At 42.4% G+C, this 227,691-nt stretch overlaps 26 protein-coding genes across 50 annotated transcripts; 14 read left to right on the top strand and 12 right to left on the bottom strand.

Moving 5' to 3' along the window:
- Positions 1–14,730: 14,730 nt before the first annotated feature.
- Positions 14,731–23,853, bottom strand: LOC114448824 (protein ENL-like). The gene is made up of 4 exons (XM_028426027.1): positions 23,728–23,853; positions 17,492–17,672; positions 17,229–17,311; positions 14,731–15,952 (listed from the first exon to the last, which is right to left on the bottom strand). The coding sequence occupies exons 1-4, from the start codon at positions 23,737–23,739 to the stop codon at positions 15,779–15,781; spliced, it is 450 nt and encodes a 149-aa protein (XP_028281828.1). The 5' UTR covers positions 23,740–23,853; the 3' UTR covers positions 14,731–15,778.
- Positions 23,854–30,647: 6,794 nt separating this feature from the next.
- On the top strand, positions 30,648–39,026 carry LOC114448430 (brain-specific angiogenesis inhibitor 1-associated protein 2). 2 transcript variants are annotated; one of them, XM_028425353.1, is made up of 15 exons: positions 30,648–30,783; positions 32,919–33,058; positions 33,143–33,218; positions 33,294–33,380; positions 33,968–34,029; positions 34,429–34,500; positions 34,789–34,926; positions 35,457–35,609; positions 36,060–36,236; positions 36,689–37,331; positions 37,409–37,622; positions 37,767–37,829; positions 38,160–38,328; positions 38,434–38,474; positions 38,641–39,026. In XM_028425353.1, exons 2-15 carry the CDS (start codon positions 33,011–33,013, stop codon positions 38,711–38,713), a joined length of 2,016 nt encoding a protein of 671 aa, XP_028281154.1. In that variant the 5' UTR covers positions 30,648–30,783; positions 32,919–33,010; the 3' UTR covers positions 38,714–39,026. The 2 variants fall into 2 exon arrangements, with proteins under 2 accessions (XP_028281154.1, XP_028281153.1); XM_028425352.1 differs by lacking the exon at positions 30,648–30,783 and adding an exon at positions 30,984–31,113.
- A 2,005-nt stretch (positions 39,027–41,031) lies between these two features.
- ndufa3 (NADH:ubiquinone oxidoreductase subunit A3) lies at positions 41,032–42,019 on the bottom strand. The gene is made up of 4 exons (XM_028425354.1): positions 41,974–42,019; positions 41,649–41,723; positions 41,316–41,393; positions 41,032–41,212 (listed from the first exon to the last, which is right to left on the bottom strand). Exons 1-4 carry the CDS (start codon positions 42,014–42,016, stop codon positions 41,121–41,123), a joined length of 288 nt encoding a protein of 95 aa, XP_028281155.1. The 5' UTR covers positions 42,017–42,019; the 3' UTR covers positions 41,032–41,120.
- A 43-nt stretch (positions 42,020–42,062) lies between these two features.
- Positions 42,063–44,228, top strand: tfpt (TCF3 (E2A) fusion partner). 2 transcript variants are annotated; one of them, XM_028425991.1, is made up of 7 exons: positions 42,063–42,288; positions 42,488–42,589; positions 42,877–42,999; positions 43,126–43,196; positions 43,275–43,344; positions 43,736–43,894; positions 44,001–44,228. In XM_028425991.1, exons 2-7 carry the CDS (start codon positions 42,488–42,490, stop codon positions 44,073–44,075), a joined length of 600 nt encoding a protein of 199 aa, XP_028281792.1. In that variant the 5' UTR covers positions 42,063–42,288; the 3' UTR covers positions 44,076–44,228. The 2 variants fall into 2 exon arrangements, with proteins under 2 accessions (XP_028281792.1, XP_028281791.1); XM_028425990.1 differs by having other exon boundaries at positions 42,471–42,589.
- Positions 44,229–44,720: 492 nt separating this feature from the next.
- On the top strand, positions 44,721–52,126 carry cnot3a (CCR4-NOT transcription complex, subunit 3a). 2 transcript variants are annotated; one of them, XM_028425415.1, is made up of 18 exons: positions 44,721–44,855; positions 45,464–45,534; positions 45,697–45,764; positions 45,844–45,918; positions 46,028–46,117; positions 46,243–46,371; positions 46,544–46,639; positions 46,737–46,956; positions 47,052–47,185; positions 47,381–47,437; positions 47,676–48,603; positions 48,682–48,787; positions 48,870–49,011; positions 49,706–49,805; positions 49,973–50,171; positions 50,578–50,710; positions 51,044–51,169; positions 51,271–52,126. In XM_028425415.1, the coding sequence occupies exons 2-18, from the start codon at positions 45,510–45,512 to the stop codon at positions 51,367–51,369; spliced, it is 2,727 nt and encodes a 908-aa protein (XP_028281216.1). In that variant the 5' UTR covers positions 44,721–44,855; positions 45,464–45,509; the 3' UTR covers positions 51,370–52,126. The 2 variants fall into 2 exon arrangements, with proteins under 2 accessions (XP_028281216.1, XP_028281217.1); XM_028425416.1 differs by lacking the exon at positions 47,381–47,437.
- Positions 52,127–53,191: 1,065 nt separating this feature from the next.
- Positions 53,192–57,436, bottom strand: prpf31 (PRP31 pre-mRNA processing factor 31 homolog (yeast)). Its single transcript, XM_028425418.1, has 14 exons — positions 57,290–57,436; positions 56,069–56,284; positions 55,915–55,975; positions 55,722–55,805; positions 55,535–55,632; positions 55,240–55,346; positions 54,986–55,155; positions 54,749–54,906; positions 54,569–54,658; positions 54,367–54,494; positions 53,999–54,071; positions 53,725–53,853; positions 53,532–53,630; positions 53,192–53,454 (listed from the first exon to the last, which is right to left on the bottom strand). The coding sequence occupies exons 2-14, from the start codon at positions 56,282–56,284 to the stop codon at positions 53,341–53,343; spliced, it is 1,527 nt and encodes a 508-aa protein (XP_028281219.1). The 5' UTR covers positions 57,290–57,436; the 3' UTR covers positions 53,192–53,340.
- Positions 57,437–75,094: 17,658 nt separating this feature from the next.
- Positions 75,095–77,711, bottom strand: leng1 (leukocyte receptor cluster (LRC) member 1). The gene is made up of 5 exons (XM_028426473.1): positions 77,688–77,711; positions 77,208–77,396; positions 76,622–76,807; positions 76,011–76,300; positions 75,095–75,866 (listed from the first exon to the last, which is right to left on the bottom strand). Exons 2-5 carry the CDS (start codon positions 77,337–77,339, stop codon positions 75,647–75,649), a joined length of 828 nt encoding a protein of 275 aa, XP_028282274.1. The 5' UTR covers positions 77,340–77,396; positions 77,688–77,711; the 3' UTR covers positions 75,095–75,646.
- Positions 77,712–77,778: 67 nt separating this feature from the next.
- tmc4 (transmembrane channel-like 4) lies at positions 77,779–82,478 on the bottom strand. Its single transcript, XM_028426472.1, has 16 exons — positions 82,327–82,478; positions 82,006–82,189; positions 81,664–81,812; positions 81,407–81,556; positions 81,081–81,166; positions 80,779–80,924; positions 80,492–80,639; positions 80,217–80,375; positions 79,981–80,138; positions 79,690–79,816; positions 79,188–79,285; positions 78,915–79,098; positions 78,703–78,833; positions 78,467–78,622; positions 78,265–78,343; positions 77,779–78,185 (listed from the first exon to the last, which is right to left on the bottom strand). The coding sequence occupies exons 1-16, from the start codon at positions 82,355–82,357 to the stop codon at positions 78,114–78,116; spliced, it is 2,058 nt and encodes a 685-aa protein (XP_028282273.1). The 5' UTR covers positions 82,358–82,478; the 3' UTR covers positions 77,779–78,113.
- Positions 82,479–83,511: 1,033 nt separating this feature from the next.
- mboat7 (membrane bound O-acyltransferase domain containing 7) lies at positions 83,512–89,122 on the bottom strand. 2 transcript variants are annotated; one of them, XM_028426425.1, is made up of 9 exons: positions 88,999–89,122; positions 88,296–88,375; positions 87,348–87,477; positions 87,096–87,222; positions 86,861–87,017; positions 86,291–86,486; positions 85,853–86,005; positions 85,560–85,736; positions 83,512–85,356 (listed from the first exon to the last, which is right to left on the bottom strand). In XM_028426425.1, the coding sequence occupies exons 2-9, from the start codon at positions 88,369–88,371 to the stop codon at positions 84,948–84,950; spliced, it is 1,425 nt and encodes a 474-aa protein (XP_028282226.1). In that variant the 5' UTR covers positions 88,372–88,375; positions 88,999–89,122; the 3' UTR covers positions 83,512–84,947. The 2 variants fall into 2 exon arrangements, with proteins under 2 accessions (XP_028282226.1, XP_028282227.1); XM_028426426.1 differs by having other exon boundaries at positions 88,296–88,378; positions 88,999–89,118.
- A 188-nt stretch (positions 89,123–89,310) lies between these two features.
- Positions 89,311–91,420, bottom strand: rps9 (ribosomal protein S9). Of its 2 annotated transcripts, XR_003671906.1 has the most exons (6): positions 91,370–91,420; positions 90,640–90,747; positions 90,437–90,559; positions 90,063–90,249; positions 89,803–89,960; positions 89,425–89,562 (listed from the first exon to the last, which is right to left on the bottom strand). XR_003671906.1 is itself a non-coding variant. In XM_028425408.1 (5 exons), the coding sequence occupies exons 2-5, from the start codon at positions 90,734–90,736 to the stop codon at positions 89,385–89,387; spliced, it is 585 nt and encodes a 194-aa protein (XP_028281209.1). In that variant the 5' UTR covers positions 90,737–90,747; positions 91,370–91,420; the 3' UTR covers positions 89,311–89,384. The 2 variants fall into 2 exon arrangements, 1 of the variants encoding a protein (XP_028281209.1); XM_028425408.1 differs by lacking the exon at positions 89,803–89,960 and having other exon boundaries at positions 89,311–89,562.
- A 383-nt stretch (positions 91,421–91,803) lies between these two features.
- On the top strand, positions 91,804–100,981 carry rbfox1l (RNA binding fox-1 homolog 1, like). Its single transcript, XM_028426096.1, has 12 exons — positions 91,804–92,278; positions 95,905–96,141; positions 98,449–98,628; positions 98,708–98,761; positions 98,839–98,931; positions 99,025–99,094; positions 99,179–99,238; positions 99,331–99,466; positions 99,552–99,591; positions 99,667–99,734; positions 99,880–99,958; positions 100,039–100,981. Exons 1-12 carry the CDS (start codon positions 92,192–92,194, stop codon positions 100,081–100,083), a joined length of 1,149 nt encoding a protein of 382 aa, XP_028281897.1. The 5' UTR covers positions 91,804–92,191; the 3' UTR covers positions 100,084–100,981.
- Positions 100,982–104,181: 3,200 nt separating this feature from the next.
- On the bottom strand, positions 104,182–110,886 carry leng8 (leukocyte receptor cluster (LRC) member 8). The gene is made up of 15 exons (XM_028424957.1): positions 110,489–110,886; positions 109,715–109,847; positions 109,382–109,513; positions 109,188–109,265; positions 108,584–109,010; positions 108,012–108,177; positions 107,761–107,931; positions 107,372–107,617; positions 107,138–107,290; positions 106,756–107,050; positions 106,552–106,653; positions 106,397–106,465; positions 106,172–106,301; positions 105,866–106,073; positions 104,182–105,784 (listed from the first exon to the last, which is right to left on the bottom strand). Exons 1-15 carry the CDS (start codon positions 110,527–110,529, stop codon positions 105,622–105,624), a joined length of 2,514 nt encoding a protein of 837 aa, XP_028280758.1. The 5' UTR covers positions 110,530–110,886; the 3' UTR covers positions 104,182–105,621.
- A 3,010-nt stretch (positions 110,887–113,896) lies between these two features.
- On the top strand, positions 113,897–116,529 carry cdc42ep5 (CDC42 effector protein (Rho GTPase binding) 5). The gene is made up of 2 exons (XM_028426597.1): positions 113,897–114,071; positions 114,821–116,529. Exon 2 carries the CDS (start codon positions 114,823–114,825, stop codon positions 115,747–115,749), a length of 927 nt encoding a protein of 308 aa, XP_028282398.1. The 5' UTR covers positions 113,897–114,071; positions 114,821–114,822; the 3' UTR covers positions 115,750–116,529.
- Positions 116,530–116,780: 251 nt separating this feature from the next.
- On the bottom strand, positions 116,781–120,647 carry grwd1 (glutamate-rich WD repeat containing 1). Its single transcript, XM_028425775.1, has 7 exons — positions 120,375–120,647; positions 120,177–120,294; positions 119,554–119,716; positions 119,256–119,466; positions 118,370–118,515; positions 117,757–117,948; positions 116,781–117,301 (listed from the first exon to the last, which is right to left on the bottom strand). The coding sequence occupies exons 1-7, from the start codon at positions 120,604–120,606 to the stop codon at positions 116,993–116,995; spliced, it is 1,371 nt and encodes a 456-aa protein (XP_028281576.1). The 5' UTR covers positions 120,607–120,647; the 3' UTR covers positions 116,781–116,992.
- A 678-nt stretch (positions 120,648–121,325) lies between these two features.
- Positions 121,326–124,369, bottom strand: LOC114448532 (uncharacterized). The gene is made up of 5 exons (XM_028425531.1): positions 123,816–124,369; positions 123,375–123,481; positions 123,092–123,163; positions 122,756–122,902; positions 121,326–122,652 (listed from the first exon to the last, which is right to left on the bottom strand). Exons 1-5 carry the CDS (start codon positions 123,826–123,828, stop codon positions 122,299–122,301), a joined length of 693 nt encoding a protein of 230 aa, XP_028281332.1. The 5' UTR covers positions 123,829–124,369; the 3' UTR covers positions 121,326–122,298.
- A 1,367-nt stretch (positions 124,370–125,736) lies between these two features.
- flcn (folliculin) lies at positions 125,737–131,950 on the bottom strand. Its single transcript, XM_028425368.1, has 12 exons — positions 131,704–131,950; positions 131,342–131,554; positions 131,088–131,234; positions 130,745–130,966; positions 130,476–130,642; positions 130,306–130,397; positions 129,028–129,191; positions 128,785–128,898; positions 128,122–128,245; positions 127,891–128,016; positions 126,392–126,494; positions 125,737–126,305 (listed from the first exon to the last, which is right to left on the bottom strand). Exons 2-12 carry the CDS (start codon positions 131,552–131,554, stop codon positions 126,098–126,100), a joined length of 1,680 nt encoding a protein of 559 aa, XP_028281169.1. The 5' UTR covers positions 131,704–131,950; the 3' UTR covers positions 125,737–126,097.
- A 199-nt stretch (positions 131,951–132,149) lies between these two features.
- On the top strand, positions 132,150–136,701 carry leng9 (leukocyte receptor cluster (LRC) member 9). 6 transcript variants are annotated; one of them, XM_028425373.1, is made up of 9 exons: positions 132,150–132,244; positions 132,364–132,393; positions 132,485–132,598; positions 133,970–134,054; positions 134,349–134,485; positions 134,594–134,920; positions 134,999–135,209; positions 135,523–135,607; positions 135,683–136,701. In XM_028425373.1, exons 3-9 carry the CDS (start codon positions 132,538–132,540, stop codon positions 136,322–136,324), a joined length of 1,548 nt encoding a protein of 515 aa, XP_028281174.1. In that variant the 5' UTR covers positions 132,150–132,244; positions 132,364–132,393; positions 132,485–132,537; the 3' UTR covers positions 136,325–136,701. The 6 variants fall into 6 exon arrangements, with proteins under 6 accessions (XP_028281174.1, XP_028281171.1, XP_028281170.1 ...); XM_028425371.1 differs by having other exon boundaries at positions 132,165–132,244; positions 132,476–132,598; XM_028425370.1 differs by having other exon boundaries at positions 132,160–132,244; positions 132,364–132,598; positions 135,002–135,209.
- Positions 136,702–138,071: 1,370 nt separating this feature from the next.
- Positions 138,072–154,455, top strand: ttyh1 (tweety family member 1). Of its 5 annotated transcripts, none has more exons than XM_028425644.1 (16): positions 138,072–138,144; positions 138,704–138,849; positions 141,915–142,079; positions 143,377–143,606; positions 145,282–145,393; positions 146,421–146,758; positions 147,854–147,949; positions 148,047–148,119; positions 149,380–149,455; positions 149,607–149,662; positions 149,890–149,982; positions 150,070–150,162; positions 150,242–150,381; positions 150,782–150,949; positions 152,287–152,365; positions 153,492–154,455. In XM_028425644.1, the coding sequence occupies exons 3-16, from the start codon at positions 141,945–141,947 to the stop codon at positions 153,573–153,575; spliced, it is 1,773 nt and encodes a 590-aa protein (XP_028281445.1). In that variant the 5' UTR covers positions 138,072–138,144; positions 138,704–138,849; positions 141,915–141,944; the 3' UTR covers positions 153,576–154,455. The 5 variants fall into 5 exon arrangements, with proteins under 5 accessions (XP_028281445.1, XP_028281444.1, XP_028281443.1 ...); XM_028425643.1 differs by lacking the exon at positions 138,072–138,144 and adding an exon at positions 138,149–138,268; XM_028425642.1 differs by lacking the exon at positions 138,072–138,144 and having other exon boundaries at positions 138,279–138,849; positions 141,900–142,079.
- Positions 154,456–154,610: 155 nt separating this feature from the next.
- josd2 (Josephin domain containing 2) lies at positions 154,611–158,086 on the bottom strand. Of its 2 annotated transcripts, none has more exons than XM_028425413.1 (5): positions 157,812–158,086; positions 157,446–157,574; positions 156,698–156,823; positions 156,332–156,526; positions 154,611–156,070 (listed from the first exon to the last, which is right to left on the bottom strand). In XM_028425413.1, the coding sequence occupies exons 2-5, from the start codon at positions 157,565–157,567 to the stop codon at positions 155,959–155,961; spliced, it is 555 nt and encodes a 184-aa protein (XP_028281214.1). In that variant the 5' UTR covers positions 157,568–157,574; positions 157,812–158,086; the 3' UTR covers positions 154,611–155,958. The 2 variants fall into 2 exon arrangements, with proteins under 2 accessions (XP_028281214.1, XP_028281215.1); XM_028425414.1 differs by having other exon boundaries at positions 157,446–157,568.
- Positions 158,087–159,309: 1,223 nt separating this feature from the next.
- Positions 159,310–163,081, top strand: ube2s (ubiquitin-conjugating enzyme E2S). The gene is made up of 4 exons (XM_028425826.1): positions 159,310–159,489; positions 160,411–160,558; positions 161,671–161,861; positions 161,951–163,081. Exons 1-4 carry the CDS (start codon positions 159,487–159,489, stop codon positions 162,323–162,325), a joined length of 717 nt encoding a protein of 238 aa, XP_028281627.1. The 5' UTR covers positions 159,310–159,486; the 3' UTR covers positions 162,326–163,081.
- A 5,215-nt stretch (positions 163,082–168,296) lies between these two features.
- Positions 168,297–174,754, top strand: shisa7a (shisa family member 7a). Its single transcript, XM_028425979.1, has 6 exons — positions 168,297–169,229; positions 169,814–169,968; positions 170,285–170,350; positions 170,640–170,825; positions 171,021–171,456; positions 171,493–174,754. The coding sequence occupies exons 1-6, from the start codon at positions 168,463–168,465 to the stop codon at positions 171,980–171,982; spliced, it is 2,100 nt and encodes a 699-aa protein (XP_028281780.1). The 5' UTR covers positions 168,297–168,462; the 3' UTR covers positions 171,983–174,754.
- A 2,767-nt stretch (positions 174,755–177,521) lies between these two features.
- LOC114448859 (zinc finger protein 865) lies at positions 177,522–186,424 on the top strand. Of its 5 annotated transcripts, none has more exons than XM_028426070.1 (4): positions 177,524–177,900; positions 178,288–178,403; positions 180,037–182,489; positions 182,778–186,424. In XM_028426070.1, the coding sequence occupies exons 3-4, from the start codon at positions 180,473–180,475 to the stop codon at positions 185,144–185,146; spliced, it is 4,386 nt and encodes a 1,461-aa protein (XP_028281871.1). In that variant the 5' UTR covers positions 177,524–177,900; positions 178,288–178,403; positions 180,037–180,472; the 3' UTR covers positions 185,147–186,424. The 5 variants fall into 5 exon arrangements, with proteins under 5 accessions (XP_028281869.1, XP_028281868.1, XP_028281870.1 ...); XM_028426071.1 differs by having other exon boundaries at positions 177,526–177,900; positions 180,037–180,689; XM_028426068.1 differs by having other exon boundaries at positions 177,522–177,896; positions 180,037–186,424.
- Positions 186,425–186,835: 411 nt separating this feature from the next.
- On the top strand, positions 186,836–195,011 carry dbpb (D site albumin promoter binding protein b). Of its 2 annotated transcripts, none has more exons than XM_028426076.1 (5): positions 186,836–188,532; positions 188,709–188,967; positions 189,548–190,003; positions 192,665–192,924; positions 193,667–195,011. In XM_028426076.1, exons 2-5 carry the CDS (start codon positions 188,775–188,777, stop codon positions 193,880–193,882), a joined length of 1,125 nt encoding a protein of 374 aa, XP_028281877.1. In that variant the 5' UTR covers positions 186,836–188,532; positions 188,709–188,774; the 3' UTR covers positions 193,883–195,011. The 2 variants fall into 2 exon arrangements, with proteins under 2 accessions (XP_028281877.1, XP_028281876.1); XM_028426075.1 differs by having other exon boundaries at positions 186,837–188,532; positions 188,681–188,967.
- Positions 195,012–196,706: 1,695 nt separating this feature from the next.
- On the top strand, positions 196,707–204,201 carry ntd5 (ntl-dependent gene 5). Its single transcript, XM_028426078.1, has 8 exons — positions 196,707–196,807; positions 197,622–197,756; positions 198,153–198,344; positions 201,354–201,477; positions 201,940–202,016; positions 203,086–203,268; positions 203,354–203,551; positions 203,632–204,201. Exons 1-8 carry the CDS (start codon positions 196,741–196,743, stop codon positions 203,712–203,714), a joined length of 1,059 nt encoding a protein of 352 aa, XP_028281879.1. The 5' UTR covers positions 196,707–196,740; the 3' UTR covers positions 203,715–204,201.
- Positions 204,202–204,402: 201 nt separating this feature from the next.
- LOC114448860 (transcription factor Sp8) lies at positions 204,403–209,022 on the top strand. Of its 3 annotated transcripts, none has more exons than XM_028426072.1 (3): positions 204,403–204,456; positions 205,439–207,808; positions 208,167–209,022. In XM_028426072.1, the coding sequence occupies exons 2-3, from the start codon at positions 205,463–205,465 to the stop codon at positions 208,527–208,529; spliced, it is 2,709 nt and encodes a 902-aa protein (XP_028281873.1). In that variant the 5' UTR covers positions 204,403–204,456; positions 205,439–205,462; the 3' UTR covers positions 208,530–209,022. The 3 variants fall into 3 exon arrangements, with proteins under 3 accessions (XP_028281873.1, XP_028281875.1, XP_028281874.1); XM_028426074.1 differs by lacking the exon at positions 204,403–204,456 and adding an exon at positions 204,467–204,705; XM_028426073.1 differs by lacking the exon at positions 204,403–204,456 and adding an exon at positions 204,467–204,709.
- A 3,524-nt stretch (positions 209,023–212,546) lies between these two features.
- LOC114449087 (myocardin) lies at positions 212,547–225,966 on the top strand. 3 transcript variants are annotated; one of them, XM_028426444.1, is made up of 16 exons: positions 212,547–212,854; positions 213,744–213,892; positions 216,166–216,219; positions 218,076–218,131; positions 218,462–218,528; positions 219,299–219,424; positions 219,539–219,732; positions 219,889–220,029; positions 220,586–220,751; positions 220,857–221,034; positions 221,112–221,256; positions 221,338–221,901; positions 222,000–222,098; positions 222,424–222,561; positions 222,648–222,702; positions 222,789–225,966. In XM_028426444.1, exons 2-16 carry the CDS (start codon positions 213,838–213,840, stop codon positions 223,190–223,192), a joined length of 2,442 nt encoding a protein of 813 aa, XP_028282245.1. In that variant the 5' UTR covers positions 212,547–212,854; positions 213,744–213,837; the 3' UTR covers positions 223,193–225,966. The 3 variants fall into 3 exon arrangements, with proteins under 3 accessions (XP_028282245.1, XP_028282246.1, XP_028282244.1); XM_028426445.1 differs by having other exon boundaries at positions 213,741–213,892; positions 222,439–222,561; XM_028426443.1 differs by having other exon boundaries at positions 213,741–213,892.
- Positions 225,967–227,691: the final 1,725 nt, after the last annotated feature.

The raw sequence follows: 227,691 nt of genomic DNA, 5'->3' as shown, positions 1-227,691 counted from the left end.
CAGCAGTCTGCAGCTCAACTTTTCCATCACTGCCACCAACCTTTGGAGTCAAAGATGAGAAGAAGATGCATCACTTATCAAATTGTCACATAAAAAATTAAAGCTGGTCACACATTTCTTTCATGCACTTACTGCATAAACATGGTTGTTGTATGCAATGACTCCTGCTCCACTGCGCCGGCTGCTCATGGGAGAGATCAGGGTCCACTGGTTGGTCTCTGGGTTGTAGCACTCTGCTGTTTGCAGGAACTTCCTTCCGCCAAATCCACCACATATATAGATCTGAATACAAAAAGAGGGGGTGGGGGGACAATAAGAAAATGTCATTTTTGTCGGCTCAAACTGGCAGCAGTATTTTGTAAACATATCTTTCTTTTCTCTGGTATGTTCCATTGTGTTCCACCCACCTTGCCATTGAGTGCTGTGCAGCAGGTGTCGCTCCTCTCCTCATGCATGGGTGCAATTTCAAGCCACTGGTTGGTTTCTGGCTGGTAGAACTCAGCACTGCTGAGACGATCGCTGTCATCCCAGCCTCCTATGGCGTAGATGCACCCGTTCAGCACAGTCACGCTCATATTACAGCGGCGATAGTGCATCGGTGCCACCTCTTGCCATGTCCGTGTGCTCAGGTCAAACCTGCGCACACTATTGGTGGCTATCAACACCCGGGTAAAGCCACCAACACAGTAGACATACCCACCAAGGTAGGCTGCACCATGAAAGCTGCGAGGAGGCTCAGAAAGGTTTGTTATGTTCATCCAGTGATTTGCACGGACGTCAAATGCCTCGATTACATTAGCTGTAAGATTGCTGTTGTTTGTGCCTCCAATGGCCAATAGGATGGCAGAAGGCAGACGAGGCCGACCGAGGATTCTGTCTTTGTATTCGATGACCTCAGAGACCATGGCCTGGCACCTCAAGTTGTCTGTCACCAGCTCATTGGACAGCACATGACTCTGTATGTACTCTGTAGGCATCATGCTCAGCCTGACCTACAACAATACAGAGAATAAAGAGGATACAACTTAACAGTCTGTGTCACAATAAATAAAAATACATAAAAAAATCATGGTTCCTAATAAAGAACATCACAATAAATACAAGTAAAACAATAAAATAATGGTCAGTTATTTGAACTGCTTTTAGCAACTGGAACAAACCAGGTCTTCATACTCTTTGTTCTACATCGTGGCAGTCAGTCAGGATCAGTCACGCTGCCAACTGTGTTTCTATAATGTGCCTCAGTCATGATGCCGGTGCTCTGGCTCAGTTAGCTAACTAGTTAGCTACTGTCTGCTAATCCATTAATGTCTGATTAACATGAATCACAACATCTACAGCAGGAATACTTCCACAGTAAAAATGCTGAATGCCAGTGTTTTATCAGCAGCCTCTCTGTTCAGTTGATGCCCACAGCCTGCCTCATGACACACAGACCTGTCCATAGCTGCTTCTGGACTTAAAATGTAAAATAACTACACATTGTTATTGATTGTCTGAGTTGCATTAACCTGCACACAAAGCTTATGCAAATAGCCAGCATTACATGTATATGTTCCTTATTAGTTTATGTACTTGTACTACTAATAATAAATTATTATAAATGCTTGTGCCAGCGCCCAGCTTTAACAGTAGGTTTAGCAAGTTTTGTTTTGTTTTCTTATATTTTCATTTCTTGCTCATTCATAGGTAGGTTGTCACACCACAAATGCTTGGTAAGGTTTTGGAAAAGATTTGCATAAATTCTCCATTTTCAGAGTCACCCAGAAGACCAGCATGCACATGAGCACAATGTGCCACTCAGGTAGTCTGTGTTGCTTTCTATTTATCACTCATCAGAATAGATGATATTGCACCTTCTGGCCTATAAAAGGGTAAAGGATGGCTGTACTGGCCATCATCATGACATGGAGCACATCTAATAACTGATAACCCTCTATTGGGCTGAGGTTGGCTTCAGTCACTGAAGCCCGCCCACACGGTATAACATCGAGCTGCGTTTTTGATAACTTTTGCTCAGCCATGTCTTCAGAACCATGTGACAAAATCTCAGGTCTGTCAGAGTATTTCCCTAGGAGGAGTTCGATCAAATATGAGGTGTGGAACATGGATAATCAGCCTGAACATAATTCATACCGCCAGTAGGTGGTGCTATGAGAGTTTCTGGTCATTATATCAATCAGCATATCAATCTTTTCAGAATGACAGGCTCAGCATGCCTGATTTTTTTCATCCACATAGGATGAAGTATGTGGGAGACACAGCCACAAACACATCCATTTCCTGTGCGTTTGGCGAAGGGTCAACTTCGTGGTGGCGCCACAGCCAGACCGCATGACGAACTGCTGTGTTTTTGATAACTTTTGGTCACTAAGCCCTTATGGGCGAGTGCACCAATTTTCAGCCGTATCAAGAAATTCCCCTAGGGGCAGTTCGCAAAAGTGCGGGGTGTGCAAATTGGAACAAGGCGTGGCTTTTTTTCTTGTCACGAGGCGATACATCAGTGTACCGAGTTTCAGGTCTGTAGCAGTTGCGGTGAATATTTTCACACTTTAGGGGGTGCTGCAGAGCCATGCAGCCACACCCGCCAAGTGTGACAGTGTCAAGTCGCGATTTTCGTCGGGGGACAATTTTGTGCCAAGTTTGGTGAGTTTTTGAGCACGTTCAGGGAGTCAAAATGGCGATACCGGAGCCGGAACAAGAATAGGGAATAATAATAAGAAACGCATGCATTTCAATAGGGCTCTTGCACCATTCGGTGCTCGGGCCCTAATAAACGTTTGCATTTGCACCATTCGGTGCTCGGGCCCTAAATATAGTACCTCTGACAAGAGAAGATCTGCGTATCCTTCTCGTTCCTTAGGTTCATGTGTGATCCACCGAACAATGGCCTCAAACACAGCAGCCTCCTGTCTCACATTGAGGTCATCACTGCTGATAATGTCACTGACATCCTGGGCCGAGAGCTGCAGGAACTCTTCGCCGAAAACCACTTCCTCAAAGTGACTGAGGACATAGTGGAAAGCCTTGAGGTGCAGTTCAGGGGCGTGGTAGGTTTTTGTGAACTGCCAGATGACGATGCAGTTGTCTGGGCAGAGTGTCTTTTCAAAAAAGTTGCAGCATATTTGCACCAGCTTCACTATATTGAGGTAATCAGCTGCCATGAAAAGCCTCTGTGCATTGGACTCTGTCACATTAACAGAGCCGGTGTATGCAAACTCAATGATGAGCTCCATCATGTCAACATGAACAAAACAGATACTAAAATGAGTCACTAAGTCACTGGTGGATTTATGGGTAACTTTATTCAATGGTCTAGTTAAAGGTCTAAATCTGATTGCTGTAACATTATCTAATTGACTTATGACTTCTAAACTATACCCCAAGTTCAAGTTTAAGATAAAATAAGCTTCAGCCTATAGAGGGAGAAATCACTATTAGATGCTTTAATGTCAACATGTCAAACATGTCATATCATCCGGGTCCCACCTGGGGCCAGCAGATTAACACACACTTGTTCACTTGTCCAGCAGTTGACTAGTCATCACAACAATATCAGCAAACACACTGAAACTGTAAACTATAAAAACTAAATTACAGTGAATAATCTCCAAACACATCATAAACTACAACAGATCCTTGTTTTTGTCTCCCTACGTAAAGGTTACTAACACATTAATTTAAAATTGAGATAATCAGTTCACCTGAAGTAAGGGGTGCAGTTCGCCAAGATGACTTTGTGGATATTAAAGTCAACCTCCTCCACCTTGATGACGGCGTCACAGAAAAGCTCCTGGTCAAGGAGATCCTTGTAAACTAATTCCCTGTCTTTTTGAGTCATGTTGACTTTGCAGACTTTATATTTTCTCTGTGTTTGTTGCCTGTCTCCTCTCAGTATATAACAAAAGTTCAAAGACACACTGTGAATGTCTTGTCATCAAAGCACTTCACATCACCATGGAGACATGTATACATGTTTACATTAAAAAACTACCCATCCTGCATTGCATTTGTGTTTTTAGTTGATTTTTAAATATTTCAATTCAATTCAGTTTTATTTATATTTTTGTACAATCAGAAATTGAATTGAAATCGCTTTACAGAAACCCAGAGCGTGAGACTTAGAGCCTGAACCCTCTTAAGAGCACCGTGGCAAGGAAAAACACCCTATAAGAGGAAGAAACCTTGAGCAGGACCCGTCTCTTAAGGAAGAACCTTCCTGCTGCCAGTCGGCCAGGTAGAGGAGGAGAAGAAGAGGGAGAGAGGACAGAGAAGATGAAGGCGAGAGAGAGGAACAAGCATGCAGCAAACATGATACATTACAGAGCAAACATGACAAGCATGATGAAACAGTGATTATATATATTATAATGGATAACTATATATATCATCAGTCCATAAGTGGTAATAGTAAGCAAAGATGAGCAGCAGAGGCTAATGAAGTCAATGAGCACATGAGAGTTCAGGGGCCGGAATGCAGGACAGCATGCAGGTCTTGAGACCTGCAAAGAAAGAGAGAGAGAGAGAGAGTGAGGCACAAAACTGCGAGGAAGACAGTAAACACAGTTCATGAGATGATATTACCAGTATGGGCCAGACTAATGAGAGTAGAGGAGAGGTCAGAGGGTGAGAGGGAAACTGCTCAGTGGATCATGTTTGTGCCCCCCGACAGAGCCGTTGCTGGACACTATAGGGGCCCTAGGCAAGAAGGTAACACTGGGGCCCTACGGGCAACTAGATTCAATAGAAATGCCACCCCAAACACAAAGACATTTACAGTGATGATTATAAGCAACCTTTTTATTTAAATAATGTGTGAACACACATATAAAAATATTAGCTTAAGGAAACACACTCAAAAACACAATCAAAATACATCATACAAATATGTACTCTCTGAAGCCAGACCGCATGACGAAGTGCTGCGTTCCACAGTGGTGAAAAGTAACTAAGTATTTGTACTTTGTTACTGTACTCAAGTCATTTTTCATGTATTTTTTATGTATCCCCCAAGTTCAAAAAACAATCCTTGAGTGCAGTTGCCTCAATTTAAACTCTTAGAAATTAAAAGTAAGTACTTAAGACTTTGGTTAAGTAGGATTGTTGATGTAGCACATCTACATTTACTTGAGTATATATTTTGCTGGGTAATTACTTTCACTTAACTACCAAACTTCAGTACTTCATCCACCACTGACAGCACAAGATATGACTAGTATTGTTATTATTAAGTTTGTTCACAGTACAGGATCATCAGTGAGAACTGGACAACTTGGAACCTTCCTCTGTTACCAGGTCAGGTGCTGGAGGAGCAGAGGAAGGAGTGGAGGCTCTGAGGTGTTTGACTGCTTCTTCTGGATTTTCCTCACAGGGCTCCACATGACCTGTGTTGTATACATCTATAGTGATTAGCCTGATAATTAACAATGTAAATAATCCAGATTATTCATAATGCACGTACCTTCATCTGTGGAGGCTGTGGCATCTTCATGAGGAGACACAGAGAGGTGTTTAAGCACAGCACCTGATGAAAAACAATTTAAAAAAAGCCATAAAATAACACAGCTACTTGACAATAATTAACTAATTAGCTTGTCATTTACAGAGAAACACCTGAGCATTAATAAACACTAAATAGACTAAATATATACAGCAGGTTTTCCTGCTGTGGTTTAGAGGTCATTAAGTCTAACAGTAAGTAACAAGCTACTTTACAGCTTCATTTACATTTTTATATACATTTACATTATATTGACGTTTGTAACTCAATTAGCAGACATTTGTACGCAGAGCGACTCACAGTTAACATTCAGGCTGCAGTATGAAGGAGAGTATAGTGTGTAGTGATGTGAAGCACGTCTCTAAAAGTGTTTTGTGATACAATGTGAAAAAAGACAAACAGTGTGGTGGAGTAAGATGAGGCTGAGCTGTGTTACAGACTCTTACCACTCTCCCGTTTAGCCTTTTCTTTATTTCTTTCTTTGCCGTCTTTCCTTGCAGCATGCAGTGTGTGTTTCGTGCTTTATTTTGAATGTGCCGCTCCTCTGCTTCCAGCAGCGCTGTCACAGGGCCCTGTGGTGGCGGAGAGAGGGGGGAGTCTGAAGTGTCAATGCGCTGGGCCAAAACAGCTGTAGTTGAATGGTGGGGCAAACTGACCGTCCCCTCTCATGCTCGGGGCCCTAGGCAATTGCCTGGTTTGCCTACCGTGTTGCGACGGCTCTGCCCCCCGACAGCGTAGGCCTATAGCAGCATAGCTGTGCTAAAAGTTAAGATTTTATCGGCCCTATGACACCTGTTATACCTGTGGCTGAGGTGACTAAAACTATACCTACCAGCCCTACACACTATGTTTAAGGCTAACTATACACCTTACCATACAGAACAGTTTTAAGTCTAGTCTTAAAGGTGGAGGCAGTGTCTGCATCTTGGACCCAGATTGGTAACTGGTTCCATAGTAGCAGTGCCTGATAGCTAAAGGCTCATCCTCCCATTCTACTTTCTAGGAACTACAAGTAAACCTGCACTCAGAGATCTGAGTGTCCCAATAGGAACATACGGTACAATCAGGTCCTGCAGATATAATGGAGCAAGTCCATGAAGAGCCTTGTATGTAAGAGAAGGATCTTGAAGTGTAATCTTGAGCCCACTGGGAGCCAGTGAAGAGATGCTAGAACGGGAGAGATATGATCCCTTTGGCTGCTTCCTGTCAGAACTCTAGCTGCTGCGTTCTGGATCAGCTGCAGACTGATGATGGAGTATTGTGGACATCCAGACAATGAGTTGCAGTAGTCCAGTCTTGAAGTGACAAAAGCATGGATGAGCTTTTCAGCATCACTCTGAGAGAGGATGCTCCTGATCTTAGCAATATTACACAGCCTGTTTAATATGAGAGACAAACGACATGTCTTGATTAAAGATAACTCCGAGGTTCCTCACAGTGGCACTGGAGGCCAAAGTAATTCCATCCAGAGAGAAAGTATTATCTGATAGTCTAGTTCTGAGATGTTTAGGTCCAAAAACAATGACCTCAGTCTTGTCCGAGTTTAATAGTAAAGTTGGAGGTCATCCACTCCTTTATGTCCTTAAGACATGCCTGTAGTCAACAGCTCTGTTTAGTCAGGCTTCATGGATAAATACAGCATCATCATCAGAATCGGAATCAAAATTATTTTATTAATCCCCAAGGGAAATTCTTGTTTGTTACAGACACAAAGAAGAAAAGGATAATAAATATAACAAACAGCATAACAATGAAAGTTTATGCCATGCTTCTGGATGATGTTTCCTACAGGGAGCATATAGAGGGTGAACAAGATCGGTCCGAGCACGGAACCCTGTGGAACACTGTGATTAACCCTTGTACACGAGGAGGAAACATCATTAACATAAACAGAGTGAAATAAAGTGAAATATGTCAGATAAATATTATATAAACCAGCGCAGTGCTGTTCCTGTAATCCTAATCTCGTGTTTTAATCTGTGTAGCAGGATATGATGATCTACTGTGTCAAATTAATGTTTAGAATTTTATTAGGTTTTATTCTTATTCTACTCTAACTATTTTACCTTATTTTATATTTCTAACCTGTTTTCTGAGTATACATGGAGCACCTGGAATGCAAGCAATTTCCCCCTTGGATCAATAAAGTATTTCTGAATCTGATTCTGAAAGGCAGCACTACGATCCAGTAGAACGAGTACAGAGACAAGTCCATGGTCTGATGCCACGAGGAGGTCATTAGTGACTTTAAGCAGTGCTGGTTCTTTGCTGTGATGGGCTCTGAATCCAGACTGGAAAGCATCGAGCAGACTGTTCCTATGCAGGTGGTCATTTAGCTGACTTACAACCGGGTCCAGTGAAGGTTTTTTAAGTATCGGAATGATCACAGCAGTTTTAAAAGCCTGCGATACATATCCTGTTTCCAGAGACAGGCTGATCTGTCCTAATATAGAGTCTCCGATCAGAGGAATAGCATCCTTAAGGAGCTGTGATGGGATCGGATACAAATGACAGGTAGTAGGTTTAGACTTACGGATGCTGGTGGTCAGCTCAGGGAGGTCTATGGGCATGAAGCAGCGCAGAGTTAGATCAGGATCTGTTTCCAGAAGTAGCGGCATATCCTCAGGGGTCACAGAAAGATCGTGGTTGATTAGTCCTCTAGTAGTAGTGATTGTGTCGGTGAAGAAGCTCATGAAGTCTTCACTACTAAGAGCTGCAGGAATGCGAGGCTCCACAGAGCTGTGGCTCTTTGTCAGCCTGGCCACAGTGTTAAAGAGAAAGCGCGGGTTGTTCTTGTTTTCTTCTATTAGTGATGAATACTAAGCTGTCCTAGCTTTACGAAGGGCCCTCTTATACGTCAGCACACTGTCTCTCCAGGCCCTCTGGGATTCATCTGATTTAGAGGACTGCCACTTCTCACTTCTACAATTCTACATGCTCAGGTAAAATAGTAAATTAGTAAAACCCAAATGCAGGTGAAGTTTAAGCACTGAAGGCGAGCTTTATTGAGGTTAACTAAGACAAAGACTTGGACTATAGAACAAAAAATAAAACAAACAAACAAACAAACAAATAAACAAACCTAACCATGAATAACCCGAAGGAGAGAAGGGAGGACGACACGACAGGACAGCCACAACGCAGGAACAGCAAACAATGATCCGACGAAGACAAAGGAAAACACAAGGCTTAGATAAGGAGGGTGAGACACAGGTGATCACAATCAGGGAGGAGCTGATAATCAGGGCAGAGGAACAGAAGGAGAGAGGGAAGGACTGAGGAGCAGAGAACAGGAGGGAGGAGGAACAGAAGTATGGCAAGCCATTCATATCACATTTCCGTTTTTTACGTCGTACGCCGCAGAAAACGCCATTTTTTTAACGCTGTATGCCGTACGGCGTTTTCCAAACGGCCACTAATATTCTAATGATCTCCGCCCCATAACTTGCAAAACGTGGTGTGTGTCCTTCAGGATAGTGTGTCAAATAACATGGAAATCAAGCCAATCGGATTAAAAGTCAGTAAACATATGTTCTTTTCTCTGTTATTTAAGTGTGTAAGACAAGAAGAAGAAGTAAGAAGAAAGGTGAACAAATGCTATTGTAAACAAAATTCATTCATTTCTTTCATGAAACATGATGGCTGTGCATTATCCAGGCTTATATATACAGTCTTCTATGATCCAGACCGAAGCGATCCTTTTTGGCACAGGAGATCGGTGATGAATTAGTGTGGTCTAACCTTCTTCTCTGCTGATAGGCTGATAAACTGCAGTGGCTGAGCAAGTTATGGGGCGGAGATCATTAGAATATTAGAAAGCGCCGTACAGCGTTATGAGTGGCCGTTTGGAAAATGCCGTACGGCGTATGACGTGAAAACGCGTTTTCTGTGGAGTACGATGTAAAAAACGCCGTTTAAAGTATGGCGGAAATGTGATATGAATGGCTTGCCATACAGAAGGAGAGAGAGGAGGAGAAGAGAAGAAGGGAGATAACAGGAGGGAGAGAGAGGAAGAGGAAGACAGGGATCAAAACTCAGGCTCATGACAATAGATCCTTTCACACAGCCTGTTTAGTGGATTTGCTGGGTTTTTATTGTGACTCTAAGTTCTCTGTGTAAGGTACAGAAAAGGACTAAACGGGGGGCATTTTGTTGCACCTTTAAGCTGAAGTAGAACTCCCCGAGCTTCCACACCTGCATTTTCACTGTAGATTAACTGTGTAACTGAAGCTTACTGAGAAAGTGACATTACACTGAAGTCCAGCAGTGGTAATTATTAAGAGTTGGATGATTAGCCATTGGAATAATCTACTATCAAAAAATCAATTAACCCTGAGTTAACACTTTTTCTACTCTCCTCCTCAGCATGCTATGTAAACATTAATCTAACTGTTGGACAAACAAAACGTTTGACCTTTTTGACCATAAAAATGACTAAATCTGGTGGAGGAAATACATGTGATGTTGCAGGCTACCCCAAAAGCAACCAGGTACCTCCTGTATCAGACCAAACAGACTGACTGTGTGACAGCAAAACACCTTTTAGGAGGCTGCAGAAACTCCTGCTGGTTCAACTGGGCTAACCAAACAATATGCACACTTTACCAAGGAACACTACTGAACAACACAACCTGCCTCACTGAGCCTAAATGCAAATAAAAGCTACAACAGGAAACGGTTTTATCTTCAAATACAGTATTGAAATCTATCAGAGAGACAAAAATACATTTAATGCCCGTGTGCTTACATAGAGCTCATGGTGTCCTCCCTGCATTTGCGTTGTTGGGTGTGTTCAAGCCATAAATTCTGCAGAATCCACCTCTGCCCCATCTTGCAGCGAGGCACAATTTTTACATGTGCGAATGGCACACAGAGCAGCATATTGTAATATATTAAGCGACTCTGAAGAAATGTTAAAAATTAACTCCTTTGACAGAGACTGGTTAGAATATCACAAAAAGCACAACATGTATATAAGCCTATGCGATCCAGAGCACCATTTGCTGATAATATCTGCACATAAAGCAGTTGAAGGGAAATTAACAGACACCAGTCCTCTGTTTTAACTTTTACTTTTCTCTGGCTGCACATTTCCCTAAAAGATATCATAAAAGTAGTCGTAGGTAATCATTCAGTATCTATAATGTGCAGGATCCAACTGGTAAGTTAGGTATTAATTTTTAATTAATATTATTTTAAACCTGCTTCCACCATGTGATCTAGCCTTTATAGGTCAGAATAGCTGAGTTCATAGATGCATAGAGTTGATCACTGTGGTTTGATTTTTTTACACTGCATTGTACAGCTCTATGGAAACAGCACAATTATAGCTATAAATAGAGAGAACCTAGACATGTCTTTGTGTAGTATAACAGTTATAAAAGCATAACGTATTTGTTTACCTACAGTGAGACTAAGTTTATTGGAAAGTTTATTTGAAAGGGTTTGCCTATAATTTGATGGATGATTTCATATTGAAGCAAGTCTACAGCTGCAGTCTAGCATGTAAGTACATTAAAATGTCACATTATCTGTTATTTCAGCCCAAAACTGGCAGCCCTCATTCAGAAAAAAACTGAATATCTCATACTTTAGTTTGTCTTTATTTAATTTGCAGCTTAGATTACAAGGGCCATCCTGTGTTTACACTCATGATGAGGAGCACTTGATTTGTGCAGCTAATGCTCCCTGTTTGTCTGTGTTAACACAGCATCAACAACAAACTGAGCACACTTAGTGTGTTTCTAATATGTCCCAATACTGAGTCTGCTGCTGGGTGAATAAACCTGCAGCTTTGATTTCACTGTTCTGGATGAGGAAATGCAACACAGACCTAAATCTACATAAAAAACAGCACAGAAATGAGGGTGCAGCAGAAGGCCAAAATAAAGCCTCTCCATATCTGTCAGCAGGACTGGGAGCTGCCATTTTGGATCCTGAGTTTTAGAGTGCAGATTCTTATGTGGTTTGCTAGAAACATTTCTCACAGATAACCAAAAATTCCACAGGCATAGGTGACTTACGCCACTTCTTACTCTGGAAACGTCACATCCTGGACACAAATGAGAGCATTTTACTACTATTTTATTTTATTTAAGCACCTTATCATCACCTTATATTACAGCTTGTGTACAGTCATACTGTTTATGACTCACTGTGTATATTTAGATTTGAATGTTTCTATTTATATTTACACAATCTATTTTAATGTGTAACTTGTGACCACTGGTAAACATTTTCCTCTGGGATTAATAAAGTTTTCTCTAATCTTAAAATAAACTGCTTGTAGTTAAAAATTTTGTATAAGACAAAACATTCTACACTCCTTAGTGCAACTAGGAGGCCCTGACTGACTCACTTGTGACAGAAAGTCATGTGAGAAATATTTGTAATTGTCATTGTTAAATAACGGTGTTTTAGTGCTACTGAGTTCTTCATCACCCCGCTGCTGTCCTGCGACACGATGAAGGTGATGTCACACTCAGGAGCAAGACAGCGCACCTCATCCTAGAGTTTCTTGCTGAAACTAGAGAAAGAAGCGCTGGAGGTGTTTAATGGTCCAATGTGGCAGCAGATACAAATGACATATTTCATAAATCAGAGGACATTAACACATACATATTAACGTGCTGGTACTTTGATCTCCACCAGCCCTGGGAAGCCCCCCCACTGACCCAGTACTGCCATTAATTCATTCGGCAAACACAGCTGACATACACTATAACAATTATTATGCCTGGGCATACATAGATTAATTTATTTACTATACATTTACAACCACTTGTTAGTGTCCGTTACCTTTTAGTCATGATTGTGCTGTTTCTATAGAGGTACAAGACTTTATACAGCAGTGGAAAAATTAGCCCACAGTGACTGAAGATGTCCGTCAGATGTACGACACACCCAGAAACTGCTTTTAAAAAAGCTCAAAACGATCTAAAGGAGGCATAAAAACATCAGAATATTTAACAACAGAAGTGATTTTCAGTCTGTCTCATCCACACTAGTTCCTACAGCAGGCATAAATTTTTTAAGCACACCAAAAAGGAAAATGCACACATGCTGATTTATGTAGAACACACCAGACATGTTGGTCTTGTTTCTACAGCTCTGAGCTGAAAACGCCGCAGCCATGAAAGTGTTGCTGGTTGCTGATATTGAATCCATCATACAGCCTGTGCTGCTCTGTGATCTCCTGCTTCAAGCTACAAGCAAGAAAACAGCCTTGCATGAAACAAAATATTCAGCTGCACTCAGCTTATCTGTTGTGTGAAGTAATCTGCTAATAATTTCATTATTAGGTTTGAAATATAAGCTACGCCTTTTTTTAAAAAATCATCAACATGACACATGTACAAAAACTGTGAATCAAGAGGAACCGTATGAGCTTATTATCCACATAAAATAAAAAGCCCAGTGTATAAGCTCAGGGTGTGTGTTACCCAGCATGCTGTTCTAGCTATTCTGACCTACAGTCCTTATCACATCCCTGAACTGCAGAGAGCTGAAATTTGGTGCAATAGCTGGCAACAGATGTGAGCAAAAAGGTCAAAGTTCAAGGTGAATTATTTTTGTGTTTTATTTGTAGCCTATGTACTTTTTAAGGGCATCAGGAGTGCATACTACACTAAAAAGCTGCAGTTATTACAAGAAATCTTAGCATTTCTGCTTCCCTCACCCTAAGTTTTTATGCACTACATTGGACAACAGAGGTTATTTTGGATATTTTGGAGCAAGGCAGCGCACCTCATCCAGGAGTTTCTTACTGAAACTAGAGAAAGAAGCGCTGGAGGTGTTTAATGGTCCAATGTGGCATTAGATACAAACTAGAAAAGCATTTCCTGAAGAAAATGTTTGAAAAAGTTTGATTGCCGCAGCTGAAGCATTGGTTTGAACGCTGATGTGAAGGATTGCTCTGAATTGCTGGAGAATCTGCAATCTGAACTTAATTTGCTGAAACACAGTTAAGAATTTAGAAAGATGAAGCTCTTATTTGGAAAAGTAGAAAATGTTTTAATATTATGAAGATATGAAAGAGAAACAGCTGAAGACAAGAACAGTATGAAGTCACGACCGTAAAGAATAGCCTGTGAATATACCATATGAGTAGTAGTAGCTCAGGCTGTGTGATTTGAATGTGGAAAAGTAGTATACAGCTGAAGGATGATCAATATGACAGATATAATGCTTAAAGTCTGATAAAGACTACAAATATGGCTGCTTTGTATGTCAGCATGTCACCATGGTAACAGCCCTGCCTGCCTGCCTGCATCCATGGCAAGCGGAATGTTTATCAGCTGCTCCTAACTGCAGCTATTTCTTTCCCTCTCCTAATGCATTTCCAATGTAAAACCATCCTCCGAACAACTTCTCTTTTTGTCCAAACCGAAGCCATCGGCCAAAAAGTAAGGATACCGTCAGAATCCCAAGATGTTGCTCTACAACTGGTACGATTTTTATGTCTGGGATGTGAAAGATGTGGAGATGGTGGCGAGTTAGAAAATAGAGATTTTTTTTAGGCATCTCCTCAGCCTCTCTCCACTCTGAGTGATGACCCACTCTGGCTCCCAACATTCCACGCAATACACACTAATGTTAAACTCAGAAGAGACCTCAAAAACCACTTCATCTTTAATCCCCGGCCATTTGAAGACGGAGCTGAATTTCCAAATTCTGTATACAAGTTTTGAAGACCAAGACGTTGGAAGTATTTTAAGCCTCGAATGGTTTTTCTAACACATATTTGTAGGAGTAGCATTTTGCAGAAGGCATGGTTTGAAGGGCTCTCCCATTGACTCCCATGTTAATTTGAGGGTGGAAAATGTTTAATATTTTTAATATTATAATATTTGTAATTATTATTGAAGGTTTCCGGGAATGTCCTGAATGAGCTGAATCTTTTGATGTTTGAATGGTTTGAATCGGCCCATGCATTCTGAAGATATGCTGAGCCAAAAAACGTACGGAAGAATAATAACTAGAATTCAGGGCCTCCTTGTAAAAAAGAGTGAGATATAAGGAGCTTAAAATGCACAGAACCAGCAGCCCTGCTACAAATATATATCATATATGAGCAATACAAAGGCTGCATTAGACATAAATGTAACTCTAGAAAGACCTCTGTGCTAGATGTCAGTGTAGGTATGTTGTCGTGACCTTCCCTGGTCACCCCGGATTGTCAGACTCCGTCTTCTGTATTCAGAACATTGAGTGAAAGACAATACACTTGGTTTGTAGTTTCGCCTTTGCAAAAGGGAGAACACTCAGTGAACACAGGCCTTTCAGTCTGCTTCACTCCCCTCCATAAGTGTTCTGCCCCTCCCTGGACACAGGCTCGTTTTATTCAAAAGTGGACATACATTTGCATACTAGATAAACAGTTTTTCAAGACCTTCGTTGGTATTACCATATTGGGAAATGTTGCCCTTTTATTCCCACCTACCAATTATTATAATTGGTCTAACATATTTCTGTGAAACACTCTGTATCACTCCTATGTTGGATGATTTATCTTACGTCCGATGCCTCCCAGTGCTTCGGCCTTCACCGCATCAAAAGTGTTCCAGGAATGATAACATCCTCCCGAACTCCCTGTAAGGGTGTGTGTGTGTGTGTGTGTGTGTAGAGAGTGAAGACCTCCCTTTTTCTCTGAGTGTAAGCATACATAACGAGTAAATATGTGCTCTGTATCATGTCAGTGCGTAGGTAACCTTATATAATTCCACAATGTCCACTGTAAAAACCCTCTAAAGGCACCACTTTGAGTTTATAAATCTGACAGTAAAATATTCTGGATGTAGTATTATACTCTGCCACAGCAACAGCAGCAAAGCAGCAGCTCATGGGTCACGGGTCACACATTGACAATACATAAGTAGGCACCCAAGTCAGTAACCCAAGTTAACATTTTTTATGTGTTAAAGCTGTGCAAGATTCAAGATCAATTGTCGCTCCTCTCCTGTAGGTGATGTCAAAAAAGGTTCCTCCATCTTCATTTATCGTCCATAGTCCAAGTGCTTTTCAAGAATGTTTAAAGGCCACACAGCACACAAACCGATGAATAAAAAAGCTATAAAGCCTGTAGACAGACAAAGGGGAGGTTCAAAAAGGGGAGTGGGAGCAGCCAGATTAACCTGCAGATAACCCTGCATTGACACAAGATTAAGATGGGGAAACACTCCTAGTAGACTGGCAGACTTGGAAGCTACTATTGATACTGTGCTGCCATGTCTGTTTTCTGTTTGTCTGCTATTAACTGTAGTTTGTTAGTTGACATGGCTATGAGCCAAGGGTGTCAGGCAGCCTCACCCCTCCAGCTTTGATCAGTTTTCTCCTGAATTCTTTGGTGGGGTTGTTGAAGGTAAGATTCTCACAGCGCAGGTGGTTGACTGGTGGGTTGCCCTCCAAATTAAGAAACAGGTCATAGTTGAAACACACCTTTTTTGGCTGCTCCTAAAAACAAAAACAGAAAGTAAGTGTTTTAAGTTTCCCCTAACAAGAAATTCATGCTTGCCTTTCTGCATTCAGTCAGCTCACAATAGCTACTACACATTTTACACACGAGATAAAACCTGAATGAATAGGCCAATAAAACAGGCCGACATAGCTGAAGCCTGCGTGCTGATAAGACACATTCCTGAGAGAAGCTGTGGAGAGGAGCGACGATTAAAAACAAGGAAAACGCAACGCACTTTAGAGATATTTTATAAACAAAGAAGTATTGTTGATGGATTAATGGTTGCTGATCACAGTTTCTTCACTTCCCTTTAAGTGTTTTAATGTGTCTATTGTATACAAGTTAACTGCACATAAAAGGGAGAATGTAGCACCATCTTGGATCCAGTCCAGCGGTTTAATATTACAAAGAACAGCCAGATGATAGTACAGTCATGTGCACACACCTCTGCATTGTCCTCATCTTGTAACAAGAGTAAAGTGGATCTCTCTTTCTTTACTCCTTTAAACGGTTGATTTAGTGTGTAACCTGCTCAGAGGTGTATATTTAAAGCATTTCCTGATAAGATATAATTTTAAAATATATTTCTGTTCAGCCTTCACTGCATTTATTGGCACTTAAGTAATCTGATTATTCTGTTTTGGGGCTATAACCTGATTTTGGACACATCAAGCAATCCACTTTTCTTCATCAAGTTATCTGATTAAACTGGTAATTTTAAAAGAATTAACCGGATTTCTTCTTCTAAAGAGAGGCTGCACTTCTGATGATTCTCTTAAGACTTTATTTCACCTTCCACCTCTGTGCGTGTTTTCCAAGGACATGTGGGCGCTGCAAAATCAGAGGTGAGCATCTGTGTAGCAGTCGACTGGGTCTACTTCTACTGCAGCTGAGAAGGGCAAAAAAACTATCCGCCATTTCACCTTCATGGCTTTTCGTAAAGCAAGTTAAAGATGCACTCAAAAGGGTGAGAGAATGGACGTACAATCTCTTATCACATAACATATTCTAACAAGATGCTACACAGCTGTTTTCAGGCCATAAGCCCGGAGCTTGTAACTGCCTCACAACGTAAGCACAAATAAATTATAGGACCATCTTATACCAAATAAATAAATTGAAATCAAAATGGCACCTGAACATTCATGGCTATTGCAGGCTCACTGATGATTATAATGCCATTCTGTAGGAATAATCAGGTGCACAGGGTAATATGTTTTTCCACCTGTTATAAACATCCTACAGTTTAGTAGACAAGATGGTCGTTCTCACCTTGTTCTTGAAGTAAACTTCAATCGGCATGAGGAAGCCAGCAGAGCCCGACTCTTCTACTTTATACGGAGGCTCCTTGCATACTGCAAGACAGACAGAGAGAGCAATACATTTCTGTAGTAGAACAAAATGTTAACGGGATAGACAAAAATGAAAAAAGAATCTATTTGAAAATTCCAAGGATCATGTGCCATGACGGTCATGTATCAGGTCAGATTTAGCTTCTCATACTGTTTCCTAATATATACTCAGCTCTGTCTTACCTCTCTTGGGTTTGGGGAAGCTCTCATGCAGGCAGAAGACGACCTTCTCTACAAAGTGCTGGATGTCGCCGGTCTCTGGCCCTTGGACAAACACCATCCAGTCATGAGTAAAGCCTTCTGATGTCACTTTCTCCCTCAGCTGAGCTCTGTGGCCCAACTCCAGTTTCACCTGCACCGTGCACTGAGAAGAAGATGACAGAAATTAGCACTTTAAATACTGTGTTGACTACAGAGGACGGACAAAGGTAGCACTTTTTCAGAAGCTGATGAAGAGCAGTTTAATTAAAACTTCTTTCTTCTATTACCGAGCGTGGGTTTCTAGTTTTCTCACCCAGCTATTTTGATTAAATCGTATTTTTAAATCCAAAACATATAAAACCTGTTTATTAAAGTTTACATCATTCCAAACTGAATATATTTGGGTTGAGAATAATAATTTGACATCATACCAAAGAGAAAACCGCTTACTTTCCCTGTTGTGTCATTTTTTTAGATTAAATGATTAATTACAAATTCGATCAGACTGATCAATAAATAAAGACTGTAAGCCAGAGTCCTGTGCTGCTGACTTGATCCTGGTCCCTGGCAGTGATAAATTGCAAACTGAGGTAGGTGAGATTAATCCACAGAACCATTATTCACTATTTCCTGGTACCACCTTGAACAAAACCCTCTGATTCTCTGAGTGTGAGGACTCGATACTCGAGACGAACAGACCTACACCTACACACACACACACACAAAGCTGGACTGGTGTCGGGACGCTCCCATTGGAATGGGAGTGATTAGCCGCCTGGGCTGACCGATCTCAAAAGGTTTGTCCAGAAGAGGGCCACGTTGTGAGTTACCTCCAGTCTGCCAAGAACAATGACAGCGGCGGGCCACACAAATGACAGAGTGCTGCTGGTGGTGATTGGCCCATAGTGGAGGCTAAGTGAAGAGGCTGTGGAAATTGAGTGCACGAGGGGACATGAGGTGTGGGTGGGGGGAGGTTGTATTGAGGGGAGGTGGGGAGAGGGGACAGAAAGGCACTTTATGTCCAGGGGAGAACTGAAGAATGTGGGGATTTGGCCCCAGCACTGAGTGGCTCGTGAGCTGGGACTGAGTGGGGGGATTAGAGGGGACAGGATTGAGATGAGCTGGTGTGCTACTCTCCAGCTCACCCACACACACACACAGGAACAGACACACACACCTCCCTGCCTGGCACTCTGCCCAGCCATTCTGTGGCAGTAATGCCCTTAAACTCCAGACTCCACCACACCCACAGTGAGCCGCCGTGGAGTCCCTCCAATCATCAGCACCTCCTTCCCCTGAGGAGTCCACAGAATCATGAATGTGATAAGTAAAACATAAAAATCAGAATGACAATGAGCCAAATGGAAGACACTGGTTCTGCACTAGAAATAAAAGCATGAAAATACAAAGATGGAATGAGCCTCAATGAATTAATTTGTTATTAATTCAAAAAACGGCAGCAATAAATGTCATAAGCAATGGCTTAGTTTGTTTTTCCCAAGCCTCAAAAAATGAAGAATTTCCTTTTTTTCTATTTTTGTTGTTAACTTAATCTACACACTTTGGGTTGTTAAAACAAAAGAAGCAATCCAAACTCTACTTTTTAAATTATTAATTTAGGAAATAATGACAGATTTTATTGAAAGTAAAAATAATTAGCTGCATCCCTACATGGAAAATCTGCCAATAATCAGACAATTAAAAACCCAAGAGGTAAAATTAACATTGACAAATTAGTGCTAAGATAATTAGTTGATTAGCTGATTGTCAGAAAATAATGTGCAACCACCGAATGATTGCTGAAGGCATTTTATTTATCAAAAAAAAAAACATACTAGCTGATTTACACTACTCAGGTATGCTAATGTGTTTCTTTTGGTGATGTATGTCATTAAACTGAACATGGTTCCAAATTAAAATATAAAACCGAGAAAAGGTCACACATTTGACACTGGAAATAGTTAATATTTGGGCTTTTTGTGATACAAATTACTACAACTGAAGATAAGAAATTTCCCCTCTGTAGGACTAATAAAGGATTATCTTATCTTATCTTACACATTCTTTCAACATAGACAATTGTTACATATTTCTTTACTTTTATATATAATCTAATATTTATGTAATATTCAGATAGTTACAGATTATTTCACTGCCAGATGCCAATATTGGAACATCAGGTGCCATCCCTATCAATAATCAGTTTAAACTACATCAGGACAACAAAAAGCTGGGAGAATGGACAGAAAATGAAGATAACACTGAGTGAACTTGACATCAGTTGAACTTTAACAAATTGCCAGAAATCAGAGACGTTTCTAATGTTTCTAAAGAGATCATTCAGTTGTTCTAACTTCAGATGTGCAGACAGACATGTGGTGACACATTTATTTGGCTAATTTCGATCAAAAGCACCGCTTGGGATCATGAAACAAATAACACAAAGCAGCTAACATTAAAATGTTGTGTGGATGCCCCTCTCTCTCTCTCTCTCTCTCTCTCTCTCTCACACACACACACACACAGTGCTCCAATTGAGAGGAAATACAAATTTTGGCAGACACACTGGCTCCCATGAAAACAATGAGCTCCCAGCTGCCATGTAAATAAGACCCCTCATGACCACATTATTCTTTTCCAGCTAATAAACGATTAAAATAAAAGTCATAAAGTTTTCCTAGTGGAGGACACACAAGAACAAGCAATCTCAGTTCTCAGTTTCACAGTTTTGGTGAAGCGTTTAATCCTCCCTTACACCCAACATCAACTATCTACAAGATGACACACACGTAGAGGTGAAGCAGTTACTTGTACTGGAAAATGGTCAATCCCTGGGAGCCACAGGGGGGATCACAAATACCCTATCTGCAGCACCCAAAGAAAACAGTGGAGTATTGGAAATAGGGTGTGTAAAAAGCTCCATGACCACTTGTCCTGTCATCCCAACTGCAGCGCTTTTACATACAGATCTGTACAAAATGAGAAGAGCCAGTATCAAGAGCCAGTGTTTCATGCCAGTATCCTGACATGAAACACTGTGTCTATTCAAGCTGGTATCCAGCTGTGCACTAGTGCTAACATGTGGAATATACATAATTCAAATTACCCATTTAATACTTGATTCTCTCCTGGATCTGACTCCCAATATATGTTAATAGCATGTATATTTTATCTATTACAAACATGTTGTACACAGCAATACAGCTCAAGAGGACCAAAACAGCCTTAAATAACGCCACCTCTTAATTTAACATAAGCAATCATTACAGCTGTATGACTGTATAATTTTAGCAACGCATTCCAATAAACTTAATCATGTGTATAGTTGTTTAGATTATGTAAACATGTAAACATGATATCTCCATGTACAGGGAGAGCAGGTTATTAAATACATATGCACGTTATTCTTGAGAGGAGAGATAAGGGACAAGAGGTCATGTTAAAGTTCAGGTTTTTGGTCATTCAGAAGTTGTTTGATAAACTGGTATGCTGGCAGGATTTACATTATATTTTTCATTCTCGGTTTTTTTCCCTTTAGTTCTGGCTAAAACTAAAGCCAGACCCTAAAATTGCAATAAGTGCTGAAAAAAACATGTGGTTATAAAGATATCAAAATGAAATGCAAATCCTCACCCCGGATTGTCAGACTCCGTCTTCTGTATTCAGAACATTGAGTGAAAGACAATACCCTGGGTTTGTAGTTTCGCCTTTGCAAAGGGAGACACAGGCTCGTTTTATTCAAAAGTGGAGGTACATTTGCATACTAGATAAACAGTTTTTCAAAACCTTCGTTGTTATTACCATATTGGGAAATGTTGCCCTTTTATTCCCACCTACCAATTATAATAATTGGTCTAACGTATTTATGACGTCCGATGCCTCCCAGTGCTTCGGCCTTCACCGCATCAAAAGGGTTCCAGGAATGATAACATCCTCCCTAACTCTCTGTAAGGGTGTATGTGTGTGTGTGTGCAGAGAGTGAAAACCTCCCTTTTTCTCTGAGTGTAAGCATATATAATCGAGTACATATGTGCTCTATATCATGTCAGTGCGTAGGTAACCTTATATAATTCCACATATGTTACAAATGTAACATGCACCACAGATGTACAACTTCACTGAGCTTGGAGCAGAGGACTTCCTCTGGATGCACTTTCACAGATGTTATTCTGCTTTCTAATGAACAGTAAATGCCAGGGTTTCAAGCTCAACACTTGCCACAGTCAGCTTTTCCACCATGCTACCTTCATTTTAGTCTACAAGCATGATTGTGGCAACATGAACAAACTGCTGGCTAATAATGCAGCGATATTACAGAGGTACTACACATATTCCTGGTTTATATGTTAAGGTTTTAGGCCGCTGGCAGAGGAGACAACACCCCGCCTCCCCTGCCCAACCTGGAGAGGACAAATCTTTTTCCCCGGCGCCTTGTAGCGGCTCCTTAGCCTTTAGCCAACGGCCGACACTCTCCTGATAGGTACATTAGCTTAGCTTAGCTTCACAAAACGGTGATGGTAAGGACGTGCCTCACACAAGACAGCACACTCAAGGAGAGAACCAACCTAACACCAGACCACATCTGTGACCTGCTGGACCTCTGCCTGACCACCACTTATTTCCAGTACAATGGGAACTTTTACAGACAGAAACACGGCTGCGCGATGGGATCACCTGTGTCTCCTCAACCTCTACATGGAAGAAGTGGAGAGAAGAGCCCTGAGTTCCTATCCTGGAACCACCCCCACCCACTGGTTTAGATATGTGGATGACACCTGGGTCAAAATCAAGACCAACGAAGTGGAACGATTCACAGAACACATCAACGCAGTGGATAACAACATCAAGTTCACTCGCGAGGACACCAAGGACAACAATCTGGCCTTCTTGGACTGCACAGTACATATTGAGGAGGACAGGAGCCTCAATGTGGAAGTGTACAGGAAACCCACACACACGGACCAGTACCTGTTGTTTGATTCACACCACCCACTGGAACACAAACTGGGAGTCATCAGGACCCTGCAGCACAGAGCACAAACTGTACCCACCAGCTCAGAGGGGAAGAAGAAGGAGCAACACCACATCAGGAAGGCCCTGCAAACATGTGGCTACCCGAAGTGGGCACTCACCAAAGCCACAAAAACAAGACCCCCCAACAACAAGAAGAAGGACAACACCAGGCGGAGAAAGAACATCTCCATTCCATATGTGTCAGGAGTATCAGAGAAACTCCGCAGGATCTTCAACAATCATGACATCCCGGTCCATTTCAAACCTATGACAACACTGAGACAGAGACTGGTTCACCCGAAGGATAAGATTCCCAGGGAGAAACATGGCAATGTGATATATGCAGTCCAGTGCAGTGAGGAATGCTCTGATCTGTACATTGGAGAAACTAAACAACCACTCCACAGAAGAATGGCTCAGCACAGGAGAGCCACCTCCTCAGGACAAGACTCAGCTGTTCACCTCCACCTCAAAGACAAAGGACACTCCTTTGAGGACAACAATGTTCACATTTTAGACAGAGAGGAAAGGTGGTTTGAAAGAGGAGTCAAGGAAGCCATCTATGTTAAGCTGGAAAAACCTTCCCTTAACAGAGGTGGTGGCCTCAGACATCATCTTTCTACCACATACAATGCAGTGATTCCATCCATTCCCAGGAAGTTTACACATAATCACAGTAAGAACAAAGGCTGTCAACCAGTCCCCCTCCGGCAGTTTCATAGTCGTTAGCCAGTCGTTAGACACACCTGGCCCAGTCAGCCAGACCATCACAGGTAAGTATGGAAACATTTAGTGCTATTGTTTTTTAAGTTTTTTAAGTTTTACTCAGACCCACCCACTGAGGTCTGTAACCACATATAAACCATGTTTCCCCACCAAACAGTTAGAACTGATGAAGCTGCTTGGATGAGCAGCGAAACGTCTTCTAGAAAACTCTACAAGTCCAGACGCCTTGCTTCAATCTTCTCTACGTATGATGACCTGGATGACTGAGAATCTTCATCAACATGTAAATACCGATGTATGAGTGCCCAGCTAGCATAGCTCCAGAGCCAAACAACTACGAGTTCATTAGCAGCAGGAGCATTTTTTTTCTTCTGGCTAGCAGAACAGAGGATTCATTCCTGCCCTGCCAACACGCAAGCTGCTGCCACTTTTACCGTAAAAAGTTCATATTGCGTAAGGAGACACAAAAACCACTGTACCTGGTTCTCCATGTTTCTCTGGCCTCAGTGATTGTTGTATTTATTTACAGCAGCGTTTGTGGAGCGTCTCCCCAGCCTCTGCTCCTCATTGTGTGTCAACCCAGCCCCAGAAGCGGAAGGCAGACGGCTCCCCTCCCCTTCCAGACGGCTGCTGGCAGGCAACCAAAACAGAAAGCTCTCTCAGCTAATCAGAGGGCGCAAAATTTAAGCACTCTTGAAAACAGCCAATCAGAACGCGCAGAGTGTATATTGGAGTGTAAATATTTGTGATTGCAAAAAGCCTTTTCTGTATAAGAAGTGTAAACTTGGCCAGTTGAATTATTTCCTCCATCACCATAACAAGCTTACAGATATGACTCAGCTAGCCCAGTGTAGTACCAACTCCATTTCATACTTTTCATCAGATAAGGACACTGTTTGTGAGTCTTCTGATTCAAGATGTTTCTTTTATACAGACTTACAGAGAGTGAGGGCCCGTTGCAGTCAAGTCTCTGCAGCGCTCAGACTTTGAGATTACCGGGGCCTCGGCTATGTGACAGAAGGTCACCACTCTCTCACTGGCTTGGTGCCTCAGACTTCTTCTCCTGCCGCTCACAGACTGATCTAGCCCACCTAAGAAAAAAAAAATAACAAGTCCCCACCTGGCTGTCAGACAAGAGGGTGTCTTAGTTGTGTTGACCTTGAAATCCTTCTTTTCAATGTAACAGAAAGACAAAAGTCCTACAGATTTCACACATATTGTAGCTTTTTGAGAGCTTGTTTTAAATCAAGTGGATAGATATTTAAAAAAATTACTGGGACTAATAGTAACACTTTTACATGATAATAAACAGTGAAAAGTTTGACTGATTTTTAGTAGATGTCTGACATGTTTACATTTCAACAAATGAACATTTCATATACAAGTACTCCCTGACGTTTCTTGCCAAAGGCTTTCAAGTAAATAATCATATGAATAGACTCAATGCCCAATGTAATATAAATATATATACATACATTATATGATGACTTGGAAATGACTATGACCTGGATAAATAACTGCATCCACAGATATATTATATGATTACAGTTCATGTATCTCACCTTAGCAAAAAAATAAACAAAACCTGCTCACTGCTCCTAAAGATCACAGTCAGTCATTATCAGTGTAGTAACAGTTGTTAGTGTGACATTAAATGACCTGAATACAAGAATCTGACACACCTTTGTTAATAGTGACCTCTGTGGTCATGAAGTGAACTGCAGGCAGCATGCTGTTGGTCTTCATCTTCTTTGGGGACACTGAGCTGTCTGATCTGGGCCTTGACTCACCTGATACCACTCTACATTATGTCATCTGTGATTTTTATTTTCATTTACTAAGGACAGAGCCATATTTTAAAATATTTATTTATAAAATACAATAACCAAGCATACACGGCTGTGATCCTAAAAATACAATAAAGATTACAAACATGTCTTATCAATCAGAAACTTTTTGTTTTTAAGTTTGCATCATATTTATCTTAGGTTTGCTTAAATGTAGTGTTACCTTTGACTTCACAGGTCGCTACATTTATCTGATGTTTCCGCTGTCTGTTCCAGAGCTCAATTTCAGATGTTCAAAGTAAAGCAGGTTTTTTAAGAACACCTCGTGTGTCCGTTGCAGTCGAGTTTCAGCAGTGTTGAGACTTTGATGTGAGATTACCGGGGCCTCAGCTATGTGACAGAAGGTCACCACTCTCTCACTGGCTTGGTGCCTCAGACTCCTTCTCCTTCCCCTGTCACTCAGTCTGCGTATACTCTAAGGAAAAGGACTCCCATCTGGCTGTTGGACATGAAAGTGTCCAACTCAAAGACAGAAATAAACACAGACTCACAGATTTAACACTCTTTTGGTGCAGAGCCTTATTTAATTGTACATAAAAATACAATCTTGATCAGCAGGGCAAATACATTGATCAATCACGTGTGCAAAATGTGTATGGGTCAATATGTATTTCAGTACAGTGACAAAAGGTGTTACTGGGGTTATTAGAAATTGTTGCCAAGACATGCTGTTTTATTTGATGCATACCTCCGAGTGCATCATCTGGGCATCAGCAGGTAAATTTGCAGTGTTGTATCTCTTCACCACATGAGGTCACTGTTGAACACTGAAGCACAGAGAACATCTGTGTGTTTTTCAGTGTAAGGGATCTATTGTTAACCCCATGGAGGTCTGGATTTAGAACCATACTCAAAGTGGAAAATCACATTACAGGCTGATCCAACTTGAGGGGAAATTCCTCAAGACAAGTCAGAATGAGGCTCAGTAGTGTGTGTGGCCTCCACGTGCCTGTATGACCTCCCTACAATGCCTGGGCATGCTCCTGATGAGGCGGCAGATGCTCTCCTGAGGGATCTCCTCCCAGACCTGGATTCAAGCATCAGTCAACTCCTGGACAGTCTGTGGTGCAATGACACATTTACTCAGTCACATCAGCACAAACAAGCTTCTACATGGCCTTCTTTAAAGTTTGCCTGTGTTTGGGTCCTCCAAACTAAACAGAACTTGACAAATACATCTTTTTCACATGTCTGTGTGTAGGTTTTAATTCAGCTGTCGTTCCATAGTCCTTCTTCGATCGTTTATAGTGGCTTTTCAGGCAGCTTCTTTGCCATCATGTCCAATGTTTTTTTTTGGTCTTTGAGGCAAAATTCTGAATGCAGTTAGTCTCTTATTTATCCTCTTCCTCTTCCTCCTCCTCATCACCATCACTGTCCTCAGCAGGGAGTGATGAGCCAGTTGCTGTGCCACAGCTGTTACCATGGCAGCACTCTTCCCGCTGCCACGAGGAAGGTGATGTCACACAAGGAGCAAGGAGGTGCACCGCTGCCTGGAGCTCCTTACTGAAACTAGAGGAAGGAGGGAGCCTAATAAATAATAATAATAATAATAAATGTTACATATATTAACATTTTCTTTATATGAAAAGAAATGTAGCCAAAAGTGTCACTGGCTAGCATCTATTGTTCCTAGTCCAATGTAGAGGCCAACATATTCATCATGCTAACGAAACAGTGACATACCACAGCAGTGGGAAAGCACTAGATGCTAGTTTCTTATAGCAGGTGCTATCTGACCAGTTCCAACTGGTCCATCTCAGGTCAAAAACACTGCTTGATGCAAAGTTTTGTTTCATTTTTTGAATAGCTGACCTGTGCAGCTGGCCACCGACTCAACCTCCCACATTCAAAGTGCCATTAGTCTGCTGAAAGTTCCTTTTTTCACCAGTGTGTGTGTGTGTGTGTGTGTGTGTGTGTGTGTGGTAATCCAGGGTGAACAGTGAAGCTGAGCAGCATCCAAACAACATATGGTCAAGGTGGATATTTAAGTAGTGAGATTAGTCTGACAAGTGCACTTATAAGTCTAATTCAAAACCCAGCGCTCAGCATTTGTAAACAACGTCCCTTCAGACACTGAAAACTAACATCAATGCAGCATGTTACAGGATCACAGGCAACCCTATTATCCTTATGGGGAGTTTAAGACACTTTGACAAAACAAAGGGCAGTTTAACAGAGAAATAAGAAGTAATTTATGTAACAACGTACACTTTGTTAAGATTAAGCATTAATTATTAGGATAAAAATACTAAATGTCTTTGAATTATGCCACTAAGCAGTGAATGGGTTCATTTTCAGTCTGATCATGGCCTGATCCCTGCAGTCCCTTCCTTAAGCCACATCATTAAAAGTGAACATATTTCCAAAAACTTTTTTTTTAATTCACCACTCCTGAGCTGTAGTTTTCATGCATTTCAAGCATTTTATGCTTCAATATTTTGAATTTCTATTGTATAGTCATTCAAATGTAACACAAACATAATTATATGAAACCATAAAATAAATGCAATATATGTAAAGTTTTCTTTATAGATTTGTTTTTATATTCATATTTTTTGCATCTCTACAGTACATACAGCAGCACACTTCATGAACATAACTGAACACACACTGCTCTTGCACAATAATAAATGGACACATGCACCACTATGTGTACCACTGTGGCAGTGGGGATCCTGCATTAAAGTTAAATGAACAGTGGAGTTCTTACCTTTAGAGCTTGTGCCTCCACGCTGTGCGTCAGTCCAGCTCCTCACACGCTGATCAGATTGAGAGATTTACACCAGGAGCGATCAACTCTTTCTATCCCTCCTTCATTGTCTCTGCCTCCCTTTTCTCTCCTCCTCTTCTTCCACCATGGTTTTTTTCCTCAGAAGGCCACACCTCTTTTCCTGTCACACTTGTTGGCCTCTTCACCTCTTCACTATCTTTACCTTTGTCCTAATTCTCAGAGAACAATGATTCATAAAATCCACTGCTCATCATCATATTATTTTTTTATGTTAATTTGACCTCCTATCAAACAGAAATGTTGGTCTCACCTCATCCTGCACACGTAACACAGGTCACCTAGATTTCAGCACGGGAGTAATTGGCCTGATTAATCCTTGTCTACCTGGCAGCCAGAGAGGCAGCGGCAGGACAGCAGATGGCTGCTTCAAGATCAAAGAAAATACACACACACGCCTGCTACTTATACTTACATCAACATTATGTGGCATATACCAGGCATGGCTGCTAACATCTCAATAAACAGGAATAAAAAGTTAGTGGTGGAAAAAAAACTACTTTCAAACAAACTAGGCAAAGTATCTGAAAACATCATTTTCTCTCCAGAACTTTAGAACTGGTGTCAGTTATAAGGATAAAATGGAAGCCACATATTTAAGAAGCAGTGCTGTCAGTTGAGAATAAAGTTTAAAAAAAGAAAAAAGCAAACCTGTCTTTTGACACCCGCCACAGGATTATCCTGAGGTGAACAAGGTGAGGGGGTAAAGTCGTCTACCTTGTCATGTACATCTCAATTAACAGACCTGAGGTTCTTGGAAGTGTCTTAACAGGATGTGAATATTGTCAGCAAATAGTTGCTCACAGGGTACAGGGACACATCATCATACAGCTGTTGCCATATCTTTTTGAAATATTGCCCTGTCAATAACAATGTACTGTGTGTGTTACTGTGTAAAACATTTTTAACCCCTGTGTGCAAGATTAGTCTCAGACACATATCTGCTTTTCAGAGTGTTAAATAAAGATGTGATCAGATAGCAGAGGTGATAGAAGTGAATACTCATTGTTTAATAGGTCACTGGTGGCACGTGTTTGACTTAGAGGAAGTGAGCGAGCATAAACAGCTTTACAGCTCAAGTCTAAGGATGCAACACCACAGAGGCGCCGACATTCAACCTACTGACCCAAAACCTCGCAGAGCACACGTCTCTGCTTTGACTGACAGCACAGAGGACACAGTGAGGATGGAGTAAGAGATGGCACCTTACTTCTTTAGAAGCTGAGAGACAGCTTCTGACTGATGGCACTTTGATTCAGCTCTGATGAAAGTGATGAAAGTTTCAGTTTTGCTTGTGTTATGAAGGTCTGCAGTGATGAAGTAAGATCAGGTGAGTGAACACACCTCATGAATAGCCGTGGCTTTACCCTTAATAGATAAACTCTATGTATAATGTATACATGTGTTGACATTTCTGGCCTTCCTACCTCTGCTGTAGTCTTTTTATCACTCCCATAGTGCAGTATAACTGTAACAGCTGCACTTGTTGGAGCTCACTGCTATTGATTCTATCTCTTGTCAGGGGAAGTGATGCAGGACGTGATGTCACACCACCGCCACCTACCGGGGGAAACCTGCAACAGAGGACTGCTCCCATCAAACAGCAAACCTACAAACAGGTGATCTTCTTCACATTTCTAAACAAATACTTAGTGTTACATGCATCATACGTTTATTTGGGCAAATGTAATAATTACATTTGCGAAGTAAGGACATACAAATGTGATAAGTTATTTGAAACCAACAGCAAGGTAAACACAGTTAGCAAAATGCTAGTAACGTGAAGCTAACACTGTTTTTTTTAAGAAGATAATGGAGTTCAAATAACGTTTGCTGTTTATCTACCGGGTGTGTAAACACGCTTCTTTTTTATGTTTGCATATTAGCAGTTTGGTTCGGCTCAGTGACAGCGACGCCACAGTCAGTCACTGTGCTTTGAAGCGCTTCTGCCCTCTAGCGGACGAAACCTCGTAATGCAGCTGTAAGTCATACAATCACCAACTATCACATTCCTCCTAAAGGAAGGATTTTATTAATTCATAAAACGTAAAATTTATTTTACGTTTTAAAATTATTGAGTTTTCATTGACTTTTTATTACCTTTCCACTTAATTGTATATTTTACTCAATAATTTATTTTTAATTATTTTCGTCATTTTGCCAACTGTTTTTAATTGTTTCATGTGTTTGAAAGTTCAGAGTACAGTAACATTTAACTGCCATTTGCTTGGGTCAGAGCTAGACAAACAAAACAATACATTAGAAAAAGTTTTATTTAGATTTCCTGTTCCTCTGTTTCCCAGAGAGAGTTGAATTTAAAGATAGTGTAACTAAAACAAATAACAGAATCCTAGCATGGCCTCAATATTTCTAAAATTCAGTCCCTGCAAATGTTCACATGAAGTATAGTTGATTAATGTATAGGTAAGCTAAACCCTTAACTTCTAGGGGACCTTTCCCTCCACTTGAATCTTTTTTCATCTCTCACATTAGCCTTAAATCTCTTGCTTAGTTTATTGCAGTAAATGAAAGGCCTCGCTGTGTCCATGCAGGGCCTCCTCCTCCGTCCTCCCTCTGAGAATGGGGAGCAGGAATGTGTGATGGGCCGGGTGTATGTAGGCCAGTGATAGGCCTGCTTGTGCTCAGCTCTGTCTTTGGCTTAAAAAGTTCAAGTCATTATTCTCCTCCTGCTGCTATTCAGACAAGGTCCCGTTAGCTCATTGTTATTCTGCCCAAGTGAGAGAGGGAGACAGAGAGAGGCTGACACAGAATGGGAGGCTGACTGTGGGTTCCAACGGCAGGGAGCTGCTTGTACTAGTGGAGGTGGAGGTGGTGGTGTATTTCTGTCTGGTTTTGCGGGCGTGAAGGCATGTTGGTAATCGGCTCAGTAATGAGGAAAGGTACAGAACGGCACCGAATATCTGACCCCGATTCCCGGGAGTAAAGGGGGGCAGAGAGGAGAGGACGAATGTGTGTGTGTGTGAGAGAGAGAGAGAGAGAGAGAGAGAGAGAGTGAGGGAGAGAGAGGGACAGCAAAAAAAGAGGGCCATGTGAAAAAGGGGTGGAGGGGAGTTGAGATTTAGTGCTCTGCTGGATGAAACAACCCCCCACTAACTAACAGAGAGGGAAAGTAGCCTAATAGGAAGAAAAGAGGGGGTGTTATACTGTTCATTAAACACTCAAAGACGCACAGGAAGCCTTTATCGTATCCCACAATGAGACCAGGAAAGGTATGTAACTTATTTCTTTTTAAAGTAGCTGAATTATTTGTTACAGTCTCACAGATGCAGTCTTTAGGATCAACAGGTAGCTGCTGAACTGCACTGTGCTGTGCTGTGGATGGTAGGGAGCACTTTCACTGTACATGTATGTGAACCTCTTCTTTAAAGATCAAATTCTCTTTAATTTTAGTTTACATGTGCTGTAGGGATTTACAAGACTCAGGTCTTCCTCATCCCCTCTTGAGGTAGCTGGTTAAAATGAGACGTGTTTATTATTATATTTACAAATGATTGTCAATTGATGTTTACAAAAATGCAAAAAGAGTGCATGTGTGAATGTAAATATGGGAACAAAAACAGGATGAGATACTTCCAGAGCTCTACACAAACTTGTGTGTATCCTGTTAATAAGTCTGTTGTAGGAACTTCTGTAGTAACATTAGTGCAAAATGTCAGAAAATGCCTCTCATAACCAAAAGCATCATTTTTAAATTGCTTTAAATTTGCTTTTAAAACTGACAGAAGCAGTGAGTCCTCATACCTCAGAGGATGAAATCAGTTATTTTAACTTGTAAACAGACTCAAACAAGCCTACTGTGATTGAAGTAAATGTGGTTTATAAATTGTCAGCACACATTTTAGGAAATTTAAACAGGCTAAACCACATGAATGCACCTTCTGTATCAGTTCCCCGACCACCTGCAGACTTTTCCTGCTCACCAGGAAACAAACAACACTTTATTTCTTTGAAACCTGACTTCAGCAGAGTGTGCACATTCTAATAATCCTAAATGAAAAAGTTAAAGCTTCCCTCCTATTTTCTCCTGACAAATTACAGACCGCACCAGGCTGGCCTTAATGAGCAAGAGTCTGGAAATGTTTTCTTTTTGTGTCATATACCATTAGTTGATCTGGGTCAACCCTTCTCTGTAATCTCGCTGTGATAACAAAGGAGGGCTGCCCAGGGAAAACTGAGCAAGTCTTTTGCCATCAAATCCAGACTGGAAATCCCTTGACCCCTTCCGAAGCAGTCTCCCTCTCTTGATCGTCCTCTCTGCCGAGGAAACACAGTTGTCGTGTGTTTGTTCAGCACTCTGACACCTGTGACTCAGACTAGAGGAGCCCATTGTTCTTATTTGAAATTGTATAACCCATCTGGCACACGGATCTTGGGGAAATATTTGGGTTGTGATAATGCAGACACCGACTGGATCCATGGATCCGCACTTGTTGTGATGGTTGGCTTTACCAGATCACAAATCAGGAAAAGATGCTCAGGATGCTCAGGATCATATATATCCATATATATAGCCATCCAGAAGAGTGTGTCATGACTCCATTTATTGCAATACTCTCAAAGAAGTGATCCTTAACCTAACCAAGCAGCAACTACAAAGAGCAGAGTGATGTTGAGGACAGAAAGCAGAGGGCACAAATCCCAGCAGAGACACAACCACACCAACATATGACTGGCAGTTAACCATTTGTGTTAAGGATAAATAAAGGAGGATAAATATCTACATTGTGTACATATGTATGCAGAATAGTGGACAATGCATTGATGACAGAATTATTTTCATCCTCAGCCTCGCTTGTTGTTACTGTCCTTGCTAGAAATGTAACCCTTGATGTGTTCAGGTGTTGCAGTTTGTAAGTTGTTCTCTGTACGCTGACAGCATATCTGATCATCAAAATCACATAATTGGCTGACTGATCGATTAAATACATAAATACAGTTTATGAGGGCTTTCCTCTGAAGGTGTTTTAAAAAAGTTTTAAAAATGATTGACAACTGCGGCATTTTCTTTTTTTAGGGGATTGGTGTCCACTGTAAAGCTTAGAGACGTGAAGAGGGAGAGACCACACAAGCAGACGACCTGACATTAGATAACGTGACAGAAGAAAAATGTCTCGAACCGAAGAGGTCAACAAGATGACAGAAAACGTCTACAAGGTACAACTCAAAGTTCAGTTACAAGGCCGTCAGTGTATTATGAAACATGTATGGGTTTACATTCATGTTTATCGTTGCCAACAGGGGATTCTGGAGCAGTTCAACCCCAGTCTGAAGAACTTCGTGGCCATGGGGAAACACTACGAGAAAGCCCTGACAGGTCAGTCACACACTGGTCAACTCACATTTTAGGTTTCCTCATTGCATGGTTAAATAATTGTACTGTCTTCATCAGGAGTGACTGTGGCTGCCAAGGGTTACTTTGATGCTCTGGTGAAACTGGGAGAACTGGCGAGCGACAGCCAAGGCTCCAAAGAGCTGGGTGAGTGGGCGTCCGGTAGAAAACAGCCAGATCGTGGAGTAAGGAAGCATGAATTGCCTTTAGACCTAATGAAGTTTATAGAGTCAGTGTGACAGCTGGAGAGAGGTGGAAAATAGTCTGTAAGTCTGCATGTGTTGGTGAGTGAGGAGATGAAGACAAGAGGGGATGAGGAAATGTAGAGAGGGGCCGAGAACAGAGGGAAATGGAGAGAGAAGGGCCATTGTTGGGAGATTAACAACACCACATGATCTCATTGTAATGCTGAAAACAGCGGGGGAGGCAGGCAGGAGTGTCGGAGGGCGAGATGCCAGCCACCACATACTACATGGCTGTGTGACCGAGGGAGGGACTCACAGCTGACCACCGCTCTGTGAATCAGAAACTGTGTCAAAGCAGAATCTGCCAGTTTCACTGTGTTGTTATCTGTGTTCAGTGCAAGTTATCAATATTGATATGAAGCCGACATTATCAGGCATGCATTTAACACTTTATGCAAACATCTGCACATGTTAGCATCCGAATAAAACAACAACAAACTGTTTTGAATCTCAATGAAGTGATGCTGATGTCTTCGCTGCTCCCCACAGGAGACACACTGTTCCAGATGGCTGAGGTCCACAGACAGATTCAGGTGCAGCTGGAAGATGTGGTGAGAGTCGGCACATTCATTCACTGGTCTTCATTTCATTTTGATTTTTTGGATGAATACTAAACATGTGAAGCACCATACATGTTATATTCTTACTAAACATTTTGAAATATCAAATATCATATATATTTAGTTGGCCAGCAGTGACATCAGGTCAATTTGAGGGGTCAGCAGAGGATAAGGATTTTTTGCTGAGGTCTTGGATTATTAGATTTAAATGAATCCATATGAAACGTTTGAAGAGAAAAATCAATATTTGATTCTGAAATGTGCGCCTGAATCAACCAAAGGGTCAGTGTATGAGTGGTGGCATTATAACAGCATTAAGCTCATTCTGGTCACCAGACTCAATTTGGCTTTGAATGAATTTTAATTTTTTTTGCATTTATTCCTTAACAGCTAAAGCTGTTTCATTCTGAACTCCTCGCCCAGTTAGAGCAGAAGCTGGAGCTGGACATCAAATACCTCACAGTGAGTGAACAAATGTCACACAAGTTTTTTGCCTTTTACTGATAAAAGTGAAGAAACAGACATAAAAGAATGATGGGGCAGAGAAAAAGACTGCAGAATTTACCATGTTTTGACAAACAATGCATAGAAATGTTACATTTATTTGTAGAATGCACACTTTTCAATAAGGGGAATGATACAAATCAATGATAGTTCTGTACAATGTAACTAATAATGATTGGTAAGACTATATACATCTAGTAGAATGAGTGTGCCTTCCATTTTAAGTTTTATCTGCTCTACTTTCAGGCCACCCTAAAGAAGTATCAAAGTGAGCGAAGGTCTAAATCTGAGTCAATTGAGCGGTGCCAGTCGCAGCTGAAAAAACTGCGCAGGAAGAGCCAGGGCAGCCGCCACCCGAACAAATATGGTGACAGAGAGATGCAGGTAACCCAAGTTTAGTTTTTAACCCTTTGCCAAACCACGTACATGTGATTCAAAAGCTGTAAACAAGTGAGTCAGTGAGACAGTGACCTCTTTCATTTGGGAAATCCTACAAATACATGAATCCAAAACATCTCACTGGGCATTACAGCAGATTAAAGGGCAGAGTTGTGCGAGTGCTTGTGTGACAAATGGGTCAGTGTGAATGAGATTACAGAGAAATCTGCTTCAGCTGATTTTTCTAGAAACAAGTAACTTAGTGCAAAGTCCTTCTGCTGGAGGAAATATGATTGATATGAGAGGATTGGGAAACTAGAAGAATGGTATATCAAAGGGTAGAAATACATCAGAGGCAAAGGTTGCCATTGCGTTGATTTAAGCTTTGTTATCATTGGGCAACAGGCAGGATGTGACGTCACAGGTTCCTCTCTCCTTACATTGTACAGTAAAGGTTATCCGAGAGTAACTGCTAGTGATTGTAAAAGCAGGTCTGTATTTGAGTTTTGCTCTGAAAGTTCTAACTTTTCCTTCAGTTTGTGGAGCTGATGAGTCGGCGCCAAGGCGAGCTGGATGCCCTGGTGGCCACAGGCTACAGGTCTGCGCTGACAGAGGAGAGGAGGCGATACTGCTTCCTGGTGGACAGACAGTGCTGTGTCACTAAACTTCTCATCAACTACCACTCCAAGGTGATCTAAGCGCAGTGTTTCGGTGTCTGAACGTGTGTTTTCTGCCATGTGTGAACACAACCTGACAGAGGTCATTCTTTGTGACACGTTGTGATGATAATGATCTGAATACTGTAATAAACTGCATAGACTCTTCAGATTACAGATTGTGTGATAATCCAAAATTGAAAAGTGTCCACATTAAATGCACTATTTTCTCCCTCTTGATACCTAGTAACAAGAATATTATTTAAAATTAATATCTACAAGTACTTAAGTGGAATTAGTATTAGTATTTCAGTAGTAGTAGTAGTAGTATTTCATTTCTGTTAATTATAGAACAGGGACTATGATTTTAGAGCAGCCAAACTGCATATTAACATGATGGAGGTGAGGGAGCAGCTTCAGTGGTGGAACACGACATGTATCGTTGTTTAACAGTGTGGCCGTGGTTCTATTTTTTGTGTTTAGGTAAGAGAACTTCTGTCGCAGAAACTGTCCTCTTGGCAGCAGTCATGTTCTCAGCCAACGAAGCTCCCGGAGCGCGCTCTGAACTTGCTGCGTCACACTGCACCTCAAAGCTCGGGCGCCGCTGGGATAGCTGAGGTCCTCCGTCATACCAAGCTTGGCTCTGCTCAGCCAGAACAGGTCAGTTTAACTTGTGGTCTATCATTTTTGCATATCATCCAAAATCCTGCCCATCAAGAAGGTTCAAGAAGACGTTTTACATAGTGTTAAATAATCAGTAGTAATTATTTGTTTCATTTATTTTAATGCCAACCACTAACAAACTCAATTCACAAAACTAGTGTGAAGTAACTCAAAATTGCACATCAGTGGGAGCATGGACATTATCAGCCCCCTCATGCAGTCATCTAAAAAGGTCCTATTTATCTGGTCTGGCACCCACAGACTGCCACTACTTCCCCAAGATAAGGAGCAGGATCACTGTAGGTGTTGACTAAACAGAAGGGGTTGTATGAATGGCTGTCTTGAAATGTGAATTTTATTTTTCATTGAAACATGGGCCAAAAACATAAAGATCACACCTTGGTACATACAGAGCGACTCTGGTAGTAATATTGTTTTCATTTTTCCAGAGGCTCTCGGTGCAGGAAGTCCCTCCTCTGTTAAATGGAGACTCCAGTCGCTCCCAGCAGCAGCGCTCGCTCCCCTCCTCCCAGAGTGACACCTGCCCCACTCAGGGCTCCCCTCAGACATTCCGCTCTGCGTCGTCCACAGGAGGAGCTGCCGGAGGTTCATCACGGGGAGCATCTCCTCAGCACACCAGCACACCTCTCAGCGCGTCAGCCAGCCCGCTTCCTGATAGCAGTGCTAGTGGCAGCCCCAGTCCTGCAGCATCCACACCCACTACGTCCAGCAGCTCAACCCAGCAGAGCCCTCTCCCCCTGGCCACCAACACATCCAGCCTCTCCCCGAGCCTCATCCCCTCCACGGTGATGTCACATAGCCAAATCTCCCCTGTTAGCAGCTCCTTGCAGGGCATGACCCTCCCCATCCCCCATGGTGCACCTCGCAGTCCTCCGCTGCCCCACAGTGCTCCTCTGTCCAGAGCCATGACTCCAGTGCAGCTGCTGCACCAGCAGGTAGGACCAGGAGGAAGCAACACTCTGTCTCCATCACACAACCCCTGGCTGCAGAAGTCTGCAGACATGTGTGCTACTGCCACACTTCCACTGCCAAGGAGACCTGTCAGTGAGATGAGGCTGGGTGGCTTTCAGGGTAAGAAATGATGCAGCCATCTTTTGATTGGGTGGATGTCCTTATCCTGATTTTTCCTCTTTTACTCATCAACATAGGCTCCAGTCTGCCCAGGATGCTGCCTTTATCTGGACCAACACGTGTGGAAGCCATGTTTGCTCACACACCTGGCACTACAGACAGAGGCGGTGGAGGTGGAGGTGGAGGGGGCGGGGCTTGCTTACTGCACTTCATGCCTGGAGACGACATTACCCTGCTCATCTCTGAGCCCAGAGACGGGTGGCACTACGGTCAGAATGAGCGGACTGGACGGTATGATCGATCATTCAATGTAGAGTATATTTGAAAATAATGAAATTGGCTGCTGGTCTTTAAGGCTCCTTGTAACAATTGCATCATTATAATGCACAATATTACAGGGCTTCAGATAACATGTAGTGAAATCTTCTTTTACAGGAAAGGCTGGTTTCCTTTCTCTTACACTCAGCCACAACACAGCAAGATCGATCACCTCGAGAGGTTAGTGAACAAAGAATTATTCTTTTAAAACTCTGTTTATCGCCAATCTCTTTAAAAAGCAGAAAGTGATGGTTCACATATTTGTTTTCATTTTGATGTTTAATCTAACATTGCTGCTTTATTTTTCTATCTGTCTTCTGAGTAAGTCCAAACATCTTTCATGCCAAAATCACAGAAACACTGGGCACTGCAGAATCCGACCCTTGAGTGTTTCCACTACTCTTTCCAACAGCAACAGCGTTGTTGATGAATTCACACAAAAACAACATGCTTCTTTTATCTTTTCTTCCCGTTTATTCCTTCCTCTCTCTCTGCGACCTTCCCCTGCAGCTCTCTCTTCTTATCTAAAGCTAACAGTACCAGTACCGGACAGCTTGACAAGCTGGGGTCTCAAGGCCTCCCGGCCCTCACCCCTGATTCAGAGGAGGAGCGCTCTCTTCCTCCCCAGAGGGTCAGCACCTTCCGTCCGCGCCCGTACAGCATGGCCGACAGCAACAAGGTCAGAAACATGAAACCTGTGGGAGGAGGTTAAAGGTCAGAGCGAACATGCACTGTTAGTGAAATAGATACTGTAACGATGCTCCTCCTCACTTCTGCGTTACAGATCACCTCAGAACTGGCCTCTCCTCCGCCTTCACCGACCAGGTAGGTTTCTAGTGACTCTGTTCTGTTCTGTTTAAAGGGACACTCCACCAGTTTTATATGTCAGTTCAGATCTGGAGTTTGACGTTTGATCTTTAGTGTTTTATTTCAGTTTTACTAAAGTTGAATTTATTATGTTTTCAGTTTATTTATTGTTTCCTTCTTTCAGGCCTAATCCATTTGCTCATGTCCGCCTCAGAAAAACTGTCACCAATGACCGCTCAGCTCCCATCATAGAGTGAGGCCTTTATTCCCACTACTGCAGCCATCCTGTCCTCTGTGCTTCGTCAGTCCATCAAACCTCAGGTGGAGCCCTGAAAAGCATTTCTCTTTTAGTATTTAGTATTTTACTTTGAATGTTTTTTTTCAGTCTAATCAAATAAACTTTGTGTTTTTTGTGCGGGAACAGACCTTTTTTTAAAAGATTGGTCTGTCTGATTTTGACTTTAGAGATCAGGAGTGAATTTATATAAAACCTAGGCTAACTTTATAAAACAGAAATAAAACTGTTGGCATTATTAGTTTAGTGTTGAAGATCATCATACCTTTTCTCCATCCAACACTAACCTTTTTAAATTTATCCTATGAAGGATGCCTCTTATTTCTTTTGATGCAGTATAACATGTTTTTTTTGGTGCCATTTTCAGAAACATTTCTTTGTTCAGCTGATTTAGGGACTGGATCCTATTAGCAGGAAGTGCAATTTGACTGTAATGCAGTGATATGGGAAGAGGACAGGCTCCTTCTCTAGTATTATATTTTCAGAAAAGCTGCCACTTTGGTGTTTTTGTCTCAGTGAAGGAGAACTTTAAACTGTATAAAAAGTGTGTTTTTACTTTTATGACATCATTGTTTAAATGAGAATAGGTCACACAGTTATTTTTGCACCAATTGAATTGTAGTTGCTAGACATTGGTAGTGTTGTTTGAATGCACAGGTCTCTAAAAGATATATCTTGTATGTTTATGCTAGTTAACACCATTATTCTGCTGCTGTTATGTTACATGTTGGTATTTGTATTTATAGAGTATTGCATCACTTTACCTGCATTCTACTTTTATTTTTATGATTCAGCTTTGATCAATGACACTTAGCAGAATCAGAGGGTGAAATCAGAGCAACTCCAACTCCAACAAAAACTCCTAGCAGGCTGAGACTGTTAATAGTTAAATATTGGGATAATGGTATTAAAGAATGTGTATGTTAAGCATGTTGTTGAGGGTTTAAAGTCTTATGAATAAGAAATTTGTGTGCTTAGTCTTTGGATTTAATGTCATCTTGATTTCTTTTCAGTCCCAAAATCTAAAGCTATTCTACATCTAGTTGATTGCAGTAGTTGTTTACCAATCAGACTGAGCAGAATCTTTAAGGGGATGTGAAAGCCAAGACTGATGTCAGGGTGAGGTTTTACAAGGGAAATGTATCAATGAAAGTGATGAGAAAAGTATAATGGAAGTTGATCAATGTCTGTGCAGGTGTTAATGGTAAACTAGAGACATCCAAAGTAGGGATCTGTAGCTCTGTACGCTTTCACCACCAAAGTGAAGGTGAAATGTCGTCTTCACACAACAGCCTTGAGTTGCTGTGATTCAAAGAGAACATCTATAAAAGTTGTAAAGCGTTGTTTCTAACAGCACATACTGGTATTCGTCTAGTATTTCATCATTACTAAATGTAGCAGCTAAATGATAGACCTGATATATGTGTGTAAATAGAGCTGAAAATATGTGTAATTGTATGATTTATGTGACTTTTTAAAAAATATTTCACTTCAGTAGAACATTTTGACTGTGGAAATTAAAAAAAACACGAATAGTGTAAAGCTGCTTGCTGTCACGCTCTATATTTAACACTTTACTGCCAACACAGCATCGAGATATACAGTCATCCTGTAGTTAAGGCCCACGAAATTCAAAGTAGAATGGAACTGGTACTGAGTTTGGTCAGGTAATCCCATTAATCCCATTTGAAATGTTTTAAATTATGATTATAAAATTCACAAGGAAAGAAGCCGTGGTTTTAAACATAATTAAATATTATTGTGCAAAATATAGTATTTTGCTATTCTACGCTTTGTGAATTTGACTTGGGTTAGGCTCTAAACTGTTCTACTAAAGTGAAATATGCTTAGAAGGTTTCATTACTTGTCTCATGTTTCTGTGACAAAAAGACAAAATTCTGGTGAGCATAGAATATTAAGTTGATGAACAGCACCCTCTGCATGTAATACTGAATATTAAAACGTTGAGAAATAAAAAACATGATTGATATGAACGCTTTTTGAGACTTTTGGATTCAAACACGTGTACAACATTTCAGTTTATGTTTAGTATGCCAAGTGCCTGTATATTGCTGCTGCAATAGCAACAGCAACATTTCCCAGCTTGGGATGAATAAAGTATTTCTATTCTATTATAGGCTATAGCCGAGGAGGCTAATTAGGCACATCATTACTGTGAGTTTGTTAAGCCAGGCTCTTTAGGCTGTTCTGTATTGTTAGGTTACAACGTGCTGTCTAAATGTGTTGAATACATCCTGACCAAACCATATGGCACAAAAGTAGAATTAAATAGAACTTTAATTGTGAGACATTGACAGCTGTGCAGACAGATATGAGCAATGGGAACAGAACAGGCGTTGACTAGGAAGTTATAGGTTTTTAAGCCATTCCAAGTTGTTTCCCTTAGGTTCACATGGATGTGCAGGAACATCAGGCATGCTTCCATCATCACGCACAGGAACTGCAAAAAAGACAAACTTTATTGCTTGATTGTACAGATGCTGCCGCAGTGCTGTCCACATATGTGAGCATTCATGACAATAACACTCCATTCCTGTGTTTACCTGGGTAGTTGTATGGCACAGCTGCATTCAGCATCGCTGTATACTTTGTGTAGGGGCTGATGAAGGGAATAATGACACCTGAGAAAATACAAAGGTATACTGAATATGAATATACATACACCGGGTTTCAAAAAACCACTTCTGACCATAAACTTCTCAGGTGATTTTTGCTTCTATTGTTGCCATTAGCATCACATCTATAGGAGCACACTTGTTAGTGGGCTGTATGTGTGCTATGAACCTTAAGTCAATATGACAACTTTAACCGCAGTGGACGAATGTCTGCCCCTCTTCTCGCTGGCATTCACATTTCTGAGGTACGTGGTTACTTACCTAGCAGTCCAATCCCACATGACACCGTGATAACAGGCTCCTTATTCCACGCATTCCTCAGAAAGGCTCCGATTCCTGCAGGAAAACAACCACAGTCAGGTGAAAATTCACAAGTGGAAGCTACGTGCGGTTAGCTGACATTAGCAACAGACGCAAGGTCACATTTTTCGTTTTGTTTCGTAAAGCCATCGTGTTGTGTAGGTAATTCTAACAACGAGTTAACGTAACGATGACAATTATAAAGATGTATTCATGCTGCATAGAGGTCTTAGTGAAACGGACTGCCCTGATTAGAGCTCAAAAAGATGACAAAATACACACGTACCCGCCATATTGTCCGGTGTAGTCTCAAATACGCGGGTGCTCATGGGAAATGAAGTAACAACTAACTGACGTAAAACTCCTGCGCCCATCGCACATACAGCATAAACAACAGTATGGAGCAGAGCTTCCGTGTCGGGTTTCGTTTGATTTTGGTCTCTTCTTATCTTAAAAACGACTTTCATTAAACGAACTTAGTAAACATTAGAATTATATTCGGTCTGTGGTGCAGGGCGAAAACTGTTTGCAGAGGAAGCTTTGAAACCTCAGGTCGCAGCTACTGAGCACACAACAGTGTTTTTACACTCATCTCAGAAAAGTAAGTAACGCGGAATTAAAGTGTTATTTAATTTAATGCAACATTAAAATATTGTTCTAACTTAATCAAGTCAATTTAAAAATGAAAACACGTAAAATAGCTACTGTTGTACATGGACAATGACTCATAGCACTGCATCAACTGCGTCATTTAAATGACTTAGTTAATATCTGTTCATACAGAATCCCTTTTCCTCCAGATGATGGAGGACTTCTCCGGCCTGGCTCTACCCCCTCTGTTTGGAGGACACATCCTGGAGGCAGAGCTGGAGCCTGGAGGTGTGGAGCTGGGGCCAGGAGAGGTAACGTTAACCATCTTTATGTTAGCAAAATAATCAGAGAGAATATACAGTATATTGCAGTCTTTGTATTCATATTTCAGTGCCAATACTATTAGCTGGCAAGAGAAGAGTTTTTAACAGGATATGCAAAATACTTTCCAAACCTGCTCGTATCAAATCATGACAAAACCTTATTTTGCAATTGTGACTGTTCAAATCTGTTCAAATGTTCCACACAATATTGGTATTGTTAGGTTTGATTGATGTTGTTTGCACTGTTGACACTTATTTGACATTTTTTTCTCCAGGTGGAGCTGGGACCAGGAGGCAATGAGCTGCTTGACAGCACTGCACAAGAAGATGAAGAGAGGAGAGCCCTGGATAAAAGAAAATATCTGGTTCTGAGCAGGAGATGTAAAGAGATTGAACAGGTGTGTGTGAATTTACACAAACTTCCTGTCTGTATCAAATAATTGCAACTAAAGGTTATATTAGTGTCAGTTGCTGCTTAACTAACTTTACAATGTAACAGTATGTCAAATGTGTGTTTTTTTCAGGTAAACCAAAAGATCCTGGGTCGCCTTCACCAGGTACAAAGAATTACACGACGCTTGAAGAAAGAAAGAAGGTAAATATTTCCATTACAAGCCATGTGTCCTGTGAGAGGTTTCCCACTCCATCGTCATCTGTCTGTACATCCTCACAGGTTTCTCATGAAGACTTTAGATGCTCATGGAGATGATTACAGAAATGCACAGCTCACTATACTGCTCGAGGTAAGAAATGGAAAGATGGGTAGACAAGGGGAAGAGCACACTAAATGTTTGCTTTAAAAGGAAGAACCATGTTTGAACTGCAACATTTAATCTTTAATGAAACTGTATGTATGTTAGCATTTATGACCTGACTACTACAGTGGAGGTGTGCACAATGTTGCACTCCTTTTAACTGGATGATGTATAATATGAAAAAAACAGCAGTTGGAGAACGCACCACAGACTTTTGAGCATCCAAAGGCCAGTGGGTTGCTTTGCCTGATTTGAAAATATCTTCTTCCAAGTGCCTTGAGTGCTTTGAAGCAAAGTTTTGATTTGTTCGATGTGCCAGAATATAAAAGTATAGTCAATCGCCTTACATGCCAGTGAAAGTAAAAATGTTGCTTGGCAGGATGAATCAGGAGCTAATTTAGATCCTGTTGCTGGAGTGGAAGAAGACAGACTGAACGGTGTGTCTGGATCCTCTGTGTCTGCTGCTTTGCATCATCCAGCTGGACAGAAGAGGAAGAGGCACCGCATGCCACGGCAAGAAAAGGATAAAGACCAGCAGGTAGGTAAAGGCTCCTGTAGTCAGTGGCACTGACTGGGATCCTCCACTAAGCATGGTGTGTAAAATAACCGGTTATAGAAACCTGATTTCTGCTTCTCTTCCCCAGAATGAAGCGGACATGTCAGCGCTGTCAGAAACACCGTTTGGAGAAATGCCCAGCCCCACCTCCCTGTCTCACTGATCACTTCACTGCCACAGAAATCATGATGATTACGATGATGATGATGATGCTTAGTCTCTAACTGTTGAACAGATTATGTTGCCTTTCTTCAACTAGACATTGCACTATTTGTAGAGATGGAATTCATGTTTGGTAAAATGATATATTCTGAAACATTTCTTTTGTATAGTATTTTGTGTTTTGGTATTTTGTATTGAATACACAGATATGACCAAACATGTGCAAAATCAGAAACTGTGGTGAAAATTTATTGATAGTGGATTGATATATTGAATGACTTCATAATTTTGTCTTAGTAAGCAGCTACTTTAATTTTTGTATTTTCTTTTTCTCTAAATCCACAATATGAACATTCCTACAACATCTTATGTAAAACTTTTTGCATGTCTTCTGTTCCAAACCTCGCAGAAACAGAAACCGGGTTCTGTTTTAGGCAGAATTGCACTGTGAGAAGAAACAATACAGAGCAGTCATAGGAAGGAAGATGCAGTTTTGGTTTTGTGTCAATCATAAGTCACCATAATTCTAGGCCAATGGATGGCCACTATTCCAACGGATGTTCCTCGGTGACAGGCGTGAATTTTGTCCAATCAGATTTCAAAGATCGGATTTAGGGCGGGTCTTAAATACGGAGGTGGGATTTTTAGCTACCGTCCATCTTCAGCTACATTACAGTGAGCGAGCTTGTCGAAAAGAAAACACAATTTGGAAGTAAAGAAGACTTTCTGGAATTAGTTTTGGCTGTATTTGAAAAAAGACAAACGAAAGCCCATATCCTAGGTAAATGTCGCACACAAGTATAAATCGGTGTAGTCGTGTTGACCCAGTTTCCCTTTTTCCTAAATTTGGCTAGCTAAGCTGCCAGCTAGCATTTTATGCATCTGCTAGCCAGTTAGCTATATTAGTTAGCAGGTTTACGATTAGAACGGTTTCTGTTATATTGTACCATTCACAATGCAAAACCACCATATACAAGCTATGCTGGACCCAGAAAGAACGATGCATGAATATAAAATCCATCCATCAACGTGCTTGCTGGTAGTTGTTTTGAAACGGGCCGGTTAGTAACCGAGCGAGGTGAACGAGCTAAGTATCTGGTAGTATTAACATTAGCTTGCTAACTGGCTAATTTTAGCTGACAACCGTGTCAGTCATATTGGTAAGACTAGCATGGCGATGTTATATTCACGATAATATAACGTTAGACAATCGGTAATGCAAAAGTTTTGGTTGAAAGCATTTTGAAGCTGTGTTGTTTTGTGCTACTAATGTGAACTGGCCAGCTAGATGCAGTTTACGTCAGTTTCAGTCTTTGGAAACCGATGCACTGCTTCCTCTGTTTGGTGGCTTTTACAGACTATTGATAAACATTTGTCCTCTGTACACAGCTAACTTTGTGACAGACGGAATGTGGACATTGTCGTAGTCGGAGCCATGGCTGATAAGAGAAAACTTCAAGGTAAGTTGGTGTTGGTGAAACTGTAGTCAGTCATGTTGCCCATGCTGGCATCGTGCTGAGCACCAGACCGATTTCTTCTAACTTTACTACTGTAATCTTTAAATGGTTGTTATTACACAATTTTGTGATCAGTGATGTTATGGCACATTTTTAACTCTGCAGGTGAAATCGATAGATGTTTGAAAAAAGTAGCTGAAGGTGTAGAACAGTTTGAAGATATCTGGCAGAAGGTAAAAGGTCTTTGCATTCTGTTTTTGTTATAACTTTATATCATAAGTTGTAAAACATAATGTTTGTCTGTTATTTTAGCTCCACAATGCAGCCAATGCAAACCAGAAGGAAAAATATGAGGCTGACCTCAAGAAAGAGATTAAAAAACTCCAGGTAAAACGAGTTAGCGTATACTTTTCTTTTGTCTATGCATTTGGTAAAATATGTGCATATTTAAAATGGGCAGTGTGTTTTAACATCTTTATTATCTATGCTCTTTCAGCGATTGAGAGACCAGATAAAAACATGGGTGGCCTCAAACGAGATCAAAGACAAAAGGCAGCTAGTTGAGAACCGGAAACTTATAGAGACGGTATAATTTTTTTCCCTCTTAATATTTTGTTGTTATGTGCCTTAATGACATCTTCACATCAAATCTCTAAAGTAAACAAGATGTTGAGGAAGTGTTTTAATTAATGTTTGTTTTTTTTTTCTTAGCAAATGGAGCGGTTTAAAGTGGTGGAACGTGAAACGAAAACAAAAGCCTACTCTAAAGAGGGCTTAGGTCTCGCTCAGAAAGTGGATCCTGCTCAGAGGGAAAAGGAGGAAACGGGACAGTGGCTAACAGTAATGCATTCTTTGCTGATTTTTTTCTGTAGAGCCATTTCTACATTTTTTTTTGGCACAATTCTAGAGCGAAAACAAAATTGCTCAAGAAATGGTAAAAACTAGAAAGGTGACGTGATTGCACTTAGACGAAATGCATTTACACCCATTTTTCTGACTTCTTCATCTGCAGAATACGATAGACACTCTAAATATGCAGGTTGATCAATTTGAAAGTGAGGTGGAGTCTCTTTCAGTTCAAACGAGAAAGAAGAAAGGTGATAAAGAGGTAAGCCACCTTGCTGGATGTTTGAGTGTTTACATTATAGGCTGCTAAACTGGTTAACTACTGTAACCCATACCCTTGTTTTCCATCTGATATGTAGAAGCAAGATCGTATCGACGAGCTTAAGCGATTGATCGAGAGACATCGATTTCACATTCGTATGTTGGAGACAATTTTACGAATGCTTGATAATGACTCTGTGCCAGTGGATGCAATCCAAAAGATCAAGGACGATGTTGAATATTACATCGATTCCTCCCAAGACCCAGACTTTGAGGAGAATGAGTTCCTCTATGATGACTTAGATCTGGAAGACATCCGTAAGTGATGCACTGTAATGGTTTAAGAAGCCTTAATTCATTTAGATTGCCAAATAATAAAGTCTCTTAATCTCTGTTCTGTGCTTATCTTCTAGCTGCAGCATTAGTTGCAACTTCTCCGTCAGGTCAGGGTAATGTAGAAGATGAGATGTATCTTCACTCAAGCAGCACTCCCACTTCCACCACCTCCTCATCACCCATCCCTCCATCCCCGGCCACATGCACTGCTGTAAGTTCTTATCATTGTATCATATTTGCACTTTGTTCAGGGGTTTAAAGGGATGCTGGGTACTAACAGCACATTCTGACACAACTTTGCACATATCCCTTGTACAAGCAACATTGTGTTATATAATCCACTGGCTAGTATGTTGAATCAACATATCAAAAGTGGATTGTCATATCAAGGTATCTCCTCCTATAGGAGAACTCAGAGGACGATAAGAAAAGGGGACGGTCGACAGACAGTGAAGTTAGTCAGGTGAGAGGCTCTCATCTGTGCTGTGTTAGTAGATGAAGTGCAGCACTCTTCACCCTTGGTCCTGGAGAGTGGTGGTGGCTGAAAGGTTTTTTGGCCTCTCAGGCACTGAATGTTTTTCTTGTGGGACCATGGTTGGAGACTTCTGATTTAGAAGCTCACAGTAAATCTGGTTGCTCATATGCTTTATACTTATGTAGCTCGTCTCTGAACAGTTTTTATCTGATGTCTTTCATTTCAGTCACCTGTGAAGAACGGTACCCCATCCTTGCTATCTTCCTTCTCTTCCTCCACCACTTCTGGGTCCTCTTCATCCTCCTCCCTCGTGTCCATGGCAAGTGTTGTCGGAGGCATTCCTGTGGTTCCTACAAGCAGCAGTCTTATAGGAAGCTTCAGCAGTGCGGTGCAGCAACATCAGCATCAACCTGCACAACAACAGCAACAACCTCAGCCATCGAACCAGTCACAACAGCAGCAGCCACCTCAGACAAAGTCCTCTGCCCCTTCTAACAACACCCCTAGCCCGCCCAGCAACCCTCTCCTACCTGCCTCCACTGCCCCCTCTCTCCCCACTCCCAGCACATCCAGTTCATCAGCTTCCAACTCTCAGTCTCAGCCCACACCAGGGCCTACCACGGTATCCAGTTTGGGACTTGGGCTAGGGCTTGGATTAAACAAAAGTGGCATGACGGGGACCAGTAGTGCCAACCAAATGCCAGGTTTAGGGCTGGGTGGGCACCCCTCTCCTTTAAACACAATGGCAGGGCTCATATCGGGATCCACACCTGCCCCTTATGCTCAGGCAGCAGCATCAGGAGGCTTGGGTTTAAGCAGCACTACTCAGTCAAGCATTTCAGTGGAGAGCAGCACTTCCATCCCCACCTCTGGCTCCAGTGGAGTCACCACCAATGGAGCGGGGACAGGACTTGGTTTGCTAGGTTCCAGCCCAGCCCACAGCTCTCTAAGTTCGAGTATTCTTGGTCTGGTTCCTGGGCCAAGTGTTGCACCTGGTAGCTCGCAGGTGCCCCCAAGTTCTGTCAGCTCTACACCTGGAGTAGTTGGCATGATGGGAGGCAATGGCGGAAATGTCGGTGTGGTTGGAGGAGTAGGAGTAAATGCTGCTCCTGCAAGACCACCAAGCGGACTGAAGCAAAATGGAAGCACAAGTAGTAGGTTGACTTCTTTTTGTCTTGTGGGGTTTGTGTATAGACTTTTCTTCTTCTAACGTCTCCCTCACTTGCCCTCAGGCTACAGTGCTGTAGTGGCAGAAAACTCCACAGAATCAGCTCTAAGCACACCGAGCCAGTCACAAAGCAGCCAGCCCTCGTCTCTCAGTTCCTCAGCCAGTCAGCCGTAAGTACTTTACGACATTAAAAGGTTCTTCTTGTTCTTCTAATACCAGTTCTTAACTTTGATCCCATTCTGTCTGGCACAGGATGGACAATGGTCCCAGTCTAATCAGCTCCATCACCCTGCCTCCCAGCTCTCCGTCCCCCTCATTCTCAGACAGCACACCAGGTGGAGGTAGTCTTCTCAACGGGCCCCACTCCTATACACAAGCCTCTGAGGGCCTCAAGGTGAGCCAGGCCAGCAAGGTTTCTCTTCCCATTTTCTGTTCAGGTCTGCCAATCGCTGCAGTCCAGTGTGGATATAAAGCTGTTCTAGTATCACCGTAGACTGTCTTTGCTTTAAATGGTTTCCAGCTGAGGCTAAGCTGTATCAATTAACCAGGCAACGGAGGTGTTTTTGAAGTTGTATCTTTAATGGCAATTGGAAGTTTTTAAGGCAGTCTACCAGAGTGTTTATGTGCCCTGCTGTAGATAGAATTATTAAAAATACCTGGGTGCCCACAAACGTCTTCTCTGGGCCAAAGAGAGAAGCTTACACTTACATAACAGCGCATTAAGATAGAAAGCATGATATGCCAAGGTATTTTTGGATTTAATAAAAAAAAGGTCTCACACTCGTTACTGCAAGAGTAGAAGACATGTGTTGATTACATACATATAAATCCATATTTATATAAAATCCATGAGCAGTTTGCTAAGAAATATTATTCTGGCCGAGATCAGGGTTTCACTTTGGAGCACATGGTGATGAGAAGGAAACAGTACAACAGTGTAGATATATGTCAGTTTTAACAGTAGTTGATTTTTATTAAATTGCTGTTATTATTTCCTGCTGCAACTTTGCTGTGCCCATTTTCCTCTTGATTTACTGTCCAATTTCACTTTATTGACACTGTGCATTCACTCCTCCTGCCATCATCAGGCTCCTGAGCCTCTCAGTTCTCTGAAGGCGATGGCTGAGAGAGCAGCGCTGGTTTCAGGCCTGGATGGAGAGATTCAAAACCTGCATCTGACAGACAGAGGTCAGGACAGTACCCTAAATACCTGCTATGTCAGCATTACAGCTGCTTTCATTACTCAATTTCATATCAATTAAGTGTTTTTGTGAGTAGTTTAACTAAATAAGTGATCAAGTGAGTTGATGTTAGTGTGTCATGTAACTGACATGGTCCTTTATTTTGTCCTGTAGATATCTTTTCCAGTTCCTCTGCAGCACCCGGCACACCGGCAGCCCCTCAGCCCTCTGTGTCAGAGGTCAGCATCCCGCCTTCACTTGGGGTCTGTCCTCTGGGCCCAACTCCCCTCCCCAAAGACCAACTCTACCAGCAGGCAATGCAAGAGTCTGCATGGACACACATGCCACACCCATCTGACTCTGAGAGGATCAGGTTAGTGGCTCACAGTTTGTGTCACACTTGTTTTATGACACTTATTTTCATAAACTCTGATTACATTGTAGGACCTGGTAAGAATACCTTTAAATATTGTGGTGTACTACATAATGCACGCATTGTTCTGTGTTAAGTCTCACAGCAAGTAGGAGGAGCTGTAGGAGGATTTGTATCTGCTTCTAACTGTGAATTTCGTCTTGAAAATGTGTATGAATTAACAAGACAACATTGGTTTATGGCTTTAAAAAAAGCCATGGAGTGGCCAGTGGGCAAGTTAGGTAATCACTGTATGCCCTAACACCTAATGCAAGTCACACTGGTTCAACAACTTTAATGTGAACACAGTTCAAATGAGCTCCTCTAAACTGTTATGGATTTATAATTGTTTGTTTCTGTTTTAAAGGCAATACCTTATGAGGAATCCGTGTCCCACCTTGCCCTTCCACCACCAGATACCACCACACCACTCTGACTCCATAGAGTTCTACCAGAGACTGTCCACAGAAACTCTGTTCTTCATCTTCTACTACCTAGAGGTAATCATGCGTTCCAGTGTTTCCCCTACCATTATATTACATGCTACCTTTCCTATAGAACACGCCTATACCTTGTTTTTTCTTAAACAAACTAAACAGCCTTATGTTATTTATCATTTACACAGCGGCATGTTGTTTCTATCTACATGGTTGCACAGACACATGTGCACACAGAGTGGATAAAGAGCTTGTGTTATTTTGCTCACCGTTTTGCCCCCCCCCCCCCCAGAGCTGTAAACCTAGGAGAAACATTGCATTCTCTCAACTTAACAGCACATTCTGGTTGCTTATCTGTCCTCTGTGAGATACATTGTGTCTCTGACTCTCTTTCAGGGCACCAAGGCTCAGTATTTGTCTGCCAAGGCTCTGAAGAAACAGTCCTGGAGGTTTCACACCAAATACATGATGTGGTTCCAGAGGCACGAGGAGCCCAAGACTATCACCGATGAGTTTGAACAGGTGCATCTCCAACACACCTCATTTGCAGACACACTGAAACCTCTATTCGATGTGTGGTTCCAGGGTTATTAATTGTTCTTTCCACTCTGCTGTTTGTCCAGGGCACTTACATTTACTTTGACTATGAGAAATGGGGCCAGAGGAAGAAGGAGGGGTTCACCTTTGAATACAGGTACCTCGAAGACCGAGACTTGCAGTGACGGGCAGAGGGACACAAAAAGACAGAGAAAGACAAAACGTGCTGCTGTTGACATTCCGAGACTGAACTCCAAACTGTGGATAGAGATTGTGATGTGTAGTAGAAACCCTCTCCTGAAGTGGAGACTGGTGTCTGTATAGGCTAAATCTCAATGTGAAGCCCTTGCTCCTCTTGTAGTGCTTTGCCTTTGACAAAAATACCCCATGGGTCTGATCAGATGCATTGCGCTGCTCGAGCTGGGAGGGTTCTCGTTGGAGATCTGCATTTGTGCCTGTCTGTGTGCACACTCAGTATGTGGCATTAGGAAAGCCTACCCCATGCATGTTTCTCATGTTTTGTTTTCTTTTTCCGTTTCGACATGATTCTCTGTATCACCTACCCAACATGAGCCTGGAAGCCTTTGACTTGACACAAAACAAACCTTGGATTTGATTGTTAAGTAAACTGCCCATCTTGTATTTACTATAATTTGGTGGTATAGAATGGGGACGTACAGTGGACATTTAGTCATGGTGTGTAGGAGTGGCTTCTTTTAAGATCCTACAATGCCTGTTGAAGATGGTCACTATTGAAGATAGTGAACAGTTATCAATAGTTTTATTGATATTGTCTTGGTCGATTAAAACGCTGATTGAGAGTGACCACAGGGCCTCTCCCTGTGACAGGGAAAGAGTCCTTATTGGACATGGATTAAATTGCTATGCAATTGAACTGGTCTCTGACTCCCTCTCTTTACAAATAAAATGTTTTTAAGTTAACCTGTCAAAGAAATTGCATTATTGTGGCGCCTTCATGTTTGTGACAAATTAATAAACTTGTAAAATAAATCTTAAGACATAGGGTTTGAGACATTTATCTACTTGATGTTTGAAACTGTTGAGGAATTGTCATCATACTCTCTGGAAAAAGGCCACGCTGAACGTAGTGAATGTACCAAGTCACTTCGCAGTTAACTTATGGATACAAAGATAATGTTTGGTTTGATCTCCCTCCTTTAGGTACAGTTTAATTCTTGATGTTACTTACTCCTGCACTCCACTGTGTTCAATGTACCACCTGGTATTTAAGTGAAAATCCTATACAGTGAACTGTTTACATGTAGAGTTTAAACACAGAAAACCTGGTGGTAGGTTGAACTTGTGGGTCGAGTAGGAAATGTCCTGTCTGCCGTGGTTGTTCATATGTTACCCTGAAGAACAAGAAAATTTACTCTGAATCTGCCGTGGGACAGATCCCTCCTTTTTTTGGCCATTTAATTGGAAGTATAAAACTGATATTTTTTCTGTTTAAGCAACCATTAACCTTTCAGATCTGTACTGCAGTTGTGGTGTGTGATTAGTTTTCAGGCTTTTTTGTGGGAAGGGGAAAAAAAACAGGGTGAGGATATGGAAGAAAATGCAAAATGCAGCGAAGTTCAGCGAGATTTTGCCCTTTATAGATTCTATTTTTTGGGCTTTTAAGGTTTTCAGAAAGGGAAGGTCAGTTAAGTAAAATGTGAATTTCAAGACGTATTTACAGTTTCTCATCACAGTTCTGCATGGGAGATGTCATAAAGTGGGGTTATAACAGGATTGTAAAATTTCAATAAATACTTTTAAGAAACTACACGCAAGTTTGTGTCTGTCCTGGAACTTACTTATTTTATTTAAACTTTTATTCGGTATTTTGATTGAGTTCATCATTGATATATTTTTTTAAAAGATACAGATGGTTGATCGACAATAAAATGGCCAGCTTCAAGATATATCCAGTTACAATCTGATGTGTTACATCAAAATTAAGGTAACAAATGCCAAAACTTTTTTCCAAAAACGACTAGACACTGAACCTTCGCGTATTTTATTAAAACTGAGATTCATACTTTAAAAAAAGAAAAGACAAAAATGATAATAAAACAAGGGACAAATTTGAAACAATACTTTGCACTGTTGAGGGCGACTGTCCACATCCAGGATAACCAGTGTGTGTGTGTTCACATCTTAGCTTCCTTCTTGACTTTGAGGAACTCCGCCATGTTGGAGAAATATTTCTGGTTGGCTTCAGCCACCTTCTTCTCTGCAGCCTGTGGGTTCACAATCTCCAGTCCCTGCAGATAAGAACAGAATAATGGTAAGACCCATGAGGTGTTTTAGGATTCAATGTGAACACTTGCTCTTTTTTGACCTGGAGTGGGGTAAATGCCACACTGGAGCTGGTCCCTGAGGAGCGATCTCTGACTGTGGATTTTCCTCCATATGTCATGCTCTGTTTCTGCAGCGTCCTCTGTTGTGGGCAACAACACAACATGGAATCAAGGAAAAAAAATGTATTACCAGCCAATGGCTAAGCAAACAAAGAGTGATGATTAGAGGTCTACCTGGAGGGATTTGGAGATCCTGGCTTTAGTGGCCTCATTCACTTGAGCCTGCCTGACTCTGCCACTGCCACTCTTCCCCAGCTGACCAAGACTGAAGCCCAGATCCTCCTGATAGGCATCATCTTCTATCTGCAACATAATGAAGAACAGTTTTAAAAAAAATGGCTCAGGGACTTTTGAGTCACACTGATGTAAGAAAGAGAGAAAACAATCCATAAATCCAATGTATTGCTCCATGTAAACAACACAGGAAAAGCAGGGAAAACATGCTGACCTCAGCAAAGGTCATCCTGTTGGCATGTTTCCTGATCTCAGTCAGTCCAAGGCGCTCCTTCATCTTTCGATACCTTCAGGGCAAAACAGAAAAGCTTGGTTATGCTATTCATGTATTTATAGGGGATGGGACTATGCTAAACTTAGCCATGCAGGTTATGTAAGTGACTGATATTTCTCTTTGTGTTACTGCCTTCTGCTGTTGCTTTTTATTTCATTTTGTTGTAGAAATAAACTCCTTCTACAAAGTTATTTTGATTTTCCTTCAAATAAATGGATTCATTAATAATGAATAATGGATCTTCATATTGTACACCACTTTCTTTTCAGCAGGCTTGTTTTTCTGTAAGTTTGTGACAGGTTGTGTACCTCCTTCCTCCTCTCTTCTTCCTCTGTCCATCCAGTGGGGCAGGCAGAGGTTTAACCTGCTTCACTGGTGGTGGCTCCTGCCACTTGTCAAACTTTCTCTCAATCTCCTCTTTCAGATCATAGCCAACCTGAAAAAAAAACAATTATTATTTAAGCCTGAAGAGACAATTAGAGACAAATTAGATTTAAAGAGTCAAGCCACCTTGCCATCTGAGCTTTCATGGAAACCGTCAACCCGGGAAGCCAGAGTGCATTTTGCAGCCACCAAACGAGCTGCCTTCCTCCGGAGGTCCTAACAAAAGAGGCGAAAGCTGTTAGATACGTTTCAGCACATAGTTACATACATTCATGCTCTTTAATATGTGCATATATAACTACTGACAGGTGGCAGCGACTGGACAACATCACAGTAGTAGATAAAGCCAGTGTGGGGAAGCAGGGACGTGCTGCTGAAACCAGACAGGGTTCTCCTCTGAGCTCCGAGCAGCATCAGGTTACAGGCCGGCATCTTTGACAGGTTTGTAAGGCCGCCAGCAATTCCTGAGAAAGTCAAAGTCATCAACGAAGATTCATTTATGTGTACGTGTGTGTACATGTGTAATCCTGGTATTTCTCCCACCCATGATTTTTGCAGCCGTTGATGCTCCAACAATGATGGACAGATTTGGGGCGATGAAGGACATTCTGGATTCTACATATTCATAAATCCTGTGTTTAGACTGGTTCAGTTCCAGGGCCATGTCACAAGCCTCCTCAAGTTGCTTCAGCTCCTCCTCACTCAGCAGTGACCTACAATTAAAGGACACCACAGTAAAAACCACAATACAAACTGTGATGTCAAAGAAGACGTAATGTGGAGTAAGAAGGCCTCACCCTTGAGTGGTTGAAGCTGTGACACTGACAACCATAATAGTGGCGTTGGTGAGGATTTGCTGCAGAGTTTCATTGTTTTTGCATTTCTCCAGATTGTTTCCCAGTTCCTTAGAAATCAAGAGAAAACATCATGTTCAAACATGTTCAGAGAAGTGGCCAGAAACGACTTTTCCTCAGAGTGTTACAGCTTAACAGCTACAAGTATTGTAGAAAAACTGGGTTGTTTTTCCACAGTCAGTATTTATAACTACTTTGAACTGATTCTGATCTAAACTGAATAAAATTTTAAACTCACCTTGACTGTGCGGATGTAATCTAAAGAATCTGGCACCAGAGACTCAAGCTCTGGAAACCTCTTGGAGTATTTGTCTCTAGTAAACTTGTGAATGATGTCTGAAAACAAGACAGAAACACAGACAACTCAGGCTCAAAGCTCAAAAGATCACTTATTGTATATTACTGCAGAGGAACAGTAAACTCACTGAGCTCATTGTCGATCTCTACAGTGAGGTTATTGGCTGCTACAATCAATCTGTATTCTGGGTCTGCCTCAACAGGACCTGAGACTGAAAGGAAACAGGTGAAAGACGCATTATTAATATTTTGTTAACTTGAATAAGACAAACGAAGGACTGTGGAAACTCCTAATGAAATGAACCCGTGGGTTCAACTCACCCTCTGAGTTCTTGCGCTGCTTTCCAATATATTCAGAAATTTTGTCTATGATTTCTGAAAACTGTAAACACAACAAAATTTTACAGGGGTGGCCAGAACAGAGTAATCCATATTATTACAAATATCAAATGTGTGTGAAATGTGCGTTACCCACCTGTTTGCTATTGCGGAGCTTAGCAATGGATGCAACACTCTCAGCTTTACTGTAGTCCACCTCCATCTCTTCTGGGATGTCTTCCAGGCCTCCTTCTGTCCTTCCCTGGGTAGCCTCACCATCACTGTCCCCCTCTTCTCCTTCTGGATACAATCCATCCTCTCCCTCATCTCCAGCCTCCTCCAGGTCAGCCAGGAGCTCATCTGCCAGAGACATCTGCACAGAAAATAGTGTTGTAAATTTAACAGGAAACAACCTCTCTAAAATAAATACAAATGACCACGAGAGATTTGAGGATGTCGTAGAACTGCAGCAATACCAGTAATGTGGAGTAAGAAGACGTCCCCTAACTTTAACGGTTTTAAAAATATATCAGATAAATATTTTTTGAATTTTTTTTGCATAGACCTTTTAATTAACTTCAGTTCGGATCAACACAAATTGCCCACAGTGTACTGTTGACCTATGAAAAATTTTAAAATCATATCAAATCAAAATGTATGTAAAATTGAGCTTGTTGAGCAAAAATTATTCAATTTGCTCACATATTGACAAAGTTATGGCCAAAATAAACAGAAAAATTACTCTCAGAGGACAAAAATATCCCGAACAGTGCATGAGGGTTAACTGAATACCACTGCCTTCCGCCATTATTGTTATTGTGGGCTATATTATATATATAATATTAATCGGTGACAGTTTTTCTGACGATTAATTGCACACGATACGATTTTGCACAAGCCTAGTGTATACATACATTGTATCTGACAGCAGATTGTATACACAATATATATACATATTGTGTATACAATCTGCTGTCAGAAAATGATCAACATATACCAACTTCACAAACTCTCATCAAAGCACAACATATTAACATTTAAAACATAAAAGCAAATCTTTACACTAGAACATTATTTGGGCAATGGCTACCTATACAATTCGTGGCGTAATAATTGAGAAATCATCATAAATCAATGTGGTCTGCTCATAAATCTGAAGCATCACAGGATGACATAGATATACAAAACTACACAGTTTCATGATATAGTGTTCATCCTCTGAAACAACATAAATTAATGTGCCCATAAAAGGATAAACGATAAACTCAGACTTTATCTTTCGGGAAACTAAAACGTTTATTTCTGACTAGCTTCTTAGCTAGTATTAGCAAACGTCGGTCTGACGTTATTAAACGCAGTATTAGTAGCGATAGCTTACCTCTGAGGTTTAAATTCCAGCTGACCAAAAAAAAACACAAAACCTCGTCTTATTAATGCTTCAAGCTTTTCTTTGTCGGCGCTAACCTGCTTCTTTTACGCCGTTCGTGTTGTCTGTTTGGATTTGTGTGCGCCAGTGCCGTATCGTTTGTCGCCGGTTAAATACGTGACGCTTCGCAAGGCTTTCTGGGACATGGAGTCAAAACACGCCAGAAACTCAGCGGTCGAACAGGGAGTGGTAAAAGGTGTCTTACAATGTGATTTATATTCGTGAAACACTTCAGATAAGAGGTTCACATTTTGTAGTTTTTATTTCCCCTTGATTATACATTATCCCCTGAAAACCATTCTTTAAACAATACAAGTTTAAACCAACATTTAAACAGACTAAACAAATGGACTAGTTGAACTTCGACTGCATGATGGACTGTTATTGGTAGAAAATGGGATAAATTAACAGATACACAAACAAATGGAGTTATTTACTCTTTATCATGCTAAGCTACATTAACTGTCATTAAACAAGATAAAAGAATGACAAGACAGCTAAAAATTCATAGACATTGGAAAATGATGAAACATTACAGGACATAGTTCCATACAGATATATTAACAAGTAAAATTATACAAAATACTTTTTTTTCTTCTTTTTTTTTAGCAATTAGGACGTTTGGGAAAATATTTCGATTTATTTGTTATGAAGATCTTAGAACCTAGATGTGTCCTAAACAAATTAGTGTTCATATATGTTAATTGCACTAAAGCAAATAAATACATTAATTAATTTATAGATAAATAAATAAATCGATAATAAATAAATTAAATACTGCATGGAAAATTAGTGTAAATAAATCAATAAAATATAATAAATGAATAAAAATAAAGAAGTAAAACCTTTTAGAGCCAAAAGTATAAAGAAACTAGCTTGTTTCATTTTTCGTGCAGTCTAAGAATACATCTAAAAGTAAAGAGCTCTAAAATGATATTGTATTCACTTGCATTATGATCTTTGTACAAATGCTAAGGAGTATTCTCAAATACAGGAGTCAAGCAATTTCTGTTTCAAACTGCTGCCTACAAGAACAACTGGCTGACTGCGATGAAAAACTGTAATGTTTTTAATAAAGAGAGGGACCGGAATCCAAGCATTTACATAGACAGATGAATGAATAAAGAAAGTGCATTCCCTGCACATCCAGGAAATAATCCAACAGAATGAAGCAGAAAAAGAGAAGGTAAGCTGGTACACAGCAAGACTCCCACTGCATAGCTGTCGAATCTCTTTCAGATTTTACAAAGCTCCAGGCTCCTCTTCTCATAGCATATTCTGCCTTTTCCAAAGACTTTTGTAACCAACGGCTGTGAATAAACTCTGTAAACAGTGGCAGGCAGGAGAACCCCTGTCATACAAAATCCTGTCGCTGGTAAAACCTGGAATGTGTCCAGCTTTTAGAACCAGAGTCTCATTCTTTCAGTTGCCTTTTCAATAAAAAAATATCCTCTGGCTGAATGGCTGGTTGTTGGGCTATTTGACTGGCCAGTCCAAGAGGGTTCAGCTCTAAAGGTTCCCATGACAGCGTTTAAAATCACACCAAGTGGGGGTCGTTGGCAGGGCTGACAGTGAAGCGTGATGAGGTCACTGGATTGGCTCCTACAGGTGACCTTGGCTTGATTGAAAAATCATCTTTCCTTTTGGATTCTTTGTTTTTGTTGTTTGGCCCTGAGATAAAAAAAAAAAAAAAAAAACACGATCAGAACTGACGTAATATTAAATACACCAACAACGTAATTAGTACATTACAGGTACAGTTAAAGCTACAGTGGGGACTTTTTCAAATACTGCTGCGTGTAGGAATCAGGTTGGGAAAATCTGTCAGTATTTGCATTACAATGCAGTTTTTAATCTTGTGGTGACATTCTGGCAGCAAAACCATCAACCATAGCCCTGAGGCCAGTGTACAGCAGCCGGGAGTACAGTGGACCTACTGGTGGGGGAAGAAAATAGGAAACATCTCTAAAAAATTAATGAAATGAAAAGAATCTGCTCAGATCTCTTTGGCTCCTCATCATCCTCTGGAAACCACTAAACAAGGTCAAATCTCCATCCAAGCTGTCTATGGTTGCATTGTGGGTAATGTAGGAGTGTTTAGGGGGCTTTAAAATGTTCTTTCATGTGGCGCATGGACCAAATTCAGGGCAGAGCATAAACTGATAATCTATATCTATTAATATAACCACTCTGAAGCCAAAGAGGTCTAGCTAAAAATACCTCAAAGGGAATACAGTCTCTCCTTTCAGAGCTTTGAAGCCTCAACTGAAAAGGATACAAAAGATTATGAAGTATCTAATTTTGGTATTTCTGCATGTGCACGGCCCAAAAGGAAATTCTCAAAGCCCTGACTTTCATGACTCTGTGGAATGAGGTGATGAGTGTACAAGATGGAGGGTAGGAGCCATGAGAGCCACTGAAAATGTGTTGGGATAAACAGCTTAAGCTTGCATTGTCGAGTGCAGGATTACTGTCCCCACTCAGTTCCACATGTCACAGTGTTGAGGGGGTAATTATAGAAGATTAATTCTTCCATTTCAGTGGGTGGAGTTGTGTTAGTTGCTGTCAGGTGTTATTACGTCATTCTGTAGCTCAAGGTGGGGACCATGCATGAAAAGAAACACTGAACCTGCACCCTGATGCAGATTATCTTTACAGTGCTAGCAGCAGCACTTTGAGCTGAATGCTAATGTGGGGATGCAAGCGCTCATGTAAGCTAGTTTTTTCATGCTAACATAAGCATCAAACCAATGTACAATAAAGGTAATGTGAGGTCACTATCTGGTTATACTTAGAGGATCTTACTTAATGGATCATCTAGCTCCACATTACATCATCTACGTCACACTTCTGTTCAGACACAAGTGAAGATGACCGTTGACTATTTTAATATAAAACATCCTCACTTCACCTCCTATTCTCTCTGCAATTTGTTATAATTAGTGAAATGATGTTTCTGGCAAAAACTACCTTCTACAACCTTGTTGTATGTTTTTGAACTCACCATGCAAGTCCAACTTGCTGCTTTTTACAGACACAGGCGCTGGACTTGTGGGAACTGAAGAGCTCAACTCATTGGTTGGAGTTTCCTGTTGTAATAAAAAGAGACAGTCAGGCCTCTTTTTTAAATTTCAACACAGCCTTTTAACAATCTGTTATGAAATGAACAGTAAATACCTGATCAAAAAGATAGATTGTGACATCATCAAAAAAGGACACATTTCTTCCTCTGTCCCTCTCTCTGTCCATTGGCTCCTTGGGTGATTTCAGCAGGCTCCTCAGCCCGACGCGTTTGTCCACATCTGTTTCCGTGACAACAATCACCCTCCGGGAGCTTTCATCCTCCTGTTCGTCCTCCTCCTCCTCGTCAGGGTCGCTTCCTGGTGACAGGCCTCTCCGTCTTCCGATCCGATTTCCGATGGGCCCATTCCCAAATCCTGCTTTACCGGTTGGTGTGAGGGGAAGAGTCAGAGCAAGAGGAGGAAGAGGGAGAGACAGGCGGGCAAGCTTTGCTGTAAAAGTGAGAAAAAAGAGATGTTTAATATTTAGTCCTTTCTGGCTTAGCAAAGCAAGTTACCTATCATAAATAACTATTAAAATAGCACAAACTAACTGAACTAAATGTTAGACTTTGGTTATAGTAAGAAAAGCAGGAGTAACTTGCAGAGGCTTGACGTGGAGGTACCTTTCATTGCCTGGTTTGCTGTAAGCTGAGGTGTCGTGATCTCGGGTTGTTCAATCACAGTGAGTGGCTCTGCTTTAGTTTCATCAGACTCTGTGAGGGGCTGAACGCTGAGGACAGCTTCTTGCTCCTCTTGCCTAAAACAAAAGACACGTATGATGAAAATGAAAACTATCAGTAAATCACCTTTTCTGAGATTTTGTGGCTCCATCTTCATACCTCTCATCCTCATCGATGGCGACTGGCTCACTGCTGCGTCCTGACACTTCCTCCCCCCACGGCCGGAGTGTAACAGTGTCTTTAACAGTTGTACCCCAAAGCACATTAGTTTTCACATTTTCACTGAGGGAGAACTGCAGCCTTTCCTCACACACCTGAAGAGAGACAATGAAGAAGGTGCATAAACTCAAACAGGTAACATAAGAAGCGCATCTGTTAGAAAATCATAAATACCTTACCTGCATCATGAGGCCATTTTTTGTTGTCATCTTAGAAAGAGATCCATGGTCTTTCCCAACAGAGGTTTGGCCTGCTGATCTCTGGCTGTCATTCATCTCCTCTTGAGGTGGCAGATAATCTTGGGAATCCAGGGCCATTGGTTGTACAGATTCCAGTGATTTATCAGAATTAAAAGAGAGTCTGTCCTCCATCAAATCCATCCTGGTACCCTCAGGGGTAGAAGAATCACATATCTTTTCACCCGCATCACTGCTAACTTTTTGATCAGGTGTTTTCTTCAAAGACTCCAGAAGCTCAAGGTTGCCCAAGAAAAGATCCTCTGACTCATCTCCAGATATACAACAGAGCTGTTCCAGTTTTTCAAAATCCTCCAGAGGCTCTTCATCCAAATCTTTCCACTCAGAAATCAACAGCTCTGGGAGGCTGTTGAGGGGAAGCTGGGGTTCAGAGGGTGTTGCCAGTGATGTTTCATGGGACAGGTCATTGTGATCATCCCAACCCTCTGTGTTGGATGTAAGGTCACTTTCATCATTCAGTGTTATATGCATAGTGTTGAGATGCAGGTTGGCTGAAATCCCTTTACTCTGAGTGGTAGCAGACGGTGGTTCTTGCAGAGGTGGCTCTGGGACATTTGTGTTGTTAGCTGGGGAAATATATGGCTCTGCTTCAGCACTAGCAATAAAGTCGTCCAGATTAATGTGGCTAATAAACTCCTCTGCATCTATAACAGATGGTGGTGGACTAGGAAAAGAGTCGTCTAAACTCTCCAGTTTATCATCTTGCACATCGAGGTCTATGCTTGGTGGAGGACTTGGAAAATCTACTGAGCTGAAATTGTCTACCTGTTGAAAAGACTCATTTATTTCCTCGTCACTGAGATTAGATGGAAGAGGAATGTCTCTGAAATCATCCTCTACTTTCATAACTCTTATATCTTCTTTTTCTATGCACTGTCTTGAAGGCCATGGTCTCATTTCAGCCTCTGAATCAAATTCAGATTCAACATTTTCCACATCTGCTAAGTTCACAGGAGGAGCCTCAGTGATGCAGATAGATATGTTTGAGCTTGTATTCTCTACAGCAGGACTAAAGTGGTTCTCCAAATTAAAGCCTGCCTCTTTGTCAGTGTCTGCTGCAGATGTCTCCCTCTGGATCTCACAGGGTTGATTCTGAGGCCATCTGTTAAAATTTTGATTTTCCACCGCCTCAGTGAATTCTGTATAACCTTCTATGTCCTTGAATGCCTCTTTGCATGATGAAATCTGCCTCTTGCCTTGCCCCAAAGTCTCTTCCTCTGGTGTCTCTATATTCTCTACTTCCAAATCACAGCGTTCTCTTGCGTCTTTCTTGAGACTGTCAACTTCCTCGAGGTATTCGATATTTTCCTCTTGTTGTATGTCTGCTGCTGTCTGTTGGTTATGTTTATAGTCCCACATTTCTTTTACAGGAGCATGGCCTCTTTGTCCATGTGTTTCACTGTTCCAGGTGTCTTCACAGCCCTCGAGGACAGCAGGGTGAGGCTCACTTCCTGCAAGTTCATCGTTTTCTTCAGCCTCCCAATACTCCTGACCCACAACCAGCCTCTCCCCCACCTCCCAGGCCTGGTTACTGAACCCAGAGAAAAATTCAGATCTTAGTTCAATTCCTTGACCCCTCTTCTCTGGAGAGGCCCACTGGTCATTTTCATTAGGCCACAACTGCATCTCTCTTGACTGTGAGAAACGGTGGCAGTCAAACTCGCCCCTAACCACACCAGATCCTGGTCCATCTTCATCCTCTTCCACAGCATTCCATAACTCTTTAGTTGTCGCACTGAGTCCCTCGGAATAGTTGTTACAAGAGTCCATCCAACTTGCTGCTCCCTTCAGAGGAGACTTCTCCTTCATGGCGTTGCTCAGCTCTGTAGCAGCATGCTGTTGCTCCATTTCTGTCAGGGCTCTGTCCTCTTGGCCATCTGAGAAGTGAAGATTTCTCAGGCCCAGCTCATTGGGGTCTAGATCAGGTCTCTCTTCACATGTCTGAGATTCTTCAACACCATGGCCGGCCCAAGGACCCGTCGGACTGCTCACTGTATCATCAGTAGGTTCACTGTCTTCATTTGGCATGGTTTCATCTCTGATTATGGTGTCATTGTTTTTAATGCTACACAGTTTAGATAATGTGGACTCAACTAGGGATGGTGCCACAAATTCCACTTTTTCATTTTCAGATTGCAGTGAATTCAGTGCAGTGAGCTCATTGCCTGTGTAATTGTTGCTTGATCTAAGCAAGAACAACTTTGGCTGGCCAGAATTGATCAAACTATCTGTCTCAGCGGGGGTCCTGGAATCTAGATGTAAGTCGCTCTCTGCAGAGTCTGTTATGTGAGAAACGATGCCATCTCTGTAATGGCCATCTATCACATACCCACTACTGTGTGAGAGCCCTTTCAGTGGCTCGTCGTCTAATTTTGCAAACAATTTATCAATTAAGTCCACACAGTCCTTGACCTGGGGATCATCACACAGCAGTGCTGAAGTTTTAGTGTCATTGTGGAAAATGCCAGAATCATCCCTCTGTGCAGACTCCAGACATTTGTTAATAATGTCTTTGTCATTAACTGAGTGAGAGATGTCATTTTCAGAACTCTTCTCCTCATAAATTTCAAGAGTAATTCCTTCTCCATTTTCTGTTTTGTTTTGTACATTATTTTTTAATGGGCTTTTTTCTCCGGTTTCTCCCTCCTCTACTATCTCTGTCAATATTCCCCTATCACCGCCCCGGCCACTGGTAGGCCTAGAGGCAATAAATCCATCACTGCTCCTCCTGTTTATTCCGTCACCCTCCCAGTCACTGTCTGAGAAATACGCAGAGTCTCGATGTGGCGTTTCATTTCCCAGAGCCCGCCATCCACTGCCTGCCACTCCTCCACCTGTCCATGAGTCGCTTGGTGTGAGGCAGTCTGCTGAGCTGGAAGTAAAAGGTGACAGAACTGAGTCAGTGGGAGTGACGAGTGAGACATCAGAGGCCAGGTCAAAGTCTGGAGTGCCTGGAGTTGCAGCAGGAGTGAGCACCTTTTGGGCACTGTGATGTTGTTTTTCTTGACCACTGTCATTGTGCTGACACACATTTTCTCTTTGTGTCTCATCTTTAATCTCAGAGTCATCAGACTTTTTATTAAACAGCACCTGTGTTTGATGACTTCTCTCAGGGTCATCTGTCGTTATCTCACCATTCTCTATAACAGTGGCCTTTGTAGTTTCATTTGTAATGAGTGATTTGTTCTCATGTAGTGTCACAGTGTCAGACTCTTTTGGAGGGGAGTGCTCCGCCAGATCTGTCTGCTCTCCTCTGGCAGGTAACGCAGGGCCGTCTGAACACTCCTCCACCTCCTCCTCCTTTGGACATGTGAGTGTTTGGTTGTGTAGTAAACCGTTTTTGGGCATGATTTCTGAAAACACAAAATCACCAGACTGGCAGTGATCAGCATTGTTTTCTTGGCTGTCCGGTTTTAGAGGCTGTGATCCTATGTGAAGAATTGGGATTTCGGGTCTCATGGAAACCTTTATCTCACTCTTCTTTGCTCGCTTGGTTACTTGGGCATAGATGGCTTCAGTTTGTGTATCATCTTTGCCTTTGTTAGATGCTCGTATGGAGCTCTCTGACTGGAATCTGATAGTCTGAGCGGAGTTTGGGTCAATGCATATGGACTCATATTCAGGGGAAAGTGGAGTAGGGGAGTAAGATGAATCTGCTTCCTTCTTCTTTGAAACTGCATTTTGTCTTGATATGATTTCAGTCAGAAAGGTCTCTGCTGACTGGATCTCTTTCAGGAACTCCTCCCTAGTCATTTCAGTTCTCCGTGGCTCCTTTTCCGTTGAGTGTATTTCAGACTCTTGCTTCTCAATAGTGATCTCAGATAGAAGAGAGCGGGATCTTCGTATACCCTTTGAGTAGGCTTCCTCTGCATCAGCGTATGAGGGACGGCCTGGTGCGCACCCGTATGGCTGCAGTCTGGACCCTGCAGGATAAAGGTATTTCACTGGATCATTATCTGTTCCTCCCTCCATGTCTGAGTCAAGAGTTCCTGTGTCAATCTCTGTGAGAAAAAGATCCCTCTGGAATGATTCTTTAGTAACTGTGTTGTCCTCCTCAGCTTCAGCCCTCTTGGTATACCTCTGTGGTCCCAGCGAATGTCTTGCTGAGCCCAGCTCTGTGATTAGTGACTGGGAGCGGCGCATCCCTCGGTTGGGCAGGACAAAGTTCCCCCATCTATCACCTTCTCTTTTCTCCCCCTTCTCCCCTTCCCATGAATCCTCTAACTTGAACTCATTTGACTCTGTCACACTGGATATCTCGGTCAGAAACAGATGCATGGGAGATTTCTTGGCTGCTACAATACGTTCTGCCTGAAGTTCAGCATCTTCCTTCCAAATGGCAGGCAGGATGGTGTGGAGGCGGGACTGAGTCCTTTTCATTCCTCTGGAAAGAAGCTGAGTGGTGGCTGGGTCTGCGTCTTCAGATAGGCTGGAGTGAGTGATAGTCGTCCCACCGTTAGGTCTCTCCGGGGACATGAAAGGAGAGTCATCCTCATCTGAGTAGGTGGGACTCGATGAAGACTGCCTGTCAATCTGGGAGTCTGTGTGTTGAGGGCGGGGTAGGTTTCGATAAATGGGTCGCAGAGGATTTTCTCTGCGGATAGGGGAGTCAAAGTCTTTTGCACGTGAATAAGAAGTTTCCTTAGAGGTGTGCAATGATGCAGCATGCCTGCTGTCATTCTCTCTATCAGACAAGTCACATGATAGCGTGTCTCTATTGGTTCTCTGCATCTTACTATATCTGAAGTGAGTATCAACTGTACTATAGCTGGGTCTTTGTGGTTTGGAGTGGGGAGGGAGAGGGGGAGGATGCATTGAAGGAGGCTGAGGGTAAATTGGATGACTTGACGGGGGGAGGGAGGGGGAAAGAGAAGGAGAAGGGGGCAGAGTCTGTCGGGATCGATGGAGCCCGAGGTGATCGAAGGTAGAGGGTGGGCAAGTGCTTATGTGATGGGGATCTGTCTCAATTTTTCCACTCATAGTGTAGTGAGGCAGTCCTCTGTATCCGAGAGGAGGGGCGGGGAGGGGGCGTGAGTGGAGGTGGTTGGCTGATGACATGGACATAGAGCGAGGCTTAGGAGGGAGGACTGGAGCTTGGGAACTTGTGGATGATTTTTTATCTGCCTCACTGCTCTTTACTTCGTCATCATCACCTAAATCAACTACTGAGAAGTCAGTCACTCTGCTTGAAGTGTCTCTAAATTCAGCCACGCCCGTGTTGGGCACCTGGAGTTGAATCTCGCTTGATCGGATGGTCTGCAAGCCTTTCCCACATTTGTCAGATAAACAATAAGGGACTTGCTCTCTTCCTAACATTCCACTGCGGATTTCCACCAGCTCCACGTCTCCGGTGCAAATTGAATCAGAACGGAAAGAGGACTGTGCCTTTCCTTTAAGAGCTGGTGACTTGTCTTGTGGAGTGTGCTCCTCCAGTCTAATATAGTACTCACTGGCGAGAGAGGGGCTGCGGGCGCTTATCACTGGGACTACCGTGGGAGTGTCCAAAGACTGCCTGTGGTTATTGTTGACAGTCGGGATTGGCTGAGGAGGAGGAAGAGGTTTGTATCCTCGTCTGGCATGAGCCTTTTCCCAGAAATATTCAAAGTTCAAGCCTTTGCTAGTTTCAGTGACTGTCAAGATGTCATCTAGTTCAGATGAGGAAGGTGTGATACAGTTCCCCACAGGGTCCAGTAGGGGGTAGGAGTTGTCTCTGTCTTCCCTACAGTACTCTCGTTCCCTTTGCCGCTCATTTGCTGCAGTCTGAAAAGCAGGTGGACGAAGTAAATCCCAGCGTCGTTCGAATGACTCCTCACTCTCTCCTCTCCTCCCCCTGCCCTCATACTCCTCATCTTCTTCATCTTCTTCCCCAACACTCCCCCTGGCCAGTCCTCGCTCAGCTGCCAATAGGGAGGAGAGGAGGAGAAATATCTCAGCTACAGAAGGACGCTGTGATGGAGGTAGCCAGCAGGACTGCATAATCTCATACCTGCGAACAAAAGAGGAAAATAAAGAAAGTTTAGAGAGATTTCACATTAGCATTAGCATCATTTCTTCACAATACAATAAGCAGATAAGCACTGACCAGTAGTCTGCATGAGAGAGTTTGAGTCTGGGTTGGGCCAGTGTGATCTGTCTCTCCCTGATGACAAAGGTCAGCACCTCTTCGTCACTCAGGTGTCTATGGGGCTGAGAGCCAAACTCAAACAGTTCCCATATCACCACCCCCAAAGACCTGGGAGAAAAAAGTCGAGAAAAAGACACATGTTGGTTGCATAATCCTTAAGACCGAAATTTGACTTCCAAACAGACAGCTGCCTTTATGCTTTACGCTCAAAATTGTAGACATTTTAGCCTAAATTCTAAGATTATACAGAGTTTTTTTCTGATTTTAGCCACATACTGTTGATACTTCTAATGCATAGAGTATTGAAATTCACCCTCAACATTGCACTGGGTGTTTGTGTTTCATATAAACCTCCTCTTGTAATCAACATGATGTACGATGATCTGCTGGATGATTCGTAGACTGTTCTTCTTGTCTGATTTAAATACCCTTTGAGTATGTAAGCACAAACATTGTGTGCATCATTGCAAAGCACCAGAGAGCCAGATCTTGCACACGTACCACACATTGCTGGTCTTGGTCTGGTCTGTAACAATAAGAGATCCTCTGTACTCCTCCAGCAGCTCAGGAGCAATCCAGCGCAGTGGGATCCATAGCTTGTCTGGAGTTAGGTAATAGTCCTCCTTCACCGACACACAGCAAGAATAGTTACACACTGCTGACCAACATGCATAGATCAGAAGACCAAGCAGAGATCCATGTACCTTGTAATGGTTGTGTGAGAGGCCGTAGTCTCCTATCCTAACAGTGAGGTCTGAGGTCAGAAGGCAGTTTCTTAAAGCCAGGTCACTGCAACATAAAAACTCTTTCAAACCTTTCTCACACTGATCAGACACATTAACTTTACCTGAAAGAACAATGAGAGTCTTGATAGAAGAAAGAAATGAAAGCGATAACTAACCTGTGGATGTAGTTGTTTTCGTGAAGGTGCAGCAAACCCGAGGTGATCTCAAAAGCCATTCTCTGAAGAGTCAGGAGGTCCCGGGTTGGCAGGTCTGGAGTCATCCCATCGGACTTGCGCTGGGCTCGCAGATACCTCTTTAGGTCACCCTGAGTTATACATAACAACAATAATGCAGTAAGTTTCATGTGGACCTAAGAGGAGGATGAGTTAGAGCCAGACATTTTTCCCTCCTGAAGTACAGATAGAAACATGCAGCTGCACAGCCAAAAAAGGGGGATATGTGTGACTTCTGCAGTGAAAACATCCGTGTTTCTATTACATCAACAGCTTTTGTGTTCAGTTCAGCTTACATCAGAGCTTCTACTTACCAGCTGACAAAACTCCATTACCAGGAGGAAGGGGATGCTCTCACTGCACTGCCCTAAACACTGAAGGATGTTTGGATGTTTAAGGCTTCTGAAGGGAGAAACAGAAACCACGGATAAGACAGGACAGACTGAAAGATGTGAAAGAATATTTCATATAGAGCTTTATGTGCTTCCAGGACACAAGAAGTGAGAAGACTATCTGAATACGACAAGGTAAAGGTTTGTTCCTTAGTAAGAACAGGTGGTGTAAACATAGATGTCTGTGTGTGTCTGTGTGTGTCTGTGTAGGGATGGTAATGGCTGCGCTATGATTCACTCAGACAGGAAAGGCTGTCCTTGGATGTCTTCTGTGTGTGTATGTGTGCGTAAGAAAGAGAAGGGCAGCCAAAATACTATTTAGATGCAGAGTCAAATCTACTGAATAGGTGGTTGAGGTCTCACTGTCCAGAACATGTTTTATTACCATAAATCTGCAGTAGTAATACCAATCTGAACGACGCTCTCAGATCAAAATCACATCTTTTCTCCAGCCACAAAAAAAGGATATTAGATTCCTTCCCAAAATCCTGCTTGGCTAATGCTTAAGAAATATCTTTTTATTTCTGGCAACTGTATTCAAGCTTTAAAAAAAAGAACAAGGTGATGTTTAACTGTGAAAATTGATGAACAAAACTAACGTATCATAAATTGTTGTTTGTCACAGAGCTTACAGGGACAGGAGGAGGAACCAGAGAGAGGCTTTCGTTCAGTACAGTCTTCCCTCCGTGCTACTACATTGGCTACAGTGATTATAGCTTGGTGACGTTCTACCTTTAACAGGGCTCTCACATGGCTACTCAAGCTTCAGTGGCTTCTCCTACCTGTACGGTTCAGACTCGGCCAAAAACTTTCTCTGCTCCAGAGGGCTGGTGCTGACACGCAGCTCTTTCACAACAGCCTGAGAGGAGCTGCAGTCACCCAGCACTTCAGCCAGGATCACCTAGAAGAGATCGATGGACATAGACATGAAAGACTGTCCAGACAAAGGAGACTGGCACCAAATTATCTATTTTGAGTTAAGATTTAGAGCAAAGCATGCTATGAGACTGTAAAGTCATATTTTACACAATATCTGAGTGTGAGAGATCATTATCTTACCTTTCCAAACCAGCCATTTCCTATCTCTTGAAGGTAGTTCAGGGTGTGTCTTTTGAAGCAGTGAGATTTGGAGTCTGGAGAAAAGAGAAATAAAAAAGATCAGGGTCACACAGACATCAAAATTTGATACTCTTCAAGATATCTCTACACATTAACAAAAAATAGCTTTGAAGACCGAAGCAGCAAGAAAGAAAACATCTGTATTTACAAGGCTGCAACAAGGAAGAACAGGATGTCTCCTACCTTACCAAGGAAGCGTATTAATACCTAAATCCCAGTGTTTTGGTCTTCTTTTACCAGCCAGACAAAAATGCCAGAAATTCTAGGTTTTATTATTGTTAATCAGAAGTGGGTACAGACCTAATGCAAGGAGGCTTCACATGTCCACAAGGAACCTGGCTCTAATAAATTGACATCCCCCTCTCTAACGTGTGCTAATACATCCCTGTCTGTGTCTCGCTCATACAGAGTCCTGATGCAGAATTTTCTCAGATCACAGTTTCCACTTGGCTGAGGTTCAGTAGGGACCTTGGTGCTCCTAGCTGTGCACTCTGTTTAGGACCTTAGTGGATCCACATCAGTGATTCAGGCAACAGACCCTGAGGGATCTTACTGCCAGACTGTATTTCATCTGGAGTGGTTTGAAGCTATGCTCTTATAAAAATTGGTGAACACAAATGTTGATTCGGGTTGTTACCTGCTCCATCCTGCAGGGCGGGGCAGTTGGGCCGGTCTCTGACTGGCAAGGTGTAGACCTCAGGGAGGGAGGGACATGATGACAGGCTGTCCTCCTGGATGGGGCTGGAGCCGCCAGAGCACTCCTCCCCATCTGCATTGTCAAACTCCTGATGGAACCACAAGAGGACAGAAAACATCACAATACTGGAACAACTGAATATAAATTCAACAGTATTAATTTACTTAATAATACAGATGGGTTTAGCAGCTACTATCAAGAGCAGACACTGAGGAGGTGGCCATTCAGAACAAAGAAACAGTAGTGACAAAAGATGGAGGCTAAGTCATGATTAGACTGAAAGATGACAATTTGTGCTTAAGAGAAATTACTGTCTCCTGCTTACAGTTCACACTAAGTCATACACATTTAAAAATCGTACAGATACGAGCAAAATGTGTGACAAAACAAAGAAAGCAGAGAGAGGTGAATAGTGCTCTTACATGTTGAAGACTTACATTGAACCCCACTCCTCCTCTCTTACAGCACAGGCAGGTGAGGAGCAGGAGAACAAAAGACACAAGCCCCGAGCATGAGATGAGGATGACGACGTAGGGTGGAGGAGACAGGGATGCAGCCCTGGACTGAGAAACTGGGAAGACAGGAAGAAAATACAAGACAGCAGAGGATTTAATGCACACATTTAGAGCGCCTGTGCTTCTGCAAGGGGGAGGGGGGGCACTGTTAGGTTTGAGTCAGTGAGAAGAAGACAGACTTCACTGAATCAGAAAAAACTTGTTACATAGGTGTTTTGTTTAGAGGGAAACCACTGGAGCGTTGTCTCAGCGGAAGGGTAGGGACACAGTGGAGAACCCCAATGGACAGTTTGCATCAGGGATTTGGGAAGATAAAAGCAGGAAAACAAAGTCAGTTCAAGATGAAAACATCTTCTGAATCGGTAAAAAACAAGAAAATAGAGATTTGGAATAAAAGCTTGAGACTGGGAGACTATACCATTCCATAAAGGACAAAAAGCATGGGGTGGGAAGAGGGGAGAAATATCAGAAACAGCATTCCACTCAGGAAACACAGTTAAGAAGCAGGAGGGAGGGGTGGCTGGAGTTATCATTGAGGTAAAAAGGAGCGCTAACTGGGGAGGGATTGTAAAATGGAAAAGAATTACTCAAATCAGGGAGGTTTACTACTCAGGTGAGAGAGGGAGGAATCGGGACATTTTGATATTTGTACCTCAACGTAGTCGATTGTGGGAAGTGAACCATCTGTAGGAAAGAAAAGGGGCAGGGCAGCGTGGTTAAATACCCGTCAAGTGTTGTTGATAGGTTTCAGTTATATTCCAAAATGAATGAGGCACAACGTCATACAGTGTCCAACTCATGGTGGACAAACGAGGGATAACAGACAGTTCACCACAAATCAAATTTTCATATTTTTTATGTGGTTGGCTGTTTATCAGATTATTATGGTGTGAGTTGCCAGGTTTTAGAGAAGTTGGTGAACCAAAATACATCTGGAAAAACTAAAAAAATAAAATAAATCAGGATGGTCAGATCACATGCCCTGTCATTTAAAGAGGAACTATTTTCTGCTTAAGTTACAACCAGTAGTACTTATGGATGGATTTTCTTCTTTTAAAGCCATCCTGCTCCCTTATCCTAAAAATATCTATAGAATTTTGGCAATTCACACCACAACAATTGATACAATGATAAACAGCACTGCAGGTCACAAGAAAAACATTTCTGTATATATACCGTACAAAACTACATTTTAGGCAAATATTTAGCACGTGACATAGTTGTGATTTTCCACTTTGAACACACATCTGAAACCTCTCCAATGTCTTGTGTGGGTTACATAAACATTATGAAACTATACCTGTAAAAAGAAAAATCTGTGCAGTCTCAAAATATCCCGGTTTCATTTTGTGTCAACAACAAATATCTAAAAATACATTCCCTTACAAGACATGATACTGTAAACATTGCATACATTAATGTTAAAGTATGCTTCATAATTTAACAGCTTAATAAATATTGCAGAGCCTCCACAAAATCAAATCTAAGAATTGAAAGGATATAAGATTAAATACATAACTCTTTTTGTGTTCCCAAAAAGTTGCAGCCCAAACAGAAGAGGGTTGAAACGCAGAGGCAGTCTGAGAAAGGTGACTGAAAATGTGCTCAGAATATAAAAGCACCTCTGTATCTAAGTGTGTAGGTCGGTGAATGGCCCAGTCAGCTGCTCATAAAAGACAATTGGCAACCATGGATTCCAGGAAATTATCAGCCCAAATGAGATGAAACGAGCTAACTGGTGATCATAAATGTTAATCATCACACCTTCTAAATAACCCTTTCTCTCCCTCTGTGTGTGTGTGTGGTGTCCCTAAACATGACTGGTGGCTCCAAACCTGACGCACAATTCCAGAGCAGGACTATTCTTTCATCTTTCCCTAGACAAATGTCCAGACAGACACTGCATATAAATAGCAACCTAACACAGGGGCCTTTACCGTCAAGCCTCTGTGCCAGCAGCTCTTATCAAAACAATACACAACAATACAATGACTGCAAACAAACACAGCACTCTGCCAGCTCCTGGGAGAGTGCATACACAGATTAGAGGGGAAATAAAGATGCCAGCAGTGGTTAATAATCTGTAGAGTCAAGCGGAGACTATTTATAGACTTAAATATCTCGCACTGGCCTCCAGTTTTAGCCTGGTATTCGTGTTGTTTTCATAAGGCATCGATATGAGGCCCGCGATCCTACCCCCCCCCCCCCCTTGTATTTTCATCCCAGCATGCAAATATGGTGCGCTACCCATCACCAGGCAGCCACCTATTGCAATAATAATTCGCATTATGTCTCAGACCGCCTGATAATATCACTGTTCACCTAATGTGGAGAGGCCTTTTCACGTACTGACTACATCCACGCCTCTCCTCCTTTCTCCAGCATCACTGACAGCTTTCTAAACCCCCCTGTTCTTCCTCCTCCTCCTCCTCCTCATCTCCTCCGACTCCGCTCACCTTCTCTTTGCGGAGCTCCGAGGGCTCTCTCCGGGCTGAAGTACGACATGATCCCCGCCAGTGCTACCATCACCCAGCAGTGGGGCCGCATCGTCGCCGCGTCCGGAGCAACAACAGCATCCGAGCGACGCTGCCGACTGTCGGTGTCGGTGTCTTCCTCTCTCCCGTCCCCCCGCCACGGTCTGTGCCGTCTCCGGATTCACGTTGTCTCGGTCTCTCCCCCCTCCTCCCCCTCCTCTCCGCTGTTCTCCTAATAATAAAGAGCGTCTCCTTGTGCTGTGTCCTCCTCCTCCTCCTCCTCCTCTAATCCGCAATTAAACACGGTGTGTGAGATGCTCTATTGTGCATCCCCGGTCGGCCGCTCGCTGTACATACATCTCTGCTCTGCCTCTGATGAAAACAACCACCCGCTATTCCTCTCCTTATATTTAAATATCTCCTTCCCCCCTCAGCATCTGACGGTGTGTTGGAGGTTGTCTGTGTTTTTCTCCGCCGCCAGCCTACGTCAGACACACAGGCGCGCATTGTCATGGTCCAGCTTCATCATCAGACCAGCGATAATATTCCCACAGGGAAATAATGGTGCGAATGAGTGGGTTCATTATTGATCTCAAATTGGATTTTAAAATCCTATCACTTTAGTATTCATGAGGATGGTGTCAGGCTGTGATGTAATTTGTGACATCCTCATCATTTCAAAATAATTTAATGTTTATTTATTTTAGTACTACAACAATTTTGTAGTAGGTTTTATTAGCCTATATTCCTCATAGAAGTAGTGCACCCACATTTAATGTTTATAAAAATAAATATAAAGTAGATGTCAGTCCTTTGTGCTGCTCATTGAGTATTCTGATGTAAAAGCACATTTAGTTCTGATCTAGTATCTGAGTACAAGCATGAGCGTGTGACGGTGAGTCAGCAGGACCCAGAATGAACAGTCATTAGTAGATTTATCATACCTCTGATTTCTTTACTGTGACACTATAAAAATGTGTGTCAATGAAAAAACAGTTACCCTTAAGTTAAAAATCAGACAAACAACATGCCTCATATTTAGACTAGAAGCTGAACATATATTGATGGTAACTTATACTACCATAAAAAACAACTATTGGCCCAAAATAAAATCTAATCAGGCTCTAGTTGTGACAAATTGACCTAAAAAATAATAGGATCATTCACTCAAGTTTGTTTCTGACAACTTTACAAATGTTTTATCATATAACCCTTTGTTGGGATTTTGTTTAGTTTGAAAAAAAAACAGCCAAAGACAAGTTACGATCTCGGGACTTTTTTTACTTTCATAAATAAGAACATTTGCCATTAACATTTACTCTCATTGGATTCTACAGCTCTGGAAAATTGAAAATATCCATCCCCAGATATCAGTCCTGTCACATCAGCCGTTGACTTTCAATCAACAAACAAATCAAGACCAAAAATAATTCTGTGATAAAAAAAAGAAGTTAAGAATTTTTGGCAGTTCACCTGATAAGTGATTTTAGGATCTATATCTTTACACCAACACTATTTACAGCAATAGAAGCCGTATTAACAGTTGTTCATAGAGTGTTTCCTTTGTTGACAGCCTGAGCCTGAGGCCCCCTATGAAGGCAACCATCTGCCCTGCTGGTGTGTTCAAGAGCTGCAGGGGGAAGAAAGCTGCATCTGACCATGGCCCCTGTCCTCGCTGCACCAAGTTTTCCTTACAGCATAAAACACATGATAATGAATGATCAGTTTCCCTAAGCTGCTTCATCACCATCATTCTGATAATAACATGAACACTATGTTTATAATGTGAGCTTCATTCACAGGTCAGAGTGATCAAGATTTCAAAATCTCATCCCTCCAGCTCTCCCGATCCCGCCTCTGCCTCTTTCTGGCGAGTTCAGGGAAGTAGGCGCTGTTGTAAGGTCTCTCCCTCTCACTCATCTCCCTCCTAGGCTCCTTGCCTTTGCCACTCCTCTGGTCAAGAAGAGCCTGGGCTCTCCTCTTTTCTTCAGCCTCCCTCTGTAAACGCTCAGCACGCAAACTTTCAATGGAGCTGGAAAAGACAGGTCAGTAATGGTATTACTATACACAGACATTCAACACCTCATCACTTTCAATTAGCTAGTGTGCCATTCATTAATCAGGGAAGGGAGTACAAGAGAGGAAGGGCCATGAAAACCATTCTTGACACACTTACCTCTCTCCACTGCTCCTTTTTTCCCCTTTGTCTCGCTTTTCCTTCTTTTTGCTCTTGGACCCCTTTTTGTCTTTTACAGCAAGAGCTTTCTTCATATCTTTCAAAGGATCCAAGCTATCCTTCAACCTACGATCCTTCTTCTGTCTCTCCTCTTCACTCAGTCCCTTCTTTTTTTCCTTTTCTTTGCTCTCTTCCTTTTCTTTGCTGCCTTTCAGGTACCATGGAGTCACCTCAGTCCCTGGTTGGGGCCCTAAAGACACCAGTAGGCCAATAGCTCGTTCCTGCTTCTCCTGAAAATTAAGGAACGTTATTATGAAAAAAAAGTGTGGAAGCATCAAGTTAATGTATAAAAAAGAACTTAATTCTAAATAGATCCCCCTTTTCCTTCTCTCTAGGCTGTCTCTAAATTAAAACGTTAAAAAAGTTGGACAGTGATGGACCAACTCCTGTGTCCTGTAAGGAAGATTTATGGTTGTTGTCTGGTGGCTTTAAAGATGGAAATATATATATATAGCATAATATATACATATTTATTTTGATGCCGTTTGTCTGGCAAAGAGTGTCCATAGGAGAATTTGCAGAATTTGTATGAGAACACAGAGACGTGTCACCTTTTCCTCTTTCTTCTCTTTCAGATACTCTTCATTCCCCTTCTTTTCAGAGGACTCGTCCAGTGGAAAAAGGTTGAGATGCTCCAGAGCTCCACTTCCTGCACTCTGTGCATCATCATCATCTCTCCTTCCTTCTGCTGATTGGAGAGCAGCTCGGGATTTTCTCCTCAGATACTCAGTACGTGCCTGTGAAGAACAGCTGTTATTACAAACGGTTTCTATGCTCCTCTAGATCTCAAAAACACTACACTGATGCAGAGTGGACCAGCTGCAGAAAACAAATGCTTTAATGTGCATTATTATAATTGTGAACTATTTTCTCACAATTATAAGAGGAAACAGTCATGTTGATATTTATTTATATCACCCTGTGCTATGCTTGATACCCAGGGAGTCTGTCTGTAAACACTTCTTGATTTAGTCTTATTTAACTTGTAAACATGCATCATAAATTTTGTATAAGAGATTCTTGGGTGCACAGGTGTTGACTGTGTGAATGTGTTACTCAGACCAGGGCTGCATAACGAACACATGCTATTCTTCATCATCAGCATCATCATCATCACTCAGGAAAAGCCGGGGTCACCTCTTGCTCCGCACGCTCCACGCGGCGCTGGGCCTCGCGCTCCTGCTCCGCTGCTTCGGCCTCGTCCTTCCGCACGCGTGCGATGTTGTCCTTGTTGCGGACATGCCAGCTCTTTTTCGGAAGGATGTTCATCGTTGCCTTGGCGACTGTCGATACTGTGCGTTAGCTTGTTAAAGCTAAAACAGAAAGCTTCCGGAAATAGAGGTATAAAAAATCCCCAAATTGCTCGTAACACCAGACCAAATGCAACAAATATTAGTTAGTGGAGAATGACTTAAGATCAAGACAAAAGTGACACAAATGCCAGATAGTTAGCTTTACATTTAAGCTAACGTTAGCCAAAGTTTGCTACTTTCCACCGTTAACTTTTCACTAACGACGCAGCGTCAGACAGTAACATTTAAATAGCACTCTCATAACACATTAATATCGCACACGTTCCAACATTTTAAGGTTAAAACAACGCAAATTCTCTCACACAGTTGCTGGAGAGGCTGCAGTAGTCCACGGGAACAACAAGCTCCAAACCGGAAGTAAACATTAGCCACACATGGACGCAGCCACACTATTGTGACACCAGAGGGGGCTATAATCCCTGTCATTTTATTATGTAAAAAAGAAAAAACCTGTTTTCATAGACAAAGAGAGCTACGCGTACATGACACATTATAATTTACGCAGTTTTACAAGTTTCAATTTTACTAATGTTTATAAAAAAGTCCTCTTCTCTGTTGCTTTGATGAAAAATCATCTTTAATTTATTAATGATTGATGCAGAATTGTCGAGTAAAACCCAGTCTACATTAAACTACGCATGTTATTCACAGTTCTTTTAAAAAAATGTTTCATGTTTATGATAAAGAAAAAAGCAGCCACTGTAATCCATGTTCAATCTTGTAGTCCTTCCTATTGTTTTGGCATCTCAAGTTGCTTCAGCTTCTCAATCTGCTTGACTAAGAACTGCTTGTCCCGACCCTCCTGTAAACCAAACACCCACCTTTGTATTAGTAAAAGTGAAAACCTGTGAATATTTAAAGACCGCACACCAACAACTTACCAATTTTATCTGAGATCTTAGCAATGCAACACTATTGCCATAGACAGAGGCTAAAGCTATGAAGTAGCACATCACCACACTGTTGGGGAGAAAGGAGACACATTTTGACAGTTATTAACCATGTAGTAGGATAAACTACAGCCTGCATGTTGTTGTTGACAGAACTGCACAGCATATGTACTACTACATACTGTTCACCCACCATGAAAGTGTAAACAGAGGGATGGAGAATGCCTGGGAGCCAATGAAGAAGAGAAACTCTTGTGTAACCTGTGAGAGCCTGTAGAAGGAGGTCGGGACAATCGACCACATGCTGGGGAAGAAACGGAAAGGACCACAACCCATAGAAGGACGTATCCTGTTTGGAAACAGGGAGGCATATTTCTATTGAACACAGTTCGCCCACTCATCTCCAACTGTGCTGCAACTGGCACTCACTCAGCAAGACTGTAAATCATGACAACCAAGGCCAAGCCCCAGCCAAACAGGAGAACCACCAGGAAGAAGAATGTAGAGGTGGTGGAGCGAAACGTCTTCAAAGCTGGTCGACAGTTATAGAAAAGTGTGATCTGCAGAAGAAGAGTGGCACATTTGGACAGGATTAACAACAAATACAACAAGATTCATGAATATTATTGCTAATGGTTTACCTTCTTGCAGTAGAAGAGGATGACAAACTTTATGGTGTTGATAAATGGCAGCAAGGGGCAAAAAAGAGCCCCTGTCCAGACCACAGTCTGACCATAAACCAGTCCAAGGATGTTGGAGGGAACCACAAACTCCTGCCGACCCACCCACTGAGTCAGCATATTAGATGAGTTGTCTACCACCATCCTGACATATACAAATACCAACAACATTAAATGTACTGTGTAGATTTGCACACTATCCCTTGACTCATGTTTCTACAAAATGATTTGTACCTGCGTGGAAATTCGACCAGGATGAGCACAGCGATTGTAATGAGAAGGTCAAACAGTGTGAGCCTATACATTTCCTGTCCCACACGTGTTTCCCAGCACTACGCCATGACACACAAAGACAGACTTAATATGCGTACATGCTGAATATATTTAAAACAGAAATGTTATGGTTGGCCACTAAAGGACCATGCAGGCCGTTATAAATTTAGACAGTGGGGTACTATGTCATTACCATTGCAGTTAATTACAACAGATTGTAAAGTAAAATAATTTAGGTATTCTGGTAAACCACAGACAAGCTGACATCTTTTCAGGGATCTCACTAACCTATAGTCCACAGTACTGTGTTAACCCAAAACAAACTGAGAACAGAAATCTTTGCTGTATAAATACGGGTACATACAACAGCAGTACCTCTCCTCCATGTTGTTTCTGTGCTGTACACTATGTGCAGAACTGATGAATTCAAATACACCCAATGACAGTGCTGCTGTTTAATTACCGGATAGAGTTTGTTGTTGTATTGGCATTGTTTACAATCTTGACTGTTTGTGTCACCCTCACAGGTGATCTGACGCCACAGGGTGAAGAGGAGGACGCCCAAACTCACCAGACGAAGGAACACCGCCCTGAAGGTGGAGAAGAGGTTTATTACAATTCCTCCAGATGTGAGTTTGATACAACTTAATACGAGAACACAGTTAGGAAAAGAGATATTTCCTCAGCTTTCACAACACAATGACTTAAATCAACTATCTTACTTAATTGTTTTCAGAGAAACACTGGTGCCAACCTTAGCAATGCCAGTATGACAGTGGTGCTGGGTGAATATCGCTCTACTAAGGCGATCTGGTCACAAAGCATTGGCACCACAAAGTTTCCAGCTGTGATGACGATAGACGGTAGATATTCAAATATCAAACCGAGGATTCCCTCCTCCCCAGTCCTACTCTGTTATTTTAAGAAGAGAAAAAAGGTCAGTGTTGGCTTTAACAAAGCCTCATTATCACAGTCATCATCATCCTTTACCTGGCTGAAATTGGTGGCCTCAAAGATGCCGTAGAAGGCTGCAAAAATGAGGCCTAATGCAACAAAAAACATGAACACTCGCAAGGAGTATAAAAGTATTTTTGCACCCAATGTCAGAGCAGCCGCCTGCTTTCTTAGCCTCTCTTCCTCCAGATCCACCTGTTATGAGACAGATGAGGGGTTACATAAATGCATATCACTGAGGAGGACTGATTATATAAAAATGCATTCTCCTTTCTTTGTCCTTCATCCTCTTAGGATAGATCCCCTCTGACCTGTAGCCTATAGTGGAGGTTTTTTTGCTTCAGCTTGGTAGCCTGGTCTCCCAGGCAACCATAGTCCCATCCGATGAACACGATCTTGCTGTAGTTGCCCACAGCACTACCTCCTGTTGCCACAGCAACTCGAGCTGCAGTCCCCATGCTGTGTGTGAGCAGCCAGTCAATGGGAAGGATACAGATGTAAGTCAAGGTGTCTGAACTCTGGATTGTTTTAAATGTCATTCTCTCTTTGGAAAAAAACTGCCAGTGAAAGAACACATGCACACACACATTGGACTGACCGTGCTATAATGCAAATGAGGCAAAAGGCGAAGTAGAAGACAGCAGTGAAGAGGTAGGCCAGAGGGATGTTGTAGGAGAAGCTCCTGTCCTCCACTATTGTGTTGTTGTAGAAGCCATAAAACAGGTATGAATACTCCATGAAGCCCTGATCACAGAGGCAAAGAAAGGGTCAAATACGCTGTATTATTATGCTATAGCTATATGCAAAGCAATCCATTCCCTTACTTGACTTTACTTGACCATGACTTATTATAGTCTATATAAAAAACATGTGGTATTCAGCATCATGGTAGTTTCTCACCGTTCCTGAAAGAAAGTCAAGGAAGTAATGGTAGAACACCACCAGGCCCTCAGGATTAGGATTATAATTCATACATTCCTCTGGACCTGGAAAACAGTGTAAACAACAAGATTTTGCTCTCTGAGCATGGTATCAGTGGTTACAGTTTATAATCGCCTGCTCCTCTCTGAACACACAGTTCATGCTGCTGCCTCCATGGCTGTTAGCAGGAATATATGCATCAATCTGGGCATCCTGTGTTTATTAGAAAGAGTTGTGAACAGAGGAAATAAAGTTGATATCAGGAAAATGTATCCCTGCCATATTGTGAGCTAACTTGTGGTTACCTGTGCTGTTTTGAAGGCTGGTACCCACAGACCTGAAGACAATGCTGGGGATGAGGACAAACCCAGCTAGCAGCAAGAAGGACAGAAAATTGAGAACAACCAAGAATCGCAAGAACAGAAAGTAAGACTGGACACCACCTCCGAAGTTCCCTATGGGAGCAGAAGGATACGTTCAGATTGAGATATTATACATGTAGTTTGTGAATGATGAATTAATGTGTCAGCTTTTTCCCTAATGTCTGTCTGTAATAACTAACCTCCAATCTTTTGTAAGGTCTTGCCCCATAGTGTTATAAAGTAAAGAAACCCTCTGGTGCGGTCTTTGAGTTTATGCAGAGATTTAGTCTTTTTCCATTTCCAGGACTCCACCTTGGAAACCACAGGCACCTGCATCTGCTGCACCTGCCTGTAATAGACAATACTTTTCAAACATGATAGGTTTAATTTTCAAGACACATTAAGAAGGAAGATTAGAGAAGAAGTCCAAAAACTGAAAACATATTTTGTATCAAAACTTATTTTCTTCCTTCTTTCAACTCAGCCAATCATCTAATGATCCCACAAATTCTCCAGTGAACTGTCAGACGTCCAGCTCGTACCACACAGCTCTCTTCAGTGACATGGGCAGGGGAATACTCCTGAGGTCCCGAGGCGGTCCACTGTTGTCCACTTCATCCTCTGCAGGGCTGGAGCTCCAGTTGAACTGAGGGTAGTTCTGATTGGACACTGGAGATGAATCCTGTCGTAACCTGAGTGACTGCTGGTCACTGGGGTAACTATTACCTTGAATGCAGCACAAAAAAAATAATTAAAAACAAAGTGACCAAGGAATATGTGTCAAGATGACAAAAATGATTCCATGTTAGCAGTAACATTTAGATATTCTGTGTTAATCTGAAAATTCTTCTCAGTACACTTACCTGTGTGTTGACTGTGTAGCTCACTGGCCATGTCTCTGATGTGGTCTAATTCCTCTGTCCCCACATCTGTTAGTTTATAGGCAACAAATCCAGAATAAAAACACAAAAGTGAACCCGCTCTTGAAGAGTATATCCAGGAGTCACCTGCCTGTTTCCTCCTCTCATGGACTTTACTCCCTTTCGTCAATGACCACACAGGTACTTCCTTGTTTGCCTTAACCCATTATTTCCAAGGTAGTAGTAACCAGCCATTGTCAATTGGACAGTGTAATGAGCCACCAGAGAGCTGAGGCATTGCTTTGAATGCTGATGTGAAGGATTGCTCTGAATTGCTGGAGAATCAGAGCAATTCAGAGCTTTGTATGTGTGTCAACCTGTCACCATGGTAACAGCAGAGGAGACCTCAAAACCCACTCCAACTTTGAGAGCCTGGCGTGGGGAAACGATTCGGAATTAGAAAATTCTGAATACAAGTTTGATAGAGCAGCATCGAATGAGGGTTTTAAGACTAAAATGAATAATTTGTGGGAGGAGATACATTTGGCAGATGACGCCGAAATTGCCTAATATTTGAAAAACTAATTTTTAAGTTGACCCGGAATGTCCTCTGTGAGATGAACATTTTGATAGTTGAATGGCTGAAATCGGTCAATGTATGCTGAAGATACGCTGCACCACAAAACGTACGGAAGAATAAAAAAGAAGAAGAAAGAGGGTGAAGAACAATAGTTTGATTGCCGCTAAAATCAAGTATTGTAAATAATTAGTAATATTGTGGGGTTTACTGATATGTGGGATTGTATCAAAGAGTTGAGTATGATAATTAATTTGATACATTTTAACTAATGATGATAAATAAAAATACAAACTTTATGTTAAAAGAGCCCATGAGCAGCACATTAAATACACTGGCTCTTAGCTGGAAGAAAGTTCTGTTGTGAGGTGTGTTTGTATGCACTGTTGCTGAAGAGTTAATCATTTCCCTCTCTGACAACTGAAAGACACAATTGACAGAAGAGTTCTTCTACCAGCCCGATCCTCATGCTTTGCAAAAGGCAATTATGATTAGCCTGAGCTCCAGTGTTACATCTATAACTCTGTGGCAAAGGGTCCAACAGCACTAATCAAACATGCTGTTGTATCTGTTTTTAAATGATAATTAATTAAAGAAAACACAAGTAACACTGATGAGAAAGCGGTGATATATATTCCACAAGTAACACTGTTGCACTTGTTGCAATATGTGAAAACAAAAACAGACAAAAGGCAGAGAACTCTGCAGATGAACTGTCAACAGAGGGACTAATATTCACAATCATTACTGTCCAAGCATAAAAACAAAAGGAACAGTTCATACAGGGGTAGAGGCTGGCACAGTGAGGGTGAAACAGCTGAACATAAATCTTTTTCATTTAAATTATCTCAGCTTTAACAAAGATTTTAGGAAGAGAAACACATCAAAGGACCTTTCTATACTGCACGTTTTCCAACTGTAAAGAAGTAACTGAGGTTAAGACCGGGCGATAAGTCAGTTTTATCATTTATTAACCTCTGGTAGAATTCTACTAATTTAAATCATCTTTCAGAAAATAAAACTAAGTCATTTAAGTTTTGTATCACAGAAATGGCATGTTTGGCCTCATGCAATATGGATATAAGAACAGTTTATTGCTGAACATCAGGTTGATGTATAATAGGAACACCTTTGTAAGCATAATCTCTTTCATTATCGCCCAGTCCCCGCTGTGCTGATTTTCACAACTATGTTGGCAGCTCACAGGTATGATGTAAAACTTTGCATCAGGTATTTGGTCCTGACCCTGAATAATATGTGATGGCAGTGCGGATATTTTGGCAGTGAAAAGACGGTTGCTATTGATCAGGTGGCACATTCTTTGACACAACACTGCTGCAGAAATGACGTCTGTTTTGATGTGATCTGGGCTGATATCACTTACAGGCAGAACAACAGTAGGGTAAAAATCCGGCCTCACAGAATGAAGGGAGCAAGTGAAAGCACAGAAATACGTATTTTCTAAACACTTATGAAGGTCCTTATGTTATTAAGAAAAAAACAAAAATGTTATCTGGACCATAATTACCTCCTTCAAACTTAAACCAGTTTGAATATCAGTGCTCTCGTCATACTGGCCAGCTGATGATCCCATCACAACACCATTCACTCTGCACAATAACTAACTGTAATACTTTGTTATAAAAATTAAACCAATGTTGATTTGATCACTCCACACACAAACAGCATCTTCTCATGTCAATCACCTGATCACTGACCCAAAATACAGTTTAAAATGGAATTTTGTATCTTGAATACCATTAAAAAACACACAGATGGAGGAGGGAATTAAGTGGCTACAAACCAGCTGCCGCTCACACTATAAAACTTACGTTCATTGAGCTCAAACTTTCCTCTCCCAGTGTTCACAGTCCTGTTACAAAATGTGTTTTACTGAGTCAAATTTTTACTCACAAGAAATAGTCTTGGACCTGTGTTATGCTTGTTTGTAGAAATGTGAATGATGGTGTGAACAGTGATTTAATTCTTGTCTTTTAACCCCTCCTGTACCAAGAAACATCCAGACCGTTCTTTTTCGGACCTCCATTCAGTCCGTTTTTTCACCTCTCTGCTCACTGTCTTCCATCTTCTCTCCCTCTCCTTTCTGCTGCTTGTCTCCTCTCTTCCCTTCTCTTTTCCCTCCCTTTAGAACCCTGCCTACTACTATACAGCCAACAGCAATGACGTGCATAGTGAAGTAGATGGATGCCCAGTAGTTGATGGTGTCAGAGGCTTTCAGCAGCACGAAGCCCATGCACATGTAGTCGTAGGCCCTCATCTTCAGGAACCAGTGGATCCAGTCAAAGATCTTTTGTCCACGAGGACTCAGTTTAGCTCGGACAGAGGCCTCCATGGCTGACTCTGCTGCGATGCACAGGGGGATGGTGAGGAAAGAGAGGTAGTACCCAGCATGTAGTCCATGCCAGTAGGCGCTAATCAACATGGTCCAGCCTGCCCTGGGAGACAGAATAGAGGAGTCTTACAGGGATGTTAGGGTGGAGATTTCAACAGAAACAAGAACATGATTAGATAACATGGTTTAAAGCTTAGGATGCTTGCTGGCATGTCAGAGACCTTACTGCACAGGTATTACATAAAGGCATGGTGATGCTCTACAGTGATCTGTTACTGTTAAATAGGCAGAACCTTCAGCACAAACCTGAGTGCGTAGGCCTTGAAGGGAGCATTGGGGTAGATGTAGTGATGCAGCCACCACTGCACTGTCATGTTCCAGTAGCGCATGCCATGTCGAACCTTCACACAGAAGTCTGTGTTGTAACAGTCAATGTTCTGGATGGTTCTGAAGTCATATTTCTCTTCACTGGTGGGATCAGGACTGAAAAAGAAAACAGGTATGAGCACAGTCTGTTAACAACATATAAATACATTTACACAGATTAAACACAGATACATCCCCTCCTTTTCATACTAGTTATTGTTCTGTTAACGTACCTGTAGTTAGCTGTGGGTCCTCCTCCTGGTTTGGAAAGGGCTTTTTCTGGATAGCAGCCCAGGCCTGCACTGATACAACCAGCCTCAGCTCCACACCATGCAGAGTAAAAACGCATCCGAAACACGAAGAATACTGCTACCATATAGAAAAACCTGTAAGGGAGAGAAAGGGTTAAAAAGTGCCTTATTCAGCATTTAGATGTTCAGCCTTCAGTTACACCCTCCACAGCTGTGAAGAAAGTGTTTATTCTGCTAAACCACAGTAATTTTAATTCATCAGTGTAAATGTGATCTATGCACAGTACATTTGTGTCATGCTACCAAACTGCTGGTAAGAGACATCCTAGAATCACTCATATCTGTTCTAATATATATGACACACAGACATAATAACAGTAATAACAAATCAAAAACAATTGTGATGCATAATAACAATACCTGAAGAAAAAGTGTTGATCCAGGAACTCTTCTGTACGGACGTAGGACAGAGGAAAGACAGAGTTGACAGCCAGGAACAGCGCACCATAGACAGGGACCATCTTCAAGCGCTCCAGACATGGCACCCAGCCGGGCAGGGACAGCGGGTTTGGCTGCTTCAGCCAGTCCACAAATGTTTGGAACCGAAAGAAGGGGCCTTTAGGGGGATGGAGGGTTAAGACAAGGAATAAATGCAGTGACAGTAAAGGCAGAGAGAGAAAAAAATGGGACAATGCAAGATTTATAATGGACAATGGAGGGCAATGTGGTTCACAATAAGACGGGGTGTTGTTAATGAGTAAAGGGGGTGGGAAAACAAAAAGAGAGAAGATCTATATGAAAACTGGACATAATGAACACCAATAGTATGGACTCACAATATTGGACAGATAGCAAGAAATGAGACAAAGAGAGACATCAGTTAATTCATGCAAAAGCAAATGAACAACAAAAACACACACAGAAAAATGTGCTTTGCACTTAATATGAGAACCAAAGAAATAATACTCAAAAATGTCTGCACACACTCACCAGTCATTACACCAACATAACAGTAACTATAGGACAGAATGTCGTAGAGGGAGGGCTCCTGAGAGAGTCCACCAATAACAGGGGACTTAGCAAAAGAGCTCACTTCCTTCTTCTTCTCCACATGGAAGCTGTGCACCTCGTTGGCTAGACTCACCATCTGACATTTAAAACATTTGCATCAGAGAACATTGTGTGCTTCAGGTTTCAGAAAGTTGCGTGTCTGTAGTTAATGTACCTTAAGTGTAAGAAGAAGCTGGATGGCATTGGCAAAAGGTGTCGGTGACGGCAAACCGAACCATGTGACCAACCGGAAGAAGAGGAGGTAGAGAAACGTCCAGGTAAGACTGAGGGTTGGGGCATGCCTAGGGAACAGATACATGTTATGAGTGAGCAATAGTTTAATGGAGGGTGCTGTTCTGAGCTTTGCACTAACAGTATGTGAGTTGTATAAATTAGTTTGTAAAAAAAAAGGATGCTAATCCATCACCTCCAGCTGCTCTGTATGATAATCCATGTTCCAATCACCGTCAGCAGGGAGTGGAGTGCGTGAATTTGACAGGTGGCAATGGTGATGGAGAGCCCCAGAAGAAGAGCTGCCCCCTGCTTCACAGGCGGGCCTGAAGTGACAGAAAAATTACACAGTTAAGCCACCGACAGCCGACTACAGGAGAGCTACAGGTGGTGAAAAAAGCACCTGATACAGGATGAAAAAAGTCAATCTACAGAATCTGTTACTTTTCACATGTTGCTTTCTCGTCCTGATGCAGTGAAAATAGACAAAGGTGACAGGTGTCTTAATGAATGCTGCACAGACATGTGTGCTATTTATTTGCAACAAGCGCTTTACTTTACTAAAAATTCACCAGCTATGAAGTAAAATGTTTTGTTTACTCATAAACAGAATTGGTTAGACTACAAATATGGGTTGTACAGTCACTCTTTTCTCAAAGGTACATTCAAAGTAATAGATGCAAAATGGTTATTCAAAACAGCTTTAGACAAATACCAGACAGGAAAACTGATATGAATAATATAAACTGTTAACCCTCAAGGCAAGACTGGTGTCAGCTTTGTGGTTAGAAAACACTAAGGAGGACGCACTCATCTCAAACACTAGATAAACGATTTTCACTCTCCTCATCCCTTCTAAGAACAGAAGTTTGTCTCATAGGAATAATCCACTTGACACATCTCAGGATGTCTGTTTTCATGACAATTAGTTTTGAACATGCAGATGAGGAGCCGCCCTCCACCTTACCAACAACACAGTGCAATTTAGTTTTTTCCCACAACTGACAGAAAACAAAAAATAATCTTTCAATTTTTTTTAAACTAATTCTTGGTAAAATAAATTCCTGAAGTTGCAGCAATAACAGGAAAAAGGTTTTAGATAATAATGTCTGAAAAATGATAGCTGAGTTTGGACAATACTCACTGAGGTAACGGAACAGGAATCCAACAGGGACAGAGGCAGCGATAACTCCCAAGTACACCAGCTCATCAGAAGACATTGCTCTGCTGACACAGAAAGATCCAAACTCACACGTGGAAAATTACACACACATGAAAACACTACCAGTTAAGTGCCATTTTAATTTAAGACAAGATATGTACAAGTTATTGTCTGGGTGTTACATGTACTTAATCTGAACATTTCTCTCACCACAGTGAAGCAGTAACATGTACTATCAGAGCTACTGTGCATTGCACAATATCTTATCGTGTAAAGAAATATTGCCAAAAAAGGCAGCTTCCTGTATACATGCAAGAACGCAATGTGGCACAACACGTTGTGTCTTCCTGCAACACAGGTATTTAGTTGGTTTAGATGGTCCTGACTTCAGAGTAGCTGCTATCAGTATCTGGCCCGGCACAGTCTATCAACAAGCTTTATAGCATTAGCGTTAGCCAACAGCCACACAACCTCACAACACGATAATAATGACTTTGTACGTTCATAATATGTGGTAAACGAGAATAAGTCAATACTCGATGTGTGCAAGGGGGGCTGAATCAATGGCTGCATTTACCGGTACTTCAAAACAAGCTGTGTGAAAGTTTGCATCGGGAATTCAAATAGCACCTCTGTAAAGTTACTACGACGACTAACCGTTAAACTGACATGAATCATTACTTACATTTTGATGGTGTTAAATACAGATTAGCAGACTGGTTTTTGCTGAACCTCCACACCTACCACCTCAGCGCTGAACGCCATTCACTTACTTCCTTGTCGAATGATGACGCCATTACGTAACGCTAGACAGTACTATCTTAGCTGCGGCGACGGGGGTGCGGACTATACCATTCTAACCCATGGGATACTGCATTTTGCCGAGTCTATAGTTGTGTATTCTGGGACTACAACTTCCAGATGTAACCAAGACTTCTTCTGTATCACAGTTCATTTATAAATTTGAACAGCTTCGACTCGAGTAAGAAAACAAAGATTCCTGGTCAGACCACATTTTTTTATTGAGAATTTTGACACAAATATCAAAACACTCCCTGGAGCACACCCTTATTAATCTTCCTCCTCATCATCAGCTCCTCCAGCTCCACCCTGGCCCTTCTTGGCATTCTTTCTCTTGACACGGCCTGGGCGTCCACCACCGTATGGAGACCTCAGGGAGAAGTCAATGTGCTTCTGGCTGTCCAGGCGAACGACAAAGGATGGGATGTTCACCACCTGCTTACGCACACTGTCAAAAAAGAAAACGCATGAAAAGGTTAAAATATTTCCTGTGTAGTCAAAAAAAAAAAATATTTTTCTTTCTTTCTTTAAGAAAAGTTACCAAAACCACTTTAATACTAATCACGCTTAAATGGCAAGGAATTTTTGACACCACAGAAAAACCAGCCATCTTAAAATCAGCCTCAGCATTTGGTAGGTGTAATGAACAAGACCAAATTGCCCGAGGTGCAATCCCCCCATACATTACCTGACAGCCACAACACCACAGTGGCACAGTCTTAGCCCTCGGTGGCAGGATTGGCTCTGGGCAATATCTACTGACAAGGTATACGGTTTTGATACCGAATTGACCTTGATGAAAGATTTAACAAATCTCAACGGGGAGTGTTACAGGTTGGTGGTCCACTGATGAAAAAGGAAGCATTAAGAGTTTCTTAGAAGTCTTTCAAAAGACTTGTGGTCCACCTTTTTGTGTCATGTTTGCTTCCCAGATGTGTTAAAACTTACCGGATGTGCCTCTGGCGGATAAGGACACGGGCATGGTGGATGCTCTTGGCAAGTCCAAGCTTGAAGACCTGAGTCTGCAGCCTCCTCTCCAAGAAATCTTCTACCTTCAGACCCAGGATGTAATCGAGCTTCATCTTACCCTCATCCAGCACACCAATCCTCACCAGACGCCTAAGCAAAGCATTACCTGGAAAGCAATAAAGGGGAAATACACCACTCTTAACACAGGATCCCTTTCAGCGCTTATGGAAATTTGAATAAAGTGATTGACATTGGCCTCATTGACGAGGAATTCTTGACACCACAGTAAAGTCTGATGGTTTATAATTTAAATCATCGGCCAATATCAGCTATACTTATTTTATTGAACACACCTTCAAACAGACGTTTGGGGTCCTTTTCGTCCAGAGTCAGCAGCTCTCTGGCAGCTTTACGGATCTTGGCCAGAGTGAACTTGACCCTCCACACCTCACGTTTGTTCCTCAGTCCATACTCGCCTTGAAAGACAGAACAGAGTTAATCTCCAGTGCAGAGTAGACCAAAACAGAGCCATAATCAACACACAACGGTAACGTACCAATGAGTTTCAACTCCTGGTCAAGACGGGACTTTTCAAAGGGACGGCGGGGGGTGACGTATGTCTTGCGACAAACCCAACTCCTGGCAACGGGCATGGTGGCTTAGCCTGCAGCAGGAAGATATTCAGATCATCAAAGACTATAAAAAAACAGATTATAAAAAATAAAATGGCATCTGGCTTTTTATTATTCATTTCAACATTAATTTCCCATCACAATTTCATTTACAACTTACAAATGAATTTTTACAAAAATAGTTTATTATTAAGTATAAATTATTGTCTCAAACAACTACATCTTAATGCTTTCTGAGCTTTTATTTTAGCTACGGTGTGATCACACACACAACACTTCTGCACAACGCTTAACATTTTCAGTGCCATTGTAAGGAATAATGCGTGATCAGTTTTATTGCTTCGTATCCACACTAGAAGAAATTAAATTCGATTGTAAATACGAGGAACGACAACGTAGAAATGCGTTAAAACATTTTTATCATCCTTACGCCTAGGCCGCGGTTGCACCGCACCACGTTGCTCTATGTGACAAGCTAGCATTAGCTTAGCCGAATAAAACCTATACAAGAAAAATCCATGCTAACGATTTTAGATGTAGCTTTTAAAAGATGTGGGTTTGTTTTTCAATGCTTTATCTATCGACCCATGTAAATTAAACGGTACAAACGCAGTGAGTTTGTATTCAATTATAGCACGAGGCGGCAGATCGTACCTGTCTTGCTCAGGCTCGCGAAGTAAAGAGGAAGTCAAAGGAAGTTCCATTTTATTTATAGGGCCCGCGCTCGAACTACATATCCCGTCATGCCTCTCTTCGCCCGAACGGAAGTTAACTTTCCGGTTTTGTCGCACTCTGTTGGCGAAGCAGAAAACAACACAACACGTATGACTTAAAAGTCTTGCGTGCTCTTTGTTAATGATCGAATTAGAAATTTCACTCAAAGCTTTTGACGGCAAAACGTGTAACTTTATTGAAGAGTACACAAACAATGCAGGATACCTGCTTTGAACTCAAGGTTTTCTCTTTTATTATACTCCACATGACTTTACAAAATCCATTACATGTGTTGAGCCATCTTGCATTACAAAGTGTGTGAGGGTGAGAGAGGTAAGATGGTAAACTCAGAGAGAAGGACATGGGTGACTATTTATATAACTCTGAAATGGGACCCTGAGCATGTGTTTCTGTCTGTCAGACTGTACGATCAACTGATGGACACACAGAAGCTCACTTGCTTTCTCTTTCACTGCTCTGTATCCTGTCTTTTCCTGACAGGGATTTGATGATTTTCTGGAGTTTCCTTGTGTTTTCTTGTTAGACTCTCCTGTGAGGTGTAAAGGAGTCTTAACCTAATTTCCACTTAAACGCTACTGGATTTACTGTTTCCTCCTGTTGAGATTTTTCTTCTTTTTTCCCCACCGGCCTGAGTGCTTGCTCTTCTGCGTGCTTATCAACCCTTCCTATTCCCCTGCTTTCCTTTTCCTCCCATCTTCCTCTGATCCCTGTTTTCTTGTGCGTGGTGTTTTTGTTTTGGCCATGCTCTCCTCGCCCACTGTGATCCTCCAGCCTTATGGACTCCCTGTCTATCCTCAGACAACCACATGCTACCCCAGCATAGTTCAGGTAAACTCCTCTTCATTTGTTCTTTAATTCCCACAATATCACAGAAATCTTTGTCAAGCCTTCAACATTAAGCATCCTCTATAATAAACCTTTGTGTAATGGGACGTAGGATTCAGAGGCCTATGTGTGTAACCTTAGGAGTAACAAATCAATGCTGGTTAATAATATGTCCAAAAGATCCTAAGTGGCCTTAGACAGTTTTCAATTGTATTTAATTTTATTTTTGTTAAAATGTTTGTTAATCCTGTTACTTTACTATCACTAAGCAATATCAAATTTTTTACATATATTTCACAGGGCTAAATATGCTGTTATAACTATTATTTATTAATAACACTTGATCAGTCATTTCGTCTAAAGGAGTTTTTATTGTTAGTCAGAAATCACTGTCAGAGTCACAAAGTCAAGAGGAGAAAGACCTTACAGAGGAAACCTGAGGGTCCTGCTTGTCTTTACGAGTCACCTTTTTAATCTTGTTTAGTTTACTGATGAGTTACTTTATGTCTCTGGGCAGGTTAAATAAGGAGAAAGAGGCCTGATGGGAGCTGATTGCAAAACATCTTATTTATTTTATAGTAAGGACACACGAGGGGTTATCTTTAGTCCGCTGGTCTACAGCAGTGGCAGCAAGTGTCCCTGACATACCATTAATGCCACAGCGCGTCTGGTATCTTTCTACCTTGTCTCTGTGCTTCACACCAGCTGTATTTTTAGCCCTCCTTTCCTGAGCAGATAATCACAGGAAGAGATTCTGTCACCTATCTTGTTTGCTGCTGTCAAATGTGCACTTAAAATAGGTACGAATGTTCGGTAGCTATTCAAGCATAATAATCATATTGTTTTTATTTTATACATGTAGATGGAAAGCTTAAGGAAACATGGCAAACATTACATAAGCTTGTATAAATACATGCATACATGACATTTTAGGGGTGGCTTCAGTCTTTTCTCAAACGTTTTTGTATGATTGAAGTGGAGCATCTGTTTCATGACGGCACACATTGTCATCTCTCACTGCTTGTCCTCATCTTCAACTGTAAAGCCAACAGTATCTGTTAAAGCAGCCTGTGCAGAAGGAATCAATGGATACATGGAAAATAAAGATATTCAGTTTCATTTGAAAAGCTGGTTGTTAACGTTTGTAACTCAGCCAGCTCTGAAAGGCCACATCTGCAGTTAGCGTCGCCTTGTGTAAATCCTGTGGCAGCTGTCTCAGCAGGCACCTGGTTCCGAGCTGTCGACCTTTGACCACAAACTGACAGCTGAGCAGGGAGACGAGAGAAAGAGGGAACAAATGGCCATCAAAAAAAAAAAAAAAGCCTGTGAGGAGTAGAGAGAACAGAGACGGTTGCCTGAAAGTCTGTGGAAAAAAAAAGGAAGAGAGGATTGACAGTGATATCTAACAGTCTGTGCTATCTTCACTCATCTGTCGAGGCTGCCATAGATTGTTTGTTGGTGAGATAAATAGGACACACAATGCAGGCACAAGTTAGTGTTGACATGTTTGGGAACATGTTGCAGCATGATAGTTAGCCAGGCTAGCCTTGCTGAATGACTGCACTGAGATGAGACAGAGTCACTTCTGCATTCTATCACTGTGTTTGGTCTTTGAAGTTAACTTTGACATGTGTCACTTTCTATTGAACAGATTTCTGTACAGCTGTTCACAGATGAATTAAGTTGATTCACTGCCTGCCTCAGTCACCTTGTGTTTAGAGGTATTTGGTAGCTAGTTGGTAGCATGCTAATAAGGTAAAGTAGGCCACTGTCTTACACAACTGTTGTTTTTTTGGCTTTTAAATTTACAATATACATCCAAGTACACAACTGGACTCCTCATGTACATTACATCTGTGTTCAGCTGTAGCCTAATATTATCCCTGGCTCACTTTGATCCAAAAAAAATGACATTCACTTATAGAAATGTCACTGAAATTCGCTTTATGACAGAATGGCAGCTATGTAAACAGTGACAGGGTTTCTACCAGCCAGAGAAAACATTCACAGATGTAGCAGTTTGACTGACAGTCACGTCCTTTACTCAACTGTGTCTCATCAGATTTCCTGTTATTCCGCTTCTGCATCTACAAATCTCTAATTTTCCACACCTCTCAAGGGCAACAGCTGATAGATACGAGACATTATGAGATAATAGTGCAGAGTTGTAATTGTAGTCGATGCTGGCTGACTCATATCATTTATAAGGTCACACACCAATGTTGTTACTGAAAAGGAAGTTCTTTAATTAAAGTGAAAATAGCAGCACTGCAACAGAAATCACTGGGTATGAACTAAAACTCAGGGGTTCATATTGAAGATCTCCTCCCATCGTCTCTAAATATGATAAAATATTGACAGAGCAGTTTAGTATCTGAGTACGATAGGCAATGCTTTATTATATGAACTTATTTACAGTTTAAAATGATGCTGACTTCTCACACTTGATATTCGGAGAGGTGCCCTTTAACATGATGAACTGTGTAGAACATACACTCATAAATACCTCATCTTGAAGCAAGAGCTGTCTGTTGTCTGTAATGTGTGTGTGTGTGTGTTGGGTGGAGGGTGGGGGTAACAAGGTGATTGACAGTTACAGATGTCCACAGCTGGTGTTCCCCCTCCCCAGTCCTATTGTTCTGGCAATCATTTGATGTGATTGGTGGATGAGCAGAACTTATGGTGCAGTGGGCGGGTGGTCAGCTGGCATTAAAACATGCAGCAGTTGTTGGACAATGCATCAGAGGTGGAGGAATGCAGTAAGGGGGTAAGAGGATGATTTTACTGATTCACTGATGGGCTGTAGTGTGTGTGTGTGTGTGTTTGAATTTTGTTTTCTTTTAGTCTTGAAAAAGGAAATAGTTGGAATATTTTAATTCATAGTGATTTAGAGGGTCAATAGGTTTATTTTAAAGTGAGCTGATCCTGACTTGTAGTAAAGTATTCAGTTCATGTTTTAGCCAGAGCAGACATGGAACAGCACAGAGTGAGAATGATGATCTAGTTTAATACTGATGTTTAATGAAGTCACCTGAGTTTACCCTGTAATAGTCAGTCAATGGTTTGTGCTGTAGACTTTGAAAGCTGTTTGTATGACTGTAAGTGAAGTAGCAAAACTTAATGTTTGGCTTATAAGACTAATTAGCTCTACTGTACCACTATTTCTGTTTTATTACACACACACATTCCTCACACACACCACAGTGTATGTATGTCATGATAGTCTGTCTCCTCTTTTTTCTGCTTCCTTTTGTGTCATTCTGTGATAAGCACTGGTTAGAGATTCTTTACTTCTCTAATTGGTGTAATCTGAACTATAAATATGCAAATATGCAATATGTACTATAAATATGGTGGCCTGATTAAGCTTGTACAGTCCATGGTCATGAGTCAAGTTTTTTTTCCAGAAAAAAACTCAAACTAATACAACAACCTCAGGGATATTTCTGAATGTATTTAACTCTACATGCAGAAAGAGGCTGTGTAGTGTTATTATTGTATAACACGGACTGACAGCACCAAAACAACATTTGGTGGTTAGTGTGTTTACATCGTCTGTCATCTGATATGGCATGACTGCAATCAGTGGCTCATTCCTCTCTCTCTCTCTCTCTCTCTCTCTTCCACAGGGGGCCCCCACTCAGGAGGCCGGCCCAGGCAGCGCAGACCCTGCCCTGCCTCAGGTCTACGCTCCACCTCCCTCTTACTCCGCACCAGGCCAAGGTGCACCAGCATCTGCAGGCAGACTGCCGAGTCTCGACTTCAGCTCTGCACACGCCGGTTCAGAGTACCCCGAGCATCCCCAGCTCAGAGTCTATCAGGGCCCTCAGCATGATGGGTCGGACCCTCTGACATCAAGCAGCACGGTAAGAGCAATTAGTGACGTTGCTAAAGGAGTTCACATAAAACACAGTCTTCAGTATGTTAATGTGACAAGCAGATCTGCTGCCACAGGTAGTCCTCCCACATGTCCTACCAGAGGAGCATGGCCAGATAGAGTTTCCTTCTATATTTAGAGCCCCGCCTCCACTGTGGTGTCCTTGTACGGAAATGCCACACAGCAAAGTGGGGGGACAGCTGAGAGGCAAATTGTCGTTGAAAATAAAACCTGACTTCTCCTCCCATGTGTCTTATTTAGCTGGTAGTAAAAGAGGTTGGCTTTCAGGGTTACAGCTGTGAAATGTATGCTTTACAGCTGTGATTAATGAAGGCAGTACATATTCTTAATAATAATCTTTAAGGTTCTCACTGCAAACTTCAACATAAATACTCTGAAATTAAAAACATTTTTCACATGTTTACAAATGTAACACACTTTTTATTGAAATTAGTTCAGACATCTGAAAAATATTTCTCTTTTTTCTGTTATGGGGCTGTCTCCATGTCCACCATTGGAATATCTAAATTTAAGCAATGTTGAAAACAAGTTGATATGTAGATGATTTTGGAGGCTTTTTCTTTTAATGTATTTTTTGCAGTTTGTTTTAGACATGAACTGGTCTTAAAATAAAGGTTTTGCATTGCAGTTGTGATATGATGTGCAGTTATGTCTCCTGCAGCCTGATAACAACAGAGCTGCATCAGGTCGCCTCTGTTTCCTGCTTCTGCAGCATATCTCTCTTCCTCCTCTCATAAATGGTGTTTTGTGGCCCCATCTATATATTTTATTACTAGAGCCCCTGACAAAGTTGGGTCAACGCTGATTTTCGGGGAAAAGTTGAGACGACGCCATGGAGGGAGGGGGTCAAAGGGGGGGGCCGGGGAGGCTGGCCAGATGACCCCCCCTTTCCCCCTCTGAAATATCATTCAGGTCCAGAACACATTTCTGCATCGTGACATGACACCACCACCCAACTCAACCCTCTCTCCCCGTGTCCCACTCCTCTTCACTCTAGCCTGTGTATGTGTGGTGTCTGAGTGGATGTGATGGTCTGCTGTCCACGGTAGTGAGCCACAGCTAGCCAGTGTAGTGTACTGTGTGTGTTTGTACAATGCCTCCCCGGGTGAATGTGTTTCAGTACTTTTTTTTCTATCTATCCCCAACTGATTAATTATGCTCCTTGACAAATGACCTTTAACCTTTGGCAGAAAAGCAGCACCGTGACCCCAGACTGACCTTCAGATCTGCCCCCCCCCCCATCACCCTCTTTTGTTTCAAGCTGTTTGCGCACCTTCTTTGCCTTGTTTACTTTGGTTTAAATGTACACTTCCCTGCTGCACTGAGGCCTTTTTTTCTACTAGTTTGCTAATACTTAATTCTGCAGTTCTTATTTCTATTAGAGTAGTACATTTTCCAGTACTTTTTTATTTCCATGCTTTTCCATTAGTTCTGTTCCTTTCCTGTGCTCTCTGCTTTCTCCCTCATGCTGCTGACGCTCACACTCCTCTGTTGCCTTTCTTGCAGATCTTTTCATTCACATGTTTGGTCTCATTCATCTTTGAAAAATTATTTTTTTAACACTTTTGTTTTGCAAATGGTTGACGATACTGGTTGACCACAACACACACACACGCACACTAGCATCGTGGTGCATTGTGGGATAGTGAATGTCCTTGAATTGTTCTGCATGGGGCAGTGTACATAATTCAGATATCACAGGGTTTTTTATTCACCTGTTGGAGACTAAATTTCTGTTTTTAGGGAAGTTTTAAACGTTTTTTTTTTTTCTTTACCACAGCTGGAGTGAGCACATGTAGTTTGTTAGAGTACTAGGTCTTTAAACTCTTCTATGGGCATGTATTCAAAGACGCCTCACTAAAAAAATGGAGCCCCTTTCACGCCTCCTTACATTTGCCTGAGAAGGATCACTGGTTGCTGAATGCTGGTTGAACTTGGTTTGGTTCACTTGACCTCATGATGATGATCTTTGCTTTAATGTGATGTGATGCTTACGCAACTGAATCTTCACACAGAAAATCTGATTCTGGATTTGTTGAATTGACTTTTTTTCCTTTCTGTCTTTGCTTTTCTACTGATGCCCTCTCCCCATTTTTCTTCACCTATCTCATCTCATTCATACCCTCTCCATCTTTTGTTTTCCATCTTTTCTGTTTTTTCTTGTGGTCTTTACGTCCCCTCTCCTCTCGTCCGTTCTTCTGTCGTTCCACGTGTTTCGGCTCCTGTCTCCCTCTTTCCCTCCCTCTTTTCCCTTTTCATACTCTCTCACTAACAGGAGGATGCTTTGGCCCCTGTGACCTCTGACCCCCAGTCTCTCAGTGTATCGGTGTCATCAGGGGGTGGAGCAGGAAGTGGAAGTGAGGAGGAGGGGTCGGGGAAGACCCAGCCAAAACGCCTCCATGTCTCCAACATCCCATTTCGCTTCAGAGACCCAGACCTCCGCCAGATGTTCGGGGTAGGACATTCAAAGTACCATTAAATTAAAATGACAGACAGAATTTTGTAATACTGATGTAAAAATGTAACAACTGCAGCAATTTGGCAAGATCCTTGATGTAGAAATTATCTTCAATGAACGGGGGTCAAAGGTGAGCAACACAACAATACTGTAATTGAAGTTTTTTTTGACAAAATACAAATGAACATGAATTATTTGAACATGCAGGGCTTTGGGTTTGTCACTTTTGAGAGCGCAACTGAAGCTGACCGAGCAAGAGAAAAACTGAATGGGACAATCGTGGAGGGCAGAAAAATCGAGGTGAGAAAGGGATTCTGTTGTTCTGTAGTTTTCCACATTATGGAGAATAATTCTGCATCATAATGGCTTTTTTCTTCTTACTTGTCTGTCCAGGTAAATAATGCCACTGCAAGAGTAGTTACCAAGAAACCACAGACACCTCTCGTCAACGGTGAACTTTCAAGTAAGAAACACCTCGGTAAAGATCATATGTTACAGCGACTAGTGAGTAGGAACATAAATGCAATATGCCTCTCTCTGTCTGTAGCTTCTGGGTGGAAGATAAATCCTGTCATGGGGGCGATGTATGCTCCTGAACTCTATACAGGTAAGCAGACACTGGTAAATTATTCCTTGAAGAAAACCACTGTGTGTAGTTTATATTATTTGCTTAATTTTCTCTCTCTTTTGCTGTTCTAGTTGCCAGTTTTCCATACCCAGTAGCAACTCCCACTTTGGCCTACAGGGGGTCTGCGCTGCGAGGCCGAGGTCGAGCTGTCTACAACACCATTCGCTCTGCTGCAGCCACACCTACTGCTGTGCCCACATACCCTGGGTAGGACTCTACGGCTGCTCAACATTTAGCTTTAAACAACAACAAGCTTTAAACAACATGTAATATTTCATCTGGTTTTGTTCAGGGTTGTGTATCAGGATGGACTGTACGGAGCTGAGGTGTATGTAAGTAGCTACACATTCATCCTTTTTTAAATTGATAAATCAGGTCCTGTAGCTCATGTCATCATTCCCATGCAGGGTGGCTACCCTACAGCATACAGAGTGGCTCAGTCCGCATCTGCAGCCACAGCAACCTACAGTGATGGGTAAGCAGACAAACCAAACTCAGCACAGATTTAAGCACCTTCACTATTATTATCTTGTGGTATAATGTGGTACCAAAGTCAAAAGTATGCTAATTTCACTTAGTATTGTATTCGTTTGGGCTTCATGTTCTTATTTTTTGAGCAGGTATGGACGGGTTTACGCAGCAGCAGATCCTTATCACCACTCGGTTGGACCAACAACGACATATGGAGTAGGCACAATGGTGAGCCAAGTCAAAAACATGCACAGCCTCTGTTTTCTTGTAACTGTGGTTAACTATAGTCAGGTTGGTTTTGTCAACAGGCTAGTTTGTACAGAGGAGGATACAACCGCTTCACCCCGTACTAGGCCACCCAGTAAAGGTGTGTCGAGAGGAGGAGACATCTTGAGGTTACCCTGGGATTGGCTGATCCATGGACGCTGCTGGACAGGTTATGAGATCCTGAAACCTTAACTGAAAGTGGCATCTTCATCACAACCTCTCCTCCAGAGACTAAACAGACTGAAGCTGTAAATGCCGTCGGACCCATTCACTGTCCACTCTGCTGAAGAAACCCTTAGCACATGGAAGAGGATGTAATGTAATTTATAGATTATTGATTGGTAATATTATATGGATATTGGTAGATGGCTCATGCTAGAGGAGCTGGTTGAAAATACTGTGAGAAAGATTATGGGGGATTATTTTTCAAGTTTCAGGGGTCAAACTGTACAAAAAGATGTTTTGTACAGTTATTTACTGAATCTGTTTTTGAGTGTGTGTGTGTGTGTGCGTGTGTGTGTGTGAGCATATGTGTGGTGACACATCTACATTGTTCAGTAAGTTGAGACAGAACTGTGACACTGATAGCATTATTACAGACCTGCTGTTTGTCTGGATGTAGCTGGGAATTGTTTTTTTTTCTTTCTAACAATCTACCTCTCATACATTTTGGTATCTATGATTTCTTTTCTTTCCCAACCTTTCTGTCCATAAATCCAAACTAACATTTCAGTTTCTTAGAATTAATGCCTCGCTGAAAGGCACCGCATCAGAAGAATATACATATAAATATATATTTTTAACCATTTTCTCATCTTTTCTGCTGCTTTACTGTCGTCTCCTGTATTTTCTGCTTCCTTCCTCCAGAACTGTTGAATGACTTCTTGTTTCTCTTCGCTCTTCCTGGCCTTGACTGTTTTGTTTCACTCCTTTCTGCTTTGTTTGATGTTTACCTCTTAATAAACATTTTTCCTTTTCCTTTTATACTCTTTATTGACTGTTTTCATCCTCATCTATCAAAACTGCTTTTCATCTCTTTCTTGTCACTGTTTTCGATTTGTTGTTTTATGTTTCTGCACACAGCTGTTGCAAAAAAACAAAAGTCTCCTTCAAAGAAAATCACTCTTACAGTTGAATATAAAACAGCACACTGTATGTCAAGAGACTGGATGACTCGCTTCAGGCCTCATATAGAAACTGAAACAACCTGTCATTGCAGTGCTTACTGCCTTGTTGCCTCATTCCTATTCCCCCCCTCTGGTCAAGCTGCTCTGCACCTGTTTTTCATGTTTGGCCATTTTTCTCTAATTTCGACACTTTCTAAGCTTATTATGTATGTAGTTATATAGGTTTAGTTCTAGGTTGTCATCTTCTTTCTTCTGCTTTCTTTCTTGAGTGTTACCTTTTCTTTTTGCATGACACTATCTGTCCTGCTGCTGTATAATTTCTAGATCTATATAAGTTTGTTGCATACATGTCTTTGCCTCCTCTTACTACCTCTGATTTTATTCCTTTAGTTTTTAGTCTTTCTGTAGATTTGCAGCTCAGCTTTTCATTGCTCTTTATGCTTTTTTCCCTTACAAGCTCTTTCTCTTTAAGGCTGGCTTGATTTCATGAAAACAGATTAATCATTTATCCAGCTGGTAACCAGTTTATGAGTGATTCAGGATAAGATGGAACATTTCTGTATTTAAAGCACATATAAACCAGTCTCTGTCAGTGGTTTATGCAAACATGTTGGAAATGTACTTTCAATGCTCTTGACATTTTTCCACTTGGCTTTTCTCGGCATGCCTGCTTTTTCCCTTTTCTTCACTAATGGCATGTACTTCCTGTTTTTTTCTATCCCTGCTGTACTTGTTGTCATTTTAACACCTTTCCTTTCTTTAATGGAACATTAACCTGTCCTTATCAGCTACAATTCACCTCAGATGTTTTACCTTGAGTCAAAAACATCAGCTGCAGGAAGAGAAATCTGAACAGAGTTCTAGTGCCCACAGTGTCACAGATCCCTGTCACTCCATATTAACAGCATTTCACAATAAACTTCTCACACAACTGGAATAGTTTGTGGTCTACTGTTCAGAACTGCTCAAAATCTTTATCAGCGATAAAACAAACAAAATAAAAACACATGATCATTTAAGTTGACTTTTATTTGAATTTTATCAAAAGATAATATTTACACAATATTTACAAAAATGGCAGTTTGTCATATTAGACCTGTATGTGATGGGAATGGGGGCGGGATAAGGAGGACTTGGAGATAAACCTTCAGCTGTTAGTAAAATATTGAAGCACTGCAGACGATGTTGTACAATACTTACTAGTGAGAATGACTAGCTGCACACAGCAAACAGTCACAAACATACTCAACATAGGAGGAAGATCAAGAATGAAAACATAACAAATACTGGTTAGATGTTTGTAGGAGAAAGCAGAAGAAGAGGGGGAGAGGTTGTCATGCAGGGAGGAGGAGAAACTGAGAAAAGACCATTTCAAACAAAGACAAGAAAATGAAAAGAGGTGAAGGGGGCAAGATGGACGATCAACTGTCAAATATCAAGGAAGGCGTTACAAAGACTGATGGAGGTGTACAGTAACATGGGAGCAAACAATACAGAAACCAGGGGAAAAACTAAATGGAAATGTGTTCTGTTAGTCATCTGGTGGTGAAGCCTTCTATGTAACTAAATAAAAAAATAAAATAAAAAAGCAAACATCCAGGGCTTTTTCACTGTTGAAAACCTGAGACATTAAATGTACACAGTTCAATCCTGCATAAACAAAAAAATCTTACAATCAGTCAAGCATGTGAAAGGAAATACTCTAAGCATGGGAGCACACACCAGCAAGTGTCAAATGAGAAACTTTAAGAACGCACATTTTAAAAATGGTTCCTAAATGTAGGTGATTTTAGAGGATTATAAAAGGCTCTGCATGTCCAGACACATTTATTTGAGTCTAAGAGATAAACTACAAGCTCTGTAATCGACTGAAGACGTGTTTTATCTTAACAAACAAAAGCCAAATGGGTCCTGACATATGAAAGAGCAAAAAAAAAAAAAAAAAAAAAAAAAAAAGTAAATCAGCAGCTGTGGGTCAATTATTTCAAAGGGTAAATGCATCTGGACAAACAGAAACGGTACATGGTATCTCAGTCAATCATCGGGCATCGGGTGTTTTTAAAACTACAACAGCTGTATCTCATGTTGCACACAGAAGCTTTTTAAATATTTGATTTAGCAGCAAAAATCACATTAGCAGCAGAAGTTCCACATTTCATTATGTGAGGCTCCCATGTATTTTAAGAGCTGTGAGGCTTCAACTTGAGTGGGTCAAAACCAAGACTTGGATTGCTCACAATTCACTCTCCGGCGGAGTCTGGAGGAGGTTCGCCCACTTATCACCACTCCCGTGTGCTCCTGCAGTGCAGCAGTACTACAAGCTGAAGAATGAGAAGTCTGGTGGTGTTTGGGGGGGGAGGAGCAGCGAAGAGGACAAGATAATTGAGGGGAAAGGGAGAAGGAAAGAAAGGATACATGTTGAGATCATTGTCATAACAAAATGTTAAAATGATGGTCAACAACGAACAGTCTTAGGTCTACTTGATAACTTGTTGCCAAAGGTGTTAACGTTGCATGCATTTGGCCACCAATCATGACAAACTCAAGGGTCAGAATCAGGTCTAAAGATCTGCTGATGTTTTCAGGTTATACTGAGTTAGCACTGACTAAGAAACTCCACTTTGATGATGGTGACACACATACAGTAGCACACAATCCAATCCTGTCTGCATTAAGTCAAAAAATCCACATAAATGGTCTAAGGGTTTTGTCAAACCAAGAAAAAAACACAGAAAATCACACTTACCCATGTTTGAACAAAAAAGCAATACCTATACTATGCACTAGTTGAAAAAAGAAACCACAATATCATTCAATATTTACAAAAATATACTCTTCTGATAAGTAAACATGAAGATTGTACAGCAAGCCTGCATCCACTCCGTCATCAATGCCACCACAGACTTCAATGCCACAAACGTTCTTAAGTGGTGATTAATACTGTTCAATAAAAAGCTAATCATGTGCGAACTACGTTTGATTTCAGTAGTCAATAAAAAGCCTCAATTGTCAGGGTTTGGTGAAAAGCAGCAAAAAAGGTCACATGACAGGCGTCTGTTTCATTTTTATTTCCTAAACTGTTTAATTATCTTAACAGGCCTTGTACCAATTATTTTTATTGACAACTGTTTGTTAGAATTAAGCTCCAGTCATATTGCTGACACCAGAATGGACATAAAAGCAGTCTTTAGTACTGTTGGACCTTCACTTCAAAATTAAAGCTTAATTTAAATACTGCTTCAAATCAGACAGCAGTGTTTGTCTGTGGGGTAAAATGTCTGCTATTGCCTCAAATTAGGTTTTGGCATTCTGGGATATTGTCAAATGTGTTATAATTTGCCCATAAATATCAACCCTGAATAGAGCTCTTTCATGATTTTCAGTTTTCAAGGAAAAAGCCAATACTGTGGTCCAAAAAAAAAAAAAAAAATACAAGACATGAAACAATACAGCAGAAAACTTGTGCCGCCATCCACCTCCTTCCAGAAGTCTCTTTCTCTTACCAGCCAAGCTGTGCATACAAACCACTCTTTATTTCCTCTTGAAGAAGCTGCAGGGTTCCCCTCTGTCGCTCCATCGTGAATTATCCATCCTTCAGCAGAATCTGAAGAGGGCAGCTATTTCTTTTGAAGAACGGCTGATCAGGTTAAGACAGCCCACATAATGCTGGGCTTCATCACGTTGGACGGGATGTGGCTGGAATACAGGAGCTGGGATGAACATCTACCAGAGGAGTGAGGACTGAAGCTTGAGGAACACGTTATCATTCACATAGTCCATGCTTATCAGATTGAAGCCTCTTCTCTTGCTGCTGGTCAATTATTTCATATCTGAGACCAGGGGGTGAATACTACTAACCAGGAACATGGCTAGAGTGCTCAGTCCATTCCATTTATGGGCCATATGGAGACAAAGAACCTGACAAACAGGCGGCTGTGGATACCATGAGGGAACAGGGCAGGAAATACAAACCACCACTTCTGCTTTCAAACTGCTGGCATCTTCTGACAGTCTCTAGGAAAACAGAGTAGAGTTGACTTGATTCTGTGTGATTGACTTCAAATAGCGAGGAGCTGGAAGAATGACTTAAAGTTTCCCTTTGAATCTTCATGGCTTTGAGCTGTTGACTTGAGGAAGGAAAAACATAATAGAACACTGTTAGCTTTGAAATCTCACGGTGGGTAAAGGAACAGGAACCACGAGAATGAGTGCATCCCTGATCTGACTTCTTTGCCTCTAGGTGCTGAGATCCCAAGTCTTAACTGTTCCCTCCCTTTTCTTGAGTCATAAATGTACCAAGCTAACTAGCTAACGATGTCTGAGTGATGGGTACGCAGCATTCTGTCATTCATACATCTGCCTTTGTGGTGTGACAACAGTATACAGATGTTAGCCTGACACTACTCTGTCTGAAGTGTCTGAAGTGCAGTGCTTTGAACAATAAAGGATCCATAATGGCCCTTGACATCTCCCTTCACTAATCTACTCCCCACCCACTTATGAGGCAGCCAATGTGGCTGTGCTGGTTTTGCAGTCTATCTTTCTGGGATCAGAGGGAGTGAAGGTGACACCTAGCCCAGTTAAAAAGGCCATACAGGAGTCTAAACATGGGAAACCCAAAGTAGACTGCACATACTGCACTGGCAAGTCAGGTCTGAACCTGTGGACAGAAGAAACACAAATCACAGATCAGTAAGCAAGGACAGAAAATTAGACACTTGAGATAGAGAGCATAACTTACGTTTTGACCATGGCCCGAAGTGCAATCTTTCTTTCCCTCTCTACAAACTTGTCAATAAGATATGAAGCCATCCGTGGGGCTTCTAGGTAGAGCTTAAAGAAACGGTGATAGTTTCCCAATGCCCAGGCTGCACGGAGTGCAAGAGCATGAGCCACACAATCATCTGCCCGCAGTGCTGGGGTCAAGTACACCAACTCAGTGGTCAAATCTGATGAGGAGAATGAATGGTCATTAAAATTGGCAAAGGATGAACATTGTGTACCATTATGTCATGGAAGCAGAAACAAAGTGTTGATGTGACCGTACCCCCAGAGTTTTTAGTGAAGATGTAATACAGCAATCTATAGGCTGTAAACTCTCCAACATTCTCTGAGGGGTTGTCCTTATACAGAGCCTTCAGCTGGGTCTGGCACTGGTTGAACTCTTCATGGTCTCCCTAAAGAAAATTTAGCAAGCATTTAAAAAACTGTTACTACTTTAAGGTAATGTAACAATACTTAAAAAAACAAAAAAAAAAAAAAACAGCTCCACCTTTTCCAAAGCAATGCGTGCATGACATTCGTACACTTCCACTGTGAAGTCAGTACGAACTCCTTGGACCTAGAACAGGGAAAAAGGAAAAATAAATCCAAACGGACTGTTACACTGAAAATAAACAGAATGAAGGATAAAGAAAAATGACCCACTGTGAGGTCTTGCCGTATGGACTTCATCTGTTCACAGGCATAGGCGTAGTCCTGGTTGGTCTGCCAGTGGGCTTTCACAGCCTGCAGAGATTTTCTCAGCACCTGAGTAAATACAGGAAATAAATTAAAATGTGGATCATTGTACATTCTGCTGCAGAATGCTAGAAATAACCATATATTCAAGATATCAAATGTACAACTTACATGCACAGGGCGCACAGTGGAGGGGTCTGGAGCACAGGTGAGCCTCAGGTAGGGCTTAGTGATGTCCTGACATGTTCCAACAATGGGGCAGTCCTCCCAGCTAAGGCCCTCCTGTGTTCCATCGGGAAGGTCCAGGGCATTGATGGACAGGACCAGCGGCTCTAAACGTAGCTGCTTGTGGAAACGAGCAGCTCTACTCTGCTTTTTAGCTTCTCTGTTAGGGTCATGGAAATCCAGTCCAGCAGTACCTCCTTTCCTCTTCTTACCACCAGCTGAATTGGCATCAGCCATGTTTCTGAAAGTAAAAGTTAAAGATTAGAGTGAAAAAAACATTTCCCCATTTGAGTTCTTTCTCAAAAACTGAAGTAGTAGTTTTATTTACCGCCTTCCTCTGTTGGCTTTTCCTCCCCTTCCTCTTCCTCCACGTCCTCTCTCCCGGTCATTACCACGACCACGTGCTCCTTTCTGGCTTCGTCTTGACAGCTGAGTTCGCAGGTCACTGGAGATGCTGCTGTCTGACTGAGAGTCAGAATCACTAGCACATAGATACATAAATCATTAAAAAATAAACAGGATGTCCACAGTAACAATAAAAACAAAAAAACAGTAGCCTTACCTGCGCCTATGCCTTTGGCTGCTGCGATCTCTGTGCCTGCCATGTGAAGGTGATGGTGAGCGGGAGGAGGATCGAGATGAACTAGAAGATGGACTCCTTTGAGAAAAGATATTCCTGTAGTGTCCCAATCTGTGCCCACCCCTGCCTCTGGAAGCTGCACCTACAGTACTTCCACCGCGACTAAGTGTATTATCTGATGTCCTCTGAGGTGGAATGGCATCCCAGTGAGACTTCCTTACCTTTAAGCTACAAGAACAAATAAGGCATACGTCTTAGAATGAACTACCAATAACTCACAAAGAATCACTTTTAATGCAGCTACAAAATGATTGTGTAACTAATCTCAGAATTTGCCAATGTCTATACAAAGCAAACGCAAATCAGCTCACTCTGGTAAAGGCTCCCGAGCCCAATCAATGGTGTAAGCAGAGCCATCCTTTAACCGGTCCTGCAGAACTTCCTTTAGCACCTTCTCTGTACGATCTTTGTCTTCCTCTGTCTCACAAGCTGTGAAACAGCGTTGTACATATTCTTTCATGGCTGGGGGCCAGTCCTGAGGTCTGGAGACAAAACATTAGAATCAATATATTTACACTGATTAATAAAGACTTTCAACTGTTAAAGTCAAACTCATCCTTACTGTGTCTGAGCACCACCAGGTGCAGCACTAGCAGTGGCTGGAGAGGAAGGTGTTGGATTCAACCCTGAAGGCTGCTCACCAGTAGAGAATGCCTGATTTGAAACTGTGGAAACCTGATAGGGCCTTTTAGGAATATTAAACTTCACAGCAGCTGCCCCAGGTGCTTCTGTAAGTGTTAAAAGCACAACATTATTACTTTTTGCTATTTTTTGTGATGCATCACTAAACTGCCATCCTGGCTAAATAATAAAACCTCTGGTTTCTGCCTTCGTTCCAGTCTCTCAAACATGCAGTGACATTAACGACCTAACATTAAAACATCTTTGAAAATGTATGTTGATGAAGATTCTCAGTCATCCAGGTCATATATACGTAAAGATTGAATTGATTGAATTGAATTGCAAGGTGTCTGAACTTGTAGAGTTTTACTGAAGACATTTCACTGCTCATCTAAGCAGCTTCATCAGTTCTAGACTGACTGGACTGATGAATCTGCTTGGATAAGCAGCGAAACATCTTCAAAACATGTGAGCAGTGATATCTTTGTAACCCCACAGCAGTGCAAATCTTACGTTTCATTCGGTGCCAGAGTTGCTGTCCTTGTTTTTGGTTTTTGTTTTTGTTTCCATCTCCTCTGCCAAGACCAGGTAGATACTGACTGGTTTGTTGTTGCTGGGTGTTATTCTGAGAGGGCTGGTAGGTGTTCTGGGCCTGGAAACTCTGGCCATAGTTAGGCCTTCCCTGGGAATGATTGTAGACTTGCATTTGGTTGGGGTCCCCGGGTGGATATGGAATGGAGTTGCTGGTATTGTAAGGATTTTGTGTGGGAGGAGGGGGGTACTGGGAATTTGGTGGTGGAGGAATAGGTGGGGGTGGAGGAGGTGGGGGTTTCTCTGAGGTGGTTGGGCTCTGTGGTGGTTGGGGATTAGCAGGGGGAGGAGGCTGAGGTTGGGTGGGGTAGCTGGGGGACTGGTCTTCCATTCCAGGCACTGGGGGAGGCTATGTTAAGAAAGAAAATGCTATATGAGCAGGACAGCAAAAGTCTGAGCTACTTATTGCTTTGCTTGCTGATTTGATGCTAAACATTTACTTAAAACATCTCTCTTAATTCTATTTTCTTAAATTACAGAAATTATATAACGACTTTGCACTACAAAGCAAATGCATATAGTGTACCTGTCCGTTAGAAGTTGGAGTTCCTGGGTATGGCCCTGGAGGTACTCCATACTGATTTGGTGGATATGCACCTCCATACTGCAAATTCAGAGAAAGTTATGCTGTCAATTTGATGAGCTGGCTTTATTTTTTTTTTATATACAACATTATATACCATCTTGATTTAAAAAACAAAAATCCTCCTTTGTACTTACCGGAGCCATGGGATAGTAGTAGCCATAAGGATACGTGTATCCAGGATAGTGCTGCTGAGTTTGCTGGTACCAGGGATAGTAATGCTGCTGCATGGCAGCAGAGTCACTCACTGCTGGCTGAAATTGGCCAGCCTGAAGTAACACACATCCACATAGCCTTATTACAACCCACACAGAGGCAAAGTCCTCTAGCATGGATATCTCAAAGGACATGCTCATTGCCACTAATCAATAACCATACTCTTCATATAAACATTGTTAGTCACCTGATGTTTTTAACCATCAAATTAAAGCAAGTCAAAATGGATTTTAATGCAAAATGTAAAAACTGACCTCTGCTGTGGCCTGGTTAGCTTGTGTAGTCTTTGCAGACGTCTGACTCTTGCTAATGGACGCCAGCGCTTGTCTTGCCTTCTCCCATTCTGGATTTTCATGAACCTGGTCATCTCCACCAGGACCATAGGACCTGCCATCAACACAGAAAAACATTAAACAGTTTGTAATGGGAGCCTGAAGAATTTATCCAAACATGATCCAAAGTAATTACATGACAATACAAACACAACGAACTCCAAAGGTCTTACAGTGAGGTACAGACACCGACTAAATCACTTTATCATGATAAAAACATGTCTATTTTGTCTTTACAAAGCCAAGTGTTGTTATCCAAGTTGATGTTCGCTTTCCAGTCTGTCAATTAAAAACAAAACTGTTTATTAACCTCCGCTCAGCATAATCTAACAGCATATCTAACCGCAGTCTTTTTAATAACCAGGGTTGAAGCAAAGCATATAACACAAACAACAATAAACAAAGAAAAGCTGGACCTCGAGTGCTCATGTCTCACTGTAATTTAAGTAAGACAACTACATATAATCCTATACTCGACGATTTAAACGCTACCTTTAATAGCCTAAACGATATTATACAGCTAACAGGCCTTCTGGCCTGTACGAAACGTTAGGTGTGCCAATACCCAAACCTAAGCTAACATTATAACGCTAACTGAAGATTGTGCTAGCACTAACCGTCTTTGGCGTATCATAACATAATGTTGTTGTATTGAGTAATGCTACATTTACATTATACTTCAGAAGTAAGACCTACCAGTTAGTTCCAGGGGTCGCTTGTGCCGTGTTGGCCGCCATTTCGCCACAGATCAGAAAGCTAACGCTATGACAGCTATTCGCTAGCTTAGCTAGCAGGAAACTGTGCTAACGTCGTTAGCGTTAGCTTCCCTGCTACCGCAAAACGTAAACAAGATGAAGTCCAACTAGACGGCTAACCGTCCGAATACAAAAGCTGTCAGTCAACCGCGAGTTTCGCTACCTTACCAAATAACTTAAATTCTAATCCACTTTGACGTGAGGTGCAAATTAAAAGACAAAGTATACATCCACATATTTGTTCTCTTAGTAACGACCAACTTCGTCCAACCGGAGTGTGAAGATACAAAATGGCAGATAAGTGAAATTGACCAACTGTGGGTACTTCTGGGTATTTCTGGCCCATCGTAGCGCCTTTCAGGCAGAGATAAGGCACACGCCCCTAGAGTAAGTCAGGGGGACTGCACCTTCTATACAGCCCTCCTCATCGCCTCTAAGCCAAAAACAAAACTTTTGGTTAAGGTCCTAATATGTCAATTATATGGATGGACATTTAAATGCCTAAAAAGGCTAAATACAGGTTTTTCAATTGCTAAAATTCATCATGTATCTATTGTTAGGTAAAATGAAAATACAACTTTCTTTTCAATAATCTCAATATATAAAACAAACAAACAAACAACAAAGCCGCCTGTATGGATATTAGGCAAATACAGATATGTATTAAACAGCCAACACCTTATCTTTGAAATGCTGGGCAGCTATTTACCAGTCAACAACACAGTGTAAATCTTTAGAATATTTTTTTAGTTTGATTGCTGCAAGGCAATCCTTGTGCAGTGCAGTGCTTGTATTTTTCTTTTCTTTCTTTCTTTCTTTTCCACTATTTTTAATTTTTAAACTATTAAGCTTTTTCTAAAATGTTCAGCCCATTAAAAGTGAATGGAGAATATTCTCCAAACTCCCCCAACTTTGACCTTCAACTTCTTTGTCATACTTTAAGCGACAGAAACTGTTAAATTATCATTCTGTTCAGCTATTTGACTACATTTCAACTTGTGTTTAACTATTTTTAAACTATTTTAACTATTCGAATTTCGAATAGTTAAAATATTTCAATTTAACAATTTCTAAAATGAGTTTTGCATTAAAGTGAATAGTGGAGCCCTTTCAACCCATTCAACTTTGAAAGGCTAAAACTCTGTGATAGTTTAACTGACAGACACCATTCAACCTTCAAACTGCTCACAAAATGTTCAACCATTAAACTTGTATTCAAATGTTGGCTATCTTGATTGGACTCGATAATTACACATTTTTGAATCATAGACATAAATTGTACCATGTTGTAGAGCAACTTCTTGTGATTCTCATGGTGTCCATATTTTTGTCTGAAGGCTTCGGTCAGCAGTTGTTCAGAGGGTGTTTTTACATTCGAAATGCATTAGGAGGGGAACAGAGAGAGTTGATAAAGTAATAATATAAACATTCAGGTTGCCTTGGATACAGGCATGAAAGGCTGTTACCATGGTGACAAGAACACACAACAGTGACTAGGGAGTTGGGATCGAACCACCAACCTTCCGGTTATTGGACAACCCTGCTATCCCACTGCGCCACTGTTGTTCTCTGTATGCACCAATCACTAAGACAAATTCCTAGTAATGTTCACTTACATGGCAATAAACTCGATTCTGATTCTGATTCTGATGACTTCATACTGTTCTTGTCTTCAGCTGTTTCTTTTTCATATCTTCATAATATTCAAAGATTTTCTACTTTTCAAAATAAGAGCTTTATCTTTTCAAATTCTTAACCGTGTTTCAGCAAATTAAATTCAGATTGCAGATTCAGCAGCAATTTAGAGCAATGCTTCACATCAGCATTCAAAGCAATGCTTCAGCTGCGGCAATCAAACTTGTATTTTCTTTAGGAAATGCTTTTCTAGTTTGTCTTGAAGCACACACAGCTGCAGGATGTGTGTGTGTGTGTGTGTGTGTGTGTGTGTGGCCTATTACAGAGAAGGGAGTCATTTCCTGTTGGAGAGTCTCTCCCACACTTTATTCCCCGAAATATTTCAGTCTTGTGGAAGTCTCAACCAAGTGTAAATGAAATTGTCCATACACGTATATATTCTACAATTTAAATACAAAATAATTAGTTTAGTCGGGCCTTATCTGTTGGGGGTGCTCAGCCTTCAAAAGAAGTTACAGTATTCAATGCAAGCTCCATTTCAGTTCTCACAGTCTATGACAACATGTGCCTGCTGAATGAATCGCTTGCTGCTATTGTTGACTTGTCAGCTACATCATCACACAAATATGTCAAGCATTCGTGACAGCATCTCACACAATGACTCATTAACCGGCACTATTGTATGAATACCTGGATTGTGTTTCTGCTTCTTTAGTGCTTGGAAACAGTTTGTATCACTTCTCAAAAGCATCACAACTCAGTTGCTTTATACTGTTGTTGGTCCAAATTTAGGTTTTCTTCTTCCAAATGAATTCCTGGCTAAGTGCTGTGGCAAATGATGTGGTTAACTGTGTGACTTAATTATGTAGCAGACACCCTTCTGAAATATGATGTTGTCTAGTAGGTGGTGCAATGCAGGGTTTGACTTCACTGAGTGCAACCCATGTAAGACAGCATAATTGCAGTGAAGTTCAAGTTAAACCTGTAGTTACATTTAGTGTGAATTTAAATTAGTCAGAAGTACTAAGCTGTACCGCAGCCTGCAGAATAGTCTTAATTATGCAACAACAGTCCAGTGAAGTCGTCCTTTCACGTTCACTTTAACTTTATTAGAAAATATCCACTGTAAGAGTGTTTACATTTTCATAAGTGAGAGTAAAGACAAGGTTTAGAGATAGTTTAAGTTGTGTTGAATCAGTTGCCTGCTGGTGACTTTCAGAAGTATTTCCTCCCAAAAAATTTGCTCTGAGAGAAAGAAGATGATTTGTAGCCAGTGAATCCTTTTCCTTTCACTAATGTCAATTATTCTTGGCAACTTAAATTAAAAATCACATTGTGAAATACAGTTTTTAATATGTCAAGATATTATACTCAAATTATTCTACAGTCATCATTGTCCAGCTGCTCAATTATAAAAAATCAAAATAACCTAACTTTTCATTTTCCCAGTAGGAAAACAAATCTGTTTTATTGTCTTTATTATATTTGTGTGTCATGTTGTGTTGTAAGTTTGTGATGTTGCTGCCTTGTGAGGTATTTTTTGTAAAAAAAAAAACAAAGAAAGAAAGAGTGCTTGACTTAAGCTAACTGTACAATAAAATAGGGATGAGTAAGGGTTCTGAAGTGTCTGTAAATACCGTTTAGAGCAGGCCTGACTTTCATAATATTTGACACCACCTGACTGGGTCGGCAGCACTTTGGATCCAGCTCTGTCGCGTCACTTCCTCAGCTCGGGCCCATCCCTTTGGAAAGAAAATATTCACACAGACAAACGACGGCGAGAAAAAAGGAGCGAGGGAAAACGGCAGAGGGAAGCGAAAGCGAAAAGCCAGATGAAAAAGTTGGATACTGAAGAGAGACACAAACAAAGACCATATTGACGCTTTAAAGTAAGTTTGACAAACTTTTCCAGTTTTCGGTGACGCTCACTCAGCTCAGATGATCAGTTTTACATTGATCCAAACGCGTCTCTCGTTACTTTGTCAATACTCACAGTCCGCTGCTCACTGAAGTTATGGATTATAATTATAGCCTACATACATGTATAGCCTGTATTATAAACACAGTTTACTTTAACCAGTGTAGGGGACTTGGGGCTGGGCTGGGCCCGGAGCCCCCTCCCCTGCTGAACTCTCACACACGCACGCACACGCTTTAACAAGGATTTCTGTCTCTAACACATGCGTGTATATAATGTATTAAATGTTATATTGACCTGATACATGATCAAATATATCCGGGGCGTTAATGGCGACCTCCCACTGTGATGAGGTAATTATTAATTAAAACGTGACCTTGTTGGCCACAGCAGGACCGGGATTGTCCTTTAAGTCTGAAGCCCACCTGGAGTTCTGAAATTCTAGATGTACTTTTAAAGAGAAAGTTACAGTCTTGTTTTTGTCTACACACACCCCTGAGGGGGGAGACAAGTATGTGCTAACGCTGCATAGTGTGTTTAAAGTACAAGTCTCAGCATGGCCTTCACAGCCGCACCAGTGCCAAAACGCTCATCGGTTTCCCACTATATTACACAACGTGTGGTGTGTTTGGACGATGATCCAGGGCATCCACCTGTTTTCTGCTTACCTCATCTCAGGTGTTTGTTTTATTCATCCTCCCTGTTCTGCTGTCTTCACAGTCATGCCTCTTCACAAATCATCCCGGGCCCCTCGCCTGGACCCTACCATGATCTCAGCCCCGCTGGGTGACTTCCGCCACACCATGCACATTGGGAGGGGAGGTGACGCCTTTGGTGACACCTCCTTCCTGTCCACTCTAGGTCCGAGCCAGGCCAGTAGTGGCCCAGGGTCTCCTAGTTCTCTTAGTTCTCCTAGTTCTTTGTCAGTTGTGAGCACTGAGGTGGCAGTCAACCACAGTGATCTCTATACAGACACTCCAGGAAGCCCACAGAACAATGAGCTGCAGCACTCAGAGTCAGTGTCTTCATTCGACCTGGACCTGGACCTGGGCCCATCCATGCTGGGGGATGTATTAGGGGTGATGGATGGTTTGGGGCTTGACTCCAATGAGGAGGATGTTTTCAGTTTCAAAAGTGGCCCATCCTTAGTGGAGACAAAACAGGGGAGAGGGCCCACAGAGATTTCTGTGAACATGCAGAATGAGCTGAATGGGAAGAATTTTCTTGGGCTGGATGGAAACCAGGTGGGAGACAACAGGATACCAGATGGGAATGGAATCAAGCCGAAGGGTTTACGACCCAAAGTAAGATTCAGCGACAAGCGAGAGGAGATCATTCGCCAGGCATCTGAAGAGGAAGAGGGTCAAGGGTTCGACTTCCAGAATCAGGAAGCGTGTCACAGTCCAGTAAGGGGTGAGAGTCAGAGTGGAGGCGAAAGTGACTTCACCAATCACAAAGCAGACCTGCCATCTAGTCCTGTGTTGTCAAATAGCTCAGAGTATGAAGGAGGTGCCCCATTGGACAGGAGGAGGGCCGACAGCTGCCACTCAGAGACTGATTCAGAGGAGGAGGAGGAGGAGGAGGAAGAGGAGGATGCAGGACGAGGCTACACATTTGAAGATGAGTTTGATGATGAGATTGGTCTATAGGGGAAGAACACATCCTTGCTGTCCAGTAAATACTGTGTTTTCATTGTCATGAATGGGAGGCTTCATCAGAACGCGAACTGGGAGACGATGTTACTCAACTGGAACTGCTCCATGTGCAGGGGTAACAGATTTGTCAAAGACTCAACGACCACCGCTAGGTTATTACAGTACAAACTTTGTAGCACTTTGATTCATTTATTCTCCTGGAAGGTCAGTGGGAAGTTTGATTCAGGCTCAAGGAATGATGTTTGCATTGTTTATTTCTGCTGCATCTTAGCTGTACAGTGGGCTCTGTGTTTATTGAACCTTATGTTATCGTGCCTTAAAGGGAGCTGTATGCTTACATTAATGTATCCTTAGCTATTATCAGTGTCTTATTTCTTGTATTGCGTGTGTACAGTCTTCATGTTGATTTTTAAAGCTTTACCAAAAAGGTCCTCAGAGATTATATCCATTATTTACTGTGAACTTTGTCACATTCCAAAAAAAAAAAAAGACCAAATCACAACTGTTTCTAAGAAAGCAGCAGTGCAAAGCTATTCTTTGGACCATGAGGCTGAGAAGTGATGACAATCCTGTGATTTAAAGGTCGGCTGTAAGTCAGGCCCAGCAGTGTATTTTTGTACATGCTTTCTGCCTGTAATGCTTTTATTTCATAATGCTGTAAAAGGGGGAGGCCGTGATCGTCACCTGTGGGGAAAATGCTGGTTTAAATACGTTTCCTATCCTGTGGTTTAATAAAGATTACAGTTAAAACAATAAAGTAATGATTAGGAAGAGTAAATGACCACTCTTATTGGCTTCGATCTTTTCTAGCTCATACATTTGCCATCTGCTCTTTTACCTAAAACCTATTGCAACACAAACCTGTATTTGTGGCATGTTCATTTTCAAATGAAATGTGCTGCACTTTACAGCATTACCCATCACAGACCAGTTAGCTTTAAGTATCCTGCATCCTAAAATATATAGGGATATATATGTGGTAGTTGTGTTTTCAAGACAAATGGAGACTCATTACACTGAAAAGCTACATATTTTAAAATATTTTATTTTAAGCATGCAACAGGACTGCCTAAAATAATTCTGCAAATTAATTAATATGAATATATGGTGCCTTTGTTGGCAAAAACAAAAATACATAGCTAAGTTATGTACATTATTACAAGCTCCTTTCAAATGCACATTAATGTGCAGTACTCCTGTAAATCCAATCTCTCCAAAACCCACACATACACACACACTACACAGATATTGTCCTGAACACGTTGAACCCTGACAGGGCCGTGGAGATCATCACTCCAGGTACCTGTGGGTGCCAGTGGATCTCCTTGATCTCTGACTGACCCTGGTGCAGGAACAGCAGTTGAGGGGGCAGGTCCTTCACCCCCTCCACCCGTGCGCCCACATCGCACGACTCAACAGACAGATCCCACTGACTGATGACATCATCAGCGCCCGAGGCAGCAAACACACTGGAGTCTACAGGGTTCCACTCCACGGATGTGACAGGGCCACTGTGCTGCTTGAAGTTAGCCACGGGCTTTCCAGTCTGTGGGTACAGGTGAACAGGCAGGTGTCAGAGAGCAGTGAAGCTGCAATCAGGTATTTCTCAGCACTTCAGTGTGTTTTATAAGAACAATAAACTGTAGAATTTCTGGTGATGCAACAGAAGTGCAACAAATTCTCTCACAGAAATTTGGAACCAGTTGTCCCTTCTTTAAATCTTAAACTATTTCCTTTAAAGGTGAATTGTTGTTGCGCTGTTGTGCAGCAGACAAGGGATGTTATGAGTTAGGTGGGGCTGGTAAACCTGAAACTGTAAAACTGTCTGATGATGTAATAAAACAAACAAAGCAGTTGTGCAATTGTGGTGTATGTTAATGTAACACTCACATTGATGATGACACTACCATGTCAACTTTCATTGTTTGTCAATGGTATTATCAAGCATGTGATTACTGATATTTGATGAAATGACTGAGATGACGTTCTGTTGCCTCTTACATTAAACTGACGCAGGTCCCACACTTTCAGCAGCCCATCGTCCCCGCCTGACAGCAGGAATGGTTCGCTCCTATTCCAGCTGATCACGTTGATGTCTGACGAGTGTGCTTCATTCGCAGAGAGCATTGAATTGGGTGGGGCACGGATATCCCAGATACGAATAGACTGATCCACTGAACACGATGCAAAAACCTGTGGCAAGAAAGCAATGGACAATGATTCAGATTTTTCTATAAGAACATCTTGTGTATTTCTATAATGTGTTTCTATATTATTCACTAGGTGAGAGTCCATGCACCCTTTCTGTATCCTCACTCAACAAGAAATTCTGCTCAGTGCTAAATAAGTTTCAACAGCCTGCCGGAGCTAAAAGGCTTCACTCGCTGCAGAATGCACACCCACATACCACAAACTAGTCTAGTAGCTATCTGCAGCACTGAGACAACATATATTACATATTTTGGCTGGTGATTTGCAATTATAACCATGTTAGAGACCAACAAGGACAGATGACATGCATGTCCAATAGTCAGCATGCCTGTGTTTCCGAGTGTGAGGTAACATGGACAAAGCTTTCACTCAGCACTGTGTCATCAGTCTTCTACAAACTCACTGTAGCTTCAGTGGGTGACCACTGCAGATCCTCCACAGATTTGCTGTGGGAGCTGAAAGGCCGCTGGTCAATCTGCCATGAGGTCCCTCCCTCCCGCGGCTCCCACACATGGATGTTCTTTTTGCAGTCACCACTGACAAGACGGCCTGTTAATGAAACACAGATGCAGCAATCAACATATTATCATAGAGACAGGCACATCTATGTAATGGGACTTGAAAAATCCAGACAGATTGATTTAGTTATATGTCTTTGAACTTAGATAAACACCTTTTTGTGCTTCGTTTCCAATCTTTTCTGTTAGAAGTCTCTTATCGTGTTTGTGCTGGACCCTGGGCATGCCCTGCTGTCACAGGATTTTTCAGACATTACCCAAAACAGCTGTATGTGAGAATGCAACTGTCTGAATATTTTGCACTAGACAGTGACCAGACTATATTCCAGTTCCCTGGTACCAAATCTGTGTAATGTCTGACAGATTTGTCAGTGAGCGAGTAGATGTGTGATGCCCATATACGGAGTTCGACTGCTTTTGCTCTGTTCTGCTTGACTGTATATTGACTTTCCACTCTTTCCAGTAGGAGAGAGCACATCTGGCACCCATAGCCTCCTGCTGTGTGCTACATTTGTACAAGGCCAACGCTGGACAATGTGTGAAAACGTCTTTTATGTCACTGCCAACCTCTTTTACAGTTTAAAACAACGCTCTGCTTTGGCAGCTTCGTTTTTGATCCTGTTCTATCAATGATGATGAGGGAGAGAGGATTACAGAGAGGAAATAACTCCTCACATTAGGAACAGATGATTACTAACATGAGAGCAGTTAGGTGACAAAGTCAGTACACAACTATAGGGTGCGGGTTTTAGATGTATAAGAATCACTTACCAGGTACCTTAGGTGACCAGTCAATAGCAAAGCCCTCAGACATGTGTCCTGTGAAACTGAACAACGCTGTGGCTTCTTTCTGCTCTTTGCCAAAAGCAGCCATAGCAGCAGCACTGTGGACGGCCTGCAGCTGTGGCTGGAGGTCAAATATTTCCACCTGTCCCTTCTCTGACCACACAGCAGCCAAAGACTGCTCCCCAAACTGGGTCACCTACAAACATGAAGCATAATTAGGTAACATATTGAAGAAAAGGTGTGGGACACAAGAATCCCTTGTTTACTAAGAGTATCAACATACCCGCACTCTGTTGATGCCTCCATAGTGGGGCATCATGGCTAGTTCCATTTGTGGTTTCTTGTCTTCATCTTCATCATCCTCATCACTTTCTTCATCGCTGCTTTCTTCCCCTTCTTTTTCCTTCTCTGTTCCATGAAGGTTGTACATACGCATGACCAGGAGTCTGCAGGTAAGGGATGTGACATCCACAATCAAGCACTGTGTGTCTTTAATGAAACACTTCAGCTTCTCAGTGGTTAACTGTATTTAACATTAAGACAAAGTGCAACCTTCCTGCTGCACTGTGAGCTATGCCTTACTGATTCAAGCACCTTAAAGTGATGACATACTTAAGTATGAGTAAATCTACATGTCCTTCACACAGAATCAATAACATGTAGTAAAAAAAGCAGTCTGCACTACACAGTTTTGTAAATAGAATACATGTATTGGACTTCAGAGTTCACTTGTCTCATTAAAGAGTGCTGCTGGTCGTTGCCATGGAAACGTGGCTGCAGGTTAAGAGCCTTGGAGGTGAATAGCTTCTCAGGATTTGACTGAATTTTGAGAACTTTATTAGTAGTTTTTTTTAGACCAAACAAATAAGATTTGATGTGATTTAAACTGGTGTGATGTTTGTGTACCTGTTCCTCAGGGCTGTGTCCGCCTGTGTCCCCGCACACAGCAGCATGGACAGAGGGAACTGCTCCCTGCCGTCTCCGTCTCCATCTTTCAGGATGTCGAAGCTCAAACACGGAGCACCTGAACAGAAACCACGATAATAAATTACACTGGTGTCAGCGCGGCTAACGTGGTGTCTGAAAGGTCTGGCTTCAACATGCCTGTTTGGCACTCGTGGTACATGCGGTACGCGGAGCGATCCATCTCCAGCTCCTCTCCCGGCTGAAGCGGCTCGATCCCGGGCACGTACACTTTCTGCTCCTTCTCTCCGTCAGCTCCTGCTTCCTCCATGTCGTCTCCTTCGTCGTCATCGCTGCCTACCTCGTCCATCTCCTCCATCATCTCGCCTTCTTCTTCTTCTTTGGCAAACGTGTGTTCTTCGGGCGCAGACATCTTGGCTAAAGCACTTCCGGTATGTGGAGCGGCCACGTGGTTTAAAAACACCCTGAACCGCCTCTCCCTCCCTCTCTCTCTCTCTCCCTCTCTCTTTCTCCCTCTCTCCCCCTCTCTCCCAGCATTTACGGGAATTCAGCTGGCCCCTCCGGCGCTTGGCTCCCTGCTGCCAGGAAAGCTCAGACTTACAAATATCTGCCTCGTAAACGACAATGTCTAAACATTAACGTCAGTGTCATGAGACTCAGCGATCAGTGTCTCCTGGAAAATAATGTATTAAAGACATGTAAATGACCTGGTTCACATCGACATGCATTGACCCAGGACAGGATCTCCCCTTGCACAGCCTGGTACTGACTGTGGGGTCAGGAGTGTTTGTGCTACTGCTGGGAAACAAAGATTTGGTTTTCAGCACATTAAGTCCAGCTGAAAACCGACTTTGGACTCTATGTACAATATAGTTAGAGTTTTGGGGAAATAAGGTCCTGTGAGAAAAAGCAGACAAGTCATTTTTCCCCTGAATTCTTCAAAACTTTCTCTGGTGTATTGCAATCCTTGATAAAAAAAAACATGACAGATTCTGTGGAAGCCTTTGGAGTGCATGACTCAAGACCACTGCACTGCAAGCACTGCAACATACACATTTTAAAGATTGTGAAACTACAAGGAGTGCCCTATGAGGACAATGGTGTGTGGGTGTGTACAAGCAGAGGCAGGTGCGGGCTCCAAACTGTGCAGTTTTATTTTCTTCACATAGGTTCTGACAAATGTCATCAGAACATCTGTGGAACTCAGCCCATACACATCACATTCCTTTCTCATCTGCAAACTTTCAATCTGTTTTTTTTTTTTATTTGAGTTTCAAAGAAAAACAGCTCTTTAAAAAGAGACAGTCGCGGCTGAGCTGATATGAATGGAACATACCGGAATGCAAAGATATTATCGCTGCATAAAACATTATGTAGCCTAAACATCAAAATGTTGTTAACAAACAGCTGCGTAGAAGAGTTTTGATATTTTTGCTGTCATTGCATTACCACAATACACAAATACATTTATGCGAGTATTGTTAGTAAAATGCAGAAATATTGACCTTGTGATTGCTTTTATATTATATTATTATTATTATGTTGTTGATTTTGTTGCAGGTGTAAATGTGGCATCTTACATGCATTCTATGTTAAATAACCAGATAAATGTTGTAGAGAGTAAAAGTAGTACTACATGGAAATACTTCAATATGCACAGATATCCCCAGATTTTACTGGAGTAAATGTGCTTATCACAATAAATATAGCTTACAGACTTCGGGATATATTCTGAACCAGAATGCATATATCTAAATGTCTTTAATTTACATTTATGTACAAAAGTAAACACTCATAAACTGTATTATATTACACTTAAACAACATTCATTGTAAACAGCAAAGAAATCCACAGAGACAGTGGCTTTTGTGCACTGGCTAGCATGGAGAGCGGGGCTAGCTGGAGCTTGTGGCTTGCTCTATAGAGATAATGGCTATGAGATTATACCTGTGACATACAGAGCACTGTGGACTTTGGACATTAAATGCAACCTGTGCATATTACTTCATATTAACAAAGCTTACTGCATTAATAACATAAACAATCATTCAGTGCCAGGAAATGTCTTGCATTTTGTGTGCATCAAAACATAAAGATCCTCCTTTTACAGCAGCAGCCACCAGCAGAGTCTGAGCAGCAAGGAGCTCCAGACAAAAGCAGAGTATGTTAAGGGCATAGGCCCTCCGCCGGACAACGGCTGTGTACTGTCCATCATCTTGTCAGGCTGTCCTTCTTCTACATCGCTGATAGCTCGAGTGGTCAAAAGTCTGGCCCTGGATGGACCGTAGTCCTTCCTCTCAGCAGAGGGTGGCAGGGTGGGCAGCGTGCATGTTTCAATAGAAGATAAGCATCCAACTTCGAGCCAACGAGTAAAAAGTTCTGATGTTAGCTTTAGGAGTTCTTCAGGAGAGGAGGATGTCGTGGAGAGCTGGTCTAAGGGCGTCTCCTCCTGGAACCTCTGTGTCCAAGAACAAAGATTTAATATTAGAGAGAAAGAATCTCTATAAGAACAACAACAACAACAACAACAAAAAAAACACATGTTTGAATGGCACCAGTACCTCTGTGTTTTTGTTCTTTCTGATGATTTTATCCAGTGTCTGTTTCAGATCTATGATCAGGGAGTGATTTAAGTGCTCCTCCCAGAGGTTTCTGAGGAGCACATGCCAGGAGTCCAGGAGGACCACGGCAGCAGGGAACACACAGCACTGCAGGGACAGGAAGGACACCACAACAACCACACAATCAGCTCCAGCTTGAAAAACATATACAACATTTCCACAAATTCCTCAAGAATAAGTCCAGACTATTTTCCCCCTTGATGAAAGACAAGCTGCTAGTTATCCTAAAAATGAAACACACCTCAGTTCTGCTTTTTAAACTGATAAGGGACTCACCGGGTCAGTGTCACAGAGCATGCTTTTCGTGTATCTGTGCACTACATAGTAGTCCTTAGGAAACACCGTTCGCTGAAGGAGAGAGAGAAAAAAGAGAGACAGTAGATCACCAATAAATCATCACTTGTAATAAAGTAATTATTGATGGGTTCAACAAGAGTCAGAAAATTATAAACAGCACTAACAACCACCACATGTTTAACAGCCTTAAGCTTTCTGTAAAGGTAAAGAAACCTGTTCATTTTCCACTTTAGAAACATCACCAGTTTAAAGATTAACTTACAAATCCAGTTGGATTGGAGTCAATGGTCGCCTTAATGTTTTTCACACCTTCCCACTCAATGCCACATCCACCACATAGGACAGTCAGAAGTGATAGCAACAGTACGACTGCATGAGACATGAGTAAGACAGAGAGGAGCAGAACACTGTCAAATAATTGCTGGAAACTTTCTGTGGTTTTTTAGCTATTTCAAACTGAAAACTTAAACCACTAAAAGGACATTGCATCATTTCCTGTGTCAATTAGCCATTTCGACAAGAAAGAAACAACCTGAGCATGGCTGTTGTTGCAACAGCACCTATAATTGAATACAGGAAATGCTGAAGTGACATAAGAAATCAGCTTTACCTCAGCACACAAGAAACTCTTTAAAAAGAGTTCTGCAGCTTTTTAAAGAGTTTCCAACAAAATGTTGTGGATAAGATTAAAGTTCTTCCTCACCTGGCAGTGACATCCTTTTTATCTTTCTAAGAATGGACACTTCTCCATTTCTCTTGTTGACAGCAATCACTCTGCAGACGGGTTTCTGTGTCAGTCTGTGAAAGGCAAAGTTTCCTCTGTGGTTTCTTGACAGGAGTATACTGCTGTCTCTTCTTCTTCTTCACTGCTTGATATTCAGTCTTGTTGTTGACATCCCCTCATTTTCGAGTCCTCTGGTACTTTCCAAAAAATGAAAGGCTCATCTGTCATCTCACGCCATCCGGCTCCCTCACTTTGGGTTTTCCCACTTTAAGCCTGAGTGGCTGCAGCCCTTTTCCCTTTCAAAAGCTTTTGTTTGTTTTTTTCTTTCTTACTATATCGTTCCCTTTCCCTTTCTTCCCTTCACTGCTGACCTAGAATTTTTCCTCAACAGCCTAATTTGAACCACTCCTCACTGCCTTGGTTAATGGATAAAGCGGCCGAGACACTGGCCTCCTCCTCCTCCTCCTCTCTGGTCACTGGTATCCTCACTCAGACACAGGCTGCGCGCAAAGTGAAAGTGCTAGATTGCCTGTCTGCTCCCTTTAAGCGTCCGCCCCTCCCACTGCTGCACGTTTTACCTCACTATTGACTGACCAGGCCCCCTCCCCCCTGCTCCCCACATTCCCTGACACCCACCCTCTCTTACCCTCTCACCCCTCACCCCCCACCCACCCCACCCCCCAGCCGAAACCGGGCCGAGGAGGCTTAGTCATGCAGTTGGAGCGTATGTTTTTCATTTGGACTCTCCCCCACACCTCTGTGCCTGTGGATTCTCTGGTCTTTATCCCTCCAGAGTCACTATCATCCTGTTTAATCATCACATGACTGGCTTTAAAAAAATATATAACTCAAGAATCACATTCCTTCAAAATAATCCAAGAGAATTGCAACACCACATTGCCAGAAGTTGCAAGTCATTCCATGTGTGACATCTTTCTTTAGTCATTCTTCTTAAAAAAGATTTCACAGTGCATGGTGTGATTGTGACTCCTAGCATTGTGCGCAGCTGTCATCCTGCAGATGTCTGTAATGTGTTGTTGTCTGCCCTCAGGTTATGTGAAGCATCATTCTGGATTTTAGTTAGATGTCAATTATTAATGAAAAGAAGGACGTGTGGCATCAAAAACAAATATTTCCACACGGTACTATCTGCTGAGGGGGAAAGGAAACCAGAGAGCAGCCTCAGTGCTCCCAAAGGCATCATCAACTCCCAACTGCCTCACCTATACGATGTTTTAATGACATGTATAAACATCCAGTCAATGTGCCGCCTTCCTGTTTCTTACATCGCTTGCACACTGAGGTAAAGTGAGGAACTAATATGTGAGGCTGCTCTAAATTATGTGCAGATCTTCTAAGTGTAACTTCCCAAATGAAATCCAGATTTAAGTTAGAAGCATAACAACCAAAAATAAAACTATTACTCAACAGAACTACACTCACAACGCCACCAAAAACATTCCTTTTAAACGGAAAGCCAAGGCCAACCAATATTTGCACACTCACTTTACCTTCCTACCTTGGCTGAAGGCACTAGCCTAACTATTTTTGTTATATATTAACGATCCATTTCATAGTTTCAGGTCAAGAAAAAAGTTTTAACTGAGTCGCCTGTTGCTAAATTTTATTGACTAAAGTCTGCAAGCTTCAGCAGACCGACGGGCTCAAATAACTGTAAAGGAAACAGTGGATCAGTGTGAGTGGCTCATTAAGAAGCCAAAATCTTGCTGATGTGGTCGGCTGTACTGGAGCACAGCCTCGTTATGTAACCTCGTTGTACACACATAAAAAAAATCCCTGCTTCAGACTTGTTGTTTAACATCCACTTCTCTTCATTCACTCCCTGTTTTTGTTCACCACAAGATGGAGCCAAGAGTAAAATGGGGAAGGACATCAGGACTGAAAGCTCACATTCATTTACCGTTTTATTTTAAAACAATAGTAAACAAAGTGCAAAGTCTTTTTTTTAATAAGTTAAACTTTATAAATCAGTGTAAGGAATTCCCTTCTATTAAGAAAGCCTGCCATGCATCCAGACAGAGTCAAAGTGTCTGTGCAGGATAATAATCAGCTAGAAACACAACAGATTATCATTATTTAAAAAGACAATAATGGACGAGTAATATCATCCCTTCACAGTCCATTTCCGCTCAAATCAAAATTCCCAGAGTGAGGATGCAATGATATAGTTGCTTTCACTTTCCTTCACTTTCACCATCTATGAAGCTCTATTTTCATTACCCCTCCTCCTCCCCTCCTTCTCACTGGCTGGGGCTCCTCTCTCCTCCTCGGACTGCAGTCATTAAATGACTCTTGTACGTTTTGCTGAGTCCAGTCATCCAGTACTTCAGCAGCCTGAGGTTGTCCTCCTCACCTGGCCCTGTGGCACCAAGGAGGGCCAGGACCTTCTGTGTGTCCTCCCTCCCTCGACCATCGACTTTGGAGAACTTGAACAGCACTTTAACTTTACTGAAAGAGGGGAAACGGCTTATGAGAAAGCTTCCACATGATAATTGAGTTGTCTTCATAAACATAAACAAAGCCGTTTTACTCACTTCATCCACTCCTCCTTCAAACAAAGAAGGCAGTGAGAGACAACGTCCACAGACAGGTTCTCATTGGACAGGGCCACCTCGAGCTTGTTTAATAATGTTGGACCTGCAGAAGGAGGGCAGTGATGTACTCAATCAGTTTGACAGTTTAACATGCTAATCTATAAAACTAACAACCATTTTCTAGTAGCTCCAAAATTAAGTTATATAGCATTTGTTTTTTTCCTGTGTTGAATCTGAAAAAAAAACTTGCTGACTTGAACAAAAGTTGGACAAAAAACAGGTTCTGGGCCAAAAAAAATGCACATGGATCCACATGGGTTTTTTTATTACTTCACATTGTAAACATGTCTGAGCATTTTGGCTACTTTCACATTAACTGCTGCTCTGGAGCTTAATGAATGGGGGAGGGGGGGGGTCTGTCCTTTTAATCCTTTTAGACCACATTTAATGCATGTACACAGTTGTTTTTAAAATGTGGTTAAACCCATTCAGAAAGAAAACTGAATGGTTTTATCTATTGCTGACAGATAAGATGAACAGATTTAGCTTTTTGTTTGTTTTTCTTGTGTGTTGTATCACAAACTCACCACCGTAAAAAAGGGTAGTAAACAGCATCCAGGCCAATAACAATGTTTCTGGGGCTTCATTTCTATCGTTGTCAATCAGAACTGGAGCTGATAAATATTTTTGGCCACTGCAATCATCTGAATAAAAGGCCGAAAGTACACATTCTCACTGATAAACAATACTAGGTGTTTGTAGATGTTCCAACTACTCAATCACTGTTTTAGAAAAATCATATCTGTCCACCAAAACATTACTGAAGTACTAATAACTTGTGATTTAACCACAACCCTAAAGCTATGTTGACCAATCACACACTTTAACCAGTGGGACTGGTAGACATCTGTTAGTGTGTTTTATTTGAGCTACAGTAGACACTGCTATCTGAACACTGGTGCAAACAACACAAAGGAGCCTAGTCTCCTCAGTCAGCAAAACATGGGTAATATTACCCAGTGTGCACCTTTTATTTTGTGTCCTGTTTTGTATACTTGTAGAATTTGCTGGGACAAAAAGAACTGAACACATCCTAACCTAAATGTATATACAAACATTTTAAAAACCCTGTTACCAAGACTGACACAGTGTTTTGGTCATGTATATACCATTGCAAATTTCCTCATGTAAACAAAGGAGAAAACACACTCTGACCTCCAGAGCTAAACCCCCTGTCTACATGTTAACACTGCAAACACAGCCTCTTCTTACAGAGCTTTTTTTCTGGAAGAAGTGTGTGAATAAAAGGCCAAGATGCACAGAAGACATGAGAGTTTTACAGGTTATCCTGATTCAAGTGAAAATTATTAAAATTATTATCTATTTTAATGCTAGTTTAAGTCAGTGCATCAAGTTGACCTAGGTAAACAAAGTGTGTAACAGAGGCAGTTAATGTGATTTGCAGTGATCAGTGTAAAGTAATGTGTGTGTGTGCTTACCTCTGTCTGTAGGCTGTGTGTTAGCACTGCTGATGGTGAACTGATAGAGTGAGCAGACATCATCTTCACCTACAGCTGAGATCTGATAGCTTCTCTCTGAACTCACATCTATCAGCACTGAAAACTCTGAAGGATAAACAAAAACAGCAGGAACAAATCTTTGAATTTGTAAAATAAAATATGACATTTTACACTTTGATCCATCACAGGATGAGTCTAGAGATCTCATACCTGAGGAGCTGACGTGGGTTGGAATGGGCACATCTGGACTGAGACCCAGAAAGTTGCATTTGTAGGCCTCTTCATATTGAGTGCTATATGGTACAGCTCGCACACAGCCTACTGGGAGCAGCGACTGAGGGGAAAACAGAACCGACTCAGATTAGAAACACGGCGAGTGAAGGAAGCAGGTTAGCGGCTCCAATCAACCTAAACGGACATAATAACAAACAAAAAATGCTCTTTCAGGACTCTTGGTGTTGTGCAAGCTTGCTCACTGTCATGACTTAGGGATGAGCTGTTATTATGAGACACAAGCCTTCTATGACAACAGACACAAGCTGGGGGAATTATAATCAAATAGCAGCAACATATACATGGTCTGTTGTGTTGTTGCATGTTGCACAGACATTGTGGGAGAGCACGCACAGACACAAAAACAGATGTTTAATGATAATTAAATATTAATGTCAACGACTAAGTTAAGTTGAAAAAAATATTAGTAAAAAACAAAATGAACACGTTTGTTTTGTATTCAATTTAACAGTAACAGTAAATAGGTCTTAACACATTCTTACACATTGGCTAAACCTCTCCCTCCGTATGGTAATACGTGTCATATTTACCCACATTGACTCCCAAAACAGAACAGACAGAGGCGTGCCTGCACAGTACCTTCAGCACAGTAAATGCTGACTGGATGAGCCCGGGCTCTGCGCCTCTCCATATGACCTGATTTCCCATGAGCACATGCCACGCTAGCTGTCGAAACTCAGTAGCCCCGAGGACCTGCAGGACAAACCACACTATGTTCCAACCAACAGCACCCTCATACTGTTACTACAAATCTGAATAAACTATAAAACACTGCAAAAACTCAGGTATGTATGATATCATGTATGATTATAAGTAGTTTACCTGTCTCAAATGCCTCAGTGACCTGAATTTCGGACCAGGTAATTCATCTAATTTTGCATCATCACACAGGAAGTCGTAGCCAAGCTCACTGTCCGACTGGTGCCGCTGTGACATTGTACCACCTCCTTCTGCTCCCTCCCAGCAGCTCATTTCCTCCTCTTGTTCTTTTGGAAACACAAAATAAATGTTTGAAACTTATCAGAAAATCTGTTCTCATGAGAAACTCTTTATAAAAGGCTGGAACTACATCTGATGAAGATGTATTGCTACTCATCCTCTATTTCCAAACAATCAATACTGTTTAAGTTTGCCTCCTCTCTATGACTTTTGTCAATACCTGTGTCAATTCCTGTTTACACAACTTATACCCCCACCCTCTCCAGTTGAGCTGTGTAATGATAATTTGTCATTTCCTTGTATTTTATGTGTACTGCACTTTGTGATTGTGTTTGCTCCAGACATTCCATATTAGAGAACAGGGTCTTAAAATTCCACAATCAAAGAGCTTTGTGTGTGTGTGTGTGTTTTAATCACTTTCCAAATCTTGAAAAGAATTGTGCAAACTCATTCTGGGTGGAGAAATTACCGACTGCAGTGATTAAGTGAATCACCTTGTTTTTCTGGCCAGAGTGTCTGCACACAGACACACTGACCCAGTGAATCAGGGGAATCAAGCTATCTTTCAGACTGATGATAAAACCACCACATGTTGTGCAAACACATGATATCTGCTTTACATCACCCGCCATCAAGAGGAAGTCAAGCCTTCCCCTGAAGGAAACACATGCTGAAGTACTGCTCAGGTAAAAATGGGTTTTCCCCTCATTTAAAAAGATGCCAGGACAGCTGATAAAGAGGTGTCCTTTCTTATTATTATGAATTCTGATAAACTTTGTGTGGTTGTCAATAAATTTCTATATTTCTCAGACATGCTGGTGTTGATTTGGTACACCCTCCTCAGGACATATTGTTTTACTGGTGGGATTTAAATAGTTTAATGTCGCTGCAGTGCTGATCTTTTGTGAGCTCCAGTTAACATTAGACTAAAAGCATTTTCCCCCTGGGATCAATAAAGTATTTCTGATTCTGAAAACAGTGAAAGTAAATCTTGTGGTGCTACACATGGCAGCAGCCTGGCAATATTTTACACAAGAGCATGTGGTATATGATCAATGGATGGACTAGTGTACCTGATGTCAGATACGGGATTTTAGGCAGTACTAAAGGCATTTCTGATACTGTAATAAACAAAATAGTGCCTGTGGATAAAGTGTCAACCTGTCTGTCTCTCTATGAGCACCAGTGTGTCCTCAGTGGGGGCCCCTTCCAGGAGCTTCTCTGTCAGACGACTACCACAGGCCTTCAGCAGCCTGGAAATGATGTGAAAATGCATATTAGCAATGCTGATATATGACACAACCCCTCTATGGAAAGTGTCTGAGACTCACCAGCTAAAGGAGGAGTGCAGGCTCGCCCAGAGGTTGGGATGCTGCGTGAGAGACGTCAGTGATCGAGCTGCATTGCCGCTCCTTTGGTGTGGGAAAACAGCAGGTGAAAACACACTGTTCATCCTCACAGCACGCTGGGGGCAAACGCCTTGTTCACTGTCGAACACCTGAAGGAGAATAAAGTTTACAGCACACAGGTTTGGAATACTTACATGTATTTATTTGAGTGAACTGAATAAACGGATGTGCTGCCTGTGTGGACTTCCTACCTTCAAAGCTGTGCTCTGCAGGCTCTGTATTGTGAGTCTGAGGTGACGTAACAGGAAAGGCCAGGAGTTGATGAGGTAGATCCTGTCCATGGCCACCATTACAATACTGTACCAGCGCTGGAAGCCCCTGGCCAGGCTGTCTTTGATAAAGAAGGTGTGTGAGAACACAAAGCCATGTTGCTCATCTCCAAAAAAGATTGGCCCTTCACGCCCTGGGCAAACCTGAAAGCAAAGGGGGAAGAAAACAGGCAGAAAAACATGAGGAGACAAAGGATTAAAAACATATTACTGAGTGCCTGATACGTGTGCCTGATACACATACACTCAGCCATATGTGGTTTACCTCACAGCTGAGACTGCGCACACATGCTTGGCGGACCACGCTGAAAAGCTGGGGCTGTCTGGGGTGCTGGTGGCTCAGAAAGCGGATGCCTGTTTCATCATCGATGCTCACAAAGCCAGGGTGAGATGCAGGTAGTGATCGACACCCCTGGAATTGAGGAAAATGAGTAGTATGAGATGAATAACAGGATTATGAACCCACTGAAAAACTGATATAACATCTTCTTAAAGGACAAAGGAGGTGGTGACATTCACCTCACACATTTCTCCCCTCTGTGTGGCTGAACTGTTGGCCCTCATGGTCAGCCCTTCACCTTCCCGGTCACCGTCTCTGTCCCTGTCCCCAGGCACTGGAGCACCTGCCTGGGACGAAGGATCCGGAGATGGAGGGTGTAGTGCCTCAGTGCAGAACAGTGTCCGAGGGCCATGGAGCTCACAGAAGTGACAGAGAGCCACCAGAGCATTCATCTGAGAGAGAGGGTTTCCACACGTGTGGTTTGTAAGCGCACAATGACAGTCCGATGGTCATATCTGGCTCTGTTCAGTCACTGGTGTGAGTAAGTTACAGCAGTGTTCAGGTGTGTGCTCATTACAATACAAGTATCAGAGGATCTTACCTTTAGCGGAGAGCCAAGTTCAACAAATGCTCACAGCTACAGACAAAATAACATTCATTTAGTCGCACTGTTTAAAAGAGCCGTTGATAAAAAACAGTCCTCACGGTCCGGAATTTAGTCCGTTTTTCAAAAACCCATGGTTCCTTTGTGTTAGTTTGAGGTTTTCAACACTTTGTTGTTTCTCCGTGCAGCTGCTAGCATCAACAGTCACATGACGCAGAGTCATGCGCTCATGTGGAATGACGCATGGCTGCCAGCCTGCCAGCCGCACTAATCCCGATCAATCTAAACCGTTGAATTGATCATGTATTTGATGTTTCTTTGATATAAACGCATGCCTTTACTTATAATTGTTTCATTCTTTGAGATTTACAGGCTTTATTTAACGCTCAACATGTATTTCCACGAAAGACATGTTGAAACCACATTACCCACAATGCAACAAAATAACAACTACGGGTCAAAGTGTGGTCCATATGTTATTAGACTACTGTTTCACTCTTGGCTGGTTTGATAAAACGCGTGTTCCTGGTCATTAAAAGTATGTATGTCTTTTAAAAATATCTTTATAAAACGTTAGACTTTTATTAGATCGCTGTTGATTTCTGGAAGTTTTTACGCTAACCAACCACTTCCGCATTTGTTGTTATCCCGATTTAGGCACGACAGGTCTATTTGACACTCTGCCAGGTGAAACAAAGCTAGGTAAAAACGCAACAGTCACACAACTGCCATTTTAAAGTAATATTGACTTGTTACTGCATGGCATCAGCCGGATCAGGAGTTCCCCTAGAGGACCACAGAAGTGATAGGAACCTCCTGACAGCCACCAGCATGACTGACTCCCCGGAATTCGGGGATGCAGCTGAGTCTGGCACCCTGAAAGCCACAGGAGGTAAATCACTCTGAACTGTAGACCTCTGCTGGTGTCTCATTTTCCATGTAATCCATTCTGTGGTGAAATTATTGTTTCTGTTTTATGTTCTGTGTAACTGTGACCAGTCTGAAGTCTGGTAATCTCTTAGTTATTTTAGCATGTGGCTGGGCTCATTTGAATGTTTGCTGCTGAATGTGTGAGTGGACCACTGTACTGAACAGCTGGCAACATTCCTGCTTCCTGCCTCGGTGGTGTCCTGGAAATGTGTCTGACTTTAGGAAATGAGTCAAATTCCATAACTCATGTCTTTGACCTCCTCAAGAAGACTGGATTTACTGTCTGCTTCTCCTCCCACTCAAATCCTGATAAGAACTCCAGGAATAACGAGGTTTTTATTTTCCCCTGCTACTTCCAGGCTTTAGTACTGAGATGTAATATCTGACAGGCCTAAAAATCCAGCACTGATATGGGCAACCTGTGCCAGCTGGTGGCATCTCACTAAGAAATGAAAGAGACATTACAGCTATTATTTAGCAGGTTTGGGCCGTGAGTCACATTCAGTCCTGCTATCTTAAAATAGCATTGCAGGGCGTGTAGTATGTGTGCATGGGCGACCACATCCTACCTACTTGGCTGACATTTGAGTCCTCTGGGTTTAGTCACTGCCACCTGTTATATGATTTATTCTCTTTGGAAGTTTGTTAAAGGAGACATCAAACGCCAGCACTTTTCAGATCAGAAACTTCCATTTGTTATTTGTTGGTTTACCGGCATTCGACATGTCTTGATGATTGGAACACCAGTCAAGGAGTGTAAAAGGGCAGGTGATAAGGGATCATATTACCTGACGTGTGTTTACCATCTGTCTGTTATCTGCCACATGGAAACGTTTCTCACTGATGTACAGTTGGAGGTCATAGAAACGACCTGAGACACAGCTCACCCATACATTAAGAAATCCCACTTGTGGAATCAGGAAATGTATGTTTGTGGGTATATTTACTTACTAATACCTGCCTGTTTTACCTTAAATACCAAACCTTATCTTCCGTGAGAAGTAACATTATTGTAAGTTAAATGCAAATTAAATTGGACCTTTGTGTTTTTCAGCTTGTTACTGACCAGATACTGTAATAAAAGCCAAGGAAATACTGTGCAGATGAATCATCACCACCACAATAACTTTAAAATAACAGTTTAAGTAACCCTGTTGTGTGGATGCCACATTCATTCACTGTGTAATATGCAATAATAGTGTGATCTAACAGAAAAGAAAATTACATTAAAGGATCAGATGTGGTGGTATTGCTGGATTATTGTTCTGGTTTTATTTGTCACCTGTCTTTATTTTACATGTGGCCCTGTCTTTGTCTCTGTTGTTCTCTGCAGAATATAAGGAGGATGAAGCCAAAGTTTGCCAGTTTTATCTGATGGGAAAGTGTCATTTTGGCCAAAGATGTCGTTTACCTCACAGGTCTGCTCACCTTCTTCTACAGTCTAAAGTTGCCAGGAGCTTAGACTGATAAATAAGACATTATTTGTTAGAATATTTTTCCCCAAAAAAATTAGAATACCTTTCAATTTTGTTTGTTTTTTAATGTCTATTATTGTCATTTGCTGCAGATATTAAACATCGGCAAGATAGAATGTATCGACAGCGTCATATGTATGAAATAGAATATGAGACATATCATTTTGCCATTTGTCATGTTCCATCTGAATATTTGAGTGGTACTTTCTTTCCACTGCGGTTGCTCTCATTTCTCAGTGACCCATTACCCGATGATTCAGGGCCTGCACCTCCTGACTTGGATGACAAACAGGATGAAGAAAAGACTAAAAAACACAACAAGAAGAAAGTCAGTGTGAACAAAGGGACCAAACCAAAATACAATGAGGGAAAAGGTCAGTTTATATTCATGTGGTCTCTTAGGCCATATTGTTGATAATGAAAGCATTCTGATTGACAGTCCATTTTCCCCGTCATTAAAATGCTTTCACTCTTTCCTGCAGAGGTGAATAAGAAGCCTCGTATGCGCACAGCAGATGACGTGATTTCCCGGATCTTATGGGATTCATCTGTGGACCCATCAGAATTTGTGGTGGGCTATGTTGATCGTTTCCTTGGTGTGCTGGAGCGTCCCTTCTGTGACTTCAACTGGGATACCAACCCTTGTGACTGTGACTACTCTGCTGAGCTGGCACTGCCCAGGCACAGGATCCAGTACTTCACCTACAGAGGGCATCGCATCTGGGACCGCCACACCAGGACTGACAGGGTGTTTGGCTCTACTGGTCAATCTCTGGCTCCCCCCTTTGGAGGGGAGGAGGAAGTAAATGGTAAGAGAGGCCTGCTTCCTCATCATAAAAACTTAAAAACAGAATCTACACTGACTGAATATAAATTATTTCTTTCAGTAGAAATAACCTCAACAGAGGAGGATCTGTCTGGTGTCAATGGGCAGGATGAAATGGAGGAGAATGCACATCTGGGGGAAGAGGACAAGCAGAATGAGATGAATGTGGACACCCCTGACTCTTCACAGGCAGCTGCGGAGTGCAGAGGAAACAATTCTCTGGAACAGCAGGAGTCACAAGGAGCATGTGTTGTGGAGGAGGTAGTAAATAGGTATGGTGGTCATGTTGAAAAACAAACAATAGTAAAATATTACCAGCATCTAATCATAGTTAAAAAAACATCAGCCTCAAGAAGTGTATGTGAGATAGATAGATAGATACTTTATTGATCCCAGAGGGGACATTCAGGTATCCAGTAGCAACAACATAGGAACAGACAGCCTAGCATGCATAAGTGTATAAACGTAGGGTACTAAAAAGTAAAAAGCAAATTCGTTTATGTACAGGATGGACTGTAATTCAATTTTATTTGTTTTGCAATGTTTTTCTGCCTCATTTGTTCTGCTATCCTGTGTTGAGTTTAGACTTCAAACTTCAATTGAAATGCGAGAAAATGAGGAGGGTGATGAGGAATGGGAAGAAAGCTGGGAAGAAAACAAAGATAACAAGGTGGGTGCAGCACATCCCACTGCTCACTGTTACATTTCATGTTTTCCACTGTTATTCTTATGTTTTTCTCTACAGATTACCCAGAATCCAACAGCACCGCTGGAGCAGAGAGAAGAGATTCGCGGCGGTCGCCCCCCTAAAAAACGACCCACACACTTCATCACCTTTAGGGCCAACACTCCTGCTATCCTCTCCTGTTTTGGGCTGCTGCAGGAGGAGCTCACCGCTCTTCTGCCTTCGTCTGCTCCTCACTGGCAGGCCGCCTCCAGGCTCCATGTCACCTTGTGCCTCCTGGTGCTGCGCGGCCCAGCTGAGGTGGCTGCTGCTGCAGAGATCCTCCGGCAGTTTGCCCATTTGGATCGGAATCCTCCTGTGGCTGTGAACTTTCCTGTAAAGCTAAAACACTTCAACGGGAAGGTGCTTTACCTGAGCCCCCAGCCTCAGCTCCATCTCCAGCAGCTCAACAGCGGCCTGCAGGAGGCCTACAGGAAGGAGGGCTGGCTCCACAGGAGCTCCTACAACCCACGCTTCCACCTTACTCTGGCCAAGGTAGAGGACCCGGAAGGAGAGAGGATGTTTGAAGGTGTAGGAGACCTAAAGGTGGGGAAGGGTTTGAATTTTGGTCGTCTGCCAGTTAACACCTTACACCTTTGTGCCATAGGTGGTTCCATTGTAGATGATTTTTATGAGACTGTGTGCAAAGTAAGTCTTCGATGATGAAGAAACACATGCACACACTACATACATGTGTCCTTACACTACATATATTTGGGTGCAATAGCCATGTGGCCACATGATGTCTGTGTTTACCTTTGATTTAATTAATCAATGCCTAAAAGGTTACAAAATGTTTACAAATGTTTGATCTTGCTTAATAAAAGCCTTCATGCCTATGCTTTAGCATATCCAGTTAAGACCACAAGTATATGCAGAAGACATAATAGAAGGACTGATAATTAAATACTGGTCTCCTTTTCTCAAGCTACATAACTTTCATACAGTCAGGTAGACACACAAATAACAGGAAAATTAATTTTGCCTTAGACTGGCTCAATAGCATGCTACATGTTATGTAAACATCCAGACTAATTTTAGAGGAATAAATCAGGAATGTGCAATATGCAAATAAAACCTGCATACATACAATTTTAAACATGTACTTTTGTGTAATAATGAAATCATCATGCTGATTTTCAGCCTGCCCACTTAGCAGGTAGGAAGCGTTTACTATCCTCACAGAGAATTTTTTTATCCTAAAAATAAAAACATGGCACTCCCACTTAAACAGAACTGAAGAAGCAGATTAGATGAATGGTGAAACGTCTTCCAAAAAACATTTCAACCTCGAGTCCAGTCGTCTTGGTTTTACACTTGTTCTTACACAAGCTTTGCAGGGATGGTAACAGGCTTTTTTTTCCTCAGCTGCAGCAGAAATACACATTTCTCTATATTTGGGGGGACAAACCAGGTGATTGCAGCCAATTTTGGCCTGAAGGCATCAGTAACTTTTACTCTCTTACTACTACACAAAAGGGACATGCACTTGCTACAAAGACTTATGCAGCATACATGAATAGTTTATGAGGGCGAACACATTTTTTACAGCTCATAATTCCATGATTTATACATCCTTTTTAAAGGACTTTACTGCATGGACTGTTTTCCACAAGAATGATTCAGTTATGTATTTGTGTGTTTTTGTTTTGCAAATATTCAGAACCACCAGATTGTTATGGAAATTAAATATCGAATTGGTGCTTTAAGTCCTGTGAGTGGTGATGTTTTATCAGTGTAGAATGGATGCTCTGTGCTCTGCTGCACAGACACACAAAGGCTGTGTAAATGCTCCCTGAACTGAACTCTTGCATACATAGTATACTTTTCTTCTTCCTCCCAGATACATACACAAATATGCACTATACATAGGCTATATGAGTCAGTGGGTATGCTCTCTGGCTCTCTGCTGTTTGCTCCCTCGGTCGCATTATCTTCCTGCCTCCCTTCCCCCACTCTCTTTCAGTGACACAGAAAAACTAACGCCGCCCCCTCCCTCTTCGCTCACTTGCTTCTGCCCCTCTTTTTTCCAGTGGCAAAAAAACACTATCTTTTTTTTTTTACTCTTTCTTGCTGTGTTTCAACACTGCATGTCTTCTAATTTGCATTTCTCAGTCCGATCACCCGTAGAGCATCACCATCAGCCCGCTCTCATCACTCCTGTCATGTTTTGTTGCACGCATGCCGCTGCCTCCCTGTCACTGTATCAGTGTTGATGTTGTCCTGCAGCCTCCACTGAAAACTGGTTTTGCCTACAAATCCATTGCACACTGCTTTGCCCCCTCTCTATTCATTGTTCCCTCCATCTCTCACCCTCCCTCCCTCTTTCTCTCAGCAGCATCACTCCCTGCCTGGGAACCCACGTTTTTTTTTCCTCCTCACTATTTCATGTTGCCTTTTCTCTGCATATCCCCCTCCCCTTATTCATCCCTGTGTTGCCTCTCTCACTCCTAATTTACCTCTCGTTAGGCAGGAGTTTACATGTGAGTGGATTTTTGTACATGTCCTTTTGTGGTTATTTAGGTTATTTAGCTGTTGTCTTGTACGTTTGCTGTTTTGTCTCAGTAATCTGCTCAGGATTCAGTCTGGTAGTCTGGACAGAGATTGGTAAGGTGGATGGGAGCTCGTGTGGATGTTGGTGGGGGTCGGCATTAGGAGTGTGCCTCTGGTATGTAGTGAGTGAGGGGGTTAGACCCTGTTAATCCGCGTTAACAGATTAATTATCTTTGGGCAATATCGTGTCACTACAGTGTTGTGAAGTCGCTTGGGCGTTAAGCTACGAAGGGCTACAATACAACGATAAAGAGTCCCTTAGGGGTGTCTCCTCAATCTTAATCCCTCTCTCTCTCACTCTCTCTCTCTCTCTCTCTCTCTCTCACTCGCGCTCACTGAGAGCTCCTCTCTCATCCATCAACACAAGCACCTCTCCACTGTCATCCGACAACCAGACAATTATTGGCCATTTAACATTTTAATAACTGCTACAATTACTGGTTTATTCCAACTCTCCTCATTGTGACATATTTTTGGCATGTCTCCAAGCCATTTTTTCAGGATGATGTTTTTTCAAGAGCATCAAGCGTTGATTGCTGGCTGTATACCTCTCTGAGTGGGCAAATATTTCACGGACACCGGCAAAGAGAAGAAACAGAAGGAGAGAGAGAAACCTCCCGACACAGCCGACAGAGGTAAGACACCGATCCCGCTCTGTCTGTTGTGGCTTAATTGCTGATGTATTACAGAGATTAAGCGTGAATTAAGTGCAATGTATAATAAATGAGACATACACTGTGTATTTTGGCTCTGTGCATATAATGGAGGGATACATATCTTTTCAACCATCTCATCTAATGGATGTCTTCTCCCATGGACATTTTTAGAATAAGAAACCGTGCAGATGATGCTGTGATGGTTTGGTTGCATCTGCTGGTTTTTTCACCCAGTCAAGGTTTCACGGGTCTCTGTTTTTTTTAAAGCTTTTGGTCCGTATTTGATCATTTATTCAGTGCACAGTTGTCAGTTCAGTCAGCAGTGAGGATGTCACCCTGAACTTCATGTCATGCTGGACTCTTGCACACATCACAGCACTGATTTGCACTGACTTACTGACTATGAGCTGCACTCACTTACCTTTGGTCAGCTGCACTCACTTTGTAGGCTCATTGTTAGAACTGATCATTAATGTTGCAGATGAATTTAACTGAGGATGTCCTTTAGCTTTTACTGTTCAGATAAAGGCAACCTCTAACCCAGAACAAAGATGATCATTAATTTTCCCCTGGCAGGTGCAGTGTCTCTGAGAATGTACTACCTTCGCCATAAATTGCGGTCATTAACGTTGTTGTTAAGACATTACATGCTCGTGCTGTAATGTGAATCATGACACACTTTATGATTCAAACTGGGATTAAATATCATTTCAGCACCAAGCGAGCTTCATTATTCACATCTTCTGCTTTGCAGAGCTGCAGCCTCATAAAAAAGAAAAGGTGGAAATGATTTTTCTCATGCTACAGATGATCCTAAATTCAGCGGACAGGAGATGCTTCAGCCTTGTTCTCATTAGCTGCCTCACAAAACAGCCATTTCTTTATATTCAGGCATCATGTAGTCTCACATCATGCATTTGATTTCATCCCTGGCTGTCTAAGCTCCATGCAGACTCTTTGTGTGTGTGTGTTTTTTTTTTGTGGTTTTCCTTCGTCTCTCTCCTTTTTTCCCTTTTCTCTCCACTGACTGAACTCAAATCAGATTTATTTGCCTTCGGTTATGCAATGGTAACATTCATAATAACAGGCAGGCAGGAGACTTCAAATTGAGACTTCCTTTCTGTGACAACTGCTGAGTAAACCCCCCACCCCCACCCCCACCCCCACCCCCACCCATCTCTTCTATCAGCACCTCATTAGGGCGCCTCCACTTTTTGTGCTGTGGGAGAATCCTGCTTGAACTTTGACCTGATGCCTGTGATATCTGTGTGCTTCCGCAGTCATCCATCTTGATTACATTGATTTTGTGCAAGAAGTGATTTCACAGTAAGATGGAGAACTTGCTTTATTGTTCATTAATTGTTAAATACGGGTGCATTCTGCTTGTGTCTCCTCTTGTTTGCTGTATAGCAAAAATCACTGCAAATCCATAAGAAGAACTGCGTCTGTAAATTGACCCACTTTATTGTTAGTCTGAACACGTCGACTGCTTCTGCTTTGATTGTAAAATGATTCCCTTACTTGTTTATTGTGCCTTTCAGAAAGCCTTTACCCTCAAAGTCTGATAAATGTACCTCACAGACCTGCTTTGTAGCTCTTATAATACATCTAATCTAATAAATTCACTCGGGATAAATGATCATGACGGAAATGTAACACCAGAGCCGAGTCTGTTTACACTGCTGATGTGTGGTGGATGGATGTAGCTCTCACAGCGTGTGAACCATTATGTTCAGCACTATTTTAATAAGGGAAATGGAGTGTTGGCAGTGATTTGATTTGTGACAGTTGGGCTGCTGGAACCATTAAGGTGAACAGGCTTATTGTAATGGGCTTAGAGGAGCCCTGTCTGGCCTGTGGGTGAGCTGTTAACTTGTTCTGGGCCATAACTGCCCCAAATCTAAATCTGCAAAATTGTCTGGCATTGAATGTGGTGGAATACAAATTGTGTACACAATTATGTAGCTTTAGTCAGCATCAGAGCCACTGTGTGGGGAATCAATAGCCACAGCAGAAGTGGAACATTGTGTTGATTGAAAGTTTTATTTATTGAATAAATCATTGTGGCTTTAAAATGGTATCTGCCTGTGATATCAGCATTGAACTGAGCTGTGTAACCCTTTTTATTTAACCATCAATACTGCTGCTGTGAACGGCTCTCTGTGTCCTCTCCCCTCTTGAGCTGTCTTAAAATGCCCCTTTCTTAAACAGTAAAGCTCAGATGGTCTCCTAATCTGGGAAGCCGCTATCAGAAGCCTACCAGGCTGTGTCTTGCCCTCTGTTCCCTCTCTGTTCTGCCATTGTAATGAGGATTCTACTGTGTTGGGCTAACCGGATTTGCCCTTTGTATTTACCCTACTTTCTCCCCCTCCTTGTCCAATTTTACTAAGATATGCTGAATGCTAAACAGTGGGTGATGATGGGTGTCACATAATGCTTTTCTATATTCTTCTGTATATATATATATATAGAGCCTGCTCTATACTGTATGTACCCTATATACAGTAATCCATTTTATATGGTGAAAGCTGGTCTCACAAAAAACCCAAAGATATTAAATTTAAGACGATAGAAAAACAGGAAAATCACAATGATATTGATTGATTATTGGACTTGCTATAACTAGTGAAGTGAAATGCACAGGCTTTCTGATTAACCCCAAATATAAAGACACAGCCACAATAAAAACAGCTGATTATGTGTTGAATGCAATCATTCATCCTGTCTTGTGCTGCTTTGGCTGAGGCTGTTGTTTGCAAAGCACTGAGCCCATCAACACATGCTGGCCTCCACTGTGTGCAAGAACTGTGCTTTAACTTTCAGTTGTGTTCTTATAGGACTGATAACAATGTGTCAAGGCACCATGAGTAGTGTGTGTGTGTTCAGTAGTGTGACACAGACACAGTTCATGGTGACCTTTCTGTCCTTCCAGCTTTGCCATGTGCTCAGGAAGACCTTCAACCCCCCTGCTCCCCCTTACCTTCTTCCTTCTTCCCTCTGTTCTTACTTCACATCCTCTGACCCCTCAGTCTTCCCTCCTGCAGGGTGGAGGAGGGGACCTGTGGCAGTAGAAAATGGCTGCCATGGCAACGGTACCCAGCTATACACCTTCGCTATGGGTGAGAGTGTGTCACGCCCTTCCCAGGCTGGACCTCACCATGCAGATGAAGGACAACATCTTTGTCCCAGACAGCTGGGAGTACCAGCAGGTAACAGACACCTGCCACAGCCGTTCATACTGTAACCACATGCTGTACTGTAACACTGTCCAAAGGTGCTAGGTTGCATAATGGTCACTGTCCTTTTCCTCCATTTGCAGTCATAGATGTGCAGAAAGGTTTTACAATAATTAAGTAACTACAGGATGGGCAATTTGTGCCACATCACTCTATAAATGACTCCATAAATTCCTAAATAAGTTCCTACAAACTGTTATTGTGTGATTTACTATCAGATTCAACATGGCCAGAGTCCTCTAGCAGGTTGCTGTTCTCTGCATAGTCTTGTTTCTGCAGTGAAATGCAAGGTTCCATCGCTCTCCTCACACAAGCGCTCCAGCTAACCATGTCTCAGAGTGTTTGTGACTTCTCTGCGGTACAAAGAGGAGTGGAGGGATGGAGGGGTGGGGAGGGGTGGTGGGGACACAAATTATCCTGCAGAACAGGAAGACAAAAGAGACTGAAAGTGCTCAGAGAGAGCGAATAAGAGAGGCAATGAGTAATGCAAGGAGGTTACTGAAGAGAAAACTGGGCAGAGAGAGAGAGACAGAGAGAGGAAAGGCAAGCGGACCGAGTGGGAGCGAGAGGGAGAGAGAGTGGCAGTGAATGTATTTAAGTAGGTCACAGATTATTAATAGAGATTCAGTGGTGTGGATAGAAAGAAAGAGAGGGGAGAGTGGGGGAGAAAAAGCGCGTGGGAGCGATGGGGGGAACGTGGGGAAAAAGGCACGGGTGGAGTGGAGCGATGGGGAGGGGCTTCAGAGAGCAGGAGGTGAGACAGAAAGAGAAGGTGGAGGAATGGAGAGTGACAGACGGGCAGATGGATGAAGGATAATACTGTAGATATGTGTCAAGCAAAATGCATTTCAGTAATGTTGACTTTCTGACATGGAGCCTGATCATAAGCAAAGTCTGGCTTAGTGATATTAAAATCCACCATCCCACAGATCAGGAATTGATGGGTTAAAGCCTTTGAACTAAGATGGTCAATAATAATCTCAAGTTAAATTTTCCATTTTAATCACACACATAGTTTGTGCATGCAGTATGTATCTGTATCTTTTGTGTCTCAGTGAAGCGCACAGTTTACATTCTCACTCTTTTTTAATCACCATCTCCTGCTGCTAAATGGGGGCGGGACAGTATGACAAGCTATGGAATTTAACAGGATTAGTTGGTATTTCACCCTCTCAAATTACTCTTCTGCACTTGTAAAAATGGCATTTTAATTCCATTTTTACATTCACTGACTAGTCCCTGTTTAATTTTATTCTTCCTCCATTTTCAGACTCTGCTGGTTCTGTCCAGTCTATCAGCCATCGCTCTTGTTATCTCCCTCTTGGTGGTTCTCTCCTTCCTCATACACTACTGCTGCTGTCACCGTGGTGACCGGAGTGAGGGATCAGAGGAGGAGGAGGAGGATGAAGATGGCAGCACAGGTCACGGTTACAGCGGGAAGAAGGGGCGGGGCATCTGCTGTGTCACGTGGGTGGCAGTGGCAGCTGTCACGCTGTGCTGGTGAGAAGATGCACTCAGATGTCATTACCCTTTATGGCAACACACACACACAAACTGAGTGTGATGGGAGAAGTATTCTGATCTCCTGTAACACTCCATTACAATTAAAAGTCCTGCATCCACCATCTGACTTAAGTACATGCAATAACATGGTCCCTGTGATGTATGTAATGCAGCATATAACCACCTGACAGCAGCCTGAAACTAACACATGTGTGATGGTGAGTGCATCAACCCAAAAATATCAACAGGGAAATCACTCTTTGTTGAAAGTCCCTACAGCTCATACTGGATTGTTGTAAGTCCTCCCTGGATAGGGGGGCTTTTTCATGTCTTAGCTAAAATTTTAAACTGGAAAGTGTTAAGTACTGTTGTCGTACTGATGCAGTAAAATCTATTAAAGTAACATAAACGAGAAATTCTCTGATCAGCACTGAGGCTGTGCATCACGAGCTGTTTTTTTGTCTCTCTCAGACAGTCATTGCTGTCATTGGAAACTGGATGACAGCTGACAGTCATGTTATGGTTCTGTTTCCTAACCATGGGCCTTAAGACACTGTGTGTGTGTGTGGGAGAGAGAGAGGGAGGATGATCTCACTTCAGCCACCTACAGTGCGGTCATTTACCCACTGGTGCTCCCTTCAGCTCTGGTGATGACCATGCAGTCATTGAGTCAGGACATTGTGTTCGCTGTACTTTACACAAAAATGTTGCTTGACATCTGTCCAACACACTCCTTTACAGCGGAAGTGTGAGTCACTGAGGGGCAGCTGTTAAATCTAAAGCTATAGGCCCAGCTGTAGGAACATTATAGTGCAGTTTATAATGCTTTGATTATTATATTCTGGTACATTCTCTGCACTGAGATTGCAGTGCTCTATCACAGAACATGATGTACTGCAGATTTGATTTCAGCTGCCATAATGATGTCATCACTTACAGATTGTAGGTTGATGAGGTGGTTCGTGTCTCCCCCTTATGGATCATAATGTTATTCATGGCTGTCTTCTTCTCTGATGCTCAACATGAGACCGTTCTGTGCAACACTGGATAAAAATACAGTGCTACATTTTACTTCTTGAAAATATGTAATGTGTCTTTCTTCCAGATGGTGGCCTTTGGTCACGAGTATAAAAACTGTCATATTTAAAATGTGGCTGCATTAGATATCGTTCGCATTTTGAAATGCAAAGCACACACTGACGCAGGCACACATTCCTCCTTTTCCCCTTGCTTTCTAATCTGGGTCACATACTTTGTGGGAGATTGGGTCATACCATTCCTCTTGGGTTTGAGGGGATTTGATGAACATCTGGCCCGAGCCTTAATCTGAATATTTGAATAACGGAAAAATGTGTAAACACGTCGCTATGTTTAACATTTCGAATATTTTCCTTGCTAGAGATTAACTGTGGAGTGCTAAGAGTCAGCTCTTTTCCCATCATCTGTTTATTCCTTCCCCTGCGCTCCACTGTTGGTATGCTCATCCCAGAGCACACATATCACATCCTCGCAAGCATCTATCTCCTCGTGTCACATTCATTTAAAATGTACATACACACTGAATTAAACATGACATTTATGCTTCTGCTATCTGTTCTTCTATTTCCCTCTCTCTCCCTCTCTGTCCCTCCCACAATGATTTCATGTTTCTTTTTTTCCTCTTCCTTTGCAGTGTTGCCATAGGCATCGGTTTCTATGGCAACAGCGAGGCTAATGATGGGATGTATCAGTTGACCTCGTCTCTTCTCACAGCCAATTATACGCTAGCTTCCATCGATCTGCTGGTGAGTGCTGCTCTCCGCAAGCAAAATGTCATGCAGAATATCTACACAGCCCGATGCTGTTTGTATGTGTGTGTGGAGGGAGGGAGGGAGGGAGGGAGAGTTACATGAGGTCTGCAGAGAGAGAGAAAAAGAAAATCAGATACAAACTTCTGTTTTATCGATCTCCCTGTGGTCAGACAGTGGTTTGTGTGTCAGACAGCTAAATGTCCTCCTTCCACTGGGCTCTGCTGAGAATACAGGTCAGGACAGCTGTGTGCATAAATACCTGAGGGTGACAGCAAAACACACTGAATCACTGAAACACTGCAGCACCATAAGCTGACTTCAAAAAGGAATAGGGCTAGTTAACCTTTAACCTTTGATTTTTCTAATGATCATATAATTAATTAATTAATTAATTGGGTAACTACATTTATGCAAAGTCTAACTAATAAGTGTAACTAATGTCACACTGCAATGTGAAATGAACAGCAGTCAGGCCTCAGACTCAAAGAGAACTCCCCAGCACAACAGCTTTTCAACTGTGGATTTGAACTTTACTGTACTGTTAACATACATGTCTGATAAACACTGTATTTATAGATGTACACTATTAAAAGCTAAAAAAATGCTATAAAGAGACATTAATTTTGGTGAGCAATGAGCTTCAGTATCACTCTAAACACAGGAGACACTGTAAACGGAACTCTATGAATATTATTGATTGAATGGTCTGAAACATTAACCAATACAATCTTTTAGCTGGAGAAATAAAGAAATTCTGACCGTGCAAATCACAGAAATCATTTGTTGTTGATATCAGCATGTCATCAAAGCCACCACTGAGTCATGGTTCTGTCAGTTAGTGAAGGATGTTTGTTTTAGAAGTTGAGTAAGTACAGGATCTGAGTGTAAACTTGTGTTTTAGATGCCGAGCATCCTCTCTTCTCCTCTCTGATCCTACCATGGTTATAGAGCATCATTGTGTCCATTTTGTGGTTTCCAGCCTACTTAACTCCTTTTACATTCCTTCTTCCTCCCTCTTCAGATTTCAGACACAATTACTGGACTGCAGCTGTCTGTCTCTGGACCGCTGGTCTCCATGGAGGAGCTGTTTACTGGCAGTAAGCCTTTCCTGGTGTCGACGCGAAACTGCCGGAGGTTATCTGAGAATGTGATCAACCTCCTCTCCTCCATCTCCCTGGCTCGGTCCAGTCTTGACGCCGGGCTGGGGAATGATAGCAGCATCAGCGGGGCATCCATCACACCTCTAACCCCCGTACCACCCTCTGTGGCTCCGACAGTGGTGCCTACCAGCAGTCTAATGCCCGGCCCCTTCTCACCTGGCTGGGCAGCCAACACACTGATGGTCAATGAGGACTACAGGTAAGACCAAGGCATAAGAGAGGCCGTTCCTTACAAATCCTTATATATAGATATATAATCCATATATATCTATAAATATATATCTATAAATATATATCTATATATATATATATAGATATATATATCTATATATATATATATCTATATATATATATATAGATATATATATCTATATATATATAGAAGGAGAGAGAGCGAGAGAGAGAAAAACAAAAATGAGCACAGTTTCACAAATGTACAAAAATGTCCAAACAACTGACACACCCTTGTTGTTATGGTGCTGTAAGAGGCTGAGACAACCATCCCCCCTGTCTCTCATAAATGTTGCATGATTATTAGGATGTGTTTGATGAGGTCATTTTTTTATTTATTTATTTTTTAATGATATAGTGCTTCTCCTCCCTGCGGCTGATGGGCTGCTTTTAAATTGCATATTCCGTAATGGATACATTTCAGATGATAAATAAAAGTGGACAAGTATTCTGCATGGTCCGGACAAATATTCCATTCAGTAATGTTTCCATAAACAAACCACATCCTACCCTAGCAGCAGAGAGAGGTTAGGTAAGATTCAAGCTCCTCCTGACTCCGACTCTGTCTACACGAGTTCACAAATTAAAAACAAAGTTTGTATTAAAACTGAACTCAGAGACACACGGGATGAACAATACAGACATAATAGAGAATCTTAATAATCTTATTAAATTGTAATTCTGGGAACAGTAGGTGACTTTTAATCCTAGAGCAGGTGAAAAGGAGTCTAAATGTAATGAAGAGAACAAGGAATAATCTGCACATCACCAACACATTATGTCTGGAATTAAATACTACTGTTATTATAACAATGAAAAAACCTTCCTATGATAACATTGATATTCATATTAAAATTGATATTGATAGATGAGATGATCAAATACTGAATACCCACAAAACTAGGTAAAATAGTCAAATAAATGGTATTTTAGAGTTCGATGGTTAATTTAATGAAAATAGGCTGTCACTTTTCACAAGTTTGGAAAATTGTTCAAAGAATTTATAGTGTGTTTAATATACATTAATGGCATCTGCTATATGTGTTGTTTGTGTGTATTTAAGGTGGCTGTCCTATGTGTTGCTGCTGCTGCTTGACCTCATAGTGTGTCTGTTCATCTTGCTGGGACTGGCCAAGCAAGCCCGCTGGCTGCTCATCCTGTGAGTACACACACACACACACACGAACCATACAGGACTGGATTGATGGTCATGGTGTCCTCTTGGCTGAAGAGTGTGTGCTTTACCCCATCCACAGGATGACCGTGTTGGCATGGCTGGCTCTCTTCCTGAGCTGGGGCTCTCTGGGCTTGGAGACAGCCACTGTCGTGGTGAGTAGACCCAGTGAAACGGCTGGACAAATAGGAAGTGAATGGGAATGGTATTGGCTGGCTATGTCTGAAAGAAGGGAGCTTTAGGAGGCCGACCGCTGATGGCAGGCCAAAGTGTTGTGTGTGTGTGTGTATGCGCTCATTGTACTAAACTGTGAAAAGACCTGCCTCCTAGGGAACGCTGCAGTCATGGCAGAGGACCAAAAAGGCAAGAAAATGGGGCAGAGATTAAAGATTCAATGTGCGTGTGCACGAGCGTGTTTGTGAACAAAGTGTGTTTGTGCACCAAAGTGCGTGTTTTACATGTGAGTGTGTTTGCAAGTGTGTGTGTGTGTGGGTGTTTGGCTCTGAGAAGTAAAGATAGAAGATGAAGAGAAGTGCTTTCAACAAGCGTGAGGAGGGGAGATGAAGAAGAGGAGGAGAGTGCATCTTGAAATCCCTTTTACAGAGAGAGCGAGCTGAAGTGAGTTACAGAGTGAGAGAGAGTGGGGAAACCAGCAGCTTGCTGACAGCAGTGCAGATTTTAAGTTGTCGCTGTACCTCTGCCCCTTGGGTCTTTACATGTCAGTGTAATCCTGTGAAAGTTAAATTCACTAACAGTGTTCAGCTGTGCTTTTAATGCCCGAACATGACTTCAGTTTCTTACAGGCCACCTCCAGTATTCATCAGTAACAAACAGCACAAAGAACATATTCATGTCACAGACCCAGGATTGCGTTTGATGTTACTCTCTGAAGGGGAAGACTTATTTTGATGCGTGTGAAGAGTTGGTGTTTTTCTGCACTGCTGCACAGTTTAGGAGTCTCGGTGTCATGTGGGGCTGATGGGAGATGTCCCAAGGCCTGTTTGTCCACACAGAGCCGCTCTGTCCCTGGTCACTGACAGGGAAACAATGGGCCAGCTGTGAGCCTGCCCACTTTATTCTGCCCCGAGTCATTGGTCTACCCTAAGTAAGTCACCATGCTCTCTCTGTGTGGCTCTCACTCCCTCTCCTGGTGGGGCGGCCAGGCTTAGTGTTTGTGGGTATACTGTCTCTGAGCGGAAGTGCATCCTCTTCAAAAAAATAGGCCTGGAGGTGGAGCAGAGAGAGGTTAAAAGAAGGGTGTAGTGCAGCAATGGTGTAGGCAGATTAATAATGGTCACGATATGTTTTTTAAGTGTGTCAGTCGGTCAGGCTGTAACTTCTTCCTCTGTCGCCTCCTCATTCTTTCTTCCTGCTGTCCATCCTCACTCTTCCTGTCACTCTTGCTGCGTTGTTAGGCTCTCAGTGACTTCTGCTCAGATCCAAACGCCTTCGTCCTGAACTCCACCCAGTTCAACAGTGGGACCAGCTCAGGTACACAGTAACAAGCATGTTCTGGAAACGTTTTCCATGTGTCAACTTCACAAAAGTGCTTTTGTTAGCAGAATCTAATAGAATGTTTCCACTTCTCATCTATTGTGTGTTGATGTTTTGTGCTGTTTGTGCTGTTTTGTTGGTCATTCAGATGTGTTGGATTATTACCTGACCTGCAGCAGGCGCATGAACAGTCCATTCCAGCAGGTAATGTGACCACGTGTTAGAAACAACAACAGTAAAGTAAGTGAGCAGGTGGAATGAATGACTCTCTCAAGGACAGTCAGTGGCAAATTATTCCAGGACAGAATGCCCAGCTGTTGCTATGTGTCCTCCCCTCAGATGAACAACAGCACTCTTAGCATATTAATGGTATATTTTACACAATAATGCAGAAATAAAAGGTTTAACTTCCACTGACCTGTTGGCTTCAGCTGCTGACCCAGTCGCAGAGGGCTCTGTCAAACATTCACACACATCTCTCCAGCCTGGACAGGAATGCTCTGCCGCAGTTCCCTAAAGCTGAGGTATTACATGAATATTTATGCACAACAAATACAAATGCCCATTTTTAAGGATTGTTTATGTCACATTCAGTCATTTCTGTATTCCAGAAATCACTCAGGGAGGTTCAGCAGATACTCAACTCCACAGAGGGCAACTTTCATCAGCTGGTGGCACTGCTGAACTGTCGGGGCCTCAACAAGGTAGTGCAAGAGGCTCAGCAGAGCAAACACATAATTCCTCTTTTATTTGTATTTTATGGATGTTTTTGTGTTGTTTCAGGACTACATTGACTCACTGAAGGGTCTGTGCTACGATGGGATGGAGGGACTGCTCTACCTCTCTCTCTACTCTTTCCTCTCTGCTCTGGCCTTCACTGCCATCCTCTGCTCTCTGCCGGGTGCCTGGAGGAGCTTCCCCAGGTGAGAGAACTGTGTCTGCTGATATGTGTATGATGTAAGTGCTGATAAGGCATTTTTAGGACTAATATGAGAAGGACAGTGTTGTTTTTATGCAACCACACCTGTTTACTGCCTTAAACGGAGACAGAAGTTGCAGTTCCGAGGGAATCTAGTGTTTCTGAGCCTCCACAAGCACATCGTGGTTACAAAATGTGCCTGCTATTGGGAAAACAAAGATGTATTCTAGTAGTGCCAAATGTCTCAAAATAGCTGGAGGTTTGGCTCTGCTTCGGTTTAGTGAATGTGGACAAAAAAAGAGCCGGTTCCACAAGAGTACATTTTCTTCTGTCCAAACAGACAGCACGATGCAGTTGTCACTACTCTGCTCTCACGCGTCCTTCTTTCTCTCTTTCAAAAACAGTGAATCGGAGGAATACGAAGACTCGGACAGCGAGAGTGAGGACCCCTTCACCTCCCATCAGGCACGTAGACAGACGTCCTCGGGGTCTCAGCGAGGGGCCATGGCCCCCTTCTATAATTACCCGGGGGCCGGGTGGACACCCCCCTTTTCTAGCGCGCCGCCCCTCCCGTGAGTAACACAGACACACAGACACACAGACAGACAGACAGAACATCTCAGATGTTGCAAGAAGAGATTTAATATTATTAGGGTTGTGTTTCTGTTTCACATATCCGGATCCACGGACACACACACAGACACACACACAGACACACACACAAAGAAGAGGTATGACAACACAGAGAGCACTGGTGAGATGTTTTGTGCAGACACATAGTCTCCCTTCACAACACTTCATATCTTCACATGTCAGATTATGCAGTTTGAGTTCAGTGTAGTCAGCAAGGTTAAAATCTCCTGTCTACATGTACACACTTAGGATTAGACCAAATCCACAGAGCTGTCAGGGTCAACCACATGCATTGCAGACAGACACACAGACAGGTCAATATGGACTACAGTGTAGGCAATGAAACAGACACAACTGCAGAGGTCTGTCTGTCTGTGTGTCTGTCTATTCGTCTGTCAGGTGTTTCGGGACAGACGACCTAGGCCGCTCGGTCATTTAACAGATGTTGTCTCAAATGGCGTCCTGTCTCCTAAACAGTAGCATGCTACTGCTGTGTTGGGGGGAGGGTGTCATTGACGAGGCCGCGCTCATAAAAACTCCTGCGGCGTGTGAGGCTCAGGTTGACTGTAGGTAACCCCTCCTACACACGCCCTCCTTGCATCACCGTCCATCCATCTGTCTCCTCACTTCTGTTCTCTCTGCACCTGCTCCGTTGGCTTCATGACTCCTCCTTGACTCCTTATTTGGTTCTCCTTCTTTCATACTTGTTCTCATCTTGTTATGTACCCCCCCCCCCCTCCCCCTTTCACTCCCTCACTGAGAAATCCAAACAAAGATAGTACCTCCTAATCGTTTTTACATCCAAAATTCTAATGCCAGCTGATCGACTAATAAAAACAGAGACACTTAGCTAGCAATAAAACCACAGTCCACTCCTCTTTAATGGAATCTGCTCGGGATCGCTTTAAAAGCTTTCTGGGTTTTATCATGCAGACAAACAAATTCATTAGGAAAACAGCATTACAGCTGAAATGCGACTGGTGAGTCACACCCAGTCCTAAATGCATGTAATTGCAGATTATTGTATAAATCCTGTCGTGCATCACTCAGGAGTGGACTCCCAGTGCTCGCACTAGTACTAATACCTACTAGCTCTACAGAGTGCTGTGTTTATTCCGCACTATTTCTAACCGCTCTTTCTCCTTCTTCCCTTTTACCTGTCCTTGGGTCCCGTCACCCTGCGAACCCCCCCCCCCGGCTCCCTCTATCTTTCTCAATGTGTCTCACCCCTGTTTCCCTCTCTCTTCTGTCCTTGTCTCTTTCTGTCTCTATACAGGACTCCAAACGTTTCCTCCAATGGCAACCCTGGCTATGAGAGCCTACCCTTGACTGACAGGCAGTCCCCACCCCCCTCTGTGAGTTCCTCTGTACTTGTGACACCATCACATCTTATCATTGCTGTTAGTCATCACGCTCGATTTGAAAACCAAGCGGACTGACGTCGTGGCGAGCCCTCCACCACCCACGCAACACCCCGTTTGCTGCAGCTCATTTTTATTACAGTGCTTTAAACCATTCAAAAATGTGGATTCAAATGTTTGACTGTTTGTTCACTATGACAATATAAGGCTTCTTTTTCCTTCGGTCACCTGATCACCTTCTTTGTGTCTTGAGATTATAAATTAACTATGGAGCCCTGAATTGGCCACAGAGAGGAAAAATAATATATATATATATATATATATATATATATATATATATATACCTTTACTGAATGTGTGAAATATTTTCAACTTTCTGTCAATTAACGACAGGAGATAAGAGTCAGCACTGCAGGGGAGCCTTTCTCTCTAAAGCAAAGCAAACACCTGTTTTTAATTCCAGTCACACAAAGACAGACAACAACATGCAACCTAATTATTAAACCAACAGACATATCGCTTTGGTCTCTAGATGCAGCCAGCTGACAGAAGAGTGTGCAGGGACTGTCCATGAGTGAAAGCAAAAGAGAATACTGCACTAAAAATGCAATCCCTTCACCCTCGGCTTGCAGAGTAACTGGATTCTTACAAGATTAATGAGACAGCAAGCTCTAACAACTGGCCACATGTTTGGAACTATGCACTTGTGCTTAACAGCAGCTTAAAGTTCTGTGTCCTGGAAGGACCCACAGCGTGGCTCATGCTGGAGGAAGTTTTGTTGTAGAAGAATAAAGTTATTAAATACTTCTTGTTTGGTGTTGCTTTGCAGAAGGAACAGGTGCAGAGTAATCTTGGGAAAGAAAGGCTGCTCCGCTCTGCTGGCTCAAGCCAAAAAACACTTATTTTTATTACACTGAGCCTATTATTCTTGTATGGTTATTTGAATTAACCATATTAAAGCCTGTTGGTCAGATCATAGAGAAAATATGCACTTGATGACTTCAGGTCCATTCATGGGAATAACAGAGTTTCTTCTGTTCTCTTTTTTTTCTCTCTCGGTGCACCCGGACCGTCTCACCCTCTCTTCTGCTGCATCCTGCCATGTTTTCTGGATGTACAGTACTCTCCCAGCATGCTGACTGGTTACGGGGGAAGTCAATCACACCCCAACCCCGCCCATTCGAGGAACCTGTATTCACGTTGATTTTCTTTTTTGTTAGAAAATGTATAGAAAAAAAAATGTTTAGTTTTCATATGAATGGACACTTTAATGAAATCAAAAAGAAACTAATCTAAATAAAAAGAATGCTAGGTGTGAATTCAAAGTGTGTAACGTCAGTACCACTGAATATTATTATTATTATTAAAAGCACTTAAAAGAAACAGTCCTGAACGGACTGCCAATATAACCAACAGTGTTGTTGCTGGATGGTTGTGCAAAGCTATGAACCAAGTCTGCTTGGTCTATATTCTTTTCCCTTGTTTGTCCAAACTCTGTGTAAACTGTGAACAGTGGTGAGGCAAGTCAGAATGGTATTGACGTTACTACGTTGTAGTTTTATATTCTTAAATGTATCTGTACCACTGATTTATTTTCAAGTTTTTATATAAATATTGTTGTAGAAAAGCACTGGCACGTAGCAACAAGACACATTTTTTTCTGTGAATGGTTATGCAGTTCCTTCACTTGGTATAATTTTTTTATTATTACTTTTTATAGGTGGCAATCTGTATTTTCCTTGTATTACCTTATGGTATTCTGTATATCTCACTGTCTAATATATCTGAATAATCATGAACCTTTGCTCTTAAAAAAAACAATGAGGGCTACTATGACCCTGTTTTAAATGATTGAATGGAGAACTACAACTGCCACTCTTGACAGTGGAGGACTACAAATCCCATGCAACAACAGCAGGTACATAGCAATATGATTCTTGCTACTGGTGCTGCAGTAGCCCTACCGTAACTAGCAATAATGACTATGTATAGCATTGGGTTTCTGAGATCTCTCCAAGATGTTTTGTGTATATATGGTATGGTTTGAGATTTCATTGAACCCCCCCCCTCCCCCACCCTACCAACTGACCTTGTTAACCCTTGAATTGAGTTTGTATGGTTATCAATGCTCCTTTTGAATGGCATCCTTTTACACTCAAGAGTCTAATATAAATAAAAATAACTTCAATAACCTGACACTGGTCTTCATTGCCTCAATAAAACACAGGGCGCAGCACAATGGATTCATACTTAAAACAAGATGTTTAATATAAATAACTTTCAATATTATGAACCTCTGAGCTTAGGTTTATGTCGGTTAGTCACTAGTGTGTGTCAGAAACAAGTGCCCCTATTATTTTTGGATATGCATAGATCAACAGGAGAGACACAATACAGACAAAAACGTTACAGTCACAGAACCTTTTGTTGTGTTTTTGCGTGTTCCGTGGTGAGTTTTACATTCCAGCATTCGTCTCAGGTGAAAATGCTCATCTTCCTCATTTTTCCATGCAACCACTCAGAGCTAGAGTTAACCTGGACTCGAAGGGTATTCCATGACAATGAAAGGCTTTTCATTACTATGAGCTTCATTGAGTTACATCCTACTACATGACAGACCCTCATTGTGATGGATTACAAACATGCTCTACTGCCTGTGGTTGTACAGTTTAAGGATGGACACCGGTGCAGTCCTTCAGTGCCTCACCAGGTGATGTCTTCATGGTACCTTTCACTGTGAGAGCACACACACTACAACAAACCATGCAAACAAAGTAACTCTGCAGTGCATAGAAGGTTAACAAGAGATGAAGAGATGACATAGCCTCTTAGCCGGATGCTCAGTGTGTTTACGTGCACACCAATATTCTACTATTATTCCAAATATAACAATATTCCTAATTTGTTTTGATTTAAACTGCATAATGGGGATGGTCTTTTGTCTGTATACAGTCAGCTCTGTGTCAGTCTACATAAAAGCCGGGGGGTCAGTTTAAGGATACACAAAAATACTTGAACTATGAGTATTCATAGCTGCATATAAGCAGGAATATTCGAAAATTCCATCAGCCTTCTAAATTGCTTATTTAGAACATTGTCGTTTCAGAGAAATGGCAAAAAAGTGGAATATGTTGTGTCTTGATTCTTGATGTTAGTTAAAAGCAGTGCAGTTCTCATCACTATAGATGATTTTATACACAAACACCGTCTGCAATCTCTCTACTACAAATCAGAGAACAGTCCAGTCACATGTCACAACTAAAGTGTCATCAAACTTGCCCACATTTACCTCAAACTTGCTCCCTCCCAGTGTTAAAACAAAGGAGTAGTGTGGACAACGGGTCATATCAAAGCAAAAGCTTTAACAGCTGTAAAAATCAAACAGTCCTTCACTTCAGGAGTAAACACCACCCGCCTCTGCTTCTCTTTGGAATTTCCTCTGTGTGTCTTTGTAGATATTAAATGTATTTTAGTGCATTCCCTGAAGATATTTCTTTAATGAGGTGTTTGTATTTAAAAGAAGTCTGTAATTTTCCCAGAGGAGTTTTTTTTCCATGCTATGCAAAGGTTTGTCCTGTCTCAAGGCTTCACTTCTTGAAGTTGTCCGAGCTCAGCCATGAGCCGTCCTCCTCAACATCCCGTTGGACTACCAGGAGCATCTCTGCTACATCCTGAGAAAGCTGTTCTTTGAGAAATGTACTGCAAGACAAACAAAGACAAAAGCAGAGAAGACATGGACGGTGGGCATGTTACTAGAGTGCAGTGCTCTAACACAAACAAACAGTGAAGTAACCCCCATGTGACCACTCATATGGGATGACTCACGCGCTGAGACAAAGTTCAAGCAGTACACAACAGCCAAGTTTAGATCCAATTCAGAGAGGGCCCACACACACACACTACTGACTACATGTCTGCTGTGGAGAGCCATTTGTGGAGATTTAAATAGTGTGTCCTTACCGTAGCTCTGTCTCCCCCCCGATGCAGACAGGACTCTTCAGTTTGGAGTCCAAGTTGTAGTACTGTCCATTAACTTGCCGAACTGCAAGCCAGTGCCGCCGTCGAAGTGGGAGGGACACAATCCCCAGTGATACTCGTGATGGGACGTTGAGAATGAAGCCCTGGACCTTTGACATACAAAGGCTCTGAAGTGTCCTGAGTTTGTGGAAATGGGAGAAAAAAAATCGTTCATCTTGATGTGCTCAATGAGCATCAGAAATATTATAAGCCTTTGTTCTGATTGCAGACAAGGTCAAATGAAAAGTAGCACGTGTTTCAGGATAGAACACAAACGTTTATCATCTTTTAGGGCTTTGTGCGTCTCACCTCCGTTTGTCCCACCACACTGCAGCCAGTTCGCGGCTCTGTAATGCCGCCATGATGACGTTGACATCATAGTTTCCTGTGCCCAGCACTGACCGGTGGGGGTTCACCACACACTGTGGAGCCAGCCTGCATAGAGGGAATGACACAGTATGTTTAATTCCACTTCATGGAAAAGACTCTTAATGCACAATCATCTTGTCTCCCTCCTGCATATAAAGCACTGCCTCAGTGCTGCCCTGCATTCAAATCAATGTTATTTATTTGCAAAAAGCCACCAGGATTATGACTCACTGTGTCCCATGTTCAATTAAGCCATAGGCTAAAGAGGTAAACAGTTAGTGTCACTACACACAATGGCTTTTTATGAACAGAACAGCAACCCTCTGGGATTAATACAGTATCTAAAACACTGCACTGAGGGTCAGTCACCAGATCACCTCAGTTTTTTTTGCAAAGATAAATCTGTGACATCTGGACACTATATTTAATAGGCTGCAACAAGGATGAGGGAAGAAAAACATAGTAGGCTGTAACTCAGAGGGTGTCTCATCAATGCACCGTTTAACACAAAAAAGTATTACTAATGCATATAAAGCTAGGTTTACATAACTAACATTAACTGGATGTATTTCTTAGCAACAATCCTGCATGTTGCAGATGTTATGACTTGTTTAATATCAATAGTCACACAATCTCCCCACCGCGCCACTCGTTTTAGCTAGGTGACGCTACAACATCGCTGCCCTACCGTTTGCAGATGTCATCGGCTGTCTCCTTGGTGAACACCCGCTCCTGGAGCACGTTGTTGAGAGCATGGATCGCGCACAGCTCCAATCGTTGCTTCTCATGAAACACCTCTCCTTCGCTCATACTAATGCTTCCAACATAGAACAGGCAAAGAGTAAGAAGACACACACAGTCAGTCACGTTGTAGCTAGCTAGCAGTGTGCAGCCCAGTCAAGCTAGCGATAACTTAACAGCGGTTAGCTTATCGTTGCGGAAGGTAAACTGTCACAGCCACGTGATTATACTCTGTATTTGACTGCTGACAGTTTGAAAAACAGAGACATAGTGGACCATTATTAATCATCAATAGCCAGGTGATGCTACTGACCTGCTGATAAAGCGAGTCCTCGTCAAAATGATGCTGGAGTCTGACAGCTACATCCAGAAACCGGAAGTAGAGCCGTTGTTTTTGTTGTTGCTGCTGAGCGGCTGTCACACCCGATATTTACGATGTTGAAAGCGGCACTGCGAACACCATCACTTTAACTCACTTGTACTAGCCAGATTTAAAATAATAACTTGATAAACCAGTCGTTGTTTACTGGCTTTTGTTATGATTGCACGCGCTGCTCTCACCGTTTTCAACCCACCAGTACCTAAGACGCTGTGTTGAAGCGCCCTCTAGTGCCCAGGCTGGGGACTGTCGGGAATGATGGCGCTGGTGCTGATTAAATTAAAAAGTTTACAAAATACGCAAAAGACATGTTTAATAAGTACCTAATCTAAAATAGAGTAATATACGTCGTATAATAATTTAAACCCAAATTACAATAAGTGTAATAACTAATTGAGCGGTATATAGTGAACACTTTTAGTGAATTTTAGCAACTTTTCAGGAGCGAAAGGTGGAGGACGTGTATATTAATGGTGTTTAGTGATGTCCCTACAATTAAAATGTAACTATATATATATATATATATATATATATATATATATATATATATATATATATATATATATATATCTTCAAGTATATTAAGTATATCTATATTAATTCTGCATCAGTGTTATTTTTTTCTGCTGTTTAGATGACTGCATCTAAAATTAAATCAGCAATGCATCATGTTTTCATAAGTTCATCATCACTATCTTGTGGGGTCTATGTCTTAAGTCAACTTTAGCTCAAAGAACATCTCTATATGTTTTGTGACAATTTCCACGTTATCCATGATTGATCCCTTGAATAGTTTATATTTCTAAGAACTATGAACATTTTCTCACCCCATCAAGTAAATACTTTAGTTCATTAGGCTACAGAAACAGCACTAGATGGGGTAAAAATCTGTAAAATCAAAAGTAACTCAGGTGGAATAAAAATTTACTACATTTGTCACTGGGTAGCGACAAGTGTACTGATGAACAAAATAAAATAAATGCCGAGGTACACTGAGTGAACTTGTTCTACTCAGCTCTGTTTGGCCTATGGTATTATGTGTCTTAAGTCATGACAAAGTTAGACAGAGATAGTAAATAAATCTGAATATCAGAGGATATATCTGTGGATGCTCTCATTCAAATATCAGAGGACTGATTCATGATAACCTCACTTTATCAGTTCTCGTGTTTTCTGGACGTGAAAATCAGTGGGCGTCTCTCTTTTGTGCTTTTGAATTTGTACTCCATATAACTGATCCGTCTTTTCAGTATTGATCGGCTGGGTGTGAGTTTTTCAAACGGACCTATGGCTGATAAGTATCAGTCATATTTTTCACTGTGTGTGGCTGATAGGGCTTCCAACTGTGACGCAACACAGATCCTACATGATGATTGGTTCAACTAATGTGACGTTACCTTCAATACGATGCTCATTGGTCTGTGCTAGTAGGTTAAACTGAGGATCGTATTTTTGTTCCTGTGTCAACGTAAAAAAAGAACAGAACAGTAAGCAGCGAGAGCTAGCAAAGTTTCTTCGAAGATAGTTTTTATAAGCACTAACAGATACAGACTTCTTATATCTGTCACCACCCAGCCACCCTCGACTCTTGCAGATCTCATTTTTGAAGATGGTAAGTCGGAATACCGAGCTTAATGCTAACGGCTAACAAGAGTAGCTGCTAGCTTGAGCCGATGGATGTTTAGTCGTCGAGTTTATTTTATTTACAAGGTGTCTAATTACTTGATTTTCTGTCGTTTATTCTTATACGCTGCATATCGTATATATTTAAATGTACACATTTACTATATTTGACCATACAAAGTTTTAAAGCCGCCAAATAGGTTTAATATCAACCATTTAAAGCTAGGCTAGTAATGCTAATGTAAAGTTAACGTTACCTATCGACGTATCTGTTATCTTACTGGCTTGGTGGTCGTCTCAATGTCTGATATGAATACGTTTAATTAATTAGTTCATAACGTGTATGTAAGTAACTTGGTGTGTTGTCTCGAAGGCATAACTTTGTAGCTAATCCCGGCAGCATTAGTAATTTATTGTAGTTAGCAATCATAATAACTTGTTAATAACCAAGAACAGAAGAAGAGCAGTGACACGTAGAAAACAACCTGTGTAAGATATTGTTTTAATAGAGAATGGGATAGATATCTCAAGTGATACTAAAGGGGGCTCCTAATGTCACGTTACTCTAAACGGATGTGATGATTGTCTGACAGCTTTTGTCTTGTGTAATATTTGTTGTATGTAACGTTATAATAAAAAAAAATGCAGATCAAGAATTGAATCCTTTTCCGAAATGAATATATGGTAATATATTTTTGTTATGTGAATGAACTGACTTGTTTTAGATTTAAAAAAAATGTTAAAAGTGTGTACTCAAGCTTCTGTGCACCATTTATAGATGCACTCTGTAGAGATCTGTAGTGTGTTTAGATTCTTTATAATTTAGTTTTGTTTTGTAATCATTTTTCACTTTCCAATTTCCAAATGTTTTCTACAAAGATAACCCTTATTCTTACGTTTCTCTCTACAGAACTCCAATGTGGAGAATTTGCCCCCTCATGTTCTTCGCTTGGTCTATAAAGAGGTTTCAGCTTTAGCAGCAGACCCACCTGAGGGGATCAAGATTTATCCTAGTGAGGAGGACATAACTGAACTGCATACAGCCATTGAAGGACCAGGTGAGAATGGCTGAGTCAACGTGACACAAGCTATGATGTTAATTTGAAAAAAATAATTAAAAACCAAATTAAACCAGCAGTAAATAATAAATAAAAGCCCCTTGACGGATTTACCATGGAACACTGACAGTACCACAGTATGTATAGTGGGCTGTGTACCACTGTTTTTGGTGTGAATATTGTTACACCCCTAGAAGGCACAATAGAAAGAATTCATAATTGTATGAGAATTAAAACACAAGTCATATAAAATGTATTGCTAATGTTTAAAACAAAAAGGTTAATATGTATAGTTAACACCACTCTGGTGCCCTTTTAAAAGTTATCTGGCTACCTTTTTACATATTCTGTATTCCTAATTACAGCTGTTTATATAATAATATTTAATAATAATTTGATAATGAGGAGACATTCCACTTAATGAGTAAACTTGTATATGCAATTTCCCCATTGTGGGACTAATAAAGGTATTCTTAATTCTTAATATTATCAGCTCACAGTCATAACTAAGCTTCCCCTGTGATAATGCCTACTCTGACGTTTGGCTGCCGTTGAACTGTCCATGCTTAAATTTTGAAACTGCTGCCAGTGCCGTGCAACTTATTGAAAATAGCTTATTAATGTAAAGGAAAGAAGTGCAGATCTACAAAAAATAAAACTAATTTTCCATGGCTCCTTAAACATTTAGATTTTGTGTAATGGCTTTCTTTATGGATTTTGTGGGTGTTAATTAATTTCATGTGAGACCCACTTGAACCACATATGCTATCTTTTTACTATGTGCTCACTGCTTGTTATTTCTAAGAAAGCTTTGAGGAGCCAGACACTTTGCCACAGTTTGACCCTTACAGAGCACATCGCCTCAGTTTATTAGGTACTGATACGACAATTCATGCCAGATAATACACAGGACATGTTCACATTTATGTAAGCATATGGCAATGTATTTTCCCATATAGTCACTCATTCTGTGACATGATCTGTGACTGTCTTAGTGTAATGTTTGTGTTTTTTGTGAGTTGGCTGTTGCAGCTATTTGGCCTTTTTCATGTTTCAAGTTTGGCACAGTCAGGGCGTACTGTTCATGTGATGAATTCTTTATACTTTGACAGAGGGAACTCCGTTTGCTGGTGGCATTTTCCGAATGCGTCTGGTCCTCGGGAAGGACTTCCCTGCTGTTCCACCCAAGGGGTATTTCCTGACCAAGATTTTTCACCCCAACGTGGGTCACAAGGGAGAGATCTGTGTCAACGTGTTGAAAAGGGACTGGAAGGCTGAACTCGGCCTCAGACATGTCTTACTTGTAAGACGGATCATCAGTCTTTGTCATATACCAGCTGTGTTGCCTTTACAGTTTCACAGATTTCTGTGTTTTACTTTATTTCCCTGCAGACAATCAAGTGTCTTCTCATCCATCCGAACCCAGAATCAGCTCTGAACGAGGAGGCAGGGCGCTTGCTCTTAGAAGACTATGCAGAATATGAGTCTCGCGCCCGTCTCCTCACAGAGATCCATGCGATGGGAGGACCTGGGAGCACCTCTGGGGCACCTCAGGACCCTAATGACGGCCCACAGCCAAAGAAGCACGCAGGCGACCCCACGAAGAGAGCAGGACCCAGTGCAGCAGCTGTGCCAGCAGCTCTGGGTAATGGAGCTAATGGAGCCAGTACCCTCACCAGCAATAGCAACAACAACAGTAGTAGTAGCACCAATAATGTAGCCGTGAAAAAGAAAGCGGACAAAAAGCGTGCATTGAGGCGACTTTAATACCTCAGCAAAATTCTCAGTGGTTGTGTGTATGTGTGTGAGAGCGAGAGTGTAAATATAAATATTGAAGTGTGCTGACAAAATTTTTTGTTTCTTTTTTTTTTTCCTGAGTCTTTCAACCCCACAATCCAGACTGTCCACTTTGTACTTGTACCTTAAAAGCCTTTTTTTGCCACCAGCTTAGCTCGTCGTGTTGGCATTACAGGTGTGTTAATCATTTTCATACCTAGAGAGGTGATGAAAGCATATTTGTTACCAGTTTAAAAAGAAAGAATACACTGCACAAAATGATGCCATCAGCTGCAGTGTTTCTTTTCGCCTGTTTTGAATGAATGACACATAATGGGATTCACTGTGCTAAAAACATGGACTCCAATGTCGATATGATTGAGTTAAGACTCCCGTTGTCTCAGACTTAATACTTTCAAAGTGTTTCTTGGTAAATGCAGATATGATGGTACTGTGTACTGCACAGCTCGGCTTTGTTCTCAAGTCCAAACCAGGTTTTCAAACTGAGCTTCTATAGGAAATAGTGAAAAGTTTTTTTTTAATGACCTAAAGGTATGGAGAAAGGTGAAGGATGGGAAGTCTTTTTTTTTCTTTTCTAAAATTCACTGTCCAGTATTTTCAAACATTTTTTTTAAAATTGACATGTCCATGTTCAGCTGTCTTGTGGTTGTATGTGAAGATAGATCAGTGGCCATCAGGGAACAGGGTAGATTGCAAGACAACTTTTATAAAAACAAAAAAATAAGTCATCTGTTCTCTGTATAACGCATACTATGGTGTGACTCGCTTCAACTACCCTCTGCTTGTGTATGAAGCCGTATGTGCTCTCATCTCTGCAGCCAGCCATGTAGTTACCAGCGAGGAGGGATTCTTCCTTGTTTGATAGAATTTGCCCCACCCCCACCCGTTGCACCAGCAGGGTTTCTTGGGCAGGTTTTCTTTCTGTTCTAATTGCATACGGGGCCTACATTTCCCAGGGAAACACTGAAGCGCTGTTTTAATTTGGATGGAAAAGGTGCCTCTGAAACTCCTGTTATTGTGCAGACTGTTGGCTGGATATTTTGTGTCCATTTTAAATTATTTAAATTAATAAAATCTTGAAATACCAGAAGTAAAATGAAACAAGGAGTCTTATTTGCATGTTAATTTGAGAGTGTATGGGGCTTTTGCTGTTTATTGATTTATAGCCCTTTATATTTCCTATAGTGGTTTCCTGTTCTGCAGTGATGGAATACCTGTTATGAGGGAAGGAGTAATTGCATCCACCCCAGCAAAGCAGTGAGTGAAAGTGCACCCGGTAGAGCGTCATTGGATCATCTGATGAAGGGCTCCACTGGCCTCTGCTGCAGACATGCAGCAGCCCACCCACCTGTGTAGAAATAGCAGCCTGCCATGCAGGTAATTATCAGGCCCTTCTTAGACACCTGGGGCTCCACATAACCCTTTGCACCTTCCCCAAGCCCCGTTTTCAATGTGCTTTCCTGCTTCGCCACCTGGGATCCACCCCCACTGCACGCACACACATCCTGTTCATGCCATACATTCTGTGGTGTGCTGTAGTCTGGGTCAGGTGTAACAGGAGTGAATGGCGGCTTCTCTGCCACATGCAGTTTAATGGTTTTAATTATGATTCATCCGGCAGACCTAATGACCTGTGATCCCTCTTCAGATTAACTGGAAACCATGTTTTCATTCATGTGATGCGAGGATCGTGAGGAGGTAGTGACCACAGACTGCAGCCAAACAACTTCATCTCTCACAAATCTCGCATTACCTCTCATCCGCTCTCTCCTCATAGGTTTTAGATTTCCAGCTGCCCCCATGCTCGTCCCACACTTAAAGAAATCTCTGAATTGTCAGTGTAGGTCTGAGTCTAATTGACAGTTTCGTTCACGCTCCAGTGTTAAAGCTTTTGCGCCAATCCTCTCCCCTTCCCCGTTTTCATCGCTTTCATAATTGCCACCAACATAATGACACAGTTGCTGTGGCAACCGTGTGTCTCTCTCCTTTTCTCTAGCACACACACAAAGAAAAATAACACGCACACACACACACTCTCTCTCTCTCTTGGATCTCAGAGGTCTTCCGCTGAATCTACCGGCTGCGTTAATTTTGCAAGTTTTTCTCCAGTTTGTATAGAGTTTAGTCTCAGCGCAGCCTTTTTTCCATTCATGACCGATATATTTTTATTGGTGCCAGTTTAATGCGGGGCTTTGGGGTCACTGAATGAAAAAGGGGGAAACTAAATGGAGGGCAGCAAAGATGAACGCCACCAGTTGAATGGGCCTAATGAGCATCAGCAGAGAGCAGCGCGGAGTTGAGTCTCATCAGCACCAGTCTGAGCGACCAATCACAGCGCTCCCCCACTGGCGGACCTCCGTGAGGCCAGTCGCAGTTAGGCGGTGTAACCTATATCGCTTGGAAATGTTTAAGGGAGCCAGTCTCAGTCAGATCTAGATGGAGAAAGTTAACGTGTTTTTTTCGGTTGACATTTGATGCACCTGCTTGCACGTTTCCCGGGATAATTAACTTGTCCTGGTCACCCAGACGGAAATCTCCGATGTAGTGTCTAGATGTAATGACTTGTCACATGTGTGAGAAAATCTCAGAACATCTCGTTGTTCACTGACTCGCTCTCACTCTCTCACTCTCGCTTGCGTTTTTTTTTCGTGATGATGGATTATCAGTAGCCTGATGGAGACACAACAAGAGCGAACCAGATCATCTGTAATAAAATCATCTAAAACAGGTGGCACATCCAGCAACAGTTCAAGCTGTCCTCATCATCTTCTGCTACAACAACAGCTGCCATCTGAGATCCGCTGAGATACAGTGCGCAGGCTCTCCCAGCGCTCCTCTCCAGCATCCAACCCCAGAGCAACGCACAGGTAAGACACGACATTATGCACCTATTCATTATTGCAACGCCAATTACCGAATTACAGACAAAAACTGATCGATATGTAGGCTGTGTGTTTATGCGTGCATGGGAATTGAGTTTGGCGTCTGTTTGGACGCATCAGCTGTCCTGGAGGCTGTCAAAGAGAACATTTGGATGAAAGCTGCGCCACAGAAACATCTTCACTCTGGCTTTTATTGTGGGCAGACATGTTTTTTCACCACTTAAACACTTTAATCGGCAACACATTGCGACATTCTGAACATATTGATAAAAAAATGTACACACTGACACATCCAGCCGGACTACACACACACACGCACGGACACACGCGCACACAAACACACCGGTATGGATACACCCACGCACTCTAAGCCTACTGATACATGCAAGTCATGTCCATACACCACATGCCTGTTCATTGCAAGTAGCAACTTATGAACCTAATGAGAGACGGACTGTAGTGTGACGGGGTCGTCTGCACATCATTCGGCTGATGCAAAGTCATTGCGCAGCATTTATTCACTGATAAGACTAAAGCAGCAGAGCCCCGCGGCTTCCACAATTAAACCTTTTTTTGCATCTACATGACGCGTTTTCAGGTTTTTTTTGTGCGCCTTCATTGATTCACACCACGGTGCAACAGAGAGGGGGAAAGGGGGGTTTCATTTTTTAGCAAACACCTGTTGAAATGACTGCAAGCCCAGGCGTGTGTGGAGCATGTCAGCATCCTGCAAAGTAAAAGGAGGGTGCTGTTTGTCATTTGCTTTGACTTGTGAAGCCACGATTCAGTTAAAATGGCCCCAGTGGTCACTGTTATGAACATGCGCCCTTCACTCTTTGGTTACCATGTTCTCTCTCTCTCTCTCTCTCTGCTTCCATACTACATTGCTTCAGCACCTAGGGTCCCTACAGGAGAGCATTTTACAGCAGCTGGAGTCTTGTTTTTCAAATCACATATATTGGGGAGTGGTTTGAATATTTGGCCTCCTGAAGTGAATGGAGTCAAGGCAGAGTGCAGACAATATGGTATGGTAGAAGTTGAGCAGCGTTCGCAGATGACGTGTTGCAAGGCATCAGTGTCATCTTGTTGAGCAAGAGATGGGCAGATGTGACTTCTGAAATCTGGTTTGGCTAATGGGTGTAGATTGGATTCTACCTCCCTTCTCTTTCACTGCCTCTTTCACTCACACACAGACAGAGCTGCAGTGCTATTCTGAGAGAGTTAGCTGCCTCAGCCCACGCACAGAATCTGAGAAAGAGAGAAAGGCAGAACGAGGGAGAAAAGAGGAGAAGGAGGGAGCAAGAGGAAAAAAGGAGAAAGGCAGACTACAAGGAGGTTTACAGAATGCCGACTATAGTCTTTCAACACACACGCACACACAGAGCACCCCCTCCTTTTTTCTTTTTTTACAGTTTCACATTCTACCCTTTTAAGTGTTCTAACAGCAGCTGATTTACAGTCTTGATTAGCACTCTTCTGTTCTTGTGTGTGGTGTGGATCTGTTTGGCGGTGCTGTTTGTGTGATGTTGTATTGGTAAGTGCTGGGAGAAATGTACTTGATTCTGTGCCACCCACACACCGCCCTCCCACTCATGGTCGTCTCTGCATCTATACCTCTGGCTCTTCCCGTTCGCCACAATCTCTTTGCTCATTTAAATCCCTACCCTGCATTTATCCCTCTGCTTTCTTTCTCTATCACAAGCTTTTTTTTTTTTTCATACAGCGTTCCCTCCTGTAACCAAACAGGCACACCGACTACATAACGATGGGTCAATGAGTGAGGAGAGGAAGAGGTCGCAGAGCTGCTTTCTAATCTGATGTCTCTCGTTTGCATTACAGTGGACATTCGGCTAACACATTCCAAGAATTGTCAGCGCGCAACCTGAAGGCAGTTGTGGAAATCAAGCTCGTTTTGGAACATTAGTCAGTGGGAGAACTGCTGCTGCTTTGTGTTTCTCATTTTTCCTCCACTGAACTCTCCTCGGAAGGTTAGAGGAGCATGTAACTGAAACAAGTGGAGCCCTCGGTGATTTCAGCATTCTGTCTCCCCCATCTGTGCCTACATTCTCTGCTACAGATAGGGACGTTTTGATAATTACATATAATTATAATTTCTGTGGGAGACAGATCTGCCTCTGTCTATTATTGCCAACACCTCCAACACAATAACTTCACACATTTACATATTTCTCAACAAAAGTGATATTCTTTGAACCTCAGAGACAAATCAGGAATAATTTTACTGAGAGAGAGACATGTCACACACAGAAGCAATGTGCCATTCACTTCATATCTAATCAGTGAATACAGTTGAGTGACACGGGCAACATTTTGTGCCTGAAAGCGGCATTTTTTTTTTTGCAATGCATTTCACAGGCCGGGACTCATTTCCTTCATTTGTGCTTACTCCTAATTTTCAGTCTTCTAGCACTTAAACAGAGCCATCCTCATTATCACCCACAGCCCAATCACAGTAACAGTCTGTGCCAGGCGGGTATTGATGCACATTAATCTGCCCGTAGAGAAGGCTGAGATAAAGCACTTTGTGTATCTATAGATGTGCTAGGAACAAGTTAGCATGGGGATACTCCAGAGAAACTAGGCTGCATTAATGGACAGGACTCATCACTGGTGCCAGTAGCACCAAATATATATAATACACAGTTTTCACAGAAATGATTTGCTTACAGAATAAATAAGTGCCAATTCTGAATGTACTCCAGTCTGAAATAGTCGACCTGTAATTAACATAACAGATAAAGCTGTTTACATTTGGCGACAGGCTATTGTTCAAGTGCCACGATCAGCACAGGAATGTACAGGATTTTTACTGTAATAATAATAATAATAATAACAATATAGTTAGTGTTGGACATTACAGACTAGAAGCATGAAGATTGTTGTTTTGAATTTGTCCTTTTTACAAAGCTGCCTCCATTTTAATGGTTTTGGAGGGCAAGAGATGAAGTCACTTACACATTCGGAGTTCCTTTCAAGCAACAATTTGAAAGCATTTTAATACTATTATCACATAACATTTTGACATATCACACCTTACATAACACAGAGCCTTCAAAAAAACCCTGTCCTTGAATGAAACTACTGACACATCATCAATATCCAGTACTTCCACATGTCATTTTAGTTGGTTTTACTGTTAACGCTGATACACTATTGTAACTGCATTGACTCACAACAGAAAATAGATGTCTTAGTCATGTAAAAATGACGCCCACCACCAATCTCCGAGTCCTCGCCGTCTCCCTGCTCTTCCTTCTCACTGCCCCACTTACCACTGTCATGGAGACTTCTCCGTCCCCCCCTCCTCAGTCTGCAGACCGCTCAGGAAGACTGTTAACCAAGCAGCCCAGCACAGACTCCAGCCCCTCTCTCCAGCTCCTTGCCATCCAGTCTAATATCAGACCAGCTGCTCTCAGAGGCAGGACCAAAACCCCTGAGAAACTTCCAGAGACCTCACAGGGAGTTTTGGAGGCCCCTCCAAGACCCCTGCCCCAGGTAATGTTCCCTAAGAATGTAACTTCATCGGAGGCCCTGGCACCTCCCTTGGGTGCGGCCCAGGTGGCGCCTATTCCACCACGTCTGATGGATGGGTGGATGGATGTATGCAGAGGTTACTATGACGTGATGGGACACTTCGACAGCGCCTTCAACTGCTCCAAGGACACCTTCGTCTTCTGCTGTGGAACCTGCCACTACCGCTTCTGCTGTCCAGAGCGAAGCCGGCAGCTGGAACAGGAAAGCTGCAAAAACTATGACTCTCCCGACTGGGCCAAGCCTCAGACGGAGGCGATGATCATACCAGAGGAATTAGGTCCTGACCCAGACTTTGATCCACTGAAGCAGCAGAGCCACAACACAGGCTTCGTCATCGGCGGTGTGGTGGTGTTCATGATTGCTGTTGCTGTGGGCATCAAGGTGGTCTTTAACAAGGTGCAGCAGGAAGCCAACCAAAGGGACCTGAACATGCCCAGGTAAGGCTGGATTTTTGACCCTATGTATGAATACAGTAATAAAATTAGGTTTTCAGGACTCCATAAATGGCCTAGATTCATCATTCTGGGCTCAGAATGTTATTAGTCATCCACTGAAACATATTCGATTCGAGTGGCTGCTGCAGAAAGCCGTTGTTTTGATTTCCTCTTGGCTTTTTTTTCTTTTTAAATCCTTGTGCTGTAATCTTGGCGATCTCAGATGTACACAGGTTACATCAGTGGTGGAAGATAATGGGCTGTATATTCACATTAAGGAGAATGCAACATCATTAAAAAACAGTTTTAAATTTAGTTATTTATTCATCTCTCTACATTTATTTTTATCCACACAGGTGCAAAAACTGATGTCTCAACACAAGATTGACACACACATATTATATAATAATGATGCCACTTGAGTTGCTCTCCAAGGTTTATATGTTTGCTGTTGCTTGTGAGGATCCCTAAGATCTAATGCCTGAAATAGACTTAATATTAGTCATCAACAGGAATTTGATTGAAAGCGTGTAACCAGTCAGTGGCTCATTGTCCTTTTTATTTTGTGTTTTTTTTTAAATCATTAGAGCTCTGGTGGACATGTTACGGCACCACTCCAGTCCAGTCCAGCAGGATGAGAGAAACAACAGCGTGGCTCTGACTATAGGGGACGGACAGGGGACGCTGGGGAGAGGTCCAAAAAATCTCTACGCACCAGGACTGCCCAGCAAGGACAACAGATGTGAGAGCTTGGGGCTTACATACTGAATATTAGTGAATAACACAATCAGAGGCATAATTAGAGCTGTTGTAATAGCCTCGTGGTGATCATGTCTGTAATATGGATGCAGACAATCATGTGGTAAAATTAATTCTGCACTCAAGTTAAATGCAAAAGAATCTGGAGTTAAGTGCTTCTGAAACGATCATGTGGAGATGAATTATGCAGCTAGATAGGTGTGTAAAGTTGATCTTTTTTATGTTAAAACACTTTTCTGCTTAAAACTGCCTGACATCCATTTTGTGGGCTGATTGCCTTGTGTTCTTTTGACTTTCAGTGGGCAATTTGCAACACAATTTCATCCACTCATCAGGCTCCAGCCCGAAACACACCGCGACTATCGGTAAGGCAGCTGGTGAAAGACAGGCTCCCATGTAAATTACATGCAATCACTTGGATGCTTCATTTACTTCATTCAGTCTCCTTATGAGCTCAAAAGTAGACTCATTCACTTCAACAATAATAATGATTATCATGACTTGGGCTGCTTGTGCTTATGTTGAAAGCCAGTTAAAATTCTGTCTCTTTCAGTGAATGTTAGCAGATTCACACACCGCTGCGTGCAGGGCGTTATATCCAGTGGAGCAAATCTCATTTAACACACAGTCGTTTTCTCCCTGTGGTCTCTGCAGAACGCACCCCACGGATGAACAATGCTCAGCTGGCAGCTGGAGGCACCCTGCTCTCCAGTAAGCACAACAACACCAAATCCCAGCCTTCCTTCCACCACTCCCTGCACAACCTGGCCCAGCTGCCCCCCTCCTACGAGAGCGCCACCAAGCCCGAGCTCAACAGATACTCCTCACTCAAACGCCTCGGTAAGTGCCACCATTTCCCCAAAAAGATTCTGTGCAACCATTTTTTCTCGCTCCTCTTGTAGTGTTGCCTCGGCAGCTGTTTCATAAGTATGGTGACACTCTCGACACTGTGTCATAAAACACAGGATGCATCATTATATGCTGAAGCTATTTGCTGACTATAGGCAATTTACAGAAATTTTGTTCGGCTTCCAGAGAAAGGTCTTGATGAGTACTCATCTGGTTACTGCACCACCAAACGTCGGCCCCATACAGCCCAGCCAGCCCTCCAGTCCTCTCAGCATCACCTCCACTGGGGTGGGGACTACACCCTTAGTGGGAGAGGAACCCTCCCTAGGCATGCAGCTCGACCCTGGATCCCACCTCCTCCGTCTGGCATGCCTGCCTCTCCCACACCCAATCCTTACCCTCTGGATCCCCCGGAGCCTCAGTACAACCCCAACTATGACACCCTGTCTAAGCCAAGAAAAGTCAAGTCCACTGACCAATTGCTTAACATGGGTGATGTCCCTGGTAATACTGGGACCCTGTCCCGGCTGTCTAAAAACCAACAACACCAGTACTACAAAGCCATGGCTGCCTCCAATAAGAACTCCAACACGCAAACCCTCACAAGGAAGACCCAGGATAGGCAGGATAGGCAGGATAGGCAGGAAAGGCAGGAGAGGCAGGAGAGGCAGGAGAGGCAGGAACGGCTGCTCATGTCCCCGGATCATTTGGAGGAGAGGATGGGAGTTGGGGGGATAGGGGTCGTAGATCCATACGCCCACACAGGAGGAGCTGTCCCCACACTTCCTCGCCAGCAGAAGGCTCAGTCCCAGCAGAACGTCTGCGCCACACCCTCCCTCGATCGGCACCACATGATCAAGATGAACTCTCACCCAACATCAGGACGGGAGCAGGAGAGGACCACAGGCATGACAGGGCACATGAGTGGGGGCATGGGATGGGCGGGGGAGATGCCCGGGGCAGGGGTTGTCATGGGAACAGGAACACTAGGAGGCCACAGCGCGAGGAGGATGGCTTTTGCAGCAAAAAGGCAGAACACCATTGAGCAGCTACATTTCATACCAGGAGGGGGCGGTGGGGGGTCGGCAGGCAGCGGTGGAGGCAGTCAGGGAATCAGGACGGGGAGCAAAAATGAGGTGACAGTGTGAGGTCTGTGCCTAAAGCAGAGTTTACCTCTCATCAAATGTATGGGAATAGATCGCCCTTCTGCATTTTACTACTAGATATACAACTATATGACATATAAAAATAGAAGTTTAGAAACAGTATAATGTGTTTAGGCTACTCAAATTAGTGTTCTGTTATAATTATAGGTTGAATATGAACTCAGAAAATTAAAAATCTAGGAACATCTGTTCCAATTATATGATAGCCTACATCAGCCATATTTTGTAATAGAATTGCCATATTGCCATATACAGCGGTGCCATTACTTGTTGAAAGACTGACTGGGAGGGGAAAAAAACAACCAAGTGTCGTTCATATATTAGTTTTTATATATACGTTTTTGTTTTTTTCAAAAAGTACTCAGGAGCCATATTAGATAGAAACCCAGATGAAATATATAAGAAAGGGGGGATGAAGAGGAGGACCATGTGGAATATTGTATCACAGACTTGAAGACAACTGAGCCAACTACCTGGACTGTCAATTTGCTCAGCTGACAAAGATTTATTAAACGGAATCTGGTTGGTGGAAGATGATGGAACTGTGCTGGAGATGCTGCTTGTCCTGGTACAGGGAGACAGAACTGATTGATTTTGTTGCTTCCTATGTAACCAAGCGGACAAGATGGGGGCTGTTTCTGACTGAGATGCAGCAGCCTGACACTGCTGGCAGGACTCCATGCCTGATTCAAACTGCAGACATTACCGATCTGATGCCTGGGTTGCCTAGTTTTCCATGTGACCTTAGATTCAATCCCCAGAGGAAACCTCTACACTTTGATCACTGTTACACTATAGTGTAAGCTGACGTTAGATTACATTATAGGTGCGGTGTCCCACCTATCGATCAGGAACTACCTGTTAAAACAATGGGCTACCAAATAATATATAGAGCCATCATGATATCACACAAAGGTCTTGACATAAACAAACATAATCAACAGTGAACAGAACAGACGTATGTGCTGAGTTTACCAAGGAAAAAAAGCAACATGCTTTCACAGAGCACAAATGAATAGACCGTGACGCAGAGGTTGCACTTACACAACTGTCCTTCAAAGCCATTTATGGAGATACAAAGAAAATACCACAGGAGGAAGCAGGTCTGACAATCACCATTTTATTATTATCACCAGGTGACAGATTATACAAGTCCGTGAGTTTTGTACAGTCAAAGGATTGGCTTCAGAGCAAGCCAAAAACAAACCCTCTAAGTTGGGAGCAAGGGCAGCCTGAGGCCTTCTCCTGCACGCTCCCTGTGCCGCAAGAGACTCGGATTGTGAGGAAGCCCTTCCCATCCTCAAGACACAGACCTTGCTGTATCATAACGCACTCCAGTATGAAAAAAAACACAGAAAAGAGAAAAAAAAATCTTCATCAATAACAACGCTTATCAATACTAAGGGCTATCCTATCCTATATACTGTAGTATGTGATATCTGTGGTCCATATAAAATGCTATTTCTTTCTATTGATTTTGTGTTGATATTGTCATGATGTATTAAGTATTAATGTGTACAAAAAAAGAAAAAAACAAGAGCAATTTGAAGCACAGTTCAAAGACAAACACAGATTTAAAACTTTGCACAAATCTTTTTCCCTGATATTTGCACCCGATACAAAACAAACTTTGTATCGCATCCTCGAGGTTTACATTCTGTACGAGCACGGCTACAAGTGTGACTGATCAATGGAAGGAAATAAATGGAATGGAATGCAGAGAAATCAGAGGTAATTATCACAGGAGGAAACGGCTTGGCTTTTGTTCAGTCAGTTGAAAGAGATACAGAGACAGAAACACAGATTTCATTTGGACAATCTTCCTATACACAGTGCTAAATGTAGTTGTTCTGAATATGATGGAGTGTTCTTATTAATAATTATTATAACTGTTATGGTTATTATTATCAATTATCTTACAATGTGATGTTCTTTTACTTGGTGGGATTTAAGTGTTTATTGTTTTTAGATAACTAGCATTCTCATGACTGCTTGGTTTTTCATACATCTAGTCATAAATTCAAGTTTATATACAAACATTCCAAATCTCGATGCATGCCAGTTCCATTTCATTAAGAGGCATTTACAGCATGCCTGGATTTTTAAGGTCATCAATGCTTGTATGGCCAAATATTCCAGCTGTATGTACTGTGCCTAGACATCGGCCTTATAACTTCTTGAACTCAAGTGAATACTGGTATAAAAACATCTACTGCAGCCTTCGAAACGTGTAGTTGATGGTGTCTAAACGGAAGAGTTTGGCAGGTTAATAACGCCACCGACTGTCTGCTGACTCTCCTGCAGCAGCCTGGACACGCTAACCTATCATGGGCTGCACACGCTGAACCCATGATGCCATAATGTATGTATGTTCGGATGAATGTTTATTACACAGGTCGGAGAAAAGCAGAGGTAATACAGTGGAAACCTGAATGCTTTGAGTGCAGTGTCTTTTTCAGGGAAACAGGAAAGATGACGTTCAGTAGATTTTTTTAATAGAGCCACAAAAAGGTCTGTAGCAAAGTCTGTAAAATCTCACAAGCCATATCCATCGAAACTCATCATCATCACAATTTTATAAATGGTTAATCTAATTTGTGCAAGTATTGTATTTTGTATAGCTAGTACAATCAGAATATTTTGAGTGATCTCTTCGACATTAATTTGAGGATTCAAAAAATATGTGTTAGTATTTAATGAATTGTACAGTGCCAGACTCATAACATTTTGTTGTCTTTTTATTGTCACAGCCTCCCAGACGGCTACAGGAGTTATTTCTAAACTAAAACACAGGCTAGTGAGCGATAAAAGCTAGTTTTCAGAGAGAAATGAATGAATATGGTGTGCTTTTATTGCCATTATGAATTCATTTAGAGTGAGGATGGGTAATGGCCACCTGAAACGGACATTGGGACAGTGTCCAATAATAAAAATTCATAGATTTATTTTCATGCCTATCAATTTAAAAGCAACACTTTTGTTAATATTAAATGCATTGACCCCCTTGGATACGACAGTGAATTACAAATAATTTGTATAATAAAGTTGGTGGGAAAAAAATGCTTTGTGGTTTATTAAGGAGTGTTTGAGATTTTCTTACAGGAGCTTTTTCAGCCAAGTGTTCTCTGATCAAATTCAGTGGTGATATGTGAACTATTATCAGTCAATAATGCTGTCAATCCTGGATTATCATTCATCTTAGTTCTGCCATTAACACCATTCACATTACCTTAGAGCTACATATCCTGAACCTGAATTCATCCTGGATTTACATGTCAGACTTCAGACTGATGTCTGTGTTCACTGGTCTCACAAAGCAAATCTGGGCATATCTCAAGCATGACTAATGAGCTCTGTAATCGAGTTTAATTAAAACGCGTTTGATGCAAAGCTAAGAAAAGAATTCTCTCTTAAGGTTCAGAATCTTATATAAAAGTAGCAACACTGCAACACATCACATCACCTCACTGCGACTTGTTCTGAGCCTGCCCAAAATGTTCTGGCACCAGACTTACACAGATAAAAATGGATTTTAATTGGGAAGAAAACTTCTTTTTGGACTTCAACATCAACAGAGCAATAAAAATGGTTCAAACTAGACGCCCTCTGGAAAAAGTGGAAGATGTATATTTCCCTAAAATAACACCTTCTTTTGTTTAAATGTGGTTATTTATTTAAACACTTTCATTCAATGAAAACCTTATATTTTATTGTCTTAGTTACAATTCCAGTGGTTTAAAAGATGGATCACTCTTCCACTAAAAAGTCCAAATATTTCATATTTAAGCTAAGTTGCAGATTAATACATATGCAGACCAGGCTAACAAATATTTAAATATTAGTAATCATGTATCGTTGAATCAGTGTTTTCTTTATTATTGACTGTTAGGGAAACATTATTTTACTCCTTATATATGCTATGCAGGAAAAAACACTCAGCCGTCGGCACACAGAGCGAGTCTGTATACTAATATCAGCCACAGTGAATCTATACAGTCCTGCTGGGAGTTGACAACTGCACTTTTTAAATGAAATGATAATATAATAATTTACAGCCCTGGGTTATACCTGCTGAATCCTTACAGTGAGGGAGGGCTGTGCAGCTCATTTCAAAACCTCCTGTGAATACATTTATTGCATTGAGAGGTATGAAGGCCTACAGAGCAGATGAAAAGCAGATGATACGGATGTCTTTTTTTTCAGCAGGTACACAAAGAGCACAAAAATATTATGTTTGTTTTAGGCACTAGCTGATGTGTAACAGTCACTGTAGTTTCCACATTTGACCACCAGGGGGTTCAGTGATCCATGATGAACAGAGCAGGACGGCTGTGGTCAGAATGTCCTTTAACTTCACACCTACATCAGTTTGAGGGCTGATCAATGAGGAAAAGTGGACATAATAAAATCCCACTGTTTCAGGATAGCACAATATTAATGCATTACTGCAGTGGAAAGGCAGACCACACTACTTATCAATGACTAATACTAATAAAAACAGACCTCATATAGAAACCAACTTGTGTTAAATAGACTAAGTTGTAACTTGTTTTCTGTGTGTGTTTAGGATCTTTGTGCCCCACAGGTGATGATCTGAGCTTCTGTTCATTTTTGATTACTGAGGCTGAAGCTAAGGTTTCAGGAGAACTCGTGGTTGTCCTTCGTTGCAGCAGTTATAAAAGACACTTTTATCATATTTGTTTTTGACACGATTCACATGACGTAGTTCCTAAAATATTCTGGACTAACAGACCTTTACATTTCACAGATTTTCCTGACACACCGTTGTTTCTCAGAATGATTTCATTCATAGTAAAATGATTACCTGACTTCCCTTTATGTTTCAGCACAGCTAGTACACATCATATACATGATCATGATCTTAGCTGTGTCAAAACTCCTGACTATCTTTGACTTTGTATTTACTTCATGTGGCTGTTTTGATAAATACAGTGAATTTCGTGTAAAGTTTAAAGTTATAGATGTGTTTGTGAAACTTTGGGCCATCTTGACTCGATGAATCACATCACTGAATCATTTTTTTATGTACACTGTTGTTGAAAAAGCATCCAGATCAATACACACTAGACTGGAACAGGAATTTCACTACCTAATGTACTTTTATATTAAATAATGTTTGTTTTCAAAACTCAGCCATTACTACATCCAGATTTTCTCACCAGTTTTATAAAACCAGTTTATAATGTGTGACGTGTTTAATTTCGTTATCAAAAACTAATTGCAGCAATAATTCTGCAATTCATAAAAAACACTGGGTATTTCCGCAGGCCTGTGAGGCGTCTTGTGTTATGGCGCCTGGGGAAAGGTCTTTAACAAAGACTGATAACTTTTAATGCTCTCATACGTGGGTGATATGATGATATGAGCGGGTGTCGTGGGTAAACGGACACTTTTCTCTGTATTTGTCCACTAGTGAAAGCGGATTGTCGTGTTTTTTCAAAGCCCGCGTGCAACCAAACACAGAATCCACTATGAGCCCTGAACAGCCGTCCGCGAGCCCCGCTGCTGCTACCCGGAAACATTACAAGGGCCGGAAAGGACCAGTGTTAAGGGAGCACACGTCACTCACTTTTACCCAAAAAATATTATCACCGACCGTCCAAATTTTTCTCGGCCGTCGAAAGACTTCATGAAAGCTGCATATCAGCGCGACCGGTCGTAATCAAATGGCGAGGAGGCGGCTGCGGAGTCCGTCGGCGTTGATTTCTGGGGGGAACGGTGTAAGCCTTCACCCCGCTCAGCATCAGTGAAAATGGCTCTGGCTAACGACTAGAAAACAGCACGCAGAAATGGAAGCGGACGATAGCTAGCTAGGCTGCGAGAAGAAGGCGTGACAGGCCTCATCCATCTCCAACTGTGCTCTGCATCTGGATGCGTAGGTAAACATTTGCCGAATATAGGTTACGCATATGTAAATGCTAACGCTAGCATGATGATGTTAACGATAGCCTGCTTGCTTTTAATAATGTAGTTTGGACCGATTGCTAACGTTAGCATCGGCGCTTGTGTGGATTTCTAGGTTGCGTGCGGCACCAAAATGCTAAACGCGCCGAGCCACTTTAAAATATGATGCTAAGGAAAACCGTGAAGTTTTGCATGCAAGCGCGTCCAATGTTTTGCTTTTTATTCTACAATTGTTAGCCAATGCTATTTCAGGATGCCTCCTGAACTGCATCCGTTATTATTAGCGCCAGTAACCTTCTGCTTATGTTTACATTGGGCAGCGAGTGTGGTGTTAATTTGAGCATTTCTCCTTTTCTTCACAGGATTTATGGTGATTTACATTAAAATGAGAAGCAGTGAAATATGCGATAGATTATCTTCCTCATCTGCCAGGGGAGCTCACTCCATTTTTGCTTCATCTCATCAATTAGCGGAAACGGTAAGAAACTGAAGAGGTGAGCAAAACCACATTCAAAGTGAGTGCTTCTGCTGTGGACGGCGTACTTTTAGAACACAATGGAAATACTGCTAGCAACAACTCACCCTTATGTAGTCGATGCATTGTGTGCTGGGCCTTTACACAGATGTGTTTCAGTCAACTGTGTAAATTGGCCCCTGTATTGTAAAATGGTGGTTGGGGTAATAATAGTACTAATTCGGCCTGTTACTGCATATAAGTAAAAAATATATGTAATAGTGTTAAAATAACATGAATAATAATAAGAACTGTATTGGTGTACAGAATGCACATGAACATTAACCATAAAGTGTCTACAACAGGAGAAGGTACTTCTCTCTGCATTATGTTGTATTGTATCTGATACTATGTAATTAACCCCATTATGCATACTTAGGTGATTACAAATTACTCTAAATCCTTTCAATCCCATCTACTGTCTCTAAATTAACCCAGGATTTTATTTCCATGGTTGGGTGCCAAGATTCGATCCTAATTTAATTGTGTCTTTATTAAACCCTAGCAAACGTTATACCATTTAGAGTACAAGTCAGTCTTGATCAAAATGTTATTTATTTCTTACCAGTGACCACTGCATAGTTTTCAAAATGGGGTGCCAGTGTTGCAGGGACTCTTTTAAGAAAAAAAAATGAATGTGTGCATCTGGAACTGTCTCATGATAATCACTCTAAAACAGATATTCCATGGCTGACATTATCCCACATTTATACCAGTTTAAACTATGCAGGCTATAAAGACTGATTGACATCTTCAAATATTATTTAGTTTTTTTTTTTTTCAGTGATGTCACGGCTTGTGAATAATAGAGGGCCCATGTTCACTTATGAACTGTTGCTTCAATGATCAAGGAAAGGTACATTTTTACAGCCAACAAGGTTAAGTGTATGGCTAAAAGCCAACCAGTTAGACACACACCTACATTTAAGCAAAACTGAGGCATTTAATGTTTTGTGTGGGTTTTTCATGCAACACTCCCACACCTTGTACCTCTTCCTTTGTAGATGTATAGTACTCACAGATGGACCCACACATTCTGTATTTATACTGTAAAATACATTATGAAATAAACCACAGACCTCCTGCAGGACAGTATCTAACAGAGTAATAAATTGGGTCAGTAGGTCCAGAGTAGTTTTGTTAGATAAACAAAGCCTGTCTTTTTTCACACACACGCCTACAAAGTGCATCCATATGCATGAACAGCAAAAATGGTAAAATTAAACCTGTCTTCTGGAGTAAATATGGTTCTTATAATTATAAGAATTGCCATTATTCACTAATGTTTGTGCTGCAATCCAACTGACCTGCATCATGGTAAGTTATATAAAATGTTGAATGTCTTAATCCATTGTATTTAGCAACAGGATAAATTGAAATATTCTGTTTTTGAGTGTAACTATAAATATAGTTGTATGAAGTGCACAATGAACAAAGAGGCCAATTGGTTCATATTAATAAGAAACTGGTGGTAAGTATTGATTTTGGTTATTTAATTGAATATATGTAGAACGCAAATGCAGCTAAAGCTCAAAGCTAGTACCTGATATTTTAAACAAAATTTATTCTTTGTTGGGTTTTGTGTTTTCAACTGTAGGAACCTCTTGGCTGAACAAGGATGAGGAATCTTGCTTAGGTGAAGAAAAATATCAACGCAGTAATTCTCAAAGGAGACAAGAAGAATACACTTAAAAGTGCTTCTCAATAACTATTCCAAGCAATTTTGATATTAGGTGGATCTCCTCTACCTGCAAAATAACTGACTTTTTTACATTAGATCATCAACTTGCCTTCTCAGATACCCCACTTTTTTGGAAGTCAAGTGTGGCGAGTGGATGATCAACAGTAGCAGCACCAGTGGTAATCAATCTGGGAGAGACGAACTATAGCTATAAGCTGTTTTGATTAGTTCTGTGGCATAGCCTCACCCTTAGGGTAAAGTTTGTTACTCACCACTCAGTGGTGGGATTATTTTTGCCACCCCTAGCGCTGGAGGTTTGGCACCTGCACCCCCATGTGCCAGTGAGTGGGAAATGTTCCAATTTGGAAAATACAATCTGGACATTATAGAGATGTTAAGTGGGCACCAGGCCCACCAGTTTAAAGGCCTTGGATTAGATCGACAACTACAGCATCAGCAGCAAGTGCAACTTCACCAGCATCAACTCCAGCAGCAGCAGCAGCAGCAGGCTGAGTCTTCTGGAGCTCTTCTGACTGGACTTGGCTTGGGCCCCCTGCAGGGGACTAGAGGTAACGCCTTTTCTGATTCTGCCTCCATTTTTGCCAAGATGAGTGCCCCTCCTCCCCCACCTTTACAACAACAGCCTTCCTCATCTCAGAGCTCTCGTTCAAAGTCAAGCAAGATGAGCAGCAGCAGCTCAAGCCATTCATCAGGCTACCCACAGTTCCTGCGCTCTTTCCACCCGTCTGAGGCAGCACTAGCACAGGAGCAGTTACATCCAGGTGTAGGCCGTTTTGAGCACTTTGCCGGGGGAAGTAGCAGTAGTGGGAGTGCTGGGGGATTAGGAGGATTAGTAACATCAGCACCTCCACCCCCTCCTCCTCTGCATCCCGGCCTCTCTGTTCCCCAAGCATCTCCTGGCCCCTCCTCTTCCTCACCCTCCCCTTCAACCTCTGTGGCCACCTCTAATAACCCTTCTAGCAGCAGTGCAGTCAGTTCATTGGGACACCAGTTGGTTGGGGCCCAGTCTGATGCACGGAGCCTTCACCAACAATTTAGTTGCATGTTAGCTGCTAATCAATATTTTCTCTCTGGGGTGCCTGCTAATTCTAGTTTAGAACAATTTCTTGTTCAACAGGGAACTCATAACCACTTAGGTATTGGTTTAAGTCAAACGGGCGGGGAGCCGAGTACTAGCCTTGCTCCGCCTCCTGCTTTGCATTCTCATTCGCATGGCCACTCCACTCCCCAACCACAGCAGGCTCCTCAACAGCCTCCCCAGCAGCAACAGCTTCCACCTCACACCCTCTCTCATCCTCACACTCATTCTCATCCTCACCACCCTCTCCACCCAGGCTCCCAGCCCTCATCACTGGGTGGCTTTGACTTCCAGGGCATTCCTGTTCTGTCATCAAATCAGATAGCTTCTCTGATGCAACAGGAAGCAGGTTTGCCCCTTCCCTTACCACTGCACTTATCCTTATCTAAGGATGATGGTAAAGGGGAAAGCAGTGGAGGCGGAAGTAGTAGTAGCAGTAGGAGGAAGAAGGCAATGGCTGGCTATTTGCCACAAAGAAAATCTGAGAGTAGTAGTAATAGCAGTAGCAACCATGGCCACAGTAGCCACGGTGGTAATCCCAGCACAAGTAGTAATGGAGGGCTTACTCATGGTCAGCCTCCGGCTTTAATTGGGAGTGGGGTTGGTATGTCAAATATGGGTGGAGATCCATCATCCCTTCTTGCCTCATCATCTTCATCCTCATCAGTAGTTTCTTCCTCCTCCTCCTCTGCTCCCTCTTCCACTGCTGCCTCAGTACTGGTTACTAATGATTCTCACCTTTCTAAATCTGATAACCAGAGCTCAATACAAGCAAATGCCACAGAGTCTGATTCAGAGCCCCTATATAGCTGTGGAGAGTGTGGCAAAAGCTTCCCTCACCTTTCAAGCCTTCGCAGGCATTTGCGCATGCATGAGCCAACCACAGCAGGTACTAGCAATACTGCCACTACTGGCCCAAACCCTGTTCACATTAAAACACAGTCTGACCCAAGCCTCCCCCATTCGACCCAAGAAACGCCCCATCCCTCAACCAATTCTTGTCCTAGCCCAGACAAAATATTTCATTGCCCTGAATGTGGCAAAGGCTTTAAGAAAAAAGGGCACCTCCTGCAACATGGTGTTATACACTCTTCAGCTCGCCCATATGGCTGCTCCACCTGCTCTCGGGCTTTTAATCGTAGAGAGTCACTGACACGCCATGAGAAGATACATGAGGAAAAGCCATTCCGATGTCCTGCCTGTGGTCGTGCCTTCCGTGAGAGCACCTCTCTACTCAACCATGCTGCCTCAGGCACCTGCGGCAAGCCAGGTAGGGGATCCAAACAACGGGGCAGCAAGACAGGAACTGATGGTGAGGACAGTGTCGGGGGAGGGGATGGAGGAGGTAATGGAGGAGGGGGAACTTATCAAAGCAATAGAGGGGTTATTTATGGGAAAACTGAGGAAGAGGATGGTGTAATCATTGTGGGGGAAGGAGAACCAAAATCAGGTTTAGGATGTGATGGTCTGTTTCAGTCTGGAAGGGGAGGGAATTCAAATGACAGGGACAGAACAGATGGTAAATACCCCACTGACTACTCTCGGAATCGTTACACAGGCTACCATGATGACCACCGTTCTCAAGGTAACCCATCTCCATGCTACTCTGGTGCCTCCCCCTGTGGAAGTGGGATGGCGGGCCCAGCTCTGAGAAAGGCACCCTTGGCTCCAACACTGCATCCACACTCACAGAGCCACAGCCAGCACCACCACCCGCAGCAACAGCCTCATCTGCCCCTCTCTTCTCTACTGGATGACTCTGAGGATGATGTCACTAGCTCTGTCAATAATGCAATTTCTGCTATAACTGCAGCTAGTAGCAGTGGAAATAGAGGGGATGATAGGGGAGACATCATAGGAGGTCTTCTAGGTGGTCTTGGTTTAGGACCTCTGGGCTCACCTTCATCCACCTCTGGTATGGATAAGAATTTCAGAGGTGGTGGGAGCCAGGAGGCTATGAGCACCAACCCACCGAATCCTACTGCCAAACCAAAACGTCCTCGCAAACCAAGAGCTAAGAAAGATTCTGCACCTGGAGGGCAGCCCCCCAAACGTAGGCAGTACACTCCCAGAATGGGGCCCAGCGGGCTCCCACGCACTCACCTCTGCAGTGTCTGTGGGAAAGGATTTGCACGTCGGGAGACCCTGCGCCGACATGACCGCATCCATACTGGAGAAAAGCCCCATCACTGCACCATTTGTGGGAAGTATTTCAGAGAGGCGTTTCACCTCAGCAAGCATCAAACGGTCCACTCTGGGGCTAAGAATTACAAATGCAGCATCTGTGGGAAGGAGTTTGGTTACTCCCAGAGCCTCAGGAGGCACAGCAAACTCCATCAGAAAGGGGAGATGGAAGAGGTTCCCACAACACCAGCTCCAGAGAACCTCAACAGCTTTAACCCAAATCCTCAATGTAGCGTGGCCCAAGAGAGGAGCCAGAACCAAGCACCAAGCACCTCCTCTTATTACTCCTACTCTCAAGATGTCAAGCCTCAAGACACCAATCCCCCACCACAGCCTCCACCCCCACCACAACCACAGCCCCCACCGCCGCCGCGTCTCTACACCTGTGCTATATGTTGGAAGTCGTTCCGTCACCACTTCCACCTGACTGCCCATCATCAGACGGTTCATGAAGGAGGGGGTGAAAAGCTCTTCTGCTGTGAGGTATGTGGGAAAGCATTTGCCTACTCTAATAGCCTCACTCGACACAAGCAGTCTCAGCATGGGATGACCCGCACTGAAACGTCTAACCCACAAGAAGGCAGCAGTGGATCTGGAGACAACAGAGGTGGGAGTGATGTTAATCAGTCAACATCTGAGAGCGAGGCTGCCACCAATGCCCTGCTACAGATGGCTCCTCCCACTGAGGGCCATGGAGGGCAGAGTCTTAGTGTTGTCACTCATAGCCACCAACAGGCAGCTCCACAACCACCTGCTGGTTATTCACCTCTCTTTTATGATACAGGAGCCCAGTCTTCTGCCTCTAATGCTCCATCCTACTCTCAGCCTCTGCCTCCCAACTCTACAATCATGCCCCCGCAGCACCCGCATTCCCCAGCCGGGGTGAAAGGAGAGCACATATATCCAGCTGGATCCCGTAGTCGTACACTTCACACCACCGCCCCGTTCCAGCCCCTCACAGAGCTGCCCTCCACTGAACATCATCATCTGCATCACCATCATCTTCACTCCCACCATCATCCTCATCATCAGTCAGATACCCAGCCCCACCAACACCTTGACTGCAGTATCCAGCTGTCACACGATGAAATGAGACGACACAAGAAGAAAAAAAAAAAGTCCGACAAGAGAGATTGGAGGGGAAATAATTGGGAATCTCAAGATTTAGTCAGATTTGATGGCATCAAAAGGAAGAAAAAGATAAGTTGTACAGTAAGAGGGCAGTTGAATAAAAAGCAAGGCTCTCTTCGTTTGACAATTAGGCGAGGAGGATCAGGCGGTGGTGGGTATAAGCTTGTCAACACTGGTGGAATGAAGGTGCAGATCCTGACGTCTCTCAAAGTCCCCGTGAAGCGATTTGGCTGTCCTATATGCCCGAATTCTGTGTTCTCCCGTAAAGCGGGACTGCTGGTCCACATGGCAGTTAAACACTCACAGAAAGCCTTGAGCACTCAGGAGCGACTAAGGTGCAGTGTGTGTGGGAAGCAGTCTCACAGGCCTTTGGCAGCCTTCATCCATCGGGCGTCCCATCGTGCCAGAGGGACTTTCTCATGCCGGCGCTGCTCCGCTCGCTTTTGGAATGCTACATTTCTTCACAGGCACAAGGTGTCCTGCCGCCGCAGGGCTAAAGGACTGCAGAGGGGAGATGTTATGAGGCTGAAGCTTTCAAAGAGACTGGGAGAGAGACAGACCCATGAGGGTCATGAGGAGATGCCATTCCTACAGGGATCATACAGATACTGAGTGTCCTGGCATCTGAAAAGAGTGGCATATAAGAGGGATATTTCAGTTCTGAAATGGAAAAGTCAAAGAAAAAAAAAGGGACTTGAAAAGGCACCCGCTGCCTTTTGGAGAAGTTGCCTCGTGTCTCTGTTGCATCTACTCTGCTGACTATTAGAATGAGTGTGTTAACAACTACTGTAGAACACCCTATAAAAAATATCACCTGTATTTCTTCCAGATTATACTGGAAGGTGTTTTCAAAGACGTGACTGTTTCCATAGGATCATTAATTAACCCCTTAAGTGCATTGACACTATGCTTGGCTGACACTGTGCAGTTACTAGACAAGTTTAGGTGAAATGACCTGCTAATGTAATCTCTTTTCCCCATAACTAGAATCCTTGCTACACCTCTTGCTGTATGATAAATGTCTCTGCTGTGTATTTTGTCTTGTTGTTGTTCACTTAGAGGCTCTGAGGATTTTTTTAAACATGTAAAGTGCATTTATTAGGAGTAGGGACATGGGGACAAAGACCTTTGTTGATAGTTTGTCAGTGCATGTTTGTTCTCTGGTCAAGTTTTTTGCTGAGGTTGTGAAATCACTCCTACAGTACAGTATGTGATGGTTTATTCAGTATATCCCCAGAAGTTTGTAGTGTACCACTTGATTTGAAAGTTGCTCTATATGCCCTAGTGATTTGATCACATATAGATAAAATGTCAAAGTTGCTGGTAATTAGATAACAATTACAAGGATCCCTCTCCTGCCAAAATGAAGAAACTTACAAGAAGCCTTGCTTATGACGTTCACGTTATTTATTTGAGATATTCCTAGCTTTTATACCAAGAGATTGAAAACAGGTTAAAGAAATGGACTGTAACACATGTTTATCTCATGTTATTTGTATGCTCTTTTTAGCAGTGATTATTTCTACAGTACTTCACGGTGTGTTAAAGACAAGGACCTATCATGATAGAAACAAATGTAATATTCCATGTATTTATGTGTGTAACCCAATCAGTCTTCATGCCAATCTTATACTTAGCCCTTTCACCTTTTACTTTTTTTGCTGAGTTGCAATCATATTCTTACTGTCAGACCTTTGTTTTTTTTTCTTCTCAAGAAAAGTAGGATTTTAAGGACATCCTGTCACTTTATTTACTCTGAAATGTTCATACCCCTGTCAAGCCTTTCTTTTCCTCTAACAAAAATTATAGTTTTAGTAGATTTCTATCACATTATTTACTGAGAAGTCGGTAGTTGACTATATTTCAGCGATGAATAAACATTAAGTGTAATCATTTGTTTTTCGTTTATTTCTGATTCTTAACTGCTAGTTGCTGAGCATGAGTATGTGTTACCAAAGTCAGTATTGGAAGTTTGACTGTTACATTCTAGCTCTATGGTGTGAATTTCACATCACTCTGTCGATTCAATGGTTTATCAGGATGTAGTTAATATATGAGGTTTGAAGGCTTACTTATGTTGTTGACCAGATTAAGTCAGCTGACCTTACACTATATTGTCAGTACACATGAAATAAATGTCTGTGTGAAACCTTGCACTTCTAGCTCCACAAGATGGCAGTAAGCAACTCTTTTATAGTGAACACTCTTGGCCTGGTGGGACTGAGTGTGGCAGTCACATGGATTCTACTGTGATATGGGGGTGGACTGGAGAGGCTGTATGACTGTGAAGTAATTGGCTGTCTGCTGTTTACTACAAGATTATAACCATAAAGTAAACAAAATGATTGAGCATCACTCAGTGATCATGAGCAGTAGAATTCCGTCATTATGGATATTTGGAGAATAAATTTACATTTAAATGCAGTGAAAAAGTAATTTAATTTTTTGAAATGTGTGTAAACTTTTGTTTCGAATGGATGACCTGTCTTGCATGCACACCTAAAATAAGATCCAGATACCCTCTGCTGCTGTAAGTGAATGAACACAGACTGACAGCTGTACTTTAATAGAAGCAGTGTACTGCATTTCCAGTGCTTATTATTCATGTAGACTCGGGCTTTTGTACGACAGCTTGTCTGTAATCTGTGTAGGTCTACGTCAACTTCTGCATATTCAACTCTGGAGAAAAACAAAGAGACGAATTCCTGCGCGCGCTTTGTTTTGCATGTGCGAGTGTACAGTAAACCAGACAGCCCCTCGCGCTTTTTTGTATTTTGAACTGGTCTCACGCGGCAGTGGCATGCACGGGGGGAATCCGAGCGGGCGGGTTTGTTCGACCTATTTCTGGCCAATGGGCGCTCGACGTGGGCGGAGCCCAGATTTTTGCGGATCCAATTGGAGCCATGGCCGTGAGCGGACAGCTTTCGTCGCCGCGTGCCTGATACACGTGAGCTGGAACAGCTATTGTACGCCGGGAGGCAACGTGCTGCTGGAGCCTTCCATTCCACTGAAAAAAAGAAAAACGCTCACGTTTTCAGTGGATTACAAGGAAAATGGAAAAGCCGTGCAGCAGTGCCTGATTATTACAGACAGCCCAAACTATGCTCTAATAGACAGGAGCAGAGCTCTGAGCCAGTAAACACTAACGAGCAATTTGTGAAGGCAGGGGTCTACTTTCTGTCAGAACACTGAAGCTTTGCGTGTGCAGTGTGAGTGGTGCGCTGTGAACAAAGTGGACACACACACACACACACGAGTGTACCTGTCAGACAAAACAAACTGCTCTCCTCGAGGTGTGGCACGAGGAGTAGGTGTGTCTCATAAATAATCAGCGGGGATTGAAGGATCTGTTAAGGCCGGACCCCGCCCCTCCCGCGCTTCGCTCGTTTGTTCCGCGAGGTGTGACGTCACGTGAACTGCCCGTGTCCGTTCCAGCTGAGAGAGAGAGAGAGAGAGAGAGAGAGAGAGAGAACGGTCAGACGTGGACGTCGCGCGGCCCAAACACAGACCCAAGCCCGTGCGCCCGTGACTCGATCCACCGGATGCAAAAAAAAGTACAGACAGAAAGAGGAAACGACCCCCCCACTCCTCCTCCTGCTGCTGCTCCCCCCGCCACGGACAGCAGAGCGCGACAGCAGAGGGGAGAAACAGCAACACAACTTGTCATCTGACTAGCAGCCACTGCTCTCCTCGCTGGTTGTTTTTTCCTCTCACGGTTGTTTTGTTTTGACGGAGCAAGTATCTCTGGGATCTTGTTTTTTTTCTCAGCACCGACTGTTTCAGGCTACGCTGCAAGTTTGAGCTGTAACATTTCCCAGCGCGTGCATTTCCACGCCTTTTGCGTTTTTTATTATTATGGACAGTATTCAGATGGTCTGACTGTCCCTCCCACACTGCTCTGCTGAGGCTTCATCAATAGTTGCAGCAACATCCAATCCCAATGGAATACTTAGATGAAAGTTTTTCTGCAAGAAAATAAACAACTCTACAAGTGACAGGTAAGAGTTGCACGTGTTGTTTCATTTGACTGTGTAATACAACTGCGTCATTTTTTTAGTATCTATACCTGTGAGCACTGTAGTTGATTTAAAACTACCTCTCTGCCTTTCTCCCCAACCCCTCCTACACACACTCTGACACACACAGTCATCCAGCATACTTGTCCTCTTGTTAGGTACTCTGGTCAGTTCGCTTCACCCCTTCCAGCACCCCAGGTGTCATCTGCCCCGTCTGGTCCAGGATGTCCAGGCAGCTCTCCCAGCTCCCCCCAACCCCAGACCTCCCAGCTGGTGCAAGCCCACAGTTTGGAAGTTGTACTCAGCCTGCAGGCTCTCTTACAGGGGGCCACCTCAACACGATGGCAGGTCTGAAGTCCCTCCTGCAGCACCCCATGAAGGGAGACCAGCGCTTAAAAACCCCATGTGATGTGAAAGGTGAGACACTCTCAGTCTTAATTTGATGAATCTGAATGTCTGTGCAATGGCCGAGCATAAATAAATCATACCCATACACCCACTGTTGACTGTTGTCAACAGTGGGTGCAATGTTATTATACAACAAACATTTCCGTTGTCATATCTAAAGTCTCATGCAGCATCACACATGCTTGGGATGACTCCTCACTGACCCCGATGAGTACTCACCTGGATTATAATCCCTGCTGCAACGTCAAATTCGGATCCAGTTCACACTGGAGTGATAACGTGTTTTCCTGCAGTTGATGCGAGCATGCACTTTGGTTCTGCCAAACGTATCTCCAGCTATTGTGAGATTTGTTCTAGAGCTTATGTATATGTTATGACAACAAATTGGTTTCAGCACTTGCCTAATGCTGCAATTCAGGGACCATCTGGTCCATCTGTGAGTGTGTGATGGTATGAAAGATAGAAAGAGAGGGAGATTTTGCAATATATGATTACACCTGCCACTCTGTTTAGGTGGTGTTAGCATCCATTGGTCATTTGTCTCCTTTGGCATCCTGTGCTAATGAACCTGCTTTCTTTTCTTGGGCAGACAAAGACAGGCTGGACCTTGATGAAGACTCAATGGGAGTGTGCCCTATGAGGAATGGCAATGGAGTAGTCAGCAGTAATAGCAGTAATGGCTGTGGAGGAGCTGGTGCTGGTGGAAATGGAGGAGGGAATTTCAACCAGTTCCTTGGGCCTCTGTTGTGGGACCGTACCCTGCCTGCAGATGGGGGTCTCTTCCAGCTTCAGTACATGGACTTGGAGGAGTTTCTGACCGAAAATGGAATGGGCAGTATGCACAACAACAACAGCTCCAGTTCGGCTCAGATCCCCTCACAGAGCTCCCAGTCAGCAGTGCCCAACCAGAGCTCCCAGTGCCTACCGCCCTCATCCCCACCTGGATCTTCATCCTCATCACCCTCTTCCTCCTCATCCCCATCTCTCATCGGTTTGGAGGTGGCTCAGCCACAGAGTCTTGCAGGAGGAACCGACTGCCTCCACGGTGAGTCAACCAACATGGATGTTACTAAGGTAGTAATTGGCCAGTAGTGTCAGAAGACATTATTCTGTGTTTGTATACAATGATGGAGGAGCAGGCTTTGCAGACTTGACAAGCTGAAGGTGTCTCCTGCTACTGATGTAAGACTAGTGAACCCTACGTTTCAATAATGGTTGAGATGCAATCAAGGTTATGTTCCCATGGACTGGTGATTCAGCATTTTAACTCTCTGAGGAGATTTTAACAAACATAGTGTTGACCAAGCAGTTTTCTGTCCTGTGGGATCACACTGAATCTGTGAGATACAGGCTCTAAATGGAAAGTCAACTTGAAAAGGTTCAAAGCTGGCTCCCTAACTGTGAATGTACTTTTTATTTTGTGGCATAGAGGTTATAAAGTTGGATGATGGGCAGAGGTGGAGAAAAAATAGAAGTGAAAGAAAGGAGCAGTAAACAGACGAAGAAGTCTGAGTGATTTGATGAGTTATCTTAGTAGCAGTGACAAGAAGGTTTAGCAGTGAGTGATCTGTGTACTGCAGTGTACAATCAGCATTCACCCTCAGCCAATAATTTATGTGCAGAAGGGTCAAAACTGTACTGAGAGAGAGAGAGAGAGAGAGAGGAGTGTGTGGAGTGTTTGCAGTTGCGTGTCTTTAAATCTCTCTCCCCACTTCACGCCACAGCCATGTGCACATGTCGGTACACGTGCAGAGGCTGGGAGTACCAGAGTGAGAGAACGAGAGGCAGGGCCAAGTAGTCATATAGGAGGAGCTCACATGGGGAGGGACAGGCAGCAACAGGAAGAGTTTCTCCCTGCTGCTGGACTTCAAACTGAACATTTGATCACTGATGAATGACACTTAGTACACTGATATCCAGAGGAGTATTTTTAATTGATTCAGGGTCCATCAGCAACAAAGAGCACATTGTTAAACTCTGATAATACACTTATATTGCATGATAAAGGGTTCAGGGTTGTTATTGCTCTACCTTTATATGACATACATAAAAAGAAGTAAAGATATATATTCTTAGTGCCTAAATAACAGTCGAATGTTAAAGTTCATGTATCATGTTGTGTAGTTGCTTCTTCATAAATATTTAATGAGGCACCTACCAGCACATATGAGTATGTCAAATATAAGTCAAGTAAGGAAGAGTAGGGCCACTGTTTGCCTTCTCAGCAGCTTCGGGCCTTTGTGGAATGCTGCTGAGCAGGTTTTGAAAGTGTGCAGTCACATATTGGACTATTTTTACAGATACGAAAGCGTCTCATCACAACACATGAACAAGAATGCACCAAATGTACTTTTCAAGCATGCGTTCCAGAGCTGCAGGGGAGAGGCAACCATTATCAGACTTTCACGTTTTTTATTCCAACAAAACACTACACCAGGTGGCTGCACTAACCACTGCCTGCTGTTGGGTTTAAGCTGCAGGGGACCATGGTAGTCAGATGCCTAGAGTTTCCATCTACACAACCATTCAGAGACTTTAAGGCCTGCTGCACGTGCACTGTTGGATTGTTAAATGGCTTTTGCTTTTGTGTCATGTTTAATTCATATAGTACAACACTGCAACAACCTGATTTGATCTATTCCTTATCTTGTTCTTAAGTCTTATTTTCACATAAGCAGTCTACATTGATTAGCAGCTTTGTGCAACTTAAGTACAAGTGATGCAATTGTGTTGGTATTTGGAGGCTGCAAAGCTGTGTTCCATTTGTCAGTCTGTGCGTATGGAGGAGCTTTGACTGTCACATATAGGTTAACTAGCTTCCTAAGCTTCCTCCCTTTGTTTGGCCATCGCACTATTTTAGTTCTATTGATTTGGCTGTATTTATAACATAGGGGTGGCTATGCGATGTTGACGTAATAGCAAGGATTGGGCTCCTAAAGGGGAAAGAAAAAGTCAATTAAAGTGCACTGGACCTTATAGAATCTCTGCCCTATACTGGCCCCACATAAAGAACCAGGTTTTGAGGGGAGGGGAATAAAGTTACCTAACATTTCCACTTTTAATTTTTTCTGTTGTCATTATTGTAGTTATATATTTAATTAAATTGTCCATTACAATATTACAATATAACATATATACCATTGTTGTGGTTTTGTTTTGTCAAAGCATAATCTATAGTATTCCCAGTCACACTGCAGCCATGGCTTTTTGTCATTTTAGCAGTAATCCACAAGCATAAGATCTATTTTTTTTAAATATTTAATGTTTCCCTTGTTCAAAATCAGCAGGTGCATAATATATCATATATGTGAAAGGTTCATTTATTGATCTAGAACACCCTGTGTTGTACTTTGATGGTGAATTATCTTATAACAACAATTCCATTACATTTGTTTATCTGTATTCAAAAAATGTAGATATTGCATTATATTTTACTCGATCTTTACTTATTATATCTGTTCTTAAGCATTCGCTTGCCTGTGAAAACCGGTCCATGAAAGCTGACTGAAAAATGTCCTTAATTCTTTGGAATCGGTGAAGAGCAGCGGAATGTTTGCTGTTTATACGGCTCAGAAAGCAGCTATCTGCTTCCCCCTTGTGGCCATTATGAAATGCTGCACGTGTTTGTTTTGCTGTCTTGCTGGATCGTTGTCATCTGTCGTGATCTGACAATATTAAAAATTTCATTTTTTCTTCTCTTTTCCAGGGAGTCAGACAAGTGCAAATGACTCCTGTGAGTCACCTTCTTCCTCCTCTTCATCCTCCTGTCCACCTTTACTCACTCCCACGGGCAACGGGCCAGATGTATTTGGAATGTTTGACATAGAATCTTCAGATGTGGCATCGTCCAGCAGCTCAAGCCAGCAAATGTTTGACCCCAGAAGGCACTCCTTCAGTGAAGAGGAGCTCAAGCCGCAGCCAATGATCAAGAAGGCCCGCAAGATTCTGGTTCCTGATAACATGAAGGTGAGGACAGGGAGTTCACCACTGCAGCTTCTGGTTGTCCTTAATGCTTTAGGATTTCAAAAAAAAAATATTTTCCTCAAATCACAATTTCCATGAATTTCATCTTAAAATAACTAATTCATTCAATCAACAGGCCAAAAGCCTAGTATTTAGTGCACAGTGCATTATAGTAATGCAACACATTTATAATAAGTCTGGAAATGGGTTGATTTAAATACACAAGGCCACAATTTACTAATATAATAGCAGAAATGACTGGCCTTGGTAGAAATAGGAGCACACAAGGGAGCTAGAATTCTGATTCTGTATGTAAAATTTATCATTTCCAACAGATTCATGGCTGTAATTTAATAAGAAAACACTGTTCTTCACAATAAACACATCTAATGCAACAAATGAAAAGTAGCTACAAATCAGCTTTGTTTTTTTAAGATTTCATTGTGTAAACTGTCAATTCCTGAATCCTGAATTCCTGAGTAATTTATGGAAGCATTCTTTTGGATGTATAAAGCAAAAACATCAGTAGCAGTAGGTTTTTATATTACTAGCTGTGGTTGTTTGTTTACACATTTTGTTTGATTTCTGACAAACCTTACTGTATGTTCAAAACAGCTATGACCAAAAACCCACACTATCAATAACAGGGTCAGAGTTTAATGCATGTTTACATGAAACTCTGAAGTCACAGTGCAATAATAAATGAATTAATAGTTTGCTGTGTGTTCTTATTGTCTTTCTTCAGGATGAAAAGTACTGGACCCGGAGGCATAAAAACAATGAAGCAGCAAAGCGTTCCAGAGATGCTCGCCGTCTCAAGGAGAACCAAATATCTGTGCGCGCTGCCTATTTGGAGAGAGAAAATGCCGCCCTGCGACAGGAAGTAGCTGAGATGCGAAAGGAACTCGGTCGGTGCCGCAACATCCTTAGTAAATACGAGAACCGCCTCGCTGACCAGTGATGACGGCATGGAAAATAAAATCAGGAAGAGGAGGAATATAAGCTGGATTAAATTTAAGACTCTGAAATTCTGGGGTGGCATGATGGACAGATTGGGGTCAAGATGATGATGATGACTATGATGATGAATGTATAAGATGAGGAGAAGGTTTGTGTATCGAAGCTCAGGTGTCTTGTTTTGTTGAGGCTCTTAAAAGCAATGGATGGAAAGAATAATTTAACAGATGAAAGATGTGACTTTTAAGAGTTTTGTTATTGGAGAATTGTATATTTTTATAATATTTCAGAAAAATTAGAGGGAGAGCAAATTTGGAGAATAATTTTGTATATTTTCTACGTGACTGGGACATAGAGATGGGGGAAAGCTATGGTAAATATCTTTTTATTCCAGATGAGTCAGGAGATATTTCAACAGGTTGTCAGCCATCGATGGGTTTTTTTTTGATTATAATAGTCAGGATGCAGCAGCAGCAGCAGGGTTGAGGACACATGTAACATTTGTAATATAGAGAGCAAAATTATCTTAAGATGGTATAATTTTGTGGATTTTACTTGCACACTTAATTTTTTCCTGTATTGTTTCTGTCACTGGGAATGGGCATGCTCAAGAGAGACAGAAGGAGAGATGCTGTGTACACAGTCCAACACTATCCTGTCTTGCATTAGTTTTGTGTACTCTTTTTTTATAGATCATCTTTTTTGATCTTTAGTCTTCAGTTCCCCAACTACATTAGCTCTTTGCACCTTGGGTTTAACTTCATGAGACTGGTACATCTCTCTCAAGCCCATGCTTGTATCTTTTTCCACTCTCTCCTAGTGGAGTGCTTCCAGTCTACTACTGGTGTTGTGTATCTTACCTAAGCTGGTGAATAGGCTGTTGTGATGCCTCGCTCCTCTTCAATTTCACTCACTCTCTTTCCAACATCTCTTTTTCTGTCTGGCTCTCACAGTTATGTGCAAACTTTTCTTTCCCTTAAAACAATTTGTCCTGTGTTGTTGTGTGCCTCTGCGACGGTGCACAGTCATCAAATTTCAGCTTTGTATTCTGTAACAGTAATCAATCTTCCCAGTAAACTGCACATTGTTACTTTACTGTACTTTATGAACACACTTTATTTAGCATTACTATATGGAGGGTGGGCGGGCGGGCAGGGGAGATGTTGTGTATATTGGATAGGCCTCTACTATTTTGTGTATTTGATGTATTCCAGGAGATGGGTTGAGAAAGACCCATTGAGTGGAATGGTGTTAATTTCTCAGATTTCTGGGAGAAATAAAGCCAAAATTTCCTATATTGATCCACAGAGCTTGTTGCTGTTTAGTGCTTTTTTTCCTCACTGTTTACTCCTGTTATCGCTTCTTACTTTTTACTGTATCAACAAACTTCTCTGTGTAACCACAACACCTACACAATGGGTATGGTACACTATGTTATGTTCCTGGTGGGAGGGATGAATAGTAATAGAGTGTGATTTTTAATCCCCTTAATGACCATGATGAATAGTTACCATTACAGCTATTATTGTTATGATTATGATAATTATCCCTCTTATTGTTGTTGTTCTATATTATTGAATGTTTTTCTTTCTTTGGATGATCTTTTGCACCTCAAAACATCTTCAGTGTTCCTCAGAGAGACTATTCAAATGAAACCCTCATGCTATCTGCCTGTGTCAGACCTCCTGGCGTCACTTCTGCTACAGGACACTACTGCCACATGGATTTCACAAAATGTGGCTCAAATAACTTGAACATGATGCTCATACAGACTTATTTTACTGTTTCACAGTGACCTCTTCGGTTTCCCTGGATTTGTATGGACTATGCACACTATATACTGATATGCTCCATGTTGGTTTATTTCAGCCTTTATCACCTCACTCAGTGATTGTTTGCTCTCCCAACAGGACTTAGTCTCTAATGTATTCACAGATGTGGTTGATGAATCTTATCTAAGTGATCAACCGCCCCCCTGCTGTATCAGTAGTGTTCATGGTGCCCAGCCCACCTGTCAGTGCTGGTTATTTGGATGTAGTTGAAATTTCCCAAAACACCAATAAAAGATTGTTCTCATTCCATATCACTGCTGTGTTTTCCTCGGGTGTTTCATCAGAGTTTGATTGAGTTTGTAGTATATGTGGATGCTTGAATGAAAGCCCAGGGTTCAAGGAAGACAGAATGGGTGCCAGAGGGTGGCAGACTACTTCTTTATTATTATCTCAGGCCAGATAACCACACTATGTTGCGTGGTGAAATGTCCCTAGACGACATATTTTTGATATCCTCCCTGTTTGTTCACATTGTGTACATTCCTTTAATAGGCCAAGTAGTCCAAATATGCCTTCTTCTCCAACAACAGCAAAGGCTGCTATGTCTGGACATTTAGGTTCAAGTGATTTACACCCTTTTAGATTTCATCACAGGGATGAATGATTAATTTTACAGTTATGCCTGAAGTGGACTGTGCAGGATATTTCTATTGAGGAATTCAAGCAAAGTTCAAACTGGTCTGCTGGTGTTTGAAAATTAATTTTGCATTCAAAACCTCAGTTAAATCCATCCTCTTCCTCCTCTAAAAGCATTTCCTGTTTGTTTATTGTATGTTAGGGCAGCTCTCATGTACATGTCATCCTTTTAATCTGCTGTCTCAACAGAAATGGGTGAAAGGTCCTTCAGACTGGAATTTTCCCCACTTCTCAACGCGAACCAGATGTGTGCTCCTGGGCTGTACCCTCTCTCTCTCTCCCTTGTTCTCGACCCCCTCACCCTCCCTCTCTCTCTCCCACCCTTTGTCCCCCCTTCCTTAAAATGCTGCGTCTGCCTGTCCTGGCTCATATCGTCTGAGGCCTGGCTTTAAAGATGGACTGTGCACTGCTGCTGCTGTCCCTCTGGGCTCTGACTGGAACCGTGTCCCTGCAGGCTTCAGGTAAGCCCTCCATCACTTATACCTGGGACACGCCGCTGACCCCTACATACAGAGTAAACACAGCTGGACCGTCTCTAAATACTGTAACTATTTGGAAAAGCATAATATATAAATTGAAAATCCTTTGGCAATACTTTTTTAACTAGTCTGACTTTTTGCCTGCATGCTGTGCTGCTGTGTAAAGGTGGTCATGTAGCTTGGAAGTAGGCAATTAATCAATATAATGTGTGTATCCCTGTAAAATCTGGTTTGTATTTTATAAAAATTAAAAATAATTTATTGTCAAAGTTTCTCTCTATGTGCACGTCATATCTCCACTCAGCTCCGGGATGGTCATGTGTGCATGTTTGTGGTCACACATGCTGTGGGCACATGAGTGCATGCACATGTTTTCATTCTGAGAAGTGAGAAATGGATCTCTGAATGTTTCCCCCTTTTTCTCTCAAAGGTTGTGGATGTTGAGGTTATGTAGACATTACTGCACCATACAGTAAGAGGGTTTTTATGATGTGTGATCAAATACAAATAGGGAAGTAAGAGCATTTATATGACTTGCTGTTAGGTAAAGTTTCCTAAAATGTAACAAAGCCTTCTATCTGAATGCATACTCATCTAGCAACCTGGGTGGCAAATGTTTACCCGGCCACCCACGCTGAATTTACTCTCCTTCAACAAAGCAGAAATGGCAAACAGAATCTCATTATGACCCTCAGCAATTGTGTTTTTTTTTTACGAGGGGCCGTCAAAACAACAGAAGTAAACAAAGGGACAATTACCATGATGGTGTGATCTTGTGTGCATGTGCTTCACACAGGGTCGTGTCCAGAGAGGCTCCTGGGAGAAGAGCGGAGGAGGACATGCCCTCGGCCCTGCAAAGCTGACAGAGACTGTGGCAACAAACGTCAGTGTCTGTGTGACGGCCAGTGTGGTCTCAGCTGTGTGGCTCCAGGTAACTGTTTGTATGCATGTGTGCCTTTGGATGTCACTGTGAACACTGCAGTGGGCTCAGTCGTTAAAAGTGTTTGTGTGTATTTGCAGCTGTGCCAACATGTGTGTGTGTGTTCCTCCCTGGAAAACAAAATAAGGGCCTTGTCATGCACAAACTCTTGCTTCAAATTGCACCGCTATGCCAGTGCTGAACACAAGCTTTTTATTATGCTGTAAAAATGGCACTATGCATGAATCCCGTCTAGTTATACAACCTCATTAGTGCCCTTTTCAAGTGGTTTAGTGCTAACCGTTTCATTTGTCTCACAAAGAGAGCAATCCTCCTCATTCTGAGAATTGTTTTGTTCCCTGCCTCTTGTTTTCTCTCCTCCCTTTGGATAATCTCTCTTCGCCTCAGGTCGTACTTGTCCCTGGCCTCTACCCCCCAGTGAAAACTCCGACGCTCGCCTCCTCTCCCCGACTCACTCCTTTTCTGCCTTACTCGAAGTGCGCTGCAAGCCAGGATTCACATTGCCCAATGGCCTGGATGCCACCATTCGTCGTTGTCAGGGTGACCGACAGTGGAGTGGAGACGAACCTATCTGCACAGGTGGGTTTTAATTCAACAGGTCTCTTTATGGCATGGATTTCATAACAACATCTGAGGGAACATGGTGTGTGCTTAAAGAAACGTACACTGTGTGTGGTGCATGTGTAGGTCAAACATGATGACCAAAGGATGAACACGGCCCTGTGACAGACAGACAGAAATGAAATTCCTCTGTGACTGTGTCGGCACAGTCGACACAACTGGGAACTATTCTCCCTGTCACCATAGCAACCAGGGCTTCAGTTGTTGAGAGGGGCTTGCTGAAGATTTTACTGCTGAATTGATCAATTTAAAGAATAAATGACACATGAATACACATCCATACGTGTGTGTGTGTGTAGGCATGCACATGCAAGTGTATGCAGGCATTTCAGCTTAATGTATTTGCTTTTTTAGGTTGTAGTGTTGTTGTTTGGACAACGTTCTTATGTTTTTAAATACACTAAGCAAAACCTAAACTGGATTATAAGCTTTACCCATCTCATGTCTAACCTCACCAGTCAACTGCATTCTCCTATTTGAGCTATGACAGACATGTGACCTGTTCTCTGAAGCCACGGATGTAAGAAGAGTTGAACTTGAAAGGCCTTTGAATCATATTCTCAGGCTGTCCCCGCGTTGGAGGAGAATTAGACAGACTTTAGCTTCCCTATATCAAGGCGTCTCAATGTGGGGCTAGTCTGAACCAATCTTTACTGATCTGATGTTTAGTTACTGTATGCAGGCTCCTTAGGGATGCACAGGTAAAACTCAAACATGTCTATTTACTTTGTTTCCTCAGCTTTTTCTCATCCAGACGTGTTTAGCCTGCTTTTGTTTTTGTTTTTTTTCTCACTGCAAAGTTATGCTTTAAAAAGAGGCTGCACCCATGTCCACAGTAAGTCACCCCAGTGTGTGTGGTGTATAGATCCAGGACAAGTTTACTTTTAAATGTGCAACGTGAGCTGATTATGGCACAGTGTTAAATCTGCACAGGTTTCTCACATTATTTCTTCTACCGCTGTGCATCCTTCCTACTGTAACTACTTCCCCATCAGGCTGCTCAGCAGTGCCTATAGTAAGAGATTTATGTCATCAAAAAGCACAACCTGAAAATATGTTCCTACCTGCTAAGATAATAATGTAATTTCGGCTTTAAAGGTCTGTGGCCGGCTGGATTATTCAGACACTTGCAGCTACAGTAAACAGTCTCTCTTAGAAATCCTCTCACCCTCAAGTTTCTATTTATCTATTCAAAGATGTGAAATAAGGACACATTTCTCAGCTCTCTCGTAGAGTATCCTTCTGAGAGACGGGCAGAAGGTAGGTGGGTTTTGAATGTGTGAGTGTTTGTATTGTGTGTCCTTTGCATGTGTGTCAGAGTGTGAGTCGGAGCTCCTTCATGCCTGTTGAGAGGCAGTGGGCGGCAGATCACTGTCAAAGTGGCACGGAGCTGCATGAGCACTGTGTGAGTGAGAGAGAGCGAGTGTGAAAGTGCGTCTGCTGTGAGTGAGTGTGTATCTCTGTGTGTGTATTTACCAGAAAGAGGTAGAGGTAGATTTTTCTGTATACATTAGATGTGTGTATGTGTTTGTGCGTTGGTGGATTGCACATGTGTGTATGTGTGTGTATGTGAGTGTGTGTGTATGTGTGTGGGCGACAGATCACAGTCAGGAGAGTCAGAGAGCTCTCTTGCTCATGCTGCTCCAGGCCTTTCTGTTCCCTGTTCTCCTCTCTCCTTATCCTCTTTTCCTCTCATCTCTTTCTCCTCTCATCCCCTTCCATCTGAGGCCTCTGATAAGGTCTCTCTTTACAATGAGAGCCAAGGACAAGCATGCAGCTCTGGGCTGTTTAGTTTGCAGTATGCATGTGTGTAAGTTTCGCTGTGTATGAGTAAAAACATAGTAAGAGGAGTCATACACACGGAGCTTGACGTTTGTGCTCTCAGTCAGATTGGTGTGTATTTAACGCTGTGGCTGTTTAGTCTAGTTTTTAAAAGATGAATCTGATATACCTGCTTCTTAGCAGTTCGGTACTGCAGCCTGTGTGGGTGGCATCAGAGCGAGGCAGGAGAGGGGAGGTATGTGAAAACAGAACTCAGCTTCATGTTCTCATCTGCAGCCAAACAGACTTCTTCCTCTCCCATAGGTGCCTTTACATTCTTATATTAACGTTCCTGGGTTTCAGATACCTCAGATGGCCCTCAGGCGAAAGCTGTCTCTGCCTTTCAAAGCAATGTTCAGTTCTGAAAAACCTGCTTGATGCAGCTAGGGTCAGTCCAGCCTCTCTCCAAGCACCACTCTTGATATTTATATTTCCACAAGCGTGAGGCACTCAAACTTCCAGGAATGAACAGTGCCAGGTGTTACACAATCACAGATATAGCTGTGAGCCAGGAGAGGTGTGGGGTGGTGTTTCACCTGCTCGTCGAACTCTGATTTATTACCTAAGAAGGGTTATTTCAACTTAAATAGAACAAGACATGATGTGAAACGCCTCTGTGGGTCACTGACTGAATAGAAACCTTGGTTAAAAGAAGTCAAATGAGGTAGCTCGATGGACGTCTCCTTATTATTTCTTTAGTTACACTGTGGTAGATGTAATGTGTCGCATCCACAAAAAGCAATGAAGAACTACTGATTGCTGCATCATGGTGAGTTACTGCTGGGTTAAGTGTGTAACCTCTTGAATCACAAAGCACACTGATTGTGCATTTCTCATGGGGCAGTTTCACTAGATATAATGCAGGCTTTTGTACTCTTTATCCAAACGTTGCATATTCATCTAAGTCCTCTATGCAGCCCTTGGTTTATATACTTGGTTAATACATGTTTGATGCAGATTCAATAATATTTAAGTACTTACTATATACCACTTTTCAGTATTATATATATACTCACCATATTTTTTGTCACTATTTCATTTTTGTACTTTAGAGCAGTAGCTCAGTAAATATACTTTGTTACATCTGATTACTACATTGTGCACATTTGGCTGTTACAAACTGCTCCTTTTTTCTCTGACCTTTAGAAACTCAGTCACCTGAACCTGCAGCTGTCCAGACCTGCCCTCTGCCTCAGGAAGTCATCAACACTTTCAGCATCCAGGGTGACGCTGCTGTAGGGACGTCCATCCGCTACAGCTGCCTGTCTGGGTGAGGGTAGAGGGTTAATTCTGCAAGTGCAATGGGGGGGAGGGGGGGTCTGAAAACCTGAAATGGTACAGAGGAAGAGATGGAGGAAGTGAGAGGACGGAGATGGAGTGTAAAGAGGAGGGAGGGAGTGAAAGAGAAGGCTTGAATTCATGAGAGGTGTGATGAGCGATGAATGGCAGGGAATTCATTTTGATCTCCCAGCTGACGATCCCTCCATTGAGCTAACTAGGTCATTACAGTCTAATCTTGCATTGACTCCCCTTTACACACTGACTCATCTCACAGGATAAGATGAGCCTAAGAGGATGTGTCAGCCAGATCTCTGCACACAACATTGAGAGACAGTGGGAAACAGAATCATTTACACCTTTTTTAACACTGTTATTTAGATGAAGCTCCTGAGCTGTCAGTACTGTAAATGTCACACCTCCATCTGTCTCCTTTCCTTTTTTCCTCTCACAGGGCAGATATAGTGGGGAGCAGTGAAAATTTCTGTAAGGAGAATCAGACCTGGCAGTATCCTCACCCCATCTGTAAAGGTAAGTGTGCAGCGTCCTGTCACGCTGACCTCCACACCCTCTCAGTGTATCTCTGAATCAAGAAAAGACTGAATGATAATGCAAGTGAATGAGTGAGTTGCAAATAAATATAGGTTTGAGAATATCCCATTTTCTCATCATTGGTATTGTATACAGAAGAAACTGAACCAAAGAAGAGCCCTTCTAGTTAAGAGTTACTGCTCTGTTTTACAGTGCTTTTCTGCCATCTTGTGGTGAAATCTGGGAGTTCATGGCCTGTTTATCACAAGATGAGGGAATTATTCCAGGGTGTTTTTAAACCACACTAGGAGGAATATGACCAAGCTTAATTTTTATTATAAATCAGTCTATTTTTTTATATAAATGGCCAACGTAGAATCTGGAACAAAGAATGAGGGCTAAGAGCGATTTTTTTAAAATGTATTTTTGGTAGAAAAAAAAACAGCCACTCCAATGCTGCAACAAGACAAAGTGCTTTTAATTTTTTTTTTATAAAGCTGACTTTAAGCCAACAACGTAAGGCACATACACAGCACATGCAGTACACATGTCTTTAAAGATGATTTAATTTGAAAAATAAGAGCTGGAAAAACACAAGCTTTCAAATGCCATACATGGTGTGCCATAACAACAAAGGTGAGGGATTAAAATCAGCTGGCTGAGTGTGGGACTGTCATACAGTGCACCAAGAGAAATGTGGGCACTGTAATGGCTGAGTAATACTGTGTAAGACTGCATTATGGCCCTAGCTTAGCTCTTGGCTCCATGGCCTGCTGTCATTGTTCAGTAGCATCTCCTATTAGCCACTATAGGTGCTAGCTTCAGTTTCTGGGATGAGTGATGATGTCCCCTGCAACCACTGTTTCCTGTTTGTGGTGTTAGTTCATTGATTATAAATCAAAGTCTCCAGCATGAAATGTTTCCTAGACTGCACACTTCCCCCACAGTCTGACCACCAGTAGTTAGGGCCTCCAGATTGTTATCACACCAGGAAACAACAAAGGAGGAACTAAAAAATGAGTGACAGTGACTCAGTGACACTGACACTAAGTGATAATCTGCTTCATAGAGGTGTACTGCCAGCCTCCCAAAGAGGTGGAGCAGGGTTACGTGGTGGCAGTGCAGAAGACTGAATATGAAGTTGACTTTGACATCCACTACCTGTGCAAAAAGAACTTCCTGCTGGATGGACCCCAGAAGATCACCTGTCTGTCTAATGGCAGCTGGAGTGCATTGCCACCATACTGCAGAGGTGAGGAGTTAAAAACATGTAAGAACACATGTCTCAGTCCCCATAGCGTTTTGTGTTAGTTGCTACTTGTTGATCCTTCTCACAGCTCGCTGTCTCATCCCTGCTGAACGGAGCCGTGTGGTGATTGGTGGAGGGAAGCGTTGGCCATTTGATGTTACTGATGCCATGGTTCCTCACGGGGAGAATGTGACGTTCTTCTGCAAACATCCTCGTAAGCAGTGCAGCTTCACTGCAGCCCAGATGTGCTTTGATGGGAAGCTGCAGCCACCAGCCTGCTACCTTGGTAAAGCTCCTCTTTTTTTTTTATCTGTTTCAGTGTGTCATGATGAGAGCGGCTGCTTCATGGTGTCTCTTTGTTTTCAGAGCCCACATGGCTGCAGTTTAAACTCTTCCCTCACCGGCTCGTGTCTGAAATCGAAGCGTGTGAGCCCGGGGATGTGGAGTGAAGACCTGCATTTTATGACACGTGTCACAACATGAACACTTCCTGGCACACACAAGCTCTGTACTCCTTACCATTTTGCAGCTTCACTATAATCTATCAGTGCCATGTTTGTGGTGTGATAGACAGCTCTCATGGATCTCTTGATTTGTGGCCTCGTGGGTTTCAGCGCTGCTCTCGGCTCTTTGTCTTGTGTACTATCAAACTGCAGGCATAATTATAATCTGCAAAGCCCTCAAGTATTACTTTGATCCTTCTCCAGCTTGAGCACATGCAATGCATAGATGCAGCCATAATGATGATGTATGTATAATGCATTAGTACATGCTATAGCAGGCCTGCCTGTGATGATACCTTCATGTAAGCCTGATTCATAATGACATTGACTCTGTGATATTTCACGGTGTGATCTTTCTTTTCTCTGTCGACGCATCAAGTTTTAAGTCTTGTAAGTTTGAATGTGATTTGAAATAAAATAATGTCAAAAATAATTTTGCTCTCAGGCGTTTTTGGGACACTCAGTCCTCCTGTGTGAGCCCACTGTGTGTGTCTGTCGCTGACAGGAAGCCGTTCTTTGCAGGCTGCAGGTTCAACAGTACTCATAGGCTGAACATGGCTACTGGTCGGACCCGGTAGGCTGCGACACCATAGCAACTCCCCTTGACCCCTCCCTCCCTCAGCATTCGCAGCATCACCCTTTACACTGCACAGTCATATTTGGTCCTCCGGAAATATCCACAGCTCGGGTAAGCCAGTCCCTATGCAGCGAGTCTATGGGTGGAGTATAGTTTAAAATACAGTTTTAAATGTATCGAAAGCGTGTCCGATACGTTCTCACGCCGGCTCTGACAGCAGGGCTGGAATACATGACAGCGCGCCGGGAAAGTTTGTCCTGAAGCTGCGCTCTCGGTGTCTCGGACCTACGGCTCTAAAATGGCTGGCTGTAGGTCCGAGGGAGCTCCGGTGCTAACGGGAAGGATCTCCACACCGCGACTGTCTGTAAATATACATATTTCTCTACTCAGACTGACTCGTTAGTGATAGCGTTGTCCCAGGTCCGAGAGCTGTTAAGGCGCACACGCACCATAATATTATGGGCATTTCGGACCTAGGACTGTGCGTAATGGCGTCCTCCACGGACATATCTGCTCGGTTTTAGGAACATTTTGCAACAAGCTCACAAACCAAACAGGATGTGAATAATGTTCTGATGCGATTTTTTTAAAAAGGAAAGGGTTCCTTAGCCTGTCTGTGTCTGTATGTGGACGGTGATGTTATTTCGATCGCATCATTCGGACCCCCCTGTTACTCCGGTGCGTTTTTGTGTGTTAATCGGCGACTCCGGTCGACCCATCGGTTAGAAATTCGCTGAGCTATGATTTAGGATCACGCAAAATAACCCAGAGAATGATCAGGACGATGTTGAGGAAAAGGGATCAAATGAGTCACTCATCATTTCGGCCTGTGGACAGAGGGGTGCACACATGCTGCTGAATATTTAGACTGGCATCAGAAATCAGTGATGGGTTTTTTGGGGTTTTTTTGCACTAAACCTGGCCCCAGTAATCACTAGACACATTGTCCAGCTTAATATTTAAATATTTTTTTATTTTCTGCCATAAGCTAAAACAAATAAACAAAGCAAAATAAAAAAAACGTGAGAATGTATTTATTTTTATGATTTTGCTACTCTGATTTTAAACCTATTATTGTGTGTTTGTTTTATAGAAATAAAAATAGGTATGCCCCAAAATGGATTCACAGTTGGCTTCAGTCCTGACCAGTGGCAGCCTGGATGTCCAAAATGGCAGCCAGTGTGGAGAGGAATCAGGGCCAGTGACAGAGGTTTTTTTGGACCCAAAGGATCATTCCTCAGCCAGTACCGTACCAGGTAGCCCCCAGCCATGCCCTGTCAAAGCAGCAGTGACCATCAGACAAGGAACTCTTTCAATCAATGGGAAAAAGCCAGAGGTGGGCGGGACTTCTGAGCCAGCCTCTCAGGAAACAAGTAAGAGTGGTGGGTTCAGACAGCCAATTACAGTGAAGACTGGAGTGCCTGTTCTGCGCAGCCAACCAATAAGGATCAAAATTGTTGTTCCTCCACGGTGCAAGAGGCCAATCACAAAATCTGCCATCAGCCTGACCAAAGACTTTGCTCACACACATCTTAGGGGACCTTTAGAGGTGATCACAGGAAAAAACAAACTCCATTTATCTGAGGTTACACATGAAGGAGAGATCATGGAAGTTACCTATGAGAAGACCGAAGAAGAGGATAAAACAGAATCATTCCAGGAGGCAGAGACAGAGAGAGGAGACAACATGTGCAAAGAGAGAGACGTTCTGGATGTTAAAATTGTCCACATTGATGGGTCAGACATCTCTAGCACTAACACAGTTAAGATATTCAGCCAACAAGGAATTGAAGAGGAAACCGCTGAGAGAGAATTTGAAAAAAATCTTCCTCTAATTTTACAAGAAATTGAGGCTTGCAGAAGATTTGAGATGGAGGAACAAACAGAGCCACTGGACCTGAGTTTGCCTAAGAAACGAGAAAATCGGGAGAGGAGGTGTGGACGGTTTCTGGACGATTATGGCTGTGAGAGCTCGCTGATTATGGAGGTAGACGAATATGAAGGAGAAGGAGACAGAGACATTGTAGAAGAGGATGAAGTTTCAGATACACTTCAAGACTCTCTCCTGTCTCCCTCTTTCTTCTCTACCTCCGTCCTCACCTCTCTGTCTTCACTAGAGTGTGACACTGAAAACCTTCTTCTCATTGATGACCAGGGAATCCCGTATACTCTCAGTCCAGATGGACTCAAAGTGCCGCAAACCAATGCTTCCACATCAGAGGGCCTCCAGTCAGATCAGACTAGTTCAGCAGAGGTAGAAGGAACTGGGTCTTCACATATAGCTGCATTAGCAGATCCCAGCCAAAGTTCAGATAATGCACTACATGCACCTTCTGATGGTTCGCCATCAGTAAGTGTTGATCAGACAAAAGAAGCCTTCACAAGTTTGACTACAAACTCAGATCCTTCAGTTGCTGCTGAGCCAAGCATTCAGGCCGTTCAGGAGGCTAATACTGTGTCCTCTGGGGTATCAGTGCCCTCACAACCCATTCAGATCCTCACTAACCCACCAACCAATGCCCCTGTTCTCCTCCTCTCCTCCTCTTCCTCTTCTTCAGCTCCTGTTGGCTTGTCGCTTCCCCTGTCTGTTTCTCAGACTTCACCTGGTGCTTCCACCCCCATGTTTCTCCTCCTCTCCTCTGTTCCTTCATCCTCTGGTGAGTCCACCTCTACCTCCACGCCCATTGCTGTTCTTGACCCCACAACCGGCCAGTTGTCCCAGATCACTGCAACCTCTGCTCCAGTCTCCCTTCCTTTGTCCTCTGGTCAGGTCAGCACTCTGGGATCACCTCTGCCCACACTGTCACACCCTGTCATCAGACTGAGCCCTAGTAATCCTCCCGTCATCCTGTCCAGCGTGAATAATGTGAACTCTGGCTCTCTTCTCACCTCTCTTGCTGTCCCAGGGTCCACTCTTACTTTGCAGGACGAGCACCATGGCACAGCTCCCCTCATTCAAACTCAGATCAGCTACTCTGAATCCAAGCCTGGAAGTGAAGCCATATCTGCTGAGGAAGTCTCAAATGAAAATAACAAGCCATTGACTTTTACAGCCTCCTCTCCACAGGCCAGTCTGACCTATGACCCGTTAGCTCAGCCCACCTCAGAAGCAGAGGCCCACTCACCAGCTTCAGACTCCAAATTTGACCCCTCTGACTTTCACTCAGAACATTTACCTCTGGACGACCATCTTTATTTCTCCAATTCGGCTGCTCCTCCCTCCCCTCCCATGGGACCCATCTTCTCTTCTGGTAAACTCGACTCTCTTGACCCCCTCGACCCTCTCTCCCCGGGGTCCTCACCCAAGAGTCTGAGCTCCCGCAGGGTGCTGTACTGCCAGCTGTGTCCACGGGTTTTCTTCTACCTTTCTGACCTTGAGCGCCATGCCATCACTCATTCACAGAAGAAGCCTCATATCTGCCAGCAGTGCGGCAAAGCCTTTAAACGCTCCAGCCATCTGCAGGTCAGCGTGCACTAATAATAATCATTTGTGATCTGAAATGTATTTCCCTGGAAACATTCCAGAGGAAAAAGTTTGAATCTTCAGGGCTTCCCACACCAGAAGGTTGTTTTATAATGTAAACATAGATTACACATCCTGAATGTTGTAAACTCATCTCCATACTTGGAGGTTTGTTTGTTAATTACACCTCCCCAGGAAGCTAGTGCTAGCTACTATGCTAACAATAAACAGGGAGCAGTTAAACTAAACTACACTCACATTTCTCTTCATCCATTACTTCTTCACTGGATTATATAAAAACATTCTTTTAGCATTTTTTAGCCAGTTTAATAATGACTTTTATCACTTCTTTCAACAGAGACACAAACACATCCACACAGGCCAGAGGAACTTTGTCTGTCCCATCTGCTCTAAGCGCTTCAGGGAGGCGGGTGAGCTCCAGCGCCATCAAAGGGTGCACACGGGAGAGAAACCCTACCAGTGCCAACTCTGCCACACGCGCTTTGCCGAGCGCAACACCCTGCGTCGACACACCAAACGCAAACACCCTTACCACCAAGTAGCCATGGAAATGCTGAATGAGAGAAGGAACAGAGGAGGCGGCGGTGGTCAAGGAGATGGGGGAGGCGGTTCAGGGGTGCAGGAGGAGCAGGAGAGCGCTGAATGGTACAGCTCCACTGTGTCTACTTTAGATAACTCTGAGTCTGAAATAGAAACCTAACACTCCAAAGTAAACATTAGAAGGTTTTGCAGGCTGCTTGTGTCTGGTTAGACTCTAAACTTTCCTCGCCATTAATTGACATTCAAAGAAGGGAGCACTTGCAATATTTATTTATGCGTTTTAATGCTAATTTATTTATATGAATGTATATTATTTCCATTCCTTTTATTGGGCCAAAAGTACAGTCTTCAGAGGCTGATGTGATTTTGAATTGGCTTTCCAGTGTGAGAAATATTCGCCTTTTATAAAAGGGAAAGCTTGAGCTCTATTACTAACTCAAAGGTTTGAACATGAAGATGCGTTTTGACACAATTCATTATGAAACACTAAAGTGCTCAAAAAAGAATATTTAATCTAAATAATTCTAGCTGTACAGTATATATAAAGAGTACTATTTGTAAGAGCTGCACTTCTGCACTATATCCTATGAAAGATGTAATCTTTCTTACCGTCAGAGACACTGTGACTCATTTGCACTGGTTTTATGTTTTTTTTTTTACATTGTGAGTGAAGATGCTTATGTTTTTCATTTTGATGCGTCAGCTGTTGTTTGATGTATTTAATGCATATCCTGTATGAGTTTGACCAAATGTTTTTAAGGTATTCTAACATAAACACTAAATTCAGATTTTTATTAATGTGAATTATTTTAACTTATTGGAAATACATTTTCACAACTGCAATTCAGTCTGCTGTGGATATTTTAATAAAAATCTCACCTACTATAGCTTTCTTACAACTCCTCACTATAACCAGGCTGATCCTAACCATTGATTTTCTCCATTAATGATCAAACACAGTACATGGGTCATCATGTTAAAGAGAACCTGAGATATCTGTATCGGCTTGGGTGTGCACACTGACCACTTTGACTGCCACCAGGGAGTAATTGAGTTTGTAAGGCAGTCCTCTGTTTTTTGCACTCTCTCAATTTTCTGCTCCATTTAAGCCATGGAGCCTAACAGAGCTAAGCTGGAGATAAGTTATTAAATACCGTACCGCACAAATGACCTGATGGGGTTCTCATGGCTGTCCCCTTCCTTATTTCTGCAGTGGTCAGTGAGCGGAGAGAGGAGCTTTGGCTCGCTGACAGGCCTGTGCTAAGCTCCATTGTATTTCAGTGTTTGGCTCACTCACTCAGGAGCAAAGGTTAACCAAGTGGACTGGATTTCAGTTACATCCAACTTCATTTCAGAACATATCTATTCTTAGTCTCAGGCCAGACCAACTTGATTTGATTAACTTGTGTGTGTTAAAGCTTCATATTAGCTCCTGCTGAACTTTAAAAGTCATGTTTGGCACAAAATGAATGTCTTGGTTTGTATAGCACAAAACCTCAGAGTAACAGTGCTTTACACATACATAATAGATCCTAAAACATAAGACATGGACAGAACTCAATAAAACACTTGTAGAAGGGAGCTTTTAACAATAGTTAAACAAATTCAGCCACTGTGTGTTTATACCACAACTGAAGATTTGATCCATTTTACCCACCCCTACACTAAACCCACACATATTACCTTATATCACAGGGTAAGCATACATTAAGCTCTTCTAATTTCTCATTCACACTTGTGGTAAAAGTTTGCATTACAAATTCATGAGGTAGACAATCCCCCTCCTTCTCTGTCCCCAAAGAGGAAGCTTATTGAAGTGCTGTGTGCACATTGTTGAGGTCACTGTGAGGGTTCAGCCATTAAATCAGTGCTGCTCTGTCAGGAAGAAAAAGAACAAACTGACACAAAACAGATTCTGGTCCCTTAATTGACACCACTGGGCTGTAGCCTACAAGGTCCTCAGAGCATGATGATGATGAATATTCAACTGGCTGAGTGTCTGTGAGTGAGCAGCAGTCCAGCTGGAGATGTGTGTGCGTGTATGTGTGTGTGTGTGTGCGTGCGTGTGCGTACAGTATGTATGATAACTACCCAGATTGCACAGAGCTTCAAAGTGCAGCCTCCGACAGACAGATGGATGACGGACAGAGTGAAGACACAAATCTGTGGAGTGTATGAGTGTGTGTGTGTTTGTGTCGCGTGAAGTGGAACGGGCAGCAGGCCTTCTGAGTGGCACAAGGCACATCGCCAAGTGATTGAAGTGATAAAGGTAGAGAAGGAGGAGGAGGAGGAGTGGAGTGAGGGATGAGAATAGATGGAGTGGTGAATGAGCAGGAAGCGGCAGCAGATGTGATAAAGTGTGTTAGACTGCTGTGTTTCAGCTTTCTTTGCTTTTTGATATATTTGCCACTTTGATATGTTTGTTGTATATCCACTCTGTTACATCACAGACACCCCATTATTGCTACTGAGAGCCAAAATGATGGCAAGCTAAACTAACCATGAATGTTTTTTCCCCTTCCTGCATGGCTGTCATTGCACAGTTCGGCCATGGGAGGGCACACTCACACTTGTGATGAGCAGCCTGTATTTGGCTCATTCTGTATGCTGTCTCTCTCAAATGGTGGAGGGATACTTACACCAGGGTGAAAGGCAGAAGACAGTGGGAAAGCTGGATCTATATTCAAACTGCAGATACAGCAGAGAAAGAAGGCAGTTTGTACCTGATCATGAAACCTGGTGCAATATATTTATTTTTAAAAAGCAAACAATGGACATTTTTTCTTATTTCTCTATAACGTTCAAGTGCAAAGAAATATGATATGTCAGAAGAGAAAGGTTAACAGCGTTCAAGCTGCCTTCCTAACCAGACACGGTGCAAGATTAACACTGTAGAGCTTGTGTGTGTGAGACAGAGTGTGAGAAAGAAGGAGTGTAACAGGTGTTAATCAGAAAGGGAGTCCCGGCTGCAGAGGAGAGGGCGTAGCTGTGGTGGGGAACCAGAGGAACAAGCAATTACATCACCTTTCCTCCAATAACGTGCCATGCTGTCAGTGCAGTCAGTGTTTATATATACTGTATACGTGTGTGTAAAACCCATTTACAGGCCACCAGAGGAGGAGCTGTCAAAGGTGAGATTTTATGATGGTGGCAAACACAGACGTGTTGTGCAAATGACACCTGAAAGAGTCATACCCATCTATTAAATTAGGGTTCCCATCTTTTTCTGTTCCATTTGTTGGTCCATTTTGTTTCATGGCAACTGTAATTGGCCCCTACAACACTATCTCTGCTCTCTGATTAGTGTATTGCCACGTGAGAAAAAATGGCTGCAACCCCCCCATTTTTTTCCAGGGCTCTTCCTGTCCTTGTTGTCAAAGAGCCACCTCCCCACCTTCAACTTTTAGCTGTCGTCCCCACCTCCCGTCTCCCTTGCTCTCCATGACCTGCTGAACCAGCACACACCGGCCTGTCTGTCAAACCATAGGAACAGGTGCTCCAGCCACACTTCCCCCACTTATCCACCCCCACAACCCTCTGCAACCCACACACACAGACAAACACATACACACACATGCACAGACATACATGTGTAGACAACACTGGCAAACACTGCTTCACCCAGGTGAGCGCGAACCGTGAGGCGAAACTTGCTTGGTATCGCTGTAAAGTATATGCTGACGGACACTGACTTACTGACCTGTGACACACACACACACACACACACATGCACACACACACACACAAATACACACACACCCACACATACACACACATGCACACACACTACTAAATCACTTTAAGAGGTTGACCCAAAGGTATCTTGACAGGAGCATATGAGCCTGCAGTCCTGCTGCAGTACATGATTTGATGTGAGTCCAAAACACTCCCAGGCTTTTTCTCGCTGCCTGGTAATAAACTGTCTCTTTATCCTGCTTTCAGTTTTTCATCCATCACATCTTGTAGCAGCACCTGACACTAAGAAACTCAACTTCAACCTCACAATTCATGTACAAACAAACAAAAAAGCTTAGCGCCTTTGGATCTATATCCCTCCATCAGCATATGTCAGAGGGGGTGAATGGCTGTAAAAAAGATGGGGAGAGTGAGGAGGGGAGGGTGAGGAAGCCATGGGAGGGGGTAAAGTTTGACAGTCGCTCACAGTTGGCACCAAAGACCCAGGATGCTTTGGGGCAGATGGGGAGAGGGGACAGAGAGAGCGAGGCAGAGGTAGAGAGGGCTAAGTTTCTGTTGCAAAGAGGACGAAGGAACCACAGGTCCTTTCCCTCCTTGCATTTCACATTTAGGAGGAACTAAGAAGTGAAGAAGAAAAAAGGATATGACAGGAACATGAAAGAAAGGAATCATCATTAAACGCACTACGAAGTTCTCTCTCTTCCCTCTCTTCCTCCATCTTGCACCTCTCTCAATTTAATCTTAAATCCACTCCAATTTCCCCAGAGGGACTCAATTCTCTCTCTTCCTGTAAGTATTCTCTTTCACTCTCTTGCTTTTATTCTGTTTTCTGCAGCTTCCTGAGCCTCACTCTGAAACAGTGCCTGTCAGATAAGAAATCTCAATCCATTGCTTGTTAGTTGATTGTATTAATGAGTGAATGGCCTTTTTTCTAACTCTTGACATTGTGAGTAAGTGAACTGTGTCCATTGGCCAGATGGGTAATAGAAAAAGCACTATGCTGATTTAGTATGCATGACCTCAGCTATTCCACGGCACGTGCAGCTTTGTTTGTGATTGTGTTTGTACATTCCCCTCAAACAGGCTTCCTTTGGGTGTTCCGTGGTCGAATCAATATTGTTAATAGGTTCTGTGTGTGTGCGCTAATGCAGCTTATGGAGATTGTCAGTTCTCTCTATTTGAGAGTCAGCTCCTCTTCTCTCCTCGCACAACTCATTTCTGGTCATGGTGTGTGATGCTGTAGGTGTTGCAAGTTCATGTTTGTCCATCACAATCAGTGTCCGCCAACCCTGACGTCTCAGTATATGCAGGGGTTTCTGTCTCCGTCGCTCACGCAAGCCAGACTCCCCTCTTCCTCTCCTACTCCTGGCTGCCTGCTCTGTCTCTCTAAAAGCCTTCTTGTCTGTTTAATTCTCTGTGTCGTTGGCTCTGTCTCTGTGGGTGGGCCTCTGTGACTCTCTGTGTGATTATGACAGGCTGTCTATAGGGAGGCCTGCTGTTGCCAGCTCACCATAGAGTTAAGTCTGCCTGCAGGTCTGAGAAGCTTTGCGTCTCCATTTCCCCCTCAATCTATCTCTGCCATGCTTTGTGTGCCTCTATCAATATCAGTTTGTGTCTATCAGTGGATTAACAAGCATCTGCCTCTCTTCCTCCTCTGCTTCCCCTCCATTCCCAGCAGCAAGAGACAGAAGGAGAGGGGTCCATTCCTCCTGGAGTGACACCAGGAATTTCCTCTTTCTCTCTGCTTCCTCACCCTCCCATCCTCCTGCACCATGACGCTGCTGGCCTCCGAGAGGTCGCTCCTCATCCGGAACAAGTTCCGCTCAGGTGAGGTTCCTGGAGACATAAGTTCCTGCCAATTAAAAAGAACATATTTTTCTGTAGACATCAGTTGGCAACATGACATCAATATGCAGGAGGTGAAGTGTTTGTGAAGGTTATTGGGCAGTCCGTCCCATTGTGTGTTGAGTCATCCATAGAATGAAGGTATTGATCGTGAGGAATAGATTTAGTGATTTTTACCCACTGACAGAGATGTCTTGAATACATGTGAAGCCAGCTGACCCTGAAGATAAAGATCTCTGCATGTTGCTGTGTGACACTTGTGTTAGTTAGTGGGCCTTGTGGGAAAATGGACAGTTGAGAGGACCCTTCTAAATGATCATCTATCAAAGTTACATTTTGGAAAACAGACCCTGAGTTCTTATTTTTCAAGAAATGATCAGTGAAAATGTGATTGGCAGTGGTCTGATCGTAATGTGAAATTCACAGAGGAATCTTGTTTAATAAGCAGATGTTTTCTCAGGCGGGCAGGAAATGGTGTCCTCACATTGGACGTGGTCACTCAAAGGAAGCTGATGGAGGCAATATGTTCACAGGGTCTACAAACAAAGGCCACCCACACAGATCTGACCCCACTGTCCAAAGTTATTTGACTCTAACTTAATAACTTATCACAGTCTTAAAATGAATTCTACACATCTCCATCATGTTAGCAAGTAACAAAATAAAGTAATGGTAGTAGCAGCAGCCTTATTAAAATACAATTACAACAATGTACTGGTCTAAGTGTTTCCTTAGAGCTATGTAGAGCTGTATTGCTGTCAGACTGAAGTAAGCAATGTTATATTCTGCTATTTTCTGTTTCAAGACAGTAACAAATGGAAACAAATTGCTCTGTGAGTTGAAATAGTTTCGATTTTATCTCGGTCCTTCATCCTTTTTTTGTCAAAACGTCAACAACAGAATGACTCTTTGACAATGTTAAAGTAATCCAGTCAGTACAGCAACAAATGTATTCTGTAATCTCCTTAGATTTTAAACATTTATAAATCACCATCTTGTACAATCCCAATATAATACTCCAAAAACAGCTTTCAGGAGACAGCCAGTGCTCTGTGACAAACAGCATTAAACATAGCTGCATAATGCCAGTTCCTCTACAAGTTGTAGTGGCTGCTGTTGAGTTCCCAGGCAGCTGTCGTAAACGGCTGGCAAAATAGAAAGGCGAGAGAACGACACAGACACAGTCCCCTAGGTGCACAAACACCTGCTGGAAAACGTGATTCTTTAGGCAGCTGCTCCGTTTGAAATTGTACATAGCACAACCACACGGACATTTTTGTCTGCCAGTATATCCGCCTGTATATCAAGCTGGTCCCAGGCACTTATTCGTTGTTTATTTTTTCAATTTCCATAAAATAATATCCACTTTGTCTCATGAACCCCTAAACCAAAATGTCTCCTCGTGACCTTTTGTCACTGTGTGGATGTGCCATTAAGCTCAAGAGATGTTCACTGGGTCCTCATAAAACTAAGTTTGATTTTCTTTTGTCCTCCTGACACTCAGGTTTTTCTTGGGATTGACCCTCAGGAGCAATTATATTATATAATACGAGTGAAGCAGTGTGATTGAATGTGAAGTTTTTCACAAGGCCTCCAGTGTGAATAAAATATAAATGAGTGAAACCAAGCTGACAAACATGATCATGTCATGAGCCCAGAGCGTCATGTGCAAACCTGCTTTAAATCCAGAGTGCTCGGAGTTTTGTTGTGAGCGGCAGCAAAGCAGGAAGGGTGTACTGTAGTTAGCACAAACGAGGATGACGTGAGGAGGAGAGGATGCATGAGAGGCTTGTGGAGAGAGCAGAACAGCTGAAGGGGGGATGGGACCAACCGAAATAGACATACTGAGAGATAAATAGTTACTGCCCCCCCCCTCCCCTTGTCAGGTCTCTCAGGTCTCAATGCTCACCGAAATGTATCATGGGGGTAATGGGCCCAGCCCTACCCTGCTTCACCTGTTTGTGTGTGTCCTGAATGTTAATGTGTGTGTGCATGTGTGTGTGCAAGCATTCAAGGAGATATATAATATACATGCGCTGCAAAGTCATGGGGTAATATGAGTTTCAAGGCTGTATCATGTAACAGTGAGAGTACTGTCTTGCATTGCTTAACCCTTACCTTTCTACATCAGTCCGCCTGATTTTTTTTCCCAGATAATTTTTGTCTTCAGGGAAATCAAAGTAACTTACTGTTCCATCAGTGTGCGATTACATCATTTTTATTTATTATTTTTTTTTTATCTCTGTTCATTTCAGTGCTGCAGTTGAGGATTCAGAACCGAAGGCTGAGTGAGATCAATGCGGACTCAGGTTAGTCCGTGTGTATCATTAACATTGTGATTGATCCATCTGCTCTATGACTGCGGGTTGCATTTCATATTAATGTTCTTCAAGTCACCTCTATTCACTGAAAGATGATTAACTATTGATCACTCAGTGGTTTGGCAGATTTTACAGTCAGACTCAGAATCAGAATTATATTTATAAGAAGTTTCACTTTACTAGGAATTTACCTTAGTGATCTGGTGCATACATAAGACATAAAACAAGTGACAGAATAATATAATAAGAAGAAGCATGCATGTAATGTAATAGGTACCACAAATGGTTCTGTGAGGTGGTACGAGTGTAGGAGTATGATGAGAGGAGTATGATTAAAGGAGGAAGCTGTTGTTGTGGCATGAGGTTCTGGAATGGACCGTAACCTCCTGCCTGAAGGGAGTGGTTTAAAGAGTCCATGTCCAGGGTGAGAAGGGTCAACTCTGATCCGACATGCAAGCCTTAGAGTCCTGCAGATGTACAGGTCTTGGAGAGATGGGAGGTTGCAACTGATCACTTTCTCAGCAGAGCACACAACATGGTGCAGTCTGTACTTGTGGCCCTAGTGTACCACACATTGATGAGGAAGATGAGGATGGACTCAATGATGGCTGTGGCCAGCACGTTGAGTTTTCTCAGCTGCCACAGTAAGAACATCCTCTGCTGGGCCTTCTTGATGAAGCTCCCACATGAGATCCTGGGTGATGGTGGTACCCAGAAAGTGGAAGGAGTCCGCAGTGGAGATGGTGTTGTCTGCAAACATAATCAGATTGACAGACTGGTGGCTGGAGGTGCAGCAGTTGGGAGGTACCGGTGCTGATGGTTCTGATGTTGGAAACATTCTTCATTCTGTGTCAGGAAGCTGGTGATGGAGTCAGGCACGTTCAGCAGGGACAACTTGTCCTGGAGGAGCGCTGATTGTGTTGAAGGCAGAGCTGAAGTCCACAAACAAGATCCCGGTGTAGGTTCCCGGGGAGTCCAGATGCTGCAGGATGAAGTGAAGAGCCAAGCTGACTGCAGTGACTGTGTCTACAGATCTGTTGGCTCTATGCTCTGCAGGGGGGAGGGGGCGCTGTGATGGTCTTGAGGTGGCACAGAACCAGGCGTTCAAATGAGCTCAAATGACTACAGACGTCAGTGCCACACGTCTGTAGTCATTAAGTCCAGTGATCCTTGTGCAGATTTTAGCTATAGCTCTGGAAGGATCCAGGTTTGTGTTCAGAAATATTTACAAACAAACAAAAAACAGTAAAGTAATCTATTATTTAGCTTGAGTAGAGTAATTTAATACCTATCCCAGAGCAGTAAGGCAACCACCAGTCATGTCGACGGTAATCTATGTTAGCGAGTTAGCTAACACTGATTGTATTCACTTACAGGCATATATCATATGCATGTGCTGAGAATTTTACTGTAATTACTCTTGATGCACGGGAGACAGAAGTCCTGCACTGTAGCTTTAATTCAGAAATGTCTGCAGAAGGTCAGGGCTATAGATGCACTGTAGAAAGAAAGGTCCAAGGATAAAAACTTGTTATCTGAAGATGTATCCATTTTCTGGTTCCACACAGAACACAAAGTGCAGTTTCAGTTGTCTCCTGCCTGTCTGAGGCTGAAGCAGGTTGCACATTTTGCTGCCTGCCAGCACAAAAGACTGCCAGAGACACTTCATGCTGTAACTTGGAAGGATGAGTTGAAAGTGCTTTGTTGATGCACCCTTTCACCTTCTCCTCTACTAGACTGCTGTTAGCTAAAAATGTTTGTATTAACAGAAAAACAGTTTCTCTCTATTTTCTGATCTTGCTTTTCCATCTCATCTTCTAACCACATGCTGTTTGTCTCTACAGGGCTGAAATCTGCCAGCTCTGCTCAGAAAGGAGAGAAAGACCAGAGTGAAGCTCTGGTGAGTAGCATCCTGTTACCCAGTCATACCCAGCAGCATGACATTTCTACACTTTAAGTCAGACATTTTGATGCATCTTCTTTGATATTAGTGTTTCAGAGAAAAAAGGAGACCAATTTGGATGTAATGGTTGAATCTTTGCAAGAATATGTCATTTGTATAGTTTCAACTGATAATGATTGTGGGACAGAATCCTTCTAACACTTTGCAGTAATGCTGGGGGAGACACTGCTGTAATAACACTCCATTAGACTACACTGGCTCTGAATGCACTGCACTGTTACCTCTCTGCACTGGCTGTTGGTTTTGACCTGCTGTTTCCTGATGCAGCGTCTAACTGACGACGGTGCCACTCAGAAGTTGCCCCCTGGTGGTCTGAACACTGAAACTGCACAAGGTGATACCATACCTACGGTCATGTTGCTGTCTCCTTCTTGCTTAACCCCTGTTTGCTCTCAGCCTGGTGCATAGTAACATCTCCCTCTCTCCCTCCCCCTCTTACGCTCTCTCTCTTATCATATCTGTGCTTCTCTCTGCTCCCTGTTGTACAATAGTTGTGCGAGGAAATGAAGTGTGTAAATCTTGCAAACAGCTCAGTTTCATCAGCTGTCAGTTAAATAGAAATGTGACCTTGTTGCGCACTGTAACGCTGCTTTATAAGCAGCCGGCAAACATATCAGTGATTGACAGCACATGATAAACCCGCCAATCCACAGATCAGAGTCATCATTTTCACCCATTACTGACATCGCTCTCTCTCTCTCTCATCTCTCTGTCTCTCTTCATCTCAACACCCTCTAACCTTCCTTTTAATTTCAAAGTGCTTTTATTATAGTATCTGGCTTTTCAAAATGTCTAATTTCCTTAATAGTCCTTTTCTGCCATTTTGTGTGTTGTGTTGTGTGTGTATGTGTGTGTTTGTGTGTTCATTTCCAAGGGAATTCATCTCCCCATGGGCAGGAGTGTTTACTATTTTGTGATGCCTCTGCTGCTTTGAATTGGGAATGACCGCCCGTGGAAAAACTGTTGTGCAGGCTCACATCACATATGTTGTAAAATCCTGTTGCTTCTCTCCCTCTCCAATCTCTCCTCTCTCTCTCTCTCCACTGATCTCCCATCTGTCCTCTTCTCTCTGCACCATCCCTCCTTCCTCTCTCCCACCCGTAGAGAGGACTACGTGTGGGGCCCAGAGGCAGAAGAAGGCTCGCCAGGCGCAGGACCTCACGGAGAGAATCCAACGTCCACCCGGACCTGTGGAACAACAGCACAAATACACACCGCCCCCGGAGAACCGTGAGTCAGCGTGCATCCTTACGCACCAGCTGACACAGAGTCACACACACTATTTCCCCCAATCTCCTTTACTCCTCTTTTGACCTTACCTCCTTTCACTTATCGTTTCCTTAGGTCCTGCCTCTTTCCCTCTGTCCACAGATGTCCTCGAAGATGACATCTCCTCCTCCTCCTTCTCGCCCACTGAACAGCACAGTGCTCACCAATCACCGGCCTTTCCCTCATTGCCAGGGCTCCCAGGTGACCAATTACTGAGTGACTGCTCAGCTGTGGGTCCATCCCTTAACTGCAGTCCAAATCTTACACAGGTGAGAAGCACTTTTTAAAAATTTGCCATAACAGGTTTCATAAATTATGCTGTGCTAATATCCTCTGATAAACTCATTAAAGTAAACATTAACTGACTGATGAGTTTATAAATAGCTTCATATGTCAACTCTGATAATCTGATATTCTGCCTTCAGTCTGGTTTGGCGTTGCTCCTGGCAACCGAGGGCATCAGACAACCTATGAGTGTAACACTGGGTGAATCAAACTCCATGGCAACGACTGGGAGACCAAATGGGATGTATCTGACCTCTCAGACCACACCCCTGCTGCCAAAGGTAACACAAGGTTAAAGCATGTGATCATGTAACACAGTGTTTACATTTAAATCTCTATAAAAATGCAAACATAATGTATGTTTATATGTAGTAAATTGTTCAGAAAAATAACATTTCATGTGTGTGTGTGTTTGCTGTGGACTTGCTCACACCAGGTGTACAACATAAGAGATAAAAGAGCACTGTGGAGGTCTTTAACCTAACAGGATGGTCACTCGTTTTCTCTTTTTTTTTTTATTTCCGCCAACAATGCTCTGCTGTAAGCTGCTCTGCATTCATTACTGTCAATTTGCACTTCTGGGGGAGCTCAGTATTTGCCCTGTAGGTTAACACATTCACACACAAGCAGCACAGTTGTTTGTCAGAAACACGCATGCTGTCATCTGGAGATTTGTGAGGCATTTGTACATTTCATGGAAGGATTTAACCCTGACATGGGGCATATACCATCAGACCATGTGACATTACTTAACCTTTTCTCGTCTGACACAATGTCCTTCAAATTACACGTTATGGTTACAATTTAAGGCAGTGTGTGCATTATGTGTGTTTATAGACAGCTCAGCCTCCCAGCCCCACCTGCTCCTCCTCTCTGCCCCCCTCCCTCAACTTCAACCATCTCCCCCGCCCGCGGAAACCGCGAGACACCAAACCCAAAATGAGGAAACTCAAGTATCACCAGTACATTCCTCCAGACCAGAGAGGAGGGTCTGGGACTGGAGGTATCAATCCAAAGATTGACTTATAAATGTATTCAAAACTTCATTTCATTTGTCATACCATGGTTTGCTCATGCAGTGAGGTGAGTGAGTGTTTTATTTTTCCAGGGGGAGGAGCCAAACAAAAAAGCCCTACCTCTACCCAGCAGTTAGACCCAGCCTACTCTCATCTCCTGAAGCAGCAACAAGTCTTCCTCCAGCTTCAAATTCTCCAGAACCAGCAGCAACAAAAGCAGCAGCAGCAGCAGCAGCAACAACCACATCAGCAGCTCACTGTTGTATCAAAGTATGCAATATTAATGTAGATCTCAGCTTTGTCAGTAAGAAAAAAGATCTCTGTTAATGCTACTGTCATCCCATCAGTGGAGACCCCAGTGATCTGGCGAAGGCTTCTGGAGCCATGCCACTGAATCTCCAACCTGTTCCTGCCACGACAAACCACACCCCAGTGGACACAAACCCTGCATCCAAACCTGAGCTTCTCCCTCCAAATCTTGTTGATTTAACTGTAAGCAAAAGAATGTCTCAGAAAGGAATGTGCATGATTAAGGGAAGCTCTGACACATTTCCACTGTTTCTCCTTTGTTAGGTGTCAGAGTTGCGGCAGCAGCTGCGAAAACGCGGCCTCCCGGTCTCCGGCACCAAGCCTGCTCTTTTGCAGCGTCTCCGCCCGTTCCAGCTACCCCATGCCTCCGTCACCCCTGCCCCCCTCTCTCAGATAGGTACCAGCCTGGAGCCCCTCGCTCCCTGCCACCAGCTACAAACAAGCCAGAGCCCTGGCTCAAGCTCCAGCTCTGGCCTCGAATCCCCCAGCAGCAGCCCGAACCAACAGCTGTACATCCAGGACAGAGGAATTCCTAATGGGATTCTCAGAAATGTTCCAAATGGAATTCTAAATGCTGCTTCAGTCAGTTTGGCAGGTGAACAGTGTGGTCTCACCAACACAGTCCTCTTGGCTGCTGCTGGTACCGCCTCAGGAACTCCAAGTCCCAGCCTACCCATGTCGTCCTCCTCACCCCTGCAGTGTGGAACTCCCTGGAGAACTGAGACTGAGCAGCAGCAGCAAGAGCAGCAGGAGCTAAGTGTGGAGCTAGAGATGAGGGAGCGGATAAGGAGCAGGCCCCGGGACCACTCCACACACATCGGCAGTAAGGTGAGGACAGACAGGCTCAGGACTTCTGAAATGTGTTGAGATGGCTGTTTTGTAGAATTACCCTCATTAATCCTCCCTTACCTCCTCTCATGAACTAGTCTTGTGGAGGAGCCCTCCATCCATTCCTGCAACAGGATCCAGGATTCTCTAGAGGGAAGCCAGAAACAGATGCACACGCAGAGTCCTTGTTTCCACAGGTGAACAATCACCGCACTTACATAAGGACTAAAAACCTTCACATCTCCGCTCTTTATATGACCAAACACACTACACGAGGCAAAAGCAGCAACAGAAATCACCTGAAAAGAGATCAGGCTGTTAAACTCTAACCAAAAACACACAACACAACATTGAACAGCTACTGTACCTCAGGCAGTCCAATGCTTTTTTCATGTCCCCTGGCAGCTTTGCATGCATTTTCTCAAGAGGCAGCACACTGAGCTCTCTGCCACCGTAACATTTAATAACATTACAGCACACTCTCGCCACCTGTCAGCTAATTTACTCCTGCTTTCTAATCAGGTGTTGTCCTGCCAGGTGTGTGATGTGATTGGCCATGACTTTGAGCTGCCAGTGCAGATTACAGCGAGTCCTATTCAGACCTCACCTGGTGTTCTCAGCCTGGAGGAGGAACTACAGGAGGCCATCCAGAAAGCACAGGTCAGAGTCTGCAGATAGACAGGAGAACAGCAGCAGTTATTGTTGATCAGTCAGAGTTATTATTTTTGTCTCCCTCATGGCAACAGATGGATCCCCGGCAGTCCATTGATGACATTCTAGATGAGACTATTACTTGTGTTGGTGAGTCTACCACTAATAATAAAGCATTAAATTTTACTCTCATTTCTTTCAGTGTCTAATCCTTTGTTTTACTACCTCTCATCCAGGCTCTGTTTCTGATCATAAATCCCCTGCTCACTCAACCCCTGGCCTGTCTCCTTCTCCTCTTCAAACTGATCAGCAGCACAACAAGGATGACAGCTACCTGCCCTCGCCTCTTTGCTCCTCTCTCCTGCTGGAGCTTCCTCCGTCTCCTGCTGTAATAAAGTCCAGCCAGGTCATCCCCGCACCTCCCCCACCTCCCATCTGTACCTCCCCTCTGCCGTCCAATAGGAAGTCACGGAAACGACGGGCTCCAACACCGTTTGACGCTGCTGACTGGCTTGAAACTCTGACATCTGGCTTCCGTCCTCTCACCCCACCGACAGCTCCCTTTGTTGAGTCAGACTTCAGTCTGGATTCAGATCTGAATGTCAATCGAGTTCTGGATCTAATGATAGAGCAGTGGTGAGGACATGTCAGGAGTGGCAGCATTTTTGTTTCAAATATTTTTGTATGTACAGCAGGTGAGCAATGTTTTTTTAAGGTCATGAATGGGGCAAAATGTATGCATCCCACTGAGGGCACAAGATTGTGAACAGAGGCCTCCATTCATGCTTCTGCATCACTGATAGGCTGTCAGAGTCCCCTGCTCCACGCAATGTCGAGAGCTGGATCCGCTGCAGCAATCAGATCAAACATATCTTTGATGGGACAACGAGAGCACAAACACATGCCCCCACATGCACCCTATACACACAAAGACGGTGCAGAGTGCTGTTTAAAAGCACTTGAGCTCAGCCAGAAATGTTCAAACAAGCAACACATCTGTGGATTGACACACTCCACGGCACAATGTTTGCAGTGCAAAACAAAAGAAAACCTGGTGGCATATTAATTTAAACATGCATCCTGGCTGCGCTGGGAGAATGTTGCTTCTGACTTATCTCCAAAACCCGTTGTTGGATTGGGTTGAGTGTGGCCCATGGTGTTGACTCAGTCATTGAGTCCTAGCCATTCATAAAGCCCATTCAGAGGGTGTAAAAGCCAGACAGAGCACACAGCTTGTGTGTGGTTCCAGACCTTAACCCCAGTGCCAGACACACAGTCGGCATGCAGGGGGAGAAAGCTGGCAGAAGCCACACACAAGAACTGTGTGTGTGTGAGCTTGTGTATGTGTTAAGTATGTGCGCTTCCAGTGTGTCTGACTACTGTATGTGCCAATGAAACAAATGCTTCCATGTATGCTCAACAGCATTAATGCCAAATGCACTTGTAGTTGTCTGCTAACAATGAGGTGTGTCTATGTGTGTGACCGATCTGATAGAGGATACATATGAGAGGCACAGAAAGGAGGCTTTGGATTTCTGTATCCATATTTTTACAGCAGACATTTAATTGTAGTCTCGCTGCCAGCGGGCAGTAACTCCACTGTAGTTACCCAGCGTAATCATCGGAACAACCACATTACCTTGTTCAAGTCACCATTCTCCAGTAGAGCAATCAGGCACCCACCCCAAAAATAGTCCCTATACAAATGCACCAATCAGCCGAGGGAGAGTTTCCTCATCGCTTTGCAAAAACAGGTGGTCAGTTTGTTCCCTGATTAACCCCCAGCAGTGTCTGGCCTGCTGCTCGGTGCTTGTAGCAAAGCCAGATTTAGCACGATTTATATTCCAACAGCAAAACCACACCTGCTCACGTAGTGTAAATTAATTCCACAAATGTATTGTTGCTGTACTGTTTAATACCTTAAAATGAATATTAATGTTGGGTGAAATGCACTGTAGACAGAATAATGTGTTCAGAATGAAACCTGTCACATGACCAGGTTAAAGCACATTTTATAAGGGACAGTTCACCCCAAATTGAAGTAATCATATTGTTTCCTGTGTCCTTTGTTCATCTAGATTTGTTGAGTGTTGGAGATGTCAGCCATGGACAGATAGATGGCCTTCCTTCTCATATAATGACTCTGATTTGTGGAGCTCAGAAGGCCAAAAGGCATGGCAGCAACATCATGGCAGCCTTCGAATGAAAACCCACAGACCAGGAACTATTTTCCAGCTAGTAATGCACATCAACCATTGCTGACAGGCTCATGTTTGTCACAGCATGACTGTAAACATTGACACCGGCCTTCTCCACTGAGCTGCAACATTTGTCATGGGCAGACCGATGCTGCCTTCTACACAGTTACACGGGATGAAACTCAAAGGAAACTAGTTCTTGGTCTGTGGATTGCCTTGTGTGAACAGGTTTTTAGTTTTAGAAACCAGTTCCATCTTATTTCTTTATGTTGGAAAAATGGTAAAAACTAGTTACAAACACACAAAGTTGTCTCATCCCCACTTAACACAGTGAGGTTAATGAAAAAATATTTCAGGTTCACTGCCATTAACCTCTGCTGTACCAGATAAATGTATTTCAGATACAAGATCACACCTGCATACATTATACCTGGCCCTTAATTGGCTCCACAAACCATCAGTCATTTTGGAGAGCTCTGATTGGCCCATTTATGTCCTTCTGCAGATTTTTGTATTTAGATGTGTATGTCCTGTTCTCAGTGTCATGTAAAGTGCTGAGTGCAATATGATTTGTGTAAAGGGCACAGAAAGTTGAGGTCATACTATGTTCATGTTGTTTCTATGCAGACATTGCAGAGCTGCTGCCTGTTCTTGTGTTGATGACAATCCAACATCCGCTGCAGTGAATTATTGGATTTGCAAACATTCAGCACAAAAAACACAGCCTTATGTTGAAGCCTTGTACAGCTTTCACAAAGAGACAATGAAAAATGCAGCTAAATGCAGACGGATGGCTGTGATAATCATAGCGATCAATAAACATTGCCTGCTGCGAGAAAAAAATAGAGACTTGATAGGCAGGAGAGTAAGATGCTACCTCCTGTGACTTCCCCTGCTTTAGGGCTGACACCAGAGTTTTCCTTGCTTCTTATTTAATTTCCCAACACTGGTGCCGAGTTTCCTGCAACACTCCTGAGACAGTTTCACCAGTTCGATTAAAACAGGGCTCATTACTTCTGTTTTGAACAAAGTTTGAAAGGTGAACTGGAAAGTGGCGAGCTGGTGTGTTTCAGGCCACTTGCTGCTATTAATGCCTTATTCTAAAAATGTGAGCCAAATTAAAATGGGTTTGCTTTTATTTATTATGTAACTTATTCATGCAAAAGTCTAAAATGTATTTGAAACATTAAGAAAATTAAAGTCTTAATAGATTTTCTATGCCTTTTCTCTTTGCTCCTTTTATCCATGAGATGTGAGCAGACAGCTCGCTGAGAGGTTTAACAAATAAAGGACTACTGATCACTTATATATTTCACAAAAACTGCCCCGGATGATGTCTCATCTAATATTTAAGACCATAAAGTGATTTAAATATTAATTTGTACCAACATGCCTTTAATATGTCTGTGAAACCACACTAACAGTGCAGCTTGATAGTTAATCGTCATAATGCCACAGTGGAGGAACAATGATGAGCTATAAATGAGAAGCTGGAAATCTACCAGAAAAACACATTTGGATCATAAAGACTATATTTGGGGTCAAAACACACACAGTTCTACAGCTACTGGTGGCTTCTTTAAGTGACATGCTAACGTGTCCATGCTAAACAATACAAATGGGACAGTATTCATTTTTGGTACATTGTTGAGGAAAATAATCAAATAAAAAGTTAAAATGGACAATGTGTAGTTAATTTACTTTTTCAGTACAAAACCAGCTATGGACAAGTCTGTGTGTCTGTCTGAGGCAGGCTGTGGGCATCAAGTGAACAGAGAGGCTGCTAATAAAAAACAGGCATTCACCATTTTTACTGTGTAAGTATTCCTGCTGTAGATTCATGTTATGATTCATGTTAATCAGACATTAATGGATGGATTTTTGTTAGCAGACAGTAGCTAACTAGTTAGCTAACTGAGCCAGAGCACCAGCATCATGACTGAGGCTCATTATAGAAACACAGCTGGCAGCGTGACACCACCTCCATGCAGAGTCTGACCTCACATCAGTCCAGCACTGTGTTCATCACATGTAACAAGTAACTACAAACACTGTAGAAATGTAGTGGAGTAAAAGGTACAGGTAACAGCTGCAACATGGAGTAAAAGTATAAAGTATGCACTAATATTTTTACTTAAGTGAAGTAGAAATACATAAAAAATACTTAAGTACAGTAACGAAGTACAAATACTTAGTTACTTTCCACCACTGGTGTCTTATGGAGCTTTGAGATAAAGAGAGTCTTGCTGCACAGCTCTCTGTAAAAGCCACCATTTATTTGTATAATATGCACTCTTAATGAACAGAGAAACTAATGCATTCAAACAAATAGATTTATTTGAATCCATGTTTTTTTTCTTCTCTGATGTTTTGCCAAACAGCTCACACTGCTCCCCCCAATGCAATGAGACACCTTAACAGAGCCTTTCTTCTTTTCTAATAACTTCACCATACTGTTTGGTGGGCAAAACATTGTTGTTATAAATGAGCTACCTCTATAAAAGCAGGCAAGCTGATTAAGTGATTGACTGATCACAGACCAAGATGTGGAGTGAGATCCATCAAAGCCTGGAACAAACATACAACAGACTGTGGTAGAGACTCTGTCCTATAGCACATAGAGCAGCCTGAGTATCGGTAGTACAGCAAACCAAAGCTGCATATGTTGATAAGTGTAAGCCCACCATAGAGACGAGACACAAAGAGAAGAAATAAGATGAGACAATCTACTCTCTTTGACTTATCCACCCTGGGGTGAGAGTGTGTTTTCACAGGGGTAATACTCTAAAGCTGTGACCAGGGTGTAATGAGGGATTCTCTGTAATGGCCCCTCCAGCCGTTCCACATCACTTCCTCCTCATTCCTCCCTTGCAATAACTGCTTCCTGCACGATTTCATGGGAATTAAAGGGAGAAAGGTGTGTTTCATATGTAAAGCAGGT

Source organism: Parambassis ranga, chromosome 16, assembly GCF_900634625.1.
Source record: "Parambassis ranga chromosome 16, fParRan2.1, whole genome shotgun sequence".
Lineage (NCBI taxonomy): Eukaryota > Metazoa > Chordata > Actinopteri > Ambassidae > Parambassis > Parambassis ranga.
Note: the sequence above shows the minus strand (reverse complement) of the source record. Positions and strands in the feature narration are given on the sequence as shown.

Coding starts and splice junctions, on each gene's coding strand:
- LOC114448824 (XM_028426027.1), bottom strand. Junction 17,312..17,491: donor CTTCCCCAAACCCAAGAGAG/GTAAGACAGAGC, acceptor TCTGTCTTGCAG/TATGCAAGGAGCCTCCGTAT. Junction 15,953..17,228: donor AAGTTTACTTCAAGAACAAG/GTGAGAACGACC, acceptor TTTTGTTTTTAG/GAGCAGCCAAAAAAGGTGTG.
- LOC114448430 (XM_028425353.1), top strand. CDS start 33,011: ATGTCTCGAACCGAAGAGGTCAACAAGATGACAGAAAACGTCTACAAG. Junction 33,381..33,967: donor CCAAGGCTCCAAAGAGCTGG/GTGAGTGGGCGT, acceptor TGCTCCCCACAG/GAGACACACTGTTCCAGATG. Junction 37,623..37,766: donor CAGAATGAGCGGACTGGACG/GTATGATCGATC, acceptor CTTCTTTTACAG/GAAAGGCTGGTTTCCTTTCT.
- ndufa3 (XM_028425354.1), bottom strand. CDS start 42,016: ATGAGCACCCGCGTATTTGAGACTACACCGGACAATATGGCGG. Junction 41,724..41,973: donor TACACCGGACAATATGGCGG/GTACGTGTGTAT, acceptor GTTTTCCTGCAG/GAATCGGAGCCTTTCTGAGG. Junction 41,213..41,315: donor TGTGCCATACAACTACCCAG/GTAAACACAGGA, acceptor TCTTTTTTGCAG/TTCCTGTGCGTGATGATGGA.
- tfpt (XM_028425991.1), top strand. CDS start 42,488: ATGATGGAGGACTTCTCCGGCCTGGCTCTACCCCCTCTGTTTGGAGGA. Junction 42,590..42,876: donor TGGAGCTGGGGCCAGGAGAG/GTAACGTTAACC, acceptor TTTTTTCTCCAG/GTGGAGCTGGGACCAGGAGG. Junction 43,345..43,735: donor AGCTCACTATACTGCTCGAG/GTAAGAAATGGA, acceptor GTTGCTTGGCAG/GATGAATCAGGAGCTAATTT.
- cnot3a (XM_028425415.1), top strand. CDS start 45,510: ATGGCTGATAAGAGAAAACTTCAAG. Junction 46,372..46,543: donor AAACGGGACAGTGGCTAACA/GTAATGCATTCT, acceptor CTTCATCTGCAG/AATACGATAGACACTCTAAA. Junction 47,438..47,675: donor CAGACAGTGAAGTTAGTCAG/GTGAGAGGCTCT, acceptor CTTTCATTTCAG/TCACCTGTGAAGAACGGTAC.
- prpf31 (XM_028425418.1), bottom strand. CDS start 56,284: ATGTCTCTGGCAGATGAGCTCCTGGCTGACCTGGAGGAGGCTGGAGAT. Junction 55,806..55,914: donor GCAGCGCAAGAACTCAGAGG/GTGAGTTGAACC, acceptor GTTTCCTTTCAG/TCTCAGGTCCTGTTGAGGCA. Junction 55,347..55,534: donor ATTACATCCGCACAGTCAAG/GTGAGTTTAAAA, acceptor TTGATTTCTAAG/GAACTGGGAAACAATCTGGA.
- leng1 (XM_028426473.1), bottom strand. CDS start 77,339: ATGAACATCCTTCCGAAAAAGAGCTGGCATGTCCGCAACAAGGACAAC. Junction 76,301..76,621: donor AAGAGAAGAAAGAGGAAAAG/GTGACACGTCTC, acceptor CTTAATTTTCAG/GAGAAGCAGGAACGAGCTAT. Junction 75,867..76,010: donor AAAAGGAGCAGTGGAGAGAG/GTAAGTGTGTCA, acceptor TGTCTTTTCCAG/CTCCATTGAAAGTTTGCGTG.
- tmc4 (XM_028426472.1), bottom strand. CDS start 82,357: ATGGCCAGTGAGCTACACAGTCAACACACAG. Junction 81,167..81,406: donor CAGCCTTCAAAACAGCACAG/GTAACCACAAGT, acceptor ACTGTTTTCCAG/GTCCAGAGGAATGTATGAAT. Junction 79,817..79,980: donor GTCATACTGGCATTGCTAAG/GTTGGCACCAGT, acceptor CTCCACCTTCAG/GGCGGTGTTCCTTCGTCTGG.
- mboat7 (XM_028426425.1), bottom strand. CDS start 88,371: ATGTCTTCTGATGAGCTGGTGTACTTGGGAGTTATCGCTGCCTCTGTC. Junction 87,478..88,295: donor ATTCCTGTTCCGTTACCTCA/GTGAGTATTGTC, acceptor CTGTCACTTCAG/GCCCGCCTGTGAAGCAGGGG. Junction 87,223..87,347: donor ATCATACAGAGCAGCTGGAG/GTGATGGATTAG, acceptor TCTGTTCCCTAG/GCATGCCCCAACCCTCAGTC.
- rps9 (XM_028425408.1), bottom strand. CDS start 90,736: ATGCCCGTTGCCAGGAGTTGGGTTTGTCGCAAGACATACGTCACCCCC. Junction 90,560..90,639: donor CCAGGAGTTGAAACTCATTG/GTACGTTACCGT, acceptor CTGTCTTTCAAG/GCGAGTATGGACTGAGGAAC. Junction 89,563..90,062: donor ATCCGCCAGAGGCACATCCG/GTAAGTTTTAAC, acceptor CTTTTTTGACAG/TGTGCGTAAGCAGGTGGTGA.
- rbfox1l (XM_028426096.1), top strand. CDS start 92,192: ATGCTCTCCTCGCCCACTGTGATCCTCCAGCCTTATGGACTCCCTGTC. Junction 99,239..99,330: donor TGCTCCTGAACTCTATACAG/GTAAGCAGACAC, acceptor TTGCTGTTCTAG/TTGCCAGTTTTCCATACCCA. Junction 99,467..99,551: donor GCTGTGCCCACATACCCTGG/GTAGGACTCTAC, acceptor GGTTTTGTTCAG/GGTTGTGTATCAGGATGGAC.
- leng8 (XM_028424957.1), bottom strand. CDS start 110,529: ATGGCGGCCAACACGGCACAAGCGACCCCTGGAACTAACTG. Junction 107,051..107,137: donor AAAGCCAACAGAGGAAGGCG/GTAAATAAAACT, acceptor TTTTACTTTCAG/AAACATGGCTGATGCCAATT. Junction 106,302..106,396: donor CACGCATTGCTTTGGAAAAG/GTGGAGCTGTTT, acceptor AATTTTCTTTAG/GGAGACCATGAAGAGTTCAA.
- cdc42ep5 (XM_028426597.1), top strand. CDS start 114,823: ATGCCTCTTCACAAATCATCCCGGGCCCCTCGCCTGGACCCTACCATG.
- grwd1 (XM_028425775.1), bottom strand. CDS start 120,606: ATGTCTGCGCCCGAAGAACACACGTTTGCCAAAGAAGAAGAAGAAGGC. Junction 120,295..120,374: donor GTACCACGAGTGCCAAACAG/GCATGTTGAAGC, acceptor GTTTCTGTTCAG/GTGCTCCGTGTTTGAGCTTC. Junction 117,949..118,369: donor GGTCACCCACTGAAGCTACA/GTGAGTTTGTAG, acceptor TTCTTGCCACAG/GTTTTTGCATCGTGTTCAGT.
- LOC114448532 (XM_028425531.1), bottom strand. Junction 123,164..123,374: donor ACTCCAATCCAACTGGATTT/GTAAGTTAATCT, acceptor TCTCTCCTTCAG/CGAACGGTGTTTCCTAAGGA. Junction 122,903..123,091: donor TGCTCTGTGACACTGACCCG/GTGAGTCCCTTA, acceptor CTGTCCCTGCAG/TGCTGTGTGTTCCCTGCTGC.
- flcn (XM_028425368.1), bottom strand. CDS start 131,554: ATGAATGCTCTGGTGGCTCTCTGTCACTTCTGTGAGCTCCATGGCCCT. Junction 129,192..130,305: donor GCTCATAGAGAGACAGACAG/GTTGACACTTTA, acceptor TGTTTCCAAAAG/AACAAGAGGAGGAAATGAGC. Junction 128,017..128,121: donor AACCCACGTCAGCTCCTCAG/GTATGAGATCTC, acceptor TTTATCCTTCAG/AGTTTTCAGTGCTGATAGAT.
- leng9 (XM_028425369.1), top strand. CDS start 132,466: ATGGCATCAGCCGGATCAGGAGTTCCCCTAGAGGACCACAGAAGTGAT. Junction 134,486..134,593: donor AAAATACAATGAGGGAAAAG/GTCAGTTTATAT, acceptor TCTTTCCTGCAG/AGGTGAATAAGAAGCCTCGT. Junction 135,608..135,682: donor AAGAAAACAAAGATAACAAG/GTGGGTGCAGCA, acceptor TTTTCTCTACAG/ATTACCCAGAATCCAACAGC.
- ttyh1 (XM_028425644.1), top strand. CDS start 141,945: ATGGCTGCCATGGCAACGGTACCCAGCTATACACCTTCGCTATGGGTG. Junction 142,080..143,376: donor ACAGCTGGGAGTACCAGCAG/GTAACAGACACC, acceptor CTCCATTTTCAG/ACTCTGCTGGTTCTGTCCAG. Junction 150,382..150,781: donor GCCTGGAGGAGCTTCCCCAG/GTGAGAGAACTG, acceptor TTTCAAAAACAG/TGAATCGGAGGAATACGAAG.
- josd2 (XM_028425413.1), bottom strand. CDS start 157,567: ATGAGCGAAGGAGAGGTGTTTCATGAGAAGCAACGATTGGAGCTGTGC. Junction 156,527..156,697: donor GTGTGGTGGGACAAACGGAG/GTGAGACGCACA, acceptor CCACAAACTCAG/GACACTTCAGAGCCTTTGTA. Junction 156,071..156,331: donor GGGGGGGAGACAGAGCTACG/GTAAGGACACAC, acceptor TTTGTCTTGCAG/TACATTTCTCAAAGAACAGC.
- ube2s (XM_028425826.1), top strand. Junction 160,559..161,670: donor TACAGCCATTGAAGGACCAG/GTGAGAATGGCT, acceptor ATACTTTGACAG/AGGGAACTCCGTTTGCTGGT. Junction 161,862..161,950: donor GCCTCAGACATGTCTTACTT/GTAAGACGGATC, acceptor ATTTCCCTGCAG/ACAATCAAGTGTCTTCTCAT.
- shisa7a (XM_028425979.1), top strand. CDS start 168,463: ATGACGCCCACCACCAATCTCCGAGTCCTCGCCGTCTCCCTGCTCTTC. Junction 169,969..170,284: donor GCCCAGCAAGGACAACAGAT/GTGAGAGCTTGG, acceptor TTTGACTTTCAG/TGGGCAATTTGCAACACAAT. Junction 170,351..170,639: donor GAAACACACCGCGACTATCG/GTAAGGCAGCTG, acceptor TGGTCTCTGCAG/AACGCACCCCACGGATGAAC.
- LOC114448859 (XM_028426068.1), top strand. CDS start 180,473: ATGTTCCAATTTGGAAAATACAATCTGGACATTATAGAGATGTTAAGT.
- dbpb (XM_028426076.1), top strand. CDS start 188,775: ATGTCCAGGCAGCTCTCCCAGCTCCCCCCAACCCCAGACCTCCCAGCT. Junction 190,004..192,664: donor AGGAACCGACTGCCTCCACG/GTGAGTCAACCA, acceptor TCTCTTTTCCAG/GGAGTCAGACAAGTGCAAAT. Junction 192,925..193,666: donor TGGTTCCTGATAACATGAAG/GTGAGGACAGGG, acceptor GTCTTTCTTCAG/GATGAAAAGTACTGGACCCG.
- ntd5 (XM_028426078.1), top strand. CDS start 196,741: ATGGACTGTGCACTGCTGCTGCTGTCCCTCTGGGCTCTGACTGGAACC. Junction 197,757..198,152: donor TCTCAGCTGTGTGGCTCCAG/GTAACTGTTTGT, acceptor TCTTCGCCTCAG/GTCGTACTTGTCCCTGGCCT. Junction 201,478..201,939: donor CGCTACAGCTGCCTGTCTGG/GTGAGGGTAGAG, acceptor TTCCTCTCACAG/GGCAGATATAGTGGGGAGCA.
- LOC114448860 (XM_028426072.1), top strand. CDS start 205,463: ATGGATTCACAGTTGGCTTCAGTCCTGACCAGTGGCAGCCTGGATGTC. Junction 207,809..208,166: donor AACGCTCCAGCCATCTGCAG/GTCAGCGTGCAC, acceptor TTCTTTCAACAG/AGACACAAACACATCCACAC.
- LOC114449087 (XM_028426444.1), top strand. CDS start 213,838: ATGACGCTGCTGGCCTCCGAGAGGTCGCTCCTCATCCGGAACAAGTTC. Junction 221,257..221,337: donor CAAATCTTGTTGATTTAACT/GTAAGCAAAAGA, acceptor CTCCTTTGTTAG/GTGTCAGAGTTGCGGCAGCA. Junction 221,902..221,999: donor CCACACACATCGGCAGTAAG/GTGAGGACAGAC, acceptor CTCATGAACTAG/TCTTGTGGAGGAGCCCTCCA.